The sequence below is a fragment of the Microcaecilia unicolor genome, chromosome 1, assembly GCF_901765095.1.
Source record: "Microcaecilia unicolor chromosome 1, aMicUni1.1, whole genome shotgun sequence".
NCBI classification, from domain to species: domain Eukaryota; kingdom Metazoa; phylum Chordata; class Amphibia; order Gymnophiona; family Siphonopidae; genus Microcaecilia; species Microcaecilia unicolor.
Window position 1 is genome coordinate 658,428,671 of NC_044031.1, and position 288,358 is coordinate 658,717,028.

At 45.0% G+C, this 288,358-nt stretch overlaps 2 protein-coding genes across 4 annotated transcripts in view; both read right to left on the reverse strand.

Moving 5' to 3' along the window:
* Positions 1 to 4,082: 4,082 nt before the first annotated feature.
* On the reverse strand, positions 4,083 to 146,498 carry MAN2C1 (mannosidase alpha class 2C member 1). Of its 3 annotated transcripts, XM_030186778.1 has the most exons (26): positions 146,176 to 146,498; positions 127,637 to 127,762; positions 123,602 to 123,725; positions 120,683 to 120,753; positions 119,883 to 120,060; positions 117,922 to 118,111; positions 116,560 to 116,666; positions 115,678 to 115,788; positions 114,339 to 114,431; positions 113,109 to 113,225; positions 107,506 to 107,601; positions 104,954 to 105,099; positions 102,650 to 102,773; positions 89,843 to 89,964; positions 88,622 to 88,707; positions 88,269 to 88,433; positions 73,366 to 73,448; positions 72,912 to 73,009; positions 72,062 to 72,166; positions 63,487 to 63,643; positions 50,869 to 51,012; positions 20,133 to 20,242; positions 12,788 to 12,867; positions 12,365 to 12,510; positions 5,611 to 5,714; positions 4,083 to 4,744 (listed from the first exon to the last, which is right to left on the reverse strand). In XM_030186778.1, the coding sequence occupies exons 1-26, from the start codon at positions 146,277 to 146,279 to the stop codon at positions 4,594 to 4,596; spliced, it is 3,138 nt and encodes a 1,045-aa protein (XP_030042638.1). In that variant the 5' UTR covers positions 146,280 to 146,498; the 3' UTR covers positions 4,083 to 4,593. The 3 variants fall into 3 exon arrangements, with proteins under 3 accessions (XP_030042638.1, XP_030042653.1, XP_030042646.1); XM_030186793.1 differs by lacking the exons at positions 123,602 to 123,725; positions 146,176 to 146,498 and having other exon boundaries at positions 127,637 to 127,724; XM_030186786.1 differs by lacking the exons at positions 4,083 to 4,744; positions 5,611 to 5,714; positions 12,788 to 12,867 and having other exon boundaries at positions 12,380 to 12,510.
* An 86,181-nt stretch (positions 146,499 to 232,679) lies between these two features.
* The window catches only part of SIN3A (SIN3 transcription regulator family member A), a 399,111-nt gene continuing 343,432 nt past the window's right edge, over positions 232,680 to 288,358 (reverse strand). Inside the window, exons 19-22 of the mRNA XM_030186804.1 lie at positions 280,943 to 281,035; positions 278,016 to 278,110; positions 238,007 to 238,214; positions 232,680 to 234,844 (exon numbers count right to left, since the gene is read on the reverse strand). Of these exons, the coding sequence (XP_030042664.1) occupies positions 234,614 to 234,844; positions 238,007 to 238,214; positions 278,016 to 278,110; positions 280,943 to 281,035 (627 nt within the window). The 3' untranslated portion in view covers positions 232,680 to 234,613. The remainder of the gene's footprint in view (positions 234,845 to 238,006; positions 238,215 to 278,015; positions 278,111 to 280,942; positions 281,036 to 288,358) is intronic.

Sequence of the window (288,358 nt, forward strand, 5' to 3'; positions counted from 1 at the left end):
TAGTGTGACTTGCAATAACAGGGGAGAGTAGGGAACTTTTCACTTCACTAGAAACTCGACAACACCTGTTCTTTAACTACTGAAACATTCACCTTAGATCAATTTAAGGCAAATGACTGAAGGAATAATCAGACAGAAAGCATTATAACTGAAAAGATAACACAAATTACTGATCTCAACATGGGGTACATGTACCCGAAGGGGTATGCAAGAATGTAGCAAGGGGTACACGATGCCAGGTATAAGAGGCTTGGGAGGCTAAGCTGCCCTAGCCTCAACCATGTCCTTCCCCCACCTCCCTTCTTGCTACAACCCCCAAAACCACCTCGAACAGTCGCAGGGCCGCAGTCCCTCTGAGTGTGCTGTCAGCTCTACTGGTCTCCCGTACCCTCTGACTTCAACTTCCTGTTCTGGGGCAGCTTATGTGCAGAGCCAACGCCATGCTCATGGTGACTGGAGCCTTGCGACTGCTTTTTGTTTTGTCACTGCTGCTGGTCTGCAGAAGCAGCTGGAGGGAACAGAAGATACTGAGGGAAGGCAGAAGACCCCAGATAGAAAGAGGGCAGAGGAGGGGAAATGCATGATGGAAGGATGGGTACAGAAAGAGGTAATGCTGGGCTGAAGAGGAAAGAGTTGGAGAAAGACGGGGGAATAAAAGGAAAGGGAATGAGATTGGAATAAGGAAAAGCGTTGGAAAGCTGTAGGTAGACACGGTAAAAAGAAAAAAAATTGAAGACTGGATGGTAAGAATGAATTAAATCTGGACAAAGAAGCAGAAATATATAAATTGAAGAAAGCTGAAAGGAAAAGGAGAGAGGAAAAATGACAAGAAGAGAAGATGAAGGAAAGAAGAATCCAGACCTTAAATAAAATGACCAGACAACAAAGGTAGAAAAAGTACTTTTATTTTCTATTTCACGATTAGAACATATCAATTTTGGAATGTCCATTTCAAAATCTCTGCTGATTGGCGCTCAGGGGTACTCAATTGAAATTTGTTTGACTTAAGGAGCACTTGCCTTGAAGCAGCTGAGAAACATTGCTGTGGAACAGACTCACCAGATGAGGGATGAAAGCTGCTTTATTGCAACCTACTCAATGGCAGTTACATTTTTGATGAGTGGAAGATTAGCAAGACAGAAATGACCCTCCTTTCAGCAACGAATATAGTTGCTATACGAGGCAAGGTATACAAGTTAGCAAAACTTTCTCTGTGTTCCATACCATATTCCATTCACTCCCTGGCTGGTGCAAGCTTTTGCCTAGGACAGTGATGGCGAACCTATGGCACGCGTGCCAGAGAGGGCACGCGGAGCCCTCTTTGCTGGCACGCGCGCCGCCGGTCGCCTCACCCGAGACTTTCAGCCCTCCCACCCACCCGGCGTCAATCATTCCTTCCTCCATCCCTCCCTCCGAACCGGAAGAAATTTAAAAGTCTTCCCTTGTCTGAGTAGGCGGCGTCAGCATCAGCAGTAGCAGCGAAAAGCCGCGTCTTCAGCCTTCCGTCTCTCAAGCTCTCTGGTCCCGCCCTCATTTCCCGTTAGGGCGGGACCAGAGAGCTTGAGAGACGGAAGGCTGAAAACGCGCCAAACAGCAGCACGCTTTTCGCTGCTACTGCTGATGCTGACGCCGCCTATTCGGACAAGGGAAGACTTTTAAATTTCTTCGGGTTCGGAGGGGAGGGATGGCGGGTTGGTGCCGGATGGGAGGGAGGGAGGAATGCTTGACGCCGGGTGGGAGGGAGGGAGGGAGGGTGCCCTGGTGCACGCCGGATGGGAGGGAGGGAGTGTGGCCTGGTGCTTGGGTGGGAGTGCTTGGGTGGGAGGGAGGGAGGGCTGCCTGGTGCTTGAGTGGGTGTCCTGGTGCTTGGGTGGGAGTGCTGGGTGGGTGGATGGCCTGCCTGGTGCTTGGGTGGGTGGGAGGGAGGGAGGGCGGAGGGCTGCCTGGTGCTTGAGTGGGTGTCCTGCCTGGTGCTTGGGTGGGAGGCCTGGTGCTTGGGTGGGAGTGCTGGTTGGGTGCATGGCCTGGTGCTTGGGTGGGAGGGAGGGAGGGTGGCCTGGTGCACGCTGGATGGGATGGAGGCCTGCCTGGTGCTTGGGTGGGAGGGAGGGAGGGCGGAGGGCTGCCTGGTGCTTGGGTGGGAGTGCTGGGTGGGTGGATGGCCTGGTGCTGGGTGGGAGGGAGGGAGGCTTGGGTGGGAGGGAGGCCTGGTGCTGGGTGGGAGGGAGAGAGGCCTGGTGCTTGGGTGGGTGGCCTGGTGGTGGGTGGCCTGGTGCTGGGTGGGAGGGAGGCCTGCCGCTGGGAGGGCAGGGGGGGAGAGGAGGGTGGCTGGAGAGGAGGGCAGGGGAGAGAGGAGGGTGGCTGGACATGGGTGGCTGGAAGGGGAGAGGAGGGTTGCTGGACATGGATGGAGGGAAAGAAATGAAGAAGAAAGGAGGAAAGTAAAGAAATAAATGGAAAGGAAGCCCTGGAAACGGAGTTAAGAGAACAGATAGAGAGCAGCAGAATCAGCGACTAGGACCAATATGGATAGAAAAACAAAATCACCAGACAACAAAGGTAGAAAAAATCATTTTATTTTCATTTTAGTGTTTGGAATATGTCCAATTTGAGAATTTACATCTGCTGTCTTATTTTGCACTGGGTATACTGGAGCTGTAATAACTTACAGAAATGATTTATAATGAAAGAAAATCATGTTATTTTTTTCTCCTATACTAGTATAATATTTTCAATGATGTCTGTTTATATGCGCCATGGCTGGTGTAAGGGGGTGTGGCTATCATAGGGGTGGAGTCAGATGTGGTGACCCCGCCCATAATGAGTACCGGCACTTCGCGATGAGTAATTAGATTTTGGGTTGCTGTTTGGGCACTCGGTCTCTGAAAGGTTCGCCATCACTGGCCTAGGACATGAGGACAAAATCATGAGATGATCACTGAAATAAGCTCCTCCGTGTTTGTCCAGGGAATCTTTATCATAATTGACAGGCAAATATTACAGTGTGATAACTGCCATGGTCTTGCTGTTTTTAGTTTGACTTTGCTGCCAGGGCTGAAAAGAAGTTGCATTTCTTCTGTCACCAGTTGAAATTTTAAACTACACTATTTTGAGGTCCTGGTACAAGGAGGGTGGTGTCAAGGCTTTAATAAGGCTGTAGTGGATATTAACCCTTATTCAGTCCGTCAGTTGTATGCATAAATGGAAATAAGTTTGGAAGCCACAAAAGTTGGATTCTTTCTGGTCAAAAGGTTTGGAGATATAAATGTAGATGTTCCATATCTCTTAATCTACTGTAGAGGCTGACCGAGATTTGGATTCAGCCCTATCCCCTGCTGCCACAAGCCAGTCTCCCCATTCACCTTGACAGAACGCATGTTCCCACCATTCCAAATTGCTCCTGCCCCCTTCCTCTGTGCTAAAAAAAATGGCAGCTGGGAGGTTATGGCCACTGTTTTAGAACTGGGATTGGCCTGAAGGCATGGCTGCCGCAGGAAGTAACAACCACCATTTTTTCAGCACAGCAGACTGGCAGGAGCAATTCAGGATGTTCCTGCCCCAAACACACCACTAGACCACCAAGGCCTACTGTGGGGGTGGGGAGGAGGCATGTTTTCTGGCAGAGAGTATGGGGGGAGGCTGGTCTCTGGGGTGGTGGGGCCACAGTTTCAACTGAAACTGAGCTGCGGATTCAGTTTCAGTCAGCTGCTAATTGTCCATATGTAATTATAGATTATAATGAGATCAAAAATAGCTCTGTTGAGAATAAGTAGGATCCTAATGGTTCCTCTCTTATTTCTTGGGGAGTCTGGCTTGGAGAGGACTTTGTGGGATTAGAAAGCTTAATAAATTTTAAAAAATATCTGAGAATAAAAAAAAACAGGATATTTTACATCGCAACACTGATTTTTGCCTTTAAATTAGTAACTTGGTAATTCCTGTATGCTTCTTGTTATATCATACTACCTATGTGTATTCATTGTGGTTTACAAATTCAAAAATAGGAAAGGAACTATGGAAAGAACTAAGTCGTTCATTCAAATTTATCAACATCCTATCTAAATAACTAAATACAAGCAACATTAAATAGAAATCATACCTTTTTTAATTTCTATTGCTATAAAATTAATCATTGGAAAAATAATTTTGTTGTTTAGGTGAGTTCATGGTGGAACTGAGTCTGTTTTGAAAATAGATTAATACTAGGGAACATCGATATCATGGGAGACACTTGATCACTATCTGGTGCATGAGAGGACTTTTATGATAACTTTGGTACTTGTTTGTACATTTGTGTGCTCATATTGTTACAGTTCCTGTTAATCTTTCTTTCTTTACTAATATTCAATAAAGAGATCTGAATCACAAAAAAAGGCACCTGTGCTTTGTACCGCTCTGTCACACATGCTAAGAAATATTGGCTTTCTTATTACATTTTATTCTCAGGTCATTTGTTTTGAACATAAACTATACTTCTGCGATTCTATGCTCATGGACCTGTAGGTCCCCCCCTTTTTTTTGTCATGGGCATCCTAACACACAGCGTTCTGTTCTCCCCTACACCTTAATTTTCATTTTTGCAGCTGGCATAAGCTACAATGTCTCTATAGGCTGTTGATCCAGATCTGGGTGCTGCAGGACAAGCATGAGAGTCAGCACATGGAATGGCGTAAAGGAAAGTCTCACTCCAGCCTTGGTCATGAGCAGGCTTTGGCTACGATCAGGCTGTTCCAAGAGGTTACAACTGTGACAGGAAAAATTAGGGAAGATAGTCAAATCATCTGCTTGTTAGTACAAACTCCAGCATAGCATACATCTGTTTTATAAAATGTTGAATGTCTTCTCTCTCTCTCTCTCTCTCTCTCTCTCTCTCTCTCTCTCTCTCTATATATATATATATCTATATCTATATATATATCTATATATATATATATATCTATATATATCTATATATATATATATATATCTATATATATATATATCTATATATATCTATATCTTCGGCACCTAACCTTAGACTGCCCCAATTTGACTGCCACTACTTGATTGTCTGTACATTTGTCCATTACATTGTAAGCTCTTCGAGCAGGGACTGTCCTATGTTATATTGTACAGCGCTGCGTAACCCTAGTAGCGCTTTAGAAATGTCAAATAGTAGTAGTAGTAGTAGTAGATAGATAGATCTATAGATAGATAGATAGATCTATCTATCTATATATATCTATAGATATAGATAGATTATATAGATATATATAATATCTCTATCGATATATCTATCTATAGATAGATATAGATTATATATATATCGATAGATATAGATTATATATATATAGATAGATATTATATCTATCTATCGATATATCTATCTATATAGATATATATATCTATAGATAGATAGATACAGATCAATATCTATCTATCTATATATATTAAAAAAAAAAAAAAAAAAAACTTGGTAATTTAGAGTGGAGTCTGTGCTGATCTTCACATCCAAATCATTTGTAGGATATGAAATAGCATACTGTTTTAAAATAAAACATGCACCTAAGAGAAACCAGAATGGCCTCCAACTACTTTTGCCAAAGAGAAAGAAGTCTAAACACTACTCACAGGATAGCTTCTTTCACAGGAAGTGAGCTACAAAGCCAGGTATCGACAGTGCTGCCATGGGCCTCGTACAGCCGAAGGACCAGGGCATCAGAATGGTCTTCCGCCTAAATAGTGAGAGAGCCAATGGAAAGGAAAGAGGAAGCCACAGGCCAACATGTGATGCTGACATAGCATTCAAAGACAAACTGAGCTCTGATTTTGCTGGAGATTTCAGGTGTATTAAATGGACTCAAGTATCAAAACTACTTGATGTTCCAATAGAAAACAGATGCAATGGCTGAGTGTGCTGTAGATTGGGAACATGTTTTCACATCTTTGGGGTCTATTTAGCAAAGGAGGACACTGTGTTATTATTTAATAGGTTCAATTAATCTCAGTGTCACCTATTACCTATGTGCAATATAACATCACAGTTTGATAAAACAGGCTCCAAAGACAGGAAACATGCTATGTGAACTGCCGTGCAGAGGGACCCAGATTTAATTCCTAGGTGAAGTCTTCCATTCCCCAGGAATTAGATCCAGCAGGGGATGCCATGGATGTAGTGTTCACATCAATGAAAATAGGAGGAGGAAGGGAGACCATTACTGCCCAATGGGGACATCTAACGGTTGTAGGAGCTTTGCTGCATGATTGCTGGCTGAAGACTAATCACTGTGATGACTGGATAAAGTGAGTTGGAAAGGGTTATAAAATAGAGGAACAATCCCCACATAGTTTGAAAGATGGCTCATGCTGTAGGATCCTTGGAAGACTAAAGGAGGAGGCGAAAACAATTGGGTTAAAAAAATCCCTCTTAAAATTTGGTAAACGGACCCCTTTCCATATCATCATGCTGATCAATCCATAGACTGGTGGGTTGTGTCCATCTACCAGCAGGTGGAATAGAGAGCAATCCTTTTGCCTCCCTATATGTGGTCATGTGCTGCCGGAAACTCCTCAATATGTTCTCTATCTCAGCAGGTGGTGGTCACACACAGCAGCAGCTGTGGCTAGGTCTCCAAGCCTAATCTTTAGGTTTTGTTGAGTACCTGGGGTTGAGGGCTCTTCTTGAGCAAGTGCAAACCTGGTGGTGCCAGGTCCCTCCTTTTCTCCCACCTCCCGCTGGCTCCGTTTAAAAAAAAAAAAATTTGGACGTCCTTTAAGGACGTTTATTTCAACGTTTATATCAACGTTTATTGCAGCTGCTCACTGGGACACCAGTTCGTTACAGTTCGGAGCGAGAAGCAGGTAATTTTACCTTTTTATAGCGGGCAGGGGGTTCCCCGTTCGGTCTCCACGTGGCTTATGGCGTCGGAGGGCGAGGGCGCGAAGATTCGCTTCCCGGACCGCGTGTGTGCGTCTAGCGGGGATGCGGGGGTTTCAAAGCCTGAATCGCCTTTGTTGAGCATCAGTATGGAGTCCGGTCAGTGTCCCGGTTCTTCCTCCGGTGCGGCGGTTTTTCCCGCCATAAGCACCAATCCCCCGCTGCTCGCCCACTCCATGTTGGCCAGCCACTCTGCTCGGACGGCTTCTTCTTGGGCTGCCCTCGAGCTGGGAGACGTTAATACTATGGTCGCCCTTGATTCGGGCGACGGTAAGAAAGCGGCCAAAGTTAAGCGCCGTTCTTCCCGCGTGGCTCCTTCTCGGAGTTTCGCGCCTGACGCCATTTTGTATGCGCAGCACGTTTCTCCCCCGCTCTTGCGAGCGCCGGTTGAGGGTGCGGCTAGGGCTGTGGCCCAAGCTGCAGAAGTGCACAGTTCGAGGGGATTCTCCCCTGAGTTCATTTTGCTGCTGCATCAGGCTTTTCTTATGCAAAACGTGCACCTGCCCCCTGTCTGATAAAGGGGTTGAGGCCTCCGGAAGCAAACGCCCTCGGGTGGATTTCCAGGCCCTAGAGGACTCTGTCTCCTCTGATGTAGATGAGGGCAGCGTATCTGAGTTCTCCCAACGGTCCTTTGGGGATTCCTTGGAGGAGACGGATTCCCGCTCGGATGGAGCGGATGACCCCTCTGCAGCGCGGATCTTTCGCTCAGAGGATTTGCCCAACCTGTTAGTGCAGGCCATGAGCATTTTGAAGATTTCCTCTCCGGAGGACATCTCTCCCTCAGCCTCTGTTGGCTCCGCCATTATGCTGGGGACGAAGCGCCCGCCTAGAACCTTCCACGTGCATGAGGCCATGCGCACCTTGATTTCGGCTCAATGGGATGTCCCAGAAGCGAGCCTCAAAGTGGCTAGGGCTCTATCCTCTGCCTGAAGGTGAATGGGAGGCCTTTCTTTGGCCTACCGTGGATTCTTTATTCACTGCGGTGACTAAGAAAACAGCATTGCCGGTGGAAGGTGGCACGGCCCTAAAGGACGCCCAAGACAGAAGATTGGAGGCGGCCTTAAGGTCGTCCTTCGAGGCGGCTGCTTTAAGTTTGTAGGCCTCAGTTTGCGGCTCCTATGTGGCCAGGGCGTGCCTGATGATTGTGCAGCGGGCTTCCCCCTCGGATCCTTCTTTGAGAGCTGATTGGCCGGCCCTGGAATCGGGCTTGGCTTATTTGGCAGACTTGCTGTATGATGTCTTGAGAGCCTCAGCTAAAGGTATGGCTCAGACAGTCTCTGCGCGGCGTTGGCTTTGGCTGAAGCATTGGTCTGCGGACCACGCCTCTTTAAGTCTCGCCTGGCTAAGTTGCCTTTTAAAGGCAAGCTGCTCTTTGGGGTCGAGCTGGACAAAATTGTGACCGATCTCGGCACGTCTAAGGGCAAGAGGTTACCAGAGGTCAGGGCTCGGGCCAGTGGTGCTCGCCCCGGTTCCTCCAAAGGACGGTTTCAGGAAGCCCGTCGGTATCGCCCGGGCAAGTCGGGCTCCTCTGCCCCCTCTTCTTTCAAGAGGAACTTCTCCCCCAAGCAGCATTCCTTTCGCAGAAACCGCCGTCCCGGAGGTGCGTCCTCCGGTACTCCCCCAGGGTCTCGTACCCAATGACGGGGCCCTGGTCCGTGGCCCAGTGCAGATTGGAGGACGCCTGTCCTCGTTTCTGGGCGAGTGGACCAGGGTAACTTCAGACGCTTGGGTGCTGGAAGTCATCAGAGATGGCTACAAGCTAGAGTTCTGCCGACCCTTAAGAGACGGGTTTGTGCACTCTCCCTGCAAGTCTCCGGTCAAAGCTGTGGCAGTGCAGCAGACTTTGGACAATCTGATCCGCCTGGGTGCGGTCGTTCCGGTGCCAGAAGATCAGCTTGGCAAGGGACGTTACTCCATTTACTTTGTGGTACCAAAGAAAGGAGGTTCGGTATGGCCTATCCTTGACCTCAAAGGGGTCAATCGGGCCTTGAAAGTTCGGCACTTCCGAATGGAGACTCTCCGCTCTGTTATAGCAGCAGTGAAGGCAGGGGAGTTCCTGGCATCCTTGGACATCAAGGAAGCTTACTTGCATATTCCCATCTGGCCTCCTCATCAACGCTTTCTGCGTTTTGCAGTCCTGGGCAGACACTTCCAGTTCAGAGCCCTCCCGTTCGAGTTGGCTACTGCTCCGCGGACCTTCTCCAAAATAATGGTGGTCATCGCGGCCTTCCTCCGAAAGGAAGGAGTACAAGTCCATCCTTATCTGGATGACTGGTTGATCCGAGCCCCCTCTTATGCAGAGTGTGGAAGAGCTGTAGACCGGGTGATTGCTCTTTTGAGCTCCCTGGGGTGGATCATCAACTGGGAGAAAAGCCAGCTGCGCCCGACTCAGTCCCTGGAATATCTGGGAGTTCGTTTCGACACCCAAGTGGGCAGAGTGTTCCTGCCGGACAATCGGATTGTCAAGCTTCAGGCTCAGGTGGACCAGTTCCTAGTAGCCTCTCCTCTTCGGGCTTGGGACTATGTGCAGATGTTGGGCTCTATGACAGCCACGATGGAAGTAGTGCCCTGGGCCAGGGCTCATATGAGACCACTACAACTCTCTCTGCTGCAGCGCTGGACTCCAGTGTCGGAGGATTACGCTGTGCCCCTTCCCTTGGACCTAGCGGTGCGCAAGGTGCTAAGCTGGTGGCTGAGGACAGACAAGTTATCCGCAGGGATGCCTCTTTTGACCCCGGAGTGGGTTGTCGTCACGACGGACGCCTCTTTGATGGGCTGGGGAGCCCACTGCTTGGGAAGGACAGCGCAGGGGCTCTGGTCTCCTGCAGAGGCAAAGTGGTCTATCAACCTCCTGGAACTCAGAGCCATTCGGTTGGCGCTTTTGGAGTTTCTCCCGGTACTGGCGTTGAAGCCAGTACGGGTCCTGTTGGACAATGCCACGGCTGTGGCCTATGTCAATCGCCAGGGAGGTACCAAGAGCGCCCCTTTAGCCAAGGAGGCCATGAATCTATGCCAGTGGGCGGAAGCGAACCTGGAACAGCTGTCGGCGGCCCACATTGCCGGAGTCATGAATGTCAAGGCGGACTTTCTCAGTCGCCATACCTTGGATCCCGGAGAGTGGCAGTTATCGGCTCAGGCGTTCTTGGACATCACGAAGCGCTGGGGCAAGCCAAGCCTAGATCTGATGGCGTCATCGGCCAATTGCCAAGTGCCGCGCTTTTTCAGCAGAGGACGGGACCCTCGATCTCTGGGAGTAGATGCTCTTCTCCAACAGTGGCCGGCACAGGAGCTTCTCTATGTGTTCCCGCCCTGGCCCATGTTGGGCAGGGTGCTAGACCGGGTGGCAAAGCATCCGGGCTGGGTAATCCTGGTGGGTCCGGACTGGCCCAGACGTCCCTGGTATGTGGACTTGATCAGGCTCTCAGTGGACGGCCCTCTGCGGCTGACAGCGGAGCAGGGCCTGTTGCATCAGGGTCCCGTGGTGATGGAGGATCCCTCCCCATTTGGTCTTATGGCCTGGCTATTGAGCGGCAGCGTCTGAGGAAGAAGGGCTTCTCAGACAAGGTCATCGCCATTATGCTGAGAGCGAGGAAGCGCTCTACTTCTACTGCTTACGCTAGGGTTTGGCGTACCTTTGCATCGTGGTGTGAGGCAGGCTCTCTTTCTCCCTTCACTGCTCCAATTTCTTCAGTGTTGGCGTTCCTGCAAGAAGGTCTGGAGAAAGGCCTGTCGCTCAGTTCCCTTAAAGTCCAGGTAGCGGCTCTGGCTTGCTTCACGGGCCGCCTGAAGGGTGCTTCCCTGGCTTCGCAGCCAGATGTGGTGCGCTTTCTCAAGGGAGTTAATCACCTGCGCCCTCCGCTGCACTCAGTGGTACCTGCGTGGAATCTCAATCTGGTGCTAAGAGCCTTGCAGAAGCTGCCTTTTGAACCCTTGTCGAGGGCATCTCTGAAAGACCTGACGTTGAAAGCAGTCTTTTTGGTGGCTATCACTTCAGCCAGAAGAATTTCCGAGCTCCAGGCGCTATCTTGTCGAGAGCCCTTTCTGCAGTTCACTGAGGCAGGAGTGTCTATTCGCACAGTGCCTTCCTTCCTGCCCAAGATTGTTTCTCGCTTCCATGTGAATCAGCAGCTCTGTCTCTCATCCTTTCGTAGGGAGGACTATCCAGAGGAGTACTCTGCTCTCAAATATCTAGATGTGAGACGAGTCATCATCAGATACTTGGAAGTGACCAATGATTTCCGGAAGTCGGATCATCTGTTTGTCCTGTTTGCAGGTCCTCGTAGGGGTCTGCAGGCTGCTAAGCCTACAGTGGCAAGATGGGTCAAGGAAGCCATTGCAGCGGCTTATGTGGCCGCGGGGAAGGTGCCGCCTATCCGGCTGAAGGCTCACTCCACTAGAGCTCAGGCGGCCTCGATGGCAGAGGCCGGGTCCGTCTCCTTGGAGGAGATTTGCAAGGCGGCAACTTGGGCATCGGCCCATACCTTCTCCAGGCATTACCGCTTGACTGTGGCTGCTCGGGCGGAGGCCCGGTTTGGAGCTTCAGTGTTGCGGTCAGGGATTTCTATGTCCCGCCCTGGGTGAGTACTGCTTCGGTACATCCCACCTGTCTATGGATTGATCAGCATGATGATATGGAAGGTAAAATTATGTATCATACCTGATAATTTTCTTTCCATTAATCATAGCTGATCAATCCATAGCCCCTCCCAGATATCTGTACTGTTTTTATTCTGGTTGCATTTCAGGTTCAAGTTTAGTCTTCAGTTCCTGTTCAGGAGGACTTCGTGTTCAAGTTTTTTCAGTTGGATTCTTCAGGAGTTGAGACGATTTTATGTTACAGTGAGCTGCTGCATTCCTCTCCCCTCCGTTTTTCGGGGTTGGATTGAGACCTAAATTCTGCCGGCGCTCCCTCCTGCTTCGTGCGGCTGTAGGGCAGCTTTGTACCCCTCCCGCTTCGGCGGTGTTAGGGTCAGTCAGCTCCTCCCGCGGTTGCGGGATAAGCCAGATCCCCCTGCATCGGCGGGTGTGGTGTCCCTCCCCCCGCTCCGTGGGGATGAGCTGGACGGATTCCCCTCCCCCACTTGTGTGGGGATGAGCTGGGTTATTTCCCCTCCCCCGTTTCGGCAGTGGTGAGCTGGGCAGAGTGTCCCTTTGTGGGTGTAATTCTCTAAGTGCTGAGTCCTGCGGATGGAGCTTTGATATCGACATACTGAGGAGTTTCCGGCAGCACATGACCACATATAGGGAGGCAAAAGGATTGCTCTCTATCTCCACCTGCTGGTAGATGGACACAACCCACCAGTCTATGGATTGATCAGCTATGATTAATGGAAAGAAAATTATCAGGTATGATACATAATTTTACCATTTGCACACAGTAAAAAAAAGCATTCTGACTGATACAGTGTTTGTGGGTTTGAATTTGACCCCTGTATAGAGCACACATACCTGCTTGATAGCTGTCAGGATAACAGCAGGTGACTGCACAGAAAATGCACTCCAGACCTTGTGCTGTGACGATATAGCCTCTGAGGTATGAAGAGGGAAGTTAAGGTTGTGTGCACTCTGAATCACGCCCGCGTCCTGAAAGCAGCCTACAATGAGAAATGTAGAGAACCACCTAAGCTTACTTCCAAAAGGCAGCCGAGTTACTTAAGGACAGCAATAATTTGTAGTTTCCATGCCACTAACATTCCAAAAACCCCCTCTGTCCCACAGCCTCAAGGCTCTGTCTCACACTGGGAGTATTTGTCTACTTATCTCTAATTCCCATAGCTCCCTCTGTCCTTCTATATTAAGGCTGGTCTTACCAGCTGCTTATTAGAATAGGCATTTTCAGCATATGCGACCATCTTATTGCTAGAAACTCACCAGCATGAGGCATCACAGCATAAGTGAATCGATGATGGCCAATATCTGCAGTGGCATCTGGCATCTTTGGAGCTCTGAGACTGGAGGAAAAATATCATAACTTAAATTGCTAGACTCTGGCTTGAAGGAGTCCCAGATGGTTGGGTGGGGGTGGGGGTGGGGGAACAACCTTGGATTTTGTTGACATAATATGTGGCAAAATCACTGCTGGTCAATTGTGACAGGACAGACTGATTTTGTTGTGGGCATTGCAGTAGGGTGTTTACTATTTGAATAATTGCTTTGTTAATAGCAACCTGGCCAATGTATTGAGAGACACTTTTTTGGCTACTGTCAAGACTTGGTGGTACACTTCTATCTGTCTCCGACAGGTTAGCCTGTATTCATCCAAGTGACTTACATTATTCCTTGCCAGCCCTCCAGACTGTTCCAACTGCTGCCACGTGGGTTATGCTCACCTACCAGCAGATGGAGACTGAGAACACCAAATCTTTCAGACCCTGTAATTAAGCACTGTGCCACCCTTCAGCCAGCCAGTATGTTCTCAGTCTCCAGAAGATGGTAGGCAGGCACCCCATACAGTCAGCAGCTGGTCTGGTAGGCCTGAAAGATTAGGTCCAGGTTAGGAGCTTTTATTTCCAAGCAATATATAGAAAAAAAAAAAAAAGATAAAAAATACCCTTGTTTTTTCTTGGCTATTCCTTTTTCTCTGGGCCCCTGCTGTTGAGGTAGTTGGTCCATGGGGGCTGTAGCCTTAGCCCTGGGTCTACCCTGGGAGCCTTGAGCACTCCCCGCACTTGACAGCAGCTGCTTAATTAAAAAAAAAAAAACGCACACCAAGGAACGAGTTTAGCAGTGCATCAGTGGACGCTTCCCTGAGGTGTGCAGTGCAATTCTCCGCCCTCCCGGATCCAGTTTGTTTGTTCTGCAGGGGGAGTTACGGCCTCATGCATGTCTGGGCAGTTTCACCTCTGTTGTCCGCCATTGCCATGAGAGCCATCACTGGATGCCCCCACACCTGGATGAACTTTTGTCAAAGGCCTGACCCCCAGACCCCATTCGGCAGGATCCAACATGTGCCTGCTCAGGAAGTTTGACCGTAGGCTGTCTGTTCCTGCCACATGAGCCACTGTGAGGTCCTGCAGATGAACCTCTGCCTACGCCATCAGGGATGAGATCTGCGCCACCTGCTGTGGCATTGTCCAAAAGCACCCTGACCGCCTTGCAGGCCAGAAGATCTTGAAAGAGTGAGAGCGATAGATCGAGCCAAAGGTCGGTTGATGGACCAATAACTCTCCTCGAACGTTCCGGTCATGGCAGTGGGCCCCCAGCCCAGGAGGCAGGCATCTGTCGTCACCACCGTCCACTCAGGCACTGCCAGACTTGCTCCCCGCACCAGCCGTACATCCAACTCCTGCGACTACCAGCAAGACAAGAGAGCCTGTTGTAGAGGCCTCATATGGCTCCTGGCCCACTTCTATCGATGTCGCCATGAACCTCAAAGCCTGTAAATAATCACAGGCCTGTGGCGTCTGGAAGGACCGAAGATGCCGAATTTGAAGGTGCCACTGCCGTTCCCTGGATAAAGGCAGAAACACCCTCCCGAAATGGGTGTCAAAGTGTACCCCCAGATACTTGAGACACTGGGAGAGGGGGGGTCAGATGGCTCTTGGCAGTGTTAACTACCCACCCCAGATTCTCCAACAACTGGACCACTCTGGTGGTGGCCCTCTTGCTCTCCTAAAACGACCTGGCCCAGATTAATCAATCATCCAGGTACGGATGCACCAGGATGCCTTCCTTCCTCAAGGTAGCTACCATGAAGACCATCACTTCGGAGAATGTTCGAGGCGCCATGGCCAACCCAAAAGGGAGGCTGCAGAATTGAAAGTGCGCCCTGAAACAGCAAAATACAGGAATCGCTGGTGACACTGACTGATAGGAATACTAAGACATGCCTCTGTGAGGGCCAAAGCCATGAGAAATTCCCCTGACTGAACTGCCAAAGTGACCAAGAATGGAAGGAGTCCCCTGTCTTGGGGACCACAAAATATGTGGAATACACCCTGGAACCATGCTCCTTCTGCGGAACAGGAACCCCTGCTTGCAATGACTGCAGGTGACTCAGAGTTGCCCACGGGGACTCCAAAAATAGATTTGGAAGTGGACGCTCAAATTCCAGGGCATAGCTGTCCCGCACCACCTCGAGGTCTCAACGACTTGCAGTGACTTGGGCCCACCTCTGATAAAAATGTTGTAGCCTTGGTCCCAACGCTAGCGAAGGGGACAGAGGAGTGCCCAAGACACCTTCTTTGCAAGGCACGGGACTGTTGTGGCCTCCCCTGTGACCACCCCGAAAGGACTGGGAACCACTGGAAGTACCAACCCCAGGAGGTGCCAAACGACTTACCTGACCTATAGTGCTGGGCATCCCTCAGGCACCAGCAGGCCGAAGAGGAGCAAACCCCTGTCTTGGACAGATCCTCTGCCAAATGCAGAACCTTGGCCTCCTCCAAACCCTTGACTAGCTTACCAAGCTCCTCACCAAACAGCATGGAGCCTTTAAAGGGTTGGGAACATAGCTTAGCCTTCAAGGCTGCATCCACCACCCAGTCCCAGAGCCACAAGGCCTGCCAGGCGGTCACTACCAAGGCCATGTTCTTGGCAGAAGCCTGCAGCAAATGATAAAAGGCATCTGCCAAATATGAGGAGCCCATCTCTAATTTGGCTACCTACTGGTCCACCAGGGTGCAATCCCCAGGGGGGTCATCCAGCACCCTCTCAGACCAGCGGAAACAGGCCCTAGCCACCAATCCATCACAAATGGCTGCCTGCAGAGCCAAGACAGCGAGGTCAAAGCTCTTCTTCAATAACAACTCCATCTTCCTATCCTGGGGGGGGGGGGGGGGGGGGGGTCCCACAGAGCTCCACCCCTGTCCACAGGAATCGTGGTCTTCTTGGTGACCACAGTAAACAGGGCATCCACCATTGGAGACCTCAACCTCTCCTGGTTTGCGACCGGCACTGGATAAAGTCTTGACATAGCCCGAACCACCTTTCAAGGGGTACCTGGCGAGGCCCACGCCATGTGCACCATCTCCCGGAGGCCCCGGTTTATGAAGAAGGTGTCTTTGGAGGCTGCCGAACTACCTTGACCACAGGATCCACTTTCCGGGTGGGTCCCCACCAAAGGGTCCTCCTCAAACTTGAGCACCAAAGGGACCTGAAAAATAAGCTCCGCCAGCTCTTCCCGATGGAATATGCAAGCCACCGAAGGATCTTCCCCCCACAGGCAATAGGTCCGCCAGACCCTCTTCCTCCAGATCACTGCAGCCATCTTCAGACCCCAAATCCTCCAGAGCCGCCTCCTGCAAATTCAGCTGTGGGTACTTAGGAAGTTCTGGATCCAGAGTAGGAGTAAGCAGCAAAAAAGGGCCTGATCCCCTGGAAGGCTCCTAAGGATCTCTGGACCATCAGGTCTGATATGAGGCCCAAATGAACTCTGAGGGAAACTCTGAGGAGCTGCACTCCTGACAAACTCCTGCCGAGGCCAACCCCAATGAGGGAGTCTCCTGTGTCAGATGCGGTGGGCAATCAGATGCATAGGAAGGCCCTGCCATGACCTCCTCAGTTGTGATAAGCATCTGTTCCGTCCCAAACAGCACTTGCCATGGTGGTTGACCCAACACCAGCAGCTAACCGGGAAGCATCCAAAGTACCTGGTTTCCTGTGCAGAGCCCTCTGGCTTGTGTGAGACTGGGGATTTTGGCTCCCCACAAAAGCAGCAACTGCATTATCTGTGCCAGCTCCTTCCTGAGCATGGAAAAGGTGGAGCTGGGACAAAGGCAGCATGAGAAGGTGTCGGTGCCAAACTAAAAGCTGGAACCTGGCTGCTCGGAGACTTGCACACTGGCACCTCTACCAAAGACTGGGATCGTTTCTCAGGTACCAGTGATGCCAGTGCCCCAGAGCTCCTAGAACCGTGCGTCAAAGAGAGCCAAGGCTTGGGCTTCCCCTGATGCTCAACATTGCAGTTCTTTGGTGCTGAGGATGACGTCTAACCCATATACACGCCCTTGGTGTTGGGTGTGATGCTGACCAGTCCTGGGGCCTACATTCAGTGTCTGATATTGAGAGGTGTGGAGACCTCCTCGATGCTGGTGTACTCCCAGTGGTAGTCGAAGTCTTAGCAGCCAGCGAGGTCGATGACTTCTGGTGCCTATGTTGATGTATCAACCTTTGAGGAGCCAAAATGTCTCTCCTGCTGGACCGGCTGCGCCCTCAACTGCATTTGCAGACAGAGAGAACAAGAGTTGGACCCAAGGCACCTGATGCACCAAGAGTGTGGGTCTATCACAGAAATCACCCGATTACACTAGGCGCGCCTTTTGGGGCTACTGGGAGTCTTCATGGACACTGAAAAAAGAATTGCGGCCAAATTAAATTCCTCAGTTGTGAACTGTAAAAACGGCAGCGTTCAAATTGAGGTTGGTACTCCGGCCTAAGTGGGTCTAGCAACTCACAAAAAAGAAACAAAACCAAAAATATTAAAAAAATTAAAAGGTAACAGAATAAAATTAAGAGGAAGGATAAAATAATTTCTAAAGGGACAAAAATACCTGCATGGGAAGGCACTGTTAAAGCAAAGAAAAAAAACGCACTGAAAGCAGAACACGATGACGCGTTCTCTCTGCTCTATGGAAAAATTAAAACTAAGGTACTCGGGCTTGCATGTCAGGCAGGAAGGCACCACAGCATATGCGGTGGGATGCTGCTAGAAATTTTGTAATCATCTTCCTAATATTTATTTATTTGTTGCATTTGTATCCCACATTTTCCCACCAATTTGCAGGCTCAATGTGGCTTACATTATGCCGTAATGGAGATCGCCATTTTCGGATAGAGAATTACAAGTGGTATTGCATTAAGACACATAAATGGTACAGTAGAATACCAAGTGGTATTATCTTGAAGTTCCTGAATGATAGAGTGAATTATCAAATAGGTTGGAAAAAGTTCATTTCCGACATGAGAAATAAAGTGGTAGTGCGTATTGTGTAACTTTCATTAGTAGCTGTGAAGGTTATCAGTCTGATGTAAAGAGTTCGTTATTGTATAGTTCAGGTAAAGTCTACCTTAAAGACCTTACCTGCTAATTTGCTTTCCCTTAGTCCCCCCCCCAGGATTGGACTGATGGGTTGTGCACGCCCTCCAGCAGGTGGAGACCGAGAAAACTCTCACTCCAGAGAGACAACAAGAGCCACGGCCATGTGACCTGCATTGGGCTCCGTCAGATGACGTCACACAGATGTGAGAATACGGAAGGCCTACTTGTCCTCAGAGAAATAATTATACATTATATTCCCTCAATAATAAGAAAACATAATCTAGTATCTAAAATGAAGTCTACAAGATAGGTAGGAGAAACAGAACAAACGATTAATAGGAAACTTTTAAGGAAACAAAAATCTCTAAGAAGAAACAAACCTAGAGTTGGGCAATATTTATTTATTTGTAGCATTTGTATCCCACATTTTCCCACCTATTTGCAGGTTCAATGTGGCTTACATTGTTCCGTAATGGTGAAGTACCACTTCCGGAAAAGAGAAATATATAGTTGAGGTATTGGAGACAGAGAGGATTAGGTATTCATGTACTAAAATTCATTGTATGACAACAAATAAGAGGTACTGGATTAATCTTCTATCGTGATACAATTATTTGGACGATCAGTAATGTAAGCTTCAAATCATAGCAAAAATTAGTATGGACAGTTTGGGAATAAAGAGTTACGTGTTGTGTGGATCCAAGTGTAAATTTTCTTAACTGGCATTTAGGATGGATTAGTGTGGTATGCTCTCTTGAATAGGTTGGTTTTCAGTAGTTTGCGAAAATTAATTGTCTTGGGTTGTTTTTATATATTTTGGTAATTCAATCCATGTTTGCTTACCTGTATAGGAGAAACTGGATACATATGTTAGTTTATATTTTAATCCCCTACAATTAGGATAATGGAGATTCAGGAACGTACGTGATAGACTAGTAGAGTTCCTGGCTGGAAGATCTATGAGGTCCGACATATACCCCGGAGCTTTCCCGTGTATGATCTTATGAACCAGGATGCAGACCTTGAACGCAATGCGTTCTTTTAGTGGAAGCCAATGTAAGGGTCCTGCGCTTTCATATTTCATTTTGCCAAATATGAGTCTGGCTGCCATGTTTTGTGCAGTTTGGAGTTTTTAAATAATTTGTTCTTTGCAACCGGCATAAATTGCATTGCAGTAGTCTAGCTGGCTTAATACTGCTTTATTCTTTTGGAGTTTCCACATAGAGTGAACATCTTCTTTGTTATATTTTTCGCATGGTCTTCCAGTGAAAGGTGTCAGTCAATAGTAACTCCCAGAATTTTCAGACTCTCCGAGACAGGAAGGGGGTACAAACTGAGAGCACAGGTTCTCATGGCTGAGGCTCTTCTCATCAGAAAGGGGGGCACTGTCCAGTGGTTACCATTTTATTACTCAAAAACAAAGTCAACAGAGAAGGTTCAAAAATAATATAAGTTTGAGACTGATATTTAACCACACATTTGCCTGGAAATTTGAAAAACAATAAACCGCCTAAGGCTAAAAACCCTAGGGGCCCTGTTTACTAAGCCTCGCTATAGGCGCATTAACATTTTTAGCGCACGCTAACACTAGAGACACCCATAGGAATATATGGGTGTCTCTAATTTTTAGCGCACGCTAAAAACACTAGCACAACTTAGTAAACAGGGCCCTAGGTCTCATTAAAAGAAACTGACATCAATGCTTTTGTGTGGCTTTTGCTACATCAGGAAATATTTGAACCCTTAATGAGCAAAAAGTAGAACTACGATACCTAATTTCAATAGTCAGTCCCTATCATAATCTAAAGTAAAAGTCACCAAAAAGAGTCAAGCTGCGCCATTTTTAGAAGATTTTTTTTGGAATCTTCTGAATTTATTTTTCATGGCTTTTTTTTTTTTTAACTCTAAAAATATTTTGAATTTTGCCTAGACTTCCATACTCTGCTTCTGCCTCTCTTTAAGGCCTTTATTAATTTGCAGGACAGACTACAGGGCATGATACCATCGATGTTCTACATCACTAATCATGAATGTCTTTCTTCCATTTCATAATCATTAGACTACTTGCCCAAAACTTCACTCCCTTGTAACTCAAGCTATTGTACTCATTTTACAGGGGCCCAGACAAAGAGAACCAAGGAAAAGGGGAGATGTTTTCCAGGCATGTAGGATTCTGCTGCGAACTTAGTACTGTACAATCACTACCAAGAAGCGAGTGTAAAAGGAGTCTCTACTCACAGTGACAGCGTCATGACATTCTGATGCACAGAGCAACCATATTTGCAGTCATTGAGCAGCGCCATGCCAACACCATATTCCGACAGATCCATCCATTTGTGACCCCATACCTCCAAATAAAGAGAAAAATCAGCTAATAGATTCATGCAAATACATATAGACTCCACATAACAGATATAATGTGGTCAAGGGTTGGGCCACATTTTTTAAAATTACATACCAACCCACTGGAGTGGAGGAGTAGCCTAATGGTTAGTGCAGTGGCTCTTCTCATCAGATAGGGGGGGCACTGTCCAGTGGTTACCATTTTATTACTCAAAAACATAGTCAACAGAGAAGTGGCCTAGTGGTTAGAGCACCAGTCTTGCAATCCAGAGGTGGCCAGTTCAAATCCCACTGCTGCTCCTTGTGATCTTGGGCAAGTCACTTAACCCTCCATTGCCTCAGGTACAAACTTAGATTGTGAGCCCTCCTGGGACAGAGAAATATCCAGTATACCTGAATGTAACTCACCTTTAGCTACTACTGAAAAAGGTGTGAGCGAAATCTAAATAAATATTACACTGTAGATTAAACTAGTAATGAAGGCCCATTTCTGGCAGGAATGAAACAGGCGCTAGCAAGGTCCTCCAATGGCCGGCATAGGCGCCACCCATCCCGCGGACGTGAACGGCGGCCCCCCCTCCAAAATCGGCAACCCCCCTCTACTACCCTCCCCTCCTCTTACCGGGGTCCCAGCCGCAGCGGCAGAACTGAAGGGCAAAGTAGTTCGGAGATTCTGCTGCCTTCCGTTGTGTTCGGTATGAGCTCTGTGCCCTGACTGTCTGGTCCCGCCCTCATTTCCTGTTGGGCGGGACCAAAGAGTCAGGGCACAGAGCTCATAGCGAAGACAACGGAAGGCAGCAGAATTTGCGAGCTCTCCTTGCCCCTCAGTTCTTGCGTCGGGACCCCGGTAAGAGGAAGGGAGGGTAGCAGATGGGGGCTAGCGATTTTGGAGGGGGGGGTCATTTCCTGTTGGGCGGGACCAGAGTCAGGGCACAGAGCTCATAGCGAAGACAACGGAAGGCAGCAGAATTTGCGAGCTACCTTGCCCCTCAGTTCTTGCGTCGGGACCCCGGTAAGAGGAAGTGAGGGTAGCAGATGGGGGCTAGCGATTTTGGAGGGGGGGGGCGACCGTGCACGTAGGGGGATGAGCGGGGCCTATGTCGGGGAGGGGAGTGCCGTTGCGCGGGTGGAGGGATGGCTGAGAGACAGATGGGAGTGGTTTGTCGTTTTTGGAGGGGGGTGACGTGCAGGGGCATCTGTGAGAGTAAGACGGGGGGTGGATTTTGGAGGGGGGGGGGCGACGCGTAGGTACTGTATGGGAATGACAGCTGCGTTGGGGAGTGGAAAGAGCTTGTGTTCATTATGACCCGCCCTCGACGTCATAACGTTGTGACGTGAGGGCGGGGCACAGATAGCTGGTTACTAAAAGTGGCTACAGAGCTTCGTACTTACGAACCTTGAAGCCACAAAGTGAGCCTTAGAACGTTGAGGTTGCTTTTTATGTGCAGATGGGGCGTGGGTGAGGGCAGGTCTATGAGTGAGGGTGATAGCCTAGCCTACAAACAGTACAGGAGTTCAGTGCTTCACTGTCAGGGAGTGAGATTCAGAACGTTTGAGGGGGGATTTGAGCTTTAAGAACGTTTGAGGGGGATTTTATTTATATAGATATTACAACACCGTCAAATATCTTAAACTCCAAAATTTAAATTAAATGAGGTGTACTGATTGGACTGGACTGAATGACTCAATAACTGACAGGGTTGATTTGATTGACTTGGCTGACTCAGATCACTGGGTTGACTGACTGACTCAGCTGATTGTCTAGGTGAGTTCTTGACCTCCCTGATCTTTCAGAAGGCTATCTTGATATCCCAATCAAGTGAGACCACAAAGCGCTCTCTCTGCTTTTTGTTCTCATTACCCACCTTGAGTTTTGGGCCCTTCCCTTTTGGTCTGACTGCTCCTCGCACCTTCTCCAAGGTGATGATTGATATGGGTTATAGATTTGATATACTGCTTTTCTATGGTACAGCCAAAGCAGTTTACATATCGTATGAGGTACTTTCTCTATCCCTAGTGGGTTCACAATCTGTATTTGTACTTTGGGGCAATGGAGGGTTAACTGACTTGCCCAGGGTCACAAGAAGCTGCAGTGGGAATTGAACCCAGTTTCCCAGGTTCGCAGACCACTGCACTAACCATTAGGCAACTCCAGTGGGTTGGTTCAGCTGACTCGGCTGACTGACTGACTGACTGGGTTTACTGAGTTGACTAACTGACCCGGTAGACTGACTCAGTTTGACTTACTGATTCAGTTGACTGGGATGAATGACTGACTGATTCAATTGACCAGGATGACTGATTTAGTTGATGGGATTGACTAGGATGGCTGACTTGGACCAGGTCTACTGACTCGACTGAGATGACTAAATGGGTTCTCTCTGCTGGCTGACTTACTGACTGACTCTGTTTACTGGGCTGACTGACTGGGTTGACTCGTCTGACTCAATTGACTAGGATGACTGACTGACTCAGACCAGGTTTATTGACTGTTAACTGGATTGATTGGGATGACTGACTAATGGGCTCATTTTCGAAAGAGAAAGACATCCATCTTTCAACATAAATCAGAAGATGAACATCCGTCTTCCAGGGACGTCCAAATCGGTATAATCGAAACCCGATTTAAGACGTCCCCAACTGCACTCCATCGCAAGAGCGGCCAAAGTTCAATGGGGGTGTGTCTGAGGCGTAGCAAAGGCGGGACTTGGGCGTGCCTAACACTTGGATGTCCTTGACCCATGATCGAAAAAAACAAGGATGTCCCTGACGAACACTTGGATGTTTTCACCCGGACCTGTTTTTCTTACGACTAAGGCACAAAAAGGTGCCTGAAATGACCAGATAACCACCGAAGAGAATCAGGGATGACCTCCAATTACTCCCCCAGTGGTCACTAACCCCCTCCCACCCTCAAAAAACATCTTTCAAAATATGTCGTGCCAGCCTCTATGGCAGCCTCAGATGTCATACTCAGGTCCGTGACAGCAGTATGCAGGACCCTGAAGCAGTGCAGTTTTAGTGGGTGTAGTGCACTTCAGACAGGCGGACACAGCCCCATCCCCCCTACCTGTTATGTTTGTGGAGGAAACAGCGAGCCCTCCAAAACCCACCATAAACCCACTGTACCCACATCTAGGTGCCCCCCTTCACCCGTGGGGGCTATGTTAGTGGGTTTGGGAGGGGGGGTTGGGGGCTTAGCACTCAAGGAAAGGGAGCTATGTACCTGGGAGCAATTTATGAAGTCCACTGCAGTGCCCCCTAGGGTGCCCAGTTGGTGTCCTAGCATGTCAGGGGGACCAGTGCACTACAAATGCTGGCTCCTCCCATGACCAAATGGCTTGCATTTGGTTGTTTTTGACATGGACGTTTTTGGTTTTGAAAATTGCTGAAAATCAGGAACGTCCATGTCTAGGGACGTCCAAATCTAAGGACTGCGAAATTTAAGGAATTGGATGTCCCTGATAGTATTTTCAAAACGAAAGATGGACGTCCATCTTGTTTCGAAAATACAGGTTTCCCTTCCCCTAGATTTTGCTGTTTTGCAAGGATGTCCAAATCGCAACTTGGACGTCCTTTTCGGTTAATGCCCCTCCACGTGTCTCAGTTGACCAAGTTGTCTGGGATGATTGACTGATGCACTCAGAGACTGGCTAGGTTGACTTGGCTGATTCAGATCATTGGATTGGATTTATTGATTTTATATAACACATTTGTACATCAGTGTTAAAATGGTTTACAAAGTAACAATAACTATTTACAGACTAGGTTGACTGACAAACTTGGCTTAGTTAACTGGGATGACTAATTCGGCTGGCTTAGATGACTGGCATTACTGACTGATCGACTGACTCAGTTGAGCAGGCTGACTGGGATGAGTGACTGACTGGGTTCACTGACTTGCTAAATGACTGATTCCGTGACTGACTTACTCAATGTAAAGGCCAACTGAAAAGGCACAAAATCCATGTTTGGTCATGCTTGGGTTTCAGCTAAAAATGGCAGTGCACCTTCAGCCGAAATTGAACAACCCCCCCTCCCCCATGACCACTCTCTGCCTGTCCGCACCCTCACCACCACCACAGCAAGTCCTCCCAAGCTGGTTACCCACCCCACTCCCCCTCCCATCACCTGCAGGCCCACCCTGGGGTCTACCTTTAAATGCCCTGGTGGTCTAGTGGCTTCTTCCGGGCAGGAGTATCCCCAGTTGCTCCTGTCCCCACTGGTTCCTCAGTCAAAATGGCTTCTGGAACCTCTCGCAGCAGCCTAGCCCTACTGATTCCTCAGTCAAAATGGCTAGTTGGACCCCGGCCGCCAAAGAGGGGGGGGGGGGGGCAAGATTCCCCAGGCCTGGCCTCCAAGGGGGGCTCGGTGCTGGGGTCTGTCTCTCTCCTGCTCCTGTCTGTCAGGACCCAGGTGATTGCATTAATGTGATCACCCAAGTCCCGGCACACAGGAGCAGGAGAATGACAGACCAAGGGAGGAGCAGATGGAGGAAGGGAAGGGGGCGGCAGCTGCCCAAGTGGGGGACAGCAGGGGCAGCGACAGCCAAAGTTGGAGGGGGGTAGGGCAGGAGGCAGTGGCGGTGGCCGATTGTGGGGCAGTGGCGGTGGCTATGGCAGCCCTGCCCCAGGCCTGGCTCTGTCTCTCAGTGGCCTAGCTGAGACCTCCCGCAGTAGCCTGATCCTGCTGATTCTTCAGTTAAAATGGAAGCCGGGACATCCTGTGGCAGTCTCACAAGACTGCCACAGGAGGTCCCTACAGCCATTTTGAGATTGGAACTAGCATGGGCAGGAGTGACTGGGTACTGAACCAGCAGGGGCAGGAGTGACTGGGGAGGGCAGTGGGGGTTGTGGTTCGGGGAAGCCTAGGAGGACTTGCAAGGACACATGGAGTGGAACTAGGAAGACCAGCGAAGACTTGCACTCCACAGTTTCAGCTGATGATTCGGTTTTGAGCAAAACTGAGAACACCGATTTTGGTCACCTTCTAACTCACTGAATGACTGGCTCACTGAATGAATGACTTGATGACTGAATGACTTAACAGACTCACTGACAAGATGACTGACTCACTCACAATTTTATTTTCATAGATTGCACACACACAATTACATCACTCACGCACAATTACATCATATAGATTGCAAGAGGGGTGGAGGATTGGCTACTTTTTTCCTCATCCTTAAAAATTCAACCCGTACCAACTCAACAGTTTATGTCTATTGAGTATTTGGCATTAAGACTAACACCTTCTGCTTCTATACTGTTAGATTTTTTTGTTCGTATATCATCCCCTTCCCCCCCCCCCCCCCCCCCCCCCCCCAATTGTCTACATTCTCCATACAATTCATTCTTGGAGATTTCAACATACATATAGATCAGGCTTGTCCAGTCTTTTTCATTACATCCAAAGGATTAACTATTAGATGATAACAGCAAAAATAGCAAAATAACAATGTCACTCATGATAGTGAGAGCAAAATAAGAAAAAAGGGACATAACATTCCAACTTAGTCCACAAATAATTAGGCCAAGATACAAAGAAATTATAAATCACTAGAAAATATTCATTAATATAAAATTAATCACAAGCAGCGGGAAGAGATAAGCAATTGCAGTCAATCTAACAGCATCATTATATCAAGCGGGATTATTCAAGGAAGCATTGTTTCACCTTCTTTAACATTTTTTCACCTTCTTTAACAGAAATAAATTCAAGCAGCTTCTTGGGATCAAAAAAATACATAATTTTTCCTGCAGATGTTTGGTATCTCTAAATCTTATCAAATATCTGCAGGAAAATTTTAATACAAAAGAACCACCCAGGAGAGAACTCTAGGCCTTAAAGCCCAGAATTCTCGTCTCCTTTTCTGAGTATCTCTAGCAAGATCAGGAAAATTTGAACTTTTGAGCCCAAAAATGTTGCATTCATATGACGGAAATATAATCGAAAAATATTATTTCTGTCCAGTTCCAGAGCAAAAGTCACTAATAATGTGGTTTGTTCAGTAATAACCTGTAAAGAACTTTCCAAAAATTCAGTGAGATTCAATTCAGGCTGAGGTCTCTCGGTAGAACTTGAGATTCCTGCTAGATACTGGGTTCTAAATAGGCGGATAGCCTTAAGCTGGAAGTCCCAAAATCTCTTGAAAATATTTTTTCAGCATATCCAATGCTGGAATTAATTGTGACTTAGGAAAATTTAACAATCTCAAGTTGTTCTTCCTACACTGATTATCCAGGTACTCCAGCTTGTGAGCAAGAGTATCCCTATCTCTCATAGTCACCACTGAAAAGTTCTGAAACTTCTTGACCTCTTCTTCCAAAACACCCACCTTAGAAGACTGATGGCCTAAATCCACTGACAGATTCTTAAAATCTTCCTTCAACGTTGAAACTTCACCTCTAAAAGATCTTGAAAAAAATTGAAGAGAAGAATTCAAACCTTGAATAGCATCCCCACAAGGATGCCATATTCACAACAGCTGGTCTTTTAACTTCTCCGAAGCACAAGGAAGCAGCTCCCTTGCTGGGGGACAACTCCACTTCTTCCCGTCCTCCCAGAGATGTAACAGCAAGCGAGGAAGATGCAGCGACTGGGCCACCTCCAACCGCGGCTGGAAACGAAGCCACTTCGGGCATTCCATGTAACGGCAATTGTTGCAGTCCAACGATCTTCCAGTGGATCCAACTGAAGCAGCTGCTCCCTCTTCAAGCGGTAAGAGCCCTAATCTTTCCAGAGTTGCCTGTTTCAAGGCAAGGCTAACACCGAGCTTAGAGAGGGAAACCCCTCTTAGGTTTTGCTTTTCACTTCCCCATAAACAACGGGGAAACACTCCATGACAACTAGGCTAAACTCAGCTAAACTCAGAGCTCACACGCAAACATCTGCTTCAGACACCATCTTGGCCCCACATTTTATATTTTTTAAAATTTGGAGGGCCAAAACACGCACCATTTTGCTGCATGCTTAGTCAAATAGTGGCAAAATATGAGGGTACGTTGTCCCCTCTCCAGCCTTCAGTCTCTTTCTCATTAGCTCTTTCTCATATACCTCCCTCTCCACAGTCTCTCTCACATATACCCCCCCCCCCCCCCCCAATCTTCACTCGGTTTCTTTCTCCTCACCTGGCTTTAGCTGCAGAAGAAACAATGGGATTCCTGCTTCCCCATTGCGTCAAAGCTGTCTGCAAGCTTAAGCAGCATGGTGCCAGAAGTTCAGGTTCGTCTCGCAGTTTCAAGTCTCACAAGACTAGAAATTGCATTACCAATCCAAATGTCCGGCACTGCGTGGCTCAAGCTTACAGACAGCCGAGTCATAGTGGGGAAGCAGGAATCCTGCTGTAAGCTCCATAAGAATTGCCAAGCTTCTGAGGGCCAGAAAAAAAGCAGTTGGTGGGCCGGGTCCGCGAGCCGTAGGTTGGACAAACCTGATATAGATGATCCTAATGCAATTTATAGTAAGGATTTTTGTTTGCTTCTAGATGATCTTCATTTGACACCATCTATTACAAAACCAACATACCTAGCAGGACATACCCTGGATAATATTTTTCTGCTCAATCTAAACAACAACAAAGATCTTTTTCTGTAAAATCTGTACCTTGGTCAGACAACCATCTATTTGTCCATTTTTTTAAAGCAAAAAAAACAAACCTAATACACAGCGGAGCTAACCCAAAGGGATCTTGGTAAAGTAACATCTGACTCACTTAAACAATCCTTGGAACCAAAGCTTCCTAATTTTCTTCTCTTCAATTATATTTAAACATTTTTATTGATGAAACAAAATAACTACATCCAATATCTGGCATAAACACAAATGCCACCGTCAAACTTTCAAAATAGAAATACAATGATAAAGTCCATCATCAAAACTTTTTAACAGTTTCTCCCATCCCCCCCTAACCCTTCCTCCTTCCCCTCTGCATAATTTCAAACGTTTTTTATTGACATTGTATCAGCATCAACATTGTCATGCCAGCTCTGTTTCAGTCTATATATACAACAATTGCTAACTAGCATACAGCATTTATAAATTTTTGCCAACATTATTATCCCATCAATCATACCAGTCCTCCCCCCGCCCTCTCCCATTCCCTCCCTTCCCCCCCCATTTTACCCCAGACCTGGATAACCATTCAGTTCAGCCCGTAGAGTTCACCTTGTATTTAAAAGCAAACTACGGCCTCTAGGGCTTAGACTTTGCAAATAAGGGCCCCAGATAGCCAGAAATGTAACTCTCTTTTTCTGCGAGAGCCTAGATTCCCCCGCCTCCCACGATACCAGCTGATGTAGCTGATTTCTCCAGTGCCAGTAAGCCGGAGGATCTTTGACCGTCCAGTATTGTAAAATACATTTCCTGGCCAAGAGGCTCATCTTACGGAGCATCAATGTTTCAAAACGATTCTGCCCTCTAAAGGACCCCGGGATGTCTAAAATCAGTTGCTCAACTGTCCCCAAAATCCGCTGCCCTAACCGCTCCTCCCAAAATCCTCGAACTCGAGCCCAGAACCTTTTTAAAATTGGGCAGCTCCAAAACATGTGCAGCATTGTGCCAGGATGTCTTCCACATTTAAGACAGTCCGGGCTTCGATTTCCTCCCATATGTGCTAATTGAGCTGTAGTTACATATCCCCTATGGATGCAGCGATAAGCACATTCTCTCAAACGAGCATCCGATACTAACAGGGGTATTCGTGCTATTGATTTAGTGATGTCCCAGGAGGTCACTGCAACTCCCAATTCCTTTTCCCAAGCACTCCTTAGCTGTCTATAGTCCCTGGGGGGCAGCCATCCTGATATTTTTTTATAAAGCGAGGATATTGTGATTCCTCCCTCACCAAAGGAGTGAAAAAATTCTCGTATCCTTTCCCCCAACCGAGTTCTCAAGGGATCTGTCGGTAAAGAAGTGAGGTAATGTCGCACCTGACATATTGCAAATCTATTCCCCCAGGAGTCGCCTACCTTTCCCAGTAGCTCCTCATCGGTAAGAGGCTGCCCATCTTCGCCCACCAGGTGTTCCAATTTAGAAACTCCCCGTCTAGCCCATTCAACAAAATGTCGGCTTGACAATCCTGGTAAAAATGCACTGTTCCCACGTATGGTTATCAAATCTGTTACTGTTGGGTCCCCCCCCAGTTGGCGAGTAAGCACTCCCCACACCTCCCGGAGAGATCGCAACAACACACCTCCACTGAATCCCTCCGGTAAATCTCGTGTTTTGTGGTGTAAAAGCGAAAAAAGATGGTGCGGTTCCCAAAGCGCCGCCTCCAACGCCGTAGGAGTATATTGTTGCGTGTCTAAACACCAATCTTCCAGATATCTCAAATGACATGCTTTATTGTATAATTCTAAATTTGGCATGCCCATTCCTCCTCGACTCCAACTCCCCACTAATCGTGAGAAGCGAACCCGCGGCTTCTTGCCTCTCCAGCAGAACTTTGATGCAAGCTTATAAAAACTTTTTAGGTCTTTCCGTCGGAGCCAAATTGGGATGGTCTGCATCACATAGAGCCATTTGGGGAACAACACCATTTTAATCATGTTTACTCTCCCTAACACTGATAACGGCAAATCCATCCATCCTTGTAGCACCTGCTGGGTCTCCTCTAACAGCCAAGTAATATTCAGATCATACAACCGCGAGAGATCCATAGGCATCAAGATTCCGAGATACCTAAAGGAGTTTTGTGCTTTTCTCAGAGGGAACTCGCCTCTCCACCGCCTCCACACGTCCTCTGAGGAGGCCAAGGCCTCTGATTTTTCTAAGTTCAAACTGAGGCCCGCATAGTCTCCGTATTCGGAGAATATCTCTAATAGAGCGTTCAGAGATTCTTGTGGGTCTGTTAAATGGACCAAGATGTCATCTGCGAAAGCCGCTACCTTAAAGACCTCGCTTCCTATCTTTACCCCTGCCACCGCTTTCTGTTCCTCAATTTCTCTCAATAAGGGGTCCAGTGATAGCACAAACAATAACGGTGACAGAGGGCAACCTTGGCGTGTTCCCCGGCCTATTTCAAAATCTTGTGTCTCAATCCCATTTACCGATATTCTAGCCCTTGGCGCTGAATACAATGCTTTGATCCCTGATAGAAATCGATCCGTGAAGCCATATTTCTGAAGAACAGCATATAGGAAATTCCATTTTACTTTATCAAAAGCTTTTTCAGCGTCAAAGCTGATTAACAAAGAATTTTCCTTCCCTCGACGTCTGGCTTCTAATGAGGCCAGCACCTTACAAACATTCTTAGTGACTTTCCGTCCCCTCACAAACCCCACCTGGGAGTCGTGTATAAGGTTCGGCAAAATTCTCGCTAATCTGTTCGCTAAGATCTTAGCCATCAATTTCACTTCGTAATTTAACAGCGAAATGGGCCTGTATGATTCAACTAGTTCCGGATCCTTCCCTTTCTTGGGGAGTACTATAATACAGGCTATATTTAAATTCGGAGGCATCCTTTCCTGCTCTATTAATATATTAAACATTGCAGCTAAGGGCTCAGTAATCTCTTCTCCCATGATCTTGTAAAACTCCGCCCGGTAGCCGTCTACTCCCGGCGCCTTAAGCAGTACACTTTGATTAATCGCCAGGAACACCTCGTCTGGTGTAATAGGAGTATTCAGTTGTTGTGCCTCCTGGGGGGATAGCGTTGGTAAACCCATCTGATCTAAATAGGAGTCTCCCGTCAGACCATCATCTGGCGGGGCCTCATATAATTTTTTGTAATATTGGTAGAAACCCTCGCTAATTTCCTTGTCCGTGTGGACTCGCTCTCCTTGCCTCTTCTTCATAGTCAAAATCCTGGTTTTCCCCTGTTTGGTTGCAATCAGGCGCGCCATCAACCGACCACACTTGTTCCCATGCTTATATAATTGGTATTTATAGTAAATTTGCGATTTAACTGCTTTATGATGAAGTATTTCATTTAATTTAGTCTGCAAGAGCATCAAATGTTGTCTATTCTCAGTGGAGGCCCGTTGCCCATATCTTCTCCGAGCCTGGCATACTAGTTGACTCACCCTCAGTATCTCTCTATTCCGAGCTTTACGTTTGTGAGCCATATAGCTAATGATGTCCCCTCGAAGTACTGCCTTAGCCGCCTCCCAGTACAGAACCGGGTCTTCAACATGCATTGCATTGTGTGTTTTATAATCCCGCCAACTCTGGTGTATGGAGGCCCTGAAATCTTGATCTCGATATAGCTCTGTGGGGAATACCCATCTCTGTGCCCCTCCCCTCTCTTCCCGAGGCGTCCAGCTCATTTCCACCCAAGCATGATCCGATATCACATCTGCTCCTATTGCAGATGCCATCACTGAATTGAACATCGGTTCTGAAATCAACAGATAATCAATTCTAGCCTGTGTGCCGTGCGCCCTCGAGAGATGTGTGTAGTCTCTCCCCTGTGGGTTGAGAGTCCTCCAGACATCCACTAGCCCCACCTGTCGGCAAAGATTAGGCAGCCCCCGCGACTCCTGTCTGAGCTCATTCCTCCTAGCCCCAGTACTGTCAATCGAGGGGTCCATCACCATATTAAAGTCTCCCCCTGTTATTATGGGCAAAGATTTGCTCATTAACAGTCGTGAAGTGATCATCTTATAGAACTTCCGATCATATTGGTTCGGAGCATATACATTGCCAAACAACATAATTTGGCGCTGCACATGGACCTCACACAGCAGAAATCTACCCCCTGGGTCTGTGAAGTTCACTTCCACCTTATCCACTATTCCTTTTCGAAACAGGATGGCAACCCCCCCTTTCTTTCCTTGTGCCGCTGCCGATACACAATCCCCCACCCACCAGGTTCGCAATTTAGCATGTTCCCCAGCCGATAGATGGGTTTCTTGGAGGAAAGCTATATCTACTTTATGTCTTTGTAAATGTTGCAAAATTTTTGAGCGTTTAATTGGGGACGAGATCCCTCCCACGTTCCATGTAACTATTTTTAGTGGACCCAGGTCCCATAAAAAATCTGATCACAAGATGTATACCATTTATTCATAGAAGAGGGATGTCCCAGCCTCCACCCCTCCTCATGCTCTATCCTTAGCCATTTTAATTTATTCTCAAGCCCCAGTCGCCGTCTCTTCCAGGTCTCAATCCCCCCCCATCCCCCAATTCCCCCCTCTTCCCCTTTTGGAGCCCCAACTATCCCCTTAAACCCCAACTTCCCTTCTTCTAAACCCAGGCCTCTAAAAGAGACCATCACGTTTAACACCTCCTACCCCCCTCCCTCTCGTATACCATCTAACACAAAATGTTTCCCCTCGACTTCCTCTCCTCAGTGTAACTCTAATTTATGATTATGTAACTTTTCCAGTTTGTCCAGAAAAAAAGAAAAAAACAACATTTAACAAACTACACAAAACCTTATTCCAGAGTTCTCAGGCTGTCTCTCTGATCTGTAGGGAGAATCCTCCGCAGCCCTCTACGAGAACTTCCCCAGGTCAGCCTCCTGTAGTGTCCTTCTGGTATTAATCCAGGCCGCTTTGGCAAAAATCGCTTCAATTCTTCGGTACAGTGATTGTGCTTCGATGCTCTGTAGTATTCTATGCAGTAATCTCAGACTTCTGCTCGAGCCATTCTGCAGCGCGTGCCCAAGGAATTCTAGTTGCCTAGTATGTTCTCCCAGGCTGCCTCCTGTGGCCACAATCTCATCAATCCATCGTCTCCGCCCAACAAATTGGGTCTGAACATCCTCCAACTCTAGTTAACTTTTTGTAATCCAACATATTTTATCCATGTGCCCCTCGATCTCATCTTCCATCAGATCTCCTCTGAGCTTCAATTTAACCTCTCTATCAGCGGTGTTCCACAGAGTTCAAAAAAGCTTGTGCTTGTTCAGTCGTTGTGTAGACCTGCGTGACCGCTTGGTAGGTGACTCTTAATTTAGCTGGATATTGCAGTGCAAATCGAATTTTCTTTTCAAAAAGTTTAGTGCATATAGGCGAGAACTTCCTTCTCTGCATCGCCACCGCCGCCGAGTAATCCTGGAAGCATAAGATCTTTTTGTTCCCATATTGCAGCTCCTGATCTTTCCTTAAAGCTTGCAGTATTGCCTCTTTGTGCGCAAAGTTTAAGATGCGGCAGATCACCACTCTCGGGCGTGTTGCTTCCACAGGCTTGGGCCCCACTCGATGAGCTCTCTCTATCTGGAGAATTCCCAGGGCTTCTGGGAGTTGTAGTTGTTCTGGCAGCCATTTTTCCAAAAATACCCGCAGGTTTACAGTCTCCAAAGCCTCAGGCAGACCCACCAATCTTAAGTTATTCCTCCTTGATCTGTTCTCGAGGTCTTCTAGCTTTCCTTCATAGCTTTCCACCATGGTTTTAAGCTTAATATTTTCCTCCTCCATTTTGTGCACTCTGTCTTCGAGAGCTCCATGACGTTGCTGATACTCCGCTAGTTCTTTAGTAAGCTGTCCCAAGTTTTCCTGGACCAACGTTATTTTGCTGTCGATGGGCCCCAGTCGTCGATCCAGCAGAGGCTCCATGGCGGCCGTCACCTCCGCCGCCACCTCCGCTACCCACACGGAGCTCAAGGCCGTCGCAGCCGGGCTCGCCGGCGCCGCCATTTTTTCCTCGCCGGCCCTCGTCTTTTCTTTGTCTCGGCGGACACTTTTCGCCGCCATGGATTTTCCCGTGAGTAGCGTCGATTTAATTACCTTCCCTTCTTCTTGCGGGTTAAGGTGTCTGGCGGTTCTTTACTGGGGCGTTTCCCTTGATTTTGAGGGTTAAGTGGGTAAGCTGGCCGGAGCGGAGGTTTCAGCAACCGCTCCTGGTCATGGCGTCACGTGATCGCCTTCTTCTCTTCAATTAAATGATCAGGTTAAACTTTGGAATACTGCCTTAACCACAACATTCAATACTAATGTCCCAAACACTTATCTAAAGCTTAATAATAGAATGCACTTCTTAAATGGTTGCAAAACCACAATCAGTATTTCTCATATCAGAGCTACTTTTCAATATCAATTTAAGTATTTGAAAATTTTTTGAAGGGGATTATTAGAATATCCTGCAGCTCACACCATTCAAAAACTGTGTTCCTTCATAATAATGGTGTGGCGCAAATCGTCATTGATCCACTAATTTTATCTTGTTTTTTACTTGTAATAATGTTTTTATTGATGAATGCACAAATGATACAATATCATGCCAATCCATATAACTCTGGTAGTAAACATTTCAAACCTGTACTAATACATCTGAACATCTATCATCAACATTTTCTGTTCCCCCCCCCCCATCTCTCCCCATCCCTCCCCCCATCCCCCCCTTTAATATGTTTATTGGCTGTATCCAATGTTAAAGAGAAAATCTGTACAGAATTATTGTCAAGAAAGCTTTATAGGAACCTTTGAACTGTATCAATCAGCAACCATAGCATTGCTCAGCAAGTTAAAAAAAAAATAAAAATAGAGTATGGAATGCTGTCAACATTCTGTAGTCAGTACATGTAATTCCTGTGCTTCACTACTTTCCATGTTTCCTCCATCGTATGCCAGCGTTGCGATTTATCAACCAGTTAGCACCCACAGGGCAGGAGAAACACATCACAGTTTTTGAATGTCATCATCCCTTCCCCATCTCACAAACTCCCTTCATCCTATATCATACCCATCCCGTCTACCTTCCCCTTCCCTCCTAACCCACCCTGAGGTATCTTCCAGAAGTGTACCATTCTTTAAAAATCAAAGGGAGTTCAGTACCAGACTTCTACCTCTGGTATGCAGTGTCTGAATATATGGGCCCCAAATGTCCAAAAAAGCTTTCCTCCTCCTCTTAGAACCTCTGACCCCTTGGCGCTCACACAGCATTAGCTCATGGAATCTATTCCTCCAGTGCCAGAAATCCGGGAGAGTACTGCCAACCCATTGACAAAGTAATAACCTTTTACCAACCAAACAGGCCCTACGGGTCAAGTGTCTTCCAGATATGCTCTGCAATACAAACACCTCATGTTTATCCAGCAATACACCCATTGGGGAGCCCACTATTTTAGAGCCCAGCAAAAAGGACAGATACTGCAAAACATCCATCCAAAAATGGTGTACCCGAAAACATTCCCACAAACAGTGAAACAGAGACCCAGGCAATCTTCCACACTTTTCACATAGTGGGTCGTCCACCCCTCCCATCCGAAAAATCTGAGCTTTTGTGAGGTATGCTCTATGTAAAATTCGGTATTGACATTCACGGAGGCCTGCATTACCGGTCATCTCCGGAATCCTAGAAATCAACGTATCAAAGTCCAAAGACAGCCCTGGTCTCGCTAAGTCTCGGGCCCACTGCATTTGTATTAACTCCCGGTCCTTTAGAAGTGGCAGTTTCCCCAAGATCTTATACAGCTTGGAGACTGAGAGTCGCTCTGTGCCTTCTCCTACTAAAAATTGTCTTATCTGGTGACAATGTCTATGTCTCAAAGCCTCTGAATCCACCGTCTTCACATAGTGTGTTATTTGTGTTATAATCATGGAAACAGGCCACTATGTCACGAGGCCCCTCAGCTCTCTGCGGCCCTAGAGTCCGATGCGCTCTATCAATTCTATATTTGGCTGGATTTGGTGGTTCTTCACTTTCGCTGTCCATGTACAGGATGAAGGCACAGATTGCTTGTATTATTTTTGGCGCGTCTTTATGTGACTCACCCTCTGGTATGCCTTTGAAACGTAGATTGCATCACCTTGACCTGTTTTCCAGGTCTTCTAGTTGTAATTCCAATGCTTCTCTGTTTTGATGTTCTTTTTGTAGAGCTTGCTGCAGCTCCCTCACCTCCTCCTCCATTCCGTCCACTCTCTCCTCAGTTTCTGCAACTCGTTTCCCCATGTCTCTCAATTCCTCTCGCAGCTCTCCTATTGCCGCTTGTATTCCTTTCCTGGTAATTTACCATTTCTGCTTTGAGCTCTTGAAACCAGCGGGAAACATCTAGTTTACTCATCTCCAGATTTCCCTCCATCAATTCTTCGTGTTCTGGGTCCGATTTGGAAAGTCCGTCCGCCATTTTGAAACTTCGCGACGCTACTCTTGCGCCCGCGCTTTTCCCCGTTCCGGGGTTCTCCGCTGAATATTTAAATTTGGCGAGGATTTTCCGTGCTGCCATTACTTCTGGAGCTCAGTTTTCTACCTGGTGAGGTTTTTCGCCGCATTTTTGGGGTGGTAAGAACTGCTTTTTACTCTGGCTGTATCAGAGCTCTTTCTTTAGGCAGCCATTCAGTAGTGCTGACGTCACTTCCTCCCACATAGTGTGTTATTTGATGATAAGCAAAAATGTTATTCATGTCATAACCAATACCCAAAGCTCCCAAACTTAACAGCGTCCCTTGTTGGTTTAAAAGATGCTCCAGACGACTAATGCCCAAGCGTCCCCAAGCCTGAAATGTTTTATTATCCATCCCAGGTTTAAACAATAAATTCCCACAGATGGGTAACATATCTGACGTGTGCTTCGATATACCCCAAATACCCGTCAGGTCTTTCCAGAGAAGCCGCAAAGATGTTAGCAACAGGCTATTCCTTAGATGCTCAGGTATACTAGCCCTAGGTGCCTGTAACAAAAAATAAAAGTGGCAAGGAGCAAAAAACTGAGACTCTATTCTACGGGGTGTATAATCTTCACGGTCAAAAAACCAGTCACCAAAGTATCGCAATAAGCATGCCCTATTATACCTTCTCAAGTCTGGTAAGCCCAGTCCTCCCTCTTTCCAACTGCCCATTAACAGAGGCAGTGGTAGTTTAGCTTCCCCCCCCCCCCCCCCCCCCCAGCAATACCGTCTGAGTAAACGATATAAGACTTTAAGATCTCTACGTTTTATAAGGACGGGTAACAGACGTAAACAATAAAGCCACCTGGGGAATTCTACCATCCGAAACAGCTGGATGCGCCCATAGAGTGTAAAGGGCAGGGTCACCCAACTTTTCAGCCTTGTCTCTGTATCACTGAGCAATCTATTCACATTCAATCGATAAAGATCAACTGAGGTCAGACAGCCACACTCCCAGATAGCGAAATGACCCTTGCGCCCACCGAAGTGGGAAGGTCTGCCCCCATTCCTTCTTCTGGTCTTCTGAGGAGGCCAGTGCCAGATATTTCATATAATTAAGCTTAAATCCCGCATAATCTCCAAATTCTCGAAACAGCTCCAACAGAGCCGGGAGAGACTGGGATGGTTGTGTCAAGTGCACCAGTAAGTCATCTGCAAAGGCCGACAGTAGGAACCGCGAGACACCTATCGGGACTCCTTTGATCTCTGGATGAGTTTGTATCGCCCTAACCAAGGGATCCAAGGACAGGACAAACAGTAGAGGAGAGAGCGGACATTCCTGCCTGGTGCCTCTAAAGATATGAAATGAGCGAGAACAAACCCCATTCACCCAAACATAGGGCATGGGCTCCAGATATAACACCTGAATCGCATCTAAAAAGGATCCCTGAATACCATATTGCTTCAAAGTCTCAAACAGGTAGGGCCAGCTCCCCCTATCAAAGGCTTTCTCTGCATCAAAACTAATTAACAGAGAAGCCAGACGCTTATATTGCACCGTCTCTAAGGAGGCCAAAATAGCACGGAGATTCCGAACCGCTATCTTCCCCTTCACAAAACCCACTTAAGCCTCATCCACCAAGTCCGGGAGTACCTGGGCTAACCTATTCGCCAATATCTTAGCGTACAACTTGGCGTCCACATTGAGAAGGGAAATTGGTCTATACGATCCAGGGTCTGCCACATATCCTTACCATCTTTTGGGATAACTACAATCTGAGCTACCTTCATTGTTTCAGGCACAGTCCTCTCCTCTATCATGGAATTAAACAAGGCTAAAAGCGGCCTCTTGATATGTTCATAGAACTGTTTGTAAAACTCCACACGGTAGCCATCTGGACCCGGCGTTTTGTGAGAAGCACTTTGCTGTAACGCTAGCATACGGTCTCCTTCCACAAGTGGGCTATTTAACCTCTGTATTTGGCGAGGGGACAACTTGGGCAACTGTACCGACTCTAAAAACATATCAGCACTCAGTCCCTCATCTTCCGGCCTAGCGTATAGGGCCTCATAATACTGGCCAAATCGATCTGCTATACCCTGATCAGTTCTCAACAACTGTCCATTTAAATCTTTCAGTTGTAAAATTCTAGAGGCTCCCCTTCTACTCCGCACCATGTTCGCTAGCAACCTCCCTGCCTTATTACTGTATTGGAATAGTTTATATTTATAATAAAACTGGGACTTGACCGCCCTTTGATGCAGCAATTCATTGAGCTCTTGCTGCGTAACCAAAAGCAATGACTTATTCTCCGCCGTAGCATTCCTGTCATATAGTTTCCTATATTTGCGGACCTGCAATTCCAACCTCAAGATCTCCTTATCTCGAATCCGTCGAGGTCTAGCACAGTAAGAAATTATGTCTCCGCGTAAGACAGCTTTTTCCGCCTCCCAAAAAAGAGTCGGCTGTTGGTTATGAACACCATTATGGAATTCATAATCTGCTATCCGCTCTGTTAAAAATGTCTGAAAGTTTTGATCACTTACTAGATCTAAGGGATATCTCCAAAGGCGCAGTCCACCCCCCTTCACAGGTCTCTTCCATCTCAGCCAGATCAGAGCATGATCTGAGACCTCATAAGGACCAATCTCTGCCTGTACCATCTGCGAAAAAAGGGGGCTTGAAACAAATAAATAATCTATACGAGATTGGGACGCATGGGCTCTGGAAAGATAAGTGAAATCTCGATCCGATGGGTGTAAAACTCGCCACACATCCACAAGGTGTAATGCATCACAGAGCAAAGTCAAGGCCCGAGCACCCCCTCCCGAACCTCTGGTGCCAGCGCCGGATCTATCCAGCTGGGGGTCAACCACTAAGTTAAAATCACCTCCCAGGATAATATTCCCCCCTTTAAATTTGGACAAGTTGGAGATCAGCCCTTGAAAAAACTTATCATACACATTTGGGGCATATACATTACAGAGCACTAGAGTAAGGCCCTCAATCTCTATCGCCGCCAGAATATAGCGGCCCTCCGAACTCCTCAATGTGGAGGTGATCTTTATCTGCAGTCCTTTTCGAAAAATAATCAGGACTCCAGCTTTCCTCCCCACTGCTGGGGCTTCCAAGAGAGATCCCACCCACCCTGACTTAAATTTTAAGTGCTCCCCTGAGGACAGATGTGTTTCCTGCAATAGGGCTATATCCACTTGTTGTCTTTTCAACGCCTGAAGCACCTTTGTCCGCTTTATCGGGGATGACACTCCCCCAATATTCCAAGAGACTATTTTAAGTGATCCCAATACACCAGAAATCTAAAAGCATCATATAAAGAGTTATACATTTAAACAAAAGAAGAGAAACCCCCCCCCCAGCCCATGGGGCTTCCCTCTTCAATCCCCTTGAATTCTGTCCCTGAAACCAAAGCTCTGTCAGATACCTCCCTCCCTCTTTAGCCTTCCCACCCCCCATCCCTACCCTAGAACCACTCAACCATTCCCTCATGGCTAAGATCATGTGAACTCCCCCCTCCCCAAACCCTCTTCTGATTTTGTATCTAGTATACTACCTCATGCAATCTTTCCCCCCTTATATAATCACTGAACCCACTGCTATAGTGACTATCCACCCGCGGGAACCCACAATTACACTATGAAATCCTCTAACCCAAAAGAAACTTAGCTAACCCTTGTAATCCCTAATAGGGAACTTATACTATCAGATGTTAGGGAACAAATTGTAAAAGAGTGCCCCTCTCCCTCAAAGTAGGGGTCTGCGGTCCCCCTCAAACAAAGAACATTTGAAACAGCAACAGCAAACATAACATGACCCATGCACCCTCTCTACAGTCAGTTGCAGATAAGTACATTCTGGGTTATAAAATTACCAAACTGTGTCCCGACAGCTCGGTATGAGCGCACCACTGTAGCTCTTCGGGATCACCATCTGAATTAAACCAGCCACGCTTCCTTGGGCGTTCATTCAGGCCGGATCCTCAGGGACCAGGTCCCGCTGCACAAACTTCAACGCCTCTGCCGCCGATGAGAACATGGAGTGTTTCCCATTATGCCAGATCTTTAGACGGGCAGGGTAAAGTAAAGCAAACTGAATTTTCTTTTCAAATAATTGTTGGCACACCCCACGAAACGCTCTCCGCTGTAAAGAAACTCCGGTCGAGAAGTCCTGGAAGCAGCGTACTGTATGGTTTTCGTATTGTACGTTCCCAGCCCTTCTGAACGCCCGAAAAATTTCTTGTTTGTGGGCAAAGTTCAAGCCTTTGAAAATGACGATTCTTGGGCAGGGGTCCTTCGAATTTCCAGGCCCCAGCCGGTGAGCGCGCTCTATTCTTAAAGGCCCAGCAGACAATTGTAAATGTAAAATTTTTGGTAGCCAGCTTTCTAGAAAGTCTCTTAATACTGAGTCTTTGATCTTCTCAGGCAGCCCAATCATCCTGATGTTACTCCTGCGAGCTCTATTTTCCAGGTCCTCCAGCTTACTTTCCAGCCATTCCACCTTGCTCTCCAGGTCTTTTTGCGTTGTCTCATGCTGCTGCACCCGGTCTTCCACATCAGATAGCCGCTGCTTATATTGAGAGAACTCTGACTGGATGTTTTCCAGCTTCGCGTCGATGCCTCCTAATTGCTCTTTAATCGCTTGTAGTTTTAGATCCACCGACGCACCCAACATGGCAGAGACCTCTGCTGCCACCTCCGCGGCCCATGCAGAGCTCACCGACCTCGGGCCTTCTCCGTCCGCCATCTTGGATTCCGCTGTACGGGTCCATACGCTCTCTTTTTGGGGGGGGTTTAGCCGCCATCGCGCCTCTGCAAAGCTCTGTTTTAGTGCTCCGCGATGCCCCGATATTTTGGATCACCGTTGCTATTTAAAGCGGCGAAAATGAGGTATTTCGTTGAAAAAAACAGCGCAGGGAAGGCGGGAGCTCAGCAACTACAACACCTACTCTCTAGCCGTGCATCACGTGACCCCCTTATCTTGTTTTTTTAAATGCTTTCTGTGTATTTAACCTTCATCCTCAAAAACCATATGTAAAGTTATAATATATGCATATTCCATTACTTAACTGGTAGCAACTTTTCACCAGAGGAGAACCTCCGCCAACGTGGCCAGGTTTCGATTTCTTCTTCAGGGAAGAGGTTCAGGATACATGTCATGCAATACTTCCTGCATGGGGAAGGTGCCCTAAATGGCCAGATGACCAGTGAACGGAATCAGTGATGACCTCCTCACCTTACTTCCCCAGTGGTCACTGATCCCCTCCCACCCCCCAAAAATGTGACTAAAAATTTTACTTACCAGCCTCAGATGTTATACTCAGGACCATTAGAGCAGCGTGCAAGTCCCTGGAGTAGCCTAGTGGGTGCAGTGCACTGTAGACAGGTGGACCCAGGCCCATACCTTCCCCTACCTGTTACACTTGCGATAGAAACTGTGAGCCCTCCAAAACTCACCAGAAACCCACTGTACCCACATATAGGAGCCACCTTTACCCATAAGGGCTATTGCAGTGGTGTACAGTTGGGGGTAGTGGGTTTTGGGGGGCTCAGCAGACAAGATAAGGGAGCAAAAGTGAGATGTATACCTGGGAGCATTTTTTTGAAGTCCACTGTAGTACTCCCTAGGGTGCCCCACTGCTCTCCTGGGATGTCTGGGGAACCAGTCTACTAAAAATGCCTCCTACATCCCCATGGCTTGATTTTCTACATTTTTCACTTGGACGTTTTTCGAAAATGATTTAAAAAAACATGTACAAAGCACAAAACCTTGTTTGAAACAGTGTTTAAAAAAAAAAAAGATGTTTTTCTTTTTCAAAAATGACCTTCTTTCCTATTTGGATTTTGGACATTTTGTGCAAAATGACCAAAGTCAGACTTAGACGTCATATCGAAAATGCCCCTCTATGTAACTCTGTAAGTCTAAGTGCTTTGAAAACATGCCTCTATGTGTACTAAACATTGAAATAAGAAAGATTCTTGGTTTAGTCCAGCCATGCATTTACTGAAACAAGAACTTCAACATAGTGAATGTAAATGGAGGAACAATCAGCTACTTCTCTTAGCAGATATAAGGGGCAGGCTCATCAGTACAAGACAGCAAAACAGGATGCTAAACAAAAATATTTCACTGCACAAATAACTAAAACTCTTAACTCATCCAAACTATATTAGATTATAAGATCGTTGACTACATGTTCTGATTCATATGATTATCTCCTTACCATCTGCCCAGGATTTAGCTAATGCCTTTTTTTCAAAAGGTAACCACTTTTGTTACCAAAGCAAATTAGATCCGATGGTTACTACCTCAGAGAATAAAGCTCTTAACACACAGAGGGGCATAATCGAAAGGGGCGCCCAAGTTTTCCTGAGGACGTCCTCGCAGGACTTCCCGGCAAAGGGGCAGGGAAACCCGTATTATCGAAACAAGATGAGCGTCCATCTTTCATTTCGATAATATGGTCGTGGACGCCCAAATCACAAAATTTAAGTCATCCTTAGAGATGGTCGTCCCGATTTTCGGCGATAATGGAAACCAAGGACGCTCAACTCAGAAACGACCAAATCCAAGCCATTTGGTCGTGGGAGGAGCCAGCATTCGTAGTGCACTGGTCCCCCTCACATGCCAGGACACCAACCAGGCACCCTAGGGGGGCACTGCAGTGGACTTAAGAAATTGCTTCCAGGTGCACAGCTCCCTTACCTTATGTGTTGAGACGCCAACCCCCCTCCCCCCCAAAAAAATAAACCCACTCCCAACAACAGTACACCACTACCATAGCCCTAAGGGGTGAAGGGGGGCACCTACATGTGGGTACAGTGGGTTTTGAAGGGCTCACATTTACCACCACAAATGTAGCAGGTAGAGGGGGATGGGCCTGGGTCCGCCTGCCTGAAGTGCACTGCACCCACTAAAAAAGCTCCAGGGACCTGCATACTGCATATTTGAAGCTGGCATAGAGGCTGGAAAAAATATTTTAAAACATTTTTTTTGAGGGTGGGAGGGGGTTAGTGACCACTGGGGGAGTAAGGGGAAGTCATCCCCGATTCCCTCCGGTGGTCATCTGGTTGTTTAGGGCACATTTTTGTGACTTGCTCGTAAGAAAAAAAGGACCAGGTAAAGTGGTCCAAGTGTTCGTCAGGGACTCCCTTCTTTTTTCCATTATGGGTTGAGGACGCCCATGTGTTAGGCACGCCCCAGTTCCGTCTTCGCTACACCTCCGACATGCCCCTGTGAACTTTGGTCATCCCCACAATGGAAAGCAGTTGAGGATGCCCAAAATTGGCTTTCGATTATGCCGATTTGGGCGACCCTGTGAGAAGGACGCCCATCTTGCGATTTGTGTCGAAAGATGGGCGTCCTTCTCTTTCGAAAATAAGCCTCTTAGTCTTTGCAGTTCCTTGTCTGCATTCACATCCCACCGATTTCAGTAATTGCTAAAATGTTCATGACATTAAGCTGTACTACAGCTCCACATGATCCCATACCGTCTACCATCATTAAGCATAATCTTTCCTTGTTATTACCTTCTATATATATCAGATGCTTAATGCAAGTCTCTCTCGAGGTATTATGCCTAAATCTTGGAAAATAGCTCATATCAGACCTGCTGTGCCTTCCAGAGGCTGTTAATGCTGTGACATTTAAGTTTCTACCTCTGGCAGAAAGTTCAAGTTTAAAACTATGGGGAAAAGGATTTTTACACTACGGAAACCAGTTAATAAAATTTGCTTTTTTTAAATTCAAACTATCCTTATCAATGAACCTACAATTCCTCTTTTATCCCCAATCTTTTAATCACCAAAGCACAGAGCAAAATAATGTTCATTTACCCAGAGAAATGTTCTATTCTCTCAGAACTTCTGCATGATATCATTTAAGGTTTACAATCCCCTATCTTACAAAGATGGCTAGCATTCTGCATTTCTACACATTTACTTTGGTTATCTCAAAGTACTCATATAGATTAGCTCTCCTTTAAAAGAATCCTACTGATATTTTCCTCAAAAGGTGCTTTTTTTGTATTGCCCCTATGCCTGAACAAATTAAACTTTGAGGCTTGTCTGGTCACCAATTTTATGCACTTTAAGAAACTTGCTCAAATTTTCTCTATTTTAGGGCCTTTCTGTAGGTTTGTTTTCTGCATTGTTTTCTTGGTTTTTAGTGCATTATGACGTATTTTAGTTTTTTTTTTTTTTTTGAAAATTTCTTTATTGCATCATGAAGACAAATACAAACATCTGCTGTCACCTGCAGCTCAGCATCACTCAAAACATTACAATCAGGAAAAAAAAAAAAAAAAAACATTACAGGTTTTGCACCTACAAACCTATACATTTGATCTCCATGTGCTTTTTCTTATTTTTTCCCCCCCCCCCCCCCCCCTTACTAAACCCTACCCTTGTGTGTGAGACTTCCCCCCTCCCCCCATGTACCCTCCCTCCTCTTCCCCTTTCTGGCTATCCATTACTTTGCAAATCAGGGTCTGGTGTCATGAGCAAGTCCCGTGCTCTCCCCCATATATCTTTGTACTGGCGGTTACTGAGCACTGTTGTAAATTTTAATGTCATATGCACCCATTGGGCCATTTCCTTCATATGAGCCTTCCACCGTTCCAGAGATGGAGGCGACGCATCAACCCAAGTTTGTAAAATGCATTTCTTAACTAATAATGTAGCCAACAGCACAAATTTACACTGAGCTACACCCAGTCTTTGCTGTCCAAGAGACTCCCCACATCCCATCAGAATAGCCGAATATTTCCACTCCATTTCGCGCTGCAGCGTCTTTTCAATGACTTCCAGTGCACCTACCCACAGTTTATGTAGGCACGGGCACTCCATGAATGAGTGCAGGAAGCCTCCCACACTCTTCCCACACTTATTACAAGTATCGTCCTCCCACATCCCCATAATCTTGCCTCTCTCTTTAGTGATGTGTATCCTGTATAAAATCCTGTATTGTATGTCCTGCAGAGCTGCGTTCGGGGTAATTTTGCTTAATCCCCCAAAAACCGCTCCCAGTCGTTTCACCGATATCTCCTCACCTGTGTCCCTACTCCAAATCTCTGCTAATTGTGGAATATGTAGCGCCTCCTGGGAGTCCCGAATTAGCTGGCACCATTGTGACAGTCTGTTAAGTTTGGGCGGAATTTGCAAAAACAACTTGTCTAGCTGCGTGAAATGCACTCGCCCCCGGCTCCTGCGTTCCACGCTCAGCACATAGTCTCTAATTTGAAGGTATGCAAAGAACTGCGAGCCCGGTAATTGTAATTCATCCCTAACTTCAGTGAACGCTGGGAAAGCCTCCTCGTCCGTTGCCCTAAATTGTCCTATAAATCTACAACCCTTTTCGCGCCATTCCCTAAATACTGACACTCCCTGACCTGCCGGAAAGGCCATGTTGCCCGTTAATGGCAGGAATGGGCTAGCTCCTCTCACTATACCTCCATGCCCCCTCCACCATCTCCAGGCCCGCTGTAGGGCTGCCACATATGGGTTATTTACTATCTTTTTGGCTCCTTTCACTACCCATGATTCTAACACTGCGAACGGATCGTTCTGACCACACCAACTCTCCCAGAAGCCCCTAGTGGCATAAAAACTCTCTCCCGACTGCAGCTCATGAATCCACCGCAGCAATGCTGCCACATTATATGTTCTTAAATCTGGTAACTTTAGACCTCCCTGCTTGCGAGTATGAGTAAGTTTCACATAGGAGATCCGTGCACGCTTCGCTCGCCAAATAAAGGTACTTATCACACTTCTATACAAACAATCCTCCCTTTTCTGTACCCAAAGGGGAAGCATTTGTAAAGGATATATTAATTTAGGCAGCATTACCATCTTGACCAAAGCGATCCTACCCATAAAATTTATAGGCAAGTCTTTCCACCTGCTACAAAGTCGTTTTACTTCCTCCACTCGGTCTGTCACATTCTTTTTATAGATCCAGCTCTGATCTGCACTTAAGAACACCCCTAAATATTTAATGCCCCTTTGGGCCCACATCAGAGGAAACTCTACGCGTGTCCTACATGTGCAGGGATCGCTGATGGGCAACGCTTCTGATTTCCCAAAGTTAATGCTAAGCCCTGAAAATTCCCCGTATTCCTTAATAATATCCATCACCAGAGGTAGCGTTTGAGACGCCTTATCTAACATCAGAAGCATGTCGTCAGCAAACAAATTTATTCTATGTTCTGCACCCCCTACTCTTAACCCTGTTAATCTGGATTCTTGCCGTATTTTTGCCGCCAGGGGTTCCAATGTCAGGATAAATAATAACGGTGACAGCGGGCACCCCTGTCGGGTACCACCCCGTAATGGGAAAGCATCCGTGAGGGAGTCATTTATGATAATCTGCGCGGTTGGGTTGCTATACAGAGCTCTAATCCATTGTAAGAATTCTCCCTGTATGCCAAAGCGCCTCAGGACCCAAAACAGATACTCCCACACTACTTTATCGAATGCTTTCTCAGCATCCAGGCTGGCCAGAATGGCATCTCCTGCTCTCCCCCTGCCTTCAATTAGCACTCGACTTACTTTCAGTATATTGGCCGACGCGTATCTTCCCTTAACAAAACCCACTTGATCGGGGTGAACTAGACAGGGGACTACCTGACTCAATCGATCTGCCAACACTGCCGCCAACAATTTAAGATCTTGATTGAGCAATGAAATGGGTCTATAAGACCCAACTTGTTCCCTATCTTTCCCTGGTTTAGGTATGACTGTGATATGGGCATGGTTCAGTACAGGTCCCATCCCGCCCGTTTCCTTCACCTCATTGCACATATGTATGAGGGGTTCGATAAGTAGATCCTGCAATATTTTATAATATTCCGTCCCTAGGCCGTCCGGTCCTGGGGCTTTGGCCAGCTGCAAGCGTTTAATTACTCGTTGCACCTCTTTCCCTTGCAGTGGTGCTTCCAGCATCTCTTTCTGACTTTCAGTTAGCGTGGGGAGATCTACATCTCTATGGAATTCTATACACTTTTCCTCTGAAAAAGGGCCCTCTTTGTAAAGTGCTGCGTAATAGCGCACAAATTCCCTTTCTACTGCCCTTTGGTCTGTTGTTACCGTTCCCCCCGTTTCTCGGATCTTACCTATATACTGCTTCCCTGATCTCTGCCTCACCAAAGCCGCCAAAAGCTTGCCTGTTTTATTCCCCCATTGATGCAGCTTATACTTGTATAGCTTGATATTGTATAACGCTCCTGCATCCAGTATATCTTGCATTGCTTTCCTACACTCAGCATATGCTTGTCTATTATTTTCTGTGGGAGAGACAATAAGAGCTCTGCGGGCATCCCTTAATCTCCCGGATACTTCTATAATTTGAGAGCTCCGCCGCTTGTTCTGCGAGGCAACATAAGAAATAATTTTGCCTCGGAGTACGGCCTTCGCTGCCTCCCAGTAAATTCTCGGGTTTACCGACTGAGCATCATTCTCAGCAACATAGGCCGTCCAGCTCTGCCTCAGGTAAGTTTTAAATTCTCTACTCTGGTACAGAGCCGGATTCATACGCCACCTTGCCGGTCTCTTCCTCTCCCCCCACCGCATTTCAGCCCACACTGGTGCGTGGTCAGAAACCTCGGGCTCCCCAATTCCAGTCCTTTCTACTATTAAGCTTACTGAGTGGGATACAAGCAGGTAATCAAGGCGCGAGTGAACTCCATGAGGGTGTGAAAAAAAAGTATAATCATGCTCTTCTAAGTGTTGGAGGCGCCAAATATCCACCATCCCCAGCTCATTCATAAGTAGATTCACCCCTCTTTCTTCATGTCCCCGCCCCACCTTCCTCGGGGGTTTACAATCTATAGAGGGGTCGCTCGTAACATTAAAGTCCCCTCCTACAATAAAGTGATATTCATCAGAAGCTACCAATTTAGCTATTAAAGTAGTAAAGAACTTATGAGAATACACATTTGGTGCATATACGCTACACAGTCCCACTTTGACACCTTGCAGGGATCCTGTCACTATTACAAAGCGCCCCTCCGGGTCTTGATACAGCTTATGTATATTGAATGCAATTGCTTTCCGTATTAATATGGCTACTCCCCTTTGCCTTCCATTGTATGCTGCAAAAAATATGTCTCCCACCCAATCTCTTTTCAGCTTAAGGTGTTCTACTTTGCTTAAGTGTGTTTCCTGTATCAGTGCCACATCGGCCTTTTGCCTCTTGAGTGCCTGCAGTACTTTTGTTCTCTTTATTGGTGAGTGCACTCCATCTACATTCAATGACACAACTTTTAGATTAGCCATTCAGCCCATCTGTTGATAATACTGCACTTATCCATCTCTGCGTATCTCTGTCCGGGGGCCTCCCAGCTAGGCCTCCAGACCAGACTTGTTGTTTAACATCTAGTTGTAAAATTATGGAGTCTTCTCCCCACTCAATCATGCCCTTCCAGTCCCCTGATATGTTGTTACATGAAGTATCAATAGCCAGAACTGTCCCCATTCCCCCATCCCTATCACTATCCTCCCCTTTACTCCCCCCCTTCCCACCCTCCCTTCCCTCATTGATCCTTGCATTCCAATTTCCCAACACACACACTGCCATCCATATAATCAACATTTCTTCCCCTTACCACTAACTCCCCCGCCCTCACAACTCCCGACTCCCCTATTGGTTCACACTCTCCCGTCCTTTATACCTATCGCCCCTTCTCTTCTGCCCTAGTCTTTCCTTCTTCTTATAACATTTTTACTCTCAAAAACAGGAACAGTAAAAAGGCCCAACATTTGCTGACACCTTCCAACACATGTGCAGCATAGATAATCTTCAAACCCACTTCAACTTTATATCAAGTTCCACATGAAAAAAGAAAAAAAAAAAAAAAAAAAAAAAAACAACTTAACTTCCAGCAACATCTGGTTCTCTCGTTCTGGAGCCATTATTCACAGGCTGTCCTCTTCTGCCATGTCTGCTGATCACTGCCAATGCTTCTTCAGCTTGGTATTAAGTTCTTCCTACCATTGTCCGTGGACTGCCACTTCCCTGGTGCTCCCATGACTTGATCAATTTCCCCATTTGTAAGAACTGCGATGTAGACACCAACCACTGGTCACTTATTCCCACGAGTCTGGGTGATCCAACGGTTCGGGCCCGCACCATTCTAAAATCACAGTTTGAGCGACCTTTAGGATCCACAATTTCTCATGAGTGTCCCTTCTTTATTCTGGTCTTAGCGCAAATTTCTTATCTCATACACTTGTCTTATAGTCCAGTAAGTTGTCCTATCACCATTAAGGTATCATAACTGATTTACTTTTCAAGTTCCTTATATGCGTTCCACATATGCTGCCAGCTCGCTGGGGTCAGTAAAAAACAGCACTTTGTTATCAGCCATAATCCGCACCTTAGCCGGAAAAAGTAGGGCAAATTTCACCCCTTTTTCAAACAGGCGTTTGCAATGCTGTCCCATTTTCCTCCTCTGCTCCGAGACCACAGCAGAATAGTCCTGGAACAGCAATATTTTATTTCCATTATATTCCAGCGCTGCTTTCTTCCTGTATGCCAACAATATTTTCTCTTTATCGGCGTAATTTAAAAATTTTGCTATAATTGTCCTGGGGCGGTTCTCCCCTTCTCTGCGTGCCCCGATCCGATGGACTCTTTCAACCTGCAAAGGTTTTCCTGGGCACTGTAATCCCAGCTGTTCTGGGAGCCATTCCTCCATAATCTTCCATAAGTCTTTATCTTGTACCGACTCAGGAAGCCCAACTATCCGGACGTTGTTTCTTCGGCTCCGATTCTCCAGATCGTCGATCTGCTGTTCCAGGCGTTCACATTTGCGCTCTAAGCCGTCTAATCGAGTGTCTGCTACCTCCGCTCTATCTTCTTGCCTGGAAATCCGTTCCTCCGCTTGCTGGAGTCTCGCACTTTGTCGTTCCACTGCCTCCCGAATTTGCTCTACGGAGGATTGGAATTTGGACAGCTTATCTTCTAATATAGCCGTCACCTGGTGTATCAGTTCTTGAAAGACTTCTGTGGGCTGACTCGCTTCTCCCGCGGTTTCTTTAACCGCCGCCATTTTGGCTTTCACTTCGGGCATGCGGGACTTTTTAGGCCTCTGCGATTTCGCGGGCATTCCCCGCTCTCTCTGCCGTGTTCTCCTCCACACAATCTCGCAAATCGAGCGCGGATCTTCTACCGTTCCCCTGCTTAGCTCGTAGGTTTTAAAGACGGGAGGTAAGCTGATTAATTTCAAAAATAATGGGAGTCGGGAGCGGAGCCGGGTCTTCGGACGTCCGTTCAGCTCCCTCGCATCACGTGACCCCCCCGTATTTTAGTTTTTATTTTATTTATGCATTCGTTTTACTGTTGTCTCCAATTGCTGTTACTTTGTAACTCATCTATATTATCCCCAAACAAATGAGCATGTGCTAAATAGTAATTCAATAAATATCCCTATATCTGTCCAACACAACCTCTGTGAGAATAAGAAAGCTTGCTATCAGAATTAGAAGCAATGGGTAAGAAGTAATGACCTTCCATGAAACATAAATTAAACCTCCTAAGAAGAGATGCGACTATGAATTTTAAGCCTCTCTCAGGACTTTTCTTCTTTATTCTCTGTCTGTGTCTCCCCCTCCCAATAAACCTCACTCACCTCAAATCGTGCCCAGTCCCAGGAGGTGTTCCAGTGGGTAGGTCTCTGCAGATGGCCAAATTGAATCTCATAAGTTGCATTCATATTCCGGAGCCTCACTGGAAACTCCACTTTAAGAAACTTGTGGGACTCATACCACTGAACCTACAACAAGACAAGTGAGAATAGAACCCTTTCATTTTACGTTTTGGCCTATTGCAGCTTCCTTGTTTCTAGGCATACTGTATAGTGCTCAGGAGATAGATGGTGCTGCACTTACCACCATATGTTTATATTCTCGCCAGTATGTATGTACCATATATAGGAGACTAACAATTTGATAAATCCACTTAAAGCAGTCACAAAAGTTTTAAAAGTTTTAAGAGTGAGGGCCAAAATCATGAAAAACCCACCACAAAAATATATATAATATGGAGGCAAGTTCTCAATATCCATTCTCAATATCCCTCCATGATGAACATTAATATTGGGGATTCAGTGTAGGTCCTCATAGAAAGTGTGGTATATATAGGAGACTGCATCTCAGAGAAGGTGCACTATATGTATATAGTAATATGGTTTATGGAGACACAGCAACATCACCAATACATTTAGGAGTCTTCAGGCTATTGATTCTTGCAATCTCTTGTGAAGAGCAAAGAAACTACAAGCCCCAGAAGGCAGTGCAGCACCAGAGAGATTCAGAACCAAGGAACTACAAAGCCCAGAAGGCAGGGCAACGTCAGAGACGCCAGGAGCTAAGAAACTACAAGCCCCAGAAGGCAGTGCAGCACCAGCAGACAGATCAGGTGAAGGGAGAAGAATCTATGCAAGGGAGGGAGGAGCCGGGGTGTGATTGGGAGATGGAATCAGATGGGGGAAGGGAGGAGCCCCTAGACCGGGAGGAAGGGGAGGAGAAAATGGAACTGGAGGAGGAGAAAGGAGGGGAGAATGAGGAGGAAATGGAAGTGCTGGTGGAGGGCTCTTAAAGTGAGTTATGAACTGAACTGGAGAGAGTGAATGAAGCCTTGGTGAATTGACCCGGTGGGTGGATGTCAGGTGGTTTTGTGCTGACAAATGAGGGAGGTGGGCAGGGCCGTGCCTAGGGTCTCTGGCGCCCCCCTGCAGACTATCAATTGGCGCCCCCCCCCCCCCCCCCGTGAAAATGATCGCCCCCCCCCCATGAAAATGATCGCTCACCACTTGCCACACTGAAAGGAATTGTCAGCAATATTCTTAGAAACAAATTGCTATACATTGCAAAATAAGATAGCAGATGTAAATTCTCAAAGTGGACATATTCCAAACACTAAAATGAAAATAAAATGATTTTTTTCTACCTTTGTTGTCTGGTGACTTTCTTTTTCTGATCATGCTGGCCCAGTATCTGATTCTGCTGCTATCTGTCCTCTTAACTCCGTTTCCAGGGCTTCCTTTCCATTTATTTCTTTACTTTTCTCCTTTCTTCTTCATTTCTTGCTCTATATCCATTTCCAGCAATTTCTCCTCTCTCCCTGGGTCCTGCCCTCCCATCCATGTCCATTCTTGTCCCTCTCTGCCCTTCCCTCCTCCATCCATAGCCAGCAATCCTCCTCTCTCCCCTCCCCTCCATTTCCAGCAATTTGTCCTCTCCCTGGGCCCCCATATCCATCCTTGTCCCTCTCTGCCCTTCCCTCCTCCATCCATAGCCAGCAATCCTCTCTCCCCTCCCCTTCCAGCAATTTGTCCTCTCCCTGGGCCCCCAAGTCCATCCTTGTCCCTCTCTGCCCTTCCCTCCTCCATCCATAGCCAGCAATCCTCTCTCCCCTCCCCTTCCAGCAATTTGTCCTCTCCCTGGGCCCTGCCCTCCCATCCATGCCTCTTTGCCCTCCCATCCATTCAGGGTCTGCCCTCCCTCTCACTCCCCATTCCATCCAGGATCTATCCCCCCTCTCTCACTGCCCCCTCTTTTCGGCTCCCAGTTCCCACCTGCGGCTGCCCCTAGTTCCAGATCCATTGATTCTCCCATCCACCCCTGCCCCAGGCTTGACCCCATTCTCCCTCCTGCTCACTTTTCAGACCCCAGTTCCAGCTCCATGCCCCTTCTCCCATCTGTCTCCCACCCAGTCCTTTCTGCCCATCCGAGTCCCCCTCACCCCATCTGTCTCCCACCCAGTCCCTTCTGCTATCCAAGTGCCCCCCACCCTCACCCCATCTGTCTCCCACCCAGTCCCTTCTGCCCATCCGAGTCCCCCTCACCCCATCTGTCTCCCACCCAGTCCCTTCTGCTATCCGAGTCCCCCCCCCCACCTTCACGGTCACCCCATCTGTCCCCCACCCTCACCCTGCCTCGTCTTCTCCCTGCCACCCGTCTTTAAAAATAAATTGCCAATGCCGACGCGATAGCGAGCGCAGCACCTCGTGTGCAAGTAAAAGAAGCGAATCCGATCATCTCATTGGGCCTTCCTTCACTGTCCCGCCCTAGAGGAAATAGGAAGTTGCGTCAGAGGAGGGCGGGACAGTGAGGGAAGGCCCAATGAGATGATCGGATCCGCTTCTTTTACTTGCACACGAGGTGCTGCGCTCGCTCGGCAAATAAATTTAAAGGGCTGGTGCGGGAGGGGGGGGGTGCCAGGATCATGAAGAGCAGCGGGAGCGGCGGCACCCCCCTCTCTGGTGCCAAAAGATTTAAAGTCCTCGGCAGGGCGAGGGTAAGCACCGCGGCGGCGCCCTCCAAAGGTGGGCGCCCCCCTGCGGCGCTTACCTCGCTTACCGCATCGGCACGGCCCTGGAGGTGGGTCATTAGGTCTAAGAGTGAGAAAGTGACTTAGACCATATTGCCATTGAATTGAACTGTTTAATTTCATTTCTAAGATGAACTGTGTTTGAAGGCAATGCTAAACTAAACTGTGTTTGAAAGCAGTGCTAAAACTGAATTGAGGAGGAAAACATTGCTAACTGAACTGAATTGTGAGCAGTGCTCAACAACTGTGGGAAAGAGCAGTGCTACTAAGTACTGGATTAGAAGCAGTGCTGGGGAAAACCATATTGAAAGCAGGGCCAAAGTGAACTGTGTGGAAAGCAGGCCCAAGCTGAACTGTATTGCAAGCAGGGCTCCAATGAACTGTGTTTAAAAGTGGAGCTACACTGAGGAGAGGGAAAGGCCTGTGAAGCCTTAAAGCAGAGTAAATGTACTCAGGAGATAATAAAGCACTTCTGGTGATTTGCCTGTTGTCCGGAGACCCTGATTGCAGACTGTCGACTCGGGAGTGAAGGGCGTGCTTGGTAAAGAAAGGAAGAGACTGAGAAAGAGTGGTGCGGATCTGGCGGCTGAGCATGACACTCTCTACCACTGTCTCATCTCTCCTCTCATCTACTAGGTTATCTAAGTCTATCAATGAGGCAGTCTCTTCCTATAACACTATACTGTCCTCTGCTTATTACCTGTTATTTGTTTGCTGATTGCAACCAGTGAGACTTGTAAAGACTGTATCTTATGGAAAGTGGACATGTTGTACAGAGAGACTGTTCCTCTTGATCCTAATAGGCCCTGGACAGCAGGCAAGCAGCTTATAGTGCCCAGGGCATATAGAGAACAACTTCTACAGATTGCACGTGACATTACACTAGCAGAACATCAGGGGGTGATACGGACATGCACTAGATTAACAAAGAATGTCTACTGGCCGGGAGTATCTTGAGCTGTAGCTGACTATTGTTGAACCTGTGATGAGTGCCAAAGAGTGAGTATGACCCAAGATCACCCCCAAGCTCCCCTGAAACCTTTACCTATTATCAGTGAGCCCTTTGGGAGAGTAGCTGTAGATATAGTGGGGCCTCTAGCTGTCCTTAGCTGGACTGGGAAAAGATATATATGGACAGTGGTGGACTTTGCTACCAGATATCCTGAAGCAGTAGCCTTATCCTCAGTAGAAGAAGAAAAAATTGCCACTGTCCTGCTACAAATATCTTCCTGGGTAGGATATCCACGAGAAATACTCTCAGACCAAGGACCACAGTTTATGTCTAAGCTGATCCAAAATCCGTGGGCAGACTGTGGAGTGAAATCTGTACATACTACCCCATATCACCATGAAACTAATGGGACATTAAAGCATATGTTAAAGACTTTCATGGAGACCGAGACTGGAAGTACTTGCCCTACCTACTGTTTGCATACATAGAAGTACCCCAAGAATCTACCAGGTTCTCCCCATTCGAGCTGCTTTATGGCCGGTGAGAGGGCCCCTTGACCTAATAAGAGAAAATTGGGAGGGGAAAGCTGACACCTCTGACACCCCTGTAATTGAATATGTAGTTAATATGCGGCAGAGATTAGAAGACCTTGTGGGCTTTGTCAGAGATAACTTGCAGGCAGCCCAGATTAAGCAAAAGACCTGGTATTATTGTAAGGCCCGAAATAGAGAGCTTTATGAGAGGCAGCAGATACTTGCTTTAGTCCCAATTCATCAGAATAAACTTTGGGCTAACTACGCAGGACCTTACAAGGTCATAAGGTGCCTGAATGATACAAACTATGTTATATCTATGAACTCTCAAAGACAGAAAGCAGCATCTTTTTATGTAAATATGTTAAAGGCCTATGCAAATCGCACAGCCAAGGTACTAGCTGTGTGTAACCCACCAGAAGAGTGCAAGGATAGTGAACCCATACCTGACCTTCTAGCAGAGACATTACCAGAGGGATCTGACAGTGAAGAGAGACCATCTAAATGTACACACTGTGGAAAAACCTCCAGTCAAAAGGGAGAACTACAAGAACAGGAAACATGTATAAAAGAGACACATTTTACATGCTCTAAGTATGAGAAAGATTTCACTGTGAAGAAACAGCTAATGTAGCACCTGAAAAATAAAAAAAACTAGAATATGTACAAGTACAGAATATGGGAAAAGCTGTATCAATATAAACATTACAGAATATCAGAAAAACACTGATGAGAGAATATCTTCATGCCCTGGCTATGACAGTAGCTTCAACCAGGAAAAAAGCTCCACAAGGAATACAACATTTCACACAGCAAAGAGACCAGTTTCAAGTACGGAGTGTGAGAAAATTTTCACAGGAAAGAGAATAGTTTGAAGTATGGAGTGTAAGAAAAGTTTCAGTTGCTGGAAATTATTGTCAACACAGCATAGAATCCCTTCAGGGATTATACCGTTTATATGCACTGAATGTAGAAAAAGCTTTATTCATAAATCACAGCTAACAAAGCACCAGAGAATCCACACAGGAGTAAAACCATTTACATGTGCTGAGCGTGGTAAAAGCTTCTGTCAGAAGATACTCCTCATTATTCACAAAATGAAGTATACAAGATTCAAACCATTAGCATGTGCTGAGTGTGGTAAAGCTTCGGTTATAAGCACTGGAAGGACGATGAACATTCTCCAGAAAGGAAGAGCCAGAACCGCCCCGACACTAGACTGTCGAGGCCCAACCAGCGGTCTGTAGAGGCCGCAGTCCGGGGTCTGTCTCTTAAGGATGGAGGTGTGACAAAACTGTGGGTTTTTACGCCTGTAAAACTGCCTTAATTGATCCTTGAAGTGTATTTTTCCTATTGGCCAGCAGGTTACTTTAAAGCTGTTACAGAATAATGACTGTTTTTTCTGTAGTCTAATAAAGATAGGAAGTAAGATGCAGTATACTTTTGAAAACCTTTGGGCTCTGATTGGCCCAGGAGTTCAATTTATCTAGGATGTACTGGCTTTTGCCCCAGTCTTAGTCACGAAGAGAGAGAAAGATCTCTTTGCTGAGGCCCTGTGAACAGTTATATTCGATAACCTGTGAGCAGCTATATATCCTGAACTCCCCAGGTACTATTTACGTAGTAAACAAATGTTTAGATAGTTTTATAAGTAATCCTATTTCAGTTTCCTGTTATTTGTTTGCTGATTGCACCTTTTCTGTTCATTGTTCTAATTCTTCATGACAATAAACATTTTTAGTTTATTGCCTCTGCTTGTCTGGACTAAGAATCCTGGTGGTTTGTGTACTGGGTATGTGAATGCTTTCTAGGAACTGTAGGACCCCTGGGAGTGTGGCCCCAGTAACCTAGGAATCACTGGGGATAATTTGAGAGCGGGTGACTTGCCCAGAGGTGGTTGGGACCTAGTCAGTGGGAGAAGGGTGCAAGTATACAGCACAAGCGGCAGGTGCAGGCAGATCTGAGCTGTGCTGGGATAGACCCTCTAAATGGCCGCAGGGTAGCCCAGGCAGGTGGCTAGGCATTTTGTGACAACACTCTCACTCCTCCCAACTCCCATGTTGTAAGTTGTACCAACCCAGCCTTAGCTGGCCCCCAGAATCCATTATTTACATTCTGTGCCCACTCTGCACAGCACCTTGACTAAAATCTCATGCCCATGCTAACTTCATATATTTCAAAATTTTTGATTGTTTCCTTTGTCTGAAATTGCACTTGTCAAACAAGAGCACTATGTCCATTTGACAAATTCTCTTGCCTCCAACTCTTGTCATCAATTTGCCACATTGACCTCTCTCTTCAAAGTGCCTCTTCTCCCCCCAACCTTCACTTTCTGTCCATACTATGGCTGAGTACTTCTACGACAAGGTTCACAAGGTTAGTCTTGAGTTCTCCACCAGGTCACCTCCATCTCCCCTTCTCCTACTTTGTACTCATATTCTTCCTTCAACCTCTGCCAGTCTTCATTTTAGAAAGTCGCAGATGAGAAACTGCACATTGCTCTTTTTAAAACTCACTACCTGTTCCTCTGTTCCCATCTATCTACTTTTTTTTTTTAATTTGAAAATTTTTATTAGACACAACGTAAGGAACACAATGTAAGGCTATGCTGCCTTCAAAATTCTGAAATACATCAAACAATTGAGTTACATCTCGGTATATCATCAGTTTTAATATTTTTCTCCCCCCCCCCCCTTCCCCCCCTCCCTCTCCCCACCCTCCCCTATTCATTACTGTCCACTTCTTGGTTGTATCCCCTGTTTTTTACAATGTATTAGTCCATAATTTCTCCAAATGAATCCACTCTTTAGCATCAGGTTTGTATTTACCCATTCTCTTATCAGTCAACTGTTCCAAGCCTACAATATTCTTGACTCTCATCTTCCATGATGCAATAGTGGGGCCAAGTCTCTGTTTCCAGTGGGCCGCAACTTCCAACTTTGCGGCTGCCAACCCTAATCTTTTAAGCCTCCTTTGCCATTTCTGACCCCTTTTATTTCCCCACCCTAGTAAACACCATTTTGGCTCTGTTGGAAATTGTGTGTCCAAAATGTGTGTCAAATGTGTGGTAACATCCACCCAAAATGATTGTATATACGGACATTCCCACCATACATGTATAAAGCTACCTACCCCGTCCTTACATCGCCAACATTGATCAGATACATTGGGATATATTCGTTTTAACCTGTCCGGCGTGTAATACCATCTACTTAGAACTTTATACGCATTTTCTTTTATTAATACACAGATAGATGCTTTTTTCACCTCCATACACACCCTTTCCCATTCCTTCACACTCATTTCAATATTTAGATCTCGCTCCCACACTGTCATATAGGGTAATTTCTTCATTTTGTCTCCCCTTATATATCTATATAATCTGGATATACCCTTCTTTCCTCCCTCCAAGGTTTCCCATATGTTTTCCAATATCTCTCGTTCACGTGGATCAGACTGCAACCACCCTTGTCCCTTCATAAAATGCCTAACTTGTAAATAAGCATAATGATCGGAATCTGGCAGTACGAATTTCCTCTGAAGGGTTACAAACTCTCTTAACACCCCTTCAGACATAAGGTCCCTAAATCTTTTCAGTCCCTTTCGATTCCACTCCCGAAATACCCCTCCCTCTCGCCCTGCGGGAAACTCAGCTTCTTGCCTAATATATGCTAAGGTATAGGTTTTTACCCCCTTCTTAAATTTGTACTTTAGTACATCCCAGATATGTTGCAAGTGAGATATGAATGGGTTATGATTTCCCTGGTGAGAGTTAGACATCTTTACAGATCCCCACACTCCTCTTTCCAGATTACTCCCAGGTATTAAATCTTGTTCCAGAGTCGCCACAGGTGATCTATGCCCTTTGCTCCATTCCGCCACCTGTTTCAACTGCGCTGCTTGATAGTACCACAAAACATTGGGTAGCCCCCGTCCTCCCTCCTCCACCTTCCCCCACATAATTCTTTTGGATATTCTAGCCCGCTTGCCCCCCCACGCAAACCGAGACAAATCAGCTTGTAATTTATTTAGAGCTGCTGTGGGAACCTCCAGCGGCAATGTTTGGAATAGAAACAACATCCGGGGAACCAAGTTCATCTTTATCACCGCTATCCTGCCCCACCATGATAACAGTCCGTTTTTCCACCTGCTCATATCTGTACGCAGTTCCCCGAATAGCGGAGCGTAATTCAATCCGTATAGCTTTGTGATATCCCTTGATATCCAAATTCCTAAATATTTAAAATTATCTCGTGCATGCCTGAAGGGAAGATTTTGCAACAGAGCTTCCAACACAATTTGGGATGTATTGATACTCAAAATTTCCGATTTATCATAGTTTACTTTAAATCCAGACAACTCTCCGAAATTTCGAATCTCATTACAAATGCGAGTTAAAGACTCCTCCGGATGACTTACATAAAAGAGAATATCATCAGCAAACAATGCTATCTTATGTTCCCCTGTTCCCGCTTGAAATCCTCGTATCTGTGTTGTCTCCCTAATCTTCTGTGCAAACGGCTCAATTGCTATAGCAAAAAGCAAAGGTGAAAGTGGGCACCCTTGTCTAGTTCCTCTCTGTATCTGTACGGATCTGAATATCCCCCATTGACTTTTATCCTTGCCATTGGTGCTGCATATAGTCCCTGGAGCCAAGTTACAATCCCCTTACCAAATCCCATGACCTTTAATACCTCCCAAAGATAGTTCCACTCCACACGGTCAAAGGCCTTTTCTGCATCAGTTGTTAACAACACCATATCCTCCTCCCTTTGTTGTGCCTCCCATATTATATTTAATGTTCTCCGGATATTGTCAGCTACTTGCCTTTTGGGGATAAAGCCAGATTGATCCGGATGAATTAACTGAGGCAGAAATGTATTAATTCTTTCGGCCATTACCTTAGCCAATATCTTGATATCAATATTTATTAAAGAAATCGGTCTATACGAGCCACATTGTGTTGGATCTCGACCTGGCTTAGGGAGGACCGTAATCCCCGCTTCATACATACTTTTCGGTAACTTCCCTGTTTTGAAACATGCATTTCCTACCCTCACTAACAATGGACCTATTTCCTTTCCCAACAACTTATAAAATTTGGCCGTGTATCCATCTAAACCCGGTGCTTTCCCCCCCTTCAAGCCCTTAATTACTCCTTCTATCTCCTCCACCGTAATAGGTTTATCTAAATATTCTCTCTGATATTCCGTTAGCCTTTGTAGACCTAACCCCTCCAGATATTGTTGAATTCCTACCGTGCTGGCTCTCGTTTCTTTGGCATACAGGGCTGAATAATACTGAGCAAATCTTTCCCGAATCTCCTTATCCTGGTGAGCTAACTGGTCTCCTACCCCCTTTATCTTGGTGATTGTGTGACATATCTGCTGTTGTCTTAAACTTCGTGCCAGCATTTTACCCGCCTTATTGCTATACTCAAAATACTTCTGTTTTGTAAGTTTGCGATGATATTCCATTTGGCGTAATTGAATCCGTTGTAACTCTGCCCTACATTCTTGCAGTTCCCCCCAAATTCCCTGATTTCGTCCCCCTTGATGCTGTGCTTCTAAGTTGACTAGCCTTTGTCGCACCCTCAACTCTTGTTGCTGCCTCTCTCTCTTACGCTGACTCCCTTTCCTAATCAAATGCCCTCTTACTACCACCTTTAGAGCATCCCAGAGGATCCCATCAGAGATTTCCCCATTATCATTATGTTTTAAATATTCTTGTATCACTATTCTAATTTCTTCACAAGCATCTACAGTATCTAGCAAGGATTCATTTAATCTCCAAAAAGTATGACCCCGTTCTCTCCCTAATCCCTTCCAAGAGATCCAAATAGGTGCATGGTCTGATGCATGGATGGTTCCTATACCCGAATCCCTCACCTTACCCCATAAATTACGGGAACTCCAAAGGGTATCTAACCTATTATAAGTACGCTGTGCATGGGAATAGAACGAATAAGTCCGTTGCCCCGGATGTTGCATCCTCCAAACATCAATCAGGTCCAGATCCTTGACCATTCTCAGAAGCTTGGTCGTATTTGCCTGACCCCTTCCCCTCGCACCTTTAGAGCGGTCCAAGTCTGACAGGGCCCAGTTGAAATCACCCCCTAGTATTATATCCCCTGATACAAATTGGAGCAGTTCCTGCCTTAAAGCCTCAAAAAATGCACCTTGCCCCTCATTAGGAGCATACACATTAATTAATGTAATTGGTTGGTTATTTACTTTACCTTTAATCGCTATACATCTACCCTGGCTTTCCACATATGTTTGTTCATGAACAAAGGCGACTGTATCTTTTATATAAATTGCCAGCCCTCCTTTTTTCCCCCCTCTGGGATCAGCCTGGAAAAATCCAGTGCCCATATTTTTATATTGTAGTAGTACTTTCATCTTTCTTTTGAATATGAGTTTCTTGCAACATTACAATGTCCCAATGCATTTTATAAATTTCCCTATATATAATACTTCTTTTCTCAGGGGTATTCAAGCCATTCACATTCCATGATCCCACTGTTATCCCACCCCCCTCCCTACCCCCCCCACCCCTCCCCTCCCCTCCCCCATTAAGTCCCCTCAACTGGCCTCCAAGCTTAGATGCCAGTTAGATCCCTAAGGAAGTGTCGTTCCGATGGGTTTTCCATCCTCAGTTTATCTTTCATGTCCCCCCTTACCCACCCTCATCCATCTCGTCTAATCCCCTTTTTAATCATAGCCAACAGAAATAGAAAAACATTCAATGTTTCTTAACATAACTTCTCATATAATACAGTGTACATAATACCAGATTTAGATCCGGGCTATTGCCCTGGAACCAGTATCTTTTTCAAGTCTCTGCGTCTCTCTCATGCCCTTGATCCTCATATGTTGGGCTCCTTCTAGTGTTGCCTCTGCTTTGCTGGTTCCATCCCCCCGCTCCCTTGGCGGATTTGCCTTTTTGGGAGCTTTGAGGTGTCGCTGTTACTTCTGGCAAGTCAGTACATCCTAGTGTTGTCAATATTTTCCATGCTTCCTCTGTTTGCATTATTCTCTTTGTTTGACCACCCACTGATACCAATATGCCGCTGGGATACAGCCATCTATATCGCAGGCCAGCCTTTTGCAGATATTTAGTTATATCTTTAAAGTCCCGCCTTTTTTGTAGAGTTGCTTTCGCCAGATCTTGAAAAATCTGTACCTTTACATTGTTCCATTCCACTTCCCCCATAGCGCGTGCTTTCCGCCATATTGCCTCCTTAACTTGAAAATCATGGAAGCACACAATTATGTCTCTGGGGAGTTCACTCCTCTGCGGTCCCAAACTTCTGTGGGCTCTATCAATTTTTATTGTGAGCCCTTCCAGCATTTCCTGGGGATCTTTTCCCTGATTCAAAATATAGGCACAGATCTCTTTTACAGTCTTCTCTACATCCTTGTATTGAGATTCTTCCGGCAAGCCTTTAAAACGTAAATTACTCCGTCTGGAGCGGTTTTCTAAGTCCTCTATTTGCTGCTCTATGTTCAATCTCACTTGTTGTTCCATATTTACTTTCTTTTTTAGCGTTTGTAATTCTCCCGCCATTGCCTCTGTTCGCTCCTCAGTCTCAACTACGCGCTGACCCATCTCTTTTACCTCTTCTCGAAGCTCTGCAACCGCCGACTGTATACTTTTCCTGGTATTGATCATCTCAGATTTAAGCTCCTGAAACCATCGGATGATTTCGCTCCTTTCCACCTCGGTATCTCCCGCACTTTGTTCCTCCATATCGTTATCGGGATCTTCTTCCTCGGTCGGCGCCATTTTAGCTCCGCTCTGAAGTAGGGCCACGCTCACTTTTTTAACAGCCCGCGGCGAATCCGCCGAATACTTGTATTTCGCCAACTTTTTTCTCGCCGCCATACGCTATTATAATCCTTTTCCAGCGATCTCGGGATTAATTATCTAGCTTTTATCCTAGGGTAGACACTCTTTTATTGCTATAACCCGCGGAGCTCTACACTCTGGCTACCGACTACATCGGTGACGTCACTTCCCCCCCCATCTATCTACTTTTATCTGTGCCCTTCTCCTCTACCACTAACTCTGGACTCTGTTCCTTTCACCTCGCTGTGTCATATGCCTGAAATAGGCTTTGAGAGTCAGTATATCATTCTTACTCTCCAGCCCTATTCAAATTCAGTCTAAAGGCCTACCTTTTTTAGGATGCTTTTAAACACTTAACCCCTTATCACCTGTTTAATACCCAAGTTATTTTAATTGTTCCCATAATAAATGAAACTCCCTAATCTCTTAGCCCTTCTTGAGCCCTTGTCTCTTACATTTGTGTACAGTGCTGCGTACATTTTGTAGTGCTATAGAAATAAACAGATAGTAGTGATATAATAGCGGCAATAGTACACAGTAAAGGAGTCTCCTGAAATACGCCAGGGTAGACCTTTCAAACCTCAGTGTGAAATCGAAGGTAGGGACACAATGCATCCAGGACAATCTCTTGGGTGATGAGGCTCTTTTCACTGATTCGCATGGAAAATTTCACAGCTCCTCGCAGTCCTCCTGTACTGACAATTTCCACTGGGCTCAGAAGGGTTGTTATTGGCTTCCTATAATATAGGTATAACAGCAGACAGTTACGTGGATAGCAAATATCTGGCCAGACATTCGAAAACATAAGATACATCCACACTCACTTGCATGCAATAAAAGGCAGAGGAACTGGAAGGGAGGTTGCCCCTTTGTGGCTGTCTGACTGGCAGAAAGATGTTACCACAACTCTTCATTCACAATGTCATATTGGGCTGGACTCTATATATGGAAACTAAAATCTAGGCGCGTCCGATTTACAAGCCTAGCCATATTCTGTAAGCTACAACAACATTCAGATGCAGTTCACACAATAGCGCATAGGCCTGGTGGACATGCCTAGACTTAGGCACAGCCATTTATGCCAGTGAAAAGCTGGTGTAAATCCCTGTCTAGGATGCTCCACGAATTCTATAACTATGCTCGTAGATTTGATTGATGGCCCTGACATGCTCACACTCCTATTGCTGCACCCCCTTTTTGACTATGCGCACTGGAATTTATATGCATCTCTTTTTAAAATACACCTAAAAAGATGCACACATAAATTACAATTATTGCCAATTAGTGCTGATAATTGGTCGTTATCAGGCAGTTATCAACACAAATAGGCTCGTTAACTGAGTAGCGCATGTAAATTGGTCACATTCACAATTTAACGCATGCTACTCGGCGGTCCATATATAGAATCCAGGGGTCTATGTCTAAACATACCCAACACAACATTACACCACACAAACCTCTCCATGGCAATATAAGAGACACTATGATAATCACACTTTTTCCCGGGCAGCATAAGACAATGATATCATATTTGTTCTATGTCAGCATTCCATTCCTTTCTATTCTGTTCCATTTCCAATTCTTATATCCCACTTAAATCCAACCAGAATCAAAGCGGGTTACACTAAGATTCAAATACGAGTAAAAGATTTACATATTCAGAAATATTTGTCAAACAATAAAGTTTTCAAAAAGATTGTCTAAATTGAAAATATGAATCAATACTTCGTATCTGACCAGGAATGGTGTTCAACAGTTTAGCAGCAATATAACTAAAAGAGAAGTCATGGAAACACATAAGGGGATCTGACTGAAAGCCAGAAAACACAAATTTAGTAAATAATTCGATCAAGCATAACACAATGACATCATATGCTCGCCAAGAAGTTCACTTCCCAAGGAAATCGGGCAGGAAATAAAAAGTGAAGTCCTATTTTTTCTTACAATCATTTGGGTTAGTGGAAGTTAACCGTTCTTGCTGCAATGAGTTAGAAGAAATATGACTGTTTGTTTGGCATTTCTGCTGGTCAGAAGATACATGTTTTTTACTGCAATTTGTATTAGCTTTTTTTTTAATATTTAATATTTTTACTTATTTCTAGTACTTTGCTCAAAACAGAAGATGCACAGAATTAAAAAAAAATAAATGACAGCATAACCCATAACCCAATGACAAAAGGACATCACATGTACAAGAGAGTAAATAATGCTAAGACACCAGCTTAAGAAGGATACAATATCATTCCATTTTCATGGCAGCATAATATAATTACACTATGACATCACAGCAAACAATGGTGACATAGTATGAAGGGCGATCCCACTTTACCACCGAAACCACTGCCGAGTCCATAACACTCCAACTTGAAATTGCCTCAATCAGAATCCATAACAAAACCCTGCATGATCACTTGAACTGTGTCTTGTTTTATAGACCACCAGGTAATTGGAAAGAAGGACAAAATCTTCATGGACTTCATCTCAAACACATGTGTAACCAACTCCAATACACTAGTATTAGGAGACATTAACCTTCACCTAGAAGACCCAAACTCTTTCAATGCACGAGAATGCAAGGAATTCCTCCATGCATGGGATCTCGAATGGCCACATATGCAAGCAACCCACGTCAAAGGGCACACACTCGACCTCATCTTACACAAACTGTCATCAGACCAGAACCTAATAATAACAGATATTAAATGGACAGAAACACCGATCACTACAAACTAAACCTATCCCTAAAATGGCGGAAGAAGGGTTCATACCATATGCAAGAACACACAACCTACAGTACAAGAGGTCAAGTAGATTCAAAAACATTCTGGCAACAGATAAACAATAATGAATGGACAGCACAAACGGACTCCATATACTACCTCATAGAATGGGATAAAAGATGCAGAAGAATACTAGACGAAATTGCACCCTTACGAACAAGAACCTCACATAGGCATAACTCGATACCATGGTTCAACGATGAACTGAAAAAACTAAAAACACAATCCAGGAAACTCAAGCGAGCATGGAAAAAAAGATGAACACACACACAATGCATGGAAACAAATACAAAGAAAATACAAATACGCAATAAGACAGACCAAAAGGTCATACTATAAAACTAAAATAGGGCCAGATTACAAAGACGCGAAGAAACTATACCAACTTATGAACAAACTACTAGACACCACCCTGGTCACTACAACCAATACAGACATCCCCATCTGCCGACAAACTTGCTAAATACTTCAATGAAAAAATTGCAAACATTGCAAACCTACGCAACACGCTACTTCAGGACAATACCGACATCGAAAACTTCATCAATGGTTTGGATCCAACCTTTGGAGAATACCCAACTGACCGAACCTGGTCAAACTTCGCTCTCCTCACCGTCAAAACAGTTACCCAGGTGATTAGTAGGTTCTCCAACACTCACTGTAAACTGAATACTTGTCCCAGCTACTTCATAAAATCCGCCCCTGATCGCTTCATAACAGACCTCACATCCCACCTAAACTACATGCTTCAGCAAGGCCTCTTCCCTAAGGAAAATGGCAACATCCTACTCACCCCAATATCAAAAGATACCAAGAAAAAAAACAAACGAAATCACTAACTACCGCCCAGTAGCATCTATCCCACTGGTAGCCAAACTGATGGAAAGCATGGCAACCAAACAACTTACCGATTATATAAACAAATTCTCAATATTACATGAATCACAATCAGGATTTCGCCCCCTCCATAGCACTGAAACAGTACTAATTACTCTCCTAGCCAAATTCAAGCAAGAAATAGCAACAGGTAAAAGCATACTTCTCCAATTTGACATGTCTAGTGCATTCGACATGGTAAACCATAATATACTACTAAATCTACTAGATTACTTCGGGATTGGTGGAAATATACTTAGTTGGATCAAGGGTTTCCTAACCACTAGAACATATCAAGTGAAATCAAATTCAAACATATCATCACCGTGGAAAGCAGACTGCGGAGTACCCCAAGGATCACCACTATCACCGATTCTCTTCAACCTAATGATGACCCCACTAGCCAAATCCTTATCCAACCAAGGCCTAAAATCTTTCATCTATGCATACAATGGCACAATATACATTCCTTACAAACATGATCTGACAGAAATCACCAACGAAATCAAGCTCAGCTTGAACATCATGGACTCATGGGCAAATGCACTCCAACTAAAACTCAATACAGAAAAAACACACTGAGGCTCATTTTCACAGCATTTAGACTTACAAAGTTCCATAGGTTACTATGCAACTTTGTAAGTCTAAATGCTTTGAAAATACACCTCACTGTCTCATCCTCTCATCCCAATACAATGCGGATAACCTCACAAATATAAACACCCCAAACTACACCCTCCCTATCTCAGACAGCCTGAAAATCCTCGGCGTTACATTCGACCATAACCTTAAACTAGAGAGCCAAGTGAAATCCACAACAAAGAAAATGTTCCACTCAATGTGGAAACTCAAATACGTGAAACCATTCTTCCCGAGGGAAACATTTCGCAACCTGATACAATCAATGGTACTAAGCCATGTAGTCTACTGCAACGGAATTTATGCGGGATGCAAAGAACAAATCATAAAGAAACTTCAGACCGCCCAAAACACGGCAGCCAGGCTTATATTTGGAAAAACGCGATCTGAAAGCGCAAAACCCCTCCGTGAAAAACTGCACTGTCTCCCAATCAATAATGTATTGCTTTCAAAATCTGCACCCTGGTTCATAAAATCATCTACGGCGAAGCCCCAGGATACATGACAGACCTCACAGACCTACCAACCAGAAACACATTCGGATCAACACGAACATATCTAAATCTCCACTACCCAAGCTGCAAAGGACTCAAATACAAATCAACTTATGCATCCAGTTTTTCCTACATAAGCACACAACTGTGGAACGCATTACTAAAAGCCGTGAAAACAACGTATGACCACATAAACTTCCGGAAATCACTAAAAACTAACCTGTTCAAAAAGGCATACCCTACCGATCCAACTTAAATGCCTGAACTCTGCAACACAATGAAACCAAAGCACGTAATGGATGTAACTCTTCCGCTCTACGATTCCCTAGTGTGTCTGTTCCACATGAACCTTATCCTACCACAACATCACTTTGTATTTGTTCATACCGGCGTTGGCAAACGCCTCTCCGGTACTGTAAGCCACATTGAGCCTGCAAATAGGTGGGAAAATGTGGGATACAAATGTAACAAATAAATAAATACATAAATAAATAAATAAAATAAAACAATTGTATAAGCCAGAATAACATAGCTGTATTAGAATACTGTCTCTCAACATGGCTCTATACGATAAAAGCATTGTAATATGGTTCTTGTATCCTGCCAATTCCCACAAAACAGTGGGGGTAACAGAAGAGTAAAAGAAAAAAAAACCCGTACAACAAACAAATTAAACAATAAATTTCTTAAATAGATAAGTTTTCAAATTCTGATGGAAAGAGTAATAGGATGATGAAACCCGTAGATCCAAATGTAAATAGCCAAAAATGCATTGTCTGATATCTTAGAAGATTATTTTTGCTAACACCTGAAAATGATGGAAAAATTAAATGGTATGGATCTCTAGTTCTTAAAGTTCTGCAGTCAGAGGAAAAGGACAACAATCGATAAAAATATTCTGGGGAAGACCCATCAAACATCTTAAATACTATACAGGCCAATTTAAAAAAACTACGGGCCTGCATAGGGAGCCAGTGAAGAGAGATCAGTGCAGCAGTAGCTTTATCAAATATTTTTTTCAGATAAAATATAAGTTTGGCAGTGGTGTTCTGAAAGATCTGGAGCTTGGTATGTAACCTGACTATAAGAGACAGAAACTGTTACAGTAATCTGAGAAAAAACAAAAGCCTGAACCAGAATAGCAAATTGTCAAAATAATGCTGAACATTATGTAACTGACAAAGTTTAAAAAATCCTATTTGAATGATATGATTTACTTGCAGCTCAAAAGAGAGTGTAGTATCTAAGATAAAGCCCAGAACCTTAGATGTACATTCTATCTTTAAAGACAAATCATTCGATATTGATAATGTATCTGAAACTGAATTGACATCATGATAACAATTTCCTTTATTCTTTATCTTCTTTTTTTTTTTTTTTTTTTAATTCTTTTTCCACATTGATAACAATACACCAGCATGCGATGGTTGCTTTTATGTACCAGCTCCTCACTGGGAGGAAAGGGGAGCACCTGTTCCACTTATGCAGCTTCCTAAAACAATATATAATGGGACTGGCAAGGAGGAGCACTAAGCAAAGATATAAAACTTGGGTAAAATCATCATTTTAATCACTTACTTAGGTGTCCTTTTACTAAGGTGCACTGAAAAATGGTCTGCGGTAGTGTAGGTGCATTTTAGGCGCACGCAGATCCATTTTTCAGTGCGCCTGCAAAAAATGCCTTTTAAAAATTTTTTTGCTGAAAATGGACATGCTGCAAAATAAAAATTGTGCCGTGTCCATTTTGGGTCTGAGACCTTACCGCCAGCCATTGACTTAGAAGTAAGGTCTCTTGCGTTAACCATGCAGTAATCACCTACGCGCATCAAGTCAGAGTTACTGCCTGATTTTCACTGCATGCCAGAAAATATTTTTTCTGCTGCATGTAGCAGACGTGCGTAAAAAAATGAAATTACCGCACGGGCCACGCGGTAGCCAGGTGGTAACTCCGAATTGGCATGCGTTGGGCGCACGTAGGTGCCTACCTGGCTTAGAAAAAGGGTCCCTTAAATTCTCCAGTCGTGAAATAGATAACCCCTTCCATCTGTCCAATTCCTCAAAAGCACGTTTTAACATGGGATCATAATTCATATCATATAACCTTGATAGATCTGCTGCCAACTGCAGCCCCAAATATCATATGTGTGATTTAACACATCTGAATGGGTGGGGTTCTTGAAGCTGCCTAACTACCAATATCGGCGATATTAATATTTAAGTTTTCTGTTTTACTCTCATTTACTTTAAATCCTGAGCTTATTACCAAGATCCTTAAACATCTTCTGTAAATTCCCCAAAGACTTCTCAGAGTCCACTAAAGTGAACAGATCATCATTTGTGGTCTTATAACAAACATATCCTCCCTCTCACTAGCACTCCTTACACCTCTGGATGGTTGTCTGTTTGTTTGTTTATTCGCATACTTGGTATACCACAATTCATGTACATAGCCAAGAGGTTTACAACTTAAAATAAAATACATCAAGGGAGAGGAAAACAAAAAAGAAGTTAAATGCTGGTTATCCAGAGACACAAAACTAAAGACAGCATTCATCAAATGCCGTTAAAAAAGTATGTCTTAAGAGCTGACTTAAATCTTGGCAAAATAGATTCCAGACGAATTCTGTAACAATAGGATGGGAATATAAAAAGCAGAATCCCTGGTACATTTCCATCATGCCTGAGAAGGTGGCCTAGTGGTTAGAGTGGTGGACTTTGGTCCTGGGGAACTGGGTTCGATTCCCACTGCAGGCACAGGCAGCTCCTTGTGACTCTGGGCAAGTCACTTAACCCTCCATTGCCCCAGGTACAAATAAGTACCTGTATACAATATGTAAGCCGCATTGAACCTGCTATGAGTGGGAAAGCGCGGGGTACAAATGTAAGAAAAATAAAAAAATAATTGTCTAGTGCTACAGGAGCAAAGTTGACGTGTAGAAGTAAGTGGAATCAGAGAATTAAAAATAGAAGCAGGGAGTCCAGTCTTTAGCACCTTGGACACAATAACTAAGATTTTGTACTTAAGTCAACAGCTAAGAGGTAGCCAATGGTACTGCAGGAAAAGCAGGGTGACATGGTTCTAAAGATGGGAAGACTGAAGCAAACAAATGGCAATGTTCTGGATCAGTCATAAATGGCGAAGGGTTCTCTGACATGCCTTGTTTAACAAAGAGTTACAGCAGTCTAACCTAATGGTGATGAGAGCATGCATCAGTGTGTGAACAACCTCTTTTATAAGCCAAGAATGAAGAAGATGAATCAGCCAGAGAGCACAGAAACATGACTTTACATTACAGTAGATGACGTATAAAGCCTTAAGCAAGGGCTCTGTGTCAAGAATAATTCAGAGTGTCTTGAGATGCAATACCAAGGATTCTCTCATATCCTCTGGGCAAACAGTTCCATGCTAAATGTAAAGAGTAGAAGCAAGAGGGGGCAATCCTGCATATTTCTACAACTCAAGGTATAGGATTCACTGTATCCCCCGTTAAATTTTAAACAAGCCCGCAGTTCATGATACAGGCCTTAACCTAGTCCCAATATTTCCCTCCCAGGCCCAGGTACTCCAGTGCTCAAAAGATAGGGCCAATATACCTTATGAAGTGCCTTTTTGGTATCATCAGCTACTAATACCATTAATTGTGTTCTTTTCCATGCCAAATTAAATTGAGGGTCTTTCTGATGTTATCTTGTGCCCAACGACCTATAATAAAGCCTGATTGGTCCTCATGGATCACCCCCCTGCATAAGTCTTTTAATTCTATCTGCTAACATTTTTGTGAGAATTTTATAATCCCTGCCTAGTATGGAAGGTGAACAATAGGATCCGTAGTCCTTCTGATTCTTCCAGTCTTTATGTATTAATGTAACTCCTGCTATCCACAATGAGGGAGCCAACTCTCTTCATGAGCTCACCTCATTAAACAACCTGGCCAGAGGTGTAACCAAAAGGCCACCATACAAAATTTATTAGAAAAGCCATTCGCTCCAGTGGCTTTATTGGTCGGGAGGGCTTTCTTCTTTTCAAATTTTATATTGATTGTAATGTAAACCATTTTGATGCATTCTGAAGGGTGGTATACCAAGTTTCAAATAAAACAAACATAACACAACTTCTCTATGCCAGGACACAATTGTATCACAGTCATTTTGTCATGGCACAATAGAATGGCACTATGACATTACAGTACTGAAATATGATGGAAAGAGTAAAACCAAGACCAAACAAAACACCTTTCCCCTTTGCCTCTCTCTTCTTTCCAGAAATCTATTTACTCGGCACTACTGGGAACGACAATGGGTCTTGCAAACATGGCAAAAGCACAGAAATGTTTCCCATGATACAGCATGTCTACTGTCTGCCTACCTGGTTTCCAGGTGATAGTCCATCACATCCCAGGCATCCCAGTATAAGGGTATGTCATCAAAGATTACAAACTGGTTACCATGGTTACCACTGGAGATCATTTCTCTGAACAAAGCAGAAAGGCAGAAACAGTATTTTGAAAATAAGCTAAAATACTCTCATTACCCTGCTGGTCTGTGTACAATAAGCAGGGCCACCGAGAGACACAACCGGGCCTGGGGAAGGGATGCCACCGCCGCCAGCCCCCATACCTTCCTGCATCTGCTCCTTCCTTGGTCTGCCACTCTCCTGCTCCTGTGTGCCGCAATCACCTGGATTCTGACACACAGAAGCAGGAGAGAGACAGACCAAGGGAGCAGAACCTTCATGCGCAGGGCCCCCTCTTGGAGGCCAGGCTCGTGGAATCTTGCCCTCCCTGCCCCGCCTCTCAGCAGCCCTGGACTGGTAGTAAGCAAAACAGTACCCATCAGCCTCTGGTTCAGGGCACAACTATGTACAAGCCTGGGTCTGAATGTAAACACAGGATAAACAGGAAGCCTGGGTAACTCATCTCTATATGGTACAGTACTGCAGTTGAGCACTTTTATGTGAGTAGAAAAATGGAAATGAAAAAAATGTATAAATTATGTTCTTTTCTCCCTTCCCAACCCAATGATTAGATAAATTACCTCAATGTGAAGCCATTAACATAAGTCATACCCATAAGTGTCCCAAGCACACTTCCTAGTGATCCTGCCCTGCTCACTGTGTCACGGCTAAGCAGGGGGAGGCAATGCAGGAGGCACAGTTTTGGCACCCCTGCCTCCTTTGCACCCTGGCCACATATACCTCGTTTCAACCCCGGTCATACCTATCAGAAGCCAGCAATCGCAGTGAAATCACATGACCCATTGGATTGAGATGAACCTGAATGAGCCCATTCTCCATAATGACTACACCATCTTCAGCCTGGGGTCAATCAGAAAATAAAATCAATAAAGATTCCAAGTGGGCCCTGTCAGTGACTGACCCCTTCCCCCTACACAGGGCATAATAGCCACTATCCCTCCCCCTCCGTTTATTTGTTACACTCAAAGGAATTGCTGCCACTGCCCCTTTTCCTCAATCAGTGTAACACCCACAGGAGTCGTGGTCACCGCCCCTTCCCCCGCATCAATATCTCACAACCACAAGAATTAAATGTTACAGCACATCCTTCTCTGCCTCTGACATTAAGCAATTACACTCAAACAAAGTGAAATGCCTGCCAATCCATCTACTCTTAATTTCATGTTAAAAGAAAGGATAGAATCAGAAGCTCTTACCTGGCAGGTCACAGTTACAGGATGATGGGGTGTGAGGGACTCAAATACTGTTGTAAAACCCATACTAGGAACTTTCACCAAGGCTGTAGGAAGGGGACAGAGAGTGAACAAAATTATGTAAATAATTGGAGTTCTTTTATTCTCACGTTCATCCACATCCTCTTTTACCTCCAGCTGTGGGTGGCTTACCATCTTCTGGTTGAACTCTGGCAAGAGACAATTCTAAGGCTAGGAGTCTCATGCTCTAGACTTTTTCAAAACTTTGCCAGATCACTGTTTTTTATTTTATTTATTTATTTTTGTTACATTTGTACCCCGCGCTTTCCCACTCATGGCAGGCTCAATGCGGCTTACATGGGGCAATGGAGGGTTAAGTGACAGATATAGCAGTGCCAGTATTTAACAAGACAGTCACTATGCCTTCACTTTTACCTGATTGCCCCTCCACCCTCATCCCCCCATACGGATGACAACCCAGTGTGGCCTTTGAAAGACAAGCACCAAAGTTGATGGCAGGCCTGTTGATTCAGCTAGAACTGTCCAGATAATAACCTGGTCAAATTCATTACCTTGCTCAAGCACCATGAGATATATCATCCAGTAAGAAGGGCTGAAAAACAGTCACTGTGGAAAACCTTTTTGTAGTCAGCAGTTAGCACACCCCAGCCTTCTCTGTTACATTCAGAGCTGCACAACACATATGAATTCATCACTTGAAAAGAGAATGGCCTTTTATTCAACTGGCATAGTGACTGTCTTGTTAAATACTGGCACTGCTATATCTGTAAGCAATGGTGCTGAATACCATAACATGCAGTAGAGGGAAGCCAAAATCAAATCTATGGCCGAAATTAGCTGCTCGTTTTCAGCGAAAACCAAAGCCAAAACTGGCCACTAGGGCCCAGCCTGGCACCTGAACGAGACAGCCCCCCCCCCCCCACTCCCTCCCTCAAGAAAACAAACCCACACTCCCTCCTCCCCCCAAACAGAAAAAGCCATCTTCCTTCCCTCTCCTCCCCCCCCCCCCGAATGGAAAAGCCCCCCTCCCAGAACCACCCATAGCCCTTGCCCTCAGGCCTATAATACATCCACTGTGGTCTAGTGGCTAGTCAGGGCAGGAGCAATCCCCAGTTGCTCTTGCCTATGCCAGCTCCAATCTCAAAATGGCTGCTGCAATCTCCAACAGTAGGCTCGGGGGGGGGGGGGGGGGAAGGGTAGAGAGCGAGATAAAGTTTCAGTTTCAGCCAAAAATGCACCAGCGTTTTTGGCCATAACTGAAACAAGGTCGAAAACAAATTTTGTACTTGTTTTGCTGCCAAAACCGAAATTCAGTCGGTCTCTTATATGCAAGTCACTGAGCCAGCACAATCTATTTAGTTTAGGCCAGCAGCAGATGGTGACTGAATATTGCCGCTATCTAGATACTTTTGTGGCTCGCCATTGCTCCACTTTCCCTCCATCCCTTTCTTGTATGGATAGTATCAGGCACATTGTAGATATCATGTTACCCCCTTACTCACATCTAAGCACTGGCTCCCAGTTTCTGCTAAACTTAAATTTAATATTCTGATACTAGTATATAAGGGCCTGAAACCACAATCCCCTACATTCCCCCTCATGTTTTACGTTTTTCTCAAGCTTACCACTTGCTCTTCCCCTCCTTCCCACATTTGGCTTGACATCCCCAGGGATTCAATCTTTTGTTATTTGGGATCTCATTTATGGAACTCTCTCCCACCAAACATCTTTCTGGAATCTTCATACCACAAATGTAAAAATCTGCTCAAAACACAGCAGTTTCGGTAGCATTTGGTTGATTTTCCTTCTTTATTTGGTGAACCCGCAACATTTTTCTTCTTCCCTCCCATTCCCTTTCCTTTTTTACCCCTCTTGTCTGTCTTTCTATACACTCTTTTGTCCCTCTGTCATTGAGAAGATTAGAAAATAAAATAAAGAGAAAATGACAAACTGCTTAGCGGCACCTACATGCAATTAGAAGTATATCAAGGACTTACAAATAAATAAATAGAAATTTTTGGCTCAATACTATCCATTTGAGAGATTAAAATTCACAGATCAGCCAATTATATGTTCATTGGTGCCCAGCTTTGAATATCAGCCCAAGTATCTTTAGCCAAGTTCTTTACAGAGAAACTTGCCCCATAAGACTGAAGGAGTGGAACGCCGGTACTACCTGAATACTACTGAGCAACAGGACAACCTCATGTTTTGTGCCTACTGATGGACTTTTACTTATGCACTCTACCTCTGCTTTTGGCTATTTGGCCACACCTTATTACTGCACTGGACATTTGTGCCTTATCCAGTTTTACTGTTTACTAACAAGACAAGGTTGCTGTTTACTAATGTACAGACAGAATGCAGGGCTATTAGATATATAGCTTGTAACAGTAGTTTGCAAGGCCTATACAAGACCAGCTTGCACGTAGCAACGCCATCTGAATAGGCGACCTTGGAGGGTGCTGACACCCCCTGCATTCCTGAGCCGCACCTTATCTCCTGTGCTAGAAAGGAGCATTGTGTGTGTACAGAATAAGCTGCTAAGTTTCGTTTTTCTTGCCAGTATCATTTCAGTGTTATGACGTGTGTACGTACTGGGACTACAATTTTGTACTGTAAGAACTACAAATGTTTACTGCGCATGACAAGTATGACGTGTAAGGGGCCAAATGCGCAGGCCCAGTAGGGAAGTATAAATGTAAGCGTCAGATGATTTATGACACACAGTGTCCCGAGGCTACTCGGTGCTGTTCACTTGCTAGCAATAAAGTTGCCTTGTTTGGAACCAAAATTTGCCTTTCGTCTCCTGATTTCCCACCTGTTTCATTGGCGACCCAGATGGGACAGAAGTAGAAAGGGGAATCGGATTATATTCTTCCCCTCCCCCACTGCAGTCGGATCGGGTCATCGATTCCCACCCGAGGAGGTGGTGAGTGGCCACCGCTGATTTCAGCGTCCATCTCCCGGAGGAGGGCCGATCCACTCCGCCTGACTGTAGAGGGGGCTGTGTGGTTCCGACAAGGCCCCTTTTTCCATTTCAGGGAGAAGCGCACGACGGCGCGGCCTGCGACCCCGGCGGACAGGCGAGTATACTCTACGTAGTGACCGGCCCAGTAAGGACCGAAGAAGAGGCGTGATCACCCTCTTTTAGCCAGTGACTAATACGGACTATTGGTATCCGACTAGGTCCCGAAACTCACTAGGCTCCGGCGACGAAACCGAGCGGCGAACGAACGGGGGGGTTTCTTGTGGCGTATGAAAGTGTGTGAGTGGGCTTGCAGTTCCAGGCCGGGCGACCGCGTCCTGGTCAGGCCGAGTGTTGACCCTTCTGTGTCTGGTGGAACGAGACCCCTTACTCCTCCACCTCCCCTTTCCCCCTTTGTCCGTCACCTGTCCTTTGGCACTCAGGTTAGGATGGGCGGGGGTGGGTCTTCACCGTTAGATTTAATGGCGGAACACTTTAGCGAAGTGTTCGACCTAGATAAATGTAGCAGGGCCGGGATGATACAGAGATGTCAATTTATGTGGCCAGGGCTAGGAATTGCTGGATGGCCCCCGGAAGGGTCATTCGAGTATGAAAAAGTGGCGGCGGTCATGAATATTGTTATAATTGAGGGAAACCCCGGCTGTCCCGAGGACATTCCATACATAGAAGCGTGGTTGGATGTAGTCCGGGATCCGCCGGCTTGGGCCCAACGGAAGGTAGAAAAGGCCGCCCTTATGTTGGTAAAGCAGAGAAAAGGCCGGAAAACCAAACTTAGAACCCTGCCGACCCATGCCTTCGCTCTCCAAAGCTCGGCAACCGCTGCCGTCCCGAAGGCCGCAGGGACCGCCCCCATACGGCCTACCGCCCCTAGCACTGAAGCCACTGAGACCACGCCCCCTGCTACCAGAGTCAAGGCAGGAACTACGCCCAGTACTACCAACACACTTTCTAGGAAAAAACCCCCGAAGAAAACCGCAGGGAAAGTTCAGGGTTCGGCCGAGAAGAAGCCTCCAAAAGCCCCGATACTTGCTACGGCGGAGGCATACGAAGACGACATTGCGCCGCCGCCCTATGCTCCTATGTACCCTGACCTTACGGGCCTAGCAGAAGGCCCCGCTGACGCCGAGACTTCCGGGTCAGAGTCGGATGCCGGGGAGACGTCCCGCCCAGCCTCACCTGAGTCACCTGGCCTCGCAACCACACGGAAGAGTACACGGGTTGTGAAGAACATTACTCGGTTCCCCCAATCGAGTCCGCAACAGGCCCTTCCGTCCAGCCGAAAAGGGGGAACCTCTCACTTATTCCCAGTCCGACAGTCCACCACCTATACCCCTAACCCGGCAGAGGGGGGGGGCCAGCCCATCGAATCAACAGTCTATAGTCACGTTCCCTTCTCAAGTGCCGATTTGTATAACTGGAAATTCCATGGGCCGTCCTACGACCAGAAACCCGAGCAGCTGATAGAGCTGGTGGAAGGCATTATATACAGCTACAATCCAACTTGGGCCGACCTTAGGCAGTTGAGCGCCCACATCCTGACCTCTGAAGAACGCCGCCTTTTACAACAAAATATGGAGCAAGCCATCCGGGATGCGAATCCGGCCCATGCCAATTTACAGAACCTACTAGAAACGGAGGCACCCATCGCTGCCCCCACGTGGGATTACCGAACCGCCGAAGGCCAAACCTTTATCCGCCGATACCAACAGGCGTACCTGGCCGCCTTAAAGAAGGGGAAGCAGAAGGTTACCAACATGGGAAAAATCCACAGTGTAGTCCAACAAAAGGACGAGAGTCCAGGGGACTTCCTTGAATGACTTATGGAAGCATTTAGGAGGCACAGCCCGATAAATCCCGAGGACCCTAAGAACCTCCCAACCGTGGTTATGAGTTTTGTTAGCCAGTCAGCACCGGATATACGAAGAAAGCTACAGAGAACGGAGGGGTTCGAAGGGATGAGCCTAAGCCAACTGAAAGCTATAGCTGATCGCGTGTTCGGATATCGCGACCAGGAGGAGAAGGTGGAGGCCCGGAAGGAATCGACCAGACGGATGCGGGAGAAGGCAGATGTATTGGCTACGGTGTTGGAAGAACGAATGAGGTCTAGACCAAAGGGGAGGGGCAGGAGAACAAGAGGAACGCGGTCCCCCATAGGGCGTAACCAGTGTGCAAATTGCCGACAAGAAGGACACTGGTGGGCTGATTGTCCAGAGGAGATACGGGACAACCCGAGAGAAGAGGAATCATGGGACCGGCAGAGAGAGGAGGAGACCGGCGACCGCACGGGGGCCCCTAGGCGAGGCCGGGGAAGGGGCCGAAGAGAGAGAGGACGGGATGACAGGAGGGAATGGCAGATGGCTGTGGACGCTACCCGAGACAGCACAGCATGAAGAAACCGGGAGGGCAGAGTCCCCACTGACCCTCTGGTGGAAATTCGGGTGGGGACAGAATCTATGAAGGCCCTACTAGACACGGGGGCCCAGCGATCTGTTATCACCACTGCCATAGCCCCAGCCACGAAAGAAACTATACCAATTGTGGGAGCCTCCGGGAAATCCCTTGCGGCCCCCCTCCTCAAAGAGCGCCAAGTCCAGATCGGAGGGACGATGGTGTCCCATCAGTTCATACACATCCCTGGATGCCCGGTCCCCTTGATTGGTCGAGACCTACTCTGTAAGCTCCAGGCCACCTTGAAGTTCAAGACTACGGGTGAAGTGGAAGCTCGCTTTGAAGATCGGCCAGTGACACTTATCTGTCCAGTAAGAGAAGAATGGAGACTACACGTTCCCCCAACTGTAGGACCCGGCGACTGCCGTTACGACCAGAACACCCCTTTCGCCCAGCAGAGGCGAGCCATAATGGATGAAGTGCCTGATGTATGGGCAGAATTGAACCCCGGCGGACTGGCCGTTAACGCTATCCCCATCTGGATTGAGCTCAAACCAAATGCTCAAGTTGTCAACCAAGGACAATACCACATCCCCTATGCAGCCCGGCATAGTATGCATACACATCTACAGAAACTCCTTCAACAGGGAGTCCTTAAACCAATCAGATCCGCATGGAACACCCCATTGTTGCCCGTTAAGAAACCAGGAACATCCGAGTACAGACCCGTCCAGGACCTGAGGAAAGTCAACAACCAGGTAGCCGACATAGTTGCCCTCGTACCAAATCCATACTCCATCCTAGCCCAAGTGCCATCTCAGACCAAGTGGTACAGTGTCATTGATTTGAAGGACGCCTTCTTTTCCATCCCTCTTGCTGTCGACAGCCAGAAGTTGTTTGCCTTCACGTGGGAAGACTTGCAGACGGGAACCAAGCAGCAATATACATGGACCCGTCTTCCCCAGGGGTTCAAGAACTCGCCTACCCTCTTCGGCGACCAACTCGCCCAGGACCTGAAGACGTATCAGGACGAGTATGGGCCGGTCGTCCAATACGTGGATGACCTGTTGGTGGCCCGTGAAACGTACACCGAATGTGCTGAAGCTACACTCTACCTCTTGAAGACCCTGGAAGCCCAGGGGTACCGGGCCAGTCGCAAGAAGGCGCAGATATGCGAGATCGAAGTCGAGTATCTGGGGTTTCGCCTCCGAGAAGGAACCCGAAGGCTCGGTATCCCCCGAACCCAAGCCATCCGCAACCAACCCACTCCTGCAAATAAGAAGGAATTACGGGCACTCCTCGGAGCCGCTGGATATTGCCGCATTTGGATTATCAATTTTGCCATCCTGACCCACAGTTTGTACGCCAAACTGAAAGGACCTGAACTCGAGGGCCAAAATCTCCAGTGGGAGAAACACGAACTGAAAGCCCTTCAGGACCTCAAGGAGGCCCTTGTGGCCCCACCAGCGCTCGGACTGCCAGATGTGACTAAGCCGTTCTACTTGTTCATCGACGAAAAGAAGGGATTGGCACTTGGAGTCCTTACCCAACTGGTCGGTACCTGGCAACGCCCTGTAGCATACCTCTCCAAGAGCATGGACAACGTGGCACGAGGATGGCCGGGCTGCCTACGAAGCATTGCGGCTGCTTGTCTCCTGATACACGAGGCCAATAAACTCACGTTCGGCCAAACACTTTTTGTGACCACACCCCACACCATCCGCGGCCTACTCGAGAGCCACGGACCCAGATGGATGACCAACTCCCGATTGGTCAAATACCAAGCCCTCCTGTGCGAAAATCCGGAGGTGCGGATCCTGGACACGACCAACCTCAATCCTGCCACCCTCCTTCCGGCCCCTGAACCACCACTCCACGACTGTGAAGAGGTAATGGCCACTGTGCACTCGAGCAGACCTGACCTGAAGGATCAACCCTGGCAAGGGGGCATCACCCTTTTTACCGATGGAAGCAGCCAGGTGATAGAGGGAATTCGAAGAGCTGGCTATGCGGTGGTATCTGAGGACCATGTGATCGAGGCTATGGCTCTGACACCCGGAACATCAGCCCAAAAAGCGGAGCTAATCGCCCTCACCAGAGCCCTCCTGTGGGCTGAAGGAAAAGTTGTTAACATTTACACCGACTCCAAATACGCTTTCCTCACCCTCCAGGTGCACGGAGCCTTGTACAAGGAGAGGGGATTTTTGACAGCAGAAGGGAAAGGACTTGCAAATGCCGCTGAGATCTGCCAATTACTCGAATCGGTATGGAAGCCGAAGAAGGTGGCTGTGATGCACTGCAGGGCCCACACGGGAAGAACGGACCCTATCGCCCGGGGAAATCAGCGGGCAGACGACGCTGCAAAAAGGGCAAGTCAGCTCCCCTACTCCTCTCACCCTCCTGACCCCGTACTCGTCGTCCAGCTCCCTACGGAGACCCCTATTTACACCCCCCAAGAAACGGAATGGGCCCAACAAGAGGGTCTACAGTCACGCAATGGCTGGTGGATACTACAGGATGGGCGCATATGGATACCCGAAGCCTTGGCCTGGACGGTGGCCAAGGAGGCTCACGACCGCACCCACCTGGGAAGGGACGCCCTGGGGCGCTTACTTGAGAAGACCTACTACATCAACAAACTATCCCTGTGGACCAAAAACGCTTCCAGCCGATGCGCGACTTGTGCCCGGAACAACCCTCGAACGGGGCCCGGCCCTATGCCAGGACATGTTCTCCGAGGCACCAGCCCTTTCCACGTGTGCCAGATTGACTTCACACACATGCCCCCGGCGCGCGGCTACAAAGCTATCCTCGTCGCCGTGTGTACCTACACCGGATGGATTGAAGCCCAGCCTACTAGAACGGAAATGGCTAAAGAAGTTACCTCCCTACTGCTTCATCAAATCCTACCCAGATACGGCCTCCCCAAGCAAATAAACTCTGACAACGGCCCCGCCTTCGCTAGTGAAGTAACACAACAACTCAGTACAAGGCTGGGTCTCGACTGGAAGTTGCATTGTGCCTGGAGACCCCAAAGCAGTGGAGTAGTGGAGAGGGCTAACCGATCCCTGAAGAACCAGCTAGCCAAGCTATGCCAAGAAGCAAAAGCCAAATGGCCCGACCTGCTTCCACTGGCCTTGCTGCATCTTAGGTGTACCCCCAAGGCTACCGGCCTTACTCCCTACGAGATGATGTATGCTAGGCCACCACCACTACCCTCCTTTCCCGACTCCTTGCAGATACAGGGTGAGAGTTCCTTAGTGAAACAGATGAGAGCCTTACACCAGGTAGTGCAAGACATCCAGCAGTACACTGAAAGAGTAGCTCCCTTGGTCCTCACCAATCCTACGCACAGGTTCAGGGTGGGAGACGAGGTCTGGGTAAAAGAGTGGGATGAATCTGACTGCCTAAAGCCAAAATGGAAGGGGCCCTCCCTTGTTCTCCTAACGACCTCCACCGCTGTTAAAATTGCAGGAAGCCCAGTGTGGATACATTGGACCCGATTGAAGCCTGCTGCTCCCACTAGCAGCTCCCTGAAGCGTTGGACTGCGCACCAACATCCTGACGCTCCATTACGGCTGACTCTAAGAAAGACGTGACCACCAGATTCATGCCTGCCCAGCAACAGGAACTCAGTTTCTGGACCCACTGCGTTTTTGGCTCTCTCTTTATCGCAGCCATAATCGTGGGCCTTATCATCTTCTTGCTGCAAAGGCTCGGATACCTTCCACCGCATATATGATGCTGAGCCTACTACTCCTCCTTTGCTCAGTCCCGAGCTATTACCCCTTGAGCCAGAACTGTACTGAATGTTTGCGCCTCGTGCGCCACCGTATAGAGGGAGGATATCACCTAGTCACTACCCTCATTCACCAGACGCAGCCCCCGGAAGGCGATTGCCAGTTTCTCCCGACTTGTGCCCTCATCACTCCGAATGGCCTCCAACAGTTCCACAGATGCCTCCAAGGAAATCTCACTATCTGCCACAGCCCTACCAAACCAAGATACTACAATGTCACCCTCAGCGTAGGACTCCCTGCGTATGTGGCCGGACCTCCGGGAGTCGAGGGAGATGGCATTCTGTATTACATTAATTCTACTCGTATCCTTGTCGGTGGCATCCAAACTGTAGCAACCCTCACCTTCGACGTCTGTGCCGCCATGGACAAGCACCCTTGGTCTCGCAAGTGTGGTAGCCAGAGTTGGCGAGAGGCATACGTTAAGGACCACAAGTATGTCTGCCCCTTCAGTCCAGACATGAGATGCTGCTCCCCGTGGGTGTGGCTCCCATGCGCCGGCGACACTCGAGCCTCGGGCTGGGACCGAGTATGTGCTTATACGGGAGGAGGATATGCCGGATGCGCCGGCCTGGGCGAATTTCGTCGAGGTTCTGGTAACTATGTGTCCCTAGACTGGCCCATCCGAGGACACGACATGCCCTGGAGAGGAACGTGGGGCCTCGGCATTGACGGCGGAGGAATGGATCCGTTGACATATATTACCATATATCAGAGTCTCGAAACGAAGCCTCCTACGCACTACCAGACTACTGTTGTCGGCTACCAAGACGTATTTGATGAAATTGCTCGTGCTGAGCAGACCGAAACTAAATTCCCCATTTCCCCAGAAGCCCGAAATATGTTCCTCAATTTGGCTGAAAACATCGCCCTCTCCCTCGGAATTGCCAACTGTTTCGTCTGTGGAGGTACCGACATGGGTGAACAATGGCCCTGGGAAGCGAGAGAGATCCGACAACACACATGGGATGCACTTAACACCACTAACATTACCTTTCCCCAACGGCCGAAGCCGTACGAATGGGCCCTGAGAACAAATATCATAGGTACCCTCTGCGCTAGTCGAGCGCCATCGAAGCGTTACTCTGTACCAGTGGGAGACTCTGCTTGTACGGGGGTTCTTCAGTATAATGGCAGCCGGACGACCTGGTGGCAAACGGACAACCTGCCCGCCCCGGAGCCTATCTGGACAGAACCCACCTTGAACACGACATGGACATACGGAGGGAACGCCTCCCTCAAGTGGGTAGCCCCGGCGGGCTACTACTATATCTGCGGACGCAGGGCCTATGAACAACTCCCGACCCGCTGGTACGGTACCTGCCTCTTGGGCACGGTCCGACCTAGTTTTTTCCTTCTGCCCATACAAGTCGGCGAAACTTTGGGAATCCCCCTATACGTGGAAAAGGGGCCTGATAACCCTACCCGACGAAACGGTCTTTCCCAATCATCAAGCCCAAAGTACAGATTGGAGACTGGAAGGACAACGAGTGGCCGCCTGAACGTATCATTCACTACTATGGACCGGCCACATGGGCTGAAGATGGTACATACGGGTACCGCACCCCTATCTACATGCTGAATCGCATTATTCGCCTACAGGCCGTACTCGAAATCCTTACTAACGATTCTGCCCTGGCCCTCAATATCCTAGCTCGACAGAACACTAAGCTCATTACCGCCGTCTACCAAAATCGCTTGGCTCTTGACTACCTCTTAGCCCAGGAGGGCGGGGTGTGTGGCAAGTTTAACCTCAGTAATTGCTGCTTACAGATTGATGACCAGAGCCATGTCATCAGGGAGATAACTGACCGGATGGTCAAACTAGCCCACGTCCCCGTCCAGACCTGGAACAGTGCGTGGGATTGGACTTCCTCCCTCACCAGCTGGCTCCCAACCTCCGGGAGCCTGCAAGGCCTCCTCGTCATGGGTGGCCTGTTTTTGCTGTCCTGCCTAATAATACCTTTGTCTCTCCCCTTAGTTTTCAGGTGTCTCCGCTCCACCATGGAAAGCATCGCTGACCGCCGTGCTGCTGCCCAACTTATGGCTCTCCAGATGTACTCCCCCATTCCCCAGTCTGATGAAGCTGACGATGAAGCACCTTGTGGCTGATATGCACTTTGAACCCCCTGAGTCACTCAATGGGCCATCACCCTTGTGCCAGCAAAAGACCGGCTACAAAGGGGGGGGGATTCCACTAGGGGCCCTCCGTCTCAACCCCGGCGAAGCAACCAACGGCTGCGCAAGGGCTTAGGGCTCGCTTGTTGCCTCCCTCGCTAACTATCCTTGTCCTTTCTTTCCTTTTTAGGGTTCGTGGAGGTGATACTCTCCACCAGAATGGATGTTCAAGTATCAAAAGGGGGGAATGAAGGAGTGGAACGCCGGTACTACCTGAATACTACTGAGCAACAGGACAACCTCATGTTTTGTGCCTACTGATGGACTTTTACTTATGCACTCTACCTCTGCTTTTGGCTATTTGGCCACACCTTATTACTGCACTGGACATTTGTGCCTTATCCAGTTTTACTGTTTACTAACAAGACAAGGTTGCTGTTTACTAATGTACAGACAGAATGCAGGGCTATTAGATATATAGCTTGTAACAGTAGTTTGCAAGGCCTATACAAGACCAGCTTGCACGTAGCAACGCCATCTGAATAGGCGACCTTGGAGGGTGCTGACACCCCCTGCATTCCTGAGCCGCACCTTATCTCCTGTGCTAGAAAGGAGCATTGTGTGTGTACAGAATAAGCTGCTAAGTTTCGTTTTTCTTGCCAGTATCATTTCAGTGTTATGACGTGTGTACGTACTGGGACTACAATTTTGTACTGTAAGAACTACAAATGTTTACTGCGCATGACAAGTATGACGTGTAAGGGGCCAAATGCGCAGGCCCAGTAGGGAAGTATAAATGTAAGCGTCAGATGATTTATGACACACAGTGTCCCGAGGCTACTCGGTGCTGTTCACTTGCTAGCAATAAAGTTGCCTTGTTTGGAACCAAAATTTGCCTTTCGTCTCCTGATTTCCCACCTGTTTCAAGACCATCCTGTCTTCCCATCTTTTCTCTCTAGTATTTGCGCTATTCATACAATTTCATCCATATCTGTGCTACAGATAGTAAGCACCTTAAGCCCCTGGCTCACACAGTTCATGTGCCCTCAATGTCTCCAAAACTTAGATCCATGGTTTCTTTGTAGTTCCCATAGGCAAACAATTAAGTTCAATTGCGATCTCAGGAAGGTCAAAGCATTTTAAGAGCTATCCTACCACAACATTGGTTAGTAGTAATAGTGAAAACCTTATGCAAATTTCTGTGCCAAAGGTTGAAACTGATCATCAGGGATGTACATTCATGAGTGCACATTTCAGCTCATATGGGAACCTGAAAATCTGATGTGCATACAAATTTCTTCAATATACAAATGAATGTGTTCAACCAATTAAAACGTACAAAGTTCTTGTGTGCATATGTGTAAAACAATATATAAAACACACACACAAAAATCACAAAAAAGGTTAAAACAAAGACTAACCAAACTTTTTTTGGCCATGCACATCCTTATTAGGCATTATGAAATACTGCCACATTTCCTTATGTACAACTCTTTTTTATTTATTTATTTATTTATTTATTTATTTATGTATTTTCATTTACATTCATGTTATTAACACAAACATTGGAAATTCAGCAAAACCCTAAGGTTATATAATATAGGCAAAAAATAAATTGAAAAAAAGAAAATTATTTTTGTAATTTTAGTCCACAATATAATACAATGATCCAAGTACTAGGTAATATTAACTTTAAGTTTCAATTATTGCAATTAGAGTAGAAGGAGCCCAAAAGAACACAGCCGAGAAGCGTATCATAATCAGGGGCGAACACAATTCTCTTTAGCATTTATAAATTCTAGTAATTTCCCAGGTTAAAAAAAAACATAATTAAGTGCATTTAAAGAAATAACACATCTACAAGGAAATTTTAGGAGGAAGTTCCTCCTAAACCCAGAGTCCTTGGCTTCAACGCCAAAAACTCTTTTCTTCTTCTTTGAGTAATTCTAGATAAATCTGGAAATATCTGTACTTTAGATCCTAGGAAAAGAGTATTTATATGACGGAAGTACAATCTAAGAACATTGTTCCGATCAGGCTCTAAGGCAAACGTCACCAACATAGTTGTTCTTTCAGAAATAACTTCCAACGAGCTTTCAAGAAATTCTGTTAGATTTAAATCAGGTTGTGGAACATTTGTTGATCTTCCCATTCCAGTTATATATTGAGCCTTCACCACTGGTGGAAAACCATCGGGAGAAATGCCCAATATTTCTCTGAAATACTTCTTTAACATTTCCATGGGCGGTATAAGAGGAGTTTTAGGAAAATTTAATATACGTATATTATTTCTTCTGACCTGATTCTCTAGGTATTCAATCCTGCGTTCTTGGAAGTTATTATTTTTTATTATCGCCACAATAAGATCTTTCGAAGTTGTTACCTCATTTTCCAGAGCTTCTACTTTGGTGGTTTGTTCCTCTATCTGACCAGTCAATCGGTTCTGAGTTTGTTTAACCTCCATTATATCTCCTCGAAGGGAGTCTGAAAGCTGTTGCAGAGTTTGGGTCATTCACTGAATCGCGTTCCATAGAACTTCTAAAGTGATTACTGCAGGCCTTGTTGTTTCGCCCTCTCTTCCGGACAAAATATGGTGTGATGTTACAGGCTGAGCAAAAAAGCTTGCCTGTCTCCCTTGTTGAGCTGGTAGCACCGGGGTCGATATGGCTGCGGGGCCTCCACCTTCAGCTGACGAAATATCACCACTTTCGGATGCTTCCGCTTGCTGTAACCCCGTTACCTCCAATTCTCTTCCCGGCCTCGGAGGAGGTGTAATCACGGGAGGGCTAAGCGTCACTCCCTCTACGCTTTGGTCCGGATCGTCTTTTGACCCTCTCGTGGTGTTCCCTTGCGCTCCCAGCGTCTGCAACCCGAACTCCTCCAGAGTCCTCTGTCGCATGGAGGGGGCATTCACCTGGCTCGTGGAGGTAAGCGAAACGGCTTTGCCCTTCCTCTTCCCCATTTCTGGGTAAAGAGCCTATCCACGAGTTAGATTCCTCCTGTGAGTAAGGAGCTGCCAGAACGCACTTCAGCTCAAGTCGCCATCTCTTATGTACAACTCTTATGGGAAAATATTACACTAATTCCACAGTCCACCTGCAAAACAGGGGTGTAGCCAGACAACAGATTTTGGGTGGGCCTAGGCAAGAAGTGGGTGGGCACCAAGTGTTCTCCCCCCCCCCCCCCCCCTCCAAAAAATATATATATCTCAGCTAGCGGGGAAACGCTTCTTTCCACCTTGGCAGTCTGAAGCATGCATGACTGAAAACTGAGAATGCACAGGTGCCGGTATCGTGGAGAGTAGTGTTTTCATTACCATCAGGGGGAAGTCTTCAGCTGGCGGAGCTTGGAATCCTCACCAGCTACAGCTAAACATGTGCTACTGTTGGGTGGGCCTGAGCCCTTAATGGGTGGGCCCTGGCCCACCTAGGCCCACCTGTGGCTACGCCGCTGCTGCAAAATGACTCTCATGCTATTCAATCAAAATGCTTTCTTGTCATTGTTCTTGTCTTCACCTCTGTTAGAAAGAACACATTACTGGAGCTGACACCAATAGATTATTCTATACAGCTCTTCAAAAGTATAAGTGATACCTAGGGTCTCCCCTCCTGCCAGTTCAGCTCTGGAGATCACCTCTGTTCTTTCCCATGGTAACGTGTTCAAGACCGTAAAGCTTTTATCTGTTCTGATAGCAGAGACTCCTCCAAGCAGGGACTTCAAGGCCTCATTCAGAAGTTGGGCACCAGTACTTCGGATGTCTAGGGAGAAAACATGACAATTACCAAACAGCAAAGTTAATACAATGCTAGTCGAAGATCTGCCCACTTCCCGTTCATTCATAGATCCAACTACAAGTGCCAGGGTTCACACATTCTGTCTCTGAAAATAGGTGGATTCACACAATATTAACATACATGGATTTCTTCCCTAGGACATCAATTCTTACCTCCATAGTACATAAGGGCATCCTCCACCACACGCTGGATACAGCTGCCTGGTACAACATCATGGAACTGATTGAGGAGCAGTAACCTGATCAGAGACCACAGGAGAGAAGAAACAAACAAACACAAGCCTTCAGTTTACTGCTTAGGAGTATTACTGTGCACAAATCAATAGGAAAACAGTACACTGGTCATAGCTGGATGATCTCTTGTCAGAAGGGACAGTATCTCACTGTGGGGCCTATTAAATGGCATTTTAACATGTGCTTTTAATGCTTATTGGTGACTTAAGGTAAAAGTGGGATTTACCGAAGGGTATTATTCCCTTGTTCATGCTAGCAATGAGCATTTCTGTGCATTCCCATGATGAGAGAATTGAAGAGGATATGATAGGATGTACAAAATCCTGAGTGGGGTGAAATGGACAAATAGATGATGGTTGTTTATCCTTGGAAACTGTGCTAGGACTAAGGGATACTCCATGAAAGTTACAGGTAAGCAGATTTAAAAAATGTTTTTGCCATAGGATGTAGTCAAGGCAGTTAGCATAGCTGGGTTTAAAAAGGGTTTAGACAAATTTCTGGAGGAAAAGTCCACATACCATTATTAACTAGGTAGATTTGAGAAAGCTGCTGCTTATCCTTGGGACTAAGCAACAAGGAAAGGATCCATTCTTTGGGATCCTGCTAGGTACTTGTGACTTGAACTGGCTGCTGTCAGAAACAGGATGCTGATTTTGGTGGCCTGAAGAGGCATGGTGCATCTTATGGTCTTAACATGCATATGTTACCCAGCTGTGGTAATGTACATGTCTTCTTTAGAGACCCTCTTTTCCCCCATCGCATCGTTCGCTCTTCCCTCCAGGTAGACCACCCCAGATCTAAAGGGGCTTTGAGACTCTATGCCCTCTTCCTGCATCAAACTTTTTTAGGGATCTCCAAGTCCCCAGTTTGACACAGACACCACTTTACCATATCAACAATCCTGAGGGTTACTAGGGCAACAGCAATCCCCCATCACTCTTGCCAGTGCCAAAATTCAAAATGGTAATAGTTGATCTGATTCTCCTTCGCTGTGCACATCTCAAGACACTCTGACCCACAGGTAACACAGATCCCATAGCATCGTACTGAAGAAATTTCCTCAGAAATACTTTAATAAAACAGATAAAGAGAAGCCTTTATTTCATATTCCTTTTCTTCAACTTGCTGTAACTCCTTTACCTCCAGAGCTTCTGTAGTCTGGCAGAAGGATACTGGAAACTGCTTTTCTGAGAGAGAGCCAAGCTGCTGACTATTTCCACATCATGCAGAATCTGCTCACACTCCCGATTTCCCTTTTTAATCTAAGGACAAAAACGATGCACTATTACTACATTCAAGACAGTGGGTGGGAAGGAAGTGACTACCTTGGTGCCACACTTTGGGGGCTGCCATGCTACCTTAATTTGTCAGCAACCCTTAGCTTGGAGTAAGGTTACAAGCATTTTTGATTTTGGGGCTTTTCCTTGAATGTGATGGCTTTCCCTCCCCCCCCCCCCCCCCCCAAACTCTTTTGCTTCTAGAATTAAACTGCCCCAAATATTTAACCAAGCATAAAAATACAAGTATGTAAGGTCATGTGTGGTATGGCAGTGCACTACTGCTGGCCACCTCATCATGGAAATTTCCCAGAGGTGCAATCCTTTATCTTTGCATATTCTCCCCAACCCCAACATGATTTGCCCTCTTGCCACCAGAAAGAAAAAAGTAGCAGCGCTTCTTACCTGTGTTGTCTTTTCTCCACTTCACTATGAAGTTAGAGCTGTGCAGGGACCAAGAATCTCACAGGACCTGCTAGGCCTGCACACATCAAACTATGTAGTGAAGGTGCCCCAAGGTGGAAACAGGCAGTTGCAGGTAAGAAACACTGTTACTGCTTTCCTCTTGCTGGAGGAAGGGGAATATCATGGAGAGGATAAGGGAGGAGACAGTTAATAAAGTAAGGAGAGACAGAGTAAGCAAAGGAGAGGGGTGTGACAGGGCAAGCAAGGGAGGCTCCAGGAAGATGAGAGAACAAGCAAAAGAAGGGCTTGGGAGTAGGAGAAAGTGAATGATACATACCTGTAGCAGGTGTTCTCCGAGGACAGCAGGCTGATTGTTCTCACGACTGGGTGACGTCCGCGGCAGCCCCCACCAGCCGGAAAAGGCTTCGCGGGACGGTCGGCACGCCCACCGCGCATGCGCGGCCGTCTTCCCGCCCGTGCGCGACCGCTCCCGCCAGTTGAATGACAAACAATAAAATATGAAACCAAAGGGGAGGAGGGAGGGTAGGTGAGAACAATCAGCCTGTGTCCTCGGAGAACACCTGCTACAGGTATGTATCATTCACTTTCTCCGAGGACAAGCAGGCTGCTTGTTCTCACGACTGGGGTATCCCTAGCTTTCAGGCTCACTCAAAACAAGAACCCAGGTCAATTGAACCTCGCAACGGCGAGGGTACAACAGAAATTGACCTACGAAGACCAACTAACTGAGAGTGCAGCCTGACCAGAATAAATTCGGGTCCTGGAGGGTGGAGTTGGATTTACACCCCAAACAGATTCTGCAGCACCGACTGCCCGAACCGACTGTCGCGTCGGGTATGCTGCTGGAGGCAGTAATGTGATGTGAATGTGTGGACAGATGACCACGTCGCAGCCTTGCAAATCTCTTCAATAGTGGCTGACTTCAAGTGGGCCACTGACGCTGCCATGGCTCTGACACTATGAGCCGTGACATGACCCTCAAGAGCCAGCCCAGCCTGGGCGTAAGTGAAGGAAATGCAATCTGCTAGCCAATTGGAGATGGTGCGTTTCCCGACAGCGACCCCTAGCCTGTTAGGGTCGAAAGAAACAAACAATTGGGCGGACTGTCTGTGGGGCTGTGTCCGCTCCAAGTAGAAGGCCAATGCTCTCTTGCAGTCCAATGTGTGCAACTGACATTCAGCAGGGCGGGTATGCGGCCTGGGGAAGAATGTTGGCAAGACAATTGACTGGTTAAGATGGAACTCCGACACCACCTTCGGCAGGAACTTTGGGTGGGTGCGGAGCACTACTCTGTTGTGATGAAATTTGGTATACGGAGCATGAGCTACCAGGGCTTGAAGCTCACTGACCCTACGAGCTGAAGTAACTGCCACCAAGAAAATGACCTTCCAGGTCAAGTACTTCAGATGGCCGGTATTCAGTGGCTCAAAAGGAGGTTTCATCAGCTGGGTGAGGACGACGTTGAGATCCCATGACACTGTAGGAGGCTTGATAGGGGGCTTTGACAAAAGCAAGCCTCTCATGAATCGAACGACTAAAGGCTCTCCAGAGATGGCTTTACCTTCCACACGATAATGGTAAGCACTAATCGCACTAAGGTGATTCCTTACTGAGTTGGTCTTGAGGCCAGACTCTGATAAGTGCAGAAGGTATTCAAGCAGGTTCTGCGCAGGGCAAGAACGAGGTTCTAGGGCCTTGCTCTCACACCAAACGACAAACCTCCTCCACTTGAAAAAGTAACTCTTTTTAGTGGAATCCTTCCTAGAGGCAAGCAAGACCCGGGAGACACCCTCAGACAGACCCAACGCAGCGAAGTCTACGCCCTCAACATCCAGGCCGTGAGAGCCAGGGATTGAAGGTTGGGGTGCAGCAACGCTCCGTCGTTCTGTGAAATGAGAGTCGGAAAACACTCCAATCTCCACGGTTCTTCTGAGGACAATTCCAGAAGAAGAGGGAACCAGATCTGACGGGGCCAAAAGGGCGCTATCAGAATCATGGTGCCGCGGTCTTGCTTGAGCTTCAGTAAGGTCTTCCCCACCAAAGGTATGGGAGGATAAGCATACAGGAGGCCGGTCCCCCAATGAAGGAGAAAGGCATCTGACGCTAGCCTGCCGTGTGTCTGAAGTCTGGAACAGAACAGAGGCAGCTTGTGGTTGGTCTGAGAGGCGAAAAGATCCACCGAGGGGGTGCCCCACTCTCGGAAGATCTTGCGTACCACTCTGGAATGGAGCGACCACTCGTGCGGTTGCATGACTCTGCTCAGTCTGTCGGCCAGACTGTTGTTTACGCCTGCCAGGTACGTGGCTTGGAGGAGCATGCCAAACCGGCACGCCCAACGCCACATCCCGACGGCTTCCTGACACAGGGGGCGAGATCCGGTGCCCCCCTGCTTGTTGACGTAATACATTGCAACCTGATTGTCTGTCCGAATTTGGATAATTTGGTAGGACAGCCGATCTCTGAAAGCCTTCAGTGCGTTCCAGATCGCTCGGAGCTCCAGGAGGTTGATCTGCAGATCCTTTTCCTGGAGGGACCACAGACCCTGGGTGTGAAGCCCATCGACATGAGCTCCCCACCCCAGGCGAGATGCATCCGTCGTCAGCACTTTCGTGGGCTGCGGAATTTGGAATGGACGTCCCAGGGTCAAATTGGTCCGGATGGTCCACCAGAGCAGTGAAGTGCGGCAACTGGTGGAGAGGCGGATGACATCTTCTAGATCCCCGGTGGCTTGAAACCACTGGGAAGCTAGGGTCCATTGAGCAGATCTCATGTGAAGACGAGCCATGGGAGTCACATGAACTGTGGAGGCCATATGACCCAGAAGTCTCAACATCTGCCGAGCTGTGACCTGCTGAGACGCTGTGGTCTGCGAAGCCAGGGCCAGGAGGTTGTTGGCCCTCGCTTCGGGAAGGAAGGCCTGAGCCGTCTGGGTATTCAGCAGAGCTCCTATGAATTCCAGAGACTGGGTTGGCTGGAGATGGGACTTTGGGTAATTTATCACAAACCCCAGCAGCTCCAGGAGTTGAATAGTGCACTGCATGGACCGGAGGGCTCCTGCCTCCGAGGTGTTCTTGACCAGCCAATCGTCGAGATATGGGAACACGTGCACTCCCAGCCTGCGTAGGTACGCCGCCACCACCACCACGAGGCACTTTGTAAACACTCGTGGGGCGGAGGCGAGCCCAAAGGGCAGCACACAATACTGAAAGTGCCGTGCGCCCAGGCGGAATCTGAGATACTGTCTGTGAGCTGGCAGTATCGGGATGTGAGTATATGCATCCTTTAAATCCAGGGAACATAGCCAATCGTTTTTCTGAATCATTGGCAGAAGGGTGCCCAAGGAAAGCATCCTGAACTTTTCTTTGACCAGGAATTTGTTCAGGCCTCTCAGGTCTAGGATGGGACGCATCCCCCCTGTCTTCTTTTCCACAAGGAAGTACCTGGAATAGAATCCCTGCCCTTCCTGCCCGGGTGGTACGGGCTCGACCGCATTGGCGCTGAGAAGGGCGGAGAGTTCCTCTGCAAGTACCTGCTTGTGATGGGAGCTGAAGGATTGAGCTCCCGGAGGACAATTTGGAGGCAGGGAGGCCAAATTCAGGGCGTATCCGCACCGCACTATTTGGAGAACCCACTGGTCGGAGGTTATGAGAGGCCACCTTTGGTGAAAAAATTTTAGCCTCCCCCCGACCGGCAGATCGTCCGGTACGGACACTTTGAGGGCGGCTATGTTCCCGTGGATCCAGTCAAAAGCCCGTCCCTGGCTTTTGCTGTGGAGGCGCAGGGGGCTGCTTAGGCGCACGCTCTTGACGGGAACGAGCGCGCTGGGGCTGTCCCTGTGCCTGACGAGGCCTTCGGGCCGGCTGGTTGTACCTACGCTTTGCAAAAGAATAGGGTGCAGCCTGCCGGGCCCGGGAAAAACGTCCACCTGCTGAGGTTAGTTAACGGTCGCACCCAGTTCCGAAGCAGTGTCTCCTTGAGGACATTGTGCAGCGGCACCGTGGAGGACTCTCTAGGTGGTGATGGATAGTCGAGGACCTCGAGCATCTCGGCCCTCGGCTCTTCCACAGAGACCACGGGAAAGGGAATGCTAATAGACATATCCCGCACAAAGGAGGCAAAGGAGAGACTCTCAGGAGGTGAGAGCTTCCTCTCCGGTGAAGGCGTGGGGTCCGAGGGAAGGCCCGTAGACTCCTCTGAGGAGAAATATCTAGGGTCCTCCTCTTCCCCCCACGAGGCCTCATCCTCGGTATCGGACATAAGCTCATGTAGCTGAGTCCTGAACCGGGCCCGGCTCGACGTCGAGGCACCGAGGTCTCGGTGTCGTCGAGCGGTGGACTCCCGTGTCGGCGGGGACGGAGCTCCCTCCATCGACGTCGACGGGGACTCCACCTGCGTGGCGGTCGAGACCGGCGCCGCAAGCGGCGGTGGTGTCGACGGCCCCGGCGCCGGGCTAGAGCTCGCCGGCGCCACAGACATCGGCGCCGAGCACAGCCTGGCGCATCAGCCCTTCCAGGATCCCCGGAAGGATGGCTCTGAGGCACTCGTCCAGGCCCGCTGCCGGGAAAGGCGGTGGGGCCGGTAGGGGTGTCGGTGCCAGAAGCTGATGGGGGCCAGGAGACGGCACCGAGGTGCCGGAACCCTGACGCGTCGGTACCTCCACAACCGACGGGGACCTCTCCTCTCGGCGATGACGCTTCGGCGTCGCCTCCTCTCCGATGTCCGGATGCACCGATGGCGACCGGTGACGACGCTTCTTGTCCTTCTTTCGATGCGCGTCACCGGCGCCGGGAGGTATGGAGGAGGAGGAGGACGATCCCCCTCGGTCTCGAGGAGCCGGGTCAGACAGGGTTCGGTCCCGTGGACCACGGGCTGAGGGAGTGACCGGGGCCGACTGCCCACGCGGCCGCTCACCTCCACCCTCGCCGGCGGGCCGACGGGACCTGTTCTCCTGGGGTCGATGCCATCGGTGCCGATGTCTCGGGCATCGATACCGGTACTGAAGGACCGGGCGTCGATACCGATGCCGTCGAGGTCGACGTCGAGGGGCCGGCGCAAGTTCCAAAAAGACGGTCCCGCAGAACTTGCCTCGCAACTTGAGTCCGTTTCCGGAGACCGAGACACAGGGAACACGACTTGATATTGTGCTCTGGCCCGAGGCACTGGAGGCACCAAGCGTGGGTGTCGGTCTGCGAGATCGGCCGGCCGCAGCGACCACACTTTTTAAATCCACTCGGGACCTTCGAGGACATCGACGGAAAAATCGCGTCGGCGAAGTCAAAGTCGTCAATGGTGGCGAAAATCACACCTCGAAAAAGAAAACGACCGTGCGGCCACTAGGCCGCAACGCGGCGTCCCCGCTGGAAACGAGGGAAAAAGGGAGCGCGTGCTCCACACGCTCAGGTTTTTTTTTTTTTTTTTTTGAAAAAGAAAAGGGAAACCGGCGGTAACAAAAATTAAATAGAAAAAACAACGATCCGCGTAAACGCGATCGACTTTCCGGCGGCTGAAAGCAGAGAGAGCGGCAAAGCACGACTCTCTCCAGACGCGGAAAAAAAGGAACTGGCGGGAGCGGTCGCGCACGGGCGGGAAGACGGCTGCGCATGCGCGGTGGGCGTGCCCTGCGTGCCGACCGTCCCGCGAAGCCTTTTCCGGCTGGTGGGGGCTGCCGCGGACGTCACCCAGTCGTGAGAACAAGCAGCCTGCTTGTCCTCGGAGAATGAGCAATGACACATGGAGGATGAATGAGAGCATGTGAAGCTGGTTGAGTGACAGAAAAAGCAAGAAGAATATGGGTGAGGGTGAGAGAATGTGCAAGATGGGCTGAAGGGTGCAAGTAAAGAAGAAGAGAAACTCAGAGTGAATGATGAAGGGCATTACCATTTGTGTTTGCTAGCAGGAGGAGAATCATCTTGACAGGAGGCAACCAAAGTGGTGGGATGGGCAGAGGTCCAAAGCCAGAAAGATGAAGCTGCAGGGCTGGCAAGGAAAGCAGCAGATCTAAGTGTATTAGATGCTGCAGAAAGACTATGGGACTAGTCAAGGGGAAGGAGAAGTGTGGCTAGGGGATGTAAGCTAATTTTCAAAGGGTGTACTTATGAAATGTAAAAGTACAAATGCCTTAGTCCAGTGGTTCCCAAACCTGGTCCTGGAGGCACCCCAGCCAGTCAGGTTTTCAGGATATCCACAATGAATAATCATGAGAGAGATTTACATGCAGCAAAGGCAATGCGTGCAAATCTCTCTCATGAATATTCACTGTGGATATCCTGAAAACCTGACTGGCTGGGTTGCCTGCAGGACCAGGCTTGGGAAACTCAACGGAATTAGCATGCGCTAAATGCTAAGCCACCCGTAGTTGTAAAATAGGCTTCTTAGCATTCAGTGTGTGTTAAACTTTAGTAAAAGGACCCCATAGATAACACAGTGTCTAACATAGGGTTAAAAAATAAAGGGACTCATTTAAAGTAAATTGCAGGCAAGTCCTGCTACAATATATATTTTTTGTGTGTGTTTGTTTGTGTATAGCTACTCCTCCTGTTTCCTTCCTGTCTGAATTCTGCAAAAGAGAACCCGGAAGGAAAAAAATAGCCACACTGCGCGGAAAATGAAAAAAACAGCTGAACTAGGGAGGGATCCTGGATTCATCTGGTGCTTTAAAGGAAAGAAAATTATCAGGTAAGACATAATTTTACCTTCCTTGTCACTTGCAGCAGATGAATCCAGGAACTAGTGGGATGTACCAAAGCATTCCTTAAGTAGGGTGGGAAGCCGATGCTCCCCGCGCCAACACTCCCGCCCCAAAACTCGCATCCTCCCGAGCAGACACTAATGCTTCGCAAAAGTATGACGGAACGCCCAAGTAACAGATATCTCTTCCAGAGATAAGGCCGACGCCTCCGCCCAAGAAGCCGCCTGTGCCCAAGTAGAATGCGCCTTCAGGGCCACTAGAGACGCCCGCCTTGTAGCAGATACGCCGCTCCAATGGTTTCCCTAATTCAGCAAGCAATGGAAGCCTTAGAAGCCACCTCACCTCTTTTCGATCCCGACAAGAGCACAAAGAGATGATCCGAGCGTCGAAACTCGTTAGAGATCTGCAAGTACCGAAACAAGGCTCTCCGCACGTCCAGGAAATGTAGTGAGGCAAACCCCCTGAAAATCCTCTCTTCGAAAAGACAGAAGATAAACCGCCTGATTGACATGGAAAGCCAAAACCACTTTAGGTAGAAACGACAGCACCATCTGGATCAACACCCCTGCTTCCGAAAACTGCAAAAAAGGATCTCTGCAAGACAAAGCCTGAATTTCAGAAATCCTCCTAGCCGAAGCAATGGCCACCAAAAACAATTGTCTTAAGTGTTAGAAACCTTATTCAATGGCTCAAACGGTGGGGCCTGGAAGGCTCGCAGTACCACATTCAAATGACACGCCAGTCAAGGCTGCCGCAGAGGAGGCCAAAGACGAAGAGCCCGAAGGAAATGGACCACATCAGAGTGAGCTGCTAAAGAGAAACTGTCCAGTTTGCCCCTAAAACAAGCTAGCGTGGCCACCTGCACTCGAAGGGAATTAGATGCCAATCCCTTTTGAAGACCATCCTGAAGGAACTCCAGAATAACCGGAATGTCCGCCCGAAAAGGCGATTCAGCACGCAAAGCACACCACGCCAAGAAAGCTTTCCACACTTGTGCTGCTGAAGTAGACTGCTTCCGTGCCCCCAAAAGAGTGGCAATGACTGGTCCTGAAAATCCCTTCTTTCTCAGCTGCCGCCTCTCAATAGCCAGGCCGCAAGACCAAAGCGGGAGGGATTTTCCATCTGAACTGGGCCTTGATGCAGCAGATCGGGAGTCACCGGAAGTCACAATGGTGGCTCTGAGAGTGCCCGAACAAGATCCACATACCACGGCCGTCGGGGCCAGTCTGGGGCCACTAGAACGACCGGCCCCCAATGCAGCCCTATGCGGCAAAGAACTCTCCCCCTATCAGAGGCCATGGAGGAAAAACATACAGTAGCTGTTGTTCCGGCCATGGCTGGAGAAGAGCGTCCAATCCTGCGGATCCTGGCTGCCATTTGTGGCTGAAGAACTGGGGAACTTTGGCATTGCAAGCCATGGCCATGAGATCCATTACTGGTCTTCCCCAACGTTGACAGATCAGCCGAAAAGCCGAGTCCGACAGCAATATTCTATGGTTGTGTATTGATATTGTTATTGTATTGTATAATTACTCATACACACATTGTTTGTGTCTGAACTTGATTTTCCACACTTGTATTGTTATATATTTTATTGAGAACTTGAAGAAAAATACTCTGGAAAAAAATGCTTTTCTGGGCCAAAAAAGCACCTAACATTCAGCGGTATATACAGAATTCCCCTGATTATGTGCTGAATATAAAAAAAAATGTTTTAAATTAAAGTACAGTTCTGTGCCTAATGTAAGTGAAATGTAGAGAGGCAGATCCTAATCCCAGAGGGAAAACCATCCTCTGCAACCATAATGAATAATAATTAGGTCTGCCACCTCCGTTGGGCAGCGGAAGCCATGGGCTTTCTACTATCCTGTAAAGGATTGCATGTTCCCTCCAAATACTTAATCACCCGAACCTTGTATCTGCTCATGACAGTTTTACACAGTCAGAGCAGCAGCAGGCTCCTCAATTAGAAAGAAACCCAGTATTCAGTAGATATAATAGTATAGTTTATGAGCAAAATATGTTTAATAATTTGGACCTCATATCCTCCCAGTCTGCCTATGCAGACTGGGCACTGACAGGCTCCATAATCAGAAGGACTCACTGGGATATAAGAAGATAGTTTAATACAATCTTACCAATAGCGGTACAGGCAAATCAGGCATTCACATAGTGGAACAGCTCTTCACGACACGTCCTCTTTCCCCAGCCTACTGGAGTCTTCTGATCTAATACCCTCTAGGCTGCCCTTTTTATACCATTTTGACCCTATTCATTTCAATAGACCCTAGCTTTCTCACCAGAGCTCTTGGCTCTTATCAGTTGATAAGAATGACTTCACATGTTCTCAAGCCCTAAGTATAAACAAATTATGCTTAGGACAACATCTGCGAAGAAATACAGTGGGGGAAATAAGTATTTGATCCCTTGCTGATTTTGTAAGTTTGCCCACTGACAAAGACATGAGCAGCCCATAATTGAAGGGTAGGTTATTGGTAACAGTGAGAGATAGCACATCACAAATTAAATCCGGAAAATCACATTGTGGAAAGTATATGAATTTATTTGCATTCTGCAGAGGGAAATAAGTATTTGATCCCCCACCAACCAGTAAGAGATCTGGCCCCTACAGACCAGGTAGATGCTCCAAATCAACTCGTTACCTGCATGACAGACAGCTGTCGGCAATGGTCACCTGTATGAAAGACACCTGTCCACAGACTCAGTGAATCAGTCAGACTCTAACCTCTACAAAATGGCCAAGAGCAAGGAGCTGTCTAAGGATGTCAGGGACAAGATCATACACCTGCACAAGGCTGGAATGGGCTACAAAACCATCAGTAAGACGCTGGGCGAGAAGGAGACAACTGTTGGTGCCATAGTAAGAAAATGGAAGAAGTACAAAATGACTGTCAATCGACAAAGATCTGGGGCTCCACGCAAAATCTCACCTCGTGGGGTATCCTTGATCATGAGGAAGGTTAGAAATCAGCCTACAACTACAAGGGGGGAACTTGTCAATGATCTCAAGGCAGCTGGAACCACTGTCACCACGAAAACCATTGGTAACACATTACGACATAACGGATTGCAATCCTGCAGTGCCCGCAAGGTCCCCCTGCTCCGGAAGGCACATGTGACAGCCCGTCTGAAGTTTGCCAGTGAACACCTGGATGATGCCGAGAGTGATTGGGAGAAGGTGCTGTGGTCAGATGAGACAAAAATTGAGCTCTTTGGCATGAACTCAACTCGCCGTGTTTGGAGGAAGAGAAATGCTGCCTATGACCCAAAGAACACCGTCCCCACTGTCAAGCATGGAGGTGGAAATGTTATGTTTTGGGGGTGTTTCTCTGCTAAGGGCACAGGACTACTTCACTGCATCAATGGGAGAATGGATGGGGCCATGTACCGTACAATTCTGAGTGACAACCTCCTTCCCTCCGCCAGGGCCTAAAAATGGGTCGTGGCTGGGTCTTCCAGCACGACAATGACCCAAAACATACAGCCAAGGCAACAAAGGAGTGGCTCAGGAAGAAGCACATTAGGGTCATGGAGTGGCCTAGCCAGTCACCAGACCTTAATCCCATTGAAAACTTATGGAGGGAGCTGAAGCTGCGAGTTGCCAAGCGACAGCCCAGAACTCTTAATGATTTAGAGATGATCTGCAAAGAGGAGTGGACCAAAATTCCTCCTGACATGTGTGCAAACCTCATCATCAACTACAGAAGACGTCTGACCGCTGTGCTTGCCAACAAGGGTTTTGCCACCAAGTATTAGGTCTTGTTTGCCAGAGGGATTAAATACTTATTTCCCTCTGCAGAATGCAAATAAATTCATATACTTTCCACAATGTGATTTTCCGGATTTAATTTGTGATGTGCTATCTCTCACTGTTACCAATAACCTACCCTTCAATTATGGGCTGCTCATGTCTTTGTCAGTGGGCAAACTTACAAAATCAGCAAGGGATCAAATACTTATTTCCCCCACTGTAACGTCACAGGTCATTTTGCCCTCCTCAGCTCCCCCTCCCTCTACTTGCACCTGACCCATTACTAACTTGCATTAGCCATAACATCTTACTCCTGACTTCTCGCAGGTGCAAGTCCCAGGATTGTTGACAAGAGCAAATGCCCCCTCCCTTGCCAGCTCTCTGGGAACTCAGTTCAGCATTTGCTGCACTGAAATGTATTTTGTATCAGAGATGATTTTTGATTTTAAGAGGCCTAGCTCTTAGCCTGAGCCATTGGCCTATATTTCACTGAGAGCAAGTGACAGTATATTTCTAGTGCACAACTAAACCATTTAAAGACACTGCTCCAGTGAATTGTATGTGGGCAACTGATTTTTCAGGCAACTTAAAAAAAACATGCATGTATTGTCATAATATGCATAGACAGGCACTCCAGGTGCATGGACAATATATACAAAGGTAGACAGAATGCAGCTAATGTAACTAACTTTAACCCCCCCCCCCCCTTTATTTCCCCTACATCTTCACATATATATTTACCACAAAATCTGATTTTCAAATTAACCCTACACAATCCTGGTGTTTGAAATTGCCTTGTTCTGTGTAGACTCCCAAGTAGGCCCATATCTCTTCAGTTGGGCACTTTATGGACATGCTTAAACAATGATAAGAAGTATTTTCTCACATATAGTTAAAATTCCCATGTTACTGTGGAAACTGTGGACCCAGGCAGAGTGTATTCAGTAAACTTCCATTTTGAAACAAGGACTCTATTGTCAATAATTCATTATAACTGCATTCCACAGAATTGCTCATTGACCCAAACCCTGCATACCCTCGCTATGCTCTGTCCTTCTCAGTGCCCTGCTCCTCTGCACCCTACCCTCTCTCCCATGATACCCTGCTCCTTTATGTCCTGAATTCTCCCATGCCATGCCATCTATTCTTCCCACACCCAACATTCCTCTTCAAAACAGATATGAGCAAAAGATGACAATATCAATATCAATCCGGTTTACAAAGGATTCAAGAGATACCAAGACAGTCCCTCAGGATTTACAACATGGTTTGATTTGCCATTGGATCCAGCGAGACATGAAAAGCATTCCAATGACAGTCTCAAGGGAAAGGTAGGGGTGGTGGGGGAAGAGTGAGAAACAGGGAAAGTGGGGATGGATAATCAGAAATTGACAATGCTGGATAAAACCATACAATTATGCAGCTTTGTCACTTTCTGAGTATCCATCCATCTCACCCTGTTTCTCACTCCTCTCCCAACACCCCTGCCTTTCCATTGAGACTGTCATTGGAATGCTTTTCAAGTCTCACTATTGATTCATTTAATATTGTCATCTTTTGCTCATTTCTATCCTGAAAAAGAAGGTTCTGCCTTCAAAACTTCGTCAAAAAATGTATTGTCCAATAAGGTATCACCTCATTTTCCTTTCCTTGGTTTTATTTCCATTTATCATTTTAAAGTAAACTAACACAGCAACCACACTCCTTTGTCCTCTATGCTTTGTCATCTCTTTCTCCCAGTGTCCTGCCCCCCACCCCATCCCATCCTCTCCTTGCCATGGTACCTGGGCCTGCGTTGTGTAGGTACCATTATGAAGCTCCAGGAACAGTTCCCCTATCCAAGTGCACAATTGCTTCGTGTCCTTCTCCAAGGAAGAGAAAAACAACTCTGGGTTGGACTGCTGAACCCTAAAGAGGAAAAGGTAGATCTCAATTCAAAACAGGTACATCAGATCACTAGAGAAAGAATCAAACAGAAATCTCAAGGAATGGTAAACAGTGACATGACAACTTTTTTTTTGCACAGACTAAAACTGCAGATATCAAGGTACAGAGTCAAAATGAATGTGCCAGAAAAAAGATGAAAGGATGCAGAGTGATTCAAGCACAGGTGGCCCAATGTTCAGAGGCACTGATGTGGTTGGTGGTGGTGTCAAAGGCCTAAAGGGTTTAAAAAAAAAAAACTTTTCAGCACATAGACAGATAACCTTGGACATTTAAGTCACAGAGAGCGTAATTCTATAATAGGCTGCCTAGATTAGGAGAATGGTATAGGAATTTGGACTTAGTGGCTTGGTGTTTCAGTGGTTTGAGTCATTTTTGAAGAATAGATATTAGTTTTGAAGGATGGCCAATATTCTTCTACTTGGGAATCCACTTGTGGAGTTCCTCAAGGCTCTCCCATTTCCCCTTTACTGTATAACTTGTATATGTGCTCCCTTGGTCAAATTTCTCTGCACCCTGGGGAGCTCATGATATTTTCTGATTCCTCTCACTCATGGTATAAACTCCTTATTTTCTCGTATCAACAACTGTATAAACAGGAATAAAAATGGGCCTGCTAAGGTCAAACTGAACTACTGATGCAACCAAATTTTTATGGTTTTCTATGAATTCAGCCATGATTCCACAGGTGATTTTGGGTGACGATGGGTTTCATTTAAGGTAGAGAGAACCTCTCGAGTCTTGGGAGCGATTCTGGACTCTTCACTGAGCACAGAAACACAGATTAATAGCTTAATCAGAAAAGCATATTTCAAGTTGAAATAATTACGTTTGTTCAGATCCTATTTTTTACCTGATCATTTTAGGATTACAATTGACAATTCTATCATGATTGGATTATGGGAATTCTGTCTATTTAGGTTTGTCTTCTAAGCAATTCTCTAGAATTCAGATGATTCAAAATTCAATTACATGGCTGATATTTCAAAAATCTCCGTGGGATCACATAATCCCTTTGCTGGATACCCTGCACTGGTTGCCAGTGCAGGCTCAGGTTATTTTTAAAACACTTTGTTTAGTGTTTGAATTTCTGGATAGTACTTGTCCTGAAGATGGCTCCCAGTTGGTGAACATAATAAAGTTTAGGGCGACTTCTAGGAGTTGCAATTATTTGTTGTTAGATTTTCTTTCTATTAAGGGTGAATGGTTTAAAACTGTTTTTTCTATATTTCTTTTTTGCTGCAGTCCAGTATTGGAATAAACTTCCTTTTGAGCTTTGCTCATTAAATGACTGCTTTTTTATTCCATAAAGCCCTGAAAACGTATTTGTTTACTAGGCCCTGAGGTTATAGTAGTATGTGTTAAGTTCAAATTTGTTTTTATTTATTCTTGATAATTGTTATCAGTCTCTTACTCTTTCAGTAACTGTTACTTGCCTTGAATCTGAGAATTTGCAAGAAATAAATCCCTCTTAACAGCATAACATAACAAGTTATTCTATGTTTAGGATCACTGAAAAACCAAAATCTTAAATCGAATCCTCCATACTAAAGGAAGACAATGTAACTGAAGGTGTAAGACAGGTACAATGTGTTTAAAATGAAAGTTTTAAGAATCAACCATATAACTTTAAACCAGGTAACTTACTCATTCACAATTATGTGGTGCTCATACAGCTGAAAACTGACTTTGGGGAGATTAAGAGCCAAACAATTGCAGGCCCTGACTCCAACCACTTAAGTGTCACCATGCAGTAACTACAACGCCTTATCACTCCGGAGACTTTCTTCACAGTATCCCCAATCCCAGTTGACCCAGAAAGCAGAACTCTCACACCAGGTATCTCACACCTTTCACATGGTGGTATAGCACTTACCACCGGAATCACTGAGCTAGTCCTGTCATTGCTTCTAGTACATTTTACCAAGAGACAGAAGATGGTAAACAGATGCCAGAGAAGGCATACGGAATCAGAGACAGGCAAGATTTAATGACTCCCAATTTCCTGCATCTCCCTGACAGTAGCAAATATTGATAAGGTTCAGGGAGTCCACTGGGACAAAAAGGCAACATAATAATAAGAAAAAATGGGGAAAGACTAGGAGGCAACAAGTGGGTGGGGAAGGTGAGAGGCCCATCCTAACCTGGGCAGTCCGTCTGTGTCAGTCATTCTTTTCATCCGATCTAGCATCTTCTGCGTTGGGCCTCCTCCCCCATCTCCAAACCCGAAGAGAAATGCGCTGTGGTTCACGCGTCCTTTATCCCTGTTATTTTTCAGGGTCTTCAGTAGCTAGAAGAAGTTCACACACAAATTGGAGCATGCACAGACAAAATCCACGAAAAGTTAAAATGGTTGCTTTCCAGTGGCCTGAGGTTATTCTATAAAGGATTTTTCATTCGTAAGGGCCATTATGAAACTACCGCAGGTGTTATATCCATAAAAGTACACGCTGTGATAAGATAGTGTCTAATTATACAGGACTCTGGTGTAGGTATGTTCAGGGACAGAGTTTAAGCAGTCGTGATGTATGCACACATGCATATTTTACATGCATTTATGCTCTCTTCTGAGTGGGAATAAAGAGCTAGATTTTATATATGGCGCCGTAAAAATCAGCACCAACCCCCCCCCCCCCCCCCCCCCCCCCCCACCTAGGCATATTATATAAGCCACGCCTAACTTTAGATACGGTTTACAGAATACACCTAGGGCCTATCCATGCAACTAAATCTAGTCGCAGGAACTTATGCCAATTAAAACTTGGTGTAAATACCGGCGACTAACAAAGGCGCGGAGAGGGTGTGTTCTATAACAGTGCACATAATTTTCAGAAACGACCATGAACCACCCAATCCATGCCCATGACCACACCCCCTTTTTGGCAGTGCACATTAGAATTTGTGTGCAGCACTATATAGAATATGCTTAGCAAGTTGTGTGCATAAATTCTAATTAAAGCCAATTAGTGTCAATAATTGCCTCTTAATTGGCAATTATCGGCACTGATTGGCTTGTTAAGATAAGTTGAGCATGCAATACAGAATACGATCTGAACTGAGAGCACAGCTCGAGTCGCACTATATAGAATCTGGAGGAAAATGTCTGCAGCTTCAATCTAGGCCTCGCATTCAAAATCTGCATGACAGTGCACAAAATCTACGGCGAGGCACCGGGATACATGACAGGCCTCATCGACCTGCTACTCAGAAACACCATAAAATCAGCACGATTGTACCTAAACCTCCACTACCCAAGCAGCAAAGGACTCAAATACAAATCCACTTATGCATCCACCTTTTCCTACCTGAGCGCACAACTGTGGAACGCACTACCAAAAGCAGTAAAAAACCACACTCGATCACTTGAATTTCCGGAAAGTACTAAAAGCAGAACTTTTCAGAACGGCATACCCCACCGACCCAATATAAAAAACCTGGACATTTGCGACACAACGTAACCAAAGATCGTAATGGACATATACTAACTCTTCCTTTCCCTAACAATGTTCTCCCCAACTGTCTTTACTATACATGTATCTCACTCTACCATAATATCACCTTGATATTATTCACACCTTGTATTTGTTCACACCGGAATCGGTCAATGCAGGGGCGTAGCCAGACAACAGATTTTGGGTGGGCCTGGGCAAGAATTGGGTGGGCACCAAGTGTTCTCCCTCCCCCCTCCAAAACAAATTATCTCAGCTGGTGGGAAAACGCTTCTTTCAATCTTGGCAGCAAGCATGCACTGAAAACTGAGCATGCACAGGTGCTGGTGTTGTGGAGAGTAGCATATTCGTTACCATCAGGGGGCAATCTTCATCTGGCAGAGCTTGAGATTCCCACCAGTTACCACTAAACATGTGCTACTGTTGGGTGGACCTGAGCCATAAATGGGTGGGCCCTGGCCCACCCAAGCCCACCTGTGGCTACGCCACTGGGTCAATGCCGATTATGGTACCATATAAGCCACATTGAGCCTGCAAAGAGATGGGAAAATGTGGGCTACAAATGCAACAAATAAATAAATAGGCAAGATTTCTCCTGCTTTATCACTATTATAGGCATCTATGTGTCTTTATTAAATAGGCTAAACTAGATGTCCTCTGAACCTATACAAACTGCTATAAAGTCCCTCTCTAAAAGGGAGCCTAGATCTCAGGACATAGGCGCATGAGCTTTGCTTACTTTATAAAGGCAATATATATACCCCATGTACTTCTATAAAATGGCCTCCCTGAAAGCTGCCACACAAAGTTACAGCTGCTCTGAGGCAGCAGTAGTGCTAGTAAGAATCCTCTGTCCTGACTTGAGAAAGGGCTTTTAGCTTCCATATGAAAGGTAATCACAAAATATATTAAGCTCAATAAAAAGGGTATCATCTCATGTGTTTATTTACTAACCTTTATTTATTAAATTTCAAGATAAAATATTAAACACAAACCTGTAATTTTGCCTCATAGACAAGTAATTATCATTACTGAGAAACCAGGATTCACAGACTTTCAATGCTACAAAATCTGTGAGCCTGACCAACTGGATTTGCAAAAGTCCTCCATTAATGGGGATATGTAAACACATGTACTTCTTTGTTGTTAATTTCTGATGTGAGGGTACGTTATACCAGTCACAACGCTCCTACGTCAGAGGAAAGACAATACACTTTACCTAGCTCACAAGGTTTAGACAAGCTCACCTCCTCCACTCGGCCTTTCATTTCATATGAATCCCCTGGTGGAAAATGGGTGAGGACCCGGGAACCATCTATGCCTTCCCAAAAGAAGGTATGGTGCTAAAAGCAAAAAATAAATAGTAATTCAAATTGAAGTAAAGACCTTTGGCACCAATTATTAAATCTTTAGCAACAAGTCCAAATAAAATATAAACAGATGGAGGATAATTTTTTAGTGGTGCATCTAGGCAGGAAAAGCACATAAGAACATGTGTTATGCCTGGTTCATAAACCTATGTGCCTTATAAAGCGACGTCCACTGAAAACTCTCAGGCTTCAGTAACTCTGTGCTTGTATGTGCTGCTAAGACCTGGCATGTGTATGCATATTTTATATAGGTAATTTTATATAGGCAGCAGAATGGGATGGGCCAAGGAGGGTGGAGCAAAGCTTGATTAGATCCTCCTTCCCCCAAAACAGGAGGATGTTCCTTTGCCCCTTTTTATCAAATATTTGCAGAAGTGTTAACTCTGTCCCCATGAACGCCTATGCATAAAAATAGGTATAATGGGCTAAATTCATTAAATAGAACTCAAAGGGCCCTGTTTACTAAGGCATGTTAGCATTTTTAATGCACCTACAATTAGCATGTGCGCTGTGTAGGCGCCTATAGGGATACTGTAGGTGCATACACTGTTAATGTGCGTTAAAAATGTTAACGCGCCTATATAGTAAACAGAGCCCAAAATTTGGTGCTAAAAAAGTTGGCACTGAACAGTATTCTATAAATGTGCATTCTGGGATCAGCACCTTTTATAGAAGAGCACATAGTGCCGTGATTCGTGCCCAACTTTGGGTGCGAGGAGTTACACCAACTGAAACGGTGTAAATCCTGGCACGCAAGTTGCATGCGGATCTGCACTATTCTAGAACAGTGCGCATTTTAAGGAAATGCCCCTGACCCGGCCATGCCCCTCCCACTCAATGTGCAATTAAACTCTGGAATTCGTTGCTAGAGAATGTGGTAAAAGCAGTTAGCTTATCAGGGTTTTAAAAAGGTTTGGATATCTTCCTAAAAGAAAAGTCCATAAGCCATTATTAAGATGGCCTTGGGAGAATCCACTGCTTATTTCTAGGATAAGCAGCATAAAATGTTTAGTACTGTTTTGAGATCTTGCCAGGTACTTGTGACCTGGATTGGCCACTGTTGGAGACAGGATACTGGGTTTGATGGGCCTTCGGTCTGTCCCAGTATGGCAATGCTTATGTTATGGCCATGCCCCTTCGCAGATCCATGCAGAAACACTTGGGTGCTGATCCATAAATGAGCGTGTAAGTTTGTTTGTGCGCGGATCTGCAGTTTCTGCTCCATTTCAGTGACATGCATCCATTAGCATGCTTTTCCTTGCCTATTATTCAGTGTCATATATAGAATTCCCCTGAATGGGAGCAATTCTATAATACGTGATAGCAATGCATTTTATAACAACACTAGGGAACCCAAGTGGCATTATACAATACTAGTTCAACCTGCCGCAACCTGCCGTGTACGCCTAACATTAATGTGCCCACAGTCACACCAGCCAGAGGGTTTATGGCTGAATCAACAGAGACATTCGAGACTATTTGAAAAGAAATGTTGTTTATTGTTACTATTGTATTTTATCTGTTTTAATTGATTTTACTTATGTTTATATTCTTCCCTGCCTAAGATTTTAGATAATTTGCTTGAAACACGCATACCCCCGGATTCTATATAGTGTGACTTAAGTTGTGCGCACAAATCCGAAAATATTCTGGATTTGCGCACGCAACTTTATTACTTAACGAGCCAATCAGCGCAGATAATTGCCACTTAAGCAATTACTGACACTAATTGACATTAATTAGAAATTAAATGCAGAACTGTCTAAGCGTATTCTGTCATGTGATGCGCATAAATTCTAAGTTGCATAGTTGAAAAGGGGGCATGGCCATGGGCGGATCATGGGTGTTTCTAAAATTTATGCGCGTGGTGATATGGTCTGTGTGTAATTTAGGCATCAGCATGTACACCAAGTTTTATTTGGCGTAACTGCCTGCGAATAAATTTAGTCATGAAGACAGGCGATCTGCGTATTCTATAAACTGCACGGAAATTTCGGTGTACTTTACAAAATAGGCCGAGGCATGTTTCGCTTTGGTGCCAATTTTTTAGATGTGATATATAGAATGTAGTCTATAATGTACAGTATTCTGTACGTTACATACATAACTGGGAGCCCCCACCATAAGTGTGCCCCCTTGCAGTTATGGGCTATCGTACTTGCGTGCGCCCTTAAACAATAGCACTTAGGGCCCTTATGCACAAAAGTGCTAGTTTTCTCTGCATTTACAGGTGCGCTAAGTGCTTAGTTATAGAATCATGTTTTCTGCGCACCTATTTTTATGCACGTATAACCCCAGGGAATTTTACGAGTGCTGACTTCAGTTCATAGAACACTGTTCTACATGCTCAAGACGCTTTAAAATTACCTCACTGAGGGGGTCTTTTACTAAGGTACGCTCACGTTTTTAGCGTGACCTAAAAATAGGCGTGTGCTAAACGTTAGAGACGCCAATGTATTCCTATGGGCATCTCTAACGTTTAGCGTGTGCCTATTTTTAGCGCGCACTAAAAACATGAGCACATCTTAGTAAAAGACCCCCTGAGGGCAATATTTGGCAGGACAGTGGCTGCAAAAAGATATACTGATAAAATATTCACCTATCTTTATGCATATATTCATATATGCAATCTACCTTTATAAGGCTAAGCTCCCTTCACTAAGTTACGATTACTGTTTCTGTGCTTAGACTTATACAGATAAGTTTCCCTAATGGCAGATGAATGGTGCCCCTATTGAGATAATTTTTAGTCCTGCCCCAGTACACCGTTAATCCCATCCAATTTTAGCTTCAAAGTTTTCAGCTGTATATCAACTGACTCAGCCAAAAGTTATGCATTCATAAGGCAGCTATTTTAATGTAAAGAAATTATCTGTGCAACTGTGGAAGTTATATGGATAAGTCCCTTTTAATACTGATCAGATAAAATCTACCTCTATGTAGCTGAGTTTAAAAAGGTTTAGACAAGTGTCTGGAGGACAGGTTCGTATTGATTATTAGTCAGATACACTTGTATATTTCCACCTCTTAACTCTAAGAAAAAATAACATGGAACAAACTTTCCTGAGGGAAACTGTTGGGTGCTTCCAAATGAACCTAGCCACTGTCAGAAAGAGGATGCTGGGCTTGATGGACCACAGGACTGATCCAGGTTCGCATTTCTTATACTGAAACTTATCTCTACCATACTGTGATGAATTCACATTAGCTGGGCTCAGACCCATAGCCAGTGGATATCCTGACACTGCTTGACACAGCTCAGGTTGTAGTCCTTAGCCTGGTGTTTCTGCTGCCCAGGATGATCAGAGCCAGTACTAAGAACATAAGAATTGCCATACTGGGTCAGATCATTAGTCCATCTAACCAGTGGCGTACTAAGGGGGGGGGGGGCGGTAGGTGCAGTCCGCCCCGGGTGCACACCGCTGGGGGGGTGTCGCGCGTCTGTCGGCAATGAGTTACTTCCTGTTCCGGGGCAGAGGGAGCAGGGAACGAGCGAAGCCGGCAGGAGCACGGCACCCCCCCCCCCCCCAGCAGGTAAAAATGCACCCGGGGGGGGGGGTGTCGTTTCGCTTGGGGGGGAGGTGTCCGTCGTTTCGCCGGGGGGTGGGGGGGTTGCTGCACCCGGGAGGGGGGGCGCATCGGCAATCCGCCCCGGGTGTCAGCCACCCTAGGAACGCCACTGCATCTAACCCAGTATCCTGCTTCTAACAGTGTCCAATCCAGGTCAGAATTCCAAAGAGTCCTCAGAAAAAGCAAGGGAAAAGAGTATCACTCCTAAATGAAAAGTTATAAAGATAAAGAGGTGTCCAAACCAAGCAAAAGTGGTAAAAATCATATAGAACTATGCAAACAAAGCTACCCAACAAAACTTTCTGGAATAAATACAGCTTGGAGGCATCATAGAGCAATTGAACTGGCTATGTGATCTCCTATCGCACAAAAAGCTATTCCAGACCTGCAGCACTTTATACATACTAATCATCTGCCACCTATGCTGAGATAGATCTTCTCATTTTTTATTTTTATAATAAGCAAGTTTATAATTAGCAACCCCAGTACTTAACTGACACCGGAACTACAAGGAGAGCATGGCGTTTCGGTTCCACAGAGCCTGCTTCTGGGTAATTTGAATCAGGTTACTGAAAAAGCTTCAAGCCGCAATGTTCAAGCGGCAACTGTCAAAAAGACACGGAGGCAGTTTGCATAGTTCTATATGAGTTTTATCACTTTTGCTTGGTTTGGACACTCCTCTTTATCTTTCTAACCTTTCTAAGAATTCCAAAGAGCAGCAAGATTCATGCTACTGATCCCAGGGACAAGCAGTGGCTTCTCCCATGTCTATCTCAATAGCAGACTACGGACTTTTCCTCCATGAACTTGTCCAAACTTCCACAGCTCATTTGTGTCACATGGAAAGAATGAAGAGCATGGGGTGAAGGCCACTGGAAGGTAGCACACAAGATTTTGGTTCTGCAGAACAGCTGACCATTTCAGCATCACTAGGGACACCAGAGCATTTATCTGTCAAGTGGCAATCACTCGCTAAAGATACCAGCGAGAACATAGGGAATACAAAGAACTTACTGGCAGTGCCAAACAATCCCATGGCACTCTCTCCAGCTGAAGACTCTTTGATTAAGTCTTATTGTTGGGAGGAGGACACAATCGGAAAATAAGTAGTTTGAATTAGCACACCTGAAATGCAATCATGGAGGAGTCAGTGGCTAGAGAAACCAAACTGATTATGCGGGCTTATAGAATGCCATGTGACTGACCGACTAGATAGTGTGAAAGTGATTACGGAGAGACAAGGGTTGAATCAAGTAACTTCCTCAAGTGAAGACCTCATACTGTCGAGGCTCTTGGATTGCAAGAATAAGACTGAAACAATTGCAGAACTTTAGAAGGTAAAGCAGTCAATTTTCTTGTAGGGTTGTGATCTATAGAGATGATTGTTAAACAGGGAAGCAGTCAAGATTTAGTAGCAACTCTGCAGACTAAGCACCAGGAAAAAGTGGACAATATGAGTTATTACAGATGGTTCCATGGGTAAACTGAAGTGAAATACACATTACGCTCCAAAAATGTATAATTAGTGAAATATTACAAAAACAGGAAGAAATAGATTTTGACACTTGCAGAGCTGAAAGCCATCTTTGCTACTCCTGTCTAGAATGAGAAGCACAAGGGGAAAAAAAAAAAACAACCTACGAACTTAGAGAGAAATGTCCAAAGGAGCAGGGTAAATAGATGGCTCTTCAAACAGAAACCAGAAAGGTCTGTTGAATACAATATTTATTGTTGTAGACACACTTTGGAGACTCATACACTCTCAGTCTCCAGTGTGTCTACAGCAATAAATATTGTGTTCAACAGACCTTTGACTCCCTGGTTTGTTTGAAGAGCCATCCATTTACCCTACTCCATTGGACGTTTCACAGAATAGGACAGCACATGACTCCTGGACCCGCATTACTTACCGGGAATGAGTTTACCAGGCTCCAGCTGAGTTTCTGAGTGAGAAATCGCTTTATGCCACTGCCACACATCAGCTGAGGCAGCTGAGCAGAGTATCCAAATGTGTCTGGTAACCAAAACTGTAATGTCAGGCAGAGAGAAGGGGAGCAGGAGAAGAGACATAAATTGTCAGAAGAAATAAACATCCTAACAGAAAAGCAGTGTGAAAGGGAGAGCCAGACAGCAAGGCAGAGGGACAAATAAAATCATAGGAAGATGAAGGCATTAAGAAGAGAGAAAGAGTCGGAGGAGGGGTGGGGTGGGGGGGGGGGGGTAGAAGAAACAAAAGAAGACATAAGTGGCACAGACACAGCCAAGGAAAAGTATGGGTAAAAACATAGGTGAGAGAGGAATTAAGGCAGACAGAAACAAGAAGGCAAAACTACTACTACTACTATTTAGCAGTTCTATAGCGCTACAAGGCGTACGCAGCGCTGCACAAACATAGAAGAAAGACAGTCCCTGCTCAAAGAGCTTACAATCTAATAGACAAAAAATAAAGTAAGCAAATCAAATCAATTAATGTGTACAGGAAGGAGGAGAGGAGGGTATGTGGAGGCGAGTGGTTACAAGTGGTTACGAGTCAAAAGCAATGTTAAAGAGGTGGGCTTTCAGTCTAGATTTAAAGATGGCCAAGGATGGGGCAAGACGTAGGGGCTCAGGAAGTTTATTCCAGGCGTAGGGTGCAGCGAGACAGAAGGCGCGAAGTCTGGAGTTGGTAGTAGTGGAGAAGGGAACAGATAAGAAGGATTTATCCATGGAGCGGAGTGCACGGGAAAGGGTGTAGGGAAGGATGAGTGTGGAGAGATACTGGGGAGCAGCAGAGTGACTACATTTATAGGTTAATAGAAGAAGTTTGAACAGGATGCAAAAGAGTAGCAAAGAGGCATAAGGGAGGGAGGAAGAAAGAAAGAAAGAAAGAAAGAAAGAAAGAAAGAAAGAAAGAAAGAGACAATGACGTTGTCATAGGTACAAGGAACAAAGACAGGAAGAGGGGAAATAAGGAGGTAGGATGAATAAAAACAATGATAATAACAGAAAAATAAAGAAAATGATTAATTGAAAATAACTACAGGAATTCAATTTAAAAAAATCAATAAAATCCTATCACCAAGTCCCACACACACAGCTACAGAGAGACAAACGCTGATGCCCACGTCCTTTCTCTGATGCAGGCAAGATAAATATTGTACCTCAGTACAGAGTTTCCCAAACTCCTGCTGAAAAAAGCGCTGTCCCTGGAGGAACTGCCGAACCATCGACTCTCCACTGGGGAGATTCCCATCCTGTAAAGAAACAGGAGCAGAAAAACACAGAACAGAGCGATCACTGACTGCATGGATCTCACAGAACTAGCGCCAGAGATACAAGCAAATCAGTATCTTTCTCTCTTAGGGCCCAGGTAAAATAGCTTGGCTGGAAATGTCCTTCTTCTTCCCAGCTAAAAGTAGATGGGGGCTTCCATAGCCCAGTCATATTTATTCAGGTTAAAAAGAGGTGCTAGCAAGGCCGTTTAGGCTGGGGAGAGAACCCACATGCACATTTGATTTTCAATGTACTATTTTTAAGGGCCCTCCTTTTCCCCTTGCCTGCCTGCACAAATAGCAGAAGTAAAGCATGCAGCAGCTTTTAACAGAAATTCTTCACAGCTCTTGATTTCTGAAAGGGAAACAGATAGCAAGTGTTCCCTTTAGAAATTTGCTATGATGTACGCAAACTAAAAGGCAAGGCAAGGCAAAAAAGTGTTCTCAAAGTTTTGAGTGGAGGAGTGGCCTAGTGGACTTTGATCCTGGGGAACTGAGAAACTGAGTTTGATTCCCACTTCAGGCACAGGCAGCTCCTTGTGACTCTGGGCAAATCACTTAACCCTCCACTGCCCCAGGTACAAATAAGTACCTGTATACAATATGTAAGCCGCATTGAGCCTACCATGAGTGGGAAAACGCAGGGTACAAATGTAACAAAAATAAATATATGCCACTTTCTTGGATGGACGTAACCTGCTTTCTTTTGCTCTGTCCTCTTGACACAGCATAGATGCAAAATACGGCCTATGTTGAGACAGGTTTTACATCCACATCAATTTGAATGGCACCACACAAAAAAACTAGTTACCCTCGGATGTTGCAGTGTATATGTTTATTTTTCAAAGATCTTATGGGTAAAAGCAGTTGTGTTTAGGAAGATACATAATGATTATAACTTATGACATGCAGCATGGATTGAACCATTTATGTCTTTCTGATCTTTGATAAGCAGTCTACCCAACTGATCCTATGGATACGAGTACAGCTTCTATTTAAGATTTATTTTTCTTGAATGTACTTAGATAGAGTTTTTTTTTTTAATGAAAACCATTTGAAGTTTTTGAATTGCTAAAAGAAAATCTTTGTTTCTGGACACTAACCTTTACAGGTTAAAAGTGCCAAAGGCACTACAAGCACCATAGGTTATTCAAAATTGTTAGATACAAACTAGGCCAGTCACAAAGGCACATGGAAAGAAACATATTCTCAGATCTTTATCCCTTACCATTTCTACCCAGGTACCACCAACAGGTATAAACTGCCCTCGCTTGACGTAGTCCTGGATCTGCAAGTACAGCCCCGGGTACCAGTTCTTTACCCACTCAAACTGCTGGGCCTGTGGAAATGAAAGGCACTTTAATGTGAACGGCAAGATTCATCAGTCTCCAATATGAGAAGGTGAAAGCCCTTTATATGATCTGGTCTTAGGTTCCAGTGTGACTGGAACCTCCCACACCAAAGATCAAAGCTGCTATGCTTCAAATTGCCGGCACCTCGAGTTGGAATACCTCGCGGGTGGTAATGCCAGTGGAGTCATGAATTATGCAATTTAGGAAACAGGTAAAATCACTCATTTTTATTCAGGCTTTTGGAGTTGCATGGTCGGAGGCTGCTCACTGTCAATTTGTTAGATGCTGTTTATGTTTGCATCTGAGCATGTATTGTTTCTGTGTCAACGATTGTGTACGTTCCTGTTATTATACACCGCCTAGGACAATTTGGATAGTACGGTTTATAAATATTAAAAAAAATAAATATAAGTACAAAGAGGAGGAAACAGTGACACATGGCCCTAACAGTTAAATTCTCATGGGATATGGAAACCACAGACTCCAAGCAAAATGGATTGTATTTTTATAAACATGGAAGTCCATGATGCTAACCCAAGAAACAGTGATTCCCAGCAGCTGGGAACAGAGATATCTGTGGGTGCTAAAAATTGTTCCTTATGTATCGCCAATGGCCCTTTGAATTGGGAACAGAGCTACATGACAGTCAGTATAATGTTTCTGACAGCCAGGAATGTCGATAGGCCAGCAGAGGTAACAGTGATGCCTTTCACAGTTAAAAGTGGGACTCAAACATATGCAGAATGAAGGTGACTTACCTGAGAACAGAGGAACTTAAAGTCGGGATTTTTCTCCATCAGGCGTATCACAGTCACCCAGCTTCGAGCACACTTCCGAATTGTTTCTTCGTATGGCCACAGCCAGGCTGCAGAAAACAGGCAAACACATTGGTGTTACTGTTTACTTTTTAACTTGCTCCTTAATAATAGTCCAGTGGGAGGGTAATTTTCAACACTGTTGGATTCCAACTCAATCCTTAAATTTGGGCCATCTTGAGGAGTGATATCATGGATGCTGATAATTCCACTTCTTGTCCTATGTGACCTGATACAAGTGCATGAAGCTTGGGCAGGGCCGAATTAAGACATAACTAACAGGATCTCCCCCAATACTTGGACCCTAGACACATGCCTAGTTTTCCTACAACTTAATCCTGCCCTGTCTAGTGCTTGGATTTTTCTCCTCCTTTTTCATACAAACGTTTTCTAACATTATTAAACCTTGTTTCAAATCAAAAAGTATGCAGCTGCCATTATGATCACATTCTTAATTTGCTTATTATTCTTGTATTATATACACTGTATTTGCATTTACCTGATTCAAGTTATCTTGATAGTAATCATTTTTGAAAATCAATAACAAAAAATCTCCAGTCTTCAGGGGTTTGTGCTACATTCATGCTTTACAGGGCATTCTTCAAATTGTCTGCACTCTTGGAGAATTGGTGCAAAGCCCTCAGTTAAAATTAAGCATGGGTATATGTGCATTCTGACACCTGTCTTGGATTCAAAGTATGTGCACCTGTTTTTACCTACAGACAGAATTTTGCTGGCTTGAAACTGCTGTCTATGCCTGTCCTTTCATTTGCTAGTCTCAGCAAGGTCCCAAGCACACCTCCTCTTCTCCCATATCAGGTCTCAGTGCACCATCTCTAAGGCATGCCCAGGCCTGACTGGCCTTGAGAGATAAGGGATCTGAACTCAGATTCCTACAGCACGCAAAACTGTGCCATAAGCCACACAGCAAGCCTCTGAATGTTTATTTCAATGGATAAGTAAGCTATTTTTTTAAATGTGATAATGCTGCTTTGACTTATTACCTGATGTTCTACATTCTGCTTAGTTATAATGTAGACAGTCAGTCGACAAGGCTTTTGAGTACAAACGACTAGACAAGAATAAAGTAAATGGATATAAGACAAATAGAAAAATGCAAGTAGGTTGGCTGTAATACCATGACCCATAGTCATACTGGGGCCAGAAAAGAAATAGCTTTCTGTAATAACCCACAATTTTTGGTTCAGAATTACTGTTTTGGAAATTAGGACCTGTAATGTCCAACAGGAGATGGTGTTTGTGGTAAAGCTACTAGGGCTTTTGGCCTGCCTGCAAACAGTATACCTGTGTCAATGTGACAATGTCCCAGAGCATGGATGAGGTGCTGGCTGTCCCCATTCTTCTGGCTGAAGAAGGAAGAAGACAGCTGACGGACTTTTGGGAAAGTTGATGGGTCTGTCACATCACACATGTTCACCATCTGATTGGCCACATACAGTGCCTGAAAGCTCCGCTGATTTTCCTCCCCGAGAAACTGCGGAACAGAAGAAGCAAATGAGATGCCAGAGTATGGCAGAGGAAGAGCATCCTGGTTCCCAAGGAGTACAAGTGTTGCATAAATCAAATATCTTAGTAAAAGCTTACCCCCCTCCCCTGTTTATTAAGCAGAGCTAGCTGCTGCCATGTGCTAATGCCAACATAGCCCATTCACTTTGAATGGGATGTGTTGGCATTGCCACGCAACTTAACAAAACAGTGGGGTTAGTAAAAGCTGAACGGCACTCAATGAAACAATCTGCCAGCAAGGAGACCCAGGATTAGCAACCTGGACAAAATAAGATACCCTGACAAGCATAATAAAAAGTCACTCAGTTTGAGCAATATCAGGTCTCTATTTGGCAGCACCCATAGGCCCTTGGCAGTTGCTTTTTTTCCTACTGGTATCCCCAAGTAGAGAAACCATTGCAGAGATTCCTGCTGCCTGTGCAGAACATCAACAAGCCAAGGGCTGGTCCAATATCCATCAGAACCCTGCTGTATCCACATGCCAGCTTCTCCCACCTTTTATAGAACTGGTTTCCTCACTTGGCACCAAGCTCAAGCAAACAGAACTTCAAAACACTAAGATGGGAATGTCTTCATCTTCCAATGAAACACTGGTGATGGAGAACATTGGAAAAAGTATGTTTCTGGGATAACGACTATTATATTAACGTACGGGAAGTGGAGGAAAATATTACTGACTGCCATGGGTCTGTGGAGGACAGTGGTTCTTAAACGTATCCATTTAAGAGGTCTGAAAAGCTCACGGATTCTAGCACAGAATATGCAAACTCTAGAATCCAAAATAAGGCGTTTTCCTTACTGCAGCATTAATGCTGGAAATACCCGTTTGTGCTTGACTTTGTTTTCTTGACTGTTCCCAATGCAATTTATATTTTGTGACTTCCAAACGGAGTTTCCAGTTTGTTTGTTTTTTTAGAGAATAATGCTGTATTGAGTCCTCAAACTGACATTTCCTGGAATCTCAGGTAAAATGAGATGGGTGAACACTGCCTTCCTCAAACGCAGCTAAAAATGTATGCACAGCTTCCATACCCCATGTATTTATAGCTGCACTAAAAAGTGTGTTTGGGTTGAGAGATTAAAATAGCATGCATGTGTGTGATTTTCAAGTGCTTGATTGCTCTTTGGCCCCTGCTTGGCCAGCTGTACAAATATCAGTACAAACTACACAGATGCATTTAGTACAAGTCTGTTGCATTAGCTAATTTTCAAAAGGAAACACTTAGGCCATCTCCTCTTAAAAATCTGAGAGAAATAATGACCCAGATTACATCCCCCCACCACATTTCCCTATGCTTATCCCATGTCCCATTCCCCCTCCCCCTCCACTACCCGTTCTCCTGTGCTCACCTACCCCTTGCTCTTACCTCCCTTCTGCCTTGCCTACCTCTACCTATCTCTTTCATTATTCTGTTATACTCTGTAATCTCTATTACTATGTAAGCAGCACTGAACCTGCTTGGAGTGGGAAAGCGCAGGGTACAAATGTAATAAAGTAATTAATTAAAAGTATCTGCATAGTTTGTATCTGCACAGGCTATTTGAAAATTGCCCTCTACACTCTTCACTGCAGCTCATTTCCTCCACCACTAGCGGCCTCTACAGCAATCATCAGAAAGAAGGATCACATTCTTTCTCAGTCAACAGTGACATTCAGGATACTGGCTGCATCCATAGAGAAGACAGAGAAAGACAAGAAAAAAATATGATGTTGGAACAGCAAACAGCAACTTTTATACCTTGGCCATGTCTAGGAGGGTTTCAAAATCCACTAACAGCTCATGCACATCTCTGTTAAAGACCACAAGCTCAGTACGTTGCAAAACAAACTTCCTGTTGGGGTCTGGGGGTGCAATCATACAGTTATTCCCAGTGCCAAAGAGTCCACTGCAGGCCATCTCCACATAGAGGGTCAGGCTGTGTGCAAAGGAAGAGAAAAAGTGAAAGTAACTAGAGGACCCTCCTTATCATATCTCTTTATTCTGATCTCAGTTTCTCTGAAGAGCAGGCACCCTAAGTTGAGCCCAAAAGAGAGAGATTTCCTGAGCTAGTGACTGAGGCATGGAGGGGCTTGACTTGACTAGAGACATACTGTAAGACCAAAAGGATTAATTTTGCTCTGTTTATTAATACGGACCTTAGTGGAGGAGTGGCCTAGAGGTTAGGGTGGTGGACTTTGGTCCTGAGGGACTGAGTTCGATTCCCACTTAACCCTCCATTGCCCCAGGTACAAATAAGTACCTGTATACAATATGTAAGCCGCATTGAGCCTGCCATGAGTGGGAAAGTGCGGGGTACAAATGTAACAAAAAAAAAGTATTCAGGGTTAGTAACTGCAAGGTTCTGTGTTAAGTATTGTGGGATAGTGACTGAGAACTGGAAAAGCAAGGCTCACTAAGCAGAAGGGGTAGTACCATCAACTTTGTTGGGCTACTGGCTGGCAAGGTTGGAGAAATCATATCATTTTCCTAGTCTTGAGTGTTGACCCATAAGCAGTTCTGTTCACATGATACCTGCACTGGTAACTGCTGCTTCTCACCTGTGAGGCTCCTGCTCCTTCAGGCTGTCTGTCAGGCTGTAACTGGTCTTCTCACCCTCTTTAGTCAACCCCTGTACTCAACAAAATACGTAGCAGAGTTAAAAAAGAAAGCTATTTATCCAAATTTCTCTCTCTAAGATGTATAGTAGCTGTGGAGGTCCTGGAGAAAAAATAGAGGCTATATAGTCTGGAACTATGAGCTTTCACTACCTGGGGATTTTTTTCCTCTCTGTTATATCACCTCCCAGTTCACTCAGTGCAGTCATGGAGTGATGGCCCTCTACAGGCAGGCATACATCCTGGCTCTTCTGGAACCCTGCAATCATAGGCCCTAAATCCAGCCAATAGGTGTCACCGTTGCAAAATGATTGCAAGTCCTTCCTCAAAGAAGCTGTGAGCACTACCTCTGCAGCACCCCAGCCTGCCCGGGGTGCAGATGACCTGAGTTAGAAATCAACCCCAAGTCTCTCTGCATCTCTGATTAATATTTTGTATTCTTTAGGCTTCCCAGCCACAGGTCCATGTCTTAAATGCACTGATATGACATTATCCTTTTTGCTGGTATTTTGAAAGGAATTACAGCCTATAAAGACTACTTTCTACAAGTAAAGATGTATTTTCCAACAATTATATTACAACTGGTAAACCATTACTTCATTAAGTACTTTTACTGCATCTGCTTATAAAAAGGCTATTCTAAAAGCTAAACAAGACTAATATTCAAAACGTATTTCTAAGGCCCCAAACACTTCTGGTCTTGTACTCATTTGTAAGGTCACTTACCATGCCCCCTTCATCAGTAGACAATCCATCATCATCTCCTTCTGCTCAAGTTCTAGATGACTTTTTTACTGATAAAAATCAGAACCTACCCAACTAATTTCTTGCAACCTCCCAACAACCTTCTCCCCTATCCTCCTGCTCTTCTAGAACTCTGAATGCTTTTAACATTACTATCTCTCTCTGCAACTATTGCTGTACTACAATTTATGAAATCAATTACAGCCCCACATGATCCCATTCCATCTGCTATAGTGAAACATTACACTACCATCCTTCACAGTATGGTCACAACTAGTCTTTCTCAAGCTCAGATACATAGTACCTGGAAAAATGCTGTTCCAAGATCCAAACTAAAAGACACCACTAAGTCATTTATGTCTTGTTCTAATCATAGTCCAATCTCTAATATGTTTATTGCTAAACTGACTGAACATATTGTTCAATCAAAGCTTATAGAGTTTATTAACAAAACTAATATACTTCACCCGAACCAGACTAGGTTCAGGCAACACTATAGTACAGAGACTTCCCTTTCAGGGGTGACTACACTCATAGGTTACCATCTGGATCATTCTAATTCTGTGCTCCTTCTTTCATTGGATTTTATTTATTTATTGCATTTGTATCCCACATTTTCCCACCTCTTTGTAGGCTCAATGTGGCCGCATTCAGTCTTACAGATCATGCCATTCTTCTTCAACGTCTCTACTATATTGGTATCACAGATCAGGTCTTAGGTTGGTCCAACTCTTACCTATCATCAAGGGAATATCAGGTAAACCACCAGGGCATATTTTCTAGGTCTCAATCTCTTATCTGTGGAGTTCCAGGGCTTTGAACCAACCCTCTTCAACATTTTCATGGCCCCTCTATTAACTCTTTTGCAATCTATAGGTTTAACAGGTTACCTCTATGCAGACAATACTCAAATATTAACATCACGAGACCCAGCTAATTCCCAGGAAATCAATGCTCTTAATGACAAATTTTCACAAGTAACAACCTGGCTTAATGACGACAAATTGAAACTCAACACTGAAAAATCGAAAGCACTCATTTTCTCTGAATCATCAAACAGCACACTCTCCACACCATTTTTATTAAATGATGTACAGATCCCTCTGGTCTCTTCTTTAAAACTGATTTGAATTATCCTCGATAGCTCTCTGAATTTCCAACGACAACGTTCGTCTCTGATTAGGCGTTGCTTTTTAAAACTCTGCATGATTCGTTCTATCCACTCACTCCTTTACCAACCAGCTCTCAATATACACTAGTCAACTCTCTGTTACTATCTCTAATGGACTACTGCAATTCACTATATAAAAGGATTACAGCAAAAAAATTCTACATCATATGCAATTGATCCAAAATACTTCCATTAAATTAGTTACAGGTTGAAAAAAAAATGATCATGTCACCCCACTTCTTAAGGATACACACTGGCTTCTAGTCACACCCAGTATCACTTACAAAATTCTTCTGTTGGTATTCAAAATTAAACAGGTGCTCCCTCTTTTTTGGCACAGTTCCTGACTCCTTATGCTTCTCAATGCACTCTCCAATCATCTCAGCAACACTTACTAGTTGTACTCTCTTTCCAACACATTAGGTATGACACAACACACGACTCCATTTTTTCAGTCATAGGCCCTGCCTTATGGAACTCCTTGCCCCTCTATCTTAGAACACAGACTACTTTGACAAAATTCAAAACAGACCTCAAAACTTTCCTTTTTGAGGATGCTTTCCTGAAATGATAGGACTGTTCCTGAAGAAAGACCTGCTGGTCAGTTCAGTCATATCTACTCTTCCTTGTCTACTAATACCATCTTTCTATCAACAATGGAGTTGTTTCTCCCTTCCCTTACTATTCCCCCCCCCCCCCCCCTCCCTTGTCTTCTTCTTTCTATTCTCCTTAGTTTTAGCTGTGTAAGCTGCATAGATATATTTTTATTGATGTGTGGGATAGCAAGTTTTTAATAAACCTGAAACCTAATAAACATAATCACAAATTTGTGCCTTTTACATGATGCTCACTGCTGCCAGTGAATATCGGAGAGTAGGTGTCTTTCTGGACTCTTCCTGTTATAAAAATTAACCTCATACAGTACAGTAGGTATATTTTTGACCTACCTGGACTGGCTGTCCATCTCTCCAAACCAGGCCCTCACCATCGCTTTCCCAAAGAAAATGTATTTCTTTCCCAACCCAGTTCTTGGGAATGCTGAGTTTTACACAAAACCAGCATGTCCACCACCTAAAAGCCAATGTATTTACAGACAAGTAAACCACACATACAGTTGAAGAGAAATAACATTATAAAACAAGACAGCTTTGTGCACATAAAAATATTAATATACCAGTACAATGTATATCATAAACCTTTTAAAGTTTTATGCTTTAACATCTGTGGAATTGAGCTTATAATTGTTGTCAATGAAAAACAGTTCCTAGAAAGAATATGCATTCTTCAGAATAACTTGTACACACACACAAAAAAAAGATTTATTTAACATTAACTGTTAACCAAAACTTCAACTCCCTTGTTAGCTTAAGAATTTGATTTAGGGAAGAAAACACTATACCATTGTCATGAAATGCCTAGCACCCACCTGGGGTTAACCCTGTGGCCACCTGGAGGGTCTGTCCCCAGCACTGCTCAGGCCAGCCTGCACCTGGGCATGTGCTCTATACTAGTACCCTCCTCTCACCGACTGGGTCCTGCTTGTCTCTGGGCTAGCCTCCCACTCTCAGGTTATTCCCTGGTAATTTCTAGGTCACTGGGACCACACTCCAGGGGTCTCATAGCTCCTAGTTCTCAACCACAGTCCCAAAAACACAAACTAGGATTCTTAGTCAGTCAGGACAGCAGAGTTAATAAATTAATAATGTTTATTGTCACAGAACTTGAACAGTGAACAGAAAAATGGTGAAATCAGCAAGCAATAACAGGTATATTAATCAATTATAAAACTATCTAAACATTTGTTTACTACCTGGGTAGTACCTGGGGAGGTCAAGAAATATAGCTACTCACAGGTTATAACATATAACTGCTCACAGGGTTTCAGTAAAGAGATCTTTCTCTCTCCGCTCCCTAGCTGAGACTGGGGAAATCCAGTACCTTCAGGCTAGATTTAAAATCCAGGGCCAATCAGAGCCCAGGTCATCAATTTTGAAAGTAGCAGCCCAATGGTACTGCAGATTGCCTTTCCATTAGCTGAAACTGGAAGACAGAAAGTCTTTTTCTGCAACAGCTTTACAACTCAAGCACCATCTGCTGGCCAATTAGGAGAAATACACTTCATGAAATAATACGCCCTTCTCTTTCGAAAATAAGCCTGATAGTGACATAGAATTCAGGATCAGACTGTGTGCCCTTCCTGATAAAAGATTGTATATAAGGCTCCCAAACTGCTCAAAAGTTTTTCTTTCGATTAATTGTATGACAAGCATCTCGAGCTTCTAGCACCAATAGATGTTACCACAACCTCACTTTGTATTTGTTTACACCGGAGTTTGTAACGCCTCTCCGGTACTATGTAAGCCACATTGAGCCTACAAATAGGTGGGAAAATGTGGGATACAAAACGTAACAAATAAATAAATAAATACAGTTTTCAGTCTCAGAAACCCACTGTTTCATCACGTCCCTTTTACAAAGCGTTGGTAAGCCCAACGCAGGCTTACCGTATGCTAACCCAAAACTACCGCTGGCCCAACGCAGCCACCATTTTTTTTAAAGGGGCTTTTTACCCGCTGCAGTAAGAAGGGCCTTGGCACGTGGAAAAAAACAGCCCCCGACACTACCGCAGGGCCCTTTTCCCGTAGCCTAGTAAAAGGACCTCATAATGTCTTGTTACAACCAAGGGAGTCTCTTGGAGCAGTTGAAGGAATTCTTTTATATATATGCTGATGATATTACTATTCTTCTGCCAGCTCCCAAAGCATATAAGGATATCCTAAGTGAAATTAAAAAATGTGTTAACATCATTGAAAATTGGGCAAAGGAATTCCGCCTAAAACGTAATCAAGAAAAGACTAAATTTATTTGACTTGGAGGGACATAATCGAACGAAAACGTCTATCTCCATGGGCGTTTATCTCCAAGAACGGGTCCGTGAAGGGGCGGACCGAACCGTATTTTCGCAAAAAAATAGACGTCCATGTTTTATTCGACAATGTGTGAGCTGGGCGTTTTTGTTTTTCAGCGATAATGGAAAATGAAGGCGCCCAGCTCAAAAACGAATAAATCCAAGGCATTTGTTCGTGGGAGGGGCCAGGATTCGTAGTGCACTGGTCCCCCTCACATGCCAGGACACCAACCGGGCACCCTAGGGGGCACTTTTACAAAAACACAAAAAAAAGGTAAAAGAGCTCCCAGGTGCATAGCACCCTTCCCTTGTGTGTTGAGCCCCCCAAATCCCCCTCAAACCCACTGCCCACAAGTCTACACCATTACTATAGCCATAAGGGGTGAAGGGGGGCACCTACATGTGGGTACAGTGGGTTTGGGGGGGTTGGACGACTAAGCATTAAGCAGCACAATTGTAACAGGTAGGGGGGGGATGGGCCTGGGTCCACCTGCCTGAAGTCCACTGCACCCCCTAACAACTGCTCCAGGGACCTGCATACTGCTGCCAGGGAGGTGGGTATGACATTTGAGGGTGAAAATAAAAAGTTGTGAAATATCATTTTTTTGTGGTGGGAGGGGGTTAGTGACCACTGGGGGAGTCAGGGGAGGTCATCCCCGATTCCTTCCGGTGGTCATCTGGTCATTTAGGGCACTTTTTGGGGCCTTATTCGTGAAAAAACAGGGTCCAGGAAAAGTGCCCTAAATTCTAGCTACAAACGCATACTTTTGTTCCATTATCGGCGAAAGGCGCCCATCTCTCTTCAGACGATAATCATGCCCCAGGTCCGCCTTCGCCACACCTCTGACACGCCCCCATCAACTTTGTCCGCATCCGCGACGGAGTGCAGTTGAAAACGTCCAAAATCGGCTTTGGCTTATACCAATATATACTTTTTTGTGAGATAAACGTCTATCTCCCGATTTGGGTCGCAATATAGGCGTTTTTCTCTTTCGATTATAAGCTGGTTGGTCACCCAAAAGAAATTAAAGGTAGAGAAAATTTTAGTATTGGCAAGACTCAATTTAAATTTTAACTCTCTCCCCGGATTTTAGGAGTCAAAGTCGATAGCCAATTGACCATGGCAATAAGGTAATAAACCATTAATTTTTGCTATTAAGAAAGTTAAGATCGATTCACAAACATTTTGAACTGTTTCCTTTTCGGCTTATAATACAGTCCTTACTGATTTTGAAAATGGATTATTGTAATGTTGTACATGTGGGATACACTAACATTTTATTGAAAAGGTTACAGATGATGCAGAATTTAGTGATAAGAGTGATCTTTTCCTTAAGATTGAATGAACCTATCACTCCTTATTATTATAAATTACATTGGCTTCCGGTCACATCAAGATGTTATTTTAAGCTGTTTATGATGATCTATCAGTCTTTACAAGGAAATATCCCCTTTTATTGGGTAGGATTCTTTTCTGTATTAAGGAGACAGCATTTAAGAGGTCAAATATCTCTTTTATTCTCCTCAGTTAAGTCAGTTAAACATTTTAAACAGCCTTTGGCATCAATTCCTTATCAATTATTTCATAAACAACTTAAGTTCATTCTGTTCAAAAAAATATGTGACATAATTAGGTTTTGCTTCATATTATGTAAATTCCCAGAGGTTTGTTTCTGGTTTTCTTTTTGTGATCTGCATGGAACTGTGAAGGCCATTGTGGAATATAAGCCCCTAATGTAATGTAACTGCAATTACCTGCCCAAGCCCCTCCCATGCCCCTCTAAAAGTTACACATGATGGAATCAGTGCACACAACTTCTAGAATAGTTACTATTGAATGCGCAAATGCTAACTGGTGCCAATTAACACCAATTTAAACCAAAAATTGGCTAACTCCAATTAACAGACAATTATTGAATTAAGTTTTGCAGGCATCTGCCCTTATTCTACAACCTGCAACACAAATGTGTATGCTAGGCAAAAATTGGGGTTTGCAAGTTTTATAGAATCTGGGGGTTAATGAGCTAAAGGCCCTCTTCCATCAAAGTCATCTGCCACTGCATCTTGTACTCACGTAGGTCCATAAGAGTCCCCAATGTTGGTAGGTTTGAATTCTTGTTCAACAGCTCTTTCATAGGGAATTCGCTGCGGGGTCAAAAAGTAGGAGAGAGAGTCCACTGGGCAGGTGGCACCAAACAGCCTAAGGTCAAAATAAACATTAGAACTTAGAAGCAGGTTTTAGAAAAGTCTAAGTCACCAGACTTAGCAAACTTCACTTGTTCACATTTGCCTAATTAAGCAAGAAAAAAGGCATAAACTGCTCTCCCTTGCACCACAAGTAAAAACAGATGAAATAAAATAAGCCTTGAAGGGACAAAAGCCCAAAATAAATATGGCATTAAAATGTAGGAGCCTGTCAGGGCAATTCTTCAACTTGGCACCTCGATGTCACGCACTGAGTGCCAATTCTGTAATGGCATCAAAATGCCAAGATTCCATGATAAAATACTGGCACAAGTATGCATCAACACGCCTACATTTAGGTCTATGGCTGGAATGCCTAAATGCACCATACAGTGTACTTGCTCAGTAGTCTATAAGTTATGCAGGTAAGCTGGCAGCATACCCATGCTCTGCTCACATATATGCCTCCTTGCACTTTTCCAGTAGCAAGAGAGATGGTCCAAACGGACACAAACAAGACAACAAAAAGAAACACAAATGGGCCTTCAAGAGTGGAACAGTTTAAAATCCAACGTGGGCTTTTCTTGGCAGTTTGTTTGACGTTTAGGATGTGGAAGGACATGTTCATTTTGCCCTACAGCCAACTATTACACAGAGCTGTTTTGAGTATTCCGTTTTGGATTTAATTTACTTGTACTCAAAGTACCTACCTGGCCCCTGAGGCAGGCGCAGTTGGTGAAAACACGGCCCATGTCCGGTCTTTTGGAACAAAGGATTTTATACTGTTCCACTCTTGAAGGCCTTTGTGCCTCTTTTTGCTTCCTTGCACTTATGCGCCATAGCACTTATGAACTACCTTGGAGAGTCACAAAATCAGCCACCCAGAGGCCCACAGCCGAGGCAGGCTTAGATGTAAATGCAATCATAGAACCTAGCTCAAGGGTGTAGCCAGACAGCCAAATTTGGGTGGGCCTGAGTCCAAAATGGATGAACACAGAATTCAGTCCCTCCTGGCCCCCCTCCACTCTGCTCTCTGAATTCTGCCTCTTCCCCTACTCTGAAACACAAAATATTAAATACCTGAGCTGGTGGGGATCCCCAAACTGCACCAGCTGAAGATTTCCTCCTTCTCGAGCAGCCAGTGCTCTTCCACACAGCAGATGGCAGCACCTGACTTGAGCTGACGCCGCTGACAGTAGTCCGTACATGCTCAGTGCCTCCGCCTGGTGAAAACTAAGCATGTGCAGAGGGGCCGGTGTGTGGTGCCAGCTGCCGTTTGGAAGAGAATTGGCTGCCTGAGAAAGAGGAAATCTTTAGGCTTTGGGGATTCCCACCAGCCACAGCAAGAGTGCCACAATTTTGGGTGGGCCTGAGTCCAAATTGGGTGGGCTGTGGCCCACCCAGGCCCACCTATAGCTACGCCACTGGCCTAGCTATAACAGAAACCAGGACTGGGATTTTGATTTAGTATGCAAAAGTTTTTTATTGATGACTTATGCTGAAGTATAAAAGCTACCAATATAAACAGTCAAAACTGCAGTTTAAATAGGTACAGAAAAGGAAACATAAGATACAGGTTTCTGTCACCAAACATACGTATAATCCCATCATCCCCACCCTAGCTTCCCTCTACCCTATATATTCTAAATTAGATTGATGGCGAAAAGTCAACACTAACAATTATTATACTGTAAAATGACTCTTCTATGCAAGGTCTAAGACCCAGCACCTGTGCCTGCCTCTGAGCCCCCCATCCCTTCCCTCCCTCCCTTCAATCAATTAGGTTAATAGCCAACATACTTTAACCTTTTCATCTGTGCAGACGATGTCACTATATACATTCCTTACAAATATGAACTGGCAGAAATCACCAACAAAATCAAGCTCAGCTTGAACATCATGGACTCATGGGCAAATGCACTCCAACTAAAACTCAATACAGAAAAAACACACTGTCTCATCCTCTCATCCCAATACAATGCGGAAAACCCCACAATTATAAGCACACCAGATTACACCCTCCCTATCTCAGAGAGCCTGAAAATCCTCGGCGTTACATTGGACCGTAACCTTACACTAGAGAGCCAAGCGAAATCCACCACTAAGAAAATGTTCCACTCAATGTGGAAACTCAAACGTGTGAAACCATTCTTCCCGAGGGAAACATTTCGCAACTTGATACAATCAATGGTACTAAACCACATAGATTACTGCAATGGAATTTATGTGGGATGCAAAGAACAGATCTTAAAGAAACTTCAGACCGCTCAAAACACGGGAGCCAGGCTTATATTTGGCAAAACGCGATTTGAAAGCGCAAAATCCTTACGTGAAACATTGCACTGGCTCCCAATCAAAGAACGAATTGCTTTCAAAATCTGTACCATGGTTCACAAAATTATCTACGGCGAAGCCCCGGGATATATGACAGACCTCATAGACCTACCAACTAGAAACACATCCGATCAACATGAACATACCTAAATCTCCACTACCCAAGCTGAAAGACTTAAATACAAATCAACTTATGCATCCAGTTTTTCCTACTTGAGCACACAATTGTGGAATGCATTACCAAAAGCCGTAAAAACAACATACGACCACCTAAACTTCCGGAAATCACTAAAAACTAACCTGTTTAAAAAGGCATATCCTACCGAAGCAACTTAAATGCCTGAACTCTGCAACACAACGAAACCAAAGCACGTAATGGCATAACATAACTCTTCCGCTCTACGATTCCCTATGCACCTGTTCCACATGAACCTTATTCTACCACAACATCACTTTGTATCTGTTCATACCGAAGTCAGCAAACGCCTCTCCAGTACTATGTAAGCCACATTGAACCTGCAAATAGGTGGGAAAATGTAAGATACAAATGTAACAAATAAATAAATACCACCCTTGAGCTATGAAGTCAAGGTAATAACACACTGGGATAAATTTAAATTAGGGGGGAGCAGCCTTGACTTATAGCCCTCCCCCCCCCCCCCCCCCCACCTAGGATTAAAAGGTGTCAAACAGCAGAGTAAAATCTACTCTCTCTTTTTATGTTTCAACGGTTTTTTATTGATGAATCAAAAATTACAAATCCACCTCAGCACAACGATTTCAGTACAATATTGCAACACTCACGGTAGTAACACAACAAATATACACCACTGCTTACAGTCATCAAACTTTTAACAATTTTTACCCCCCCCCCCCCCAACTATGCTTTATATTCATGTTTCAACAGTTCTTATTGATGATATTATACAGATAACAATTATCATCGATGTTTTAGTATAACACCCCCCCCCCTGCCAGCATTCTAAAACAGTCTACTTTGAACTCATATGTTCCCCCAACCCATATCAAACTTCCACCACTCTCAAAATTTAGTAAGGAACAGAATGTTACCAAAAATTAGAACAGTAAAACAAACAGTGAAATCCTTCCCTTCCCCCCCCCTCCACCTACCCCCCTCCCCTTGTTGAGAGATATCCAGACTTCCAACTTCTTACCACAAAGGATGGTCTGACTTCAATATATATTGAAAGCGAGTTCACCACTAAACTCCGCCCCTTAGGAGACAGGCTGTGAATATATGGCCCCCAAACATCCAAGAACCGCCTCAGCCGCCCAGGGGAGCTGCCCACACCTCTCCTCTCAAACAACATAAACTCATGTAGCTTGTTGCGCCAATGCCAGAAGTCCGGAGGGGTCTCCGCCACCCACTGGCTCATTATTAGCCTCTTACCAATCAAAAAGGCCTTCCGAACCAATTGACGGGCCGAGCCCCCCTGTAAAAGAAAAGCTTCATATTTGTCTAACAAAATTCCCATCGGAGAGCACATGATTCTCGAGTCCAAAAGATCCGCCAGATATTGAGCAATGGAGTCCCAAAAATGTCTCACTTTATAGCAGCTCCACAAACAATGAAAAAGAGATCCCGGAGCCCTCCCACATTTCCCACATAAGGGAGTAGAAACTCCCCCCATCTTGAATATCTGAGCCTTCGTTAAATAGGCCCTATGAAGAATGCGATATTGGCACTCTCTAAGCCCTGCACTCCCCGCCAAACTCCGTATCCTGGCCGTCAAAACATCGAAATCTAAAGTAATATGTGGTCTCTCCAAATCTCCTGCCCACCTCTGTCGAATATACTCCCGATCCTTGGGCGTCAAAAACTTCCCTTTGTGCAACCCAGAAATAGAAAGACGTTCACTCTGTACCGAATGGAAAAACTGCCTCAAAAGACGACAGTGCCCAGAGCCCAGGGCCTCTGTCTCCAATGAATCCACATAGTGTTTTAACTGGGCATGGGCAAAAGCACCTCCCATATCATATCCTAGCCCCAGTGCTCCCAGATTCAACATGTAACCTTGCCGGTTCAACACATGCTCCAACCGAGTTATCCCATGTCGCGCCCAGATCCGAAAAACCGCATTCTCCAAACCCGGCCGAAACAGCAAGTTACCTTGAATAGAAAGAAGATCTGAGGTGCACCGACTCAGGCCAAACATCCGCATCATATCTCTCCAAAGCGTCCGTAGAGGGAGCACTAGTATACTGGAACGCAAATCAGGAGAAAGTGACTTGCTGGGAGCCTGCAAAAGAAAGTGAAAATGACACGGCGCATAGTATTGGCTTTCCAACCTCCTCCAAGTGTAATCATCTCGCGCCAAAAACCAATCGCCAAGATAACGCAGGAGACAAGCCCAATTATACCTCCTCAAATCCGGGAGCCCCAGGCCTCCTTCTCTCCATGTCCCTTGCAGCATGTGCAACGGTAATTTTGCCTTCCTACCTCCCCAACAGAAACGCCCAAGCACCTTTGTCAACAGATTCAAATCCCTTGTTTTCAAATAAAGGGGCAGCATATGTAATAGGTATAACCACCTAGGGAACTCCACCATTCTGAATAACTGAATCCGCCCACTAAGAGATAGTGGCAAAGACTGCCAAGCACGCAGTCTCTCCGTTGTGGCTCTCAACAATCTAGAAACATTCAGGCTATACAATTCTGAGACTTTCATCGAGATATGTAGGCCGAGATATTTAAAAGATCCCGGCGCCCATCGAAGAGGGAATTCCTCGCCCCACGTCTGCCTTAGGTCCTCCATCGAGGACAATGCCAATGATTTACTGTAATTGAGACGGAACCCCGCAAAATCTCCAAACTCCGTAAATAGTTCCAAGAGAGCCGGTAGAGAAGAGCGCGGCTCTGTAAGATGTACAAGCAAGTCGTCTGCGAAAGCAGAGAGCAAGAACTCGGAATCTCCTATCTGTACACCCTTAATCTCCGGGTGCTGTATCATTTCACGGAGAAGAGGATCCAAGGATAGAATGAACAAAAGAGGAGACAAGGGACACCCCTGCCTCGTCCCTCTATAAATCCGGAAGGATCTCGAACGTTCTCCATTTACCCACACATAGGCCTTCGGCTCCGAGTATAAAACCTTAATAGCCTCTAGAAAAAAACCCTCAAAACCGTAAGAGCGTAAAACAGCAAACAAATACGACCAACTGACCCGGTCAAACGCCTTTTCCGCGTCAAAACTAACTAAAAGCGACGGTAGGCGTTTCCGGGTTACAACTTCCAGAGAGGTCAATAGAGATCGAACATTTTTCACTGCCGTCCTCCCCCTCACAAAACCCACCTGGGACTCCTCAACCAGGGGTGGTAAAACTAAGGCTAATCGATTGGCTAAGATTTTAGCATATAATTTCGCGTCCACGTTGATTAGAGAAATGGGTCTGTAAGATTCAGGGTCCACCACGCTCTTCCCCTCTTTAGGTATCACAACAATTTGAGCCTCCTGAAATGTACCAGGGAGCGCCTGCGTGGACACCATTGAGTTGAACAAAGTCAATAAAGGCCCCTGAACTTGATCAAAAAACTGCTTATAAAATTCTACTCTATAACCATCAGGTCCAGGAGCTTTGTGAGAAGCACTCTGTTGTAAGGCCAACATCAGTTCCCCCTCAGTAAATGGTGCATTCAAACACTCCCTCTGCCGATCAGAAAGGCTAGGTAAAACCAAGTTGTCTAAATACAGAGTACTATCTAACACTACATCCTGATCCAAGGCATACAACGCCTCATAAAACTTACCAAAAGTGTCCGCAATATCCCCAGCTTCTCTCATCATCCTCCCATCCCTGGCCTTTAACTGTGAAACCCGATTGACCCCCCTCCTTCCTACGAACCATCCTAGCCAACATGCTTCCCGCCCTATTACCATATTGAAACAGACGATATTTATAATAGAGCTGAGTCTTGGTCGCCCGTTGATGCAATAGCTCATTCAGTTCTTTCTGCGCCTCCAACAGCGCCACTCTACATGCAACCGTAGGCGAGTGCCCGTATGCTCTCCGCAGCCTCTGGACCAAGCCTCCTAGACGAACAATTTCCCTATCCCTCATTCTCCTCTTATGTGTTGAGTAGGAAATAATATCTCCTCGTAACACAACCTTTGCTGTTTCCCAGAACAGGGCCGGCTGATCTGCATGAGCTCCATTGTGATAAACATAATCCTCCCATCTATCTAACAGGTGTTTATGAAATCTCGGGTCTCTTACCAGCTCCAAGGGGTATCTCCACATCCAATTACCCCAGCCCTTCAACCGACCCGTCAGCGTCAACCATATCAAAGCGTGGTCAGAGACTGCGTATGGACCAATCTCCGCCTTTTGTACCTGAGAGAATAAGGAATGTGAGACAAACAAATAATCCAGGCGGGACTGAGAACCATGTGCCCTTGAAAGATGGGTGTAGTCCCTCTCAGACGAATGTAACATCCGCCATACATCTACTAGTGCCAGGGCTTTACATAGGGAGGACAGCGCTTTACGACTCCCCCCCGGACTCTGGCAACCTGGGGTGGAACGATCCATGAGAGGGTCACATACCAAGTTGAAGTCTCCACCCACAATCAACTCCCCTTCTGCATGCGGAGACAGCCTCTTAATCAGATCCTGAAAAAATTTACCATTAAACACATTAGGGGCATAGACATTGCAAAAGACCAAAGGGCGGCCATTAATCTCCACCTTAGTCAAAACCCACCTACCCTCCGGGTCGGCCCAGACGGAGCTGATCCGAAGCGGGATGCTTTTCCGAAAGAGAATCAGCACCCCTGCCTTCCGACCCACCGCCGGGGCTTCCACTAAAGACCCCACCCACCCTCTTTTAAATTTAGCATGTTCTCCAGAGGAGAGATGTGTCTCCTGGAGCAAGGCCACATTGGCCCTCTGTCTCTGTAACTCCTGCAAAACTTTAGTTCGTTTAATAGGGGAGGAAACCCTCCCCACATTCCACGAAACTATTTTAAGTGAACTCATAAGTACAGTAATCATGCATTTGAATAACAATGTTAGTTTCACCAAAAAACAAGAGAGAAGGCCCCCCAGCCCTTAGGCCCTCCCCCCTTAACCATCCATTCCAAGTACTATTCCTCCCTGTTCCTCCCAGATATCTCCACAACCCCTCCCACCCCCCCCCCCCAACCCCTCGTCTATCCCCTGTATGACCCTTCATGGCTCCTAAAAAAGAAGCCCAATCACGCGAGCTCCCCCCTTACCTATGTATACCCCATTGTCAGTCACACTTCCCATGTCCCCATTATCATCCAACCCATATATGGCTCATGTACTCATGCCTTAATCCCTCGGCTTCTCCCTCACCACAGAATTATCCTCTGACTACCTATAGAAACCCCAACTGTTTAATAGAACAAAACAATCATTTATCAAGTCCCCATCTTGAAGGCCCCGAAAAACAATACAAATAGCATCACATTATATCGCATAGTGCAACAAGGTCTCTTCAAGTACGTTCTTAGGAACGCCAAGCTCCAGACAAACATCAGGCAGCAAAATCATGCAGTCCCGTTAGATTTCAAAAGTTTTTGTCTACCAGACCGGGTCGCTCATGCTGGTCCCTCAGCCCTCACAGCCTGCTGTGCAAACTTCGACGCCTCCTCCACCGTGTTGAAGAACTGTTGGGACCCTCTATACCAAACCTTCAGCCGGGCAGGATAAAGTAGGGCGAATTGAATCTTTTTCGTGAACAACAGTTGGCACACATCTCGATATGCCCTCCGCTGCTGAGACACCGCCGTGGAATAATCTTGAAAACAACGCACCACAGAGTTCTCATATTTCAGCTGCTCCACTTTCCTGAGCGCACGAAATATCTCCTGTTTGTGTGCAAAATTAAGCACTTTAAATATCACCACTCTTGGCCTCTGATCCTCTTTTCTCAGGGGACCCAGCCTGTGGGCGCGTTCCACTCGCAGCGGACCCGTTACCAATGTCAATTGAAGTGCGGTAGGAAGCCAGGATTCCAGGACAGATCTCAGGTCAGCTTCTCTGATAGTTTCCGGAAGACCTATCATCCTGATATTGCTCCTCTGCGCTCTATTTTCGAGATCTTCCAGTTTAGCCTCTAGGCGTTCCACTTTTTGTTTCAGGGTTTTATCTGAGTGTTCCTGCCGCTGCACAAAGTCTTCTACATCTGATAGCCGCTGCTTGTACTGAGCAAACTCCGTCTGAATGCCGCCCAACTTATCATCTATCCCCTGCAGTTGTTCTGTAATCCGTTGCAACTTTAAATCTACGGAAGCCTCCAGCATCAAGGATACCTCTGCTGCTACCTCTGCAGCCCACGCGGAGCTCACCGTCGAAGGACTCCCGCTCCTTGCGTCCGCCATCTTGGACTCGAGGATCCGGCTTCTCGTCCCCTCCTTCTTCCCCGATTTCGCTGCCATCCGCCTTTTTTGTTCGCGTTCCGTCAGCGCCAATGTTAGCTTGGTGTCTCCCCTGTATTCCGGGTGAATCACCGATTTCGCCGACGTGTTTTACCACTGTAATAGCTCAGGCAAGGAGGGAGCTCTGCACGACGACAGCCACCTTCTAGCCGTGCATCACGTGATCTCTCTACGCTCTCTTTAAAAAACAAAACCACAACAACCCTGAGAGACCCCCTGAGACCAGGAATCCAACCTAAAAAAAGAAAAAATTTTTTTACAAAGAATTTAAAATAAAACTGCACGCCCTGGGGGCCAATGAGAAAATATACAGCTTCCAGATGGACAAAACATTTTTCTTGCATCTAAGGGACATGCCTATCCCTCTGCGTTCTCATAACATATGTTAGTGTAGTAAATTCCGCCACCCCCAAAAGGCCGGGGGAGCGGAGGTGGTCCATACCTTAAGAACTGCCTTCCTGCCCAGAAGGCAGGGCAGTGCCTAGGGTCTCTGGCGCCCCCCTGCAGACTATCAGTTGGCGGCAGCGGCGGCCCCCCCCCCCCCCCCCGTGAAAATGATCGCTCACCACTTGCCACACTGACAGGAATTGTCAGCAATATTCTTAGAAACAAACTGCTATACATTGCAAAATAAGATAGCAGATGTAAATTCTCAAAGTGGACATATTCCAAACACTAAAATGAAAATAAAATGATTTTTTTTCTACCTTTGTTGTCTGGTGACTTTCTTTTTCTGATCATGCTGGCCCAGTATCTGATTCTGCTGCTATCTGTCCTCTTAACTCCGTTTCCAGGGCTTCCTTTCCATTTATTTCTTTCCTCCTTTCTTCTTCATTTCTGGTCCTCAGCTTCTCCCTATTTTCTTCATCCATGTGCAATTTCTCCTCTCTCCCTGAGCCCTGCCCTCCCATCCATGCCCATCCATGCTCCTCTGTCCCCTGCCCCCTCCATTCATCCCTATCCAGCAATTCCCCTCTCTCCCTGAGTCCTGCCCTCCCAATCCATGCCCATCCATGCTCCTCTGTCCCCTGCCCCCTCCATTCATCCCTATCCAGCAATTCCCCTCTCTCCTTGAGCCCTGCCCTCCCAATCCATGCTCCTCTGTCACCTGCCCCCTCCATTCATCCCTATCCAGCAATTCCCCTCTCTCTCTGAGCCCTGCCCTGCAATCCATATCCATCTATGCCCATCTGTCCCCTCCATTCATCCCTATCCAGCAATTCCCTTCTCTCCCTGAGCCCTGCCCTCCCAATCCATGCCCATCCATGCTCCTCTGTCCCCTGCCCCCGCCATTCATCCCTTTCCAGCAATTCCCCTCTCTCCCTGAGCCCTGCCCTCCCATCCATGCTCCTCTGTGCCCTCCATTCATCCCTAATTCCCTATGCAGCAATTCCCCTCTCTCCCTGAGCCCTGCCCCTCCCATCCATGCTCCTCTGTCACCCTCCATTAATCCCTATCCAGCAATTCCCCTCTCTCCCTTCCATGACCTCCCCACCTCGCATCCATGCTCCTCTCTCCTCTGTCCTCCCGCTCCCATCATGTCCCAGTTGGCCTGGCCCACCCTCTTCTCCCCTCCCCCTTCGCATCCATGCTCGTCTCTCCCCTGCCCTCCCGCTCCCATTGTTCAACTACTGCCCGCCCTCTTCTCTCCCACCAACATCCCTTTTCTTGTTTTTTCTTTTTAAATTTACCTCCGTGGCGGTCCAGCAGCGCAGCGTCAGTGAAGGAGGCGATGCTCGCTGCCCGACATCTCTAGCCTTCCCTTCGCTGTGTTCTGCCTTCTTCTGACGTCATTTCCTTGACGTCAGAAGAAGGCGGAACACAGCGAAGGGAAGGCTAGAGACGTCGGGAGCACCGCCTCCTTCACTGACGCTGCGCTGCTGGACCGCCACGGAGGTAAATTTAAAAAGAAAAAAAAGAAAAGGGATGTTGGGGGGGAGGAGAAGAGGGCGAGCAGTAGTTGGAGCGGGAGGGCGAGCGAGGTGAGCATGGTGCGGCGGCGCCCCCCAGAGGGAGGCGCCCCCCTGCCATGCTTACCGTGTTGGCACGGCCCTGCCAGAAGGGCCGCCTTACACAGAAATCTCTGCCGTCCCCACCCCCTCTCGGAGAGAGAACGCCTCATAGTTATCCAGTAAAAAAACAGCTGCAGAAAGCTGCAGAAAGGGGAACTGCAGATTTCAGTATTGTTCCTAGATATCTAACAATCTGGGACCAAAAATTTACGAGCCACCAAACAATCCCAGAAAGCGTGGAAAAAGGAACTGGGTTGGGATGCAGATTTCAAGCAAAGAGGAGTGTCAATGCCACCCATGTGAAACAATCGAGTCTGAGAGATACATGCACAATACAGTATTTTAAACTGACACTCCCGTAGGTCAGCTGTTGTTGTTACCTGTTGGATACAGGCTACCAAAGCTACCAAATAAACTGATTCCGGTGTCCGATGTAGATCGTCTGCCCATCTGCCCTTCACCTGTTCATGAGGACTAGTGGGAAGAAGTTGTAATAAAGCCTTATGTAGAGAAGATACTGAGAGACAGTCTCGATTGTCCAAAGCAAAGAAAGAGGCATTCAATCCAAGTGTGTGGTAGTCAAAGCTGTTCTATCTAAGGAGCGAACATAATGACCTAGAAACATAAAAACATGATGGCAAATAAAGGCCAAATGGCCCATCCAGTCTGCCCATTCTCTGTAACCCCTAACTCTTCCTTTTCCTAAGCGATCCCATATGCTTATCTCCCATGCCTTTTTAAATTCTGACACAGTCCTCGACTCCACAACCTCCACCGGGAGGCCATTCCACACCTCCACCAACCTTTCTGTGAAATAATACTTTCTTAGATCACTCCTAAGCCTATTCCCTCTTAACTTCATCGCATGCCCCCTCGTTACAGAACTTTCCTTCAGTTGAAAAAGGCTCACTTTCTGTACATTAAATGCCCTTGAGATATTTAAACGTCTCTATCATATCTCCTCTCTCCCTCTTCTTTTCCAGCGTACACATGTTGAGGTTCATAAGCCTGTCCCTTTATTTTTTGTGTTCAAAAACAGAGTAGCTTCAATAAACTTTCCTAGCATAAAAATCAACCTTGCAGATGTATTTTGCATCAGCTGCAATTTCCTACATAATTTTAATGTAACAGTACAATTGCAATAATCCAAAGGAGGGATTAAAATAGCCTGAGCTAGTTCTAAAACTCAGGGCTTAAAGATGAGGCGTATGTTTAAAGCACTTAGACTTACAAAGTTACATAGAGGTGTACTTTCAAAGCACTTACATAACATAGTAACATAGTAGATGACGGCAGAAAAAGACCTGCATGGTCCATCTAGTCTGCCCAAGATAAACTCATATCTTGAATTTGTACCTGTCTTTTTCAGGGCACAGACCGTATAAGTCTGCCCAGCAGTATTTCCCGCCTCCCAACCACCAGTCCCGTCTCCCATCACCGGCTCTGGTACAGACCGTATAAGTCTGCCTTCCCCTATCCTAGCCTCCCAACCACCAACCCCTCTTCCCCCCACCTGCTCCGCCACCCAATTTCAGCTAAGCTTCTGAGGATCCATTCCTGCTGCACAGGATTCCTTTATGCATATCCCACGCATGTTTGAATTCCGTTACCGTTTTCATCTCCACCACCTCCCGCAGGAGGGCATTCCAAGCATCCACCACCCTCTCCGTGAAAAAATACTTCCTGACATCTTTTTTGAGTCTGCCCCCCTTCAATCTCATTTCATGCCCTCTCGTTCTACCGCCTTCCCATCTCCGGAAAAGATTTTTTTGCGGATTAATACCTTACAAGTATTTGAACGTCTGTATCATATCACCCCTGTTCCTCCTTTCCTCCAGGGTATACATGTTCAGGTCAGCAAGTCTTTGGTCATACGTCTTGGAACGCAAATCCCATACCATTCTCGTAGCTTTTCTTTGCACCGCTTCCATTTTTTTAACATCCTTCGCAAGGTACGGCCTCCAAAACTGAACACAATACTCCAGGTGGGGCCTCACCAACGACTTGTACAGGGGCATCAACACTTCCTTTCTTCTGCTGATCACACCTCTCTCTATACAGCCTAGCAACCTTCTCGCTACGGCCACCGCCCTGTCACACTGTTTCGTCGCCTTCAGATCCTCGGATACTATCACCCCAAGATCCCTCTCCCCCTCAGTACCTATCAGACTCTCCCCGCCTAACACATACGTCTCTCGTGGGTTTCTACTCCCTAAATGTATCACTTTGCATTTCTTCGCATTGAATTTTAATTGCCAAACCTCAGACCATTCTTCTAGCTTCCTCAGATCCCTTTTCATGCTTTCCACTCCCTCCCGGGCGTCCACTCTGTTGCAAATCTTAGTATCATCCGCAAATAGGCAAACTTTACCTTCTAACCCTTCGGCAATGTCACTCACAAATATATTGAACAGAATCGGCCCCAGCACCGATCCCTGAGGAACTCCGCTACTCACCTTTCCCTCCTCCGAGCGAACTCCATTTACCACCACCCTCTGTCGTCTGTCCGTCAACCAGTTCCTAATCCAGTTCACCACTTCGGGACCTATCTTCAGTCCATCTAGTTTATTTAAGAGCCTCCTGTGAGGAACCGTGTCAAAAGCTTTGCTAAAATCTAAGTAGATTACGTCTATAGCACGTCAATGATTCAATTCTCCAGTTACCCAATCAAAGAATTCAATGAGATTCGTTTGGCACGATTTCCCTCTGGTAAAACCATGTTGTCTCGGATCTTGCAGCTTGTTGGCTTCTAGGAAATTCACTATCCTTTCCTTCAGCATGGCTTCCATTACTTTTCCAATAACCGAAGTGAGGCTTACCGGCCTGTAGTTTCCAGCTTCTTCCCTATCACCACTTTTGTGAAGAGGTACCACCTCCGCCGTTCTCCAGTCCCTCGGAACCTCTCCCGTCTCCAAGGATTTATTAAACAAATCTTTAAGAGGACCCGCCAGGACCTCTCTGAGCTCCCTCAATATTCTGGGGTGGATCCCGTCCGATCCCATGGCTTTGTCCACCTTTAGCTTTCCAAGTTGTTGATACACACTCTCTTCCGTGAACGGTGCTCTATCCATTCCATTCTCAGGTGTACTTTTGCCAGTCCCTCGCAGTCCTTCTCCAGGATTTTCTTCAGTGAAAACAGAACAAAAGTATCTATTTAGTAAGTTGGCTTTTTCTTCATCATTATCTACATAGCGGTTCGATGTATCTTTTAGTCTCACAATTTCCTTTTTAGTCCTTCTTCTTTCACTAATATACCTGAAGAAATTTTTGGCGCCCCTCCTTACATTTCTAGCCATTTGTTCTTCCGCTTGCGCCTTCGCCAGACGTACCTCTCTCTTGGCTTCTTTCAGTTTCATCCGGTATTCCTCCCCGTGTTCCTCTTCTTGAGATTTTCTATATTTCTGGAACGCCAACTCTTTAGCCTTTATTTTCTCAGCCACTTGCTTGGAGAACCATATTGGTTTCCTTTTCCTCTTGCTTTTATTTACTCTCCTTACATAAAGGTCTGTGGCCCTATTTATTGCTTCTTTCAGCCTGGACCACTGCCCTTCCACTTCCTGTTCGTCCTCCCAGCCCATCATCTCCTTCCTCAGATATTCCCCCATTTTATTAAAGTCAGCACGCTTGAAATCCAGGACTTTGAGTTTAGAGTGGCCGCCATCCACTTCAGCCGTTATATCAAACCAAACCGTTTGATGGTCACTGTTTCCCAGATGTGCACACACTCGCACATTTGACACACTATCCCATTTGTGAGCACCAGATCCAGCATCGCTCCTTCCCTCGTGGGTTCCGTCACCATCTGTCTGAGCAGAGCACTTTGGAAAGCATCTACGATCTCTCTACTTCTTTCCGATTTGGCAGACGGAACCTTCCAATCTACATCCGGCAGATTGAAATCTCCCATCAACAGAACCTCTTTTTTCTTTCCTAATTTTTGAATATCTGCAATCAGATCTTTATCTAGTTCCTCTAATTGTGTGTGGGGGGGTCTGTAGACAACACCCACGTGGACAGAAGTTCTATCTTCTCTTTATAAGGTGATCCATATCGCTTCTTCTTTTCCCCAGGTCCCTGTCATTTCAGTCGCCATAATATCATTCCTCACATACAGAGCTACTCCTCCACCTTTACGACCCTCTCTATCCTTCCTAAATAGATTATACCCTGGTATGCTTGCATCCCATTCGTGGGAACTGTTGAGCCATGTCTCTGTGATTGCAACAACATCTAAGTCTGCTTCCACCATCAGGGCTTGAAGGTCATGAACTTTATTGCTTAGACTACGAGCATTTGTGGCCATTGCTTTCCACCTATATTTCTTGGTATGTGTTTTAACATTAGTGATTTGGGGGTGTCTTTTCACTTTGGGTACCTTCATGTCTTTTTGTTCCAACTTTATTGCTTTTTCCTCTGCTTCAGTTCTATTTAAAGCACTTAGACTTACAAAGTTACATAGAGGTGTACTTTCAAAGCACTTAGATTTATGAAGTTCCTTAGTAACCTATGGGAAATGTGCTGATAAATAGGTTGCTTTATAAAGAACAAGGGAAACCATGTGTCCGTGGAGGGGGGGGGGGGGGGGTAGGGTTACCATATGGCTCCAGAAAAAGGAGGACACATTGATCCAGTCCGGGTTTTGCTTCCATTGAAAGCAATGGAAGTAAGGGAAGGGAACTGGGACTTGATATACCGCCTTTCTGTGGTATTTTGCAACTACATTCAAAGCGGTTTACATATATACAGGTACTTATTTGCCCACAGACACAAGGAGCTGCAGTGGGAATTGAACCCAGTTCCCCAGGATCAAAGTCCACTGCACTAACCACTAGGCTACTCCTCCAACCCAGACTGGCTCAATCTGTCCTTGTCACGTCCCCTACTTCAATGCAGATTATAGACGTCTGTGAGCGACTATTGTTTAGATACCTGGGATTGATCACATAACTTTAAAATTGGAAGACTGAATTATTATTGGGGGGTTTTTGTTACATTTGTACTCTGCGCTTTTTCCACTCATGGCAGGCTCAATGCGGCTTACATGGGGCAATGGAGGGTTAAGTGACTGCCCAGAGTCACAAGGAGCTGCCTGTGCCTGAAGTGGGAATCGAACTCAGTTCCTCAGGACCAAAGTCCACCACCCTAACCACTAGGCCACTCCTCCACATCTAAACAATATTTATCTAAAATGTCTTTACAATATCTGGGTTGTCCATATCATGATGATTTTAAGCATATGTTGAAAAACAGTCCTCTCAAAAGAGTGGAGGAGTGGCCTAGTGGTTAGGGTGGTGGACTTTGGTCCTGGGGAACAGAGTTCGATTCCCACTTCAGGCACAGGCAGCTCCTTGTGACTCTGGGCAAGTCACTTAACCCTCCATTGCACCCATGTAAGCCGCACTGAGCCTGCCATGAGTGGGAAAAGTGTGGGGTACAACAAGTGTGGGGTATAACAATAACAAAAAATAAATAAAAATGTATTTTCTAATTGTGATTTTCTAAATAAAGATCACATGCAAGTACTTCTGTTTCATTACTTCTGTTTCATGTCTGGAGTGAAACACCGAAATTGAATAATCTATGAGGATATTATTAGTTTTACATAATATTTTGTTTATGTTAGATTATAGTTATTCACTGTGCTTGCTATAGAATAGTGGTTTGGGAGCACAGAATTGTATTGATTATATTCCCTGTATAAGTGATTGGTTATCAAGAATTAGGGAAATATGGCCGCCCCAGGTTGGGAATCCGTCTGGGTTATCGGAAGAAAGAATATCTACGATATTGTCTAGCACACGTTTATCTGACAATTCATGTCCTGGTTTATTGGTGGATTGGGAGGAAATAATGTAGGTTGAATAAGGCCCTCATCAGATCAGAACTGCATTCAGCAGCCCTTGTGGAATATTGCCACCTGCAGTGAGTCCCATGGGGTCTGCGGATATATAAGGAACCCAGATTTTTAGGTAACAGCAAATATGTGGGGAAAATGGAATAAGGTTATTTCACAATGCTCGTTAGATTTAATGTTGATAACGGTGGATGTATTACAATCTATTATCAAAGAACAGAAATCTGAGCTTAAACAAAAAATGGAATTAGTAAAAAACAATGAGGATCAGAAAAATCATGTGGCAGCCTTAGTAGAGCATAATAGGTTAATGGACGTATATAAAAAAAGAACAATTAGCATTAAAGGTTTCTAAATTTAAATGAGACAAACAAGATTATTCCTGGATAGATAAATCACGAAAATTCTACAGATCTAGGGGACATACAGATGGTTAAAAAAAAGTGTCTTTTAAGGTATCTTCCTCCAGTGAATCATCTGGAGATGAGAAAGGGTTGCCAAAGGGTGGTAGGGGTATAAGGGAACAGGATAATACTCAAGTTTTATCTGAAACCTTTTTACGTTTACCTCAAATGACCTGCTCCCCAACAGGAACCTCTGCCAGTGGAATCCAAAGTTGTCAGGCCCAAGAAATAGGCAAAATTTGGCATTAGGAATGTTTAACTTATCTTCAAAAAGTTTCACTAACAAGCAATTATCGTTATTGAATTTGAGGTTGTCTTTTGTCCCTTCTATGGATTATGATAGTTTTGATATGAGATGCCATTTACAACGTGTTTTTAGAAATCTTTGATTAAAAGCATTCTTTCATCAGCCTGTTGAAAGGAACCCGGAGGGGTTCCCTTTGAGAGGTAAGGTTCCCTCTACGTGAACCCCCCCCCCCCCCCCCCCCCCGTATACCAGACGCATCAGTTACAGCTTTTGAAAGGCTGGTCCTGTCAGAAATTCAGATTATGGAACAATGTTCGGGGTATGTTTATCATAATCTATCCAGGCAGCAACGACGAATGCTAAAGGAGCTATCATGTGAAGATCCCTTCCTTATCATTAAACAGCGAACAAAGGGGGTGCCGTGGAGGGGCGCCCAAGTTTTCCTGCCGCACATATGCTTATAATCATAATGATATGGACAACCCAGATATTGTAAAAGTCATTTTAGCTAAGTATTGTTTAGATGTATTTTCTAATTGTGATTTTTCTAAATAATGAATACATGCAAGTACTTCTGTTTCGCGTCTGGAGTGAAACACTGCAACTGAATAATCTATTACATTGAGAATATTATTAGTTTTATATAATATTTTGTTTGTTAGATTATAGTTATTCATTGTGCTTGCTATATAATAGTAGGGGACGGTGTAAAAGCCAGGGTGTTTACACCGTCCCTAGTAGGGGTGAGCTAAATCTATTCTAAACAAACGTATACTTTTCTTTTAAACCCCTGATGTAACTTTCTGTTTCAAGCTATTGTTGGCTTGACATTAAGTGCAGAATTAAGTGCGGAAGAAGAGAAACCCAGGACCGGATCCACTTGTGGTTGTGGTGAGCTGGCAATTCTCACTACATTCCCAAACCCTGAATCCCCCTAAAGGAGCTCAACAGCAGCTCTAATAAAATGTGGACTTCGATTATAACATACAGCATTTTGTTGTTTTCTTCTATAGTATAAAACAGTGATCTCATCGACTTCCACTCACTACCATATTTTAGGAGAGAGAGGAAAGTAAAAGATAAGCACTGCCACTCCAGTTCCTAACCGGAAGGGAAGATTAAGACAACGGACCCGACCTCCTCTGCTCCTCACCTGCCTCGCAGGTTACAGTCCGTGAAATACACCTCCGAGATAAACTTCTCTACCCGCTCCAGCGTCGTACGCCGGTTCTTGAGCACCAAAGGCGGGTGTGCCATGATCACGACTTTCTTTATACGGCCAAGAAGGCGGCAAATTCTGAGGTCCGGCGAAGGTCCTCGGCTGGTGCACGTCCGTTCCGCACGTTCTCTAGACTCTAGTAGATAGATAACAGGACAGCAAGCAGCTCGTGGGGGTAAAGGGAGACCGTCTGCCGGTCTGGCCTTTTTAACTCACATTAAAGGGCAATGGCTCTACGCTGTTTCTTTCCTTAAACGTTAATGATGAGCCAAAATACAGGAGGAGGGAGAGGGTGTGGGAAAATCTCAAAACGAGCTTAAAACTTTAGGCCCGAAAGTGGCTTACTTCTCAAATTCAGCCACTGATCATTTTAAGTGACACCATTCTTGTGCCAAAAATGTCCGAACTGTTTTCCAGTGACTTAAGGAGAAGCGACAAAAGCGTTTCCTACACAGAGCTGTCAATGGGTCCCAATTTTTGAGAGATTTTAGTACACACCCCCAGCCTCGCCCCACCTACTCTACATGGCACCACCCCCTGGCACCTCAATCCCACCGCCATTCCAGAAAATACTTTATTCTCTAGCCTAGTACCCTTTTCAGTTAGATTTCAGCAGCCAAAACCTCCTCCCTCAGGTCAGGAGTGGACATATACTTCTGCTATGGTATCCTCTCCTGACCTAAGGAAGGAAGTGCTGGTCACTGAAGGCTAATAAAAAATGCATTCAAATCACCCAATATAAAGGCATCACCTTATTTTCTATTTTGTGTTTTATTTGCATTTATTTAACCTTTATTAACACAGCTACTACATTACTTTATCCTGAATTATTTTCTGTATCTTTGTTGTCTAGCCATCTACTTTTTCTAATTGTGTTAGGCCTAGTTCATCTTATCTTAACTCTCTTGCCAGGGTTTCCTGTCCATTTGTCATTTTTTTCTCCAGTTTATTTTTCTGCCTCTCTGTCCAGATTTAATTAATTCTTACTATTCTTTAATTTCCTTCTTTTTACTTATCAACCTATAGCTTTTCATCTTTTCCTCACTTTTGTTCTTCCCATGCCCCTTCCTCTTATTCTCCAGTCTTTCACTAACGCTAGCATCTCCTCCTCTTGCTCTCTGCATCCTTCCATCCAGCATCTTCTTTCTCTCCCTATCCTTCCATCCACCATCTTCCCTCTTTCCTACCCTTCCATCCAGTGTCTGCCCTCTTTCTCCCCATCCTTCCACCCATCTACCCTTTCCCACTTCTTCCATCCATTGTCTCCCTCTATCTCCCCTTCTACCAGTTCGCCCTCTACCCTTTTCCATTCAGCATGTCCTCTCCCCATCCTGCCAGTATCTTTCCTCTTTCTCTCCCTATCCTTCCATCCAGCATCTTCCCTTTGTCCCCTCCTTCCAGCATTTTCCCTCTCTCTCCTTTATCCAGCATTTCTCTTGTATGACCAGCTAGGGTCCCCCTAGTTTCTCCCCAGCAGTTTCTCACTCCTGCTCTTTTCCATGTCTCCTCTTTCTTTCCCCATCTTTCCATTCATCTCTTTCTCTGTACCCCTTTTCCATACAGCAACCCCAATCTTCTTTCTTTTTCTCCCCTCTGCTCTCTCCCTTTATCACCTCCTGCCTCCCTTTCCACCCCGTGCCCAGTGTTTCCTGGCCGCTACTGCTTCTGCCGATGAACTGCAGCGGCAAAACAAGAAAAACAAGTGGGGAGCTGCTGCAACAGCCTTGAGGCATGTGCTGTCAGCTCTGCCCCCGCTGACTTCAATTTCCCATTCCGGGGGCAGAGGACCGGCAGAGCTGACAGCACTTCTTTTTCTTGTTTTGCTGCAGTTGCTCCTTGAGAGAGAAGCAGCAGCGGTGGCAGTGGATCCCCTGAGTGTGGGAGACTTGGCCAGTGTGCCTACATTTAAGGCAAATTCTCTTACTCTTGGAAAACAGTTGAGTAGGTTTGCTGGAGGTTTCAGGAATTTTATTACTCTCAAAAATAATTTAAAACAATGGTTTTACGTTTTAGAAGCTAACACTGTAAGTCATCAACGTTCAGAATTGGGTCTGTTAAAAAGATGTTGTTTTCTTTTTGATCTTGTAAAGGGGTCCGCTTCCTCCACTCTGGGTTGGGGCCGGCAGCCCTGTTAGCCCTGTTTGGCTTCCAGCAAAGAACCAGACTGCCATATGGACTTAAGACCAAAGTGCTTTATTCTCAATTCAATTCCACTCTCAAAATTGAAATGCAGTTTACAAACAGGGTTCAGGCTGGGTTCCAAACTCCAGCCAACATTCAGTTCCTTAACAGTTCATGCCCACTTCCTTTGCACTACCTCCCCTCTCCCTCCGAAGGGCTCAGTCAAAGTTCAGCCTGCTGTTCTATACATCCCCACAATTCAACCCTTTCACTAACAGTCTCTTCAAAGGAAACCACTACTTCATGCCCCTGTCCTCTTCACAGCACCCAGGAGGACCCTGTACCAAAGAGGGCTGGCAGCTTTCTTCCTACCTCACTGCACCATAACCCTGTGGCCTCTCACACTGCCTTCATGTGCTGGACAGGGCTACATTTACATTCTCACACTCCATGGCAGCTTGCTGTCCACCCCCCCCAGGGAAGCTCCAGTGGCAGGCCCTTTTTGTCCTCCACCTACTCCATGGCAGCTTCTCTCTCAATCGGTTTCCTCTCCCTCCTGGTGACTGGGAGCCACCCGGAAATCTCTCTCCTTCTCACAGCTGGAGGGAATTTTATACTGGCGATGCAGCTAAAGGACTGAGCTTCACCTTCCCTTCTCCCTCTAGTGGGGAAGGGAGTAACTGGCTCCTCTAGCACTGAATCACTGCTCCCCCTGCTGGAGTTGGAAATCCATTCCACCCTTTTGGGGCTACCCTCCTCTCTCCTGCTTGCAAGGGCTTCTGGGAAACATAGTTCAGGGATTAGCTGCTTCTCTGTGGGGCCCCAAGTGCTAGCTTTGTCACAATCTTTACAAATCAGCATAAGAAAACTCCTAATGGTGAGATGCCAATGCAGACGCTCTTATACAGAAGCACACTGTTGACAGCAGGTCTATTGGAGTTGGTTACACATGTGTTTGAAATGAAGTCCATGAAGTTGGTATGGGCTTCGTTCCAATTACCTGGACGTCTGTAAAGGAGACACAATTCACATGATCGCGTAGGGTTTTGTTGTAGATTCTGATTGAGGCAATTTCAAGTTGAGGTGTTACGGACTCGGCACTGGTTTCGGTGGTAAAGTGGGACTGATAGATTAGTGCTATGCCTCCGCCTCTCTTTTCTTTTCTGGTCCAGTGTGTGATTTTATATCCTGGAGGACACAGTTGTAGGATTATAGGGTCCTTTTGGTCATGGATCCAAGTTTCAGTGAGGAAGAGTAGGTCGAGGTTTTCTGACATGATCCAGTCTGTTAGTATTGCTGTTTTATTTACAGTGGATCTGGCGTTGACGTAGCTCACTTGGATTGTTTGGAATGGGTCTTCTGTATTTGGTGTTAAGTGGTCTTTTGTTAGTTGTCGTTTCTTTGTTGAGGTGAGTTTGTTTGGTCCCTTCTTTCCCTTCTGTTGTGGTTGTTCGCATGTAAGTGTTCTTCCTTTGTTTAGGTTGTTAACAGTTTGGTGATCAATCTATGATGATTGTGTAGTATGGGTATGATGTTGTTTTCTGCAGGTGGGGTGGTTAGTGTTAAGTGGATCAGTGTTAGGTAGTAGATTATTAGGAGTAGTTTGAGGGTGTTCATTATGGTATATATTTCCTGTGGTTACTATTAAGACCATGTTGCCCCAATCTGCTCTTCTCACAAGCCTGCCTTCTCCGGTTGATCAAATGCAGTGCAAAAGGCGCCTTCTCAGGCACGCCCGTCCTGCTGAAAGTGTCTTCAGTTCACTAGCAATTATTCAGTTTTTACTTTGGTTTTTACTGTCAGGCCTTTCTACCCTTGTCAGTTGTAAAGTCTCAATATCTTGAAAAATAATACGCACTTTACTCACGGTCTGGTGATCGGACGCATTGCCCAGGGCTCAGAGACTCCGCAACCCTGGGAGCTGTGTCTTTGTTGGAGGTAGACACCAGAGGGGGGGGGGAGCAGCAGCCTCAGGCTGCCACTAATGCTTTGCTCGGAGCCCCTCGAAGCCTGTCTCCAGGGCCTCCACCGCATTGCCCCTTCTCTTGTCACTGCTGCTGCGCTCTGGTCTCGGTGCTGTCAACTGAGCCCTCGGCGGTTCCCTGCGATAGCGTCCTCACACCTCCATAACTCCCATGCTGCTGGGGCAGCTCCACCAGACAGTGCTCCCCTTTCCTGCTGCCGTCTGAGTTTTGCAGTAAGCTCAGCTCCTGTGTGTATACTCCTGGCAAAACACAAAAGTGTAGCATACATTGGCATCTTTTTTTCTGCACCTTTAAATATAAGCAGTTTAATTTATTTTAAATGGAAAGTTTATAAACACAGGAAACAGGCGCCAATGTGTGCTTTCTCTGTTTGGTTTGCTCGGACTCACACGCATTCATCTCACTACCAGCACTTAGGGCTGCCTTCTTCCAAATTATATAGAAACTGTCAGGTTTAAAAAAAAAAAGACTCATGAGGAATCCTCTCTTCAAACACCGTATCACCTGCTCTGAGCTGGCCTTATTTTTTTTCAGCCTTAAGGTGGCTTTTTGTGCACTGTTCTCTGAGCATTGGGAGGGAATAGGAAATGATCCCATTAACATCCATTTTACAACACTAGAATGCTATTTGTGCTAATCTTTGGCGTACACAATGTCTCCCAGGCTAGAGCCTCAGCATTCTGCACTCACTAGTGCCCGCATTAATCACCTCGTGCCTGCATTTGGTTCTGCGCATCAGCTGGTAAACATCATCGCACAGTATATTAAAATGTATGGTAAGGGAGGCTATTAGCTAATCCGCAGCAATGCAGACATTTTAAAGCTGTGTACACATATCTACTACACGTCTAATAGCCCCCTCCTTCATTGGGTTCTACCTCTCCTCACACCACCTTTTTCCCTTCCTGTCAGTGCATGAGCCAGTTAGGGATCACAGAATTAGAGGAAGGGGGACATTTTGCAATGAGCTGCAGCTTATTGCCACAATTTTAACAGCAGCAATTTGCATGCTCTTTGATTACTGCTTTTATGGAAAGTTCAAGTTAGAAGCCATGCAGTCATCAGCTTTTTCTGACAGCTTTCTGCGTGAAGTTCCTTTAAGCAAGTCTACTCATCAACATAGATCCTCTTTTCTATACCACTCTTCGATGAGAGGAATTAATTGTAAGGGATTGTCTTCCTCGCTGCCCTATCTTGCTACCTAGTGGTGGAATTCTTTTCCATTAGGTGCAAAAGTTAATTGTTTGAAATTAAGAAATTAAAGGCTTGTTTCAGAAATTTTTATAGAATTCTATTTTATTCTAGTCTCTTGAACTGGTGGCACTGGGGAACTGCAGGCTATAAGAATTATATCGTATTGCGTGAATCCCTCGGAATGTAACAAGCTATGGAGAGTTATTATATAAAGGAAGAGTTACAATGCTTTTTCCTTTAATGAACTTGGTTATGGTAGTCTTCAAGACAGGGTAAAAATAAGCAGCAGACTTGCTGTTATATTTACTACTACAAATCATTTCTACAGCGCTACTTTTTTTCCACATGTCTTTAGTTTTGGAGTTTTCCCTGAACTAGAATATATGCAGGAGTGGAGGAGTAGCCTAGTGGTTAGTGCAGTGGACTTTGATCCTGGGGAACTGAGTTCAATTCCCACTGCAGCTCCTTGTGACTCTGGGAAAGTCACTTAACCATCCATTGCCCCTGGTACAAAATAAGTACCTGAATATATGTAAACCGCTTTGAATGTAATTGCAAAAACCTCAGAAAGGCGGTATATCAAGTCCCATTTCCCTTTCCCCTATGCAAATTCTGCGATGATTCAAAAGAGGCAAATCATATTGCCCTACTCATCATTTACCGTCCTCCAGGAGCCTGGTCCAAGGCAGAACCTTGACTTGTAGAGATTACTTCCTCTGCCATGTCCCAGTTTTCTAGGATTATCTTACTGGGAGACAAACCTACACTTGGAAAATGATGCAGACACCCATGTCCACAACTTCAAATCATTTCTGAAGGACTACGAACTAACTACATTCTCCAATGGTACAACTCATGAAAAAAGGCATACGGTAGACTTCATGACTTCCTTAACCTAATAGCTTGATTAGTTAATTCAAATGGAAGCCAGTACCATGGTCTGACCACTTCCAACTGGATTTCACCTCTGATATCTGTATGTCAAGCTTAACCAGGCACAAGTACTCCAGAGGTAAAATCAACAAGGTTACTTTCTGGTCTGAGCCAACAGATTCCCTCACTAGCTCATCTCCTACACATGGTTCGATCAAATCCCACTGGGAAACCAAGGTGAAAGCCATACTAAATAAAATTGCTCCATTTACCACTAAAAAGGTCAAGAAATCCAGAAATTCACCATGGATTACAGAGGAACTATCCATCCTAAAAAGGGAATGTTGACACCTTGAAAAGCAATGGAGAAAGAAGATACTACTGATAAATCCAAATGGAAGTCAGGCCTTCTGACACTACAAAAAGAAGGTAGCTGATTCAAAACATAAGTACTATAGTAGTCTAATAGGTCAAGATGATCTTGACAACATAATACTTTTCTCCTTAGTTAAAAAAATAGCTTCCACTAATGATGATGAACATTCATAGAAAACATGTCCCACCGCCCAACATCTAGCTGATCATTTCACCAATAAGATCGTTCAAATTCGGTCTGAACTAGCTAAAGCTAATCCAACAGAAGAAAATAGTCCAACCCATAGTTTAGCCTCAATCTCCAGAGATCCTACAATCCAAAGACTCAAAACTGACCAAAACTTGGAATCTTTTCAACCACTAACAGTTGAGGATGTAAAATCACTGCTATTGAAATGCTCCCAAGCCAACTGCTCCCTGGCTCAATGCCCAAAATACCTACTCAAATCCATCCCTATGGAACCAGTAAACTGGTTACTTGATCTCAATGAACTGTTAAAAGCTGGCTCTCTTCCACCTGATATGGGCAAAATTGTTCTCACTCTGCTATTGAAGGGATCTGGGCTAGATGTAACATTGCCTGCAAACTACCATCCAATGGCAAGCACACCCACTTTTACTAAAGTATTAGAGAGGTGTGGTAGCCGTATTAGTCCACTTTTAAAGGTAATCAATAGAAATAAAACAAAATAAAACATGGAAAAGAAAATAAGATGATACCTTTATTATTGGACATAATACATTTCTTGATTAGCTGTCGAAGGTTGCCCTTCTTCGTCAGATCGGAAATAAGCAAATGTTGGTAGATGACAGTATATATAAGTGAAACATCAAAGCATTCTAGTGACAGTCTAACAGGATGGGGGGTAGATAGGTGAGAGACAGGAAGAGTCGGGTGGATGAGGGACAGGGAGATATGCATGGAGACAGGAAGGTGACAAAGCAGTATAATTTTATGGTTTATAATGGGCTAGAAAACCCAGATCTTTGTTAAGTCCTGTCTGGTGGGTGTCAAAATATTTAATCATTCTGACTTCAAAGGTCTTACGTTCCTGTATTGTTTTAAAGGTCCCTTTTAGGATTCTTACCATTAAATCACTGGTACAGTGTGCTGGTTTTGTAAAATGCTGCCCCACAGGCATGACATCTTTATTAGTACTGGCATTTTTCATAAGGTGTCTATGTAAATTAAATCTCTTCTTTAGCATCTGACTTGTTTCTCCAATGTAGCAGCCTTCGTTGCATTTTTTACACTGAATGATATATACCACATTGGAAGATGAGCACGTGAAAGATTCCTTAATGTTGAATATTTTTCCTTTGTGAATGACTGTGGGGTCCTGTGAAATGTTTTGGCATAGTTTGCAGCTGGATAAATTGCAAGGATTTGTGCCATTCTTTTCTTTTCGAGTATGTGTTGGGAGCTTACTTCTGATTAGCTTGTGTTTTAAGTTGGGTGGCTGTCGGAAGGCCAGCACTGGTGAGGATTGGAATATCTCTCAGTAATTCATCCTCCTGGAGAAGAGGCTGCAGATCTTGTATGATTTTTCTTAATTTTTCTAGCTCTGGGTTGTATGTCACTATAAGGTGGTTCTGTCTGTGGCTTTTTTTTTATTTGTACTGCAGCAGATTTTCCCTGGGTGTTTTGAGGGAAGAGGCAATATTCTTGGAGATTAATTTGGGATTGTAGCCTTTCTGTTCGAAGGATTTCAAGGTGTCCGTCTCTGTCCCCTGGGTCACAGCAGATACGGTGGTATCTTGTGGCTTGGCTGTAAATAATGAATCTTTTTGTATGTGAAGGGTGGAAGCTGGAGTTGTGGAAGTAGCTGCATTTGTCTGTGGGTTTCTTGTATATGGATATTTGTATATATCCATCGCTGATTGAGACTGTGGTGTCCAAAAAATTGACTTTTTCTGGGGAGTAGTCCATTTTGAATCTGATTGTAGGATGGTATGTATTGAAGGAATTGTAAAATTGTTTCAGAGTTTCTTCCCCCTCAGTCCAAATCATAAAAATGTTCATCAATGTACAGGTAGTAGTTTAGGGGTTTGGTCTGGTATGTATTCAGAAATATCTCTTCCAGCTCAGCAATAAAGAGGTTAGCATATCGGGATGCTGTCCTGGTGCCCATCGCAGTGCCCATTATTTGTAGATAGATATCAATGTTAAAGCGGAAATAGTTGTGAGTTAAAATAAATGTGATTAGTTTTGTAATGGTTTCTGGTATTGATGGTCCAGTGTGGATGTTTTTGAGTTTCTCACATGCAGCTATGCCATCTGCATGGGGAATGTTGCTGTATAGTGATTCTACATCCATCGTGACCAGAAGGGTACTTGGTGGTAATTGCTTGATATTTTTCAATTTATTCAGAAAGTCTGTGGTGTCTTGTATGAAGCTGTTTGTTTTGTGCACGAGAGGTTTCAGAATCCCCTCTATGAGTCCAGATATTTCCTCCGTGAGTGTGCCAGTACCCGATATGATTGGTCTGCCAGGGTTTCCAGGTTTGTGGATTTTGGGTAGCATGTAGAATGTGCCCACAGAAGGCTGGTTTGGTATGAGTTTCTTCAGATGTAGCTGTACTTGGTTAGGAAATGTTCTGATCTCCATGCATATCTCTCTGTCCCTCATCCACCCGACTCTTCCTCTCACCTATCCACCCCCATCCTGTTAGACTGTCACTGGAATGCTTTGATGTTTCTCTTATATATACTGTCATCTACCAACTACAGTATTAGAAACCTACATCAGTAAACAACTCTCTTTATATCTGGAAACATTTTCTATATTATACTGGTCACAATTTGGCTTCAAATCGTTACATAGTATGGATACATTGCTGTTAGTTCTAACTACATATGTCAAATACCTCTGCAAAGGTGACCAAGTAATTCTTCACAAATTCGATATATTGGCGGCATTCAATGCAGTTGACCACACATTGCTACTCGAACGCCTGGACCAGATAGGAATAACAGGGACTGTGATCAAATGGTTCAGTGAATTCCTTTCAAGTCAAAGCTAGTCTGTCAAGCAAATCAACCAACTTTCCAAGTACTGGTCTCCTAACTGCAGGGTCCCACAGGGATATCCCCTCTCACCTATCCTGTTCAATCTCTTTATGTCATCCCTTGCCTCAATACACCTGGGTCTTAATGAACTACTATTATCCTATGCAGATGACATCCTGCTTCTCTCACCAGTGGCAGCATCAAACAAAGATACAACTCGGTCTGTAGCGAACGGCATGACTGCTGTTAGCACCTGGGCTCTGACCTGGGTTCTGAAATCAGGGAGTTGAGGTCCCATCATCAATATCTTTGTCCAGTGGTCAAGGTTTTACAGTTGAGTCTGAAACCAGAGTACTAGGGGTCTTGCTTGATTCTTCACTCACCTTCTCTTCTCATATTAACAAGCTATGGAAGAAAACACTATTCAAAATGAGACAGCTACGTCTAATCATATTATTCTTTGACCAAAAAGTCTTTGCACTACTAGTCCAAATGTTAGTCCTACCTCACTTGGATTACTGTAACCTTCTATTTCTTGGTATTAAGTGTCAATATCAGAAATAAAAACCCTGCAAATCATACAGAATACAGCTGCTAGACTAATATACAGATTGAATAAATATACTAGTGTTTGAATTTATCTTAACAAACTGTACTGGCTTCGCATAACAGAAAGACTCAGATTCAAAACAGCTTGTTTAGTTTTCAAATCTTACAGGGTTTTCACCTCTGAACTGCTAAGACCGCTTTGCTCTGTTTGGTCCAGTCTAACAGAACAACTAATGCTACTGTCACCGCTTCAAAAGACAATTCGAAATAAAAAGATTTTCATCTCTCTGTTCCCTGTACTTGGAGTTAAAATATGGAACTCTCTACCTATTGCCATCAGAACAGAAAACAGCTAACTTAGCTTCAGGAAAAGGCTAAAAACCTTTTTTGTCCCAAAGACTGCTTCATAACAATCCATTGACCTACCTCCTAGTATCATCCATTAACCTTTCCTATAATGTTTTTGGTCTCATGCATTACACCAGTGCCTCTAATTGTTGTCATATCTCACACTAATATTATCAACTTTTGTCTCACCTAGAATGTAAACCGCACTGAACCCTGGAAAGGAGATATTAGTATACAAGTATTGATTTGATTTGAACATGTAGGTAGTCCATCAGCCAGGGGCAACAGGCCATATTTAATTTTGTTTGGCCTCAGCAACCACAATCAATAGCCCTGTGCCCAAGCTCTCCAGTTGCTGATGTCATGTTGGGCAAAATATTGGTGGGGCCATGGCTCCTATGGTCTACCCCATTCCACCCTCTATGTCATATGTTGAGACTTATCATCAAAAGCTCAAGTCTTAATACATAGATGAATCTGTAAGGTGGCATCAAAAAACATGTTTTGGAGACTCCTCTCCACCTTTGGATATCAAACCAGGTACCACTCATTCAGAGCAAGAAGGTTTGATAACAGGAGACAGCATGATGTCACAAGGCTGAAGCCGATCTCCACTCAAGGTGGTTTTCATTCTCCCCAATGCTGCTGCTGCTGCTGCTGCTGCCACCATCTTGGTATACCTAAAACAAGTACATTGATAGGGCAGCAAGCTCTACCTACTGGCTTCAGCCCACATAATGGGCCAGATAGGCTCATGCTGTCTCCGGTTATCAAACCACTCAGAGGCTACCAACTGCCTTTCTGGTTTGTTGCTTCTTCGAGAATGATCTGATTTCTAGGGCTATACATTTGCTCCTAGCAGCCCATTCCAGATTCCTGACACTACTGCTGCTGCAGCCACACAGAACCAGCACTACCTTTTTTGTTGCCTTGAGAGAACGATTACTATACTACCCTTTCCCCAGTGCAGTAAAATGGACCACTTCATGAGCTTTTCTACTGTTCCAACAATAATTACACAAGTATTTGAACTAGATCCTAACTGAAACCAGAATCTTATTGGCCACTCAGTTTCAGCAGAAACCAAAGCCGAAATTAAAACTACTCCCCACCCTCCGTGATAGCCCCCTCCTGGGCCTACCTTTTTGTTGGTGGGTAGTGGGTACAGGAGCATCCTCAATCACTCCTGCACACACCAAGTCCAGAAAATGGCTTTTGGGATTCCAGTGTGGGAGGTCCCGGCAGCCATCTTGAAAACAGAACCAGCATGGGCAAGAGTAATCACATTTTCGTAATTATCTTGCCTGTGCTGGTTCCATTCTCAAGATGGCTGTCAGGACCTCCCACAGCAGTCTCAGAAGCCATTTTCTGAGCTGGGTGGATGCAGATATAGGAGCAAGTGGGGCTACTCCTGCGACTACTACCCACCAACTAAAAGGCCCAGGAGGGGGCTGAGGTCTCAGTGACTACTGCTGGGGGGCTCAGGAGGGGGAGCTGCTGCCAGCGGCCCTGATTTCTGCTGGTGGGGAGGGGGCTGAGAGTGATCATGAAGGGGAAAAGTGTAATTTTTGGCTGAAACTCAAACCCTAATTTCAAGCCGGTTTCGTTGCCAAATCCAAAATTCGATCATCCTCTAGTCAACATCATTTACATGTGCAGTGGTGTTAGAGAAAAGCTATCAGATTATCTATATGACTTCACTCTAATAGCAACTGCTAGGTACATTATGAAGCACTACAAAATAGTGAAGAAAGCTTATTTCACAGTCTACAACAAACTTGCATTGCCATACCACCATTGGAAGACTTGCAGCATCAACCTTACATAAGAAAAAAATACAAAGGTGGAAAGAGACAGTGAGAGCTAAAAAGGCAACTTTCAGAAAATGGAAAGCAGACCTTAATGTAAAATAAACGGGGAGTAAGACTGGCAGTAATAAGGCAGACTTTGAAAATAAGCTTGCTTAATACTAAAAATTGTTTCAAGTACATTGACAGCAAAAATCCCAAGAAGGGTGGGGGGCGTGGAGTGGAGTGCTAGATGATCAAGGTGAGTAAAAGAAGTGCTAATGAGAACAAGGGAGTAAAAAGTGCAAATGAAAGATAAGGTCATAGTACAAAAATGTATTGTATTTGTTTGCCTTGGTCTTTACGGCAGAGGATGTTAAGTGTCATACCCACAATGGGTCTTCCCTGATGGTAATAATTTGGAGCAACAAAAGCACATCACCTATAGGGATATTGTAGGCGCGTACACAGTTAACGTATGTTAAAAATGCTAATGCACCTGTAACGCGGCTTAGTAAACATGGCCCTTAGTCTAGAAAATATAATAGATCAAACTGACAAAGAGTAACAAATCACTAGGAGGCCCTTTAAGCTGCATTAGGTGCTAAAGCGTACCTAACACGGTATATATTGCATGACACAGGTGTCCTGCAGTAAGTGCCAATTTAGCACATGCTAATCCACGAGCTAAAAAATGTAATTTGGGGGAGGGGAGAGGGTGTGTCAGGGGGCATTCCTGCATTAATCATCACAACTACATTAGCGTGCACCAACCATACACAATGGGTGGCGGTAAGAGCTCAAGCAGTAATTATTTTTAATGAACATAAGCTAATGGAAAAATTAACCCATGGCCATTAATAAAAATGAATAAATAAATAAAATGAAATTGTCCATTTTATGGCTACTGCGCAAATGGCCTTAACGTGCAGGAAAAACCCACGCAATGGCACGTTAAAGCCTTTTTTTCCCGCAGCTTAGTAAAAGGGCCCCTAGGGCCAGATAATTTTCACTCCAGGATCCTAAAAGAGCTCAAACATGTAATAGATTACAGATTACTCATAACAGGTTAAAAATCATTTAAAACTGATCCTGTAAAATAGGACAGTGTAACACCAATTTTTAAAAGGCTCCAGAGTGATTTGGGATACTATAGACCAGTGACCCCAAACTTCAGTACTGGGCAACATATATTTTGATTGTAATTATTACAAGGAATTATTATTATTATTTTATTTATTAGGATTTATTTACCGCCTTTTTGAAGGAATTCACTCAAGGTGGTATACAGTAAGAATAGATCAAACATGAGCAATAGGCAATTACAGCAGTAAAAATATTCAAATAACAATACAAAGTATGGCATAGTATACTACTTACAATGTCAACACAATATTTATTTATTTATTTATGTCCATTTATATATCGTATATAATAGAACATTTTATATAAGTACATAAGTATTGCCACACTGGACAGACAAAAGGTCCATCTAGCCCAGACGGCATCCTGTTTCCAACAGTGGCCAATCCAGGTCACAAATACCTGGCAAGATCCCAAAAAAGTTCAATACATTTTATGCTGCTTATCCTAGAAATAAGCAGTGGATTATCCCCAAATCATTTTAATAATGGTCCATGGACTTTTCCTTTAGGAAGCCATCCAAACCTTTTTTTAAACCCCGCTAACTGCCTTTACTACATTTTCTGGCAATGAATTCCAGTGTTTACTTACAAGTTAAGTGAAAAACAATTTTCAATTTTAATTGATAGTGAATGGTATTGGATTTTAACTATTGTTGTAAATCATTTTAATAGCTTACTAGCAGTAGTAAATATAAATTAATTAAAAAAACAAACTATTAATATTGCATAAAAGGTAGGTGCAATATTTTCCGAGCACCTACTTTTGTTTGCATTTATATGTGGGCAGTTCTGTAAGTGCCTACATGAGCATGTAAACTGGCTGTTGAGCATGCTCAATTTGCTACAGAATTACCCCCATATGCATAATTTGCTTTCACCCCAAGGCCATATCTCCAAATAGGTTAATTTTGCAGAGACCACGATAGTAATGAGCCTCATGCCTAAGCCAGGGTATGTAGAATATGATGTCAGTGGAATTTGTTGCCGGAGAATGTAGTGAAGGCTGTTAGCTTGGCAGAGTTTAAAAAGGGGTTGGATGGTTTCCTAAAGGACAAGTCCATAGACCGCTACTAAATGGACTTGGGAAAAATCCATAATTTCGGAAATAACTTGTATAAAATGTTTGTACGTTTGGGTAGCTTGCCAGGTGCCCTTGACCTGGATTGGCCGCTGTCGGGGACAGGATGCTGGGCTCAATGGACCTTTGGTCTTTTCACAGTATGGCATTACTTATGTACTTACATATACTAACATAAGAATATAACACTCAGTTTGTGCATCATGCCAAAGACAGATTTCTTCTGGAGTTCACAAGATGTTAACATGAACAGATGCTTGAATTAATCCCAATATATGCCACATTTTCTTGTGTCTTCTCCATGCAGTTCACAAAATAATCACTTAGAACAGACTCCTTTATAATCAATGGAGTTTTTCTGCTTTACCATTATGTCTGGTTTTCTTGCATAAAGCTTGGCAATTGGAATTTCCCAGCTAATCATAATCTTTTTAATTTTCTATAATTCATTTACTGTTGTGATCCCAATTCTTTTATGGTAATGTTGTATTGTTTTCAAAGTTTCGCACAAATGAGACATGCCATCTTTATGTGCCTTTCTGTATAAAGATTTCCTGCCATCAGAAATTCACAGCAAGCCTGATGTGCTCAATGTAGTTTTTCAGTGTAATTTGCATGGATAAAATTTACCTACAAGGGGTACATAATTGTGTCCCATTTCACAAGTTACATGCCACACATATTTAGCCAGACGACAGCCCAATCTTCAAAGTTTATTTTCAAATATATGATACATAGTGAGTCTCTCAATAGCAAACTATATGTGGATACAATCTTAGAAAATTTGCTGTCCTCATTACCCCCATTTGAGAAATCTAAAAAAGCACCTATCCACCTTTATAAAAGAGGCTCTCAGAACCAGCCCTAACACACAAAAGCCTACATACAAATTTACAAGCAAACCTCAATAGTGGAATGGCTAAAGCACCAAGATTGATCTGAAGTGGTGAAAAAATTTATTTGATAGCTGTATATTCAGTCTTTTTTTTTTAATTAACAAGAAGTCTTTATTGAAAAAATGAAAGAGCCCTGTACAGCCATGGAAAATTACAACTGTATCATATATAAAATATCCTTCTCCATATTTCACACAAAACAATGTTCATCTTACAAGGTTCACTTCTAATGACAGCATATGTCTAGACTTCACTTTTTATTCCCATTTTCCCCCATAAGAAATATTCTTAACCTAAAGCAAAATATCAAACCAAAGCTAATTATAGAAAATAACCCACCCTTCTAACCCAGTACAGTACCCAGCAAGTAACACAATCACCTATAATCAGCAGTCAAATAGTCACAACAACCCCATTTATGATCCCAAACCCAAAGGGGCCCATATTCTTCCCCATTTTGCCATTTGCTTACGATCCTTTGCTAATAATCTCTCTTTTTCTGCAATATTTCCAAGCAAAGTTTTCCACCTAATTATTGAAGGGCAGTTTCGCTGTTTCCAAGCTTGTGCAATGGTCAATCTGCCTGCACATAAACAATATTTCGCTAGGATCTTGCCCTCTTCTTTGAGTCCTAAGATATTTTTGTGAAATAGATACACTGCAGGGTCCCATGGTATATCCACTCCTACCCATTGTTGCATCCTCCCCTGGATAGCTTTCCAGAATGCTCCCACCTTTCTGCATGTCCACCATATGTGGTCCATGGTGCCCACTTGACCACAGTCTCTCCAGCATTTCTGGGATACTGTTTTAAACATATGGTGTAATCTTACTGGGGTCAGATACCAACGATATATTATTTTCGTAACATTTTCCTGAATATTTATCGCTGGAGAGATCTGTGCTGAGCCTCTTTCAAATCTCTGCCACTCCACCTCTGTGTACTTTACTCCCAATTCTTTTTCCCACTGGTCTCGATGTCTAGAGTTCTGTGGAAGTTTATCTCTCAAGTATCCATATAGCAAGGAGATTAGACCTCTTGTTCCCTGTTCTCTTACACATAGCTCCTCTAAGAACGTGACCTCTCCAAACAGATTAGCTCTTATTCCTGGGGAGTGTAGAAAATGGATTAGTTGCGTGTATGCGTATTGATCCCTCCGGGAGATGTTATAGGTTTCAGCTAATTCTGAGAATGTGGCAAATCTCTCTCCACTTAATAATTGTCCCCAAAGATCAAGACCACTCTGTGCCCACTTAGTAAAGGTCGAGGGTTTACATCCCAGAGAAAAAGCTAAATTGTATGCTATAGGGGACAGCCTAGAGTTATACACTTTTCTTCTACGTTCCATCTTATCCCAACACAATAATGTGAAGCGAATTACAGGGCTCACCTCCATTCCCAACCATCTATGTTTAGGTGTTAGCCATAGCATATGTCCTAATTTTAATGGGCTACGAAGTAGATACTGTTCTGCCCTTATCCAAAGTTTATGAGAGGTCTCCTGGAACCATTCTACTGCCGCTTTGACTTGGGCTGCCCTGTGATAGAACTCCAAGTGGGGGACTCCCAGTCCTCCCTTAGATTTACGAGCCATATAGGTCACACTGGAGTGAATTCTCGGCTTATTACTTTTCCAGATAAACTTTGTTAATCGACTCTGTACACGCTGAAGCAAATGTTCATCTATTGGCAATGGAATTGATTGAAAGAGATATAGTAGGCGTGGCAAAATGTTCATTTTTACTGTGGCTATCCTGCCAAACCAAGACAAGCCAAGAGGTTCCCATCTATCCAAATCTGCCTTAAGCTCAGTAACTAAAGGAGTATAATTCACCTCACTTAGGCATTGCAGATTACTAATGAGGAGAACTCCTAGATATCGGATGCCATCAGTCACCCATTTCAATGGGAACAATTGCCGATATGCCTGATAAGTTTGCTCGTCCACACCTTGTGCCAATGCTTCCGTCTTGGTGCAGGGGCGTAGCCACGGGTGGGCCTGGGTGGGCCCAGGCCCACCCAGTTTTGTTTCAGGCCCACCCAGCAGTGGAGGCAGCGGAGCGGAGGGAGCAGGCTGAGCTCCGATCCCGCATCTGCCTCCCCAGCCCGCCACTGCCCCGCCCCCCCGCCGTACCTTTAAATATTACAGTTTGGCTGGAGTCGCGGGCAGCCGGCATTGAAGACATCGGCAGGCTTACGCCGGTTCCAGCAGCCTTCCCTTCCCTCGTTGCAAGTCGGATGATGGCTCCGCCCTCGTAGATACAGGAAATACGTCAGAAGAGGGCGGAGCCATCATCCGACTTGCAACGAGGGAAGGGAAGGCTCCTGGAACCGGCGTAAGCCTGCCGATGTCTTCAATGCCGGCTGCCCGCGACTCCAGCAAAACTATAATATTTAAAGGTACGGCGGAGGAGGGGGCAGGAAGGAAACAGGGCAGACGGGAGAGGAGAGGAGAGGAGGGTTGCTGCACATGGTGGAAGAAGGGGAGAGGAGGGTTGCTGGATGGAGGGAAGGGGAGAGGAGGGTTGCTGGACATGGTGGAAGAAGGGGAGAGGAGGGTTGCTGGACATGGTGGAAGAAGGGGAGAGGAGAGGGCAGGGGAGAGGAGGGTTGCTGGATGAAGGGAAGGGGAGAGGAGGGTTGCTGGATGGAGGGAAGAGGAGAGGAGGGTTGCTGGACATGGTGGAAGAAGGGGAGAGGAGGGTTGCTGGACATGGTGGAAGAAGGGGAGAGGAGGGTTGCTGGATGAAGGGAAGGGGAGAGGAGGGTTGCTGGACATGGTGGAAGAAGGGGAGAGGAGAGGGCAGGGGAGAGGAAGGTTGCTGGATGAAGGGAAGGGGAGAGGAGGGTTGCTGGATGGAGGGAAGGGGAGAGGAGGGTTGCTGGACATGGTGGAAGAAGGGGAGAGGAGGGTTGCTGGATGGAGGGAAGGGGAGAGGAGGGTTGCTGGACATGGTGGAAGAAGGGGAGAGGAGGGTTGCTGGATGGAGGGAAGGGGAGAGGAGGGTTGATGGAGGGAAGGGGAGAGGAGGGTTGCTGGACATGGATGGATGAGAGGGAAGGGAGAGAGAAGAAATGCTGGACATGGATGGAGGGGATGGAAGAATGAGGAAGGAGATGAGATGAGGGAAAAGGAAGAGAGGAGAAAAACTGCACATGGATGAAGAAAATAGGCAGAAGCTGGATCCACTAGACAGTCAAGTCTGCAGAGGACCCAGCTTTTACTTATGGATATAGAGCAAGAAATGAAGAAGAAAGGAGGAAAGTAAAGAAATAAATGGAAAGGAAGCCCTGGAAACGGAGTTAAGAGGACAGATAGCAGCAGAATCGGATACTGGGCCAGCATGATCAGAAAAACAGTCACCAGACAACAAAGGTAGAAAAAAATCATTTTATTTTCATTATAGTGTTTGGAATATGTCCACTTTGAGAATCAGGTGCTCAACATTAAAAGTTTATATTTATTTACTTATTTATGGCATTTTATCCCACATTAAACATGAATTAAATTGGAACCTGGGATCATTTAATTTTTTTTTCCTGGAGACAGTAATGCATTGCCCCCCCCCCTCAGGCTCTCTCCCCGGCTATAGCCAGCTCTGCAATTTTGAGGGGAGGTGGAAGGGGGGGGGGGGAGGTGGGCGGGCGCAGAGGTGGACCGGGGAGAGAGCCTGTTGTTAAACATTTACCAGCACACCACTGTCTAGTGCCCACCCATCCAACCTGTTGGCCCACCCAAAAGTTGACTTCTGGCTACGCCACTGTCTTGGTGTAATTAATTTTGAAACCAGAGACCTTTCCGTAGGCATCTAAGGTTTGAAATAGTTTTGAAAGAAAGTCCAAAGGTGAAGTAACTGTCAATAGAACATCATCCGCAAATAGCGCTACCTTGGACTCCCATTCCCCTACCTTCACTCCGGTGATTTCCGGGTCGTTTCTAATGACCCACGCCAGGGGCTCCATCACAATGGCAAACAAGAGAAGTGATAATGGACACCCCTGGTGCGTTCCTCTTTGTAAGTCAAAGAAGGGGGAAACCTGTCCAGTGATCTTTAAGCATGCTTTAGGTCTAGTATAGAATTCTTCTATCCAACCCATAAATTTAATGCCAAAACCAAGACGTTGCATTGTCTGATATAAAAAGGGCCAATGTACCCTATCGAATGCCTTTTCGGCGTCAATACTTAACAGGCAGTAGGGTAAATTTCTTTGCTTTGCAGCATACATAACATCAATTGTTCGCCTTATGTTGTCAGAGGCTTGTCTATTAGCAATGAATCCCACTTGATCTGGGTGAATAATAGATGGAAGAACTGTGGTCAACCTGGTGGCCAACACCTTTGCCAGTATACGCACATCCACGTTTAAGATCGAGATTGGCCGGTAGGAAGAACATTCGGTCACATCTTTTTTGGGCTTAGGGATTACGGCAATCCATGCCTCTCACAGTTTCTGGCATGCTTTCCCCAGTTCGTATAGAGTTTAACACCTCTGCTAACAGAGGTGCCAGGTATGGAGCAAACCTTTTATAAAATTTGCTTGTATACCCATCTAGCCCAGGTGCTTTACCAGTTTTTAAAGATTTAATGGCATTGAGCACTTCCTTTGCCTTGATAGGAGCATCAAGCATTTCCCTGTGTTCTGGGGCGATACTTGGTAAACATAATTTCTCTAGATATGACCGAACTTCCCCCTCCTGTATCGAGCCATCCTTAGAGTACAATGCAGCATAGTACTGGCTAAATCGGTTTCTAATCTCTTGCGACTGTCAGAGACTCTCTCCTTGTTGTCCCTTAATACAAAAGATGGTACGCTCTAACCGAAGCTTTCGCAGTTTAAGCGCTAGCTGTCTGCCAATCTTATTTTTCTTTGTATAATTATGAAGCTTTAACTTCTCATTAAGAAAGTCTAACTCTTGGCTTAGCAAGGCATCTAATTGTATCCTCTTAGCTTGTAAGGCTCGGTAGTGTTTGAGAGAGCCTGTACTTTTATGTTTTAGTTCCAGTTCCCTGATTTGGCTTCTCAACTGGGCCAGTTCGCTCTCTCTTTTTCGTTTAAGTCGCCCTGCCACCGCCATGAAGTGGCCTTGGGACACTGCCTTAAGTGCATCCCAAACTACTGCTACTGGTGGGCCTGAATTCAAATTGAATGACAAATATTCCTCAAGTACTTTCGTATATTTACTGCACTCCTCTTCCTGTTTGAATATCGTGTTATTGAAAGTCCAGGTACCCCCCCTTCTCTCTGTCAGATGACTGTCCCACTGTAGCATACACGGGGCATGGTCAGAGAGGGTAATATTTCCAATTTGTGCTCTCCCAATCTGAGTTCCCAACAGTTTATCTATAAGGATGTAATCTATTCGGGAATATGTCTGATGAACTTGAGAGTAAAAAGAGGAGTCACGTTCTTCGGGGTGGCTATCCCTCCAGGAATCACAAAGCCCCACATCTTCCACAAAAGTGGCAAAGTGCTTGGCAATTACCTTATCATTCCTTGTGGGAGAGCCAGTTCGGTCCAGGTCTGGTTGCAATGTGGCATTGAAGTCGCCACCTAATATCACAGAACCTCCTATCACTTCCAACAATTTTCGCTTTAGTAACTGAAAGAAAGAGTGCTGTTCCGTGTTGGGGCCATAAATAGATCCAAACGTAACTTCCCTGTTTTCTATAGTACCTCTAATCAAAACATATCGCCCTTTTGGGTCCCGTTTCACCTGATGGACCTGCAGAGGGAGATTATTATGAAAAAGTAGGGCTACCCCTCTTTGTTTCTTGTTAGAGATATCAGATGCAAAATAGATTTTTGAATATTGGGGGTGTCTAAACAGAGTTTCATGGGCTCTCTTCAAGTGTGTTTCCTGTAGCATTATGACATGCGGTTTCAGTCTCATAAGTTCTTGCCACACTAATTGGCGCTTTCTCGGAGCATTAAGACCCCTTACGTTAAGGGTTACAATATGTAAATTATGTGTCATTAGGGTTGTGTCGACCTAGGCCAGGTCTTAAACATGGTCGCTGTCTCTGAGTAATGTACTTCCCATATCCCCCCTCCCTACCCCTCCCTTCCCCCCCTCCCTCCCAATATCTCCCTAGTGGCAATGAAAGACAAGGGGAGATCCATAAATAGGAATCTCTCCTGTCTTTCAACCCCGGCCAAGACAGCAAACCCATCCACAACCCTTCGCCCCATCCCCCCGCAACGTTCCTCTCTCTTATTTTACACAGATAAGAACTATATCTTCCCCTTTTTATCTCCTATATTCACACATTGATGTATTTGCAAAACACTACCAGTTATATTTGTTCACTCAGTCCCAGCAGAGTTCATGTGGCCGATTTAGATGCAGTCAGTCGGGATTTCTTTGCTTTATTGAAGACTTGCTGCCACTGCCGCACTTTGTCTCGTGTTGTTACGGTCGTTGTCGTGGGTGTAGGCTCTGTCTCCATATCCATCAGCCCCGCCGTTAGTAACCGTTGTCGAGCCATGTCTACAGTGCGGACCTTATGGAGTTGACCCGCTATGGTGAAGCACAGAGAAAACGGGAACGCCCATCGATATTTAATATTATGTTTTCCAAGGGCCTCCAAGATGGGTTTCATGTTTCGTCTTTGTTGTAGGGTATATGCTGAGAGGTCCTGGTATATAGTAACTATATTTTCTTGAAATTGTAAGTCCTTCTTCTGTCTAGATAGGGCAAGCACATTTTCCTTTTCAGCATACTTCCAGAAACGCACAACAATATCTCGTGGCTTGTTGGCCAACGGTTTTCCCAGAGCCCTGTGGGCCCTCTCAATTTCAGGGAGTGCTGTTTCTGGGGTCGCTTCCATTAATTGTGTGCAGAGTTCGTTTATTATTTTTGGTATGTCTTCTTGCTCGCCTGCCTCCGGAATTCCCCGGAAGCGTAAGTTATTTCTTCGTCCCCGATTTTCAATGTCATCCATCTTGTATTGTAATTCCTCTGAGTAGAAAATCCATCTTCTCGCTGTTTTACTTGCGTCAACAGTTCGTCCTGCTCATCAACTCAGCCTTCAAGCTCTTCCAGCCGGGCCCCGACTTCTTTTATCTCACCTCTCAAATTGTCTATACTTTCAACAATTTCTGATTTCATATGAGCCAGGTCTTTTCGGAGATCTTTAAGTATTTTGGCAAACTGTGATTCTCGAGCGTTGCCCGCTTCATCTTCAGAACGCATCGACTCAGAGTCTGAAACATCCTCGTGCTGCGGAGAAGCATGGCGGCCGGATGTCTTGCTCACCCTTTGGCTACTCCACGCACCGCTTTTGGGGTCCGATAATTTTGATTTCTGCGACATTTTGGCTTAAACAATTTGCCAGCAGTTATTTAACTTGCAAATGCTATCGTGTTCGTCGCTCTGTGTCGCTATGTTAGCTATTTGAACGAGAGGAGTCCGGGAGCCTCGAGCTCAGGCTGCCATCGAGGGAGCTGACGTCACCGGAAGTCGCTGTATATTCAGTCTTGATCAAAATTGAGTGCAAAGACAGTCCCAGATTCATTCATTCAACACAGACCATGTTTCAGCTTTTCAGCCTTCATCAAGAATTAACTGCACTTGTAGACTGCAATTGAAATTTCAAGAAAAATTGAGTGACACTAACAGAGAACAACTCAAGTAACAAAAAGGAATCTCAAACAGCTGTGTCATCTAAATACAGGAATTCAAATACTTGAAATACAGAGGTAGAAGCTAGCAGTGACTGTTGAGTTTTGACTAAATTTTTGAACACAGATACTGACTTGGAGTTTTAATCTTGCACAGCTACTTCTAACTCTATATTTTAGGTATTGAATGCCTGCATTTAGATGATGTGCAGCCATTTTAGGTTCCTTTTTGTTACTCAAGCTTTTCTCTGTCATATGAGTTTTCTTGACATTTCAAGCACAGTTTACAAGCGAAGTTATTTCCTGATGAAGGCTAAAAAATGGTTTGTGTTTGGCTGGGATTGCACCTGTGCACTCAATTTTGATATCAGTAAATAAATTGTTTTTCACCACTTCAGATCATCTTGGTGCTTTATCCCTAGCACTATTGGGGTTTGCTTGCGCTTTTGTGTGGGAGTTTTGGTTTTCTCCTTATATTTCATACACACAAATTTACAACTTTTGCAAAGATGATGTGAATATATGTATGTATTCTACACTTGTGCCCACTTATTTTATAAAATACTAGTAAAAAAAGGCCCGTTTCTGACACAAATGAAATGGGCGCTAGCAAGGTTTTCCTCTGAGTGTGTATGTTTGAGAGAGTGTGTGTGTGTGTGTGTGTGTGTGTGTGTGTGTGTGTGTGACAGTGTGAGAGAGAGTGAGTGTGGGTGAGAGTGTGTCTGTGAGTGAGAGAGAGTGTGTGTGCGCGCGATACACAGACTCTCTGTGAGACCGAGAGAGTGTATGAGATCGAGAGAGTGTTTGAGAGTGACTGTGTGACACAGAGTGAATGTGATACAGTGTGAGAGACAGTGTGTGAGAGTGAGAGAGAGAAAGACAGACAGACAGACACTGACTGTGAGTGTGTGTGTGAGTGTGTGGCAGAGATACCTCCCCCTCTCTGGTCTCAGGACCCCCTCCCCCTCTCTGGTCTCAGGAGCCCCTCCCAATGTCTCCCCTCTTTCTGCATCCTTCCATCCAGTGTCTCCTTTTTTTTCTATACCCTTCCATCCAGCGTCTTCCCTCTTTCTCTCCCCATCCTTCCACCCATCTACCCTCTCTCCTGATTCTTCCATCTAATGTCTCTCCCTCCCTCCTTCTATCCAGTGTCTATCTCTCTACCCTTTTCTGTTCAGTGTCCCTTCTCTCCCCACATCCTTCCAGTCTCTCCCCTTTCTCTCTGCATCCATTCATCCATCTCCCCCTTTCTCTCCCCATCCTTCCATCTGTTTTCCCGCTTTCTCTCCCCATCCTTCCATCCGTCTACCCCCCTCTCCCGATTCTTCCATCCTGTGTCTCTCTCTCTATCCCCTTCTTTCCATCCAGGCCCGCCCACCCAACACAGACCTGCCAAGTCTCCCATTAAACACTCGGCACCAGCTCCCATTTCAGGCCACTGCTGCTTCTTTTGTTGAGCAGTAGTGACAGGTACAACAACAAAAAGAGCTATTTAAAGCACCAAAAATGTTTTTAAAAAGCAAGCGTGGCACCACAGGCAGCCATCAGGCATTGGCTGTCGGCTCTGCAGCCGCTCCTCTCACCTCTCACGTTGCTGCGCTCCTCCGGGGTCTGCTCCAGGGGCAGTGACGTGAGAGGCAAGAGGAGCGGCTGCAGAGCCGACAGCCAATGCCTGCCTGCGGTGCAGCGCTTGCTTTTGAAAAGCATTTTTGGTGCTTTAATAAGCTCTTTTTGTTTTTGTAGCGGCCGCTACTGCTGAATAGGAGAAGCAGCAGTGGCCGGAAATGGGAGCTGACGTGTTTTGCTGGAGACTTTGCAGTTCTATGTTGGGTGGGCGAACCTAGAGGGAACGTGGCTGGGCCTGGGCGGTGACCTCGTGGGGGGGGGTGGAGGGAGGGAGCAGTGGCTGCAGCGACCTCGTGGAGGGGGCAGCGGTGGCGACCTTGGGGGGTGTGGCGGTGAGGGCGGCAGAGGCGGGGCCTCATGCTGCTGTTGTGCGGTTGGTCAGTGCTGCGTGTGATGTCAGCCTGGGCTTCAGAGCCTAGCAGACCAACTCTGAAGAAAGCCACAGACACAGGCAGCCAGACGCATAGAACTTTGGAGGTGAGAACTATTATATAGGATATGCATCTATCCCAGCCCTGCTTCATCCAAACTACACCCCCAGGAATGTCTATACACAGATCACATATGCACCTTTTTATTTGCTTATGTGGTTGCACAATGTTATAAATGGACAATGGTAGGAGGATCACCATAAAGGACTCCAAAGCATAAGGTCACCAAACAGATGAAGAGGAATCCAGTAAAACTTATATGGAAATATCATGTTTAATTTTTAAAAAATATTTCTAAAAGGCAAGGAAAAGACCTCAAAACACCCAACCGCTTACTTTCAATTTTCTCTGATTCGTTTTAAATTTACTACATTGTAGCTTCATCGCATGCCCCCTAGTACTTTTGGAAAGTGTAAACAGATGCTTCACATCTACCCATTCCACTCCACTCATTATTTTATAGACCTCTATCATATCTCCCCTCAGCTGCCTTTTCTCCAAGCTTAAGAGCCCTAGCCGCTTTAGCCATTCCTCATAGGGAAGTCGTCCCATCTCCTTTATCAATTTCGTCGCCCTTCTCTGCACCTTTTCTAATTCCACTATATATTTTTTGAGATGCAGCGACCAGAATTGAACACAATATTCGAGGTGCGATCGCACCATGAAGCGATACAAAGGCATTATAACATCCTCATTTTTGTTTTCCATTCCTTTCCTAATAATACCTAACATTCTATTTGCTTTCCTAGCCGAGCAGCACATTGAGCAGAAGTTTTCAATGTATCATCAACAATGACACCTAGATCCCTTTCTTGGTCTGTGACTCCTAACGTGGAACCTTGCATGACGTAGCTATAATTCGGGTTCCTCTTTCCTCTTTCCCACATGCATCACTTTGCACTTGCTCACATTAAACGTCATCTGCCATTTAGACGCCCAGTCTCCCAGTCTCGTAAGGTTCTCTTGTAATTTTTCACAATCGTCCCACGATTTAACGACTTTGAATAACTTTGTGTCATCAGCAAATTTAATTACCTCACTAGTTACTCCCATCTCTACATCATTTATAAATATGTTAAAAAGATGCAGTCCCAGCACAGAGGCCTGGGGACCCCACTAACTACCCTTCTCCATTGAGAATACTGACCATTTAACCCTACTCTCTGTTTTCTATCTTTTAACCAGTTTTTAATCCACAATAGAACACTACCTCCTGTCCAATTTCCTCTGGAGTCTTTCATGAGGTACTTTGTCAAATGCCTTCTGAAAATCCAGATACACAATGTTAACCGGCTCCCCTTTATCCACATGTTTGTTCACCCCTTCAAAGAAATGTAGTAGATTGGTGAGGCAAGATTTCCCTTCACTAAATCCATGTTGACTTTGTCTCATTAATCCATGCTTTGAATATGCTCTGTAATTTTGTTCTTAATAATAGTCTCTAGCATTTTGCCCGGCACCAACGTCAGACTCTCACTGGTCTATAATTTTCCGGATCTCCTCTGGAACCTTTTTAAAAAAATCGGCGTTACATTGGCCACCCTCCAATCTTCTGGTACCACACTCGATTTTAAGGATAAATTACATATTTCTAACAATAGCTCCACAAGCTCATTTTTGAGTTCTATCAGTACTCTGGGATGAATACCATCCGGTCCAGGAGATTTGCTACTCTTCAGTTTGAAGAAATGACACATTACATCCTCCAGGTTTACAGAGAATTCATTAAGTTTCTCCGACTTTTCAGCTACGAATACCATTTATATTACCGGTATCCCATCCAAATCTTCCTCAGTGAAGACCGAAGCAAAGAATTCATTTAATCTCTCTGCTACAGCTTTGACTATCCTGATTGCCCCTTTTACTCCTCGGTCATCTAGCGGTCCAACCGATTCTTTTGCCGGCTTCCTGCTTTTAAGATACCTTTAAAAATGTACTATGTGTTTTTGCTTCCAACGCAATCTTTTTTTTTTTTAAGTCTCTCTTAGCCTTCCTTATCAGCATTTTGCATTGGACTTGACATGCCTTATGCTGTTTCTTATTATTTTCAGTCGGTTCCTTCTTGCATTTTATGAAGGATTTTCTTTTAGCTCTAGTAGCTTCCTTCACCTCACTTTGTAACCATGCCAGCTGTCGTTTGGTCTTCCGTCCTCCTTTTTTAATACGTGGAATATATTTAGCCTGGGCTTCCAGGATGGTGTTTTTGAACAGCATCCACGCCTGATGTAAATTTTTGACCCTCGCAGTCACTCCTCTAAGTTTTTTTTTTTCACCATTCTTCTCATTTTATCAGTCTCCTTTTTTAAAGTTAAACGCTAACATATTTGATTTCCTATGTATACTTCAAAGCTAATATCAAATCCGATCATATTATGATCACTGTTATCAAGCGGCCCCAGCACCATTACCTCCCGCACAAGATCATGCGCTCCACTAGGTCTAGAATTTTTCCTTCTCTCGTCGGAGCCTGTACCAGCTGCTCCATAAAGCTGTCCCATAAAGCTGTCCTTGATGTTACATTTACCCAGTCTACTACTACTACTACTACTACTACTACTATTTAGCATTTCTATAGCGCTACAAGGCATACGCAGCGCTGCACAAACATAGAAGAAAGACAGTCCCTGCTCAAAGAGCTTACAATCTAATAGACAAAAAATAAATAAAGTAAGCAAATCAAATCAATTAATGTGAACGGGAAGGAAGAGAGGAGGGTAGGTGGAGGCGAGTGGTTACAAGTGGTTACGAGTCAAAAGCAATGTTAAAGAGGTGGGCTTTCAGTCTAGATTTAAAGGTGGCCAAGGATGGGGCAAGACGTAGGGGCTCAGGAAGTTTATTCCAGGCGTAGGGTGCAGCGAGACAGAAGGTGCGAAGTCTGGAGTTGGCAGTAGTGGAGAAGGGAACAGATAAGAAGGATTTATCCATGGAGCGGAGTGCATGGGAAGGGGTGTAGGGAAGGACGAGTGTGGAGAGATACTGGGGAGCAGCAGAGTGAATACATTTATAGGTTAGTAGAAGAAGTTTGAACAGGATGCGAAACGGATAGGGAGCCAGTGAAGGGTCTTGAGGAGAGGGGTAGCATGAGTAAAGCGACCCTGGCGGAAGATGAGACGGGCAGCAGAGTTTTGAACCGACTGGAGAGGGGAGAGGTGACTAAGTGGGAGGCCAGCAAGAAGCAGATTGCAGTAGTCTAAACGAGAGGTGACAAGGGTGTGGATGAGGGTTTTGGTAGAGTGCTCGGAAAGAAAGGGGCGGATTTTACGGATGTTGTAAAGAAAGAAACGACAGGTTTTGGCGGTCTGCTGGATATGAGCAGAGAAGGAGAGAGAAGAGTCAAAGATGACCCCAAGGTTTCGAGCTGAGGAGACAGGGAGAATGAGAGAGCCATCAACAGAAATAGAAAACGGGGGGAGTGGGGAGGTGGGTTAGGGGGAAAAATGAGAAGCTCGGTTTTGGTCATGTTTAATTTCAGGTGGCGTTGAGACATCCAGACAGCAATGTCAGACAAGCACGCTGAAACTTTGGTTTGGATGCAAGGTGAGATATCAGGGGTAGAAAGGTAGATTTGGGAGTCATCAGCATAGAGATGGTAGGAAAAGCCATGGGATGAGATTAATGAACCAAGGGGAGAAGTGTAGATAGAAAAGAGGAGGGGACCAAGAACAGAACCCTGAGGTACGCCGACAGGCAGAGGGATAGAAGTAGAAGAGGATCCACCAGAGTGAACACTGAAGGTGTGGAGGGAGAGGTAGGAAGAGAACCAGGAAAGGACAGAGCCCTGGAATCCAAGTGAGGACAGGGTATCGAGAAGTATGCTGTGATCGACAGTGTCAAAAGCAGCAGAAAGTCAATATTGGGGTAATTGAAATCACTTATATAACCCAATAATTCTACTAAGATACAACAGAGTATTGGAGGTGTACTATCACTAGCATATGTGAAATGTGGAGAAAAAAAGACTTCAGAAATCCTAAAGAGTGCTATTTATGTGGAAACCACCTTTCAATTTTCTGGCACTCTAGTTCTTCAATCACTAGTCTTCACAAAAAAAACTCCACTCTTCTTATTCAAATAATGCATGCGTCTACACCTTTTCACAATACTCTGTGTTGAAGGCTTACAACTTAATACACAACCGGTGACACAAATGTTACTTAGCTGAAATGTTCTTAAAGCTGTCCATGCTTCAACCGCAAATACTGTTCCATAAAGCCCAACAGGAGACCCTGTTTCGCCACTCTTAGGCTGTTTCAAGGGCCAGAACTTTTTAATACAGACAGTCCTTTCTCATCTTCCAACTTCACCGCATTCAACTACCTTCATCGGCGTCCTAAATTCGAGTCCTACTTCCTTCTTCTATATATACGTCATTTCCTTCATCCTTAACCCATTGAATCCACATCAACAACTTTATTGGCAAGAGTATAATTCACAAAAAGGCTTTCCATTCAATTGAAATATTCAATCCCTTGGGTATAACCGTCTGCAGCATATATATCCATCGTTGCTCACGCTGTCTTAACTTTTTCCTTATGTCTCCTCTACGTTCCGAAACCTGAATTTGCTCTAAAACAACACATTGCAATTCATCAAAATCATGCTGTTTCAAAAGGCAGTGAGAAACCAAAGGTTCGTATGTCTTTTTAGCTTGTATGCAATGTCTATGTTCAATTAACCGCGTTTTCAACAGTCTGGAGGTTTGTCCCACGTAGTACAAATTACAAGGGCATTTCAATAGATAAATCACATTCCTTGACTGGCAATCCGTCAAGCTTCTTAAATGATACAATTTGCCTGTATGCGTATCAATAAATTTATCTACTTCCTGCATAATATGGCACACTGAACATAGTCCACAAGCTTTATGTTGTCCCGTTCTAGCAGTCTTATTATTCTCACGGTTCCATGTGTCAGCAACACAAAGTAGGTCATTCAAATTACTTTGTCTTTGATAGGCAAATAAAATTCTTAAATCACGGAACCAAGGATAAATTCGTAGCATAGGCAAGTGTTTTTTAATGATCTTCATCATTCTATTTGTGTGAGTATTATATTTTGTTACAAAAGTCACTACCTCTTGTTGTTTCACTGTAGTCATGGCCGGATTAAGCAGCCATTCTCTGTGATTATGGTAGGCACGTTTTTTAGCCCGAGATACCAAAACTTTAGGGTAACCTCTATCTTGAAATTTCTGTTGTAAAAAAGAAGACTGTTGCATAAATTTTTCATTTGTGGAGCAAATTTTGCGGTATCGTAGAAATTGTGCAAAAGGAATTTTCACGACGCTTTTCAAATACGTATGGATGTGGAAAAATTCATCCATAAGTTGAATTTAAAATTATTTTTTTCTATGACAGATCAAGAACAGATAATAGATAGATCGATTGTAAGTGAACCTTCGAAGTGGACCCCTTTGGGGGCTTTAGATGCGGGATTAGCCACCTTTAAGAAATGTATCCTGTTTGACTTAGAGAGAGAGGAGGCTGTTTTACCAAAGCGGGGGTTGAATTTAAATATCAAAGAACGGATGGCCTTAAGAGGGTTGAAAAATGACACCACCATTGTTATTCGTAAAGCTGATAAAGGTGGGGCAATTGTAGTGCAGGACACCAGTGATTATATGGCGGAAATACATCGTCAATTGTCAGATAATACGACCTATGAAGAGGTAATGGAAGACCCCTCTAATCGGATACAAGCTATTCTTCAAGATTTGTTGTTGGAAGGTAGGAGCTTAGGATTCCTTACTAAGAAAGAATTCAATTTTTTGGATTTCCGTGGCTTTCAAATTCCCGTATTCTACACTTTGCCTAAGATTCATAAAAATGTTTCTAAACCACCAGGGCGTCCTATTGTGGCAGCTAGGGGGTCGTTGTTAGAATGTCCTGCTCAATATATAGATAAAATTTTGCAACCCTTTGTATTTAAAATTGATTCTTTTGTGAAGGACAGTTCCCATTTTTTACAACTTTTGGAAACAAAGAGAACTGAAATTCATGATAATACGTTGCTGGTCACGTTGGATGTTTGCTCACTCTATACCTCGATTCCTCAAAATGAGGCAGTTGAGGTTTTGGAATATATTTTGAATAAAAGAGAGCGGCCACATTTAGTTCCGACTAATTTTGTATTGGAGTTGATCAGGATTACATTAACAGAAAATTACTTCACTTGTAATAAAAAATATTACATACAAAAAACCGGTGTGTCAATGGGAGCAGCGTGTTCACCGACTATTGCGAATCTATTTATGGAACATTTTGAATGTCAATGGGTGTATAAGTCAAGATGGAACCAATTGTTGAAGAGTTGGTGGAGGTACATAGACGACTGGACTGGACTGGAAAAATTCCTCATTTTTAGGTATAACTAGTCTGGAATGTTTTTACGTTTGGGGAGCGTGCCAGGTGCCCTTGACCTGGATTGGCCACTGTCGGTGACAGGATGCTGGGCTAGATGGACCTTTGGTCTTTCCCAGTATGGCACTACTTATATACTTATGTACTTATGTTCTATGGAGTGGTACTGCCATGGAATTACAAGATTTTGTAACATATTTGAATGGTTGTCACGAGATGATTAAATTTGAATATACTTACAGTGAAGATTCGATTTCGTTTTTGGATGTACAAGTGAATTTCGTACACAGAAAATTGGAAACGTCTGTGTTTGTTAAAACCACTGATCGAAACACCACATTACATTTTCAAAGCATGCACCCTGCTCATTGCAAAACTAATATTCCTTTTGCACAATTTCTACGATACCGCAAAATTTGCTCCACAAATGAAAAATTTATGCAACAGTCTTCTTTTTTACAACAGAAATTTCAAGATAGAGGTTACCCTAAAGTTTTGGTATCTCGGGCTAAAAAACGTGCCTACCATAATCACAGAGAATGGCTGCTTAATCCGGCCATGACTACAGTGAAACAACAAGAGGTAGTGACTTTTGTAACAAAATATAATACTCACACAAATAGAATGATGAAGATCATTAAAAAACACTTGCCTATGCTACGAATTTATCCTTGGTTCCGTGATTTAAGAATTTTATTTGCCTATCAAAGACAAAGTAATTTGAATGACCTACTTTGTGTTGCTGACACATGGAACCGTGAGAATAATAAGACTGCTAGAACGGGACAACATAAAGCTTGTGGACTATGTTCAGTGTGCCATATTATGCAGGAAGTAGATAAATTTATTGATACGCATACAGGCAAATTGTATCATTTAAGAAGCTTGACGGATTGCCAGTCAAGGAATGTGATTTATCTATTGAAATGCCCTTGTAATTTGTACTACGTGGGACAAACCTCCAGACTGTTGAAAACGCGGTTAATTGAACATAGACATTGCATACAAGCTAAAAAGACATACGAACCTTTGGTTTCTCACTGCCTTTTGAAACAGCATGATTTTGATGAATTGCAATGTGTTGTTTTAGAGCAAATTCAGGTTTCGGAACGTAGAGGAGACATAAGGAAAAAGTTAAGACAGCGTGAGCAACGATGGATATATATGCTGCAGACGGTTATACCCAAGGGATTGAATATTTCAATTGAATGGAAAGCCTTTTTGTGAATTATACTCTTGCCAATAAAGTTGTTGATGTGGATTCAATGGGTTAAGGATGAAGGAAATGACGTATATATAGAAGAAGGAAGTAGGACTCGAATTTAGGACGCCGATGAAGGTAGTTGAATGCGGTGAAGTTGGAAGATGAGAAAGGACTGTCTGTATTAAAAAGTTCTGGCCCTTGAAACAGCCTAAGAGTGGCGAAACAGGGTCTCCTGTTGGGCTTTATGGAACAGTATTTGCGGTTGAAGCATGGACAGCTTTAAGAACATTTCAGCTAAGTAACATTTGTGTCACCGGTTGTGTATTAAGTTGTAAGCCTTCAACACAGAGTATTGTGAAAAGGTGTAGACGCATGCATTATTTGAATAAGAAGAGTGGAGTTTTTTTTTGTGAAGACTAGTGATTGAAGAACTAGAGTGCCAGAAAATTGAAAGGTGGTTTCCACATAAATAGCACTCTTTAGGATTTCTGAAGTCTTTTTTTCTCCACATTTCACATATGCTAGTGATAGTACACCTCCAATACTCTGTTGTATCTTAGTAGAATTATTGGGTTATATAAGTGAGTATTATTCTACTATCCCTTTGGGAATTATCAGGGTAATTGAAATCACCCATTATTATTGTGTTTCCCAGTTTGTTTGCATCCCTAATTTCCTTTAACATTTCTGCATCCGTCTGTTCATCCTGGACAGGAGAACGGTAGTACACTCCTATCACTATCTTTTTCCCCTTTACACACGGAATTTCAATCCACAGTGATTCCAAGAAGTGTTTTGTTTCCTGCAGAATTTTCAATCTATTTGATTCAAGGCAGTCATTAATATACAATGTTACCCCTCCACCAATTCGATCCACCCTATCACTATGATATAATTTGTACCCCGGTATGACAGTGTCCCATTGGTTATCCTCCTTCCACCAGGTCTCAGAGATACCTATTATATCTAATTTTTCATTTAGTGCAATATATTCTAACTCTTCCATCTTATTTCTTAGGCTAATGGCATTTGCATATAGACATTTCAAACTATGTCTGTTGTTCCTATTTACATCATGCTAAGTACTTGACAGTATTAATTTGCAATCTTTTGTCTGATTTTTATTTTTGTTTAAGGACACCTGATCTACTAAGGTCTCTTTTGCAACCTCACTATCAGGATACCCTGATATCTTCCCTGTTTTGGTGATACCTTTGAAAGATACCTTAGCCCAAACCATGCGCTTTTGAGCGACTGTCAGCCTTCCCCCAGTTTCTAGATTAAAAGCTGTTCTATATCCTTTTTAAATGCCGATGCCAGCAGCCTGGTCCCATGCTGGTTAAGGTAGAGCCCATCCTTTCGGAATAGGCTCCCCCTTCCCCAGAATGTTGCCCAGCTCCTAACAAATCTAAAACCCTCCTCCCTGCACCATTGTCTCATCCACGCATTGAGACTCTGGAGCTCTGCCTGTCTCTTGGGCCCTGCGCATGGAATGGGTAGCATTTCAGAAAATGCTACCCTAGAGGATCTGGATTTGAGCTTCCTACCTAAGAGCCTAAATTTGGCTTCCAGAACCTCTCTCCCACATTTTCCTATGTCATTGGTACCCACATGTACCAAGACAGCCGGCTCCTCCCCAGCACTATCTAAAATCCTATCTAGGTGACGTGTGAGGTTTGCCACCTTCGCACCAGGCAGGCAAGTCACCATGCGATCCTCACGTCCACCAGCCACCCAGCTATTTATATGCCTAATGATCGAATCACCAACTACAACAGCTGTCCTAACCTTTCCCTCCCGGGCAGCACTTAGAGACATATCCTCAGTGCGAGAGGATAGTACATCCCCTGGTGGGCAGGTCCTTGCTACAGGAGTACTTCTTACTTCACCAGGGTGATGCTGTCCTTCTAGGAGACCTCCCTCCTCCAAGGTAGCACAGGGGAGGCTACCAGACTACAGGTGGGACTTCTCTACAACATCCCTGTAGGTCTCCTCTATGTACCTCTCTGTCTCCTTCAGCTTCACCAAGTCTGCTACTCTAGCCTCAAGAGAACAGACATGTTATCTGAGAGCTAGGAGCTCTTTGCATCAGGCACACTCATATGACATAGTAACATAGTAGATGACGGCAGAAAAAGAACTGCATGGTCCATCTAGTCTGCCCAAGATAAACTCATATCTTGAATTTGTACCTGTCTTTTTCAGGGCACAGACCATATAAGTCTGCCTAGCAGTATTTCCCGCCTCCCAACCACCAGTCCCGTCTCCCATCACCGACTCTGGTACAGACCTTATAAGTCTGCCCTCCCCTATCCTAGCCTCCCAACCACCAACCCCTCTTCCCCCCACCTGCTCCGCCACCCAATTTCAGCTAAGCTTCTAAGGATCCATTCCTGCTGCACAGGATTCCTTTATGCATATCCCACGCATGTTTGAATTCCGTTACCGTTTTCATCTCCACCACCTCCCGCGGGAGGGCATTCCAAGCATCCACCACCCTCTCCGTGAAAAAATACTTCCTGACATCTTTTTTGAGTCTGCCCCCCTTCAATCTCATTTCATGTCCTCTCGTTCTACTGCCTTCCCATCTCCGGAAAAGATTTTGTTGCGGATTAATACCTTTCAAGTATTTGAACATCTGTATCATATCACCCCTGTTCCTCCTTTCCTCCAGGGTATACATGTTCAGGTCAGCAAGTCTTTGGTCATACGTCTTGGAACGCAAATCCCATACCATTCTCGTAGCTTTTCTTTGCACCGCTTCCATTTTTTTAACATCCTTCGCAAGGTACGGCCTCCAAAACTGAACACAATACTCCAGGTGGGGCCTCACCAACGACTTGTACAGGGGCATCAACACTTCCTTTCTTTTGCTGATCACACCTCTCTCTATACAGCCTAGCAACCTTCTCGCTACGGCCACCGCCTTGTCACACTGTTTCGTCGCCTTCAGATCCTCGGATACTATCACCCCAAGATCCCTCTCCCCCTCAGTACCTATCAGACTCTCCCTGCCTAACACATACGTCTCTCGTGGGTTTCTACTCCCTAAATGCATCACTTTGCATTTCTTCGCATTGAATTTTAATTGCCAAACCTCAGACCATTCTTCTAGCTTCCTCAGATCCCTTTTCATGCTTTCCACTCCCTCCCGGGCGTCCACTCTGTTGCAAATCTTAGTATCATCCGCAAATAGGCAAACTTTACCTTCTAACCCTTCTCACCAACTGGGAGATAATCATACATGTGACAAACAATGCAAAAGACTGGATAGCACCCCTCTCGCTGCTGGACTGCTGACTCCATCTTAGTGTTTTTGAGTTTTTCAATAATTTAAAACTTGCTACAGTATTAAGGATATTAGCCTAATATAAAAGTGTCTTTTAGTTTATATAGTACTAGTAAAAAAGGCCCGTTTCTGACACAAATGAAACAGGTGCTAGCAAGGTTTTCCTCAGAGTGTGTATGTTTGAGTGTGTGTGAGAGTGACTGTGTGAGTGAATGTGTGAGTGAGTGACAGAGAGAGAGACTGGGTGCGAGTGTGTCTGTGAGAGAGAGAGAGTGTGTGTGTGAGCATGAGAGTGTGCCAGGGCCCCCCTCCCTCCCTGTGAGTTCCAGGGTCCCCCCTCCCTCCCTGTGAGTTCCAGGGTCGTCCCCTCCCTGCGTCCCTCTGAGTTCCAGGGTCCCCTCCCTCCCCTGCATTTATCCATATGCAGGCAACGTCCTCTGTGCCCTGCCCCCTCCATCCATCCATGTGCAGCATCTCTCCCCTGCCCCCTCCATCTCCCCAGGGCCGTGCCGATGCGGTAAGCGGGGTAAGCGCCGCAGGGGGGCACCGCCGCTGCGTGCTTACCTTGCCCCTCCCGCTCCCATGTAGGAACTGCCCGCCCTCTTCTCCCCCCCAAGATCCCTTTCCTTTTTTTTTTCTTTTAAATTTGACGTCAGAAGAAGGCGGAACACTGAGCGAACCAATGGAAGGCTAGAGACGTCGGGACTGGGAGCGCCGCCTCCTTCACTGACGCTGCGCTGCCGGAGGAAGGTAAATTTAAAAGAAAAAAAAAGGAAAGGGATCTTGGGGGGAAGAAGAGGGCGGGCAGTTCCTACATGGGAGCGGGAGGGCAGGGTTCATGGAAGGGAGAGAGGGGAATTGCTTGATCGGGATGAATGGCGGGGGCAGGGGACAGATGGGCATGGATGGGTGGGAGGGTAGGGCTCAGGGAGATAGGGGAATCGCTGCCTTGGAGCCAGGCAGATGCGAGGGGAGGGGCAGCGGCGGCGCCAACTGGTAGTCTGCAGGGGGGCACCAGAGACCCTTGGCACGGCCCTGCATCTCCCTCCCTCCCCCCCCCCCCTCTGAGTTCCAGTGTCCTCCTCCCTCCTTCCCATTTCCAGGGTCCCCCCTCCCTCTGTCCCTCTATCCCTTCCTCCCAGTTCCAGGGTCTCATGGAACTGGGAGGGAGGGGGATGGAGAACGTTGGGGGAGTGACGTCAGCAGGTGGTTACAATCCCAGTGACACACATTGGAACGTTGGAGGAGAACGTTGGAGGAGTGTTGTCAGCAGGTGGTTACGATCCCAGTGAGACACATTGGAATGTTGGAGGAGCAAATTATTATATTAGATATTGTATGATTTATTGTTTCCTTCTTAGAAGGTAATGAAATGTATTTAAAACTCTGTAAGAGCACTCCTTTCTTGTTACCCTAATTACAGTAACTGACTATAAATGAAGAGTTGTCCTAGGGGTGGGTGGGAAGACTAAACTAGATCCTGCAGTGCCTGCTAGATTCTGTTAATGCTGTGGTACAAAGTTTTTAAAACTAAGTGGAAAAGACTATGGAGATTAGTTGATAAAAGTTGCTTTTTATATTTTTATTTTGCCTATCACTAACCATTCCTCCTTTAAACCCCAATCTGTAAGTTCCCAAAACACAAAGCAAAATAGTGTTCACTTACCAGAGAAATCTCCTCTTCTCTCGGAACTTCTCAGAAAGAAAGTTCAGTGGGACCTTTCTTCTTTAATTGAAACACTTGGAGGTAATTTTTATAAAACTTTTCCTAGCATAAACCCTGTTTTCATGCAGAAAATGGCATTTATAAAATTGTACAACAAATGAAGAGGAATCCAGTAAAACTTATATGGAAACATAATGTTTAATTTTTACAAACTATTTCTAAAAGGCAAGGAAAAGACCTCAAAACGCCCGACCACTTACTTAATTTAAAATGAATCAGAGAAACTTTTTCTTCACTCAATGTGTAATTAAACTCTGGAATTCGTTGCCAGAGAATGTGGTACAGGTGGTTAGCTTAGCGGAGTTTAAAAAAAAAGGTTTGGACGGCTTCCTAAAGGAAAAGTCCATAGACCAATATTAAATGGACTTGGGGAAAATCCACTATTTCTGGGATAAGCAGTATAAAATGTTTTGCACTTTTTTTGGGATCTTGCCGGGTATTTGTGACCTGGATTGGCCAATGTTGGAGACAGGATGCTGGGCTTGATGGACCTTTGGTCTTTCCCAGTATGGCAATACTTATGTACTTATGGAAACTATAGCACTCAATTGGGCCAGATAGTTTTGCTGATTTATAGTTTTATATTGGATGTTGTATTATGATTATTATATGTGAATTGCCATTTGTAAATCGGGGGTTTCCAAGAAGATGCATTTATTGCAACTATGTCGTCAATGAGCACCTAGTTGGGAAAGTAAAGTTATGCTAGTAATAGCTAGTGTATCTAGAGATGTTTAGAAAGCTTTTGACAAAATGTTCCTCATAAGAGACTCCTGAAAAAATTAAAAAGCCATGGGAAAGAAGGCAATGTTCTGCTGTGGATTAGGAACTGGTTAATCGATAGAAAACAGAGGATAGGGTTAAATGTCCACTTTTCTCAGTGGAGGAGGGTGAATAGTGTTATATACCTTGGGCGAAGGTAGTGTTCAATGGAGTTATAGCTCAGGCTTTTCTATTTTCTGTGGTACCTGACGGGGCTGCCTGTTTTCTCCATTAATATTTATACTTACCCTGGATCCTTTGATTTGAGATGTAAACACCAATCCAGAAATCAAGGAGGTGGACTTGGGTACTCTGTTTCAAGCTTGCTGCATTTGCTGGCAATCTGCTGGTCCATCTTTTAGACCTTTACGGTTCTTTAGCTGCCTTGAGACCTTTTCTGAATATGCAGATTTTGCAGGTTTCAGGTTGAATTTTCAGAAATCAGAGGCATTGCCTTCTGATGACAGAGTGCGGAGACTCTGGGGCATGCTTTTCCACTTTGATGGGCCACAGGCATGTTTTGTTATCTTGGTATACAGTTAGATGTTGGTTCTAAGGACCTTTATTCTGTGAATGTTTTTAAATTTTTGGAGGGGGACACGATGACAGCTGGAAGCATTGCATACCTTGCCACTATCTTGATGTGCAGGATAAATCTGATCAACATGGTTTTATTTCCCAAATGGCCACACCTGCTTCAAACCTTCCACTTGTGCTTATTGAACAAAGATCTTAGGCATCTACACTGACTTTTTGCCAGATTTTGTTGAGCGGGAAAAGGCTAAAATTCGGCTTCCTTGGCTAATGAGACGTAAGTAGTCTTGGTTTACCTAAGATCTGGCTTTATAATGTGGCCTGCCTCCTCGGTCATCTTTCTGATTGGATTACTAGTGGCCAGGATTATACTCCTATTTCTTATGCGAGAGCCTCATTTTCACCCTATCACTTTCTATCCCTACTTCAGGCTCCTTATCAGATGATTCCACATTCTTGGGGACAACGTATGCTTCTCTGGCCCTTACGAGATGCCTGGAAATTTTTAATTCATCTCTTGGGGAGGAGGGGGACCACACGTTGGTGATTTTTTTTGTTACATTTGTACCCCGCACTTTCCCCATCATGGCAGGCTCAATGCGGCTTACAAATGGATCTATTGCCTCTGTGGTAATCTTGCTTTCTTGCTTGGCAGAGAAAATCAAGCATTTGTCAGATGTGAGAGTAGGAGGTTGACCCTTTAAGAACATGTACTTACCTAGGAGGGTGGACTGCAATCATTGGAATACTTTATAACCTTAAAGGATAGGGGATGGGGAGATCGCTATGTTTATTGTCAGCTGAAACACTATCATTATAGTCTGCCCTGGGAGGACTTGGGAACAAGAATGGAGGATAAGGTATAGACTTTCTTTGAATCTTGTGCTGAAGAGAAATTATCTATTGCTGGCCTTCACAGGGCCGTTAGTGGCTCCATGAAAGAAAAGGCATTCAGATGGTTGCAGGACCTGGGAACCCCCCTGCGGAGCTGGAATATGCTACTGGCACTAAGACCCCGCAGATAGTGATGACTACATTGCAGAAGACGCATTTTTGATTTCTGCATCAGGCTTATATTTCTCAGTTGCAGCTTTTTCTTACAGGGCTTTTGCCCAATGCACTGTGCCTTAAATGCTTGGCAGAAGAAAATACATTTTTTTCATTCATCTTGGAGTTGTCAGAGGGTTCAATTTTTTTTTGGAGTAAAGTCATCCATTTTCTTGGGTCTATTTTGAATGTGTTGATCCCTTTAACCTCTTCTCCCCCCCACCCCCAACTTACCTGTTGACAGTGGATGCTGGGACTCTGGGTGGGAGAGGGAAACTTCTTTTAATTTTGGAAACTGAGGTTGGTGGCCCTTAAGTGTGTCCTCCAGGTCTGTTTATCTGCAGAATCTCTCTTGTTTTAGGCACGGAGTAACCAGGTGCATGCTTTGGCACTTTGGGAGGATGCCTCTTTTTATAAACGCACACAGAAATTTTTGCTCATCTGGGACATTTATTTAAAAATCTTGACACTATTGGGACAAAGTTTCTTGTTAAATAAACTTTATTCATGAGTGACTGGCAGTGGTACTTTAGGAGGTAGGGGTTAGGTGAGGGTGTACGGTGGGAGATGTGGGATTTACAGTTGAGGTTCCCCTTGACTTTTGTTGGATCCAAGAGACTAGAAGTAGAGTGATGTGGGTAGCCATGTTAATCCACTTTTAAAGGTGATCAATAGAAATAAAATAAAACATAGAAAAGAAAATAAGATACCTTTTTTATTGGACTAGAAGAAACCCAGTCTCTTGGACTTGGTTTTTATTTGGGGGGGGGGGGGGTGTTTATGGATCTAGTTTACTTTTATTTCCCCCTGAACCTGTTGATTCATACATTGGGGGGGGGGGGAATTGGGAATTAGGTTAACTGTTACACTTGATTTTCTTGCACTAACATCAGCTTTAATGTCAAGTGTGGGTAGGTTGGGGGAGGGTTGGGAAGTTGGGGAAGAGGAGATTTGGATATTTTGTAAGAAAAGGATTGATGACTAAGAGGCATATTTTCAAAGCACTTTGGGAGGCTAAGTTCCATAGGTTTCTATGGAACTTTGGGAGGCTAAGTGCTTTGAAAATGAGCACCTAAGTCTTCTGTATTATTGCTGTATATTTTTACATGGAATCAATGCTTTACCGTATTTCTGTACAATAATTTTTTGGTGCTGGCTGCTGATGTAATCCATAAAAATTGTTGCAACATTAATATTTATTAATGATCTGGAAATCAGAACAAATGTGATTAAAAAGTTTCCAGATGACACAAATTTTTCAAAAGCTGTTAAAAATATGTGGACTGTGAAAAATTAGGAAATAGAAAGTGGGCATCCAAACAGTGGATGAAAATTTAATGTGATGCACCATTGGGAAGAATAATCTGAATCATAGTTACCTGATGCTGGGGTCCACCTTAGGAGTAAGCAACCAAGAAAAATATCTACATGTTATTGTAGACGATACACTGAAAGCTTTTGCCCAGTGAGCGGCAACAGCCAAAAAAGCAAATAGGATTATAGGAATTATTAGGTTATCAATAGAAATCAAACAAAATAAAACATGGAAAAGAAAATAAGATGATACCTTTTTTTATTAGACATAACTTAATACATTTCTTGATTAGCTTTCGAAGGTTGCCCTTCTCCGTCAGATCGGAAATAAGCAAATGTGGTACCAGATAGTATATATAAGAGAAACATCAAAGCATTACTTTGACAGTCTGGCAGAATGGGAGGGTGAGGGTATGCATGGGGACATCAAAGCATTTCATTGATATTCTAACAGGATGGGTGTTTTATTTTGTTTGATTTCTATTGATAATCTTTAAGAGTGGACTAACACGGCTACCACACCTCTCTATTTAGGAATTATTAGGAAAGGGATGGAAAATAAGACATAGAATATTATAATGCCTCTTTATTGCTCCATAGTGTGACCTCACCTTGAGTATTGCGTGCAATTCTGGTCACTGTATTTAAAAAAAATCCCCAAAAGATACCAGAATTAGAAAAGGTTCAAAGAAGAGTGGCCAAAATGATTAAGGGAATGGAAAGGCTAAAGAGGTTAGGGCTCTTCAGCTTGGAAAAGAGACAGCTGAGGGGAGATATGATCAAGGTCTACAAAATCCTGAGTGATGTAGAATAGGTAAAAGTGAATCAATTTTTTACTCTTTCAAAAAGTACAAAGACTAGGGGACAGACAATGAATTTACATGGTAATACTTTTAAATTAAACAGGAGGAAATATTTTTTCATTTAATTAATAGTTAAGCTCTGGAACTCATTGTCAGAGAATGTGGTGTCTTTGTTGGAGAAGTGCCAGCCCATAAAATGTGTTGGGATTATGATGAAATAGTGTTAGTAATGATGATTCACCTGGTAGCCATACTAAAATTTCAGCAAAGAATGACATGTCTCTGGCGCATTTCTTGTACCTGACAGCTATATATATTTCAAACACATATGTAACCAACTCCAATACACTAGTACTAGGAGACATCAACCTTCATTTAGAAGACCCGAACTCTATGAACGCACGAGAACGTAAGGAATTTCTCCGTTTATGCGATCTCAAATGGCCACAAATGCATGCTACCCACGTCAAAGGGCACACACTTGATCTCATCTCACACAAACTCTCAACAGACCAGAACCTAACAATAACAAATACGAAATGGACAGAGACACCCTGGACCGACTACTACAAACTAAACTTATCCCTACATTGGCGGAAGAAAGGTATACAACGAATACTAGAACACACATCCTACAGCACAAGAGGTCAAGTAGACACGAAAACATTCTGGCAACTAATATACAATAATAAATGGGCAACACAAACAGACTCCATATACTACCTCATAGAATGGGACAAAAGATGCAAAAGCATACTAGATGAAATTGCGCCCTTACGAACAAGAACCCCATGCAAGCATAACTCAACACCGTTGTTCAATGATGAACTGAAAAAGTTAAAAACACAAACCAGGAAACTCGAACGAACATGGAATAAAACAAAAGATGAACATACACTCAACACATGGAAACAAATACAATGAAAATACCAATATGCAATAAGACAGGCCAAAAGAGCACACTATAAAACCAAAATAGGGACAGATTACAAAGACATGAAGAAATTATACCAACTCGTGAACAAACTCCTAGACACCAACTTGGTCACTACCATGAATACAGACATCCCATCTGCAGATAAACTTGTGAAGTACTTCAATGAAAAAACTGTAAACCTACGCAACATGCTACCTCAGAACAACACCGACATTGAAAACTTCCTTAATGAATTGGACCCAACCATTGGAGAATATCTGGCAGATCGGATCTGGTTAAACTTCGCCCTCCTTACCGTCAAAACAGTTACCCAGGCGATTAGTAGGTTTTACAACACTCACTGTAAACTAGATACCTGTCCCAATGAAATCCGCCCCTGACCGCTTCATAGCAGACTTCACATCCCACCTAAATTACATGCTTCAGCAAGGCCTCTTCCCTAAGGAAAATGGCAATATCCTATTCACCCCAATACCAAAAGATACCAAGAAAAAAACAAACAAAATCACTAACTACCGTCCAGTAGCATCTATCCCGTTGGTGGTCAAGCTGATGGAAAGCATGGTAACCAAACAACTTACAGATTACATAAACACATTTTCAATATTACTACTACTACTATTTAGCATTTCTATAGCGCTACAAGGCGTACGCAGCGCTGCACAAACATAGAAGAAAGACAGTCCCTGCTCAAAGAGCTTACAATCTAATAGACAAAAAATAAAGTAAGCAAATCAAATCAATTAATGTGTACAGGAAGGAGGAGAGGAGGGTAGGTGGAGGCGAGTGGTTACGAGTCAAAAGCAATGTTAAATGGTGGGCTTTCAGTCTAGATTTAAAGGTGGCCAAGGATGGGGCAAGACATAGGGGCTCAGGAAGTTTATTCCAGGTGTAGGGTGCAGCGAGACAGAAGGCGCGAAGTCTGGAGTTGGCAGTAGTGGAGAAGGGAACAGATAAGGATTTATCCATGGAGCGGAGTGCACGGGAAGGGGTGTAGGGAAGGACGAGTGTGGAGAGATACTGGGGAGCAGCAGAGTGAGTACATTTATAGGTTAGTAGAAGAAGTTTGAACAGGATGTGAAAATGGATAGGGAGCCAGTGGAGCGACTTGAGGAGAGGGGTAGTATGAGTAAAGCGACCCTGGCGGAAGACAAGACGGGCAGCAGAGTTTTGAACCGATTGGAGAGGGGAGAGGTGACTAAGTGGGAGGCCAGCAAGAAGCAGATTGCAGTAGTCTAAATGAGAGGTGACAAGGGTGTGGATGAGGGTTTTGGTAGAGTGCTCAGAAAGAAAGGGGCGGATTTTACGGATGTTGTAAAGAAAGAAACGACAGGTATTGGCAATCTGCTGGATATGAGCAGAGAAGGAGAGAGAAGAGTCAAAGATGACCCCAAGGTTTCGAGATGAGGAGACAAGGAGAATGAGAGAGCCATCAACAGAAATAGAAAACGGGGGGAGTGGGGAGGTGGGTTTGGGGGAAAAATGAGAAGCTCGGTTTTGGTCATGTTTAATTTCAGGTGGCGTTGAGACATCCAGACAGCAATGTCAGACAAGCACGCTGAAACTTTGGTTTGGATGCAAGGTGAGATATCAGGGGTAGAAAGGTAGATTTGGGAGTCATCAGCATAGAGATGGTAGGAAAAGCCATGGGATGAGATTAATGAACCAAGGGGAGAAGTGTAGATAGAAAAGAGGAGGGGACCAAGAACAGAACCCTGAGGTACGCCGACAGGCAGAGGGATAGAAGTAGAAGAGGATCCACCAGAGTGAACACTGAAGGTGTGGAGGGAGAGGTAGGAAGAGAACCAGGAAAGGACAGAGCCCTGGAATCCAAGTGAGGACAGGGTATCGAGAAGTATGCTGTGATCGACAGTGTCAAAAGCAGCAGAGAGATCAAGAAGAATGAGGATGGAATAGAGACCTCTGGATTTAGCCAGTAATAGGTCATTGGAGACTTTAGTAAGCGCAGTTTCGGTTGAGTGGAGAGGGCGAAAACCAGATTGTAGTGGGTCAAGAATAGCATGTGAGGAGAGAAATCAAGGCAGCGGTGGTGAACAAACCGCTCAAGTAATTTGGAGAGAAAAGGGAGGAGGGAGATGGGTCGGTAATTAGAGGGACACGTAGGGTCGAGTGAAGGCTTCTTAAGGAGAGGTGTGACCACAGCATGTTTAAAGGCAGCAGGGACAGTCGCAGTGGAAAGTGAGAGGTTGAGAATCAATATATATAAATGGCGAGTGTCGTACTCACTCGCAAATGCGCAGTAGAGACCCTCTCTGCCCCGCCCCTGCGTCAACACGTGATGACAAGGGCGGAACAGAGAGGGTCTGTACTACGCATTTGCGAGGGACACCGCCGCCGCTAACACTCCCCCCACCCGGAGTCGCCACCGCCACCCACCTTCCACCCGGTCGGGCCCTCGCTCCGCTATTGAAACAGCGAGGGCACGCAGCATAGAGCTCTGCTGAGCTGCCGTCGGCCTTCCTTCTTCTTCTCTGCCTGTGTCCCGCCCTCGACGACGTTACGGCGAACTCGGTGGCGGGGTGGGGGGCCTTTCAACCCCCCCCCCCCATACTAGCCCGTTTTTATGGGCTGAACGGCTAGTGTGACAGATAAAAGGAATAAGAGCAGGTGAGATGGCATTAAGAAGGTGGGTGAGAATGGGATCAGAGGAACAGGTGGTACCTTTTGAGGAAGAAAAGGAGAAGTGTAGTTTCCTCTATAGTAACTTCAGGAAAGGAGGAAAAGGAATGAGGGGAAGGAGAGAGAGGGGAACGGTCTAGTGGAGAGAGAGGTGGCGAGGTAGAGAATTCAAGGTTTATCTTTTGAACCTTGTCGTGAAAGAATTCAGCAAGAGTCTTTGGAGATAATGAAGGGGGAGTTGGGGGAGGGGGCACCTTGAGGAGAGAGTTCAATGTGGTGAAGAGAAGTCGAGAGTTAGAGCCAAGAGAGTTGGTCAGTTGGATGTAATAATCCTGTTTGGCGCGTAAAAGAGCAGATTGGAAGGAGGTCAGCATGAACTTAAAGTGTAAGAAATCAGCAAGGGCCCGAGATTTCCGCCAGAGGCATTCAGCGGAGCGGGTACAGGAACGTAGGTAGCGGATATTAGAAGTCAGCCAAGGTTGGGGTTTTGTACGCCTTATAGGGCGGGTCATCAAAGGTGCATGCCTCGTTGACAGACGTGGATGGTGCCACAGTAGAGAGGAGGTTTGAAACATGGGAGGATAGAGATGAAGGGTCAATATCGTGAAGATTCCTAGATAAATTAGATAAGATAGGACGGGACAGGGAGGGAGGAGATTTAAGTGTGAAAGTTATAAGATGGTGATCAGAGAGGGGAAGATCAGAGGCAAGGAACTAGAGGGTGAACAGTTGGAGGAGAAGATGAGATCAAGACAGTGACCATTTTGATGAGTGGGGGAGGTGGAGCATAGTTGGAGATTAAAGGAGGATGTTAAAGCGAGTAACTTAGAAATATAAGAGTTGGAAGGATCATTAGCAGAAATATTAAAGTCACCAAGGATGAGAGAGGGGGAGGAAGGATCATGGAAGAAGGCAAGCCAGGCATCAAAGTCACTGAGAAAGGATGAAAGGGACTTATCAGGGGGACGATAAATGACCGCTATTTGAAGAGGCAGAGGAGAGAAAAGGCAGATAGAGTAGATTTAAAAGGAGGAAAAACAGTGAGATTGAGGTGGAAGAAGGGGTTGAAATCTGGAGGAGGGAGAGAGAAGTAGTCCACCGCCCCGCGACCAGCAGGGCGAGGAGTATGTGAAAAAAAGATAACCGCCATGGCAGAGGGCTGCGACTGAAGCAGAGTCATCAGGGCAGAGCCACGTTTCTGTTATAGTAACATAGCAACATAGTAGATGACGGCAGAAAAAGACCTGCATGGTCTATCCAGTCTGCCCAAGACAAACTCATATGTGTATACCTTACCTTGAATTTGTACTGTCCTTTTCAGGGCACAGACCGTATAAGTCTGCCCAGCAGTATTTCCCGCCTCCCAACCACCAGTCCCGCCTCCCATCATCGGCTCTGGTACAGACCGTATAAGTCTGCCCTCCCCTATCCTAGCCTCCCAACCACCAACCCCTCTTCCCCCCACCTTCTCCGCCACCCAATTTCAGCTAAGCTTCTGAGGATCCATTCCTTATGCACAGGATTCCTTTATGCATATCCCACGCATGTTTGAACTCCGTTACCGTTTTCATCTCCACCACCTCCCGCGGGAGGGCATTCCAAGCGTCCACCACCCTCTCCGTGAAAAAATACTTCCTGACATCTTTCCTGAGTCTGCCCCCCTTCAATCTCATTTCAATCTCATTTATGGCGAGCAGATGGAGGTGATGCAAGATAAAGAGGTCCTGGATATAGGGGAGTTTGTCATAGATAGAGCGGGCATTCCATAGGGCGCAAGAGAAGGGCAGAGAAGAGGAGGGGAGTAGAGGAATAGAGATGAGGTTAGAGAGGTCACGGTGAGATCTGTAGAGCTGGGATAATAGTTGGTGAGGAGGGCCAGGATTGGGATTGATGTCACCGGCTGAGAGTAAGAGAAGGAGTAAAAGAGAGCAGAGGAGAGTAGGAGAGGTGTGGCCACGAAGGCGAGAGGTATTTAGGTGGATTGGGGAAGGCAAAATGGAGGGAAGAAAGAGACGGAGATTAAAAGCCAAGAGGGAGGAAGAGGGTAGGAGAGAAGGTGAGGTGATGAAGTCGATGGATGGGCAGTGAGTTCCTGTAGCGGAGAGAGGTAGGGGGTGAGGGAAAAGATTAGGAAGGGACAGGGCTAGGAAGAGAATGTGAATAGGGGCCATAAACGACTGAGGTACTTTAGCAACTGGGAAGAAGATTAGATGTAAAGAGAAAAATGCCTCAGCGCGCGGCACCTAGAGTGGAGGCCCTGAGTGGATCGGAGTGGACCTGGGTGTCACCCCGGAGAAGGCTGTAAGGATATGCAGATGAGCTGCAAGTCCTCCACAGCACCTGAAAGGCAGCCGGTGGTAGAGCTGGGCACCTCTCAGCTGAGGAAAGGGCTTACCAGGGGTTAGGCCGAAGCTAGCATTCCTCCCCGAGGGTCGCCTGATCCATGAATCATAGCCAGGCTTTCGCCCCCTCCACAGCACGGAAACAGTATTACTCACTCTTCTAGCCAAATTCAAGCAGGAAATAGCAACAGGCAAAAACATCCTTCTCCTCCAATTCGACGTCTAGTGCATTTGACATGGTAAACCATAATATATTAATAAGATTACTAGATAAGTTCGGGATTGGTGGAAACATACTTAACTGGATCAAGGGCTTCCTAACCACAAGAACATATCAAGTAAAATCAAATTCAAAAATATCACCACTGTGGAAAGCAGACTGTGGAGTACCGCAAGGATTACCGCTATCACCGATCCTATTCAACTTAATGATGACCTCACTTGCCAAGTCCTTATCCAACCATGGCCTTAACCCTTTCATATATGCAGACAATGTCACAATATACATTCCTTACAAAACCAAACTGACAGAAATCACCAACAAAATCAAGCTCAGCCTGAACATCATGGATTCTTGGGCAAATGCATTTCAACTAAAAATAAAGAAAAAACTCATTGTCTCATCCTCTCATCCCAACACAGCGCGGACATCCCCACAAGTATTAACACCCCAGATCACACCCTTCCTATCTCAGACAGCTTGAAAATCTTCGGCGTTACAATGGACTGTAACTTAGAGAGCCAAGTGGCATCCACAACAAAGAAAATATTCCACTCAATGTGGAAACTCAAACGCATGAAGCAATTCTTCCCGAGGGAAACAACCTGATACAATCAACGGTACTAAGCCACTTAGATTACTGCAATGGAGTTTATGCGGGATGTAAAGAACAAACCTTAAAGAAACTTCAGACCGCTCAAAACACGGCAGCTAGGCTTATATTTGGTAAAACGAGACTTGAAAGCGCAAAACCCCTCTGAAAAAAACTACATTGGCTCCCAATCAAAGAATGCATCACCTTCAAAATCTGCACCCTGGTTCACAAAATCATCTACGGAGAAGCCCCAAGTTACATGACAGACTTGATAGACTTACCAATTAGAAATACATCTGAATCAACATGATCTTATCTAAATCTGCACTACCCAAGCTGCAAAGGACTTAAATATAAAACAACTTACGCATCTAGTTTTTCCTACATAAGCACACAACTGTAGAACGCATTACTAAAAGCCGTGAAAACAACGTATGACCACCTAAACTTCCGGAAATCACTAAAAACCAACCTGTTTAAAAAGGCATACCCTACCGATCCAACTTAAATGCCTAATCTCTGCAACACAACTAAAGCACGTTATGGACATAACACAACTCTTCTGTTCTCCGATTCCCTAATGTGGCTGTGCCACATGAACTTGATCTTACCACATCACCCTGTATTTGTTCACACCGGAGCCTGCAAAGGCCTCTCTGGTACTATGTAAGCCACATTGAGCCTGCAAATAGGTGGGAAAATGTGGGATACAAATGTTACATTCCACAAGCCTATCAACATATATTATTTGTTTAGCTTCAAGTCTAGCACTGCAGTATATTTATTTATTTGAAACTTGACTGCTCTGGGTTCTGACTGGCCTGGAGTTTGAAATTACCCAGCAGATCCTGGCTGTTGCTTCAATTTCAGCCCGGGAGAAGGAGCGAGAGATCTCTTTGCTGAAGCTCTGTGAACAGATATATGCCCTGATCTTCCCAGGTACTTTCTAGGAAGTATGCAAGTGTTTAGTTAGTGTTATAGTTGATACATATTTCAGTTACCTGTTGATAAAGAATCCTGGTGGTTTGTGTTGGGTCTGAGTACTTTCTGGGAACTGTGGGACCACTGGGAGTGTGGCTTGCCCAGAAGCAGTTGTGATCCAGTCAGTTGAGGAGGGTGTTAGTGTAGAGCATGAGCGGCAGGTGGACCTGAGCAGTGCTAGGAATAGACCCTCTAAGTGGCCGTGGGGTAACCTCAGAAAGGTGGCTAGGCGTTTTGTGACAGTGGCCAGACAGGTAAAAAAGGCAACAGTGAAAGCTAGGATTCTTGGGTGTAAAGACAGGAATAGCCAGTAGGAAAAAGGAATTAATGATGCCCCTGTATAACACACTGGTGAGACCTCATTTAGCTTATGTACAAATTCTAGAGACTGAACCATGAAGGGGAAATATGACAGACACATTTAAATACCTCTGTGGCAAAAATGCAAAGGGTGGCAAATCTCTTTCAATTGAAAGAAAGTTATGGAATTAGGGGGCATAGGAAGAAGGTGGAAGGGGGCAGACTCAGAAGTAACCTGAGGAAACACTTCTTGATAGAAAGGGTTGTGAATTCGTGGAATGGCTTCCTGGTGGAGGTGGTGAAGTCAAAAACTGTATCTGAATTCAGGAAACCTTGGGACAAGTACACAGGATCTCTAAGGAGAGGAAGGGATATAGTAGATGACCTGGATGGGCAGACTGGATAGACCATATGGTCTTTATTAGGCTTAAGTTTTCTACATTTCTATGCTTGACTGCCTCAGGACCTGGAAAACTTGCCATTATTGAAGGAATCATGAATTCTGCACTGTACCAGAAAATTCATAGGGAGAATGTCCAGTCACCTGTCAGAGCTGAAACTGAAGCATAATTATGTTATGCAGCAAGACAATGATCCAAAACACAAAAGCAAGTTACATCTGAATGGCTGAGGAAAAACTAAATGAAAGTTTTGGACTTGCTTAATCAATGTTCTGATTTTTACCCAATAGAGGTGCTGTGATAGGATCTGAAATTAGTTCATGCTTGAAAACCTATGAATGTGTCTGAATTAAAGCAGTTCTCCAAAAAAGAGAGTGGGCCAAGACTCCTTAACAGCAATGTTAAAGACTGATACCAAAGTATATAAGTGTTTGGTTGCAATTATTGCTGCTAAAAGCGGTGCAACCAATTTTTAAGTTTAGAGGCAGTTATCTTTTCACACAAAATGTTATGGGTTTTGGATAACTTGTTCCAGAAATAAATGAAATAATAATTTCAAATCTGTATTATCTATTTATTCAGGTTCATGTTGCCTAATATTACATTTTGTTTAACTATCAGAAACCATTCAGTGTGACATATATGCAATAGGTGAAATAATGAGAGGGGGTAGGGATAATAATTTTTCAGATCACTGTATGCCTTGTTCCACTGGACCATTAAGTATACACCTATGAAGGCATCTTGTGTGAGGGTCACTGAATAGAACTTTCCCACATTTATGAGGGATAGCGTGACATGCAGGGAGCTCTGTACCTCGGACGTAACCTTGCTATGAGCAGTTCATCTAGGTAAGGAAATCTAGATTCCTGACTTGCAAAGGCAGGCCATCCTTACTATTACTTATCATTTCTATAGCACCACTAGATGTACGTAGCACTGTACATGAAGAGACCGTCCCTGCTGGATACAGCTTAAAATCTAATTAGGATAGACAAACAGGATAAGGGATAAGGTAATTACTAAGGTGGTAATGATAAAACATGGGTACTGAACAAGTAAGGGTTAGGAGTTAAAAGCAGCATTTCATGAAGAACCTGTGTACAAAGGATAGGCCAAAAAGCAGCACATGGCACTGGTAGTGCTGGCTGAGAGACAAAGGCATTTCCAATGCTGGAGGTGAATCGGCACATCAGTATAGGCATCCTTTAACTATGACCAATCATTGCAACAAAGAAGTGGTAAATTGGTTGCAAGAGTTTGTTTTGAATGTTTTTTTCAAGTATGCTTTGAGATATTGGATATTCTGAATGAGAGGCTACCCAATTTTTTTTTTTTTTTTTGGGGGGGGGGGGGAAGAGATGCAGGAGTATCTGGAATATAAGCTTTGTCACTTCTCTTCAGATGGGACCTTTTTGATTGACAGCAGCAGGGCATGGCATTGTCTACAGGACTGCCTGATGAATGTATAGGTGCTTTGAGTTAGCGAATGATACATACCTATAGCAGGTGTTCTCCGAGGATAGCAGGCTGATTGTTCTCCCGACTGGGTGACGTCCACGGCAGCCCGCTCCAACTGGAAAAAATTCTCGCGGGAGGTCCCACGCTCACCGCGCATGTGCTGCTGTCTTTCTGCCCGTGCGCGACCGCTCCCGCTCAGTTAAGTAAAAAGCAAAGGAATAAGCCTGCTGTCCTCGGAGAACACCTGCTACAGGTATGTATCATTCGCTTTCCGAGGACAAGCAGGCTGCTTGTTCTCACGACTGGGGTATCCCTAGCTCCCAGGCTCACTCAAAACAACAGGGTCAATTGGGCCTCGCAACGGCGAGGACATAACAGAAATTGACCTACGAAGAACAACTAACAGAGTGCAGCCTGAACAGAATAAAACTGGGCCTAGGGGGGTGGAGTTGGATTCTAAACCTCGAACAGATTCTGCAGCACCAACTGCCCAAACCGACTGTCACGTCGGGTATCCTGCAGGAGGCAGTAATGAGATGTGAATGTGTGGACTGAAGACCACGTCTCAGCTTTGCAAATCTCTTCTATAGTGGTTGACTTCAAGTGGGCCACTGACGCCGCTATGGCTCTAACACTGTGAGCCGTGACATGACGCTTCCAGAGTCAGCCCAGCCTGGGCATAAGTGAAGGAAATGCAATCTGCTAGCCAATTGGAGATGGTGCGTTTCCCGACACCAACCCCCTTCCTGTTGGGGTCAAAAGAAACAAACAATTGGGCGGACTGTCTGTGTGGGCTCGTCCGCTCCAGGTAGGCCAGTGCTCTCTTGCAGTCCAATGTGTGCAACTGACATTCAGCAGGGCGGGTATGAGGATGGGGAAAAATGTTGGCAAGACAATTGACTGGTTCAGATGGAACTCCAACACCACCTTTGGCAAGAACTTAGGGTGAGTGTGGAGGACTACTCTGTTATGATGAAATTTGGTATAGGGAGCATGGGCTACCAAGGCTTGAAGCTCACTGACCCTCCAAGCTGAAGTGACTGCCACCAAGAAAATGACATACATAGTAACATAGTAGATGACGGCAGAAAAAGACAAGCACGGTCCATCTAGTCTGCCCACGATAAACTCATATGTGTATACCTTAACTTGATTTGTACCTGTCTTTTTCAGGGCACAGACCGTATAAGTCTGTCCAGCAGTATTTCCCGCCTCCCAACCACCAGTCCCGCCTCCCATCACCGGCTCCGGCACAGACCCCGTATAAGTCTGCCCTCCCCTATCCTAGCCTCTCAACCACCAACCCCTCTTCACCCCGCCACCCAATTTCAGCTAAGCTTCTGTGGATCCATTCCTTCTGCACAGGATTCCTTTATGCCTATCCCACGCATGTTTGAATTCCGTTACCGTTTTCATCTCCACCACCTCCCGCGGGAGGGCATTCCAAGCGTTCACCACCCTCTCCGTGAAGAAATACTTCCTGACATCTTTCCTGAGTCTGCCCCCCTTCAATCTCATTTCATGTCCTCTCGTTCTACCGCCTTCCCATCTCCGGAAAAGATTTGTTTGCGGATTAATACCTTTCAAATATTTGAATGTCTGTATCATATCACCCCTGTTCCTCCTTTCCTCCAGAGTATACATGTTCAGGTCAGCAAGTCTCTCTTCATACGTCTTGGAACGCAATTCCCATACCATCCTCGTAGCTTTTCTTTGCACCGCTTCCATTTTTTTAAACATCCTTCACAAAGGTACGGCTTCCAAAACTGAACACAATACTCCAGGTGGGGCCTCACCAACGTCTTTTACAGGGGCATTAAAACCTCCTTTCTTCTGCTGGTCACACCTCTCTCTATACAGCCTAGCAACCTTCTCGCTACGGCCACTGCCTTGTCGCACTGTTTCATCGCCTTCAGGTCCTCAGATACTATCACCCCAAGATCCCTCTCCCCGTCCGTGTCTATCAGGGTCTCCCCACCTAACACATACGCCTCCCTTGGATTTCTACTCCCTAAGTGCATCACTTTGCATTTCTTCGCATTGAAGTTTAATTGCCAAACGTTAGACCATTCTTCCAGCTTCTTCAGATCTTTTTTCATGTTTTCCACTCCCTCCGGGGTGTCCACTCTGTTGCAAATCTTGGTGTCATCCGCAAAAAGGCAAACTTTACCTTCTAACCCTTTGGCAATGTCACTCACAAATATATTGAACAGAATGGGCCCCAGCACCGATCCCTGAGGCACTCCACTACTCACCTTTCCCTCCTCCGAGCGAACTCCATTTACCACCACCCTCTGGCGTCTGCCAGTCAACCAGTTCCTAATCCAGTTCACCACTTCGGGTCCTATCTTCAGCCCTTCTAGTTTATTCAAGAGCCTCCTGTGGGGAACCGTGTCAAAAGCCTTGCTGAAATCTAAGTAGATGACGTCCATAGCACGTCCTTGATTTAATTCTCCTGTCACCCAGTCAAAGAATTCAATGAGATTCGTTTGGCACGATTTCCCTTTGGTGAAACCATGTTGTCTCGGATCTTGCAACTTATTGGCTTCCAGGAAATTCACTATCCTTTCCTTCAGCATGGCTTCCATTACTTTTCCAATAACCGAAGTGAGGCTTACCGGCCTGTAGTTTCCAGCTTCTTCCCTATCCCCACTTTTGTGAAGAGGGACCACCTCCGCCGTTCTCCAATCCCTCGGAACCTCTCCTGTCTCCAAGGATTTATTAAACAAATCTTTAAGAGGACCCGCCAGAACCTCTCTGAGCTCCCTCAGTATTCTGGGGTGGATCCCGTCCGGCCCCATGGCTTTGTCCACCTTTAGCTTTCCAAGTTGTTCATACACAGTCTCTTCCGTGAACGGTGCTCTATTCACCTCATTCTCAGGTGTACTTTTGTCAGTCCCTCTCGGTCCTTCCCCAGGATTTTCTTCAGTAAAAACAGAACAAAAGTATCTATTTAACAAATTGGCTTTTTCTTCATCATTTTCTACATAGCGTTTTGCTGTATCTTTTAGTCTCACAATCCCCTTTTTAGTCTTTCTCCTTTTACTAATATACCTGAAGAAGTTTTTGTCTCCCCTCCGTACATTTCTAGCCATTTGTTCTTCCGCTTGCGCCTTCGCCAGACGTACCTCTCTCTTGGCTTCTTTCAGTTTCATCCGGTATTCCTCCCCGTGTTCCTCTACTTGAGATTTTTTGTATTTCTGGAACGCTAACTCTTTAGCCTTTATTTTCTCAGCCACTTGCTTTGAAAACCATATCGGTTTCCTTTTTCTCTTGCTTTTATTTACTCTCCTTACATAAAGGTCTGTGGCCCTGTTTATTACTTCTTTCAGCTTGGACCACTGTCCTTCCACGTGTTGTGCGTTCTCGCAGCCCATCAGCTCCTTCCTCAGGTATTCCCCCATTTTGTTAAAGTCAGTTTGCTTGAAGTCCAGGACTTTGAGTTTAGAGTGGCCGCTAACCACGAGCCGTTATATCAAAACAAACTGTTTGATGGTCACTGCTTCCCAGGTGCACAGCCACTCGGACATTTGACACACTATCCCAATTCGTGAGCACCAGATCCAGCGTCGCTCCCTCCCTTGTGGGTTCCGTCACCATTTGTCTGAGCAGAGCACTTTGGAAAGCATCCACAATCTCTCTACTTCTTTCCGATTTCGCAGAAGGAACCTTCCAATCTACATCTGGCAGATTGAAATTGCCCAACAACAGCACCTCTCTTTTCTTCCCCAACTTTTGAATATCAGCAATCAGATCTTTATCCAGTTCCTCCAATTGTGTCGGGGGTCTGTAGACAACACCCACGTGGACCAAGGTTCTATCCTCTCTTTTTAAGGTGATCCATATCGCTTCTTCCTTTCCCCACTTCCCTGTCATTTCAGTCGCTGCGATATAATTTCTCACATACAGAGCTACTCCACCACCTTTAAGTCCCTCTCTATCCTTCCTAAAAAGATTATAGCCTGGTATGTTTACATCCCATTCATGGGAACCATTGAGCCATGTCTCTGTGACTGCAACTATGTCCAAGTCAGTCTCCAACATCAGGGCTTGAAGGTCATGAATTTTATTGCTTAGACTGTGAGCATTTGTGGTCATTGCTTTCCAACTACATTTCCTAGTATGTGTTTTGGGTTTAGTGATTTGTGAGTGTCTTTTCTCTTTGGGTACCTTCTCCTCTTTTTGTTCCCTCTTCCTTGTTTTTTTCTTTTGCTTCAATTTTAGTTTCAGGAACATCACAGTGCTGTAGTGGAGCAAAAGAATTTTGTAGTGGCAACACTTGTGCGGGCGGATGCTTCTGTGTCACATGACAAATTCTGCCTGAGCCTACTGAGAACCATCTGTTCCTTTGTGGTTTTATTCTCTGAGGCAGTGGTGAGAAGTTATGATTCTGCACAGTCCTATAAGTTGCTTTAAATGCATCTAATTCTTGCATTACTTTATAGAGCTCTTGTTTTAAAGTAGATAGCTGAAGACAGATAGGACAAGCTTTAAGTTTCCAGATGATTGGCCTTGAAACTAAAGCAGCACAATTATTGCAGAGAATAAAAGTCATCCTGATTGGTTGAAATGGGTATGAACAGGTGTACTATGTTGGAGTATCAGCCTGCAAGACTGCCTGTGTATGACTGAGGAGTAAAGTTAATGAGGTTTGGTTTGTCTATAAATGTGTGGGAAAACCCTGGGGTGGGTGGGATTACAAGTCCCAAAGTGTCAGCTAAGTGCTGCTATCAAGGGAATTCTGTAGCTGAATGGACCAAAATGGTAGTGTCTGCTCAAGGACCTTACAATTTATTTAACTTTTAAAACTGCCCTAGATATTAATAACTTTCCTTTTAAATAAATCTAGATATTGCCAATAATTATAGCAGTTTCAGCTATGTAAAAATGCCCCTCCCCTCTATCAGAGCTTGGCAGGAACAGAAAGAAAAAGAGACAGAAAGAGAGGTTTCCCAGTGCTAATTAAATTGATTAAGCAACAAGCCTTAAAAATTTAAGACAATATCAGGTAGTTTCTCACCTAAAGCCAGTCAATTTGAGAAGAGTATGGGATTTAGGAGTCAGAATAAACCTGTCCTTTTTGCAGGAGCTTGGTTCAGTCCCAGCACCTGGAATTTAGAAGTAAAAGTGGTATGTCCTTTAGTTTGAGGCCAACCCTGCTTGCCCCCAGCTGTGGGGGTGCTTAAGTCCCAAAGTGTCAGCTAAGTGCTGCTATCAAGGGAATTCTGTAGCTGAATGGACCAAAATGGTAGTATATGCTCAAGGACCTTACAATTTATTTAACTTTTAAAACTGCCCTAGATATTAATAACTTTCCTTTTAAATAAATCTAGATATTGCCAATAATTATAGCAGTTTCAGCTATGTAAAAATGCCCCTCCCCTCTATCAGAGCTTGGCAGGAACAGAAAGAAAGAAAGACAGACAGAAAGAGAGGTTTCCAAGTCAAGTACTTCAGATGGCAAGAAGCCAGTGGCTCAAAAGGAGGTTTCATCATCTGGGTGAGGACGACATTGAGATCCCATGACACTGTAGGAGGCTTGACAGGGGGCTTTGACAAAAGCAAACCCCTCATGAACCGAATGACTAAAGGCTGTCCAGAGATAGGCTTACCCTCTACACGATAATGGTAATCACTAATCACACTAAGATGATTCCTGAGTTGGTTTTGAGACCAGACTCCAATAAGTGCAGGAGGTATTCAAGCAGGGTCTGTGCAGGACAAGAGCGAGGTTCTAGGGGCTTGCTGTCACACCAGACGACAAACCTCCTCCACTTGAAAAAGTAACTCTTTCTTAGTGGAATCCTTCCTGGAAGAAAGCAAGACTCAGGAGACACCCTCAGGCAGACCCAAGGCAGCGAAATCTACGCCCTCAACATCCAGGCCGTGAGAGCCAGAGCCTGGAGGTTGGGATGCAGAAGCGCCCCCTCGTTCTGAGTGATGAGGGTTGGAAAACACTCCAATCTCCATGGTTCTTCGGAGGACAACTCCAGAAGAAGAGGGAACCAGATCTGATGGGGCAAAAAGGGCGCAATCAGAATCATGGTGCCACGGTCTTGTTTGAGTTTCAGCAAAGTCTTCCCCACCAAAGGCATGGGAGGATATGCGTACAGAATTCTGCTCCCCCAATGCAGGAGGAAGGCGTCCGACGCTAGTCTGTCGTGGGCCTGAAGCCTGGAACAGAACTGAGGCAACTTGTGATTGGTTTGAATGGCGAAAAGATCCACCGAGGGGGTGCCCCACTCTGAAGATCTTGCATACCACACTTGAGTTGAGCGACCATTCGTGCGGTTGCATGAGTCTGCTCAATCTGCTGGCCAGACAGTTGTTTACGCCTGCCAGGTACGTGGCTTGGAGAAGCATGCCATGCTGGCGAGCCCAGCACCACATCCCGATGGCTTCCTGACACAGGGGGCAAGATCCGGTGTCCCCCTACTTGTTGATGTAGTACATCACAACCTGGTTGTCTGTCCGAATTTGGATAACTTGAAAGGACAGCTAATCTCTGAAAGCCTTCAGCGCGTTCCAGACCACTCTCAACTCCAGGAGGTTGATCTGCGGACCAGATTCCTGGAAGGACCACTATCCTTGAGTGTGAAGCCCATCAACATGGGCTTCCCACCCTAGGAGAGATGCATCCGTCGTCAGCACCTTTTGCGGCTGAGGAATTTGAAGTGGGTGTCCCATGATCAAATTGGAGCGAGTCGTCCACCAGTGGAGTGAAGTGCAAAAACTGGCGGGCAGTCGGATTGCATCTTCTAGATTCCCCGTAGCCTGATACCACTGGGAAGCTAGGGTCCATTGAGCTGGTCTCATGTGAAGACGTGCCATGGGAGTCACATGGACTGTAGAGGCCATATGGCCCAGGAGTCTCAACATCTGCTGAGCTGTGATCTGCTGGTACGCTCTGGCCCGGGAGGCGAGGGACCGAAGAGTCTGCGCCCTCACCTCGGGGAGATAGGCATGAGCCGTCTGTGAATTCAGCAGGGCTCCAATGAATTTGAAAGACTGGACTGGGCGTAGATGGGACTTTGGGTAATTTATCACAAACCCCAGTAGCTCCAGAAGTTGAATAGTCCTCTGCATGGATTGTAGAGCTCCTGCCTCCGAGGAGCTCTTCACCAGCCAATCATTGAGATAAGGGAACACATGCACCCCCAGCCTGCGTAGCGCCGCTGCCACCACCACCAGGCACTTTGTGAACACCCATGGCGCGGAGGCGAGCCCAAAGGGCAGTACACAATACTGGAAATGCTGTGTCCCCAGACGGAAATCGCAGATACTGTCTGTGAGCTGGCAGTATTGGGATGTGGGTATAAGCATCCTTTAAATCCAGGGAGCATAGTCTTTCTGAATCATGGGGAGAAGGGTGCCCAAGGAAAGCATCCTGAACTTTTCTCGGACCAGATATTTGTTCAGACCTCTCAGGTCTAGGATGGGACGCATCCCGTTTTCTTTTCCACAAGGAAGTATCTGGAATAGAATCCCAGCCCTTCTTGCCCTGGTGGTACGGGCTCGACTGCATTGGCGCTGAGAAGGCCGGAGAGTTCCTCTGCAAGTACCTGCCTGTGGTGGGAGCTGAAGGACTGAGCTCCCGGCGGGCAATTTGGCGGTCAAATTGAGGGCGTACCCGCACCGCACTATTTGGAGAACCCACTGGTTGGAGGTTATAAGAGGCCACCTTTGGTAGATCATCCGGCACGGGCACTTTTATGGTGGCTAAGCTCCCTTGGATCCAGTCAAAAGCTCGTCCCCTGCTTTTGTTGGGGAGCTGCAGGGGCCTGCTTGGTCGAACGCTGTTGACGCGAACGAGCGCGCTGGGGCTGAGCCTGGGAAAGCTGTCGGGAAGGAGGATTGTACCTACGCTTGGTGTAAGCGTGAGAAGCAGTCTTCTTTCCCCTGAAAAATCGCCTACCTGAAGAGGTAGGTGCTGAAGGCACCTGGTGGGAGAGGTTGACGAGGGCGGTTTCCCGCTGGTGAAGCTGTTCGACCAACTGCTCGACCTTCTCACCAAAAATATTATACCCCCAGCAAGGGACATCCGCCAGCTGCTGCTGGGTCCGGTTGTCCAGGTCAGAGGAGCGCAGCCATGAGAGTCTGCGCATCACTATACCTTGGGCAGCGGCACTGGATGCAACATCACAAGTGTCATAAATACCCCTGGACAGGAATTTGCGACACGCCTTCAGCTGCTTGACCACCTCCTGAAAAGGCCTGGCCTGCTCCGGCGAGAGCTTGTCAACCAGGTCCACCAGTTGTCGCACATTATTCCGCATGTTAATGCTAGTGTAGAGCTGGTAAGACTGGATCTTGGTCACGAGCATGGAGTAATGATAGGCCTTCCTCCCAAAAGAGTCCAGAGTGTGAGACTCAAGCCCTGGGGGCGCCGAGGCGGTACCCATCGAACTCTTTGCTCTCTTGAGAGCAGAATCCATGACCGCGGAGTCGTGTGGCAACTGAGTCCTCATCAACTCCGGGTCAGTGTGGACTCTATACTGAGACTCCGCTTTCTTTGGGATGGTGGGATTAGATAACGGCTTCAGCCAGTTCCGAAGCAGTCTCTCCTTCAGGACATTGTGCAACGGTACCGTGGAAGACTCTCTGGGTGGTGATGGATAGTCAAGGACCTCGAGCATCTCAGCCCTCGGCTCATCCACAGTAACCACGGGAAAGGGAATGCTCACAGACATGTCCCTAACAAAGGAAGCAAAGGAAAGGCTCTCAGGTGGCGAGAGCTTCCTTTCCGGTGAAGGAGTGGGGTCAGATGGAAGACCACAGAACTCCTCAGACGAGAAATACCTGGGGTCCTCCCCCCCCCCCCCCGAGGCCTCTTCCTCGGTGTCGGACATGAGTTCTCTGACTTCCGTCCGAAACCGGGCCCGTCTCGACTCAGAGGAACCACGTCCTCGATGACGGCGTTGAGAGGTGGACTCCCGCGCCGGTGGGGACGAAGCTCCATCGACAGGGATTCCACCTGAGTAGCGGCCGAGACCGATGCCACAAGCGGTACCGGTGTCGACGACCGCATCACAGGGCCAGAGCCAACCGGTGCTTCCATCAGCTGTGTCAAGGGCGCAAGCACCCCTGGTACCGTGAGAGACTGGCGCAGCAGCCCTTCCAGGAGACCCAGAAGAATGGCTCGGAGGCACTCGTCCAGAGTCGCTGTCGGGAAAGGCTGAGGGGCTGGTGCAGGAGTCGGTGCTCGAATCTGCACGGGGCCAGGAGACGGTACCGGACTGCCCGACGACCGACGCATCGACACCTCTTGGATGGAGGGGGAGCGGTCCTTCCGGCATCAACGCTTCTCGGGTGCCGAATCTCTCGACGTCCCGGAGCTCCCGGTACCGTGTGAAGGGGGCGACCGATGACGATGCTTCTTAGCTAACTTCTTTCGATGCACATCATCGGCGCTCCGTGGTACCGACGAGGAGGACGTGGAATCCACACGCCTCCTCGGGGTCGGTCCCAATGGCCCTGCACAGCAGGAACTGCCGAGGCAGGTGGAGGCCCACTTGGCTGCTCACTGCTCCCAGCGAGAGATGGTCGTCAGGCCTGTGGTACTTGTGCTCCTGAGGTCGATACCGTCCGGTGCCGAAGTCGATGCCACCAGTGCCGATGCTGCCGACGGGCTGGCGCAAGTTCCAAAAATCCGATTCCGTTGAGCTTGCCTTGCTACTTGTGTCCACTTCTTTTAAGATGAGACAAGTTGCATGCTTTGGGATTATGCTCAGGCCCGAGGCACTGAAGGCACCAAGCGTGGGTGTCAGAAAGCGAGATCTGCCAGCCGCACCGACCACACTTTTTTAAGCCACTGGGGATCCTCGACGTCGACAGAAAAATCGCGGCGGCGAGGTCAAAATCATCGATGGTGGCATCAAGGGCCACAAAAAAGGAGAACGCGTGGCCACAAGGCTGCGATGGCGGCGAAAAGAACGAAAGGCGGCTAAAACTAGGAGAAGCAGGGAATTCTTTTTCTTTTTTAAAAACTAAAAGAAGAATGAAAGAAGGTGCGGATGGCGCCACTAAACAAAGAAAAAAGCGAACTAAGCGCTAAACCGGTTTCCAAGCGCAGAAAATGAAAAACTGAGCAGGAGCGGTCGCGCACGGGCGGGAAGATGGCCACGCAATGCGCGGTGGGTGTGCCCCATGCGCGGGACCTCTCACGAGAAGGTTGGAGGGGGCTGCCGTGGACATCACCCAGTCGTGAGAACAAGCAGCCTGCTTGTCCTCGGAGAAGAGCTTTTAACAATCAAAAGTCCTGAGATCCAGCTGTCAGTAGTAATGGACTACCAGGCGTCTCTGAAGAACTGAAACATCCCTCCCAATGATAGCTGATAAACTGGGCCCCAATTTGGTATTTACAGTGGCTGAGCCTATCAGTTACTTTCTTTCCTGTGGGCACAATCTTCATTAGCAAGAGTGGGCTAGGACTACAGGATTTGACAGTATTTCTTGAGAAATCATTGACTGAGATCCAATCTCGTGCTACTTTATTGGTATCTTTTACTTTTGAGCCTGATGTTAATTCAATTATGAAACTATTCTTTAAGAATTCTCAAAAATTATTCTATGGTGCTCGTGTATGGATCTATCCAGATGTTATAAAGTCTACCCAAGAAAAGAGGCGGAAGTTTTTGTTACTGAGAGAGGACGTTAAAAAGCTAGGAGCTAGCTTTTTGCTGGCTTATCCTTGCAAATGTTTTATAAAGTATCAGGATAATAAGTATACTTTTTTTGAGCCTGAACAATTGAGAAGTTTTGTTGAATTAAAGAAGCTTGCTAAATGATTTTCCAGGATTAGGGTTCAAGATAGTGTTAATATACCTGTGGTTAGGTCTAGGTCCTAATTTCTAGAAAGTATGATTGTGTTAAATGTTTCTCCTCAATTTTTCTGACCCCCTTCATCATATTTGTGGTCTAAGAAAGGGAGATTTGTTTTTTTTTCCTGTAATTATTTACCTGATTTTATATGATTTATGTCTCTGTATTACCTAAGCAAGGTTATCTTGTATAATATTTTGTTTGAAATTATAAATAAATAAATAAATAAAAACAAGAGTGGGCTGCCTGTCCTTCAGGAGACAGATGGGTGCAGTATTGATATTGTTTCTAAGGGTGGGCTGCTGGAAATATGATTGACACTGCTCCCTGTAAAGAAGCTATTGTGGCTGGCAAATAAAAGGCTGTGATACTGAAAAACAGAAGAAACCAGTCTTCGCAAAAAAACAACAGAAAACAAAACAGCGAAGATGACTCACAAACACAAAAAAATAAAAATGACTCAAAAATGAAAATAATAAAATCAAAAGATGAAAATCACAAAATATGTATTTAAAAATATAAAAACATCAAATAGACAACACTCTGATTATAAAAATTAAAAATCAACTTTATTAGCCAAAAAATAGCAGGGAGAAAGGGACTCGACACAGCTGTGTTTCAGACGTATAGGCCTGCATCAGGAGTCCTGAAAAGTCCACAGAGTCACTGCCAACACTGATACCTTGAGGGCAAGAGAATCCTCAGCCAAGCTACAGTGGTTATATGTCGTCAATAAGGACACAGACTTGAGCTTCAGTTCCTTCCTCCCTTTGCCTACTTAACTTCTGCCTGGCCCTGTCTTTTGAACTTCCCAGTAGTGACTCCGCCAGGAAGGGCATTTTGTTAAGGAACTGGGCAGACATTAAGTACATTGATCTGTTTGTTTTATTGTTTTCATTCATTCAGAGTCCCCTTATTTATGGTTGACACCTTTCAGAAGCATCATGTTATCCTGTTTACAAGTATCAGCCTGACCAGCTGGTATAAAAGAAGAATTTCACCCATAAAACATGGCAAGACTCAATCTATATGGGACTGTCTAGTATCCAAACAGTGACACCTACAGCTGCATTGCTGGAAGGAGACTTCTAGTTGGACTCATTTGTGTGATTTAAAGACCTACTCCATTTACTGGGTGAATTGTTAAACTCCAGCATTTAAACTGTTGGTTTGACTTGACAGAATATTACTCTTTTTTGTATAACCTTTAATTAAGTGATGTTGTTATGTTTTCTTTCTTTGGTTCTCTTCTTCTGACCCTAAGTCCTTTTTGCTGACTAGGTGTAAACTCGTACGTTAATTCCTTTATTCAGTTAATACAATCAGCTTTAATATTACTAAAGCAACTGATTGCTTCATGTTTTATAATGCTTCTTTTCACATAATAAGATTTTTATTATCTCCTACATATACCTTGAACTCTGCAAAAAATTAAATCTGAGAACACGCTTGTTAATGACATGCTCTTCACGAATTGGACAACTATTATATGGACTATTTACCTTGCTGGACATCATGCGGCCCTCTAAATGGAAGTCTTCCAGATGCAACATGATGCCTGCCTGTGTGGTGCTCTCCACGGCATAATCCCTACCCTGCACTATAACTTTCTAATCACATTTCTGTCTTGCATTTCACAGGAACTGCCAGACAGAAGGGGGGAAAGTGGTACAGAAGACCCTAACGCATTGAAAATAGGAGACCTAGTCTATAGGAAACATTATACCCATAAAACTTGGAAGGATCCTGTTTATGTTGGACCTTTCCAAACTGAGGCCCTGTCAGCTACAGCAGCGCAGTTACAGGACCACACTTCTTGGGTGCACCTTAAAGATATTCGAGTGTTCCACAGTTCTGACTCAGCTGACAACCAGTCTCCTACACTGGTAAGATAAGGTATAAGATATCCTTACCTTATGCAGCCCCCAACCCTGAAACAACAGTGCCTGGAGCCACAGACTCTTAAGTTTACTATCTGGGGACTATTGTTTGTGGGCATAGCTGTGTTCGCACTGGTATTAATACTGCTAGAAAAATCTTATTAGCTATATTACTGTTATAAGGAACTGTATTAGTTTTGTTTAGCATAACTATTTTATGTATATCATCTATTGGATTTTTATTATTCTTACTTCTATCAGCACACGTCTTTAATCTCCCCAACTTTTTTGGCAATAATAACTTAGATTCCCAAGACGTGGATAGGTACTATGCTCTGGGATGATATCCGGTCAAGACCACAATAAAGTTAAATTTTAACTGATGAGATAGTCCATATTACAATTGGATGTTTGTAACATAGCCAATTGTGGATCTTTAGACTGGCATTGCTGCCTAGATGTCTCAGCGCCATCTGAAACTAAACATGACCAAGACTGAGCTTCTTATCTTTCCCCCTAAACCAACCTCTCCTCCTCCTCCTCCATTCTCTATTTCTGTGGATAACACTCCCATCCTTCCTGTCTCATCAGCTCGTAACCTTGGGGTCATCTTCGACTCCTCCCTCTCCTTCTCTGCACATATTCAACAGACTGCTAAAACCTGTCATTTCTTTCTCTATAATATCAGCAAAATTTGCCCTTTCCTTTCTGAGCACACTACCAGAACCCTCATCCACACCTCTCGCTTAGACTATTGCAACTTGCTTCTCACAGGTCTCCCACTTAGCCATTTCTCTCCTCTTCAATCTGTTCAAAATTCTGCTGCACGACTAATATTCCGCCAGTGTCGTTATGCTCATATTAGCCCTCTCAAGTCACTTCACTGGCTTCCTATCTGTTTCCGCATACAGTTCAAACTCCTCTTATTGACCTATAAGTGCATTCACTCTACAGCTCCTCAGTACCTCTCTCCACTCTGATCTCTCCCTACATTCCTCCCCGGGAACTCCGTTCACTGGGTAAATCTCTCTTAGCTGCATCCTTCTCCTCCACTGCTAACTCCAGACTCCGTTCCTATTATCTTGCTGCACTTTTGCCTGGAACAGACTTCCTGAGCCGGTACGTCAAGCTCAATCTCTGGCCGTCTTCAAATCTAAGCTAAAAGCCCACCTTTTTGATGCTGCTTTTAACTCCTCTTGTTCAGAACCCTTATCATCCTCACTTTAATATTCCCTTATCTCTTGTTTGTCTGTCCTAATTAGATTTTAAGCTGTCGAGCAGGGACTGTCTCTTCATGGTCAAGTGTACAGCGCTGCATACATCTAGTAGTGCTACAGAAATGATAATTAGTAGTAAGTAGTGGCAATGATGGTATTGTCAAAGCGAATGCTACATACCTGTAGAAGGTATTCTCCGAGGACAGCAGGCTGATTGTTCTCACTGATGGGTGACGTCCTCGGCAGCCCCTCCAATCGGAATCTTCCTAGCAAAGTCCTTTGCTAGCCCTCGCGCGCACCGCGCATGCGTGGCCGTCTTCCCGCCCGAAACCGGCTCGAGCCGGCCAGTCCAGTATGTAGCAAGACAATACACTTCAAGGGAAGACACAACTCCAAAGGGGAGGCGGGCGGGTTTGTGAGAACAATCAGCCTGCTGTCCTCGGAGAATACCTTCTACAGGTATGTAGCATTCGCTTTCTCCAAGGACAAGCAGGCTGCTTGTTCTCACTGATGGGGTATCCCTAGCCCCCAGGCTCACTCAAAACAACAACCATGGTCAATTGGGCCTCGCAACGGCGAGGACATAACTGAGATTGACCTAAAAAATTTACCAACTAACTGAGAGTGCAGCCTGGAACAGAACAAACAGGGCCCTCGGGGGGTGGAGTTGGATCCTAAAGCCCAAACAGGTTCTGAAGAACTGACTGCCCGAACCGACTGTCGCGTCGGGTATCCTGCTGCAGGCAGTAATGAGATGTGAATGTGTGGACAGATGACCACGTCGCAGCTTTGCAAATTTCTTCAATAGAGGCTGACTTCAAGTGGGCTACCGACGCTGCCATGGCTCTAACATTATGAGCCGTGACATGACCCTCAAGAGCCAGCCCCGCCTGGGCGTAAGTGAAGGAAATGCAATCTGCTAGCCAATTGGATATGGTGCGTTTCCCTACAGCCACTCCCCTCCTATTGGGATCAAAAGAAACAAACAATTGGGCGGACTGTCTGTGGGGCTGTGTCCGCTCCAGATAGAAGGCCAATGCTCTCTTGCAGTCCAATGTGTGCAGCTGACGTTCAGCAGGGCAGGAATGAGGACGGGGAAAGAATGTTGGCAAGACAATTGACTGGTTCAGATGGAACTCCGACACGACCTTTGGCAAGAACTTAGGGTGAGTGCGGAGGACTACTCTGTTATGATGAAATTTAGTGTAAGGGGCCTGGGCTACCAGGGCCTGAAGCTCACTGACTCTACGAGCTGAAGTAACTGCCACCAAGAAAATGACCTTCCAGGTCAAGTACTTCAGATGGCAGGAATTCAGTGGCTCAAAAGGAGGTTTCATCAGCTGGGTGAGAACGACATTGAGATCCCATGACACTGTAGGAGGCTTGACAGGGGGCTTTGACAAAAGCAAACCTCTCATGAAGCGAACAACTAAAGGCTGTGCTGAGATCGGCTTACCTTCCACATGGTAATGGTATGCACTGATTGCGCTAAGGTGAACTCTTACAGAGTTGGTCTTAAGACCAGACTCAGACAAGTGCAGAAGGTATTCAAGCAGGGTCTGTGTAGGACAAGAGCGAGGAGCTAGGGCCTTGCTGTCACACCAGACGACAAACCTCCTCCACAGAAAGAAGTAACTCCTCTTAGTGGAATCTTTCCTGGAAGCAAGCAAGATGCGGGAGACACCCTCTGACAGACCCAAAGAGGCAAAGTCTACGCTCTCAACATCCAGGCCGTGAGAGCCAGGGACCGGAGGCTGGGATGCAGAAGAGCCCCTTCGTCCTGCGTGATGAGGGTCGGAAAACACTCCAATCTCCACGGTTCTTCGGAGGATAACTCCAGAAGAAGAGGGAACCAGATCTGACGCGGCCAAAAAGGAGCAATCAGAATCATGGTGCCTCGGTCTTGCTTGAGTTTCAACAAAGTCTTTCCCACCAGAGGAATGGGAGGATAAGCATACAGCAGGCCCTCCCCCAATCCAGGAGGAAGGCATCCGATGCTAGTCTGCCGGGGGCCTGAAGCCTGGAACAGAACTGAGGGACTTTGTGGTTCACTCGAGATGCGAAGAGATCCACCAAGGGGGTGCCCCACGCTTGGAAGATCTGGCGCACCACTCTGGAGTTGAGCGACCACTCGTGAGGTTGCATAATCCGGCTCAACCTGTCGGCCAGACTGTTGTGTATGCCTGCCAGATATGTGGCTTGGAGTACCATGCCGAGACGGCGAGCCCAAAGCCACATGCTGACGGCTTCCTGACACAGGGGGCGAGATCCGGTGCCCCCCTGCTTGTTGACATAGAACATGGCAACCTGGTTGTCTGTCTGAATTTGGATAATTTGATGGGACAGCCGATCTCTGAAAGCCTTCAGAGCGTTCCAGATCGCTCGCAACTCCAAGAGATTGATCTGTAGACCGCGTTCCTGGAGGGACCAGCTTCCTTGGGTGTGAAGCCCATCGACATGAGCTCCCCATCCCAGGAGAGACGCATCCGTTGTCAGCACTTTTTGTGGCTGAGGAATTTGGAAAGGACGTCCCAGAGTCAAATTGGACCAGATTGTCCACCAATACAGGGATTCGAGAAAACTCGTGGACAGGTGGATCACGTCTTCTAGACCCCCAGCAGCCTGAAACCACTGGGAGGCTAGGGTCCATTGAGCAGATCTCATGTGAAGACGGGCCATGGGAGTCACATGAACTGTGGAGGCCATGTGGCCCAGCAATCTCAACATCTGCCGAGCTGTGATCTGCTGGGACGCTCGCACCCGCGAGACGAGGGACAACAAGTTGTTGGCTCTCGCCTCTGGGAGATAGGCACGAGCCGTCCGAGAATCCAGCAGAGCTCCTATGAATTCGAGTTTCTGCACTGGTAGAAGATGGGACTTTGGGTAATTTATCACAAACCCCAGTAGCTCCAGGAGGCGAATAGTCATCTGCATGGACTGCAGGGCTCCTGCCTCGGATGTGTTCTTCACCAGCCAATCGTTGAGATATGGGAACACGTGCACCCCCAGCCTGCGAAGCGCTGCTGCTACCACAGCTAGGCACTTTGTGAACACCCTGGGCGCAGAGGCGAGCCCAAAGGGTAGCACACAGTACTGGAAGTGGCGTGTGCCCAACTGAAATCGCAGATACTGCCTGTGAGCTGGCAGTATCGGGATGTGTGTGTAGGCATCCTTGAAGTCCAGAGAGCACAGCCAATCGTTTTGTTGAATCATGGAGAGAAGGGTGCCCAGGGAAAGCATCCTGAACTTTTCTTTTACGAGATATTTGTTCAGGGCCCTTAGGTCTAGGATGGGACGCATCCCCCCTGTTTTCTTTTCCACAAGGAAGTACCTGGAATAGAATCCCAGCCCTTCTTGCCCGGATGGCACGGGCTCGACCGCATTGGCGCTGAGAAGGGCGGAGAGTTCCTCTGCAAGTACCTGCTTGTGCTGGAAGCTGTAACACTGAGCTCCCGGTGGACAATTTGGAGGTTTTGAGGCCAAATTGAGGGTGTATCCTTGCCGGACTATTTGCAGAACCCACTGATCGGAGGTTATGAGAGGCCACCTTTGGTGAAAAGCTTTCAACCTCCCTCCGACTGGCAGGTCGCCCGGCACTGACACTTGGATGTCGGCTATGCTCTGCTGGAGCCAGTCAAAAGCTCGCCCCTTGCTTTTGCTGGGGAGCCGCGGGGCCTTGCTGAGGCGCACGCTGCTGACGAGAGCGAGCGCGCTGGGGCTTAGCCTGGGCCGCAGGCTGTCGGGAAGGAGGATTGTACCTACGCTTACCAGAAGTATAGGTAACAGTCTTCCTTCCCCCGAAAAATCGTCTACCTGCAGAGGTAGAAGCTGAAGGCTGCCGGCGGGAGAACTTGTCGAATGCGGTGTCCCGCTGGTGGAGAGACTCTACCACCTGCTCGACTTTTTCTCCAAAAATGTTGTCCGCACGGCAAGGCGAGTCCGCAATCCGCTGCTGGAGTCTATTCTCCAGGTCGGCGGCACGCAGCCATGAGAGCCTGCGCATCACCACACCTTGAGCAGCGGCCCTGGACGCAACATCAAAAGTGTCATAAACTCCTCTGGCCAGGAATTTTCTGCACGCCTTCAGCTGCCTGACCACCTCCTGAAAAGGCTTGGCTTGCTCAGGGGGAAGAGCATCAACCAAGCCCGCCAACTGCCGCACATTATTCCGCATGTGTATGCTCGTGTAGAGCTGGTAAGACTGAATTTTGGCCACGAGCATAGAGGAATGGTAGGCCTTCCTCCCAAAGGAGTCTAAGGTTCTAGAGTCTTTGCCCGGGGGCGCCGAAGCATGCTCTCTAGAACTCTTAGCCTTCTTTAGGGCCAGATCCACAACTCCAGAGTCGTGAGGCAACTGGGTGCGCATCAGCTCTGGGTCCCCATGGATCCGGTACTGGGACTCGATCTTCTTGGGGATGTGGGGATTACTTAGTGGCTTGGTCCAGTTCGCAAGCAATGTCTTTTTCAGGACATGGTGCAAGGGAACAGTGGACGTTTCCTTAGGTGGAGAAGGATAGTCCAGGAGCTCAAACATTTCAGCCCTGGGCTCGTCCTCCACAACCACCGGGAAGGGGATGGCCGTAGACATCTCCCGGACAAAGGAAGCAAAAGACAGACTCTCGGGAGGAGAAAGCTGTCTTTCAGGAGAGGGAGTGGGATCAGAAGGAAGACCCTCAGACTCCTTGTCAGAGAAATATCTGGGATCTTCTTCTTCCCACGAGGCCTCACCCTCGGTGTCAGACACAAGTTCACGGACCTGCGTCTGCAACCGCGCCCGGCTCGACTCCGTGGAGCCACGTCCACGATGGGGGCGTCGAGAGGTAGACTCCCTCGCCCGCATCGGCGAAGCTCCCTCCGCCGACGTAGTCAGGGAGCCCTCCTGGGAGGTGGCCGCAGTCGGCACCGCACGCGGTACCGACGTCGGGGACCTCACCCCGGGCGATGGGCCAGCCGGCGCCACGCTCGACGGTACCGGAGGCGCAAGCACCGCCGGTACCGGAGGGGTAGGGCGCAACAGCTCTTCCAGAATCTCTGGGAGAACGGCCCGGAGGCTCTCGTTCAGAGCGGCTGCAGAGAAAGGCATGGAGGTCGATGCAGGCGTCGACGTCAGAACCTGTTCCGGGCGTGGAGGCTGTTCCGGGCTGTCCAGAGTGGAGCGCATCGACACCTCCTGAACAGAGGGTGAGCGGTCCTCTCGGTGCCGATGCCTGCTGGGTGCCGACTCCCTCGGCGACCCAGAGCTCTCGGTGCCGACGCGGGGAGGGGACCGGTGTCTATGCTTCTTCGACTTCTTCCGAAGCATGTCACCGGAGCTCCCCGGCACCGACGAGGAGGACGTAGAATCCATCCGTCGCTTCCTCGGGGCCGAGACCGAAGGGGGTCGATCTCGGGGGGGCTGTACCGCAGGAGCCCTCAGGGTAGGAGGAGACCCACCCGAGGGCTCACCGCCACCAGCAGGGGAATGGACAGCCCTCACCTGCACTCCACTCGATGCACCACCGTCCGACGACATCAGGAGACGAGGTCCCGGTACCACCGACGTCGATGCAGCTATCCGATGTCTCGGCGCCGATGCAGAGGGCCGATGCCTCGATGCACTGGCAGCCAAGGAAGAAGGTCTGGACGCTGATGACGTCGATGCACACGATGACCCCGGTGCCGATGCCGACGAAGAGCCCGAGAACAAAACGTTCCACTGGGCTAATCTCGCTACTTGAGTCCGCCTTTGTAAGAGGGAACACAGACTACAGTTCTGGGGACGGTGCTCGGCCCCCAGACACTGAAGACACGAAGAGTGCCTATCAGTGAGTGAGATTACCCGGGCGCACTGGGTGCACTTCTTGAAGCCGCTGGAAGGCTTCGATGTCATGGGCGGAAAAATCACGCCGGCGAAGTCAAAATCCGAAATGACGAATTTGGAGCACCAAAACTTTAAGGGAGAAAAAATCTCGACCGAGGCCGAAAAGAGGCCTACCCCGACAACGAAAGAAAACTTACCGGGGCAAAACTGGAAATACGGGAAGGGGCAAACGAAACCCAAGGGGGTTTCCGGAGCACTTTCCGAACGAAAATGAAACTTTTCCGAAGAAAAACACGTCGATTTAGATAACGGACGCGCGAGGTCGACTCTCCGGGGCTCGACACGACAAAACACAGCCGTACCGAGTGCGGACGAAAGAAGACTGGCCGGCTCGAGCCGGTTTTGGGCGGGAAGACGGCCGCGCATGCGCGGTGCGCGCGAGAGCTAGCAAAGGACTTTGCTAGGAAGATTCCGATTGGAGGGGCTGCCGAGGACGTCACCCATCAGTGAGAACAAGCAGCCTGCTTGTCCTCGGAGAATATCATGTTTATTTGTGTACTTATATTGAAATGAGTCATCATGAATCCCCTTGTTTTAACTGAGCTAATGTATGGTGGTATACTGGACCCAACTATCCTAAAAAAAAAAAAATATATATATATATATATATATATATACATACACACACACCAATTGGCTTGGAATAATCCATTAAGTCATAATATAACCCTGGTCTGACAACCAGTAAACTGTACAAACTGTGAAGAGGGGAAATGTAACCCTGTACTTATTACCTTTAAAGGGGCATATGAAGGGATTAATCGCACCTTTGGTATTGGAATGGAAGCCACCAACACGGATCCTGTTGGTCGCTTTCATGTGATGATCACTTACCCTCAAATATCCAATACTGGTTCACTTAATCCCTTACTACCTCAAATTTCAGAAGCAAAGATTCCCATTAAGCTGCTCAATGTAACCAGCTTTAGGGAAACTTTTGTTCTTGAAACTGGTTTCGGTGAAGCTAATGTGTGGCTAGTTTGGATTCGGTATACTATCCAGAGTTTAAACGTATCTGATTGTTATGTTTGTTCTGCTTCTCGCCCTGAGCCTCAGGCAGTCCCTTTTGCCTTAAATGTTGTAAATGATTACAATGGAATCATGTGCATGTTAAAACTGCTTCAGGGTTCTAGTAAAACTATTGAACCACACTGCCTTTCCCTCAGTCAACTGTTCCCCGACTTACCCAAGGAAGTGAAAACAGCCCAGGTAATCAGACCACCAGTCCCTGGCACAATTTTTGGGATCTAAGCCAAGAAAAAAACCCCCTGAATCCTTAGTCAATTGGTAACCTTTCACTATGTAACTCTAACTTAATTTCTATCATTGACCTTGACTTTTCTTGTCTTCAGGCGGACATATGGTGGTATTGTGGAACCAAAACCTTATATTCAATGCTGTCCACCAACTGGCAAGGCAAATGTGGTCTAGTCTAATTAGTGATTCCACTTACCATAGTAACCCAATCAGTTGGTAATCCAGTTCTTTCTAGAAAGAAGCGAGAAATCCCTGGTTCCTTTGATGATAGAATTTATATTGACTCTATACGTGTACCAAGGGGGGGGGGGGGGGGGGGGGTGCCAGATGAATTCAAGGCCCACAACCAAATTGCTGCAGGTTTTGAATCCTCCTTGTTTTGGTGGTCCACTAACAAGAATGTTGATTGTATTAATTACATTTATTATAATCAACAGCACTTCATTAATTATACTCAAGACACAGTTAAAGGTATTGCTGCTCAATTAGATGTCACATGAACTTGCTGAGAATTCCGGTATAGACACCACCTAGACTGGGTGGATGGACAATATTTTTGGGAAATGGAAAACTTTTATAGTATCTAGTTTAACCACAATGGTTATTGTTATTGTTGTATTTGTACTTCTTGGCTGTTGTATAATACCTTGCATTAGGAGTTCAGTGCAACAATTAATTGAAACTGCTCTAAGAAAGAACCTATAGGACACAAATATGTTCTATATGAAAGACCACAATATTAACACAGAGGTTTAAAATGTTGAAGAAAATGTTTACATTTTTTGTGGTTTCTTTTTCTGCATTATGATCCTCCTCTAGGATTATTTAGATGGGGAGGCATTGTAAGTACCATAAGGCCAGGGGAAGGTTAAAGAAGGGTAATATACATCTCACTATAACCACCTTGTCTTGTTACACATAAGCCAATACCTGTCATATATAGCTTATAGAGTTGGCATGAATTGTGACTCACACCTACTCCCTAACCTTAACAATGTGCCTAAGATTTAGACACTTATGCAGGAAACTGAAATCGCCCTTTAGTATGGCAATGACGGGTCAGACAGGAACGGGATTCTCATCTTGCTAAGGGAATCTGAGTGGCCTGCAACCTAAGCCAGCCTGCAGCCAGGGCACTAACACAGAATATGTAGAATAAGTTAATGAAATAAAGGTGAGACTCAGGTCCTAGGTGCAGGACTAGGCTGTGGTTTATGTTTTCTGTAACACCAGGGTCATAAACCGAAATGAAGCCCTTGCTGCTTTCAAGGCCTTCAAGGGGGAATATGTAGAATTATGAGCACAGTTATGCACTATGGAATGGGTTAAAAGGCCAGCAATTAATAAGTCTGTATGACTCTGGAATCTATCAGAGGTTGACGAGCCTGCGAGACTCTGGAATTTATGTTCTATTATGATACTCCTACGGGCAAGGCAGGCCTTGGGAAAAGAAACTAGTACAAACAACAGAAGAATGTTGTCCAAGCAGCTTAAGAAAACCAGATGCGGGGAATTAGATAATAATCTGTAAGGATAGTTTGCAGAAAAAGTCTTGTAAATCATTGTTTGAAACAAATTATTATTATTAGCATTTGTATAGCGCTACCAGACGCACGCAGCGCTGAACACATGACACAAAGAGACAGTCCCTGCTCAAAAGAGCTTACATTCTAAATAATACAGACAGATAATATAGTTACGGGTGAGGGAATGGGTGAGAAGGAAGGAAGGGACAAGGGGAGGGCAATTGAGTAGTGGCTAGGAGCTAAAAGCAGCAATGAAAAGGTGGGTTTTCAGCATAGATTTGAAAACAGGTAGAGATGGAGCTAGACGTATAGGTCCAGGAAGTCTATTCCAGGCATAAGGTGCCATGAGAGAAAAGGAACAAAGCCTGGAGTTAGCAGTGGAGGAGAAGGGGGACGACAAGAGAGATTTGTCCAGTGAGCAGAGTTCTCGGGGAGGAATGTAAGGCGAGATGAGAATGGAGAGGTAATGGGGGGCTGCAGAGTGGATGCATTTAAAGGTAAGTACGAGAAGTTTAAACTGTATGTGGAAGCAGACAGGGAGCCAGTGAAGTGACTTGAGGAGTGGACTAGTGTGGGTATAACGGTTCTGGCAGAAAATAATTCGTGCCGCAGAATTTTGAATAGATTGGAGAGGAGAGAGATGGCTGAGTGGAAGACCAGTGAGAAGTAAATTGCAATAGTCCAAGCGAGAGGTGACAAGGGTGTGGATAAGGGTTCTGGTACGTATTCAGAAAGGAAGGGGCAAATTTGCTAATGTTGTAAAGAAACGACAGGTTTTGGCGATCTGTTGAATATGTGCAGAGGAGGAGAGAGAGGAATCAAAGATGACTCCAAGGTTACGAGCCAAGGAGACAGGGAGGATGTGAGAGCCATTAACAGAGATAGAGAAAGGGGAAAGAGGGGAGGTGGGTTTAGGGGGAAAAATGAGAAGTTCAGTTTCGTTCATGTTTACCTTTAGATGGCGTTGAGACATCCAAGCGGCAATGTCGGACAAGCAGGCTGAGATTTTGTCCTGGATTGAGGTTGAGATTTCAGGGGTGGCGATGTAGATCTGAGAGTCATCAGCGTAAAGATGGTATTGAAAGCCATGGGATGAAATCAGGGTACCAAGGGAAGAGGTATAGATGGAGAAAAGGAGGGGTCCAAGGACAGAACCTTGAGGCATACCAACAGAAAGCGGGATGGAAGATATAAGCAGCAGAATTAGAACGGTATTTCAGAGATGCAGACAGTGAACATCTCGTTCTGTAACTGTATTGATTTCTCATGAGAAACTATTGTATTTGTATTTGGTAAGCAAATAAAACTGATTCTCTCATATGCATGTAGCTTTGGTTTCTTTTACCCATCCCAGTCGAGAATGGCTGGTTCATGCTAATTTGGGAAGGGGTACATGCAGCCTAAAAACAGTCAATGCAACATGGAATTGGAGTCCTGGCAGCTTTGCTAAATCTTGGGTGGTGTAAGAAAAAATGCTCTGGCTAAAGGGAAATCTAGAATACGAAAGTCTCTGTTTCCTGGTCCTGTAAGGCTTTCATGTGCCCTGATGGCTCCCTAAGATCTGATGCAAAGGTAGCATCCTCCAGTTCTCTGGACTTTAAGGGGCTGAACAGCACATCCCCTTTAAGAATACAAAAGGGTTCACACCTAGGGTGATTTCTACCCTCCTACAAAGGAAGATAGGGATCCCTGAAAATGGCAAGCATTTAAGATCAGGTTGACTTGGAATGGGCTCCTGCCAAGGTAGAACTGTCTCAGCTGAGTGTCAGTGGATTCTGTAATAAAGATCTGGTGGTATGAACATATCTCTGCACATCATTGTAGCAGATGGTTGCCCCAGGTCTCAGTGATGGTAGGGTAATTAGAGCTCTGGTGGCTAGATGCGTTGATGGAAGCTTAGATGCTACTCGTTCTTAAGGCAGGCCTACGAGTATCTGAGCTCTAGGCAAACCTTCAGCTATGTGCCCCCTGGGCGAATCAAGGCCCTGAATCCCCTCCCCCATACGCTAGCATCTTCCTTTCCCCTATGAATATTTCTTTTCTTCTTCCCTTTCTCTTGCGCTACCACTGCCACCCTCTACCTTTTGTCCAAGACAAAGAAGCATCGGTTCAGAATAGTGCCTTTCAGCACAGGTCCGTGCTTAAGTGCTGCAAAGTTCTGTCTCCTCTAATTTGAAATGGAAGCAGCTGGTGGATTTCCAGGACTGAGGCATGCCTGTTTACTACATGTGCAGAGGTCTTATGATGATACTGTTCCTTTACTAGGGCAAGCTATGGGCCAAAAGAGAAAGTGCTATTAAGAGAAGGAATAAAGTAGCTGTATTGCCATTCCTGCTCCTCTCAATTATAAAATGCTGCCTGAGCTTGTGGAGGGTCCACAATTTTTGCTGCTCCTCACCGAGAGGGTAGTAAGTTTTTTGTTTGTTTTTTTATTTCCCAGCATACTGGTGCCAAGAGTGAGTCCAGTGGAGTGGGTATTTTAGTGTCTTTGTCCAACAGCATTTGCAGCTTTAAAATTTTTTTTTTTTTTAAATGAGAGCGTATCCAAAATATCTGGTACCATGGATGAAATTGGACTATCATGGGAGAGATGAAGGGCCCCAGCAAGGAAATTCCTGTGCATGATCAGGAGGATATTCACTACTTGTCTGAGCAGAGTGCATCAATCCTGAGAAAGAAAACACCAAGAATGACATCAACTTCTCACATTGATGCATTTTTTCTGCTTGTCCACAGAAGAAACTGGAGATCAACTGTACATTTGGCTTTATAAACAGGACTGAAATGGATAGGCTGGGTGGACTTTAATCTCATTTGCCAACCCATTCTACATTATAATAACGCAATCAGTTTTACACTGGAAAACCACTCAATACTTTTTCTTAATCAGTACAAAAATTAGGCTTCAGCTCTACAAAATTCCTATGCAGAGTATGTGGACAAAGACCAGTTGGTATTGGGCTACAGCAATTATTTTCTCATTCAGCAATAAAGATAAATGCAGCAGCTTGGGAGCACATTTTGACCCATCCTAGAGAGATTATTCATAGAAGAGAAGCTAATAGCGTTTGCTTTTGAGAGCAACCATAATTAATCATTATATAGGGGTTTAGATAGATAATACTGTGCCAATGCTATCAGCCAATTTCACAGAAAAGAGACCTGTAATAATGGTATAAAAAATGCATGACAAACAGAACTGATCTGAAAGGTTTTCCTTTCCTTATAGACCTATAGCCAGCACACACAGCCTTATGTCCATCAAAACAGCAAAGATACTTACCTGTAGCAGGTATTCTCCGAGGACAGCAGGCTTATTACTCTCACAGTTGGGTTGGAGATATGCACCGACCTGGGAACCAGCATTCCAAATAGCAAAAAAGTTTGCTGGAGCCTTCTAGCATGCTGTGGGTCTGTCTGCATGTGCGCCGAGTGCCTTTCCACCCGCCACGCTCCTTAGTTTAGTTGCGAGTAAAAAAAAAAAAAAAAAAAAGGAGACGACAACTCCAAGGGGAGGCAGGTGGGTTTGCGAGAATAATCAGTCTGCTGTCCTCGGAGAATATCTGCTACAGGGTAAGTATCTTCGCTCTCTCCGAGGACAAGCAGGCTGTATTAATCTGTCAGCTGGGGTATCCCTAGCATCCAGGCTCACCCAAAACAACAAACATTGGTCAATTGGCCCTCACAATGGCGAGGACATAACAGAGATTAACCTGAAACTATATACAAACTAGCTGACAGTGCAGCCTGGAAAAGAACAAAACAGGCTGGGGGGGGGGGGGGGGTGGGCAGTTGGATTCCAAACCCCAAACGACTGCTGCGTCGGGTATCCTGCTCAAGGCAGTAGTGTGATGTGAATGTCTGGACTGAAGAACTGAAGACCACGTTGCAGCCTTGCAAATCTCTTCAATGGAAACTGACCTTAAGTAAGCCACCGACGCAGACATGGCTCTGACATTATGAACCGTGACATGGCCCTGCAGAGTCAGCCCAGCTCAGGTATAAGCGAAGGAAATGCAACCTGCTAGCCAATTGGAGATTCTGATGGCGACTCCCCTCCTGTTGGGATCAAAAGAAACAAACTGGGCGAACTGTCTGAAGGGCTTTCGTCCACTCCATGTAAAAGGCCAACGCTCTCTTGAAGTCCAAGGTGTGCAACCTGCTTTTGCCAGGGTGGGCATAAGGACAGGGAAAAAAATGTTGACAATTGACTGGTTTAGATGGAACTCCAACACCACCTTCGGCAGGAACTTGGGGTGCATACGGAGGACTACTCTGTTGTGATGAAATTTAGTATAAGGTGCATCCACTACTAAGGCCTGAAGCTCACTTACCCTACAAGCTGAAGTAACAACCACCAAGAAAATGACCTTCCAGATCAAGTACTTCAGATGGCAGGAATTCAGTGGCTCAAAAGAAGCTTTCATCAGCTGGGTGAAAACGACGTTGAGATCCCATGACACTTGCAGAGGTTTGACGGGGGGGGGGGGGGGGGGGCTTCGATAAAAGCAAACCTTTCATGAAGCGAACAACTAAAGGCTGTCCAGAGATAGGCTTACCTTCTACACGGTGATAAGCACTAATTGCACTAAGGTGAACCCTTATGGAGTTGGTCCTGAGACCAGACTCTGATAAGTGTAGAAGGTACTTAAGCAGGGTCTGTATAGGACAAGAAAAAGGATCTATGGCCATGCTGTCACACCAGACAAACCTCCTCTTTCCTGGAAGCAAACAAGACCTGGGAGACACACTCTGAAAGACCTAAGGAAGTGAATTCTAGGCTCTCAATATCCAGGCCGTGAGAGCGGAGACAGGAGGATGGGATGTAGAAGTGACCCCTTGTTCTGGGTGATGAGGGTCGGAAAACACTCCAATCTCCACAGTTCTTCGGAGGACAATTCCAGAAGAAGAGGGAACCATATTTGATGCGGTCAGTATGGTGCAATCAGAATCATGGTTCCACGGTCTTGCTTGAGTTTCAGCAAAGTCTTCCCTACTAGAGGTATGGGAGGATACGCATACAGAAGGCCTGTTCCCCAAAGTGGGAGAAAGGCATCTGATGCTGGGTGTTGTGGGCCTAAAGCATGGAACAGAACTGAGGGACCTTGTGATTGATTTGAGTGGTGAAAAGATCAACCAAGGGGGTGCCCCATGCTCTGAAGATCTTGCGGGCTACGCCCATATTCAGCAACCACTCGTGAGGTTGCATTACTTTGCTCAGCCTGTCGGCCAGATTGTTGTTTACGCCTGCCAGATAACTGGCTTGGAGAAACATATCGTGACGGCGCGCCCAAAGCCACATCTGGACGGCTTCCTGACACAAGGGGAAAGATCCAGTGCCCCCATGCTTGTTGGTATAGTACATCGCAACCTAATTGTCTGTTTGAATTAAGATAATTTGGTTGGACAGCCAATCTCTGAAAGCCCTAAGAGCGTTCCAAATCGCTCAAAGCTCCAGAAGGTTGATCTGAAGACCTGTTTCCTGGGGGGGGGGGGGGGGGGGGGGGGGGGATTAGGCTCCCTGAGGGTGAAGTCTAGCTACATGAGCCCCCCACCCCAGGAGAGATGCATCCGTCGTTAGCACTTTCTGTGGCTGAGGAATTTGAAATGGGCGTCCCATAGTCAAATTGGATCAAATTGTCCACCATTGGAGGGAATGGACACAGTCGGTGGACACACGGATGACATCTTCCAGGTTCCTCGTAGCTTGACACCACTGAGAAGCTAGGGTCCATTGAGCAGATCTCATGTGCAGTTGTGCCATGGGCATAACATGAACTGTGGAGGGCATATGCTCTAAGAGTATCAACATCTGCCAAGCTGTGACTTGCTGAGATGCTCGAACCATGGACACCAGAGGCATAAGGTTGTCTGTCTGGGTCTCAGGGAGATAGGCTTGAACTCGTGTTGAGCAATGCTCCAGTGAATTCCAATTTCTGAACCGGAGATGGGACTTGGGGTATTACGATCCCTAATAGTTCCAGCACCTGAATTTTTATTTTTGTTACATTTGTACCCCAGGCTTTCCCACTCATGGCAGGCTCAATGCGGCAAGCAATGGAGGGTTAAGTGACTTGCCCAGAGTCACAAGGAGCTGCCTGTGCCGGGAATCGAACTCAGTTCCCCAGGACCAAAGTCCACCACCCTAACCACTATAGTTCTCTGCATGGACTCACGAGCACTGTCCTCAGAGGTGCTCTTCACCAGCTAATCGTCGTGATAAGGGAACACATGCACTCCTGGCCTGTGTAGCGACGCCGCAACCACTGCTAGGCATTTTGTGAATATGGGCGCTTACACTAGGCCAAAGGGCAGTACGCGGTACTGAAAGTGCTGCATTCCCATCTGAAATCAAAGATACCTCCTGTGAGCTGGAAGTATCGGGATATGAGTGTAAGTGTGCTTTAAGTCCAGAGAGCATAGCCAATCGTTTTCCTGAATCATGGGAAGAAGGGTGCCCAGGGAAACCATCCTGAACTTTTCTCAGACTAGGAATTTGTTCAGAGCCCCAAAGTATAGGATGGGACATATCCCCCCTGTTTTCTTCTGCACAAGGAAGTACCTGAAATAGAATCCCAGCCCTTCTTCCCCTGGTGGAACGGGTTTGACCAAATGGGCCTTCAGAAGGGCAGAGTTGCTCTGCAAGTACCTGCCTGTGCTGGGAGCTGAACGAATGAACTCCCGGTGGGCAATTTGGAGATTTGGATTCCAGATTGATGGTGTATCCTAACCGGACTATTTGAAGAACCCACTGGCCGGAGCTTATGAGTGGCCACTTTTGGTGAAAAAACATTAACTTCCCCCAACCGGCTAGTCATCCGGCATGGACACTTAGTTTGGCTATGCTTTCCTGGAGCCAATCAAAAGCCCGCCCCTTGCTTTTGCTGGGGAGCAGTAGTGGCTTTGGGCTCACGCTGTTGACGGGAACAAGCACGCTGGGGCTGAGCTTGAGTAGGCTGGTGAGACGCCGAAGTGTACCTACCCCTGGAATAGGAGACACTCCATGATCCACCAAAATACCTCCTAGTTGAGGAAGTGGTACTAGAAGGCGCTCGGCAGGAGAGAGAAGCCATAGCATCTGTGTGCTTCTTGATCTGGTCATCCAGATCTTCTTCATTCTCTTCAAAAAGATTATTCCCCTGGCAAGATCAGAAACATGCAGCCATGAGAGTCTGTGCGTTGCTATACCTTGAGCAGAGATCCTGGATGCTCATCAAAAAAGTGTCATATGCGCCCCTGGCCAGAAATTTATGACACACCTTCTGCTGCCTGACCAGCTGGCGAAAGGTTTGGCCTGCTCCGGAGGGAGGGCATCGACTAAACTTGCCAGCTGATGGCACTGAGTTCCTCAGGTGGATGCTCATGAAGAGCTGGTATGATTGGATACAAGCAGCGAGCATAGCGGCCTGCTACGTCTTCCTCCCCCAAAGAGTCCAAGGTCCTAGCTTCTCTGCCTGGGGGCGCCGAAGCATAGTGTCTAGAACTCTTGGCTCTGAGGGCGGAGTCCACCACCATGGAGTTATGGGGTAACAGACCTCATCAACCCAGGTTCACCCGTGGATCCGATACTGAGAATCTGTCTTCTTAGGGATCAGGAGGCCAGACAAGAGAGGATGACCAGTTTCACATAAGGACTTCCTTGAGTACCTTATACAAAGGAGCTGTCACTGCCTCTTTAGGTGGAGAGGTGTAGTCCAGGGTCTCCAGCATCTCAGCCCTGGGCTCATCCTCTACATCTGAGCCATTTCCCTGCACAAAATATGAGAGAGAGAGAGAGAGAGAGAGAGAGAGAGAGGCTCTCAGGAGGAGTCAGTCTCCTTTCAGGTGGAGAGGGAATCCAAAAGGACTCATCAGAGGAAAAGTACCTGGGATCTTCCTCTGACTCCCATGAGCATTCCTCATCAGAGAACACTTCCCTCAGTGACTTCCAAGACCGAACCCGCCTCAACGCCGAAGACCCGTGGTCTCGATGGCGATGTTGAGGGGCCGACTCCCACACATAGTGCGGTGAAGTTCCTGCCAGCGACATTGATGGGGAGCTGACCTGGGTGGCAGTCGATAGCCGCAAGCGGCACCGAGCTCAGGGACCTCACCACGGATGGAAGGGCCAGACACAGCTGCAGCAGACGGCAACGTAGCGCAAGCACCCTCCACGCCAATGCAGACTGACACAGCAATCGTTCCAGAAGCTCTGGAAGCAAGGCCCAAATGCGCTCGAGAGCCACCATCGGAAGAGGCTGCGGGGCCAGTGGAGAAGTCTGCGGCAGAGCTGTCAGGCTCGGGAGCGGGAACCGGGCTACTGAGAGACTGACGCGCCAGCACCTCTTGTATGGAGGGGAAGCAGTCCCCTCCTGGCATTGACGCTTCTCGGGTACCGATTCCCTCGGCGCCCCGGAGTTCTTGGCATCATGCGTCGAGGGAGAACGGTGTCGGTGCTTCTTAGCCTTCACTTGATGCACCTCACCGAGGCTCCTTGGTGCCGAAGAGGACGACATCGAATTCCCACGTCACATCGGGTCCGATGATGGGTGGTCCTGGGGGCCTGCATAGTAGTAGACCTCGAAGCAGGTGGCAACCCAATCGATGCCTCGTTACTTCCAGTGAGTCATGGCCTCTCAGAAGCCATGCCTACCTCCAGTCCCGATGTGTCTCTCGATGTCGACGATCTCGGTACCGATGTCGATGGACGGACTGAGCCCTCAAAAGTTTTCCTCTCTGGGCTTCTTGAGTCAGTTGAGTCCTTTTCTTCATACAAAGAAAAGGGCACAATCAGCTGGGCTATGATTGGGCCCAAGGCACTGAATACACCACGAATGGGTATCAGTACCTAAGATGGTCTGGTTGCACTGAGAACACCGTATGAAGCCACTGGGAGTCTTCGATGACACGGAGAGAAGACTGCCTTAGCCAAATCAAAGAACTCGATGGTGCTGAAGTGCATCAAAAAAGGGAAAGTTCCTGGCCGAGCAGGCCTAAGGATGGCTGTAAGTAAAAAAAGAAAACTTGTACGCGGGCTGAGAAACTGACTATAAGGGAGAATTTTAAAAAACAAAACGAGAAATGAACTAAAAAATGGCAAAAAAGCCGCGAAAAACGGCACCGAGGTTCTCCTGGGCGACAAAGCGCAGCCAGGTAAATTAGCTGCCACTCCTCATGTGGAAAAAAAATTACTGAGGAGCACAGCAAGGCACTCAGTGCATGCGCAGATGGACGGGCTGCATACTAGAAGTCTCCGGCAAACCGTTTTGCTATTCGGAATGCCGATTCCCAGGTTGGCGCAGATCGCCAAACCAACTGTGAGATTAATACAGCCTGCTTGTCTTCATAGAAAAGTAATATCCATTTTACATCAATACTTTTAAGGTATTCTAAAATTCCATCAATTTTGTTCATTGAAAGTTCTCAAATAGTTTTATGTCACATCATACTGAATATAAACAGACTAGTTCTGAACAGATAACATATCATTTTTGACAATTCAATATGGGCTATTAGATAAGAACATAAGAAAAACCATGTTGAATCGGACCAAGATCCATCAAGCTCAGCATCCTGACTCTGACAATGGCCAGTCGAGGTTGCACATGCCCGGAAATCCTAAAACGTAGATTTATTTCTCGTTACTCATGTCCAGGGTTAACAACTTTATGGACTTTTCCTCCTAGAATGTATTCAGAACTGTCTTAAATCCTGCTATGTTAGTCATTGCACAGGCAACATCCTCCAGCAACAGATTCAACAGCTTAATTAGGAACTGCGTGAAAATAAAACTTCATGCTATTTATTTTCAATACGCTGGTCAGTTTCATGGAGTGTTTCTCTTGGTTTTTTTTTTTTTTTGTTACATTTGTACCCCGCGCTTTCCCACTCATGGCAGGCTCAATGCGGCTTACATAGGGCAATGGAGGGTTAAGTGACTTGCCCAGAGTCACAAGGAGCTGCCTGTGCCTGAAGTGGGAATCAAACTCAGTTCCTCAGTTCCCCAGGACCAAAGTCCACCACCCTAACCACTAGGCCACTCCAGTTAAACAACTGTTCTACCCACTAAATTTCTATTATGTCACCTTTTCAGTAGTCTTTTCTCCAAGCTGTAGAGCCCTAACCATTTCAGCCTATCATAATGGAAGTGTTCTAACCCCATTATTTTTGCTGCCCTTCTCTGAACCTTTTCTTGTGCCATTATTTCCTTTTTTGAGATAGTTATGTATTGTAACATTAAACATCCACTCCCATCAGTTTAAGAAGGTGCAGGAGATCTGCTTGAACAGCTCTGTGTAATTTATTATAAAATTCTCAGCAATATGCACTTATGAAATTGTTCAGTTCACTATGTTCTCTGCACTAAATGAGAACATCCTTCAACCAAAGGATGTAGGGGTATGCACCTAGTCACTAATGCAGCACAATCTATTCCCCGCACTGTAAACCCTTTAGATATTTAACTGTGCTCCACAGAGACAGTTGAAAAGAAAATATAAACACAATAATAAACACAATACATAGCCCTGATATTTTAATGGAAATACTGCACTACAGTTAGATTTACAACATTTTTTATAGAAATCACATGGAAAGGTGGTGGAGAATCACAGTACAGAATACAAAAACAATTTCAAATTAAAAAAAAGAGCAGTCTTCCATTGTTTTGGCGGGAACTAGAGCTGTACAGGTGTCTCTGCAATGTGAAGGGGTGTACAATGTGTTTGGGAGTAAAGAACTTGTCTCTAATATTAGTTTTCAGACACATGGTACCTTTTTTATGTCCCACAGCCCAACTGACAGAGGAGCAACAAACAGGAGTTCCTCCTATTACAGTCAATCATCAGTAGTGGGACAATTAGAATGTTACCAATTCAGTACTTCAATGGAGACCTTCCTGCCTTCCTCAGATTTCAAGAGGAGAGGGAGTATGAGAACAGGCATACAAATCTTTGCAAGTCAAGAGTGCTGTACTAGAATTCTCTCTCTTGGTATGTTAAATAAAAGAGGGGAAAAAAAATAACTAAATCAATGGTGTTCTGCCCTCCCCCCTCCCAGCAGGCTATTAACTATGCTGAGACTTTCAAAACAGACACAAATCCATTAATAGTTTCACTTACTGCTTCTCTTGTGCCACTAATGCAGTCACAAAAATACCCCTTCAGTATGGGAGAGAGGCAAAGCTATTCTTTGGTGGTGGGGCATAATTTTCCATACTGTTGTTCTCTGCTCTCAGCAGTTCTATTTGTCAGATTTAAGCTATCTATAGTACTCTTTGCAACAAAGAAGGGAAGAATTTGTACCAAAATTAGGTCACTGCTGTCCAATTTTTCCAAGCTAGATTATAATATGAAATAATGCGTGCATGCAAACACACTCCATTTCACATTCTAATCTATTTCTGAGTAGAGAGGTGTGGTAGCCGTGTTAGTCCACTTTTAAAGGTAATCAATAGAAATAAAACAAAATAAAACATGGAAAAGAAAATAAGATGATACCTTTTTTATTGGACATAATACATTTCTTGATTAGCTTTCGAAGGTTGCCTTTCTTCGTCAGATCGGAAATAAGCAAATGTTGGTAGATGACAGTATATGTAAGTGAAACATCAAAGCATTTCAGTGACAGTCTAACAGGATGGGGGTGGATAGGTGAGAGACAGGAAGTCAGGTGGATGAGGGACAGGGAGATACACATGAAGACAGGGGTTTTCTAGCCCATTATAAACCATAAAATTGTACTGCTTTGTCACTCTCCTGTCTCCATGCATATTTCCCTGTCCCTCATCCAACTGACTCTTCCTCTCACCTATCCACCCCCATCCTGTTAGACTGTCACTGAAATGCTTTGATGTTTCACTTATATATACTGTCATCTACCAACATTTGCTTATTTCCGATCTGACGAAGAAGTGCAACCTTCAAAAGCTAATCAAGAAATGTATTGTTATGTCCAATAAAAAAGGCAACATCTTATTTTCTTTTCTATGTTTTATTTTATTTCTATTAATCTATTTCTGTGACCAGAAATATGTGAGGGTAAAGGAGTGGAAACATTTGCCAAATTTCTTCAGACTTATTTTTAAAAAAGCTGCTTGAACTGCCTTGCATAAGATTTTTTTCCAATACTGGTTAGGTACTTTGTTATTCTTACCCCCACAAATGCTATTTAAAAAAAACACACAAACACATTAAATACAATTCATCTTGTAGCACAACTCACTTCCTAAAAATGAACCTTCTTGGATCTGGAAAAATAAAATACTTCGGAAAAATTCTGTTGAATTTGTTACCCTTCCCACCAACACACAGAATGTTGTAATGTGATCTTTGAAATTGGATAGAAGGGCATACAATCACTAAGCCAATCATCTTTAAAAATTATTTGTGAAGAGCAGTTTTCCTATGTTCTGAAATAAAATAAAAACAAAATGACCTCCTCATCAATGTCCGAAATATAGTCAAATAACTTAATTACCTGCAGCTTAATGAATTCCAAGGTAAGCCCATCCCAGCTCATTTAGGAGATTTGCATCACATGAGTGATTTAGCTTGGAGGCAGGTGTTCATGCATGGATTCTCTTCCCATGAAAAAAAAAAAAAAAATAACCCCCCCCCCCCCCCCAAGTGGCTAGTAATGGACTATAAGAGTTCTCATATCCCCTTCATTAGGCTTCTTGTAACAGACTACCAGGTAACAATGACTACATTTCTCTCTCCCCCCCCCCCCCCCCCCCCCCCCCCCCCGACTGCGAGTTCCCCGCTGTTATCTGTGTGCTATGCTGCACATATCCAGTCTCTTGAGGTCTCCTCTGGGCCCTGTACCAAAGTACATATGTTTCTCCTATTTAAAAAAAAAAAAAGAAAGAAGGAAAAGCCAAACCCGTTTTATTTACAACTAAAATAAAGAAGGAAAAAGGGGGCATGAAAAACAAAACCCAAACACACAAAAATAGTTCCACACACAAAAAGCCCTACCATGATAACTCCCTTTGGTAAAAAGTGTAATAAATGTTCCTTATCTCTCTGTCCATAGGTTCTACATTAGAAACTCACCTGGTACTATCAGATGCAAGAAGCTAGTAGTACAGCTGGCATGTTGAGCTATTTTCCTTTCATTAAAAATAAGAAACAGAAAAAAATTGACATTATATACATTTATTTACAAACAGGAGGTGCAACAGGGAAATGAGTTAAAAAATATTGGCTGGAATCCATGCGTGCCTGTGTGTGGCTGGTAGGGGAAGGGGGTGCCTCAGGACTGCAGTAGTAAACCAAGTGGACATAAAAAGAGGCATGATGGTTTCAAACTTATAGATGTGGAAGAAGCCCAAAGAAGGACAAGAACACAAATCAAATGTGGCAGAACTAGAGCCACCTGAGGGCTATATGTTTGTATCTTGATGGCATGGAGCTTTGACAAATGTGCACTGTCCCTCCAACTTCCTTTTAGAGAGCTCCTGGCTACACAGAGCTTGCCTTTGTTTTAAATAACATTTCTTAGTATTTAGAGTATAGTTTAAAAAAGATCCCCTGTTCACTTTGAACATGTGCTTAGGGTCCAAAGTTATTCCACAATATGCAAGTCATCTGGGGATTACTGCCAATGCTGCTGGTCTGAGCTATGCTGTACAAGCTCCTCATAGCTTCTCTGTAGCACCAGAAAAGAGAATCGTACTCCAGTATATGCCAAGGAATTTTTAGCTCTCTGCCCAGCTCCAGCTATTAGTCATGTATCGCCAATGAATTGGAATCCAACAAGGAAAGAAACTGGACCTGCCTGAGCATTAGCCATGTGTGACCATATAGAGTAAAAGGGAACATCCACCCAATTCCCTTATTGCACACGCACACACAGACACGCTAGTCCAGATGGCTAGGGTGTCTTGAATATTGTGCCGTATTTGACGCGATACTTGTTGATGTTCACAAAGTGCAGGATCTCTGACTCACAAGCTGTGCTGCAAGGCACTAAGCCTTCTAGCCCTTCTCCCATTAGCCACTTGTTGGTCTCAGCAGCCATATCATGGGTCACATGCTCCTTGGTCCATTTGTCTACCCAGGCCTGGAACCTCTGGTGTAGCCGCTTACTCACTCTTTCATGAGACTAAAGAAAGAGAGAAATTAACATTAAAAAGGAATTTTTGGTCACAACATAGGATATTTAACACAAAAACATGGCTCACACAGACCCTTCTGATTCAAGTTCTCTAAAAGACCATCTGTGATTATAGAGCAATTTCTACTCAAGATTCACAGAGCTCAACTGCTACAGCAGAGAAGACAGTAGGCACAAAACTAAGTTACAGCTCTTATCCTTATTCTACCCCCAACTATGGGCAAGTGGCTTGGGCTCGTTGAGCCTCAGACAGGGCTGTACATATGCTTCTGAATCACTGTAATCATAAAAACAAACCAAAGCCAAAGTTTCCTTTAAAGAGGAGCATTAAGGACTCAGATGTATATCTGTGCTGTCAGGGCCACTGTCACTGCAGTGAACACTGACAGACACCACATATGTGGTGCTGAGATTGTACCTACACCCCCTACCCCCACATAAACACGTAGCTTACAGAGACCTAAATCAGGATCCTCTCTAGATAACTAAGTAAATCCAACTTATTCTAATTTCACATGGACAGCTGTACATACAGGCTAGAGAATGACACTCAGACCCGCGGGGATGGGGACAGAGCAGGGACCGATCCCACAGACGGGGCGGGGATGGGGACAGATGTCCAAACTTTGTCCCCATGTCATTTTCTACTTTGAAGCCTATTAATGAACTGGACTGTTATTTATGTTCGAGTGATGCAGACGACATTTTGATTTTTTAGAAAAACAAGCAAACATGCTGGCCACAGCTAGCAAATTTTGCATGGGGATCCTGTACATCCTGCTACCAGCACATCTTCTAAGAAGACATCTTCTACTGCAGGAAGAAGTACGGAAGACAGGAGAACTAGATTGAATCCTAAGATTGTTGATGACTTCTTATTCATCCACAGATTAAAAAATCTTAACAGTGCTTCATAGGGCATATGTCTCCCCTCTAGGGCATACAGAAAGGGTTGTATTTTGTACCCCTGCACATTTTAACAGGGTGGATTATGATTCCTTGGGGTAGTAGAAATTAGCTGTTGTTGGGGTTGGAAGGGTAGAGGGTGGAGGTGAGGAAGATTATTATAGCTGCTTGCTCTTATTGATTTCTATTTGTAATTTATACACAACAGTTGCACACAGCATATTGGTCCTTTTTATAAAAAGATTTAAATATAAAATCATAATTGTTCGAGGCTTCTGCAGATGAGGACAGAGCCCATGGGGGGGGGGGGGGGGGGGGGGGGGGGGGCAGGGACAGAACCTACAGGGACAAGCTTTGTCCCTATGTCATTCTCTAATTTATAGGCCCTTTTTCATTTTGTTGGTACCTTTCAGTTATTAAGTTCAACTCATCAGTCTTCTTTTCATAGAGCCTTCTAAAGCAGTGTTTCTCAAGTCCAGTCCTTGCCAGTCAGGTTTTCAGGATATCCACAATGAATATGCATGAAACGGATTTGCATAGAATTGAGGCAGTGTATGCAAATCAAGTTCATGCATATTCATTGGGGATATCCTGAAAACCTGACTGTCAAAGGGGTACTCCAGGACTGGAATTGGGAAACACTGTTCTAAAGTAACACATTCCCTTCCACTGAAAGCATCTGAAACAGGCAACAGTGGTTCTCAACCCAGTCTTTAGGACACACCTAGTCAGTCAGGTTTTCAGGATACCCACAAGGAACATGCACAAGATAGGCCACATAAAACTACCACCATTATATGCAAATCTCTCTCAAGCATATTCACTGTGGGTGTCCTGAAAACCTATTCACTGTAGGTGTCCTGAAAACCTGACTGGTTGAGGTGTCCCAAGGACTGAATCGAGAATACCTGCTCTTAAAAAAAGCCCAGTTTGTTTTACTGCAAACCTCTTACTTTCTTCATAATTCACTGCTGTCCTACTCTACCTCAGGAAGCCAGTAAGACAAAACTCTACATATCACAAACTGCAACTCACATAACTCACCCAGTTTTCCAGGCTAGAAAAGAATAGCATATGAAAGACTGGGGTAGAAATAAGAGGAACAGCATGAATGAGTTAACCCACTGTGATAAAGGGAGCACTGCATTGTCTGAAAGGAAGTATTAGTTGGTGTGTAACACATTAACACCATTCAAACTGTTTAAAATGAAATATATGTAGGGGCTGCTCTATGATTTGGTCCCTGTTGTATGCTGCAGCACAATATATTCAGGCTCAAGTCTGCTACTGGAGCTGGCAGGGTTCTAGAGTGATTGCCAGTGTGACAGAAATTTCTGGCACAAGGAAATGATACAGAAGCATAGTAGAAGTTGTCTTTTGAGCCCTTCTAGCTAACAAGGATCCTGGTGCTGCTCAGATATGCTGAAAAGGGAACCTGAACCAAGGGTCTACTAGCAGAGAAACTTTAAAATGTGATTAATTGAACCACAGCTGGATTTCCCAATACACCTTTGAATTTTGTGTTTTTAAAGCACTACCTATTCTATTTAAAATAACATATCTTGCTTGAATCTGCCCTCATCCCCCTTTTCTGCTCTTACTCTTGTTCTGGCTGGTGGGGGTGCCTCAGGGCTGCTTAAGTAAACCAAGTGGGTAGAAAAAGAGGCAAGATGGTTTCAAACTTACAGGATGCGTTTTTCTTCTAGTCTAAGATATTTTTCACTTATGTTTGCACATGCCTGACATCTACAGTTCTTACTAGAACTCAAGTGTCGTCAACACAAAGCCAGGCAAACCAAAAGTCCCCATGACCATGATGAGTATAGATATGACAGCTGCCACATCCCCAAGAGGGTGTCAGAAGCTTGATTTCCAAATATATGCTTTGCCTGATTCTGACAGTGTTACTGCATGAAATGCAAGAGCAATTGGACATTTTCACTTGCAGGTCATGGGGGAAATTTTCTCCGTGGATTTTTTTTTTTTTTTTAATTTTTACGAATTATACAGTCCTTACAAAAGCCAAGTTTGTAGCTGCATTACAGCAAGAGGTGTGCTGTGGATGGTCTCCCAGCATACAGGAGTGTCATCACTCATGTCTGGCTTACTAAAAATTATTTACCTGATGTTCCAGGCACCAGATGTGTGTGTAATGATACTTTTGCACAATAAGAGATAGGCCCACAATATATACTGTCCTGAATCCACATGGTGTGGATAGGCTGGACTTCCATCCATTCCTACCTGCTGGGCACGCAGCAAAGCAGTCCTCCTGTACATGTAATCCTCAGATTTGATCACATACACCATTTTGTACGAATTCAGCTTGAATTTACATTCTAACTTGTCCAAGCTCTCCAAGTTTTCCATGGACTTCTTACTGTTCCCCTCCTTCCCTTCTTTCTCTTGCTGCTCCCGACCTCGTTGACACTTGCGGATCCGCCTCAAGTTCCTGCAAATCAGAAGAGTTCCTGCTGGAATTAGAGAACTGCCACACACAAACTGCACTGGCTGAAGAGCTGGACTTGGCCACCCAGTCTAGAAAGCAGCAGTAAAAAAAAAAAAAAACTCCAGTCCCTGCAGCCACACCATAGAAAAGCAATCTCCATGGGATGGTTTCCAACCTCTCACAGGAGTATTAAATTAGTCCAAACATTAGTTTGTGAACTCTACCAAATCCTCTGATTTATTCCAACATTTCCTTTTGTATCTTTTTATACCTTTTCTGGTATAAAAGTGTTATAGCCACACCCCATTCTTAAACATCCCCTCCTTCCCAGCTCCACTCTTCAGTTGTTTACATCTTGCACGTATTAGAGTGGTGTGGTGCCTGCATGAGGCACCAACAAACACAGTTCCTAATTTATTAGCTTTCTAATGGAAGAACTGGCTAAACAGAAAAAGTGTTCAAAATATTAAACACAAATATCTGCTTGGGAGTGAATTTAAATGGAATTTTAGTAAATTTAACCAGCAGGGTGACAAAGCAGTTGGGAAATCTAATAGTTTTCTTGGGTACGTAAAGTGAGGTTCACTAGTAGAAAGAGGGAAGTAATATCACCTCTATACAAAGTCTCTGGTAAACCCCACCTTGAGAAGTGTGTTTAGTTCTGGAGACCACATCTAAAAAAGAACAATGACAAGAAAGAGATAATTTAAAGGGCAATTTATCAAAATTGTGTACAGCCTACACTAAGCCATAAACAAGGCAAAGTTAAAGATGTATTTTCTAGAAGAGAAAAGGAAATTCGAAAAATGGTACAAACATTCAAACATCTAGCAAGCTTCAATCGCAAGGAAAAAATGAGTCATTATATGAAGGAAAAGGAAGAGATGTTCGAAACAAAAACCGTGAAAAAATATCTCCCCTCTGAGGTGGTGAACACCTGGAAAAGATTTCCAGCACAGTTACAGGAGCCAAAACAACAACAGAATTCAAGAGTGCACGGGACAGGTACAAATAGACCTTAAGTGGAGATGGCAGGGGAGTACCAAAGATTAAGACCTGTAATGGTACTGCAGGCAAGATTAGTATTACAGTCTTATAACAGGTCTTAACCAGTCCTTGATGCACATGACCTTCAAATCTCAATTTGTTTTGCCATCGAGGCCATGGCCCCCAACACCAGTGCTATATAGATTCCAACAGAACAAGGGAATAGAAAACAAAGCGGTGTCATCACTGAGCATGGATTCTTCACTACTCCAATGCACAATGACCTCCTGCTACTGGAATCCTATTTTTAGGCAAGTCTACCCTTTTAGGGAGTGCCATGCAATTTGATGACAAACATTTAGTTTTGTCACAGAATGACTACTGTCAGGACTGTCATGCTCATTTCCTCCTTTTATATTTATCTAAGCTCTCCACTACTAGACACTCTCCTACAACCAGATAGACCCAGACCTCAGTTCACAAACAGATCCACATTTTCCTGTCATAACACAGGATACAGCTGCAGGACTTGAAGGGCAGTGAATTGAAGCTCTATGGAATAAGATGCGTCCATCATTTTGACCATTTCCACCTGTATCACCCAGATGCTGGCAAGTTGTACCGAGCAGGTGCTAACTCCAAGTATATGACAGCTAAAAGTACTTGCATTGTGCCTTGACAGGACAGCAACTTCACATTTTAGGTGCTCATTACAAAATAAAGAAAAAACACCTAATGGGGAGATTATGTCCGTCTATGATCTTGTTTCAGACATCCTGCACAATAGATTGAGGTGCCTTTTGAGATTCTGAAGCTGGGGAGTTAGCACAGAATTTGACTGTTTAGAATGTTCTTCTGGGGAGAGGGTAGGAGGACATTTGTTTGTTTGCTTCCAACACATTTACAGCATCTTCAAAAGTGATAGCACAAACTAAGCCACAGTTGTACATACTAAGAGGCTTTACACACCAAACTGCTAAAATGATATAATGTTGGAGAAAGTGAATTAGCCCATGATAAGTGGAAGAACAGTTGTCTGGGATTCAAAATGACTCAAAAACACCACCACTCCTAGGGCAGAAACTTGGAAAGGGATCCTCAAGCCCACCAGCAGGCTGTTTTTTTTTAAGCTTTAGGCATTTTTAGGGCCATTTGAAGCCTATGGACAGCATTTGAAGCCCTATTCTTAGGAAAGATATAAAGGGGTGCCGTTAGCATAACTAGGCTTCTTCTGCTAGCAAAATGCACAGGAATAAGTCCATTTATGATTCTCTTCACAACAGTATCCCTTCTGACTGGCACAGCAATGGCCCCAAAGTAAACCTGGACATTCCAAATCTGTGCAACTTAGAATAAATTTTTTTCAAAATTGCTGGTTATTAACCAAAAGGTTATAAAGAGCAGCCAGTGTAATCACTAGTCAAACTGAGATAAATACGAAACCTCCAACACCTGTGCTGCCTCAAGAATGGATTAGGTATTTAGAAATGAAAACAGACTAGTTCCTTTTATAGTATAAATATTTTTTAATGATTCCTTACAACGGTATTTCTATGTATGATGGGAAACTATAAGAAAGCAGTTCAACAGTGAGAAATGGATGTAATGTTTATAGGGATTAGTATTCCCTCTAAGCGATGCATGTGAACACAGGTCAGAAAGGGAGTGCACACGCCTAGCAACTGCATGCACAAAATTTTTGCTGGCTTTCTTTGTGAAAGTAGGCTATACCACACACAAGAGTCAAGGCTGAAAACCTGCACACAAAATGTTTTTCATGTGCACATGGGCCAGCAAATATTAGAGAGAACATAATAGTAGGATATGCCATATATACTGTTTGGGGTACCAATGCAGTGATGATGTCTGGCTATAGAGAAGTTGAAGCACTAGTGGTAAGGCATCTCATATTTATAGAAAAATGATTTGAGCTCAGAGGGATAGTGAGGGGCAGGAAAAAATTTTAAATACAGATTTTGTTGCAGGGTCTCATAACAACCGTAGGCTCAGTTATAGATATGTCTTGTCACCAGTTTCAACCATGGTTTTGTTTTATGAGTTGTTTTGACACTGCCACCCTTCTAGGATTCTCTCTTTTTCTGAAATTTATCCAGGTCATTCAACAGTTATGCTTAGCATATAAAATGTGTAGCATTTTCTAAATCTCTTTTCTTTCAAAATACGTTTTGAAGACACATGTCAGTATAGTTGCCCTGGAAGCTGATTATGTTGAAATGCAGCCTGGGTGCTTTAGTACACTATAATGTAGTCCCAGACCCCACCAGATCCAAAGAATCTGGTAAATTGCAATTACCTGTAGCAGATGTTCTCAGAGGTCAGCAGGGTATGAATTCTGTATTCCTATGTGTGTTTTCCCTTTTTTTTTTTTCCTTGAGTGCCTAGTGGCATACCTTAGAGTATTCCTTTGAGTGGCTTCCCCTTTCCCTGAGTGCTGAATGGTTCAGCCTACAGTGTATTCCTACAGTTGGTTACTTTTTCCCTTGAATGCTGTATAGTACAGCCTAGACTGTTCCCTTCTGGGGCTTCCTGTATTCTTGATCGCCCTGTGGCATAGCCTTGTGTTTACCATTAGATATTCTGTCTCTCACCCTTTTCCTTGTGTCTCTAACCTGCACTGTGTGCTTCTTGTGCTCAGTCCCTTCCCTTCATTGTTCTTTCTCCCCTCTCAGAGTGTGACTGGGTTCCTGGTTGGCCATGAGACCTGCTTGCTTGAACTCTGCGCGAGTGGGTTCCCAATCAGCCGTGAGGCCTGCCTGAATGCTCTGTCTCCCATTTTCTGGTGGTGCTTGTTAGCTGTTGTGTGTGTGTGGGGGCTTGGTGGCTGGGGTGATGCGTAAGGTCTGTTCGGTCTACCCTAGGCCTTGGCCAAAATCCTATACTAGGCTTCAGCCTGGGCTCAAGGGCCCAGAACAACAGTATTCAAGGTACGGTCGCACCATGGAGTGATACAAAGGCATTATAACGTCCTCATTTTTGTTTTCCATTCCTTTCCTAATAATACCTAACATTCTACTTGCTTTCTTAGCCGCTGCCGTACACTGAACAGAGGGTTTCAACGTACCACTAAAAGAACAAATTGCGTTCAAAGTTTGCACCCTGGTCCATAAAATCGTTCACGGTGAAGCCCAGACCTATATGTCAGACCTCATAGACCTACCAACTAGGAACACAAAAAGATCAGCACGCACATTCTTGAATCTCCACTACCCCAGCTGCAAGGGACTTAAATATAAATCCACATATGCATCCAGTTTCTCCTACATAAGTACGCAACTATGGAACTCACTTACCAAAGGCCATAAAAACTGTGCACGACCTAACAATCTTCCGAAAACTACTGAAAACCAACTTGTTCAAGAAGACATACCATAATGATCCATCCTAAATAGTACACAACTAGACTTTAAATTAACTAGACAAAACTGAACTCTTTACACTAGACTGATAACCTTTGTTGCTACTAATGAAAGTTACACAATACGCACTACCACCTTATTTCTCTTGCCGGAAATGAACTTTCGATAGTTGATTATCTAACTTATTTTATAATTCATTTTATCACTCAGGAACTTCAAGGCAATACCACTTTGTATTTTACTATACAATTTATGCGCCTTAATGCAATACTACTTGTAATTCTGTATCCGGAAATGGCGATCGCCATTACGGCATAATGTAAGCCACATTGAGCCTGCAAACTGGTGGGAAAATGTTGGACACAAATGCAACAAATAAATAAATAAATAAATATAGGTGAGATTATCCAACAGAGCATGCATGGGAACACAGCTATCCAGCAATTTTCCAGAATTTTTGAGAAACGTCTCGCTGCACATGCATGCCTGTCCCCACTTGCCGCTGTCATGCAGGACTCTCAATCTGTTGCAAACTTTTAGACTACAACTTCTTGAGAAAGCCAGTGGGTTGTGGGAATTCCTATCCTGTTGTCCTAAGAGAACACCCGATACAGGTTAAGTGACTGCTTTTTCTCAGAGAATAAGAAGGATAGATGAAACATCATATGGAACTTCTTAGCTATATGCCATTGTGGGGCATAAGGAGCCCTAGTATTCTCATGTGCAGGACAGAACCAAACTTAGCTAGCCAAGATGAACCTAAGAATATGAACATAAGTATTGACATACTGGGACAGACCAAAAGTCCATCAAGCCCAGTATTCTGTTTCCAACAGTGGCCAATCCAGGTCACAAGTACCTGGCAAGGTCCTAGAACAGCAAAACAAATTTTATGCTGCTTATTCTAGAATATGCAGTGGATTTCCCCACTTATGGCCTTTTCTTTTAGGGAAATTATCCACATCTTTAAAAAACCCTAGTATGCTAACTGCTTTAACTCCAGAGTTTAATTACTCGTTGAATGAAGAAATATTTTCTCTGATTCATTTTAAATGTACTACTTAGTAGCTTCTTTGCGTACCCCCTAGTCCTAGTTCTTTTGAAAAGAATAAACAAGCGATTCACATCTACCTGTTCTACTCAGTATTTTATAAACCTCTATCATATCTCCCCTTAGACATCTCTTGTCCAAGCTGAAGAGCCATAGCCACTTTAGCTTTTCCTCATAAGGAAGTCGTCTCATCTCCTTTATCATTGTCGTCGCCCTTCTCTATACCTTTAATCTTTTTTGGGATGCGGTGACCAGAACTGCACACAAAATTCAAGGTGAGGATTTCTGCTTGTGTGGATTCTCTGCTACAGTCTTGGTTTGTGGGACAGAGGTGAACAGAGACACTATTGCTCCTATGTTTATTCTTTGCTATGGACTGGTTTAATCCAACTTGAAACTTGGTGCCTTCATACAGCCATTATGTGAGTAGAACTACCAACCAAACCAAAATATGACATTCTAGGATGGGGTTTGTCATGTGGACTTTACAGACATTGTTCCTTTGTGCCCCACTTGAGAACTTACTCAAGTTGGCTGAACTGATATGATAGAATCACATGCCACTAACTGCAGAGATTGTTTACACAGGCCATGAACAAACAGCCATGGGACTGAAACATAATAATGTCTGGTCAGAAATGGAAGGGACACGTTCTCTCTTTAGACAAACTTTCTGAAAAAGTCACTCTTGTTTTCACCCTTGCTTGCTCAGCATCTATACCTCTTTTAGCTCGCCACCTGTGGCTGGCTGAAGCTGAAAAAACAATGCCTTATGAGGGGGTCACAGCTGCATCTGAAACAAGATTTCCTCTAGCAAAAAGCACCACTGCACTAGATTGTAAGGCATTTATAATTCTTCCACTTGGGGTAGATAAGAAGTGTTTTGTTTTCTTATAAGTGTGAGCCAAACCAATTGGTCATGTTTAACCTTGTTAGAGAGATTAGTTATTCTGTTTTTGTTCTTGCTTAGTGTTTATCTAGGACAAGAACAATAGTAATAGGATTTATACCTGAACAGTTTTAGGAACTTGTAATAGTATTTACTAGCCAAGATAAATAGATTACCACATTTTTCCAGAGACTGGGTGTCAGCATATCAAGGAGCATTATTGGGCCCGAAACTAGGCATAGGTGAGAGAGTACTCCTGGAAATCTTGTGACTCACAGTCAGATTCCCTGATTCACGCCTTCAAAAGAAAGAAAAAAAAAAAAAAAAGAGGCAATAAAACAGAATATAGAGGTGCTGCAATGAGCAAACACAGATATTCTTTTTGGTAGCAAAAAAACTATTATGATGATTTTATTAGAATGCAGCCTGGAACTGAAAAGAATAGGCCTAGTGGGAGCTGGATTCTAAAGCCAAAGAGATTCTGGAGAACTGTCTGGCTAAACCTATTGTTGTGTCAAGAGTCCTGTTCTAGACAAGAAGTGAAAAGTATGAACTCTATATTACAGCCCTGCAAATCTCTTTAACAGAGGCCCATTAAGCAGGTTACCGACACTCCTATAGTTCTGGAATTATGAGCTGTGGCCCTTTAGGGTCAGAACTGCCTGAGTATAACAAAGAAATGTAGTGTGCTAGCCACTTAGAGTGTGTTTGCTAATGGCAGCCCACATCTTGTTAGGTTCAAAAAAACAAAATGATCGGTGGACTTTCTATGGGCATTAGTCCACTCCAAAGAGAAGGCCAAGGATCTCTTGTAGTCCAAAGTATGCAGTTCGCTTTCACCTTTGACATAAGGTTTAGGGAAAAGGTTTGTGGGACTATTGACTTATGATGGAAATCAGACACTACTTTTGTGAGGAACTTTGGATAAGTGCACAGAACCACTCTGTCATTGAAAAACAGTTACTCCAAACTTGAAAAACTTGGAAGGATGTATAGCTTTACATGGGGTTTCTGTCTGTGTGATAGCAGAGCCCCAGATCCCTTTTCCTGTTCCCCACAAAAACTGTTTGAATACATTCTGCATTGCTGAGTCAAGTCTCAAGACCAACTGTTAGGGTTCACTGCAGTGCAACTAGAGCTCGTCATCAAGTAAGAAGGTAAACCTATCTCTACTGCTTTTAGTTGTTCAATTTATGTGGGGACTTGTTGATGTTCTCTGACTGCTGAATTTCTTTCACAATGGATACTAATATTGTGATTCTCTGTTGTGGAAGAAAGGCAGTTGCCAGAGCCATTTCCAGCAAGGGTCCTATGAACTCCCATCGCTGTGTTAGGCATAAATGAGATTGGGAAATTGTATGATGAACTCTAGTAACTGGAACACCCCAATAGTTGCTGTTTGTCTTTCTTAATTAGATTGTAAGCTCTGTCGAGCAGGGACTGTCTCCATGTCCAGTGTACGGCGCTGCATACGTCTAGTAGCATTATTCCACTCCCAATTTGGTTGCGCTGCTACAATCACTAGGCATTTTGTGACGATGTGAGGTGCTGACGCAAGGCCAAAAGGCAGAACAGTATTTAGTGCTATTTCCCTATAACGTATCTCAGGTACTTCCTATATGTGGGTATAAATGTCTTTTGTATCGAGGAGGACATAGCCAATCCCCTCTTCAGAGAAGAGAAATTAGGGAGCCTAAGGAAACCATCCTGAAATTTTGCTTAGTCAGATACTTCAAGGTCCTTGGGTCTAAGATGGAACAAATCTTTGTCTTTTTTGTGATCAGGAAATTCTTGGAATAAAATCCCTGCTTTTTCCCTTGGTGGAACATGTTCAACAGCATAGGCCTGCACGAAGGAAGAGAATTCCTGGAGGCAACTAGCACCCTGCCCCCACCCCCTCCCCAGATTTGGCTGTGGAGCAGTTTGATGTTTCTGGGCCCTCTGCTGTCTAGTATGAGAGCAAAGTCCTTGTATAGATCAGGAAGAAGTGGGTGGAGGATACCTATACCTGCAAGAGTAATAGGACCTCTGTTGGCCAGTGATCTGATGCCTCTTGGAAGAGGCAGCTGGGTTAGAAATGGACCTGGAGAATCTTAATTATTTGCAGGCTCAATGTGGCTTACATAATACCGTGAAGGGTTTCACTATGCTGTTGATGAATGTAGCAGTATTCTGCACCCTATCTCCAAAGAGATTCTCTCTAGGCATGTCAGCAAGCTATTCCTGCACATCAGACCTGAACTCTGAAGCCCTCAGCTAGGTGACTCTACAAGTGCCAATATTTGTAGCAGAAGTGCCTCATGCAATACTGAAAATAACCACAGGTTGCATGGACCATATTTTCTACACTCCTTCCCTTTGGCTCCTAGCCTGCTGAGTTCTTTGGCTTTCTCCCTAAGGAAAGAGCTGGCAAACTTCACTACACTGCACACTACATTCTACAAATGCATTCCATGAAATGCTAATAGGATGCTATGTATGAAGCAAAGTATTCTGAAAGAATTTTTTCCAATAGATAGCAATGTCTAGGCCTCCCTCCCAAAGAGTACCAAGTAGTGAGTCTTGGAACTCTTGAGAGCAGATTCAACTGTCACGGAATGGTGAGGAAGATGTTGCTTTTCAAATCCGGGACCCTTTTGGATTCTATGCATAAAGTTTACCATCTTAATAGGAGAAAAAGAAACTATATCTCATATTCTCATCCGAATCTCCTTCAGGATTCTGAACGAGCACTGTCACAGCCTGCTTGAGTGGGTCGCGGAATTGGAGCATATCTAATGTTTCTGTCCTGGGCTCCTTCTCTGTCTCAACTTAATTAGGCTGTTCTAAGTCATCTCCCTCACAAAGATCAATGAAAGCAAGTTCCTCAAGGGGGAGGAGGGTGGTTTACACCTCTTGAGGTAAAAAGAGATCTGATGTTCAGTTTTGGAGGCCTTTTCTCACTAAGGATGTAAAAAGACTTGAAACAGTTTAGAGGAAAGCAAATAAAATGGTAGGGAGCTTACTTAGCAAGACGTATGTGGAGAGACTGACCTAAACATGTATACCCTGGAGGAAAGAAGAAACCAGGGTGCTATGATACAGACATTCAAATATTTGAAAGGTATTAATCCGCAAACAAACCTTTTCCAAAAATAGGAAGGCAAGAATTGAGGTTGAAAGGGGGCTAACTCAGGAAGTATTTTTTCACTGACAGGGTGGTAGACACCTGGAATGAACTCCCGCAGGAGATGGTAGAGATGAAAATGGTAACGGAATTCAAAAATGCATGGGACAAACACAAAGGAATCCTGTTTAGAAGGATCAGACCAAAAGAAGCTTAGTGGAGATCAGGTAGGAAAGTTGGTGCTGGGCAGACTTCTACAGTCTGTGCCCTGATTGAGGCTGAATAGATTTGGATGGGCTGGAGTGCAGATATTCATGGGCTTTGACAACAACCTCAGAAATTTTAGAACAAGATCAGTAACGGGCAGACTTCTATGTTCTATGTGCTAAAAATGGCAAGGATAAATGAAGATCAAGTATACATATGATTATCACTTCATACCATATGTAATGTGTTTATCTTATTGGGCAGAATGAATGGACCATACAGGTCTTTATCTGCTGTGTTATTATGATGGAAGACCTGGGACCCTCTCTTCTGAGAAGACATCTGGCTCTTCTTCAAACTCCTAGGAATTCTCCAAGTCAGAGTCCTATAATACTCCAAGGGAGATGTTTCTGTCTCTGCCTTCTCAAACTACTGACTGCCAAGTGAGGCCTTGGCCAAAAGCAATGAGAAACTGAGGAACCTCAATGCAGTGGATCACTTCTCACCTCGATGAAGATGTTGAAGTCACAGCATTGTGTCAAGAAAAACAGATCTCCATCCTCTCCTCAAGTTTATACACAAGCTATTCCTCAAAAGCTGCCATTAAAGGCATGAGCATCACAATAGGAGTCTCTGGTCCACAGGGGCTGTTGCACACTCTGTTAGCATGGAAGATAAGTGGTCCTCACGTCAAGGGAACTTGGACACCAATGACCTCATTGCTTCTATGTATCCCTGCCTCCATCAGATAATGACAGGCATCGTGCTCCTCAGGACCAATGAAATCAAGGATGAATCCTTCCTCTTCTTTTTTTTTTTTTTTTGGGGGGGGGGGGGGGGGGGGGGGGAACACGACTAAAAGATGACCACTTCTGATGGCCTTTATTGATCCTCTATATAGCCCCAGCATCCAGCGTAGCACCAGAACCCATTAAAACTAATGTGTCAAGAGACATCTGCATCTGAAAAGTCTTATCTACACCAAAAAACCATTTTCCTTCTACTTTTCTCTACCAGAAAGTCCTCTCTGACATCTGGGAACACTGAATACAATGAAGGGTATCATGGTCAGGTCCCAGGCATTGCAGGCACCAACTATGAGTATTTGTAATAGATATGTAATGTAATATAGTATTTGCATTCCACTAACTCCCAATAGAGTTTCAAAGCAGATAATGAAAAGTGTAAAAATACAACTGAATTAAAAAAAAAAAAAAAGTATTAAGGTAAGTATTTTAAACAGAAATGTCTACGGAAGGAGTAATATGAAGAAGTTATTTTCAATTCCTTTGGCAGAGACTGCTTTATATGAATGGCCTGATAAGACACCGAACTTTCTAGAATCTTCTTATATCCAGAACCTGAAAACAAAGGATAAAAAAAAGCAACTGAAAGTCTTCGGCTCTAAAAGCTCTCAGGTTCAAAGGAAAAATCCAATCAAATGTTCAGGACTAGAGCCTGCAAATAAATATCAAGCACACCAGTTTAAAAGCAATACAAGCATGGAGAGGCAACCAATGTAGTTTATCAAGGAAGGGTTGAATATCAAACCTCTTAAAACGAAATATCAATTTAGCCATGATATTTTGTAAAAACTGAAATTTGGAGAGTGAATTAGATGTGAGCAAACTATATAAATTATTGTAATAATCTAGATAAGATAAGACAGGTGCATGAGCCAATACCGAGAAATTACTTTCTGAACCCCCCCCCCCCCCCCCCCCCCCCCCCCCCCCAGATTTTACAGAGTTGAGGAAGCTTAAAAAATACCATCTGCACCAAAGTTAACCTGAGGCTATAAGAACAATGTTGTATATCCAAAATGACCACTAAAACTTAGATGAGTGTTCTACCTTTAATATCAGATCATTCAATAATATCAGCTCTTCAGGAATGAAGTTCATACTATGATGTAACCACAATAGTTTGTTTTTGTCCTTATTCAGTATGAACCTATGTATCCTACTATAATGCTCAATTCTCAAAATGCAATTCAACTGTCGTCAACTGGAATTAGAAGAAACGTGTCAACAGCAATAAGAATAGGATTTTACAATGAGAGAATGGAAGCCATGACTGAAAAGTCATAAATATTACCGGAGTGGGGAGCTTTGAGGGACCCCACATGGTGGAATCCAATTCTCTGACAGCTCCTCATTCATTTTAACTTTATAATACCTTCCATTTTAATACTGTATCGGCAATACCTAAGAAAGATAGTTTAAATAAAAAGATACTATGATCAACATATCAAATGCTGCCGTAAGGCCAAAATATAATAGAATTGTGGCCTTATCTTTTGAAAAAGCAATTTTCAAATCTGTGACCAGTGACAGAAGTTGTTGTCAACTTTGTAGGATTACTATTAGGCGCATCCATTTGAATAAACTGCATATTCTTTTCTGTTTTACACTTCATTTGGTCTCAACAACTAAGAAATTATTCACATTGGCTGTGGTCTCTATGTGGAATGCTCTCTGCCTTCTGCCATTAGTACAATTATTTACAGTTTCAAAAGTGACAAATCACAGTTTTAAAAAAATGTTATTCATAACATTTGGAGATTCATACTATACATATTCTTCATTTTTTAGTCTTTTCAATTACTTATTTTTGAGTCTTATGTAAACCGTTCTGAGCCTTGTGTTATTGACAAAGTTTACAAGATTCAATATGTTATGTTAATTTAAACCAAAACTGTAAGCAGCTATGCCGTTCTAGATATTTAGAAAACAAGTCTGCCACAATAGCCTCAGACATCTTTGCTAACAGAAGAATATTGGCCACAGTTTTGAAGTATACGCTTTAAAGTGGTTCTCTCCACCCGATTTGTCTTAAACAACATTAATACCTGATTAAATGCCGAAGCGGAGAGGAAAGCAGCGAGTGATCTCCTCCACAGCTGCAAAGCCTTCGGGTCCGATGGACCGTTTTATGGAGCCCAGAAGAAACTCGGGGATGAATCCCTCGTTGCTGGAAGGGGCGATAGGAGGAACCTCGCCTCTCCAGCCAGAGGCAGATACCACCCCTAGCCCCGAGGAACGGAGACCTCCGTCGATGCGGCGGCAGGAAACGTTCAGTGTCTTAGACCCGAGAGTGATTCCCACAGAGGAGACATCTGCCACCCAGATATTGCCGAGTTTTGCTGCTGGAGAGACTAACGTTTTGGAAGAAATATTTGCATCCCAGGAAGAGAAAGATCTTGAGTGAGTTTTGCCTGGACAACTACCGACTAGTAAGTCATTTTTACCTCTTAAACCAGCAATAATAACCCTGGACTCAATTTGGGAGGCCCTAGTAGGACTTGAAAACTCTTTCACACAGAGATTGTTAATAGTGTCCCAAGCTAACAAATTACCACTGGAAAAGATTACAAATTTGGAAACAAGGATGACTAATAATGAGAAAACTTTAACATCAAATACTGAAACTTTAAAAACATGTCAGCAGTTACAAACTAATTTGATAAAGGAAAATACTTTACTACACCAAAAAGTTGAGAATTTAGAAAACCAAGAATTAAGACTCTTAGGTTAATTAATTTTCCAAAAATTTCATCAGTGGCTACACTAATTTAAGAACTACCTTTCGAAAATTTTAAAAATAACTGAACAAGCATATCCACCTGTTTTAAAAATGTATTACTTACCTCCATATACAAAAGAAGAAAAAAAAGCAGGAATGGATCAGAATGAATGTGGAACAGAAACTTCCTTTGATGTTTTTGAATTTGACACAAATGATTCAAGAAGAGAAGGGGACACCAGCTACTTTGATAGTCTTTTGTTTTAGAACCTGATTGAGATTGGGTACTTAAACATTTTTTTTGTCATAGAGATGAACTCTTTATGAATAATAAAATCAGGATTTTTCCTGATATTGCAAGAATAACACAAAAGAGATGACAAGCTTTTTTTTTTTTAAAGCTTTGTGCTAGAGTTCTACATTTGGGAGGCCTACATTGGTTAAAATTTCCTTGTAAATGTGTCTTAAAAATTAACTCAGTCAAATATATATTTTATGATCCTTCCCACCTGAGTGCATTCCTAGATTCCAAGATGTGTCACTCCTAAGCAACAACTAGTAGCTCCATCTACATCCACTCCGTCATAAGGAATTAGGCCCATTAGCGTTGGTCATATTTCCTTTAACAAGTGTGTTTTAATTTATTGCCTGGATAATAATGTATAACTTGATTCCATGAAATTGTACCTTGTTTATTCTCCTTAATTGTGGACTGGAAATGGATATGATCAGAAACATATTTTTTTTCCTATTTTTTGATATGAGTTGTAATATGTATATAATCTGTTCCATTTTTTCATCAAAAGAGATTTCTTGTAATTATTGTTAATACTTATAAATAACTAAAATACAAAAAAATAAATACATAAAAGCTGAAGGTTGGATGCAGTCCAATGTTGATTTTTTTGAAAGTATGGGTGCAACACTACCCCCAGAAAATGACCAATTTAAAAATGTTATTTTGAAGAGAGGTGAGCCAGTCTACATATAAGTACATAAGTATTGCCATACTGGGAAAGAGCAAAGGTCCATCAAGCCCAGCATCCTGTTTCCAACACTGGCCAATCCAGGTCATGAATACCTGGCAAGATCCCCAAAATGTACAAAACATTTTATACTGCTTACCCCAGAAATAGTGGATTTTCCTCAAGTCCATTTAATAATGGTCTATGGACTTCTCCTTTAGGAAGCCGTCCAAACCTTTTTTAAACTCCGCTAAGCTAACCGCCTTTACCACATTCTCTGGCAATGGATTCCAGAGTTTAATTACACGTTGAGTGAAAAAACATTTTCTCTGATTCGTTTTAAATTTACTACATTGTAGCTTCATCGCATGCCCCCTAGTCCTAGTATTTTTGGAAAGCGTAAACAGACGCTTCACATCTACCCATTCGACTCCTCATTATTATAGACCTCTATCATATCTCCCCTCAGCCACCTTTTCTCCAAGCTGAAGAGCCCTAGCCGCTTTAGCCTTTCCTCATAGGGAAGTCGTCTCATCCCCTTTATTATTTTTGTCGCCCTTCTCTGCACCTTTTCTAATTCCACTATATCTTTTTTGAGACGCGGTGACCAGAATTAAACACAATACTCGAGGTGCGGTCGGCACCATGGAGCGATACAAAGGCATTATAACATCCTCATTTTTTTTTCCATTCTTTTCCTAATAATACCTAACATTCTATTTGCTTTCTTAGCTGCAGCAGCACACTGAGCACAAGGTTTCAACGTATCATCGACGACACCTAGATCCCTTTCTTGGTCCGTGACTCCTAACGTGGAACCTTGCATGACGTAGCTATAATTCAGGTTCCTCTTTCCCACATGCATCACTTTGCACTTGTTCACATTAAACTCATCTGTCATTTAGACGCCCAGTCTCGTAAGGTCCTCTTGTAATTTTTCACAAACCTCCCACAATTTAATGACTTTGTATAACTTTGCATCATCACCAAATTTAATTACCTCACCAGTTACTCCCATTTCTAGGTCATTTATAAATATGTTAAAAAGCAGCAGTCCGAGCACAGACCCTGGGGAACCCCACTAACTACCCTTCTCCATTGAGAATACTGACCATTTAACCCTACTCTATGTTTTCTATCTTTTAACCAGTTTTTAATCCACAATAGAACACTACCTCCTATCCCATGACTCTCCAATTTCCTATGGAGTCTTTCATGAGGTACTTTGTCAAACGCCTTCTGAAAATCCAGATACACAGTATCAACTGGCTGGCTCACCTTTATCCACATGTTTGTTCACCCATTCAAAGAAATGTAGTAGATTGGTGAGGCAAGATTTCCCGTCACTAAATCCATGTTGACTTTGGGGCTCATTTTCAAAGCACTCAGCCTTCCAAAGTTCCATAGGTTTCTATGGAACTTTGGAAGGCTAAGTGCTCTGAAAATATGTCTCGTAGTTTCATTAAACCAACAAAAAAAGGTCCAAGTCTCCCGCAAAACACACAAACAACAACAAAAAGAGCGGAAGAAAAACAAAAGCAGACCAGATAAAAAACAGAAAGTAAGGGCACAAAAGAAGTTTATTAGGTCCCAACATGGTCCGTGTTTCGGCCAACCGGCCTTCTTCAGGGGTCTAAAATCAAACAAAACATAATGCAATCAAAATATATACAAACTTAAGTATATATAAATACAAATATAAAAAAAAAAACCTTACAACTCAAATATATCAATAACAAAAAAAGTTTAAAAGGTTAAAAACAAAGTTAAAAACAAAATCACAATCATATTAAAACACTAGCATATGAAATGTTGGAAATGTTTTGAAATGTCAGAAATATTCTAAGAACATGGCAGTAAAGAAGTGTAGAATTAAAATTAAAACAAAGATTTAAGAATCCAAACAAATGAATACAATAGTGCTATATCAGATATCCAGATACACATACTTTAATTTGATTTGTTTCAAGTATAATTGTTTGTTCAGAAGTTTTAGATTGTTCCAACTGTTTTTCCAAGTCTGCTATTTTAGCTTGATTTGATTGAGTGACTTTATTGGAGATAGTTTCTGGGTTAAAGAATCTTCTAAACATTCCAAAGCATCCCAAATTTTTTCTAGGGTTATTTTCTCCGGTTTTTTAGGAAATAATTTCAATGTTACCTCTTCCTGAGCTCCTTTCTCAGAGCCAGTCTTGCCCTCCTGTGATTCAGCTGCTCCTTCAGTATTCTCAGCAGTAACCAACAGCACTGCTGCACTCGGCGTTCTGCTAGCAGAGTCTGCCCCTGCTCCCAGATCAGACATCTCCTCATCGGGTCTAGTCAATCCAGGGCTCTGGTCTGCCAGCATTGCCGGCATCGAAGGAGGACTCCGTTCCTCTGGGCTCAGAGTGGTCTCTCCCTCAGGCAGGTAGGTCGGTTCTCCTCTCATCGATCCCTCCTGCAGCAAGGGTTGTTGCCCAGTCAATTCTACTCTGGGAACAGTGAAACAGTCCACCGGTCCCAATTCCTGTCTTGCAGAGGGAGCAGGGTAAGCCCTCTGTTTGCCCCTTCTCTTGGGCATGGAAATGTATTTTTTAAAGGAAAAAAAACAGCAAGAGGGAGTTGAGTGAGGAACTGTTTCACACACGTCCTATTCAGACGCCATGCGTGATGTTTTTATACACTTATCTCTCAACGATTATCTTTTTACCTTTTATTCTCCATCATTTCACATAAAATATAAATAGACATTTTAAATTTGTTTGCAGTTCGCATTAGTTGGTACTTCCGGTTCAACGTGTTCCATATACGTCATTATTTTGAACGCGTCCCATATACGTCATTAATTATTTTGAACGGTTGCTCACGTCATCCTGTTTTCTTTTAAATGACAGCGTCTTCCGCTCTACTAGCTTTCACTAGCATGCATGCTTTTGTTTGATTTGAGACAGCACCAGCGATAAGTTTTTTCGGATATTTGTAGTTCTTACAGCGCACGAGTTCTTGTGCACCCATATTATTTATATATATATATATAGGCACTTGGATATATATATATACACGCCATGGTATACATATAGAAGTAGTTTGGTGATCCTTATCTTGTTTTTATTTTCTGGCTAGAGGGCTGTTGGCGACCATTTTATGGTTTGGGCCATTAGAGTATATATATTCCTTTAAGGATATGCGTCATAATCTTATTGAAACGCATAGTAATATGTAGTTTCACATCACATTAAAATATTACTATCGAGATGGTCTCAACATATAGTTGGTATTTCAGTCCGTCTCTTTAAATATCAGAACTGTTTGTTTCTTGCCGCTTACGATCTCATGCCCACTGTCATTTCTGTTAAGCCCTAGCGGTTAGTTTTCATTTTATATCTTTTGGGGCTATTTAGGACTGTTGGTTGTGCAAGATACACATACATATAGACCAGGGGTTGTACTCGCATGCGCTTTATTGTACTTTTACATTATTGGACTTTGTGCTTTCATCTGACGGTTGGCAGTGACTATCTGATTTCTTGTATTCATTTCCGCTTTTTAGACGTTCTGGGCCAGTGTAAGCGCTTATATATCCATATGTTTTTGATTACTGCATAACATAGCCCTCTATTGGCAGTTTCCTTCTTTCTTTTATTATTTCCCATGGTGTCATGTCTGTGAGAGAATATTTCTGGGTTCGTAAGTCACCGTCTTTTCACTCACTGCGTTGGTCTTATATATGGGCCATTGGTTTAATGTTCGTCTCATCATTATTTTATCTTTTTTAAGTATTCCACGTGACGTCCATCCATTCATTATGTATTATTTATTATGTATACTCAGTGGTTTTCATTTTTGTAGCCAGTGCAATTTGGTACGCCCATTATGGACCCATCGGACAGTCTTTTTTATGGCCACTTATGGTTTTCTTTTGATGATAACCCCGCGCTAACACATTTTTAGAACATCTTTGCGTGTTACCTATATTTTTTGTTTTTTGTCCCATTGCTGACATATGTCATTATTACTTCTGAGCCAACATATATGTACTTTTTAGGATATTACAGTATGATGATATATTTTTATTGCATTCATCATTCATATCTTTTGGTGCAATGTTTGGTCAATGCTTTCATTTTCATTCTTTTACTTTTTCCTATGGAAAATTTTTTTGACTTTATATTTTTCAATTATTATCATTTGTTTTCCATGTAGTTTATGCCTTTCATTTCATGAGTATTCAGGAGGCACACCCGTATACGTCAATTTGAAGGTAGGTTATAGTTGTTTATTGCCTATATATGTTTAAGGTGGTTAAGTTATCAGTTCCCAGCATGCAATTTTAATCTATTCATCAATTATAAATTTTGAAGATGTAATTATATGAGTAAATTTTGAATTATATCATATCAAATTTACATATGCCCTCATTTTCATACTGGTTTGTATGTGTATCTGGATATCTGATATAGCACTATTGTATTCATTCGTTTGGATTCTTAAACTTTTGTTTTAATTTAAATTCTACACTTCTTTACTGCCATGTTCTTAGAATATTTCTGACATTTCAAAACATTTCCAACATTTCATATGCTAGTGTTTTAATATGATTGTGATTTTGTTTTTAACCTTTTAAACTTTTTTTGTTATTGATATATTTGAATTGTAAGGTTTTTTTTATATTTGTATCTATATATACTTAAGTTTGTATATATTTTGATTGCATTATGTTTTGTTTGATTTTAGACCCCTGAAGAAGGCCGGTTGGCCGAAACACGGACCGTGTTGGGTTCTAATAAACTTATTTCGTGCCCTTACTCCCTATGGTTTTTATCTGGTCTGTTTTGGTTTTTCTTCCGCTCTTTTTGTTGTTGTTTCTTAGTTTCATTAATCCATGCTTTTGAATGTGCTCTGTAATTTTCTTAATAATAGTCTCTACCATTTTGCCCGGAACACGTCAGACTCACCGATTTCCCGATCTCCTCTGGATCCTTTTTTAAAAATCGGTGTTACATTGGCCACCCTCCAATCTTCCGGTACACGCTCGATTTTAAGGATAAATTACATATTTCTAACAGTAGCTTCGCAAGCTCATTTTTCAGTTCTATCAGTACTATGGGATGAATACCATCCGGTCCAGGAGATTTACTACTCTTCAGTTTGTAGAACTGCCCCATTACATCATCCAGGTTTACAGAGAATTCATTAAGTTTCTCCGACTCGTCAGCTTCGAATACCATTTCTGGCACCTGTATCCCACCCAAATCTTCCTCGATGAAGACCGAAGCAAAGAATTCATTTAATCTCTCCGCTATGGCTTTGTCTTCCCTGATCGTCCCTTTTACGCCTCGGTCATCTAGCGGTCCAACCGATTCTTTTGGATAACTGGATAACTATCTAAAAGAGAGAAACATAACTTCCTTAAAATTGTTTGCATTTTCACCTTGTCAGCCTTAGTAAAGGAAGTCCAAGTTCCATCTGCAGGATGAAGTATAAGTAGTTTGTGACATGGAGTAACCACCTTTAAAATTAGATGTTACTAAAGAGCTAACCACTGATATTGTATCAGCAAAACAGCTAGCTAAAATGTCAGTTGCGTGACCATTGGAATGTTGAGTACAAGATATCAGATTTCTAAATATCCCCAAAAGTTTTTTTTCTGATTTGAGATTTTATCAATTTGTGTGGTGTAATAAGATCTCTTAGCATTAAGAATTGCTAACTTATATTTAACAGCTGATTTCCATTTAATTTTTTTTTTCAGGATCATGTGATCGTCTTCAACTATGCTCTAGAGGACAACGAAGATCTTCTTAACCTTAAAAGATCCTGAGTATACCATGAAGTTTTGACACTTGTTAGGTATAGGTTGCTTTTTAAATTTCTTTTTTTTTTAAGTTAAAGGTGACAGAGTATTGATGGTCAAGAAAGCGAAGATACTTACCTGTAGCAGGTATTCTTCGAGGACAGCAGGCTGATTTATCTCACATGTGGGTCGACGTCCGCGTTGGCCCGGGAATCGGCATTTTGCAATAGCAAAAACAAAAAAGTTTTGCCAGAGTCTTCTGGCCCGCGTGCGGACTGACTTCCCGCCCACCAGTTAAATCAAACATCATAACAAATAAAGTACAACTCCAAAGGGGAGGAAGGAGGGTTTGTGAGAATAATCAGCATGCTGTCTTCAGAGAATATCTGCTACAGGTAAGTATCTTCGCTTTCTCCAAGGACAAGCATCCAGGCTCACTCAAAGCAATGAACATTGGTCAATTGGGCCTCGCAATGGTGAGGACGTAACGTAGGTTAACCCGAAACTATATGCAGCTAGCTGAAAGTGCAGCCTGAAACAGAATAAAAAAGGGCCTACACACATTCTGCAACACTGACTGCCTGAACCAGCTGTCGCATTGGGTATCCTGCTGAAGGTAGTAGTGAGATGTGAATGTGTGGACTGATGACCACGTTGCAGCCTTGCAAATCTCTTCAATGGAGACTAAGAACTATTGACACAGCCATGGCTCTAACATTATGAGCCCTGACATCACCCTCGATTCAGCCCAGCTTGGGCATAAGTGAAGGAAATGCAATCTGCTAGCCAATTGGAGATTGTGCGTTTTCCGATGGTGACTCCCCTCATATTGGGATTGAAAGAAACAAACAACTAGGCGGACTGCCTGAAGGGCTTTGTCCGCTCCACATAAAAGGCCAATGCTCTCTTGCAGTCCAAGGTGTGCAAGCTGCTTTTGCCAGGGTGGGCATGAGGATGGGGAAAAATGTTGGCAAGACAATTGACTGGTTCAGATGGAACTCCAACACCACCTTCGGCAGGACCTTAGGGTGTGTGCGGAGGACTACTCTGCTGTGATGAAACAGTGTAAGGTGCATGCACTCCTAAGGCCTGAAGCTCACTGACCCTACGAGCTGAAGTAACAGCCACCAAGAAAACTACCTTCCAGGTCAAGTACTTCAGATGGCAGGAATTCAGTGGCTCCAAAGGAGCTTTCATCAGCTGGGTAAGAACGTTAAGATCCCATGACACTGGCGGAGGTTTGACAGGGGGCTTTGACAAAAGCAAACCTCTCATGAAGCAAACAACTAAAGGCTGTCCGGAGATCAGCTTATCCTCTACACGCCGATAAGCACTAATCGCTCTGAGGTGAACCCTTACTGAGTTAGTCTTGACACCAGACTCTGAGAAGTGTAGAAGGTATTCAAGCAGGGTCTGTGTAGGACAAGATAGAGGATCTAAGGCCTTGCTATCACACCAGACGGCAAACCTCCTCCATTTAAAATAATAACACCACTTTGTGGAATCTTTCCTGGAAGCGAGCAAGATCCAGGAGACACCCTCCGAAAGACCCAAGAAGGCAAATTCTATACTCTCAACCTCCAGGCCGTGAGAGCCAGAGACTGGAGGCTGGGATGTAAAAGCGACCCCTCGTTCTGAGTGATTAGGATTGGAAAACACTCCAATCTCCACGGTTCTTCAGAGGACAACTCCAGAAGAAGAGGGAACCAAATTTAACGTGGCCAAAAGGGTGCCATCAGGATCATGGTTCTGCGGTCTTGCTTGAGTTTCAGCAAAGTCTTCCCTACTAGAGGTATGGGAGGATACGCATACAGAAGGCCTGTTCCACAATAAAGGAGAAAAGCATCTGATGCTAGCTCGTCATGGGCCTAAAGCCTGGAACAGAACTGAGGGACCTTGTGATTCATCTGAGTGGCAAAAAGATCCACCGAGGGGGTGCTCCACGCTCAGATCATCTTGCGGACTACGCCCATGTTCAGCAACCACTTGTGAGGTTGCATTATCCTGCTCAGCCTGTTGGCCAGACTGTTGTTTACGCCTGCCAGATAAGTGGCTTGGAGAAACATGCCATGTTGGCGTGCCCAAAGCCACATCTGGATGGCTTCCAGATAGAGGGCGAGATCCGGTGCCCCCATGCTTGTTGATGTAATACATCACAACCTGATTTGTCTGTCTGAATCAAGATGATTTGGTTGGCCAGCCAATCTCTGAAAGTCTTCAGAGCGTTCCAGATCGCTCATAATTCCAGGAGGTTGATCTGAAGACCTGTTTCCCGGAAGAACCAGGCTCCTTGAATGTGGTCCATCTACAAGAGCTCCCCACCCTAGGAGGGTTGCATCCATCGTCAGCATTTTTTGTGGCTGAGGAATTTGGAATGGTCGTCCCATGGTCAAATTGGACCGGATTGTCCACTACTGAAAAGAATTCCAAAATTTGGTGGATAGTTGGATCACATCCTCCAGATGCCCTGTGGCTTGACACCACTGGGAAGCTAGGGTCCATTGAGCTGCTCTCATATGAAGATGTGCCAAGGGTGTTACATGTACTGTAGAGGCCATGTGGCCTAACAGTCTCAACATCTGCCAAGCTGTGATCTGCTGATATGCTCGAACTATGGACACCAGGGACAGTAGGTTGTCTGCCCTTGACTCGGAAAGATAAGCCCGAGTTGTCTTCATGTCCAGCAGTGCTCCAATGAATTCCAATTTTCGGACAGAAGCAAGATGGGACTTGGAGTAATTTATTACGAACCCCAGTAACTAGCACCTGAATAGTCATTCGCATGGACTCCAGAGCACCATCCTCGGAGGTGCTCTTTACCAACCAATCATCAAGATAAGGAAACACATGTACTCCCAAGTCTCTGTAGCGACGCTGCGACTACCACCAGACACTTTGTAAACTCCCTGGGTGCAGACACCAGGCCAAAGGCAGTACACGGTACTGAAAATGCTGTGTTCCCAGCCGAGACCGAAGACACTTCCTGTGAGCTGGAAGTATCGGGCTGCAAGTGTAAGCATCCTTTAAGTCCAGAGAGCATAGCCAATCGTTCTCCCGAATCATGGGAAGAAGGGTGCTCAGGGAAACCATCCTGAACTTTTCTCAGACTACAAATTTGTTCAGGGCCCTTAGGTCTAGGATGGGATGCATCCCCCGTTTTCTTTTGCACAAGGATGTACCTGGAATAGAACCCCAGCCCTTCTTCCCCTGGTGGAACGGGTTCGACCGCACGGGCCTTTAGAAGGACAGAGAGTTCCTCTGCAAGTACCTGCTTGTGCTGGGAGCTGTAATAATGAGCTTCCCAGTGGGCAATTTGGAGGTTTGGATTCCAGATTGAGGGTGTATCCTAACCGGACTATTTGAAGAACCCACCGGTTGGAGGTTATAAGAGGCCACCTTTGGTGAAAAAATATTAACCTCCCTCCAACCGGCATGTCGCCTGGCACAGACACTTTTACTGAGGATATGCTTAGCTGGAGCCAGTCAAAAGCCTGTCCTTTGCTTTTGCTGGGGAGCTCAGGGGCTTTAGGCGTACACTGTTGATGAGAATGAGCACACTGGGGCTGAGCCTGAGCAAGCTACTGGGAAGGAGTGTACCTACGCCTAGCATAGGAATAGGGAGCACTCCTCTTCCCCCCCAAAATACATCCTAGATGAGGAGGTAGTAGCAGAAGGCGCCCGGCAGGAGAGAGAATCCTTTGCATCATTATGCTTCTTCATCTGGATCAACAAGATCCTCTACTTTCTCACCAAAAGTATCTGGGATCTCCCTCTCGACACCCATGAACACTCCTCTTCAGTATCGGATAATACCTTTCTTAGGAAACTTCGAGACTGAGCCTGCCTCGATGAACTCGATGGCGATGTAGAGAGGCCAACGCCTGCATGGACTGTGGCGAAGCTTCCTCCACTGACGTCAAAGGGGAATCAACCTGGCTGGCAAGCGGCAACGGGGATGCAGACATCACCACAGACAAAAGGCCAGACACCACTGTAGCAGGTGGTATGGAAGGCGCAAGCACCCCCGACACCAAAGCAGACTGGTGCAGCAGTCCTTGCAGAAGCTCTGGAAGCAGGGCCCGGATGCGCTCATTGAGATCCGCCATTGGAGAAGGCTGTGGGGCTGGTGGAACAGCCAGTGGCAGAATCTGCTGAGCCTCAGGTTCAGGTACCGGACTGGTACGAGGCTGGCGCATCTGTACCTCCTGTATAGAGGGGGAGTGGTCCCTCGACGCCCCGGAGCTCCCTGCACCGTGTGTAGAAGGAGATCGATGACGGTGCTTCTTCGCCTTTGCTTGATGCCCGTCATCGAGACTCCTCGATACCTATGAGGACGACGTGGAATCCTCATGTCTCCTTGGGGTTGGGTCTGACAATGGTCGGTCCCGGAGGGGTCTGCATAGCAGGAGGCCTCGAGGCAGGTGGAGATCTACTTGATGCCTCACTGCTCCCAGCGCAAGTTGGTCTCTCAGCAGCCATTATCTCTGCTCCTGATGGCGATGCCTCCCTCGATGTCGACGCCGCCAACCTCAGTATCAATGTCGAAGGACTGGACCAAGTCCCAAAACATTTTTCTCGCTGGGCTTCTCGAGCCACCTGGGTCCATTTCTTCATACGAAGACACAGACTACAAGCAGCTGGGCTGTGGTCGGGCCCAAGGCATTGGATACACCAGGAATGGGTATCGGTACCTTAGATGGTCTGGTTGCACAGAGTACAACGTTTGAAGCCACTGGGTATCTTCGATGACATGGAAGGAAAAACAGCCTCGGCGAAATCAAAAGACATGATTGTGCCAAAATGAAGGGGGCACAAAAAGGGAAAGAAAGCAGACCACGTCAAAAATAAAGAAAACTTAGAAACAGAAGAAAAAGATTAAGTAGACAAAAGAAACTTTTTTTTTTTAACAAACCAACGCAAGTGAAAAATTTGCCAAAAAAAGGAAGACTCCTTTCCCAGACCTCAACAAGGAGCACAAGAGGAACCTGCCGCATTTTGTCACGGAAAAAGAAAAACTGAGGTACGCGCATGCGCAGTGCGTGCTCACGCAACGGCCGGGAAGTCAGTCCGCGCATGCGCAGTGCGCTCTGCACATGCGTCAGAAGACTCTGGCAAAACTCTTGTTTTTGCTATTGCAAAATGCCGATTCCCTGGCCGACGCGGACGTTAACCCACATGTGAGAATAAGCAGCCTGCTTGTCCTTGGAGAAAAGTACATCATCCCAACCGTGTAACAATCTGGTTTGATCTGAACATTCACAATCTAACTGAGGAATAATGGTTTTCCAAAATAGCTCTGAATCGATCTTTTTTTCAAATTCATTTGGTAGTAGAAAGTTTTTGACTATTAGCTATAGAAAAAGAAAGAGTGAATTTAGATATAAAATGGTCTGACCACAGAACTTGCTTCTAGGCTCAAACTAGCTGCTTGAAAGTCTAGAGGAGTGTGACCTCTCATGATTTGAAAGGTGCAGATTAATATCACCAATAATCACAGAAGAATTTTAAAAAATGTAGATTGTTGAAAAAGAAAGTCTGTAAAGATAGTCTGTACATTTTTCCAATTACTTGGTGGTCAGTATACAAAGACTGAAACCAATCAAGATCGATAAAGTTGAGCCTAATAGTTTACAAGATAAGATATGGACCCACTGAACTGGAAGCACCTCTTAAAACCGCTAGGAGTCTTCTCAGACATGTCATCTGGAAAACAGCTGCAGTGAATTCACATGACGATGAAAATTGTACCTAGTTGGGAGCCGGAGATCTAACAATGGACTATACCGAGCCGATGACCAGCAAACTCTATGACTGTGACAGAGGAGGAGAGTAATCATGCTGAAGTGCTTCATTAAGATGCTCGGAATGGCCAGCAAACTCTACCTAGTGAATTACTGTATGACAGCAACAGAGAAGGACAGTAATAAGGCTGAAGTTATTCATTAAGATTCTTGGAATAATCACCACTCCATCCTGCTTCAATTCTATGCTTTGACATTTTACACTGAATAATTTGCTTTGACTAATTTATAGTCCTAGCAAAAGCTCCCAGGAAGAGGCTGGAAGACAACTTGAAAATAAATGATCTTGAAATAAGTATCTTTAAAAAAAAGTCTACATACTCTTCTGCACTGCTCATGCATGAAGTTCCTTTGCTAACAAGGTACTATTTGCCAGAATATGCAATACTTTTGTACTATAATCAGCAAACAATACACATGCTATTGCATTTCATTCTTAGCTGTTTAAGACAGACACACTCACTCATTGGTTAAAAGTTTTCCCCTCTCCCAAGTCATGAAAAGGTACGTATTCTGAAAAAGGTATCAATAAGGAATATTCACTTGTTAGTGCACAATTAGTACACTTGCAAGCCTGAAAAAAAATAGGGTGGGCACAAAATCAATTTAACTTGCACTAACCTAAGAACTCAAAGGATCATGGATTTGACATACTGCCTTTCTGAGGTACAACCAAAGTAGTTTACATTATATGCAGGTATGTCTGTAAAGCTGATTTTCATGTATTAGAAGTTACAACCTATGGTAAATTTACTACAAATGCATGACACATTTGAGGAAAGCACACTTGCATGTAAATATATGTGTGTGTGGGAGGAGGAGTTGGTGAGTACAGAATGACATGGGGATGGGGACACGTGATTTGTCCCTGTGTCATTCTTTAAAAGCTTGAGACTAGCCTTAAACAGATCTATAAAATGCTAGTATCAATATGTAAAAACTTAACACATCTTGAACAACTGGCAACTGAATTCAATAAGAACCGCAGAAGCTACTTTCGGATTTAAAAGAAGCACTGTTAAATGACATCATGTCTTGTCTACCTTTGATGTGGCAACAAGAGTCTTGTCTACTTAAGACTCCTACCATCTGCAACGTCCATCGTGTACCCAGCTGTTCAAGTACCTTACTGTTACTGCAACAGAGTCATCCAACACTTAACTGAGACTTATTTTCCTGTTCATCCACTACACAATGTTGGTTCTCTTCTACACTCACGTCTGAAAGACAATCCAATTATCTTCCCAGATGATGTAAAAACACAGGCAACCGAATCTTTGAGAAGGTTGTACCAAAACCAGATCAAAATGGAAGGCTCGAGTAGATCAAAATCAACAACTCAGGATTCTCCACAATCCACATTCCCATGTTGCTCCAATGTGAGAACCTTCCTTGCATTTCCGCACTATGCCACTTCGTGCACCGGTACAAAATAGAACTTAGTCGCTTTGCTGCCACTTACACGCATAAGTGTATATTTACCCATGAAAGTGCCGGTCTTGTGGAGTGAATGATTGTATTCCGGTCTTGTAGAGTGAACGATTGTATTCCTGTATAACCTGGCATTCCTTTCAGATTTTATATTTTAGCGAATGCTACATACCTGTAGAAGGTATTCTCCGAGGACAGCAGGCTGATTGTTCTCACTGATGGGTGACGTCCACGGCAGCCTCCTCCAATCGGAAACTTCACTAGCAAAGGCCTTTGCTAGCCCTCGCGCGCCCATCTTCCCGCCCGAACCGGCTCGTGTTCGTCAGTCCCGTATGTAGCAAGACAAAGACAAGGGAAGACACAACTCCAAAGGGGAGGCGGGCGGGTTTGTGAGAACAATCAGCCTGCTGTCCTCGGAGAATACCTTCTACAGGTATGTAGCATTCACTTTCTCCGAGGACAAGCAGCCTGCTTGTTCTCACTGATGGGGTATCCCTAGCCCCCAGGCTCACTCAAAACAACAAACATGGTCAATTGGGCCTCGCAACGGCGAGGACATAACTGAGATTGACCTAACAACTTATCCAACTAACAGAGTATAGCCTGGAACAGAATAAACATGGGCCTAGGGGGGTGGAGTTGGATTCTGAACCCCGAACAGATTCTGAAGCACTGACTGCCCGAACCGACTGTCGCGTCGGGTATCCCTGCTGCAGGCAGTAATGAGATGTGAATGTGTGGACAGATGACCACGTCGCAGCCTTGCAAATCTCTTCAATAGTGGCTGACTTCAAGTGGGCCACTGACGCTGCCATGGCTCTAACACTATGAGCCGTGACATGACTCTCAAGAGCCAGCCCAGTCTGGGCGTAAGTGAAGGAAATGCAATCTGCTAGCCAATTTGAAATGGTGCGTTTCCCCACAGCCACTCCCCTCCTGTTGGGATCAAAAGAAACAAACAATTGGGCGGACTGTCTGTTGGGCTGTGTCCGCTCCAGATAGAAGGCCAATGCTCTTTTGCAGTCTAATGTGTGCAGCTGACGTTCAGCAGGGCAGGAATGCGGACGGGGAAAGAATGTTGGCAAGACAATTGACTGGTTCAGATGGAACTCAGACACTAACTTAGGGTGAGTGCGGAGGACTACTCTATTATGATGAAATCTGCTGTAAGGGGCCTGGGCTACCAGGGCCTGAAGCTCACTGACTCTACGAGCTGAAGTAACTGCCACTAAGAAAATGACCTTCCAGGTCAAGTACTTCAGATGGCAGGAGTTCAGTGGCTCAAAAGGAGGTTTCATCAGCTGGGTGAGAACGACATTGAGATCCCATGACACTGTAGGAGGTTTGACGGGAAGGGGGGGGGGGGGGGGCTTTGACAAAAGCAAACAACTAAAGGCTGTCCTGAGATCGGCTTACCTTCCACACGGTAATGGTATGCACTGATTGCGCTAAGATGAACCCTTACCGAGTTGGTCTTGAGACCAGACTCAGACAAGTGCAGAAGGTATTCAAGCAGGGTCTGTGTAGGACAAGAGCGAGGATCTAAGGCCTTGCCGTCACACCAGACGGCAAACATCCTCCATAAAAAGAAGTAACTCCTCTTAGTGGAATCTTTTCTGGAAGCAAGCAAGACACGGGAGACACCCTCCGAAAGACCCAAAGAGGCAAAGTCTACGCTCTCAACATCCAGGCCGTGAGAGCCAGAGACCGGAGGTTGGGATGCAGAAGCGCCCCTTCGTCCTGTGTGATGAGGGTTGGAAAACACTCCAATCTCCACGGTTCTTCGGAGGACAACTCCAGAAGGAGAGGGAACCAGATCTGACACGGCCAAAAAGGAGCAATCAGAATCATGGTGCCTCGGTCTTGCTTGAGTTTTAACAAAGTCTTCCCCACCAGAGGTATGGGAGGATAAGCATACAGCAGGCCGTTCCCCCAATCCAGGAGGAAGGCATCCGATGCCAGTCTGCCGTGGGCCTGAAGTCTGGAACAGAACTGAGGGACCTTGTGGTTTGCTTGAGAAGCGAAGAGATCTACCAAGGGGGTGTTCCACACTTGGAAGATCCGGCGCACTACTCTGGAGTTGAGCGACCACTCGTGAGGTTGCATAATCCTGCTCAACCTGTCGGCCAGAGTGTTTACGCCTGCCAGATATGTGGCTTGGAGAAACATGCCGTGACGGCGAGCCCACAGCCACATGCTGACGGCTTGCTGACACAGGGGGCGAGATCCAGTGCCCCCCTGCTTGTTGATGTAATACATGGCAACCTGGTTGTCTGTCTGAATTTGGATAATTTGGTGGGACAGCCGATCTCTGAAAGCCTTCAGAGCGTTCCAGACCGCTCGTAACTCCAGGAGAGTGATCTGTAGACCTTGTTCCTGGAGGGACCAGCTTCCCTGGGTGTGAAGCCCATCGACATGAGCTCCCCACCCCAGGAGAGACGCATCTGTAGTCAGCACTTTTTGTGGCTGAGGAATTTGGAAAGGGCGTCCCTGAGTCAAATTGGACCAAATCGTCCACCAGAACAGGGATTTGAGAAAACTCGTGGACAGGTGGATCACGTCCTCTAGATCCCCAGCAGCCTGAAACCACTGGGAAGCTACGGTCCATTGAGCAGATCGCATATGAAGACGAGCCATGGGAGTCATATGAACTGTGGAGGCCATGTGGCCAAGCAATCTCAACATCTGCCGAGCTGTGATCTGCTGGGACGCTCGCACCCGGGAGATGAGGGACAGCAGGTTGTTGGCCCTTGTCTCCGGAAGATAGGCACGAGCCATCCGAGAATCTAGCAGAGCTCCTATGAATTCGAGTCTCTGTACTGGGAGAAGATGGGACTTTGGATAATTTATCACAAACCCCAGTAGCTCCAGGAGTCTAACAGTCGTCTGCATGGACTGTAGAGCTCCTGCCTCGGAAGTGTTCTTCACCAGCTAATCGTCGAGATAAGGGAACACGTGCACTCCCAGCCTGCGAAGCGCTGCTGCTACTACAGCCAGGCACTTCGTGAACACCCTGGGCGCAGAGGCGAGCCCAAAGGGTAGCACACAGTACTGGAAGTGACGTGTGCCCAGCTGAAATCGCAGATACTGCCTGTGAGCTGGCAATATCAGGAAGTGCATGTAGGCGTCCTTCAAGTCCAGAGAGCATAGCCAATCGTTTTCCTGAATCATGGGAAGAAGGGTGCCCAGGGAAAGCATCCTGAACTTTTCCTTGACCAGATATTTGTTCAGGGCGCTTAGGTCTAGGATGGGACGCATCCCCCCTGTTTTCTTTTCCACAAGGAAGTACCTGGAATAGAACCCCAGCCCTTCTTGCCCGGATGGCACGGGCTCTACCGCATTGGCGCTGAGAAGGGCGGAGAGTTCCTGTGCAAGTACCTGCTTGTGCTGGAAGTTGTAGGACTGAGCTCCCGGTGGGCAATTTGGAGGCTTCGAGGCCAAATTGAGGGTGTATCCTTGCCGGACTATTTGAAGAACCCAACGGTCGGAGGTTATAAGAGGCCACCTTTGGTGAAAAACTTTCAACCTCCCCCCGACCGGTAGATCGTCCGGCACGGATACGTTGATGTCGGCTATGCTCTGCTGGAGCCAGTCAAAAGCTCGTCCCCTGCTTTTGCTGGGGAGCCGTAGGGCTTTGCTGAGGTGCACGCTGCTGACGAGAGCGAGCGCGCTGGGGCTTAGCCTGGGCCGCAGGCTGGCGAGAGGGAGGATTGTACCTACGCTTACCAGAAGAGTAGGGAACAGCCCTCCTTCCCCCATAAAAACATCTACCTGAGGAGGTAGATGCTGAAGGCTGCCGGCGGGAGAATTTGTCGAAAGCGTTATCCCGCTGGTGGAGCTGTTCTACCACCTGTTCGACTTTTTCTCCAAAAATGTTGTCCGCTCGGCAAGGGGAGTCCACAATCCGCTGCTGGATCCTATTCTCCAGGTCGGAGGCACGCAGCCATGAGAGTCTGCGCATCACCACACCTTGAGCAGCGGCCCTGGACGCAACATCAAAGGTATCATATACCCCTCTGGCCAGGAATTTTCTGCATGCCTTCAGCTGCCTGACCACTTCCTGAAACGGCTTGGCTTGCTCAGGAGGGAGCTTGTCCACCAAGCCCGCCAACTGTCGCACATTGTTCTGCATATGGATGCTCGTGTAGAGCTGGTAGGACTGAATCTTGGCCACGAGCATAGAGGAATGATAGGCCTTCCTCCCAAAGGAGTCTAAGGTTCTGGAGTCTTTGCCCGGGGGCGCCGAAGCATGCTCTCTAAAACTCTTAGCCTTCTTTAGGGCCAGATCCACCACACCAGAGTCGTGAGGCAACTGAGTGCGCATCAGCTCTGGGTCCCCATGGATCCGATACTGGGATTCGATCTTCTTGGGAATGTGGGGATTAGTTAGTGGCTTGGTCCAGTTCGCCAGCAATGTCTTTTTTAGGACATGATGCATGGGTACTGTGGACGCTTCCTTAGGTGGAGAAGGATAGTCCAAGAGCTCAAACATTTCAGCCCTGGACTCATCCTCCACAACCACCGGGAAGGGGATGGCCGTAGACATCTCCCAGACAAAGGCCGCAAAAGACAGACTCTTGGGAAAAGAAAGCTGCCTTTCAGGGGAGGGAGTGGGATCAGAAGGAAGGCCATCAGACTCCTCGTCAGAGAAATATCTGATGTCCTCCTCCTCCTCCCACGAGGCCTCACCATCGGTATCAGACAGAAGTTCACGAACCTGCGTCTGAAGCCGTGCCCGACTCGACTCCGTGGAAACACGGCCACGGTAGGAGCGTCAAGAGGTGGACTCCCTCGCCAGCACCGGCGAAGCTCCCTCCGCCGACGTCGTCGGGGAGTCTGCCTGGGAGGCGGCCGTAGCCAGTACCGCAAGCGGTACCGATACCGGAGACCTCACCTCGGGCAAGGGGCCAGCCGTCGCCTCACTCGACGGTACCGGTGGCGCAAGAACCCCCGGTACCGGAGAAGGGCGCAACAGCTCTCCCAGAATCTCTGGAAGAACGGCCCGGAGACTCGTGCAGAGCGGCTGTGGAGAAAGACTGAGAAGCCGATGCAGGTGTCGAGGTCAGAGTCTGTTCCGGGCTTGGAGGCGGTTCCGGGCTGTCCAAGGGGGAGCGCATCGACACCTCCTGAACAGAGGGTGAGCGGTCCTCCCGGTGCCGATGCCTACTGGGTGCCGACTGCCTCGGCGACCCAGAGCTCTCGGTACCGAGACGGGAAGGAGACCGGTGACGATGCTTCTTTGACTTCTTCAAGCGAAGCATGTCACCGGAGCTTCCCGGTACCGACGAGGAGGACGAAGAATCCAACCGTCGCTTCCTCGGGGCCAAGGCCGAAGAAGGTCAATCTCGGGGGGGGGGGGGGGGGGGGGGTTGTACCGCAGGAGCCCTCAGGGCAGGGGAGACCCACCCGAAGGCTCACCGCCACCAGCAGGGGAATGGACAGCCCTCACCTGCACTCCAGACGAAGCACCACCGTCCGACGACATCAGCAATAGCGGAGGTCCCGGTACCACCGACGTCGACGCAGCCTTCCGATGTTTCGGTACCGACGATGCAGGAGGTAGAAGCCTCGATGCAGCCGATGCCGAAGAGTTCGATGCTGTCGACGTCGATGCACTCGATGCGTCCCGTGCTGTTGTCGTCGAAGAGCCCGAGAACAACGCGTTCCACTGGGCCAATCTCGCTACCTGAGTCCTCTTTTTCAAAAGAGCACAAAGACTGCAGGCCTGCGGGCGGTGCCCAGCCCCCAGACACTGAAGACACGAAGCGTGCCTGTCAGTGAGTGAGATTACCCTGGCGCACTGGCTGCACTTCTTGAAGCCGCTGGAAGACTTCGATGACATGGGCGGAAAAATCACGCCAGCGAAACCAAAATTCGCGATGACGACGAAAGGCACCAAAAAGAAGGGAGAAAAAACCCGTACCGAGGCCAAATAGGCCGGTCCCGAAAGCGAAAAGAAACTTACGCGGGGAAAAAACTGGAAACACGGGAAAGGGGTAAAGACCGGATCGGTCTCCTTTTTTTTTTTTAGTGAAAATCGCGAAGACGCGCGAGGTCAACTTGAAGGGCACGAAACGGCGGCAAAACACGACCGTCCCGAGCGCAGACAAAAGAAGACTGACGAACACGAGCCGGTTTGGGCGGGAAGACGGCCGCGCATGCGCGGTGCGCATGGGCGCGCGAGGGCTAGCAAAGGCCTTTGCTAGTGAAGTTTCCGATCGGAGGGGGCTGCCGTGGACGTCACCCATCAGTGAGAACAAGCAGCCTGCTTGTCCTCGGAGAATAACTTATCTGTTTGGTGGTATATCAAATCCAAATAAATGATAAACTATATTCTGCACATTTATGCACGAGTGGCACATAAATGTGGGGCATCCAGTTATAGAATTAACTGTAAAATTCTGGAGACATCTGAAAAAAGCCAGACAGTTGGTAATCCTTACCTCCTGAGTCCTTAGTACATCTCACAGGTCCCCCCCTAAATACTTGAGCACAAAGTAGGTGCATAGTTCGCCAATGGGTAAATCTGGCTGTGCTCATGGCAACGGATGTTACTTAGCAATACATAGCAACCAATAAGAAAACCATATGGTTCTTAAAGTAACAGTAACAACAAAAATAATTCTCTATCATTTCATTATTTTCCTTCTCTCTGTATCTTGGGGTCTGCATGTATTTGAGTGTATATTACCCTGTTCTGTATTGTGTGTGTGTGTTGGGCACGTGTTGGGTCTGGGGAAGATAGCAGGGTGTGTGTGGGAAGAGCAGTATCAGAGTGGCATGACAGTTGCAGGGAATATTATGGGTGGGAAGACAGATGGTGGAAAGTAGGGGACATTTGGGGGTGGGGCAGAGGCAGTTTAGGGGTTTGGAAGGGATTTCTACCTTTTAAGTTGCCCTGTTCTGCTCTCTGACTGCTACATTAAAGATCTGGTAATAGATATCCATAAGTTGGGAAAGAAAAGAGGTGCTGTTGCTGGGAGATTTCAATCTGCCAGATGTGGACTGGAAAGTTCCATCTGTGGAATCGGAAAGAAGTAGAAAGATCGTGGACACTTTTCAAAGTGCTCTACTCAGACAAATGGTGATGGAACCCACAAGAGAGGGAGCGACGCTGGATCTGGTGCTCACAAATGGGGATAGTGTGTCAAATGTCCGAGTAGGTACCCACCTAGGCAGCAGTGACCATCAAACTGTTTGGTTTGATTTAACAGCTGAAGTTGGGGGCAGCCACTCAAAACTCAAAGTCCTGGATTTCAAGCATGCTGACTTTAGTAAAATGGGGGAATACCTGAGGAAGGAGATGATGGGCTAGGGTAACATACGAGAAATGGAAGGGCAGTGGTCCAGGCTGAAAGAAGCTGTAAATATGGCCACAAACCTTTATGTAAGGACAGTAAATAAAAGCAAGAGAAAAAGGAAACCGATATGGTTCTCCAAGCAAGTGGCTGAGAAAATAAAGGCTAAAGAGTTGGAGTTCATGAAATACAGAAAAACTCAAGAAGAGGAACATGGAGAGGAATACTGGATGAAACCGAAAGAAGCCAAGAGAGAGATACGTCTGGCGACAGCGCAAGCAATAGAACAAATGGCTAGAAATGTAAGGAGGGGTGACAGGTATATTAGTGAAAGGAGGAAGACTAAAAATGGAATTGTGAGACTAAGATGCTGCGAACCACTATATGGATAATGATGAAGGAAAAGCAAATTTGCTAAACAAATACTTTTGTTCTGTTTTCACTGAAGAGAATCCTGGAGAAGGACCACAATTGATTGGCAAAAGTACATACGAGAATGGAGCGGATACAGCACCATTCACGGAAGCAAGTGTGTATGAACAACTTGAAAATCTAAAGGTGGACAAAGACATGGGACCAGACTGGACCCAACTCAGGATACTGAGGGAGCTCAGACAGGTTCTGGCGGGTCCTCTTAAAGATTTAATAAATCCTTGGAGATGGGAGAGGTTCCTTGGGATTGGAGAACAGCGGATGTGGTCCCTCTTCACAAAAGTGGTGATAGGGAAGAAGCTGGAAACTACAGGCCAGTAAGCCTCACTTTGGTTACTGGAAAAGTAATGGACCCCTCCGAAGGGACACCACCTTGCAGGGGTGGAGGGACTTCCGTGTTTCAATGACTCAGAGGGCTATAAGTACATAAGTACGTAAGTAATGCCACACTGGGAAAAGACCAAGGGTCCATCGAGCCCAGCATCCTGTCCACGACAGTGGCCAATCCAGGCCAAAGGCACCTGGCAAGCTTCCCAAACGTACAAACACTACACATGTTACTCCAGGAATTGTGGATTCTTCCCAAGTTCATTTAGTAGCGGTTTATGGACTTGTCCTTTAGGAAACCGTCTAACCCCTTTTTAAACTCCGCCAAGCTAACCGCCTACACCACGTTCTCCGGCAATGAATTCCAGAGCTTAATTATGCGTACAGGCCTCTGAGGAGAAACCAAAGAGTGTCCCAAACTAGAGGATCCAAGATGGCGTCGAGGAAGGACGTACGTTAGTTGAGTTCCCGTGTTACACCAGAATACCCGAAGAAGTAGGCGCGCTCCCCAGAGAATGGGGAAGAGAAAAGGCAAAGCCGTGGTGTTGTCCTCCTCGAACACGGCTGGGGTTCCCACCACTTCTCAGCCTACTTTGGAGAGATTCAGGGTCATAACGTCAGGGATATCGGTTCCTGCTTCGGGGAACAGCAAGGCTTTATCGCCGAATCTCAGTGGAGAGGGAGTGACTTTGAGTCCCCCCTGCTGGCACGACCCCTCCAAGACCCGGAAACAGTAACGCTTCGCTATGGAGGTCGATAGTGGAAACGCCCAAAGTGGGTTAGGATTTTCACGCGACCCAAGGAGGTCCTGGCGCAGCATCGACTCTGGATAATAAACAAACTGGGGGATTGGAGAGAGAGCTCTTCCCCTCTAAGGTATCTGGAACGGTTTCTGTGGAGAAATTGGATCTGGTGAAGCCAATAATGTCACAATGGACGTACTATGGGAAGTGCTGCAGAGTGTGAATAACTCTTCTTCAGATGTTTAAAATTTTTCAGGAATAAACATGTGAGTTAAAGAATTTATAGTAATACTTATCTAACAAAGTGGAAGTCCAAGATATAAAAATAGAGACTTTGACTATGGAAATGGTTTCTCTACGAAAATCAGTTAATTTGGTAATGAAGGACAGCCATGTTTCTTGTAAAAACTGGAATTTCTGGAGAACCAATTAAGGAAAAATAACTTGAGAATGATAAATATTCCTATAACATCCTATATATCAGCTACTGAACTGTTGAAGAAATATTTCTCTGATATTTTGCAAATACCTTCTGATAGCCACCCTCTGGTGTCTAAAGTGATTTATATTTCCCTTAAAATTTTCTTTATCAGAGAAAAGAGATGTGAACTTAACTGACATTTTGGAAAATTCAGAAATTACAGATAGAGTTATATTAGTGACTTTCGCCTTTGATTTAGGTAGGAACAATGTTTTGAAATTGTATTTCCCACACATAGCTGATAGTTTTTTGGGTTCAAAGATGAATATATTTTCTGACATATCAAGGGAATCGCAGACTAGGTGTGAATTCTTGGCTTTTAAGCCAGGAATCATTGTCCTAGGTGGGACCTTCCTAGTGTGATTCCCTTGTAAGTGTTTTATTTCCTTATTACTTATTTGTTGAACCTAAGAAATTACAAGAGATTGTGGAGTTGAAAGAACAGATGAAGAACCCTCTGCAGCAACTTCCTTTAGTTACCACTGTACTGGCTGAAATTACCAATTAACCTTCCTCCCTCAGAAAATGTGAATTGTAAGATTAACCATTTTGAGTTTTTCTTATTTTCTTTGAGATTGTTTTCCTGATCTTGGATCTCCCAATTGTGGGCAATTATATAATATATATTGACTAGTAAAAGAGGCCCGTTTCAGAGCAAATGAAACGGGCGCTAGCAAGGTTTTCGTCGCCAACAACCCCCCCCAACCCCTTCGTTGTTCTGCCATTGCTCCGCCCCCGTCATGACGTTTGACGCGAGGGTGGGGCCCGGCGTGATTTCCCACCCCCCGCCTCCCTGCCAACCCCTTCATTGTTCTGCTATTGCTCCGCCCTCGAGGGCGGGGCCCGGAGCGATTTTGGTGGCTTCACCACCACGAACCTTCGAACCTTTTTGAAGGAAGTCAGGGCTTGGCTTCACTGACGTCAGTGTCCTCAGAACGTTGAGGGTGAGTTTTATTATAGTAGATGAGAAAATGTTTTCTTTTTCCTTTATATTAATTTCTGTTTTTTCCTTACATTTATGTGATAAATGTGAATGTAATTAAGTAAAATGATAAAATAAAAAAAAATTTTAAAAAAGGAAAAGTAATGGAAGCGATGATGAAGGAAAGGATAGTGAATTTCCTGGAAGCCAATAAGTTGCAAGATCCGAGACAACATGGTTTTACCAAAGGTAAATCGTGCCAAACGAATCTCATTGAATTCTTTGACTGGGTGACCAGAGAATTGAATCAGGAACGTGCTATAGATGTAATCTACTTAAATTTCAGCAAAGCTTTTGACACGATTCCCCACAGGAGGCTCTTGAATAAACTTGACAGGCTGAAGATAGGACCTGACGTGGTGAACTGGATTAGGAACTGGTTGACGGACAGAAAGAGGGTGGTAGTAAATGGAATTTGCTCGGATGAGGGAAAGGTGAGTAGTGGAGTACCTCAAGAATCGGTGCTGGGGCCGATTCTGTTCAATATATTTGTGAGTGACATTGCCGAAGGGTTAGAAGGTAAAGGTTGCCTTTTTGCAGATGACACCAAGATTTGTAACAGAGTGGACACCCCAGAGGGAGTGGAAAAAAGATCTGCAGAAGCTAGAAGAATGGTCTAATGTTTGGCAATTAAAATTCAATGCAAAGAAATGAAAAGTGATGCACTTAGGGAGTAGAAATCCACGGGAGACGTATGTGTTAGGCGGTGAGAGTCTGATATGTACAGACGGGGAGCGGGATCTTGGGGTGATAGTACCTGAGGATCTGAAGGTGACAAGGCGGTGGCCGTAGCCAGAAGGTTGCTAGGCTGTATAGAGAGAGGTGTGACCAGCAGAAGAAAGGCGGTGTTGATGGCCCTGTACAAGTTGTTGGTGAGGCCCCACCTAGAGTATTGTGTTCAGTTTTGGAGGCCGTATCTTGATAAGAATGTAAAAAAAATTGAAGCGGTGCAAAGAAAAGCTACAAAAATGTTATGGGATTTGTGTTACAAAACATATGAGGAGAGACTTGCTGACCTGAACATGAATACCCTGGAGAAAAGGGTGATATGATACAGACGTTCAAATATGTGAAAGGTATTAATCCGCAAACTAACCTGTTCTGGAGACGGGAAGGTGGTAGAACTAGAGGACATGAAATGAGGTTGAAGGGTGGCAGACTCAAGAAAAATGTCAGGAAGTATTTTTTATGGAGAGAGTGGTGGATACTTAGAATGCCCTCCCACGGGAGGTGGTGATGAAAACGGTAACGGAATTCAAAAATGCGTGGGAAAAACATAAAGGAATCCTGTTCAGAAGGAATGGATCCTTAGAAGCTTAGCGGAGATGGGGTGGCCAGCACCAGTGGTTGGGAGGCAGGGCTAGTACTGGGCAGACTTCTACAGTCCATGCCCTGAAAATGGTAGATACAAATCAAGGTCAGGTATACATATAAAGTAGCGCATATTGACTTTATCTTGTTGGGCAGACTGGATGGACCATACAGATGTTTTTCTGCCGTCACCTACTATGTTACATTTCACCCTTAAGCTTCTATACTACAGAACTTCTTCCATAGAAATAGATTGGGCCTTGGGGGGGGGGGGGGGGGGGGGGGGGGGAGAATCTTATCTATGGATTCTCCATTTTGACCTCATTTTCAAACTTCTTGTGCCTTTTTACCAGTTTTTTGCTCATGTAAAGTTTAATCCAATTCCATAAAATTTTCAGTTATTTGCCCCTCCCCCCCCCGCCCCACAATTCAACCCCTTTTTACAGAATTCTTTCTAACTTCTGTTAGGTTGGAAAGAATTTAAAAAAAAATCATGAAAAAAAGACCAAACTGTTTGTCTGTGTACATCCTTGGTATCTATGCAATTCATGTATATAATTCTAAAACTAACACAATCAGAAAGTAAACAAAAGCTGTAATTATCAGAGCTTGGACACTCCTTCCCTCCCTCATTGAAACATATGACAGAGAAAATGATGACAGATAAAGATTAAATGACCTATCAAATATGCCCATCCTACTAACCCTTCCTTCTCTCAGATATCATGTGACTTATTACACACTTTCTTGAATTCAGAGTCTTCCAGGAGACCATTCCACCCTTTCCATAAAGTATGTTTTAGATTACTGCTGAGCCTTTCACCTTTCATCTTCATCCTAAGCTTCTTCATTACAGAGTTTGATTTCAACTGAAAGAGACACCTCCTGTGCATTTATGCAATTAAGTATTTAAATGTCTCTATCATACCGCTTCTCCTCCCCCCCTAAAGTAAACAAATTGAGATTCTTAAATCTGTCCCAATATGCTTTATAATGAAAATCACTAACCATTTTAGTAGCCGCCTACTAGACTGACTCCATCTTGTTTATATCATTTTGAAGGTGTGGTCTTCAGAATTATAATGCCTACTTGCAACCAATGTGGAGCGTTTACTCACCTTGGTAAAAACACAGGCTTCTGGGCTAGGTGTTCCCGCAGCTCTGGAGAGGTTGAGTCAGAATTCACGTACCGTTCCACGTAGTCAGACCAACGCTGAAATTACGCACAGAGCAAAGGAGTTACTAGGCATGCTAAAATATGACTGAACTCAACACTGCCTGCCTTCAACATACTGCTGTATGCTCCTCTGGGAACACACCAACCTATGAATCTCATACAAGGCATTTAACATTAGCCATCCTTCACCCTTTATTCAGACTGTAATAAATTATTTCTCTCCATATTACTCACTACAACTCTCTTAGAATCCCCACTTCTCTAGTTTGCTCCTTCATAATCACTCCTTCCTTTGTTCCTTTTATCACTTGCCCCTTACTAAGCATGAACTCCTACACACTTGTTTCAAATTCCCTTGAGACTATCCCATTCTACTTTTAGCTTCCAGGGCCAGCTTAACCATTAGGCAGCTGACTAGTGTAGTGGCAAACAGCTATGGTTAAAGCAAAACCATAGGTCCTGACAACCACACAAACTCAAAGAACCATCAGCATGTACTCTTACCTGCAGGAAGGGTAGGCAATTTTTTGAACAGGCCATAAATGGCCCTTGAAATGTCCTTTTCTCCAATCATGCATTTTTACAGGATGGTGAAGTATCAAAATTTCAGGGCATCCTAGTGGCCTGAAAGTTAGAGAGGAGAGAGCAAGGCTGAAGGTTTGCCCAGGTGCCTAATAGCTTTATACCAGCCCTGCTGTTAGTCTCAATGTCCACCTTTCCTTATCTCCCACTCAGTTTCCTCATCCCAGCTATCCTGTTCGCAAGATTCCTTCTCACTCTTCCACCCTTCAATTCATCTAAACAACTTCTCTTTATGGGTTTACACTCAACTCATGATTATACTCATACGTGGCTGGGAAATCCTACCATCTCTCAAACTCTGTGTAAGCTAATGTGCAGCATCATCCAGTTTAGAACTCAGAAGTGGACTAAAACATAACTATATACCAGTTCTGCAGAAATCATATTTTTGATTACCTACTAGTGAATATGCATAACGCTACCTTGTAAGAAGTGGACTTTTGTGCAGTCATTGAGTAAAAAGAAAACCTTACTATGTGCATCTGCTCTGTGACCTTCAACTTATATCTGCTTCATTTACTGTGGTATGTCCTCTCTTTCACACGCAGCTACCATGGGCCCCATTTAAACTGAAGCTGATAATATAAGCTCAGACTATGTGCACTGATGAAGCACTAAGTGTCTTATGGCAATATATACCCTGAGCTTTATACTGCCCTCTAGACAGTAACTTGGAATAAAAGAAGACCTCACAGTACAGGGAGCAAGTGTGAGCTGGGAGCCATACAGCAGATGCACATACAGGTAAGATAAGGTCTCCTATATTTATACCACTTTTCTCAAAAGAAAAAGAACAGATGTTATAATAGCTGGAGTCCTTGACTGCTCTCCCTTCATTCTGTGAAGCCAAGCAGAAGTGCCCATCTCTCCAAAAGCTGCATTTCTATTAAATTCTGCCCATAATCAGGAGTAGGGAGAAACAATCCCCTTAAAGCTGCTTTTTAAAACCTCTACAAATATTTGTATCCGAAGACAAAAGCAATGAAAACACTCAGCATTAGGGAAACACAAAGCCTCCTACTGAATTATTCTCAATTTCACTCAGAGCCTAGTTAAGCACACTTGGTGTCTCGCCTCTACTGTACAGCAAATGGCTTGTAATTTGTGTCCTGGCTACTGGAATGGCCCTTCACACTTTGCAAAGTAAGACTAACTAAAAGCCCTGCTAGCTAGGCAAAACACAAGATGTTATATTTCAAACGTATCTTGAGTGCTGCTTTCTGAAGTGCCTCTAGGATATATTAAAAGACTAAAAATGGGATTCAAAATATCACACACACATAACACTATGGGGCTCATTTTCAAAGCACTTAGACTTACAAAGTTCTATAGGTTACTATGTAACTCTGTAAGTCTAAGTGCTTTGAAAATACACCTCTATGACACTTTGCTAAAAGGAGTTGAAAGTAAATTTGTGTTACTTCAAAAGTCCCAGTTCTACATCTGTTCATTGCTAACTAAACATCATTTTCTTTAACATATTCTACTACTAAGGAATGGACTGTGAAGTTCAACTTTAGCTTTCTTAACTCAGGAAGTAATTGTCACAAGCCCTGTCAACAGAACAGTAACTGGGTGTGTCAAAAAATTATGTTTAACAAGTATACAGCAAACGTTAGAGGCTTTGTCAGGTGTTCAGCGCTGCATGCATCTGGTAGCGCTATACAAATGTTAATAACAACAACAAAACAGTAAAAGAAAACCTGACTAATTCTGTAGCTTCTGCTGCCTGAATTTTATGTGACACTCCAAAGTGGGAGAGCAACAAGATAGAGAGAAGGAAGCAAAAGAGGTAAGAAGAAAAAAAATACATAAATCTAGCAGCAACACCACTGAAAGACCCAGGAAAAAAAAAAAAAAAAGACAATGTAGAAAAAGTCAAAGAAATAAGAACATCCAGCAAAATGGTGAGTTAAGGAAAAGTTCATAGAGGGAAGAATAATTGAAAAAGAACAAAGGAAAAAATCAATAAGTCATTGTAGGTTATTAAAATTGTTTATTTTTATATTACAAATTGTTTTCTGCTTTGCAACAAACCACACACACAAAAAAATGCACAACAATTTGGCCAATTTAACAATCAGCAATCGTGGCCAGACTGCCTGGAGACAAATCAAACATTTTGATTGTTCCCCCCTCTCTTCCCAGCCTGATTCTTAGTTGTGGTTTGGAAATTGTCCTTTTCAAAAAGCCAGAGTTCAAACCTGCTCCACCCAGAAAGAGAGCCTAGTGTCCGAAACTGTCCTTTAGAACTGCACGAGAGATTCACAAGTGAGCTGCTCTTACCTCCGCCTCCACAGGATCATCAGAGTTCTCTTCTTCAGTGTCCAACAGCTCAATGGTTAACTGAACAGGACCTCGGCTCTGGATGAACATCAGCTGCAAATGAGAATCATGATTAGCCATTGAATACTCAACCATCACAGAGCAACATGTGATGATTAATAAATGTGATATATAAATATGAACAGTAATAATGACTGATTAACTGCCTTGTAGCCTAAATGACAGGACACCATTCAACTGCTGATACTGTAGCCCATTCTTTAGCATAAGAGGGAAATTTGCACTATTCATGTTGCACCATTTCAACCTTTCCTGTGTCCTGATGTTTACAACCAAACCCAGGCGGTAAAGGCCATTAGCACCGGATTAGCGCCGCATAAGTGAGCTCAGAATGCTCAGAGGCTCTAGCGAAGGAGAGAACAAGTGTGCCAAAGATTAGCACAAACAGCATGCAAATGAAGTCGAACAGATGTTAATAAGGTTATTTACTATTCCTTCCCAATACTTAGAAAGGAGCACAAAAAAGAAATCATCCCTTACTGCTGAAAAAATAACGTCAGCTTGGAGCAGGTGTTAGGGTGTTCAAAGACAGGCCTTCTCATGATTCTCTCTGTCAAATCTGCCGGTTCTTCTTTAATTTTGAAGCTGAAGAAAGCCTATGCAAGTCCCTAAGTGCCAGCAGTGAGAAACAAATGTGCGTGAGTAAAAAAACCTGAAAGTTAAAGTACACATTGGTGCCTGTTTCCTGTGTTTAAAATATCCAAGTAAAAAAACAAAAAAAAAACTGAAAAGCTTATATTTAAAGGCGCAGAAAAGAGACACCAATTTGGGTGTCACGTTCAAATTTGCCTGAAACATGCGCACAGGAGCTGGACTTAACAGCGAAACTCTTCTGCATATGTGCCAAGCACATCCCCCCTGCCTTGCTTTTAAACATATAAGTATTGCCATACTGGGAAAGACCCAAGGCCTATCAAGCCCAGCATCCTGTTTCCAACAGTGGCCAATCCAGGTCACAAATACCTGGCAAGATCCCAAAACACAGTGCATATAATTTGCATGCCATATCAATTCAATTCAGGTTGTCCATTTTAGGTGGGACAACGTTGGTACAATAATATGGGTATGACACTATATGAATACAAACTTGTTTGTAGGTAGGACCTTACGTGAGTACAATCTATCTGGTTAGCTACAATGTGTGACACTGAAGGATGCGAGAGTGGTTGGTATTTTTTCCTTCGATAGTTTTATAGTTCATCTGGGAGTTAATGTTATGTTTGGTTATGTAGCAGGCTTTTATCTTCTGTAATCGTATTCCCTTATGGAACAGTAGGGCTAAGGTCATTGTTCTTTCAGTCTGTTTGAGTGAATGATGCAAAGAGATGAGATATTAATCAACAGTTCATAAGTAGCACCTTGAAGAATCTGGAAAACTAGACGGGCAACTTTAAACTTAATGCTTTTGGCTATGGGTAGCCAATGTAGTTTAGCAAGGTATGTCAACACACTAGTATATCTGTTCAGTTTGAAGACTAATCTTGCCACTGTGTTCTGTATTATCTGCAGTTTATTTTGATATTGTTTTTTAATATCAGAAAAAAGGTTCTTGCAGTAGTTCAGATATGGTAGGGATCAGCACTTGGACTAGGAGTGCAAAGGCTTTTTGATTGAAAGGTGATCTGATTGAACGTAGTGGTCTCATTTTAAACATCGTTTTCTTCCATAGTTGGTTGATGTGGGATGAGAATGATAGGGATGGAGTCTGGAGTGACCCCAAGTACTTTGGCTTCTGATTCAACTGAGGAAGTTTTGTCGTTGGGTAGTGATATAGAGATTGGGACCTCAATTCCTTGATTTCAGAACCATAGTATCTTAGTCTTTTACACATTCAGTTTGCTTTCTGAAGCCCAAGTCTGAATAGTATTCATCCCGGTTATTACGGACCAGGCTGGGTCTTGATGTGAAAATGTCAGTGGTAGGAGGAGCATAATGTTGTCGGCGTATGATAGTAGTAGCTCTCCTAATCCTAGGTTTATTGAGCTGAGAAAGACGAGAAGAAGTTGAACAAAATTGGGGAGAGCAAGGATCCTTGGGGTACACCACATTTTGGGATCCAGTAGTTGGAAAGATGTTTGTTTAGTGTAACAGAGTAGCATCGGTTTGAGAGGAATTCATTGAATCATTTGAAAACTGCTCCTGTTATTTTCATTTGATTCAGTCTTTCAAGTAATATTTTGTGATCCACTGCATCAAACACAGCTGATATGTCGAACTGAAGTAGTAGGACCTAGTTCCCCTTACATAGATACTGTTTGATGTACATTGTTAGGACTAGAAGCAGGGTTTCAGTGCTATGTGCAGCTCTGAATTGTGACTGGTATAAAGTGGAAAAAGTGTCTAGATATTTGGAAAGTTGTTTGCTAACGTAGGATTCCATTATTTTCATAAAGAGGGGTATGCTCGCTGCTGGGTCATAACTTGCTGTCGAGGTTGTATCTAACCCTGAGCCCTTCAACAGTGGTGTGACAATTTTGCCCATGACTACCAGAAGTGAGCCTGATTCAAGTAGCTTGTTAAGGAAGTCTGTTAGCCATTGAACCACCTCTGGCGGAGAGGTTTGGAACAGGAATTCTGGGCAGTGGACTAGGAAGCAGTGTAAGTGGGAGCATTTCATTAGCACAGATTTTGTTTCCTCAAATGATAATGGTTCAGATACTTCCCATATTTGATTTATTTTGGTTCTAGACCAGCATTGGCTCCCACATTTGTGATTTTTAAGGTGTTCTTTGTTGGGTTGCTTTTATCTAAGTCTAATCTGACTTGATCGCTTGTTCTCAAAAAAGTCTGCTAATTCTTGGGCGGAGAGGCAAGGTTGATGAGATTTATCAGCAGAGTAGATGGGAGATTAGACTTCTGACTAGGGTGAATAGTTTTTTTTTTTTTTATTGTCAAGGAGTGGCCTAGTGGTTAGGGTGGTGGTGGACTTTGGTCCTGAGGAACTGAGTTCGATTCCCGGCACAGGCAGCTCCTTGTGACTCTGGGCAAGTCACTTAACCCTCCATTGCCCGCCGCATTGAGCCTGCCATGAGTGGGAAAGCGCGGGGTACAAATGTAACATAAATAAAAAATAAAACTAGACTGCTATAGTATTTTATTTTGGAGCTGGCTACTTTTATTTTATAGTGAAGAAAAACAAATTTCCATTTGGACCTATCATCAAGGTTTTGGTTTTCTCCATTGCTTTTCAAGGTGTCATTTAAATTTCAGCTGAGATAGTTCTTCAGAGAACCAAGGGGATTTTTGAATTGTCTTGACCTCTTTGGTAGTCACTGGGGCAATTTTAACAAGCACTGATCTTACTGTAGTATCCTAGATGACTTTTACCGAATCTTGTGTAGGGATTCTAGGGGTAAGGGAGTGTTTCTTAACTCGGTACAGAAGTTGGATTTGTTGATTTTCCCCCAGATGTTATCAGTTTGAAAGGTTGATGTTTGGGGCTAAGTCATCAGGGTGGATGTTTTAATAGTGAAGTCTAGCTGGCTGAGTCATCAGGGTGGATATCAATAGTGAAGTCTAGCTGGAAGTGAACAGACCATGGTATAGGCTTCCATTTAAATGAGTTAATCAGGTTGTTGGGGTATGAGGTAAGGAAGTCCAGTGTATGGCCTTGCTCGTGAGTTGGACCTTCAGCAAATAAGGTGAGTTGATTTGTCTTCAAGAACGATCTGAAGTTTTTAACACTGGAATCCGTTTCGTTTTCTAGGTGTATGCTTAGATCTTCTATGAAAACTATTCTAGGAAATTGGGACAAGGCAGATGAAATGATTTCCATTATTGTAGGTTCATCCTTGGTCCAGGGTCCTAGTGGACGGTAAATGAGTAGAGCAATCTGGCGGCCTTCCTTGGACTCATCATGGAATTTGCATAGCATATATTCCAGTTCTATGAGTACCTCTGTACTGACTAAGGATATGGGTAAAAAGCTCTTATAAATGAGGGCCAGTCCTCTCCCTTTATCATCTTGTCTAGGAGAGTGAAGAATGTTGTACTCAAGGGGGCATAAATGGGGTATAGTCAGGCATAAATGAGGTATAGTCAGGCTATTGGCCTCTGTAAGCCATGTCTTGGATATGAACAGGAGGCCTTGTTTACTACGGATCTTGCATTGACAGAGATTACTGGTAGTAGGTGGATTGGTTGGTCAGGTTCAGTAGAGAGAGTTTTAGGTCTCACAGGGGAATTCAATTTGGTTTGCTGAGAGTTAGGTGAGCAGTCTGATCTAGCATGTGCCTTCAGCTAGGTTGTCCATCATTAGGCCCAAGAGGGCAATACAGAGTACTAAAGTATTAAAGGTTGCTTATGAACAACTTGAAAAACTAAAGGTGGACAAAGCCATGGGACCGGACGGGATTCATCCCAGGATATTGAGGGAGCTCAGACAGGTTCTGGCGGGTCCTCGTAAAGATTTGTTTAATAAATCCTTGGGGGAGATTCCATGAGATTGGAGAAGAGCAGATGTGGTCTCTCTTCACAAAAGTGGTGACAGAGAAGAAGCTGGAAATTACAGGCCAATACGCCTCACTTCGGTTATTGAAAAAGTAATGGAAGCGATGCTGAAGGAAAAAGATAGTGAATTTCCTGGAATACAGTAAGTTGCAAGATCCAAGATATATGGTTTTACCAAAGGTAAATCATGCCAAACAAATCTCATTGAATTCTTTGACTGTGTGACCAGAGATTTAAATCAAGGACGTGCAATAGATGTAATCTACTTAGATTTCAGCAAAGCCTTTGATATGGTTCCTCATAGGAGACGTTATGTGTTAGACAGTGAGAGGGATCTTGGGGTGATAGTATTGGAGGATCTGAAGGCGACGAAACAGTGTGACAAGGTGGTAGCTGTAGCCAGAAGGATGTTAGGCTGTAGAGAGAGAGGTGTAACCAGCAGAAGAAAGGAGGTGTTGATGCCACTGTACAAGTTGTTCGTGAGGCCCCACTTGGAGTATTGTGTTCAGTTTTGGAGGCCGTATTTTGCAAAGGATATAAAAAGACTTGAAGCGGTGCAAAGAAAAGCTACAAAAATGGTATGGGATTTACGTTACAAGACATACAAGAAGAGACTTACTGAACATGTGTAACTTGGAGGAAAGGAGAAACAGGGATGACATTATACAGAAGTTCAAATATCTGAAAGATACTAATCCGCAAATAAACCTCTTCCAGAGCCTATATCCTAAAAAAACTTCAGACTGCCCAAAATACAGCAGCAAGACTCATCTTTGGCAGATCACATTTTGAGAGTGCAACTCCTTTCCGTGCAAGACTGCACTGGCTCCCAATCAAAGAATGTATCAATTTCAAAGCCCAGACTTTAATCCACAAAATAATACACGGAAAATCTCCGAACTATATGATAAATCTGGTTGACCTTCCAGCAAGAAACATGTCTATATCCTCACGAAAGTACCTCAACCTGCACTATCCCAGCTGTAAAGGTCTCAAGTACAAAACTTATTATGGATCCAATTTCTCCTTCCTGGGAAGCCGTCTATGGAACGCTCTCCCTAGACCTATCCGAGCAATCAATGACCACCTACCATTCAGAAAAGCACTAAAAACCCATCTATTCAAACAAGCCTACCCAAAAGACCCAGATTAATCTCATGAACCCATCTATCTTACATATACTGAAGAGAAAACGACATTGACCCAGGATCTATCTCCCACCTTACCCTCCTCTATCACCTGTCTCTACCTACCTACCCATCCATTTACTACCCATCCATCCTTCTATTATGTTATACTTAATTTCCTACTTTACATAACAAAATTCTGTGTTACCTATTACTATGTAAGCCGCATTGAGCCTGCTTTTAGTGGGAAAGTGCGGGATACAAATATAATAAATAAATAAATAGAGCACATGAATTGAGGTTGAAGTGGGGGGTGGGGGAGCAGACTTAGTAAAAATGTCAAAGTATTTTTTCACTGAGAGGGTGGTGGATACTTGGAATGCCCTCCCGTGGGAGGTGGTGGAGATGAAAACGTAGACGGATTTCAAAATGCATGGGATAAACACAAAGGAATCCTATTCAGAAGGAATGGATCCACAGAAGCTCGTCTTATTTTTTTCTTCCGTATATTTGTAGACCATTTGGCTATTATTGAAGTATTTTCTAGTGCTATAGTCATACACTATTTTGGATACATCAAGGTTTTATGTAATATTTAGCTTTATTGCCACCATCTTGCACATCTTTAAGCATATTACATTTACATATTACATTTTCTGTTTTATATTTTTGGTATATACGTAATATATGCTATGGTAAACCATTTTACAGGATTCACTGGAATTATGGGAACAATTCAGTTTACAACATCATCTGTATTTCGTTCCCTGTACTACATATCCATTCCACGCTACATATTTTTGTTTCCATTCATTCACATATTTTGTTATCCTTTTTGTATGTATACAACCATCACCTGGTCTAGTAAAGAACTCTCTGAATCAAAAGGTAAATGCAACATATATTTGTCATAAATTCACCACCATACTTTTTTGTTTAAACGATAAATATACAGGTCTTATCACAACCTCTTTAAATTAGTGCAGTATGATGCATGTACGTTAGAAAGTGCACTAATTGGTACATTGCTCACATTTCATATGATCAAAATTGTATTCATTTTATATTTCATATTGTTTTACATATATTGTATTTTAAGTTCTCTCATTTTATGTTTCATTTCCAACAGAACCCTGAGGCAGGCACTTAGTGCCGAAACATGGTGCCGTATTGGGTACTACTGCATGTTATTGCAAGTATAAGCAATAAAGTGTTTTGCCATTGAGGATCATCCTGTGTACCTGGTTTTTCTCAAGCCTTTCCACTGTCATTTGACTATTTTGTTTTACGAGGTATTCCTTTTGGTTTTCTCCTTGCTTCCAGTGATTCTCTATCACCCTTCCTAACCTCAGGAGAGGCAGGCAGGGATACCTACAGGAGCTTCCTTTGAGGGTAAGCCTGCAAATACACATTCAGACCTATGGATCCATTCCCCTTACACTGAGAAAAGAATGTAAACCTAGAGGTTAGCACCTATCATGGGATCTAGCAACATACAGCCCAAAGAAAGATATAAGTGCGAGGTCACAAGAATGTCTTCCATTCCCCTCTATAAAGTAAATGTTTGCTGAAACAAAAATTTGCTTGACCTTTCTGTATTCTCTTTATAGGCACTGCTGACGCAGTACAACAGCATCACCCCCCTAAAAAGCAGAAAGTGCACCTTCCTGGCCACCACAAAAGTTACCATACTATTGCCTGTTGATGGAAGCAACTACAGTTGTTGTGGTGGCAAAACACCCTTACTGGTCCTTCCAAGAAGATGAAATCTAAGGTATAA

Bases quoted from the DNA above. Each gene is read 5' to 3' on its own strand.
- MAN2C1 (XM_030186778.1), bottom strand. From the start codon at position 146,279: ATGGCACACCCGCCTTTGGTGCTCAAGAACCGGCGTACGACGCTGGAG. The intron at 118,112-119,882 runs GTATAAAAGTTG...TCTGTTCCGCAG, and splicing joins CCCTCCTAGACATGGCCAAG to TTTCTCGGGGAGGAAAATCA. The intron at 73,449-88,268 runs GTATCACTTATA...CCCTTCCTACAG, and splicing joins GGCAGGAGGGGAGACCCTAG to CCTTGGTGAAAGTTCCTAGT.